The sequence below is a fragment of the Mobula hypostoma genome, chromosome 14 (assembly GCF_963921235.1).
Source record: "Mobula hypostoma chromosome 14, sMobHyp1.1, whole genome shotgun sequence".
Taxonomy (NCBI): Eukaryota; Metazoa; Chordata; class Chondrichthyes; order Myliobatiformes; family Myliobatidae; genus Mobula; species Mobula hypostoma.
The window spans coordinates 15,972,862-16,256,928 of record NC_086110.1 but is presented as its reverse complement, the minus strand read 5'-3'; the positions used below and the strand labels follow the sequence as shown (position 1 = coordinate 16,256,928).

At 41.7% G+C, this 284,067-nt stretch overlaps 3 protein-coding genes and 1 long non-coding RNA gene across 8 annotated transcripts; 2 read left to right on the top strand and 2 right to left on the bottom strand.

Moving 5' to 3' along the window:
- Positions 1–9,279: 9,279 nt before the first annotated feature.
- On the top strand, positions 9,280–37,327 carry LOC134356451 (uncharacterized). Its single transcript, XM_063067404.1, has 6 exons — positions 9,280–9,455; positions 9,781–10,083; positions 26,458–26,766; positions 28,163–28,264; positions 30,904–30,947; positions 32,702–37,327. Exons 1-6 carry the CDS (start codon positions 9,401–9,403, stop codon positions 32,858–32,860), a joined length of 972 nt encoding a protein of 323 aa, XP_062923474.1. The 5' UTR covers positions 9,280–9,400; the 3' UTR covers positions 32,861–37,327.
- A 22,274-nt stretch (positions 37,328–59,601) lies between these two features.
- On the bottom strand, positions 59,602–66,633 carry LOC134356113 (uncharacterized). The gene is made up of 3 exons (XR_010020284.1): positions 66,369–66,633; positions 62,836–62,985; positions 59,602–59,784 (listed from the first exon to the last, which is right to left on the bottom strand). It is a non-coding gene; the product is annotated as an uncharacterized LOC134356113 (long non-coding RNA).
- A 10,156-nt stretch (positions 66,634–76,789) lies between these two features.
- mbtps1 (membrane-bound transcription factor peptidase, site 1) lies at positions 76,790–200,242 on the bottom strand. Of its 4 annotated transcripts, none has more exons than XM_063066728.1 (23): positions 200,148–200,242; positions 173,921–174,433; positions 173,223–173,480; positions 170,681–170,881; positions 166,787–166,897; positions 154,873–154,982; positions 144,307–144,423; positions 141,089–141,156; positions 133,610–133,712; positions 127,266–127,417; positions 115,718–115,879; positions 112,174–112,318; positions 110,140–110,328; positions 103,997–104,169; positions 102,790–102,905; positions 99,784–99,940; positions 98,338–98,462; positions 97,109–97,186; positions 95,364–95,504; positions 89,686–89,817; positions 88,344–88,470; positions 80,476–80,606; positions 76,790–78,628 (listed from the first exon to the last, which is right to left on the bottom strand). In XM_063066728.1, the coding sequence occupies exons 2-23, from the start codon at positions 174,066–174,068 to the stop codon at positions 78,435–78,437; spliced, it is 3,138 nt and encodes a 1,045-aa protein (XP_062922798.1). In that variant the 5' UTR covers positions 174,069–174,433; positions 200,148–200,242; the 3' UTR covers positions 76,790–78,434. The 4 variants fall into 4 exon arrangements, with proteins under 4 accessions (XP_062922798.1, XP_062922794.1, XP_062922795.1 ...); XM_063066724.1 differs by having other exon boundaries at positions 76,791–78,628; positions 170,681–170,884; XM_063066725.1 differs by lacking the exon at positions 200,148–200,242 and adding an exon at positions 199,769–200,118 and having other exon boundaries at positions 76,791–78,628; positions 170,681–170,884.
- A 22,850-nt stretch (positions 200,243–223,092) lies between these two features.
- Positions 223,093–240,327, top strand: LOC134356111 (zinc finger protein 319-like). Of its 2 annotated transcripts, XM_063066723.1 has the most exons (3): positions 223,093–223,584; positions 233,076–234,835; positions 238,702–240,327. In XM_063066723.1, the coding sequence occupies exons 2-3, from the start codon at positions 233,176–233,178 to the stop codon at positions 238,734–238,736; spliced, it is 1,695 nt and encodes a 564-aa protein (XP_062922793.1). In that variant the 5' UTR covers positions 223,093–223,584; positions 233,076–233,175; the 3' UTR covers positions 238,737–240,327. The 2 variants fall into 2 exon arrangements, with proteins under 2 accessions (XP_062922793.1, XP_062922792.1); XM_063066722.1 differs by lacking the exon at positions 238,702–240,327 and having other exon boundaries at positions 233,076–238,667.
- Positions 240,328–284,067: the final 43,740 nt, after the last annotated feature.

The window sequence follows — 284,067 nt, the reverse complement described above, 5'->3', positions numbered from 1 at the left end:
AGATGCGGCGGAGACGGAGGAATTGCGAGAAGGGGATGGCGTTTTTGCAAGAGACAGGGTGAGAAGAGGAATAGTCCAGATAGCTGTGAGAGTCAGTAGGCTTATAGTAGACATCAGTGGATAAGCTGTCTCCAGAGACAGAGACAGAAAGATCTAGAAAGGGGAGGGAGGTGTCAGAAATGGACCAGGTAAACTTGAGGGCAGGGTGAAAGTTGGAGGCAAAGTTAATAAAGTCAACGAGTTCTGCATGCGTGCAGGAAGCAGCGCCAATGCAGTCGTCGATGTAGCGAAGGAAAAGTGGGGGACAGATACCAGAATAGGCACGGAACATAGATTGTTCCACAAACCCAACAGAAAGGCAGGCATAGCTAGGACCCATACGGGTGCCTATAGCTACACCTTTAGTTTGGAGGAAGTGGGAGGAGCCAAAGGAGAAATTATTAAGAGTAAGGACTAATTCCGCTAGACGGAGCAGAGTGGTGGTAGAGGGGAACTGATTAGGTCTGGAATCCAAAAAGAAGCGTAGAGCTTTGAGACCTTCCTGATGGGGGATGGAAGTATATAAGAGCTGGACATCCATGGTGAAAATAAAGCGGTGGGGGCCAGGGAACTTAAAATCATCGAAAAGTTTAAGAGCGTGAGAAGTGTCACGAACATAGGTCGGAAGGGATTGAACAAGGGGTGATAAAACCGTGTCGAGGTATGCAGAAATGAGTTCGGTGGGGCAGGAACAAGCTGAGACAATAGGTCGGCCAGGACAGGCAGGTTTGTGGATCTTGGATAGGAGGTAGAAACGGGAAGTGCGGGGTGTGGGAACTATAAATCCCTTACTCACTCTTCCTTCAGTTAGTCCTGACGAAGGGTCTCGGCCTGAAACGTCGACTGCACCTCTTCCTATAGATGCTGCTTGGCCTGCTGCGCTCACCAGCAACTTTGATGTATGTTGCTTGAATTTCCAGCATCTGCAGAATTCCTGTTGTTTGGCAATATAGCTAACCCACCGCCCCCCCCAAATGAGGGCAAACTACTGCCCCAGATGGAGATACTTTCAGGACACCTACATACACACTGAAGGCCAAGCATAATGGAGTTGCCAGCATCTGCAGAATTCCTGTTGTTTGCGTTTAAATTCACTACTGCGAAGCCTCTTCCGGTAATGCCTACACCGAAGAAGTTTAGATCCTCTCTTCGACGGGAGTTCAGTGAAACCATCTCTCACTGCTCCCCATCTGTAATTTCTTCGGCTCTTCAACTTTTCGACCACACTTTGACTCAGACTCCCTATCACAGCCATATATCCTTTCTTGGAACGTGTCTGCCCCACCGAACTCATTTCTGCATACCTCGACACTGTTTTATCACCCCTTGTTCAATCCCTTCCGACCTATGTTCGTGACACTTCTCACGCTCTTAAACTTTTCGATGATTTTAAGTTCCCTGGCCCCCACCGCTTTATTTTCACCATGGATGTTCAGTCCTTATATACTTCCATCCCCCATCAGGAAGGTCTCAAAGCTCTACGCTTCTTTTTGGATTCCAGACCTAATCAGTTCCCCTCTACCACCACTCTGCTCCGTCTAGCGGAATTAGTCCTTACTCTTAATAATTTCTCCTTTGGCTCCTCCCACTTCCTCCAAACTAAAGGAGTAGGTATGGGCACCCGTATGGGTCCTAGCTATGCCTGCCTTTTTGTTGGGTTTGTGGAACAATCTATGTTCCGTGCCTATTCTGATATCTGTCCCTCACTTTTCCTTCGCTACATCGACGACTGCATTGGCGCTGCTTCCTGCACGCATGCAGAACTCGTTGACTTTATTAACTTTGCCTCCAACTTTCACCCTGCCCTCAAGTTTACCTGGTCCATTTCCGACACCTCCCTCCCCTTTCTAGATCTTTCTGTCTCTGTCGCTGGAGACAGCTTATCCACTGATGTCTACTATAAGCCTACTGACTCTCACAGCTATCTGGACTATTCCTCTTCTCACCCTGTCTCTTGCAAAAACGCCATCCCCTTCTCGCAATTCCTCCGTCTCCGCCGCATCTGCTCTCAGGATGAGGCTTGTCATTCTAGGACGAGGGAGATGTCTTCCTTTTTTAAAGAAAGGGGCTTCCCTTCCTCCACTATCAACTCTGCTCTTAAACGCATCTCCCCCATTTCACGTACATCTGCTCTCACTCCATCCTCGCACCACCCCACTCGGAATAGGGTTCCCCTGGTCCTCACCTACCACCCCACCAGCCTCTGGGTCCAACATATTATTCTCCGTAACTTCCGCCACCTCCAACGGGATCCCACCACTAAGCACATCTTTCCCTCCCCGCCCCCCCCCCGCATTCCGCAGGGATCGCTCCCTACACAACTCCCTTGTCCATTCGTCCCCCCCATCCCTCCCCACTGATCTCCCTCCTGGCACTTATCCGTGTAAGCGGAACAAGTGCTACACGTGCCCTTACACTTCCTCCCTTACCACCATTCAGGGCCCCAAACAGTCCTTCCAGGTGAGGCATCACTTCACCTGTGAGTCGACTGGGGTGATATACTGCGTCCGGTGCTCCCGATGTGGCCTTTTATATATTGGCGAGACCCGACGCAGACTGGGAGACCGCTTTGCTGAACATCTATGCTGTCTGCCAGAGAAAGCAGGATCTCCCAGTGGCCACACATTTTAATTCCACATCCCATTCCCATTCTGACATGTCTATCCACGGCCTCCTCTACTGTAAAGTTGAAGCCACACTCAGGTTGGAGGAACAACACCTTATATTCCAACCTGATGGCATGAACATCGACTTCTCTAACTTCCGCTAAGGCCCCACCTCCCCCTCGTACCCCATCTGTTACCCATTTTTATGCACACATTCTTTCTCTCACTCTCCTTTTTCTCCCTCTGTCCCTCTGAATATACCTCTTGCCCATCCTCTGGGTACGCCCCCCCCGTCTTTCTTCCCGGACCTCCTGTCCCATGATCCTCTCGTATCCCCTTTTGCCAATCACCTGTCCAGCTCTTGGCTCTATCCCTCCCCCTCCTGTCTTCTCCTATCGTTTTGGATCTCTCCTTCCCCCTCCAACTTTCAAATCCCTTACTCACTCTTCCTTCAGTTAGTCCTGACGAAGGGTCTCGGCCTGAAACGTCGACTGCACCTCTTCCTACAGATGCTGCTTGGCCTGCTGCGTTCACCAGCAACTTTGATGTATGTTGCTTGAATTTCCAGCATCTGCAGAATTCCTGTTGTTTGGCATTACAGCGAACCCACCGTCCCGCCCCCCCCCCCAACTGAGGGCAAACTACTGCTCCAGATGGAGATACTGTCAGGACACCTACATACACACTGAAGGCCAAGCAGAATGGAATTGCCAGGCTCAATTGCATCATCGTTCAAAGGAACAGTTTGACGTGTCTCTGGGAAGCACTTTATCAAGGTTGTAAGAGAACCAAAGCCAAGCACACGTGATTGGTTAATGAATGGTATTGCTTGGATACTAAGTATGATTAGCTTTTCGATTTAACTGGATCTTGTATTCCCAAGAATGTGAAAAGGTAACGGGAGAATTGCATCGCTGTAGGGATTCCGCTAGGATTTTATCTGGCTCTGCATTTAATTTCCCTGAAAAAGTGCAGAATACTGAACTTCCTTAATACAATGTGCTGCTTAGAATGAAGGAACTCCCATAAAGGGGTATTGCATTCTAGAATTCCAGCCCAGTTTTCTCAGAGAAATGGTGATCTGTTCCCAGCTCCAGCCAGTCTGAGAGTTGGAGGTCACCTTATACATGGTAAAGGAGCCAAGAAATTGCTGTCCTTGCAGTCTCAGATCTAAAGGGCAGCTTGCTTTCTTTCTTCTGACCCACTCTAGAGAGTCCAACACAACCACAAAGGCTGAAGAAAGACTGCCGTATGGGTTCTCTGGGGCCCTCCAATTTGTAGTCCATAATGTGTAGAGCAAGGGGAAGAAATGATCCAAAGCAGGAATGGCATAAGATAAAATGAGGTTACTTTCCCATAGATATGCTTACTTTCTTGTCATTGCACCATGTAGAACAGCATATTAGACTTGCTAAATTCCAAATAGTACATTCATGGCACTTACACCCTGGGTCCATATGCCCATGACAATAAAGTTGACAATCTGCTTGAAACTTGAATACTGTTGACTCGCACAATCAGAAACAATAGCAGTTTGGCTGTTATTGAGAACCCCATTCTCACCACACATACCACTAGATTTTCAGTTGCAGTTTTTGTTGATTAAATCCTTCACTCATAATACAATGCTGTGAAATACTGAGCAGCTGCAGTGAAGATACCATCTGGTTCTCAGAATCGATGAACAGAACAATGCCCAGCAATTAGAATCTATGGGAACTTACACCTTTTAAAAAATTGGCTTTTTCTTCGTTTTATAAAAGTTCTTGCCAACTTCTTCGTCAAAAAATACAGTGCTCAAACAAAACATGGCATGTGCAAAAATATCCAAAGTCCTGACAAGGAGGAAGATTGCCTCTAATTATAACGTAGGCAATTAAAAATAAGTAACATTATCAGACCTGGCTATCATTGTAAAACTGTGGAAAGGGAAAATCAACGGTGGAGGGAAATAACACACATAAAAGTTGCTGGTTAACACAGCAGGCCAGGCAGCATCTATAGGAAGAGGTACAGTTGACATTTCAGGCCGAGACCCTTCGTCAGGACTAACTGAAAGAAGAGATAGTAAGAGATTTGAAAGTGGGAGGGGGAGGGGGAAATCCAAAAAAAAACCCAGCATCTTTTATGTGTGTTGCTTGAGATTCCAGCATCTGCAGATTTCCTCGTGGAGGAGAGAAATAGATCTTTCTTGTAAAAAAAGTGAATCATTCTGTGGAGACATTCAGATAGAAACAGTATGCTTTCATTGCAACTACATATTGTTGGTTAAATTGAAGTTAAAGATCAAAACATATGTATTTGACAAGATTTACTGTACTTTTCACTGAGTTCTGCAGATATTCGCAAATCCTATAATTATTTTTCAAATCCTGAATTTATGAAATCTATTTTCATGAAAATATTTTAATTTTCAAGTGAAGAACTTAATGATTTACTAACTAATAAACATAAATCCGAGTGGTTACATACATTTCCGAAAAAGAAATGTTAAGGGGAGAAGACTGAAGAAAGCTTTAAAAAATGTAAGTAAACAATCCCAATTTAGTTTTGTACAGGATTTGTTAATTTATAAAGCAGTAAATACACCAAAATTAATGTAGAAACATTGTTTAGACCAAAATTCTGAAATGTTTTGGGCTGTTGAATGATAAAATCTTTCAGAATGAATTCATTTAAACTGTTATAAAGTAGTCATGTTTCCCAACATTTTACAAGCTGAAACTATTAATGCTTTGCAGTTGCAACCAGTCTGAATGGAAACTAGGCTATTAATAAACTCTAGTATTTGTGTTTTCATATATGTGACAAAAATATCAGCTCCTCTTTGCGTTTAGGAAAACTGAAATGCAAATAGATTTTAAAGCTCAAAGTAAATTTATTATCGAAGTACATATATATTGCCATATACAACCCTGAGATTCGTTTTCCTGTGGGCATACTCAATAAATCCATAATAGAGTAATAACCTTAACAGAATCCAAACTTGGATGTTCAACCAGTGTGCAAAAGACAACAAACTATACAAATACAGAAAGAAAGAAAGAATTATATTAAAAAAATAAACAATAAATATCAAGAGCATGAGATGTAAACCCTTGAAAATGAGTCTGTAATTTGTGGCAACATTTGAATGATAGGGCAAGTGAAGTTGAGAGAACTTATCTCCTTTGTTCAAGAGCCTGATGGTTGAGGAGTAATAACTGTTCCTGAATCTGGTTGTGTGAGTCCTGAAGCTCTTGTACCTTCATCCTGATGGCAGCAGCAAGAAAAGAGCAGGCGCTGGGTTATGTGGGTCTCTCATGATAGATGTTGCTTTCCTGTGATAATGTTTCATGTACATGTGTAGTGTTTCATGGTGGAGAATTCTCCTTTTCTCAGTCACTGTCAAGGATGCCATGACAGGATGATAGCATAGAATCTGATTCTAGCTTCTTTTCGCTTCCTTTCCAGTCTTGATGAAAGGTTGCAACGCAAAACATCGACTGTTTATTCCCCTTCATAGATGCTGCATGACCTGTTGAGTTCCTCAGCATTTTGTGTGTTTTGCACTGAAGTGCAGTGTAGTTGCAGTGGGCAGGGTAGTTGAAGAGATGGCAATCAAGTGGATTACTTTGCTGTTGATGAAGTCCAGCTTCTTCATTGTATATGGAGGTCTATTCATATCAATAAACATTCCTTGGTGTGACTGTAGCCCAATCCCCAAACACTACAGGGAATAACAAATGTTGGCTGGTGTATTTGGTGAGTGGAAAGACTTGATGACGTCAAGTGCTGGTACCACCCCCCCCCCCTCCCAATGTATGCTCCAGTGTATTCTAGTACCTGGTTAAGTTTGGTTCCTAGTAACTGTTGATACCAAGCTGTTGGTAATGGGCAACTGGAAAATGGTAAAGCCATTGGATTGAATGTCAAATGAAAATAGTTGGACCACTCTTATTGGCTGTCAGTTGGAACATTGTAGAAATTGATATAGATAGATAAATACTTTATCGATCCAAAAGGGAATTATTGTCACATTAGTCTTATAAGTGCATAGATATGCAAATACACAAATATTAGAAGAGAAGTAAGAAAGAATAAAAAAATAAGTTACCTCAAACAGTCAAACAGGAGGTGGTCATCACTACCCCAGCTGTAGGTTGATGCATTATAGAGCCTAATGGCCAAGGGTAAGAATAACCTCACATGGCGCTCTTTGGAGCATTGCAGTTGTCTTAGTCTATTACTAAAAGTGCTCCTCTATTCAGCCAAGGTGGCATGCAGAGGGTGAGAAACAATGCCATATTGCCAGGGTTTTCTGTAGGGTCCTTTGTTCTACCACAGCCTCCAGTGTGTCCAGCTTGACTCCTATAACAGAGCCAGCTTTTCTAATCAGTTTGTTGAGCCTGTTGGCATCATTCGTGTTGATACCATTACCCCAGCACACCACCACATAGAAGATTGTACTGGCAACAAGAGACTGGTAGAACACATGAAGGAGAGGCCTGCATACTCCAAAGGAACTCAGTCTCCTCAGGAAGTAGAGATGACTCTGGCCCTTCTTGTACAGAGCTTCTGTGTTGGTACTCCTCTCAATTCCATCATCCAGGTGCACCCCCAGGTACATGTAGGTCCTCACCACATCCATGTTTTCACCATCAATAGTAACAGGGAGCAGTGCCGGTTTAGTCTTCCTAAAGTCCATCACCATCTCCTTTGTCTTACTGATGTTGAGCTGCAGATGATTCAGCTTGCACCATTTGACAAAGTCCTCCACCAGGGCCCTGTATTCATCATCCCATTCTCCCCTTATATGCCCAACTATTGCTAAGTCAGCAGAGAATTTCTGCAGATAACATGACTCAGTGTTGTAGCTAAAATCCAAGGTATACAGGGTAAACAGTATAGGAGCCAATATGGTTCCCTGTGGGGCCCCAGTGCTGCTTATAGCCATGTCTGACACACAGCTCTGAAGCCGCACAACCTGTGGTCTGCCAGCCAGGTAATCCATTTTCCAGGATACAATTGAAGTGCCAATATGCATTGAATGGAGCTTTTCGTCCAGTACTGAGAGCTGTATGGTATTGAAGACACTTGATAAATCAAAAAACATGTTCCTCACAGAGCTGCCCTGCTTATCCAAATGGGAGTAGGCTCTGTTCAGCAGGTAGATGACAACATCGTCGAATCCAATGTGCTCTGGTAGGCAAACTGCAGGGGATCGCGTGCTGATCTGACCAGGGGTTGGAAGCGAGTCAGGACCAGCCTCTCTAGGGTCTTCATGTTGTGTGAGATCAAGACCATTGGACGGTAGTCAGTCAAGACTTTTGGTCGGCTCTGTTTGGGTGCGGGGACCACACAAGTTGTTTTCCACACAATCCGGACCCTTTCCAGGCTGAGACTCAGGTTGAAAATGCGCCGGTGAATTCTACACAGCTGCTCAGTACTCTCCTTCAGGACCTTGGGGTTCACATCATCCGGTCCCAATGCTTTGGGGTGACTGAGTTTCCCCAGAGCCCTTCTCCCTTGCTCAGTAGTGACGGTGAGTCCATGATGACTGGGAGGTTGGCGGAAGCTGGGGCTGGGGGGGAGGAGGTGAAGATCGGGATGATAGCAGTATGTACAGTATGTGGAGGTGTGGATGGTAGGTGTAGGGCAAGGAGGGGATATAGACAGTGGTAGCTATATCCTGTGTTGTTCATCCACGTGTTGAACTGGCAGGGGAGAAGGGTGGAGGGAAGGCGTTGGTGGAGGGAACATTGGGTGCCTCGGCACCCGGACTGGTGTGCTGAGGGGGATGTGAACAGGAGGGCAATTGTCAAACCCATTGAAGAATTGGTTTAACTCAGTAGCCCATTCACAGCTGCATTCCGAGGCTCTACAGCCAGGATGACTGAAGCCAGTGATGTTCGTCATGCCCCTCCACACCTCCCGTGTGCCGCTCTGCCCACGCCTGTTCTCCAGCTCTCACCTGTGTGCCTGCCAAGTCCTGATGCTGTCTGGTCTTGCTGCAAAAACACACACTGCCTCTCCATCTGATCCTATATTTAATGGAGTGGGCACTGGGTTCAAATGCCAGGCAACGGCCTGAAATGACCGTAAGTCCCAGGACCTCCTCTTCTAGTAAAACATTGGTGGACGCAGCGTGAAACAAAGTAGTTCTACTAGTATCACGCTCCTCTGTCTTCTGGTGAAAGGTCACATAGATAACAGAAACATGTCCTTCAGTTCAACTGCTCCATGCCAACCAAAATGCCCATCTGAACCAATCACATTTCCCCGCGTTTGGCCCATATCCCTCCAAATCCTTCCTATCCACGTACCTGTCCAAATGACTTTTAAATGTCGTTGAACATGGACCTGAAACATTCATTGGGCGCAACAGACGCTCTTGTTTTTATCTGCGCGGATGCAAGAGCAGGTGTTGGAGATAACATTAGATTCCCTGTCCGGCCCCTGTTCCTTCACAGGTCAGGCGGTAAACCGGGGTTCGCTCAAAGGTGGCGCGGTGTGGAGATCTGCTGCCGGAAGGGTACTCGCCCTTGCGAGAAGTCGCGGTTTCGATCAGCGCTGGCGTCTGAACACCCAACATTTACAAGAGCCGCCTTTATCTCTCGGACAGATCTGTCAGTTTGCCGGCTGTGGTCGCAGATCCAGCTGCTGAGAGCCGGTGCTGAGTGGAGACCGTAGCTCCGGCTGCGTCTCTCTCTGTCTCTTTCTGCCTCCCCGGAACCGGCTGCTCTCAGTCAGTGGTCACGCTGCTCTCTCTCCACATGGACGCCGGAACCGTCCTGGCTGCACTGATGGAGCTGGCCGTCATTTCGGCAGGTGGGTTGCCTAATACATGGATCTACGGGTGGGGAGGTTGGGTCACCTCTGCTTCTTCCTTGGCTCGTTGTCCCGAGCGGCGCTTCTCCGAGTCGCGAAAGAAGACCTCGGCGGGTCGGGTCGGGTCGGGTCGGGTCTGACAGCGGTCGGTTGTAGAGGTGGAAGGGAAGGCTGTCGTTTGCGCTCTATCGTCTTTTTGTTTTGTCTCCAGGTCCCAGCATCTGCAGCCTCTCGTGGCTGAGGATTGCCACTCTCTAGTGCTAGCCCTGCTTCTCTCTCTCCACAGGTGATCCACAAATTTGATTCAATTTGTTTTTCCTTCCAGTTTCAGGTGCTTCAGTACAACAGCTCCCCAGCAAAAAGACCCACAAGGAGGGAGAAACGATGAAGTTCATCTGCGCCTTCTCGTTCGTGCGGAAGAATTCTGAGGTCCAAGTGCGCTGGTGGAAAGACGGCGAGAGCTCCTTCCTGGCGCCGAGCAGCCGGCGCATCTTTAAAAAACGGAATTATCTTAGCGCGCTTTTTGACCTTCAGAATCTGAGAGTCTCCGACTCCGGCCGATATTACTGCAGTGTTGCATATGAAAGAAAATACTACAACGGGACGGGCACGGAGCTTCAAGTACTCGGTGAGTGCACAGCACGCCCGCTGCACAGGGTATCCTTCGGGGGTGGGTAGGTTCACTGGCTACTGTACATTGCCCCTGGACAGTGGTAAAATCTGGGAATTTGTGGGAAGAATTAGAAGGGATTAGTGTAGGATCAGTATAAATGAGTTCTGAACGGTGAATGTTGTTACCGAGAACCTGTTACCATACTGTAAAACTCTACGAGGTAAGAGTGAACAGGAAGGCGTGAAGCATTTGGAAGTTTGCGGAGTATTTCTTAACGACTGTTGCCAAAGGCCAGTCAGCAGGGTTAGAGTGCTTGGAACTGCAGCAAGATATTGGCATGGAACTAAAAGCAAAGAGCGGGAATAAAGGGGTCTTGTCAGGCTGCGATCGGTGCTGTACCATTTGGGTCTCGACTATTTACACCAATATCAACAAATGCGTCACATTTCCAAGTTCTCTGGCCATATTAAACCAGGGTCAATGTATGTTCGGAAGGGGGCTTGGAGAGGATGTGGCTGAGCGAGGGCACGGCCGGTGAAATAAACCCTTGAAAATGGGAGACCGTCTTCTTGGTGCATATAGCAAACAAGCGGAGCATTTGTTAAAAGATGTTCACGCGACCGCGCTGTGCTTGTTCACAAATCGGCAAGAGCCAAATAGCGTGGACAGCATGCGATCAAGGGGTTGCTAGTATGTTAGTCTTCGTTAATATAGGATATGAATACGAGAGTAAGGAGATTTTACTAACAGTGCATAAAAACTGGTTCAAAAGGCGCCTGGAGAATTGCGTACGCTCTTGGTCTCTTTATCTTCCCCGCCATGGAGGACAACACGGTTCACAAGACTAGAATATCGATGGGTTTGTAGCATGAGGCTCTGTACTCGGGAGTACTGGGCCCGTATTCTCGAGGTTAGACGGGAGGAGCTCTCAGATTAATTGATAAACTCTTCAAGGGTTTGTCATGTTTTATGCAGGTTTTCCCTGCCTGAAAAGATTCAGATCAGAGGAGGGGTGGGTGGGGTTAGGGTCGCAGGATAAGAGATACATTATTCAAGACAGAGATGCGGAGACATTTATTCACCAGGAGCCTGATAAATCCCGGAAAACTGTCGCGTTCATTCAAAAGGTAGATTGGTAGATTTCTAAGAAAATCAGGGCATATATTTTTATTTATTAGATTATTCGTAGTGGTGTTTTTATATTTATATTTGCATTTTGCCTTCTTTAGCGCATAGATTGTTTTTCCGGAGTTGTGCGTAGTTTTTAATTGATTTTACTGTATTTCTCTGTTCTACTGTGAATAATTGCAAGAAAATAAGTCTCGGGGTATACATTGTGAGATACAGTATACGCACTTTGATTAATACATTTACTTTGAACTTTTGAACTTTGATATGGGGATGGTGCGGGAAAATGGAGCTGGCGGGGGGGACCACCAGCCATTTCATGAGGATCGGATGAACAGCGTGATCTCCTCCTCCTGCTTCTATTTCTGAGGACATCTCGCTGGCATAGCAAGTTAACGAGAAGGTTCCTGAGAGATGTTCCCATCTTAAATCAGTCGTCAACTTTGGCACCGGGCAGAAGAAAAAGAACCCGTGAGTCTCAAACCTGGATACTTTGATCCGTATAACTGCAACTTGCATGGCGCTGGTATGAGTGTATATCTGGGGATCTACAATCTCGTTCGACAGGAAGATGCAGACGCCTCGAGCGCTAGCAGACCTTGAATGAAAGATTTGCTTTTCGTTCAGCGCCAATGACAGCCAGCGATCCGCCGCAGTTACATTGGAACCGTAAATGATCAGGCGGACGGAGCTCCAGTTAGATGGGCGGCGGCCCCGGACGAAGACATTCATGTGGACAGAGATGGGAGACACTCCCGAGAAACCGCACCGAGCACTCGACCTGTGATTTAGCCCGAGTAGTGAGCTCATTCCCCGGTGCTGCCGAGCTGCAGTTTGAAATACCGTCAGCCAGTTTTTAACGAGTTTGCCGGAGGCACCATGTGCTCCGTCGCTGTATGGGACAGGTCTGCCTGCGTGTCGTGTGGGGACACTTGTTTTGTCTGACCTGATCCCCATACGCGTGCGTACAGTTCAGGACCAAAATTGCCAAGCAAACGGAACAAAATTAATGACCGATCCCCAAACCACGTGCAAGAGAATTAAACAAACAAGAGAATTATATAAAAACGGCATTGAGACGATTGTGTGTGTGAGTGTGTGTGTGTGTGTGTGTGTGTGTGTGTGTCTTGGGACGTATTACAATTACTCGATAACTAATGGAGGGTTTGAATATATCTTAAGCTATATTAAATGACTCGATGAAGATAATCCGCTCATATTCCATCAACCCTGGCCCGTTTATATTACAGTAAATTCATCTGGAGATCAGATTTGTTGCACCTAATTTGCAGGTGATTTCAATAGAATCGGGAAAGTTTCCGGAATGGTACAAAAATCTAAAAACGCAGAAATTTTCAAGCAATAAACAAACTTGGGGGTTACATGTCGGAAGGATATGTAACCCTTATCTACGGGATCTGAATCCGAGTTCCATACTTCAAAAGTCCAGGAAGATTTGCGAATGCGCGGCACTTGCGGAGGGAAGTGTTAATCCTTTGTTACATACAAACCGGTATTTGGGATAAGGATTCTCCCGCCTTCCGCGCGGTTTCCTGCCCCTGTAGACGGTCCTTCAGCCTTCAGTCCTCGGGTTGAGATCCTGGCACCAGCTCACATTCTCTCCGGAGAGGGCGGCCTCGTTGTGCAGAGAGGAATGATCTGCGAATCCGTGAACTAAAGCAGGTAGCTTTATCGGCGGCGTTCTGCTTCACCTCATGCAGCGAGGGCTGAAATTTGCCAGGTTTCTGGTTATTCCCAGCCATGACGATGTCGGATGCTGGCGCTCCCGTGCGGAACCTCCTGCGCTTTGGAAGGAACGGTCCAAGAGGGTCTGAAATCCAACTGTGCAGCGTCCAGTTAGAGCAGACGATGCTGCCGTTCGTCAAAATCATAGTTTGTCTACTCTGTATGTGAGAGAGAAAGTGTGAGAGACGGAGAAAGAGAGCAGAGAGAGAGGTGAGAGAGTGGGGAAGAGAGAGGGAGAGAGAGGGGGAGAGAGTGATATGTAGATAGAGAGAGAGTGTATGTGTGTGTGAGAGAGAGAGGGTGGGAGAAAGAGTGAGAGAACAGAGCCATAGAGAGAGTGACAGATGTAGACAGAGAGGAGAAGAGGGAGGGAGAGAGCGCATGTGAGGGAGAGAGTGACTGAGTGTGAGAGAGAGAGAGAGAACACAAATCTTCCATATTGTAAAAAGGTGCTATGTGATGAAGACAAGCTGTGCGACTGCACAGTAGATGCAGATAATGTGGACAAATGTGAGGTTATCCATTTTGATTGATGGAGAGATTATTATCCGCAGGGAGATGGACTGGGAAAAGGGGATGTGTAATGAGACAGTGGGTCCCCGTGAACTTGTTATCACAAGCAACCATTCAGGTACAAGGAGCACTTAGGAAGGCAAATTAGCCTTCGTTGCAAGAGACTCTGGGTACGGGATGTCTTGCTGCAATTATACAAGGCCTTATTGAGATCTCTCCTGGAGTTTTATGGGGAAATTCTGGTCTCCTCGACTGATGCTGGATGTTCTTGCCATGGAATAAATACAAAAAAAGTGTCAGTAGACCGATTCTAGGATGTCAGGGATTGGGTAGGTTTAGAAACATAGAAACATAGAAAACCTACAGCACAATACAGGCCCTTCGGCCCACAAAGTTGTGCCGAACATGTCCCTACCTTTGAAGTTACTAGGCTTACCCATAACCCACTATTTTTCTAAGCTCCATGTATCTATCCTAAAGTCTCTTAAAAGACCCTATCGTATCCGCCTCCACCACCATTGCTGGCAGCCCATTCCACGCACTCACCACTGTCTGCATAAAAAACCTACCCCTGACATCTCCTCTGCACCTACTCCCCAGCACCTTAAACCTGTGCCCTCTTGTGGCAACCATTTCAGCCCTGGGAAAAAGCCTCTGACTATCCACACGATCAGTGCCTCTCATCATCTTATACACCTCTGTCAGGTCACCCCTGATCCTCCGTCGCTCCAAGGAGAAAAGGCCAAGTTCACTCAACCTGTTTTCATAAGGCATGCTCCCCAATCCAGGCAACATCCTTGTAAATCTCCTCTGCACCCTTTCTATGGCTTCCACATCCTTCCTGTAGTGAGGCGACCAGATCGGAGCACAGTACTCCAAGTGGGGTCTGACCAGGGTCCTATATAGCTGAAACATTACCTCTCAGCTCCTAAATTCAGTTCCATGATTGATAAAGGCCAATACACCGTACGCCTTCTTAACCACAGAGTTAACCTGTATAGCAGCTGCATTCAGTGTCCTATGGACTCGGACCCCAAGATCCCTCTGATCCTCCACACTGTCAAGAGTCTTACCATTAATACTATATTCTGCCATCATATTTGACCTACCAAAATGAACCACTTCACACTTATCTGGGTTGAACTCCATCTGCCACTTCTCAGCCCAGTTTTGCATCCTATCAATGTCCCGTTGTAACCTCTGACAGCCCTCCACACTATCCACAACACCCCCAACCTTTGTGTCATCAGCAAACTTACTAATCCATCCCTCCACCTCCTCATCCAGGTCACTTATAAAAATTACGAAGAGTAAGGGTCCCAGAACAGATCCCTGAGGCTCACCACTGGTCACCGACCTCCATGCAGAATATGACCCATCTATAACCACTCTTTGCCTTCTGTGGGCAGGCCAATTCTGGATCCACAAAGCAATCTCCCCTTGGATCCCATGCCTCCCTACTTTCTCAATAAGCCTTGCATGGGGTACCTTATCAAATGCCTTGCTGAAATCCATATATGCTACATCTACTGCTCTTCATTCATCAATGTGTTTAGACACATCCTCAGAAAGTTCAATCAGGCTCATTAGGCACGACCTGCCCTTGACAAAGCCATGCTGACTATTCCTATTCATATCATACCTCTCCAGATGTTCATAAATCCTGCCTCTCAGGATCTTCTCCATCAACTTACCAATCACTGAAGTAAGAATCACTGGTCCATAATTTCCTGGGCTATCTCTACTCCCTTTCTTGAATAAAGGAACAACATCCGCAAGCCTCCAATCCTCCAGTATCTCTCCTGTCCCCATTGATGATGCAAAGATCATCACCAGAGGCTCAGCAAAATCCTCACTCGCCTCCCACAGTAGCCTGGGGTACATCTCATCCAGTCCCAGTGACTTATCCAACTTGATGCTTTCCAAAAGCTCCAGCACATCCTCTTTCTTAATATCTACACTTTTCAGTCCGCTGCAAGTCATCACTACAATCACCAAGATCTTTTTCCATGTGAATACTGAAGTAAAGTATTCATTAAGCACCATTTGGTCGATGGAAAAGAAGAATCAGAGATTCCCACAGGATGAAACAGACTGGATACAAGATGAATGTTGACAATGACTGACTGTCTAGAACAGCAGCCACAGCCTCAGGGTATGGGGTATACAGTACATTTAGAAATGAATGCAAGGAAAATGCCTTCATACTTAGGTTGGTGAACCAATGAAGTTCTCCATCACCCAAAGAGAGTAAGAATAGGGACAGGCAGGTACAAGATCATGAAATGATACAATGATCATGCATGATCGTGAGGAATGGTGGATCAGGGCCACCGGGTGCAGTAGCTTACTCCTGCTCCCATTTTCTACCAAGGAGCTGGTGAGAATGAGATGGTGCGACAAGCCACTGGCAATATCAGTCCTGGACAAATGCCTGTACAGTACAAGGATGGCCATGTGGTATCTTGGCAGATTCCGGAAACAAAAGTAAGCCAGTCAGCACCCTCTGCACATTCAGTCAGGCAACAGCTAATCTTTGACCTCAGTGCCCTGTTCCTGCTTACTCCACATCCATTGACTCAAATATCTATTGATTTCTGAGTTGAGTGTGCTCAGTAGTTGAGCTTCCAGAGCAGTTATGCACAGAGAATTCCAAACATTCACTACTTTATTGCTGAAAGATTAGTTTTCTCTAGCATAGAACCATAGAACCATAGAAACTACAGCACAGAAACAGGCCTTTTGGCCCTTCTTGGCTGTGCCGAACCATTTTCTGCCTAGTCCCACTGACCTGCACACGGACCATATCCCTCCATGCACCTCCCATCCATGTATCTGTCCAATTTATTCTTAAATGTTAAAAAAGAACCCACATTTACCACCTCGTCTGGCAGCTCATTCCATACTCCCACCACTCTCTGTGAGAAGAAGCCCCCCCCAATGTTCCCTTTAAACTTTTCCCCCCTCACCCTTAACCCATGTCCTCTGGTTTTTTTCTCCCCTTGCCTCAGTGGAAAAAGCCCCCTTGCATTCACTCTATCTATACCCATCATAATTTTATATACCTCTATCAAATCTCCCCTCATTCTTCTACGCTCCAGGGAATAAAGTCCTAACCTATTCAACCTTTCTCTGTAACTGAGTTTCTCAAGTCCCGGCAACAATCTTGTAAACCTTCTCTGCACTCTTTCAACTTTATTTATATCCTTCCTGTAATTTGGTGACCAAAACTGAACACAATACTCCAGATTCGGCCTCACCAATGCCTTATACAACCTCATCATAACGTTCCAGCTCTTATACTCAGTACTTTGATTAATAAAGGCCAATGTACCAAAAGCTCTCTTTACGACCCTACCTACCTGTGACGCCACTTTTAGGGAATTTTGTACCTGTATTCCCAGATCCCTCTGTTCCACTGCACTCCTCAGTGCCTTACCATTAACCCTGTATGTTCTACCTTGGTTTGTCCTCCCAACATGCAATACCTCACACTTGTCTGTATTAAACTCCATCTGCCATTTTTCAGCCCATTTTTCCAGCTGGTCCAAGTCCCTCTGCAGGCTCTGAAAACCTTCCTCATTGTCTACTACACCTCCAATCTTTGTATCATCAGCAAATTTGCTGATCCAATTTACCACATTATCATCCAGATCATTGATATAGATGACAAATAACAATGGACCCAGCACTGATCCCTGTGGCACACCACTAGTCACAGGCCTCCACTTGGAGAAGCAATTCTCTACTACCACTCTTTGGCTTCTTCCATTGAGTCAATGTCTAATCCAATTTACCACCTCTCCATGTGTACCTAGCGACTGAATTTTCCTAACTAATCTCCCATGCGGGACCTTGTCAAAGGCCTTACTGAAGTCCATGTAGACAATATCCACTGCCTTCCCTTCATCCACTTTCCTGGTAACCTCCTCGAAAAACTCTAATAGATTGGTCAAACATGACCTACCACGCACAAAGCCATGTTGACTCTCCCTGTCTATCCAAATGCTTGTAGATTCTGTCTCTTAGTACTCCCTCCAATAAATTACCTACTACCGACGTTAAACTTACCGGCCTATAATTTCCCGGATTACTTTTCGCTCCTTTTTTAAACAACGGAACAACATGAGCCACTCTCCAATTCTCCGGCACCTCACCTGTAGACAGCGACATTTTAAATATTTCTGCCAGGGCCCCTGTAATTTCAACACCAGTCTCCTTCAATGTCCGAGGGAACACCCTGTCATGTCCCGGGGATTTATCCACTTTAATTTTCCTCAAGACAGCAAGGACCTCCTCCTTTTCGATCTGTACAGTTTCCATGATCTCACTACTTGTTTCCCCTAATTCCATAGACTTCATGCCAATTTTCTTAGTAAATACAGATGCAAAAAACCTATTTAAGATCTCCCCCATTTCTTTTGGTTCTGCACATAGGCGACCACTCTGATCTTCAACAGGACCAATTTTATCCCTTACATATTGAACAATACAGCCCTATGGTCCATGACATTGTGTTAAACTAATTAAACTAGTGATAAAATGCCTAAGTAAACCAATCCCTTCTGCCTACACAATGTCCATATGCCCCCATTTCCTGCACATTCATGGGCATATCTGAGAGCTTCATAAACACCTCAACCATATTTGCCTTTTTGCCACCATTCCTGGCACCCAGCACTCTCTATATAAAAGAAAATTGTCCCACACCTTTCCTTTGAACTTAACCCCTCTTAACTTAAATGTATGCCTCTAGTATTAGAGATTTTGACCACTGGGGGCAAGTGGTTTCAAGCTGCCTGTCATAATCGTATAAATTTCTATCAGTTCTCCCCTCAGCCTCTACTGCTCCAGAGAAAACAACCCATTTGTCAAATATCTCCAGATAACAGATGTCCTCTGATCCAGGTAGCATCCTGGTAATTCTTCACTTGCTTTATTACATATCTTTATTTGCAAATCCCTTCTGCATCCTCTCAAAAGCCTCCATACCCTTCCTATAATGTGCTGACCAGAAATAAATGCAGTACTCCAGATGCAGATTAACTCGCATTTTATAAATCTACAACATAATGCAGCCACTTGAATTCAATACCTTGTCTAACAAAGGCAAGCTTGCCATATGCCTTTTTTACCATACTAACAATCTGGGCAGCGACTTTCAAGGAGCTATGGACTTGGATCCCAAGATCCCTCTGAACATCAGTGCTGTTAAAGATCTTGTCTTTAGCAGTGTACTGACCCCTTGACATGTGGTCACTCAATGTGCACATGTCCCCTTTGGCAGGACTGAACTCCACCTGCCATTTCCCTGCCCATATCTGCAACTGATCTATATCTCGTGGTGTCCTTTGGCAATCTTCTATGCTATCCACAATGTCAATCTTTGTGTTGTCTGTGAATTTAAAAATAGTCCTGAATATCTGACCCCTTATTCTGAGATTGTGACTCTTGGCTCTGTACACAATAGGCAGGGGAAAGATCGTTCCTACACCTACAACTCCACTCCCTTCTGTGATGTGAGTTCCACAGATTTGCCAGCTTCTGTGTTAGGACATTTCCCCTAACCTCAGTTGTGAACCAACCCTGAGGTTGTAGGTCCTAGCTCTTATGTCCTGTAAGAATATTATATGTTTTCATAAGACCTCCTATTATTTTTCAAAACTCTAGAGAGCTTAATTTCTGCCTATCCCACAAGCACTGCATCTCCACACTGCCTTTCTTCACATACTGTATCTGTAGCTCTGCCCTTAGGTGGGGAGACCAGATAAGTACCTGCAGTCTCGCTAGAGTTGCAATTAATTCCGATAAGATACTTTTGCCCCTGTCCTCAATTCCCTTTGCAACACCCATATCTTTTGCTTTCCCAAATTTTTGTTGTCTGTGCAGGTTAACTTTTAATGATCACATATAGAGACTCTCTGGTCCATTGAAAACTAGCTTCTTCCATTCTCTTGCCTTTTAAAAAAAGTACTGCTATCTGTTTTCTCCACCAAAGTGAATTGCCTCACATTTCTCCTCAACTGTTTTTCTTTCCCTATTTTTATTACTCCCCTCCAATTGTTAATTGTGAGGTTACATTTGTCACCTTCCAATCTGTGGGAACAGCCTGGGATCGATGGGATCTGGAAATTGACTATTTGGAAAGTGTCTATTATCTCTATAAGTAGCACTTGAAAACTCGGGACGTAGGTCATCAGGGCTAGGGGATTTATTGGCTCACGTTCTCCTCAGTCTATAAAGGACTCACGTTAACTTTTGATCTCATTTATGTACAGTTATTTTGCAGCCCATTGCTGGATTGTTTTCATATTTTGTTTTTGTCTTTTATTTCTTATTTCACCTTTGCTGAATTCTGAAAATTTTCAATCATTGGCTAACTGCTCTTTTTGGCAAATTTATAAATCTTTGCCTTTGATCTTTAACTTCTTTAGATCACCATGGTTAGATTTTTTTCCTTTTATGCTTTAAGATATATTTGTTGTAAATGACTTTTGCAATGTTAGCTATTGTTTCTTTAAAGACAAATATATTAATGTAGTTATTCAAAACCTGCCTGACACAGTTCACATCTCATATCTTCAATTTGTTTTGCTTAGATTTAAGAGCCTAATTTCAGGTTAAACTTTGAATTAATGTGTGTCATAAGGAGGTAGCTAGGAATGGAACCAAGTGCAAGACACAGACACTGAAGTACTAGGGACAGGACTAGGATACAGGGTGAGGACTGGACAAGAGAGCTAGGAGCCCAGGCTTGGACTCCGAGCCAGAGACTGGACAAGGACCCAGTACCTAAGTCTTGCCTCTGGCTCGGACCCCAGAACTAGGCAAGGACGAGGCTTGGCTGGCAGGCAGGACGAGGCTGGAATCTTCAGGCTTGAGGTTAGAGACTAGAGGCGAGGCTTGGCAGGAGGCAGGAGGCTGGAGGCTGGAGTCTTCAGGTTTGAGGCTAGAGACTAGAGACAAGGCTCGGCAGGAGGCAGGAGGCTGGAGTCTTCGGGCTTGAGGCTAGAGACTAGAGGCGAGGCTTGGCAGGAGGCAGGAGACTTCAGGCTTGAGGCTAGAGACTAGAGGCTCCTCCTGGGCAGGGTGCAGTACTCCTGGGCAGGGTGCGGATCACTACCTGACAGAGGCAAGGGAAAGGAAGGGACAGAACCAACCACAGGTAACGGCAAGACGGCCAGGCTTACCCGACAGAGGCAAGGGACAGGAAGGGACAGAACCAACCTTAGGTAACGGCAATACAGTCTGGCTTACCCAACAGAGGCTAGGGACAGGAAGGGACAGAACCAGCCGCAGGGTAATGGCAAGACAGCCTGACTTACCCAGCGGAGGCAAGGGACAGGAAGGGATCTAGGTACGGGGTGGCTCCAGGACAAGACTGAAGGTGAGACGAGACTAGAGTTACCAGCAAGACCAGGCAAGGCTTCAGGCAATTCAAGGTGAAACAAGAACTTCAGGCGAGGTGAGAGTTACCGGCAAGACAAGGTAAGGCTTCAGGCGAGGAAACAGAAGGCAGAGGAAGGGATACAAGGAGTAAAGACAAGAACAATCCAGAAGCCATGCCCTAGTTTCTGAAGGTATTTATGCAGCCAGCCCCAACGAGCATCAGCTGCCTCAATTAGATCTCAACAAGAACAGAACCAAGGTAGACAGGAAAACCTGGAGCAAGGGTCGATGGACCGGATCATGAACCGGAATACAGACTTCACGGACCGGACCATGACAATGTGATGTTTTGCTGTATATTCATTCATCTTTTCTCTAACCAGCTAAACTATGGGTTTGAGGGAAGAGTGATCATAATTTTTCATTGCACAATATTCAACTTTACCCCATTTGGCTCTTCAACATATTGGTCTAGAAAATAATTGTTTACACTCTGTATAAATTTCTACCCTGATGATATGGATGTCAATTTAATAACTAGATAGCTAAAGAATGGTCAGTTAATGGATTTTTGGGGAAAGCTGTTGAACGCAACTGTGAGGATTTAAATATGTAGATCTTGGATTAGTTCGGTGGAGAAATGGAGCCTTGTACATTGGAAACATGGCCATGGTTTCACCAGCAACGAGGGAGAGAGAAAGATCAGGAAAATCAGAGTTTGTGTTGTGTTGTGCAGGACGGTGCTCAGAATCCAGCAGTTTCCACAGTTTTAGACAGTGGGAGGAGGGCACTTGGGAACTTTTGTAGTACACCGGGTGATGGAAGTTGATGACAGCATTAGTTCTGGCAAATGGGTAGAGACACAGGTGGAGATTGGTGAAAGGTTTAGAGGGAAGTGTGCCGGCAAGCACCAAGGTTGGGGGCAATTGTCAGTGCTGGAAGCAATGGCCCATTTGTAGGCAAACTGGTCTGGTTAGGTATATACTTCACTCGGTACTTCAACCAACAATATTTTATGGCACTGAAGCCTCAGTTTCCAGTAAGGAACCGTAGAGGAGTGGAAGAGTAAATGAGTGAAAATAATGCATTTTTGGTTAGAACTTAAGGAATGGAAATGGGGAATAGGTAATTCATATGGTAATTCATCTGCTCCACTCTCCACCCCAGACCACGACTCCTCTCTTACCCAGGCGGTACTTCCCTGCACCATTCCCTGTCTAACTTTGAATCCATTCATATCCAAAAATTCTCAGCAACTGAGTCTTTGCAGTTCCTTGGACAGAGAATTGTGAAGATTCGCTGTTTTCCAGGAGAAGGAATATTTTTCCCATTCTGTTCTACATGGTAGACCTCTAAATGAGACAGAGATCTCTGGTTCTTGACACCACACCCAGGGGAAATTTCATGCCTTTATCTGCTCCCTCAAGCTCAGTAAGATGTCTTTATGCTTTATTCCTTGAAATTTTGGAGCGTGTGAGCTCAGGATAATTAGCATCACCTCATTCCAGAAATCAGTCTGGTAAACTTCAGTTCACCTCCTCTACTGCCAAGTGTATCCTTCTATAGACTGGAAGATCACACTTGTACACAATATTCCAGATATGGTTTCATCTGGATCCAATGTAACAACAGTAATTTACCCATGTAATCAAATCCTCTTGCAATAAATATCAACAAGTCCATGTAGACATTATCCACTGCCTTCCCTTCATTCACTTTCCTGGTAATCTTCTCGAAAAACTCTAATAGATTGGTCAAACATGACCTACCACGCACAAAGCCATGTTGACTCTCCCTAATAAGTCCCTGTCTATCCAAATGCTTGTAGATTCTGTCTCTTAGTACTCCCTCCAATAACTTACCTACTACCGACATTAAATTTACTGGCCTATAATTTCCCGGATTACTTTTCGCTCCTTTTTTAAACAACAGAACAACATGAGCCACTCTCCAATCCTCCGGCACCTCACCTGTAGATAGCGACATTTTAAATATTTCAGCTAGGGCCCCTGCAATTTCAACACTAGTCTCCTTCAGTCTGAGGGAACACCCTGTCAGGTCCCAGGGATTTATCCACTTTAATTTTCCTCAAGACAGCAAGGACCTCCTCCTTTTCGATTTGTACAGTTTCCATGATCTCACTACTTGTTTCCCTTAATTCCATAGACTTCATGCCAGTTTCCTTAGTAAATACAGACGCAAAAAACCTATTTAAGATCTCCCCCATTTCCTTTGGTTCCGCACAAAGCCGACCACTCTGATCTTCAAGAGGACCAATTTTATCCCTTACAATCCTTTTGCTCTTAATATACCTGTAAAAGCTCTTTGAATTATCCTTCACTTTGACTGCCAAGGCAACCTCATGTCTTCTTTTAGCCCTCCTGATTTCTTTCTTAAGTATTTTCTTGCACTTCTTATACTCCTCAAGCACCTTCTTTACTCCCTGCTTCCTATACATGTCATACAACTCCCTCTCCAATCAATTTCTCCAGTTTTTAACTAATGTTATTTTTTCTCTGGACCTGTTGTTATTCACTATTTCTGTGCCTTCTGTGAGCATGGATATCAAATATTTCTTAGAGTTTTTCCGCCATTTTTTAAAATAACCCACTTGTTGAGGAATCCACATTAACTTTTGCCAGCTATTTACAGTTTGCTATGATGTTTTCCAAAAGATTACTCAGGGAATCTACTCGCCGTTCTCGATCTATTAATTGACTTTGACACTTTCCAAATCCTCAGGCTCACTGTACCTTTTGCGAACACCAGGTCTTTTCATTTGATCAACTAAGAAAAGAAATGGAAAGTTAGAAATGAATGGTCATTGGAGACGATGGAAGGACCAGGCAAAATAGGCTAAGAAGTGGAAAATCAGAAATCAGAATTACAATCAGGATTATTATCGCTGACGTATGTAATGAAATTTTAAACACAAGAAAGTCTGCAGATGCTGGAAATCCAGAGCAACACCCACAAAATGCTGGAGGAACTCAGCAGGTCAGGCAGCATCTATGGAAATAAATAAGCAGTCGACATTTCATGCCGAGACCCTTCTTCAGGACTGAAGTGGAAGGAAGAAGATTCTAGAATAAAAAGATGGCAGGGGGAGGTAGAGGAAGGAGGAAATTTGAAATTTGTTGTTTTGCGGCAGCAGTATAGTGCAATACATAATCTATATTATAAATTACAGTAAGAAATATATATATATAAATTAAATTAGTGCAAAAAGAAAGCAAAACCGTGCGGTAGTGTTCATGGGCTCATTATCTGTTCAGCAATCTGATAGCAGAGGGAAAGAAGCTCTTCCTGAAATGGTGAGCGTGTGTATTCAGGCTCCTGTCTGATGGTGGTATTGAGAAGAGACTATGTCCTAGGTGGTGGGGGCCCTTAGCGATGGATGCTGCCTTTCTGAGGTTTTGTTTTTTGAAGAAGTCCTTGATGATGAGGGGCTACTGTCCATGATGGAACAGCGTTCTGCAGCTTTTTCTGATCCTGTGCAGTGATACGATATGGTGATGCAGCCAGTTAGAATTCTCTCCATGGTACGTCTGTAGGAAGTGGTGACAATCCGAATTGCCTGAAACTCCTAATGAAGTGAGGCTCTTGTTTTGCCTTCTTTGTGATTGAGCCCAGGAAGGGGCTGACAGAGTAGTGCAAGAGACGAGACGAGGCTGAAAACCTGTGCAGTTCCAGCTGCAACACCATGAGAAGCACCAAATTGCACTGGAGAGTGCAGAGGAGAGTCAAAGTAGTACTGCCTGTGATAAGGTGTTTCAGCAATGAGCAAAGATTGAATACACCGAGTTTGCTTCTTTTGGACTGAAGGAGGTCCGGGATGGACAGGGAGTGGGGAAGAAGCTGTTTAAAGCCTTCAAGCTTATGAAAGTGCATAGGCAGGGTAGAAAAAGGATCTAAAACGGAAGGACAGGGGCTTAAAGTAAAGGATAGGTGGTTGAGAGGGGATCTGAAGGAGATATTTTCACCCAGAGGGGAGGGTAGTTAGAATGTGGAACACTTGGCCAGGGTGGGGGGTGGGGGTGGAGGCAGGTTTCCTCACAGATGATGGCTTGAAATAGCAAGACATAAACAGCAATGTTCTGGTACCTGGGATGTGTATGAATGGTTACCTGGTAGTCACCATTTCATATGTTTTCATATCTCCATTACTGAATGCCTCCATAACTGAAATTCCTTCGCACCAGTAAGCCGGTCAGCCGGGGCTGCTGGCTCCTGGCCGTCAGTCACCACCTGCTGCCTTATTAATCCACCCAGTGGAAAAGCTGCGGGAAGCAAATCACAGCACTGGACCCACTGCTGCAAATCGCAAAAGACCCCTGTATACAAGGGAAGGGCCGGAAAAGGGCAGCGTTCAGTGGGGACCATTGAATGCAACAAATCAGAGCCTGGAAGGGTCTTGTAAAGCTCCAAGCAAACCAAAGTTCTAATAATGCCCAAAAAGCAACGCTTGTGCGGACTGCTGCATCGCAGGAGAAGATGATACGTTAAACACTCCTCATTTCATTCTGATGATCCCGTGCCCACACACCCAACCCTGTTTCCAACCACGAAGAGACGGAGTTTATCTAAGACCGCCTGCCTTATGGAATTTAAGGAAAGGCGCAGGTGCTGGAAATCGGAAATAAAAACTGAAACTGCAGGAACCATGCGTTACCGGTTACGTTAACAGGCAGCGGTGGAAAGTTAACTGTTTTTCTTCCACAGATTACTATCTGCTGCAAATTACCTCTTGATTTTCTATTTTTACACCGCGACGCTCATGGGTTAACACCGGGGAAACGAATTGAATCTGATAGCTACACGGGACGGTGAGGTCCCAGAGAAAGGGCGGAATCTCATCTACGCCGTTCGGTCGGGAACAAACGTCACCTAATCATTCGTCAGTGTTGTGGACACAATATCGGTGTGATCGGTCTGGTGTTTGAGCCCGAGTCATTCTGAAATGGTGTGGTTTATATCTACTGAAAACATTCAATACAGCGCGACCGTTTATCGAGCTGGGACGGGATCACTACGTCAGCAGTTCGGTGCGAATCCCGGCGAGAGGAGACCGGGTAGTGTTAACATTGTCGAGGCTCGGGGTTCCGACCGATTTTGCAAACAGGGCTGGAACTTCCGCGAAATCACACCGTGGGGGAAAAGGCACCGATTTCTCCTTCTACAGTGTAATAGTCGGCAGGAGCAAACGGGCAAAAATTACAACGTAATGGCCGCAGAAAATAATAATAACGAATAACTTATTATAAAAACTGTGCAAAAGAATCGTAATATAAATAGAATAAATTTAATATTACAATGCAAAAATCAGACTGAAAATTTGAATAAAACCTGATAATACTGACAAGTTGTATGATGAAATATTGCAAAATAGTAATATTAAGAGAATAAGTTTGATATTACCATGCAAAATAAGACTGAGAAAATAAACATATAATTGAATAAAATCTGATTATTATACTAATAATATTTTTATTATAAATTAGTGCACAATAATAGAAGAACAAAATAAACTGGTTATTACAATGTAAAATAAGAATGAAAAACAATGAAGTCTGGAATTGATAATTCACTCCGTTTCTCCCACCTGTGTTGAAGCTTCCCTGAACCTGCCGCAGATTACCTCCACGCTGGTTAGGAAAGGCTCTTCGATGATCCTGAGGCTTGTCTGTACGGTTGCCGAATCGCAGTCCCGGGAGCTGGCCTTTGCATGGATGGCGGACAACACGGAGGTTGGAAGCGGCGCCAAGCCACACGTGGAGCCGTTGCAGGGAGATCTCTTCCGAGTCTCCAGCTCACTTGAGGTTGTGCGTCCAGCCAGGAACGCGACAGTGTACACCTGCCAAGTCACCTATCCCGGCAACAGGGTTCAAAAGCAAAATTACACGTACATTGCCAGCGCTAAAGGTACGGTGCTTGTTGTAATGTTCGCCGGGCTGTGTGGATGTAATCGGATGTCTTGCTTTTGCCATGAGGATGGCCGTTTTGTAGACAACCCTCGGGAGTGGATCCGATGGCTACAATTGGACTGGAGGGACCGGAGCGGAATTCAATAAACGCTGCTTTCCGATCACAGAGATGCCGATAGTTCAGCATCTGGACGACCGGGTGATATAAACCCGGCTCCCCTCTGCTTATCACCGGCCTGGTTCCGGTGGTCGCGCTCCCGTGAAATACCGGGTCCGCTCTATCCTTACCGTGTACAGGTCTCCCAAAATAGCCAACTTAATGTGTGTCGGAGAACTAATGAAACAGCTCGAATGAAATTCTTGCTAGCCGGGTACTTAATCCTGAGTCTGTCGGATCAACTGAGTTTTATTTTCCCGACCATTTAGGCGTTCATGTGCATCCAGAATGTAGAATGGAATCCTAGGCAAAATTTTGGGACAAATCTCTTTGTCCTGGCGAGTCTGTTGCAATGGCTAGTCTGACGAGAGGGAACTGGCACCGCGGAGCGAGTGTCTCAGAGTTCGCTGAGCTTTGGAAAGCACTGTCTCAAAGTGCCTCGGGGCAGTAACTTCCACCAGAAAACTGATGCACACTTACACACTTAGGAAGGAAAATAAATCCACGGCAACTGGAAATAACAGTGCAAAATAACTAATTGGATATAGCGTCCAACGATGGGCCGAAAGTCCTCGCCCTTACTGTATAATTCCATTATATCTCCTTTCAGCATTAAGGAGAGAATATAGTTACACTCAGGAATCCCGAAGCAGCAACGTGTTTCCCAGCCAGCCACACATGAAACTGCGCTCCAATATTCATAAGTTCAGTAGACAGTCTCACTCGCTCTCTGCCATCTCCCCCTCAACTGCCACTGGGGTAGGGATACAACTCCCTCTCTCTCGTGCCTGGCCCTGGCTTTCACTCTTCTAAGGACCCAGAGGGAAGATTCCGAAATTGCATTTCATTTTGCTGCGAAATCATGCTCTTTAGCAATTCTTTTTGAAACTTGTAAACAAATAACATACAACGTTTTGATTTTAGTGCAGTTGCAATCGCTTTAAGGAAGCAATATTTCTATATGATCAGTGAACCGGGACCCCACGAGAAAAAAAGGAGACTAAAATTGCTCCCTGCTACCCATTGCCCCGTTCCTTCCCAGAATTCACTTTAGAAATTGTATCTGATATACAAGCCACTGTTATTTACAACCCGTGTGTTCACGAAACAGGATGTGGTATTGTCAGATAAAATCTTATTGTTACTTTGCATATCGACACGCAGAACAGGGTTATTGTTCTCATTTCTTGTGGTCTGGTATAAGTATTTAATGGAGTAATATATTTGCACTTTGCAGACAGACAGACAGCTGTTTTCCCCTGGTGGATTTACGTCTGTGCAGCGGCTGCCGCATTCGTTCTGCTTCTCCTTCTTACGGTCATATGTTTAGTATGCAAGCGTAAGTGAGCCAGACTGGTAAACTATTTACACCTTGTGCATTTCCCTAAACTACTTTAAATGATTTGAGGCAACATTATAGAATTTATCTTCAGTCTCTGTACTCAGATTTGACTGATAATTCAGTGAAGCGACAAAGTGGGTTTTGTGCTAATGGGGAAGTTGATAATCTGCCGAAGTAAATACAACAGCAGTTACCACAACCTGCGCACTTGCTGGTATACCATGCGGTTTTTGTAATATCTCAATTAACAGCAAGACAGGCAATGCATGTTATTCATTGGCTGTCCTGTCCGATTGATCTGCTCCATTCAGTATTCCTGAACCACAGTTGTAAACGATATTTTATCTTTTATCTCTTATCAACAGCATCAAAGTCCCAACCATATCCTCATTATCTACCCATGTAGACTGCACCAGGGTAAATGTCCCAAGCCCCCTTGGGACAATATTCAAGGTCAGAGACCAAATTAACTTCCAGCCTAGTTAAGGATTGTTCAAAATCTGGCAGCAGAGGAGGGTATTGTTTACAGTGCCAGCGACCCAGGTTCACTTCCCACTGCTGTTATGTGTTTCTACGGTCTTCTCATGCTTACCTGGATTTCCTCAGGTGCTCCAGTTTCCCCTCCCATCCCAAACAAGTAGAGATGAGTGGGAGAGGTGTAATTGGGCTCATTGGGCCAGCAGGGTCTGCCACCATGCTCTATCTCTAAAAAATATGTTACGATTCACTATCATCTCACTCATAATCTAACAACTAGGATTACTCGTTACTGCCTGACCTGCTGAGTGCTTCCAATATTTTGTTTCATTTCAGATTTCTACAGCTGCATTACATTGCTTTTTGATCCAACCTAGGCCAGATGCATTAGTCAAAATCTAAAAATTACTCTATTAATTTCATTTGTAGCGATAAACTTAAATGACATGTTTTGGCTTTTATTAAAAATATTTGGCATTGAAAATTTTGTTATATTTGTGCAAGTGGAGCGTTGTATCTGATATTAACATGCAATCATAAAAATATCCCATGAATTTCCCTATTGACATACAGTGGAGAGTCAGCCCTCTGGTCCTTCGAGCTGCTCCACCCAACAACCCCTGATTTAACCCTAGCCTAATCATGGAACAATTTTCAGTGATTAATTAACCTACCAACCAGTACGGCTTTGGAAAATTTGCAGTGACTAATTAACCTACCAACCAGTTCAGCTTTGGACTGCAGGAGTTAACCAGAGAAAACCCAGGTGATCACAGGGAGAACGTACAAACTCCTTATGGGCAACAGTGGGAATTGAACCCCGGTCAGTGGTACTGTAAAGCATCGTTCTAACAACTCTGCTACCGTGCCATTGTATCAATCATACAACAGTCATTTACAGCTAACTAGTATCTGCTTATTTTCAAAGCTGAATACATTTCTGTTAAATAGTTAGCTTAAATCAAAATGATATTTAATTTTTCTAAAGGTAGGCTCGGTAGATTTAATTTAAATAAAGGTTGCAAATTGATTTTAATTAATGTAATACAACATGAAAAGTTATTGACAATATTGAATACTAAAGTTACTAAAAAACCAAAGCAAATTCCCCCGGGATCAATAAAGTATGACTATGACTATGACTAAATTGAATAAAAGTATAACCTAAGACACAATTTTATACAAGACTTTTTAAAAGAAAATTTCTAACAAAGTGACATGATCAGCCTGAAATATAGAAACATAGAAATATAGAAAACCTACAGCACAATACAGGTCCTTCAGCCCACAATGCTGCGCTGAAGACGTACTTACTTTAGAAATTACCTAGGGCTACCCCTAACCCTCTATTTTTCTAAATATAGGCCCAGCATGTGAAACCTCTGCACAAACAATGCTGGGTCAAACTTGAGATAAGCATACAGGATTTCACTCTCAACTGAAATGAGATGATTTGTATCCTTGCAAAGGATGCTTGTTAAACAAGAAAAAGCTTGCTCACACATGTAAGAAGTTGAAAACTGCAGCACAATATTCATTGCTTTCCTATGACTGGTAGGATATTCTTCTTTCACAGAAATCCAGAACTTGTCCAGGGGCAGATCAGTACATCTCATCTTGAGTGCACAATCAGAGGGCAGCTCACAATGTTCTTCCTCTTCTCTCAAAGTCAAGTTCTCAGGCTGAGCAGAAGATTCAGTGAAAGGGTCCCTCACCCAGACATACACTTGTGTTGAAAGTGAGGAAAAATACTGTTCAATTTTGTTCTGCAGTTCTTCCAGTTGCTTTTCAAGACTTTCTGGTATCTTTCCCCACTCTCAAGCCCAAGCAGCAGTGGAAACATTTTAAGATTTCATTTTGCAACATGGTTTTTCCAAAGATTCAGTTTCCATTTAAGTCCAAGAATCGGGTCACTTGAAGTCAAAACATTTTTTCCACAGCCTTGCAGAGAGTTGCCAACCACTGCAAGTGCTAGCATCATGCAAGATACAAAAAATAATGTTTATTCGTTAAAATCATGAACTCTCACGCAACCCCAGTTGAGAAATGCTGACTTAAATCAACGTCCTCCTATGTATCTTCTTTCGAAAGAAAATCTGTTCTAATATTTGCACAGAATATTTTAACAATTATGTTTCTTGTCAATTAATTTATACCAGGCAAAAGAAGAAGTGATGAATATCGAAGTGTTCCTAAAGAGATGGTAAGCAGACAGCAGCATTACCAGCAACTCTATAATTTGTTCACAATGTGGAATAAAATGTACAAAATGTAGACTGTGAGGAAAGAACAGGTCAAAAGGTGACTATCATTCAGCTTACATTTGTGCCCTGGATCCTAAACATGATGGAGTGGCATGAACTTGATGGGTGAATGGCCTCCTTTCATCTTGTAAGGAAATATGAAAGTTGGAACTTGAATTTCCTCAGCATGTTTGAATAATTAGTTAAAGATCAATGATCCAAAAGACTCTCCCTCAGTTTCCTGGCGGACCTTGCACAGAAGGATTAAACACTAGAGATTCTGCAGACGCTGGAAATCCAGAGCAACTGCTGGGAGAATCCAGCAGGTCAGGCAGCAGCTATAGAGAGCGATAAATAGTCGACATTTCGGGGTCTTAACTGACTATTGCTCTCCATAGATGCTGTCTGACCTACAGAAGGAGTTCTGTTTAATGAACCCCAGTTTTCTATGTTTCAAGGGTGGATGCACAGACTTTTTCCTCAAGGAAAGGGAACCAAAACTAGGGGGCATAGGTTTAAAGTGAGAGTAGAAAGATTTTGTAAAAAGGAACCTGATGGCCAACTTCTTCACTCAGAGGGTGGTGTGTATATGGAATGTAAATATATGTAAAAGAAAACAGCTGAGGCAGGTGCCATAGCATATAGGTAAGTTCGTGCAGTACATGGATAAGGGGGGTCCAGAGTGACAGGAGCCAAAGGCATGTTAATGGGATCCATTTGTTAAAACCCTACTTCTAATTATCACCTGTTACCCAATGCAAGAATGCACAATACTACAGGAGATAAAACAACTTCTTTATTCGTAGCTCGCTACTGGAAAGAGAGCGCATTTCTTGGACACGCACAGGATCCGTACCAGTGGTCTCTCTCCCTCAAAGTACAGAGACACAGAGTTTTTATATCATTTATGCCATGTAACAGGAAACAAGGGTTAGCTATCCCCATAGTCACATGCCCAGCAACAGTGGTATTTTAAGACAAAGACCCTTTGGTTACCTTGAAAGAGAAAAGCCATCAAACTGAGATTGTGCACAATGAGGTAGTTCCTCATTTTTTAGACAGTTTTACCACACCGTGCAAGGTGAAACAAGAATTGCAAGGTCATATTGAACATTTGTCTAACTTAAGAGTATTGTTAGGACTAGCTTATAGACAAAGACAGGAAAGTAGAACCCAATTCACAAAACATAACTCCTGCAAAATTGTCAGTCTGAAAGCAACACAGGCAGACCCCCCCAGACAGAAGTCCAAGCAACCCCTCCTCACAAGGGTCCAAAAACCACCCCCCAACGCCTTCGACCCTTCAACATGTCACATTGAGTCATCATGAAAAGTCGAAAGGCCATTTCTAACTCCAAGTGATTTTACCACGATAGGCTCTGACTTTAACCAATGCCGACTGGAGGTAGGTGTGGATGGCTCGAGGCAGTGAGCAAAACTGATCCATCTTTTGACAAAGGCTCATTCAAATATGATGAATCTTTCTATCTGAGTGTCAGGCAGAAGCAGCAGGTCAGAGGGGAAGGAGTAAAATGGAAGGGCCCTCAGGAAACCTGGCAGTGTTAACCTTCATTGCTGCAGGTCAGTGAGGCCATAGGATTTTAATGCCTCCAACACAGGGCAAAGGCAATCAAAAGAAAACCCTGTAACCTCTGAAGATTTTAGTGCTACCAGTCAACATTTTATTAACCTCTGTTATAATATTACCTTTTAGCATACGCAGATACTGCCTGGTCAAAGGATGCCTCCCAGAAGTGTCGCGAAAGGCACAGAGCTCAGGAACATGAACCAGAGACCACGATGCCCGCATGTCCCCCCAAGAAGGCAGCAGGGACTTGGCAAGAATGTTTATGCTACTCCACAATTCAAATAGCAATAGGGCTGCGGAAAGAGCTATCGGAACAACGAAAACTCGGAACAGCACTGGACCACATACAACAATAAGGTTCCTCTCCATTCCTGGTTGGTCCAAAGATTTAAATATCAAATATATATTAACAACTCTTTTAGATGTTTCAATCTCTTCAGCATATTTTCCTAATATCTTCCTGCGTGTTAAAAGTAAGACCATATTCATAGCAGCAGAATGAGGCCATTCATCCCATCCGGTCCATTCCAACCATTCCATTATCCCCTCAATCCCATTCTCCTGCCTTCTCCCTGTAATCTTTCACATCCCGACTAATCTAGAAGCTGTCAACCTCTGCTTTAAATATACTTGATGACTTGGCCTGCACAGCTGCCTCTGGCAATGAATTCCACAGATTCACTACCATTTGGCTAAAGAAATTCCTCCTCATCTGTTCTAAATGGATATCCCTCAATTCTGAGGCTGTGGCCTCTGGTCCTAGACTCCCCCACTAGAGAAAGCATCCTCTCCACATCCACTCCATTTAGTGTTACGTAAACGGCAACAATGAATATCAATCGAGACAGGTTATATAAAAACAACCAAACATTTATTAAACACGGATAAATGATAAGGAAAAAAAAAACACCCGAAAACTTTAACCAGAAGTTAACCTATATGCAGCCGTTCAAACAACTCTTCACTCGGCACTGGTTTCTTAAAGAGTTAAATGCAAAAACAGTTCTTAAAGCGGTAAAGTCAGATATAGTTCTTAAAATGTTAAATTCGAAAGTCCAACAAATTTACACGTCCAATTGGGAGTGACTTCTCTGGAGAAGGAATTCTTCACAGATGCGACTTTCCTGCTGGTTCTGTCCACAGGATTCCTGATGCCGAAAATAAACAGTTTAAGACAACTGATCTTAAGTTCTTTTAGAGAGAGAGAGCAAACCGTTGCATGAACTCCTTGCTCTTTTTGGCAAGAGTTATCTTGATGCAGGTCGTGATCTTCCAACGAAGACTCAATAAGGTTGATCCTTTATTAAACTGCCAAACGATGCCGACTCCTCTCAATCCTTCGATCCTGTAACTCGATAAAGTCTTCACTCTCCCTTCTACTTTTGGAATTGAGTAAATCAACACATCTAGCAAAAATTTCCAGTCCAATAATATGGTATCTTGCAATAGAACACAATACTCCGTTTTAAAAATGAAACTGCATCACAAAAGCAAACACGCAACAGAAACGGGGACACAGCACATTCTACCTGGAAATCTATAAACTAAAAACTAACTGCATCACCTGGGTTCGACCCTTATATAGCCATGGTGCACATGTCATCACGTGACCTCACATCGGCGGGAAAATCACATCAGGTGACCTCCAAAAGACCATTACATCATTCTCACAAAAAAAACACAGATCTCCTTGAGCATGTAACAGTAGGCCTTTTTAATAATCAGTCAACAGGTTTCAGTGAGCGAGTATAGGCCCAGAGCCATAAAACATTCCTCATCTGATATGCCTTTCATTCCCAAAATCATTTTTGTGAACCTCCTCTGCACCCTATCCAATGCCAGCACATCTTTTCTCAGATAAGGGGCCCAAAATTGCTCAGAATATTCCAAGTGTGGTATGACCAGTGCCTTATAAAGCTTCAGCATTACATCCTTGGGTTTCTATTCTAGTCCTCTCGAAATGAATGCTAACATCGCCTTGCCTTCCGTACCACTGATTCAACCTGCAAGTTAACCTGTAGGGAATCCTGCATGAGGACTCCCAAGTCCCTTTGCATCTCTGATTTTTGAGTCTTCTCCCTGTTTAGAAAATTGACTACTCCTTTGTTCCTTCTAATAAAATGCATAATCATACACTTCCCTATACTATATTCCATCTGCCACTTCTTTGTCCATTCTCTCAACCTAAGTCCTTCCGCAAACTCCCTGCTTCCTCAAAACTACCTGCCCTTCCACCTATAATTGTCTGCAAATTTGGCCACAAAGCCATCAATTCCATCATCCGAATCATTGACATACAATGTAAACAGACGTGGCCCCAACACAGAGGGAACACAGCTAGTCACCAGCAGCCAACCAGAAAAGGACTTCTTTATTCCCCCGCCTCCTGCCAGTCAGACAATCTCCCATCCGTGCCAGAAACTAGGAGATAATGTAATGCAACTTGTGTTTGTGACAATAGCCTCATTAAAACTCTGAGCATGCCATAAAGTGGGCTGGTTGTAAATTGCAAGTAGCCCGACCCAAGTTTCTAGCACCCTTGCCCTGATGATAAAGAAAATATTGCACCATAACTCATGTAACCATTTTCCTTAGCTGTGTAAAAATAGGTGATAAATATAAATCAGAGATTGGATTGTGTTTGGGAAAATTAGGAAGAAGACAAGTGGTGGCCAGTAATAAAAGGAAATATATTCTGGAGATGAATGAGCATTTTGTATAGACTTAATGCATAGAGTTACAAGCGCTGAGTACCAGGTTACTGTGTGCACCAGTTTATAACCTATAACAATGCAGATCCCATTATGGGGTTCTTAAGGCACACACGCTCTGAGAGTAGTCCAAAATGCATTAGCTGTATTTTGAAGTTGTTTGGCAGAAGATCCAACCAAGATTATGTTGTCAATATAGTGACTGATAAAATTTAGACAGCAGCTTCTTCATCAAGAGCTCAGAGTCAATTGTGGAATAGGAACATTTCATCTGGATCAATCAGTTTGTAGTTTGAAAGTAACACAAACAGCAAGTCGAAATGTACCCCGATAAAACATCAAATTAATCAAGAACTTAATTTTAATCTGGGGAAATGTGACTGCATTCCACTGAAAACCACATTACTATTACATAAGAAACGTACAGGTATGTTTCTGAAACCCATGTAAAGGTGATTTATAAGACATACCATGGTGAACCAGTTCTATAATTGGCTGTTCATAGAATTGTAGAACAGTAGAGGAACAGGTCCTTCCATGATGTTTATGCCAACCTTGAGGCCAAATTAAACAAATTACACAGCATCAAAACCCTTTAGAGTGGCTACACATGTATAGCTGTAAGAGTGATACAACAAGTTGGTCCCACTCCTTTTCCTTTTCATTCAAATAAATTTAATTGCACTTACTACTACACTGGAGGCTACTCTGCCCACTAGGATTATGCTAGGTCTAGGCAGAGCAATCCCATTGGAATCATTCCTCCCTTTTCTGATGGTCTCTGATACAATAAATCCTCTAATTTAATTAAGCCCTGTTAATTTGAATTGAAAGTTTTATTGCTGAAAATTATAATTAATCTCTATACCTCAGGTTTTTAAATACGTTGTTGAGAAGTTATCTATTTTCTGATTTAGGATTCCTTTACATACCAGAGCAATAGATATCTAATCATTCATTTTCTAACGCTTCATTGTTTTCTAGCAGTCATAGACTCTTAAAATGTGCACATTACCTAAATATCAGGAGCTACTATGGAGTTTTCATCAGTGTATTGATTGTGTAGGATCAAATTCAGCCTCAAAGACAGAGTTCCTTGTATTCATTCTCTTCTCTTGAATTCTGCCAAAACTCCAAAATCACAATTTGTGATTAATTTCAAACAATATAAGAATTCTTAAAAAGCCTTGCAAGATGAATGGATGGTGCTATCTGTTAACAAAATGGTGAATGAGGCAATCTTTTAGGTAATTCCCAGTAACTCTCATGAAACAATATTGTGAGCACCGTCTGCACATAGTCAGTACTGTGGTGTAAATACCATTAATTGTGGACAGTGTGTTGTGTTAGGGAACAGATAACAATCTTGCTTATGATACAAGCACAATCTCTGCACTGTGAGGAACATATTCCTGAAGAGAAAGTACAAACATGACTTATAGGCTTGGACTGGTTTAGGCAACATATATTCTCAAAGAGAAATTAGTCTGTCTCAGTGGAGTTTCCTGGCAGCCAGCACAGAAGTCACGGAAATGTTCAGCAATAGAAAAACAGACAAATAATATTTTAGTTTCAACATCGATAGTGTGGAGAGTTAAATTTCATCAGAGATAATAGATCAAAGCATGTCAGTTCAATAAGACTTACAACAACTATACAGCACAATATGTAGATTAGAAAACATTTCTCCGCGTCTTTGACTTTATTGTTAAAAGGTAGTTCTTTGTTTCCTTAGTTAGAGTCTAGACTCAAGCATTTGAACATCAAAATCATTCAATTATTTTTTTAAAAAGCTTTTTCAGCTTATGTTTTATTGCTATATTAACATTAAAATAATTGATCAAAGGCTCATTGGTATTACAATGTCTTAAAACATCAGAACTTTAAGTATTGCTAACACATTTTGATTATGCATGGGAGTGGGATCAGGCACAGGAGCCCCGGCTCTTCATCCCACTGAAACAAGGGAATAGATAGACCTTACGTTCTGCCTCAGGAAGGTAACTGTCCTTTACATCCCCGCCCCCCACCCCCACTGCAACACTGCACCCTCTGATAATAAAGATTTACAATCAGGTTCTGGTGAACATGGACCATTTCCTTGTAATTTGGGAGACAGTTCAGGATGAAGGTGGACACTGATGATGAAAATCAGCAGCTTTCAATGCACCAGTGCACCTTTTGGTTGACTGATGAAATGGACATTCAAAGATCAAGACCTCAGACGTGGGCAGAGAACTTGCAGCAGCAGTGTCCCTTGCTTTGCCGTGTGCTGAGACCTGGTCTACCTCCAGCAGGCACCTCAAGGAACTGGGAAAATAACTCAATCACTGTCTCCGAAAGACCCTGCAAATTGACAGGAAAGATTATTGAAACAGCACTGGAGTACTGAGGTCCTGGTTATGCTCTGAACCGTGTCAGATAGATTGTGAGTATGTGGAAGGTGCACACGCGGCTGATTGATCGCCCAGTGGCTTTATTTTGCGTGGGCTTTTGAGCATGCATGTCTTTCGTCTTGGTGAGGCCCAGCTTGCCACTCCCACATTGAAAGTTGCCCAGCGTGCGCAATGGCTAAAATGACTCAGTAAAAACATTGAATCATACTACTCAGTTATGGCTCTTGTTCTGCACGTACATAACAAGCTTAATCACCTACATTGGGCAGGCCACAGCAGCTGCACGCCGAACACCAGACTCCAGAACAAACACATTAAGCTTCTTCAAGGGAAGAGATCACCAGATGGAGAGAAGATGAGGTTTAAGGGACGTTCTCAAACTTTCCTCGAAGGAATGCAATATTGCTATAGACTCCTTTTCCCCATGACTGCTCAAAGTGGAGGAGCAGCATGATACTGAGATACGCATCAGGAGCATCAGTAGCCCTGCCGAATTAGCGGTAGGAATACATTACCTCAAAGGCTATCCTTTGCCGCACCAGGTACCTCCAGCTTCAAGTGTGGCAGTCTCCTGTTCCCATATCGGCCTCAATCCCCTTGGAGGTCTCAAAACCCGAGTGGAAGCAAGACATTTCAATCCCTAGGGACTGCCTAAGAAATGTGATATAAATTTATGTCCTTTGGATTGCAGCAACATCCACCTGTCAATACAATACGATGAGTGAGAGCCAATTTAAAACAGGGATTTTACAATGGAACTGCAATAGCCTTCATCTCCTCTTCCTCTCTCTTGCACGGCAGCTTCACTGCACAGCACAGCACACTAGCTGTTAGACTGGGGTTAGATTCCTGTTGCTGTCTAGAAGAAGTTTTGTTTATTCTTCCCATGACTGTATGGATCTGGTTTTCTCCCATGTTTTAAAAACACTTGGGATTAACGGGTTGTGGGTATGTTATGATGGAGTGTGGTGACACTTGCAGGCTTCACTGATTTGATTTGATCTGCTTGATTCGATGTGTGCACGCCGACACATAAAATTCACTGTATGCTTCACGTGACAAATAAAGCTAATCTCTCATTTTTGCACATAGCCCAGTGTTACTGCAGAGCTAATTATTTCTGTTTCTGCCCATGACCAGTAAAATCACAGCTCATTTAAAAGTTTCTCTATTTCAATAACAAATTTCCATCAAGGGAGGAACAACGGTTCATGATTGCGATTCCATCATGTTTAAAAGGAGTTCAGGAAGTGGAGTTAACCACATCTGCATTAAGCAAAGAAGCAGAGAATTACAAAGTGCCTTCAAACTAGTAAAGTGAGAAGTAATCTGGTGGGTACAGAATAAAACTTACAATGATATTACTGTTAATTCAGTTAAACTACACCTTCTCATGGATGGTGCTTTTGACAAGAAGGTTTGGAACAGGACGCAGTGGTTCACCCTGAGCAGCTGCTAACAGAACTATGGACTGTTACCAGGGAAGACCATCAACTTGCTGTAAAGCACAAACTTTGCTCCACTGAAACTGCAAGTCTTCCAAGGCATGGATATATGGATGGGTGGGATTTGGCAGGCCCGTCAGATTGCAGGATTTGGACAAATGCCATCACACAAGTGCTGTGTGGGAAGGTGTAAACTAATTTAGGAGAAGAAAAAGATTGCAAAAACGAATTTGAAAAGCACCAAAGCAGGAAATACAAAGCTTTTGGAGAGAAAGATCAAAAAGGTCTAAGATCTGTTTAAATCCATTCTCTATAAACCAACGGAATGTAGCAAACGAAGCTGATGCTGCCTGGCATGGTGAACCATATGGGTTAACAATGTTCGGTGATAATCGAAACCTGGCCTCAAAGGGGAAGGAAAGGCTTCTAAATATTCCTGAATACAAGTAAAGACAGGGAAGGGAAGAAAGAGGGAGTGAAGCAGTATTTACCAAGAAGTATATTGCACTGTTGGACAGAGAGACTGTCTTGCGAGAAGCAAGAAGATCTTTTCTGTTCAGTATTAAGAAACAATAGGGGTGGGATTATACTGGTGGGACTGAGGAACCCTAATTGATGGGAACAGAATCCAATTTATCATCACTGACTTGCATTACATGAAATATGTTGCTTTGAGGCAGCAGTACAATAAAAAGACAAACATTAATATAAATTCCAAAAACAAATCGTGCAAAAGGAGTAATGAGGTGGTGTTCATGGACTGGTGGAGAGGAAGGGGTTTCTGAATCATTTAGTGTAGGACTTCAGGCATCTGCACCTTCTCCCTGATAGAAGTGACATCAAAAGGACTATGTCCCATGTGGGGAGAGTTCTTCGCTATGAATGCTGCCTTTTTGAGGTACCACCTCTCGAAGATGTCCTTGATGGCAGAGAGGGTTGTGCCTGTGATGGGTCAGACCAAGTTTACAACACTCTTGTGATTCTGTGCATTGGAGTTTCCTTACCGGATTGTGTTGTCTACCAGTTAAATTGCAAAGATGTGCATAGACGGAGTCAATTATGGGGGGGTGGGGGGGCTTCCACAAACTGGTACACTGATAGCAACGACAAACTGAGAAAGAGTGGGAGGGTTTTCTGTCGTGTGTTTGAGGAAACTTTCCTTATTGGTACATTCTGGCCCCAAAGCAGGAGATGATATTGCTGTCTCTGAGAAAGAAGTATCGATGCGTGTGTTCGATCAGCTTCGGGGAAGGATATATACCATCTCCAGGTGCAAGTCACCTGGAGAAAAGACAGCTTCACTGGCATGAGAATGATCTGGCCAAGCTGAACTTGATGAGCGAGGAAGTGTCTTTGTGGGCAGGATAGCTCAAATTATCCATTGCTAAATGTTTTGAAGGCTTTGTAATCTCTCTTGTTCCTTTAGATACTAACTGCACCTTTGAATGCACGGAGAAGAAATGGCATGGAAAACAAACAGCTAATAAAAGAATACAAGGTTCCCAGAGAGATCCCTGCTTTACCTCAGCTGGAATGTTTCATTTCACTAATATCTATTTTATAATTTGCTGGTAATGAATAAAAGTCTGAGACCGAGCAGGAGTGGAACATGGACACAGAGGGAGCAGGAAATATAGAGGGACCATGGTGAAGTCACTGCTAGAAACAGAAATAGTTGAAAGTTAAAAGTTGCAAATGTCTACCATGAGTGGAATGAGACACACTCAATTTGTTATGCGCAAAGCAGTTGCTCCAAGGTGTTGGTGGTGTACATGGGCATCCTGCTTGGAGTTAGACACTGGTGGAGTAGGACAGGCTCTAGTAGATGGACGAGGAGGTGATGGCATAAAAGGAGAAAAGATCCCAATGCCACTGCCAGCCAAATCTTCAAACTGAGCCTTGGCAAGGAACAGTTCAAGGCATGGGCTTTATCAGATCAGCTTGACATAGACTTGATGGGCTGAAGGGCCTTTTTCTGTGTTACAGTAGTCTATGGCATCTGTGCTAGAATAAAGAATATCCTCATTTAAACATGCCAGCTGCCTCTCTCATTCTCGCTACACTGCACACGTGACTGTGGATACCTGCAGGAGTTTGCTGCTTGCTGTCCATTGTTGCAAAACAGAGGTCATCAAAGCTCTTGGAGAGCCACAAACATTTTAGGCAGAGACCAGTTCGTAGAGAACGTTGGGGTGCAGTAGGAAGGCAGCTTTCTCAGTGTATGGGCTCTCACCGACCTGACACACATTGTTATGAAAGGTGATGTATCAAGTCTGCTCCATACTGGAATAGTGGATGATTATATTGCTTTAAGAATGTGCTGTTCCTTGGCCCTACATCTTCATGTTACAGCAGCTCACTACAGCTGTGACCTGACAGCAAGTTGACGGGTGGCTTCTGGGTGATAATATCTACAGTGCTGAAACTTCACAATATACTCACATTGAGACCAATGCTGACACACAAGACTGGTTGTAGCTCACTGGACTACATCTGCAAGTCCACTGGAGCAAGGTCTCTTCATGCTAAAGCACCTCTACAGCACTGAGAGGTGTGCTAAGATTTTGTCTGTTGAAGCTAATCAACCTTTCCACCCCAAGAGAACAGATCATGCTACTGCTCTTTGCAAGATAAGCAACAGAGTGTATGAGGAACAAAGGGGATGGGCACTCTTAAAAACTCCTTTGTGCTGAGCACCTCAGAAGAAAACAAAAAACTGCTGCACTCTAAATTATTCTTTCATCAGCCAACCCTGCTTTGCACAACAACGCACTGTCTGCTCTACTGTAATGTAAACATTGTACAACATTCTAAACCAAGTTTATGAATGAAATGTTAGTGCAATTATGGATAAGATCAATGTGGAAAATGGTTGTGGATAGGGACATCACCACTGGCAGCAGATGGAGAGGACATAGAGTTTGAAGAAGAACTTTTCAGGGTCTGTTACAATACTAAGACAGTCTATAGAGAGGCCACGACTGACATCACCATAAACAAGATGTTGTGGGAGCCAAGTAAAGCAATTGAGCCTGATATATGTAAACAACACAAACTCTGAAGTAAATTATTCACTTTTCTTTCCCCTCCAGGTCTTGCTGTAGTTTCCTGGAACCTAATTCCCAACACTTAGGTTTAATATTAACCAAAATGATGGTAAATAGTTTCCAGAAAACTACTGTAAGATCTGGAGGTGAAAGAAAAGTGGATAATTTACCTCAAAGTTCTTACACACAAAATGTCACATTCTCCAAAATTATGTCATTAGATGCAAAAGGAATTAGATGTATCTGCTTGACTACCTGCTGCAGATTACCTTTCCATGGAGTTATGAGAGTCGACATATTCCTCTGCTCCACATTTCATAGGATGTCAGTAATCTATAGAAAGTTGATCAACTGGATAGCAGGAAACCTCTTCATCTGAAAGTGGAAAAGCTGCAGGAAAAAGGGTTAAATCAGGGGCTCCCAACCTGGTGCCCACGGCATGAAAAGGGTTGGGAACCCCTGGTCTAGATGTTCATTAATATAATTTGAATTTATCCACCCTTTCTCCAACTGATTTTTTTTAACCTGCCACAAGACATTGGCTTCTTACTCAAATCAATCAGTTTATTCTCCAGACAACATACATCAAAGTTGCTGGTGAACGCAGCAGGCCAGGCAGCATCTCTAGGAAGAGGTACAGTCGACATTTCAGGCCGAGACCCTTCGTCAGGACTAACTGAAGGAAGAGTTAGTAAGGGATTTGAAAGTTGGAGGGGGAGGGGGAGATCCAAAATGATAGGAGAAGACAGGAGGGGGAGGGATGGAGCCAAGAGCTGGACAGGTGATAGGCAAAAGGGATACGAGAGGATCATGGGACAGGAGGTCCGGGAAGAAAGACAAGGTGGGGGGGGGGACCCAGAGGATGGGCAAGAGGTATATTCAGAGGGACAGAGGGAGAAAAAGGAGAGTGAGAGAAAGAATGTGTGCATAAAAATGAGTAACAGATGGGGTACGAGGGGGAGGTGGGGCCTTAGCGGAAGTTAGAGAAGTTGATGTTCATGCCATCAGGTTGGAGGCTACCCAGATGGAATATAAGGTGTTGTTCCTCCAACCTGAGTGTGGCTTCATCTTTACAGTAGAGGAGGCCGTGGATAGACATGTCAGAATGGGAATGGGATGTGGAATTAAAATGTGTGGCCACTGGGAGATCCTGCTTTCTCTGGCGGACAGAGCGTAGATGTTCAGCAAAGCGGTCTCCCAGTCTGCGTCGGGTCTCACCAATATATAAAAGGCCACATCGGGAGCACTGGACACAGTATATCACCGCAGTCGACTCACAGGTGAAGTGATGCCTCACCTGGAAGGACTGTTTGGGGCCCTGAATGGTGGTAAGGGAGGAAGTGTAAGGGCATGTGTAGCACTTGTTCCGCTTACACGGATAAGTACCAGGAGGGAGATCAGTGGGGAGGGATGGGGGGGACGAATGGACAAGGGAGTTGTGTAGGGAGCGATCCCTGCGGAAAGCGGGGGGGGGGAGGGAAAGATGTGCTTAGTGGTGGGATCCCGTTGGAGGTGGCGGAAGTTACGGAGAATAATATGTTGGACCCGGAGGCTGGTGAGGTGGTAGGTGAGGACCAGGGGAACCCTATTCCTAGTGGGGTGGTGGGAGGATGGAGTGAGAGCAGATGTACGTGAAATGGGGGAGATGCGTTTAAGAGCAGAGTTGATAGTGGAGGAAGGGAAGCCCCTTCCTTTAAAAAATGAAGACATCTCCCTCGTCCTAGAATGAAAAGCCTCATCCTGAGAGCAGATGCGGCGGAGATGGAGGAATTGCTAGAAGGGGATGGCGTTTTTGCAAGAGACAGGGTGAGAAGCGGAATAGTCCAGATAGCTGTGAGAGTCAGTAGGCTTATAGTAGACATCAGTGGATAAGCTGTCTCCAGAGACAGAGACAGAAAGATCTAGAAAGGGGAGGGAGGTGTCGGAAATGGACCAGGTAAACTTGAGGGCAGGGTGAAAGTTGGAGGCAAAGTTAATAAAGTCAACGAGTTCTGCATGCGTGCAGGAAGCAGCGCCAATGCAGTCGTCGATGTAGCGAAGGAAAAGTGGGGGACAGATACCAGAATAGGCACGGAACATAGATTGTTCCACAAACCCAACAAAAAGGCAGGCATAGCTAGGACCCATACGGGTGCCCATAGCTACACCTTTAGTTTGGAGGAAATGGGAGGAGCAAAAGGAGAAATTATTAAGAGTAAGGACTAATTCTGCTAGACGGAGCAGAGTGGTGATAGAGGGGAACTGATTAGGTCTGGAATCCAAAAAGAAGCGTAGAGCTTTGAGACCTTCCTGATGGGGGATGGAAGTATATAGGGACTGGACATCCATGGTGAAAATAAAGCGGTGGGGGCCAGGGAACTTAAAATCATCGAAAAGTTTAAGAGCGTGAGAAGTGTCACGAACATAGGTCGGAAGGGATTGAACAAGGGGTGATAAAACAGTGTCGAGGTATGCAGAAACGAGTTCGGTGGGGCAGGAGCAAGCTGAGACAATAGGTCGGCCAGGACAGGCAGGTTTGTGGATCTTGGGTAGGAGGTAGAAACGGGAAGTGCGGGGTGTGGGAACTATAAGGTTGGTAGCAGTGGATGGGAGATCCCCTGAGCGGATAAAGTCGGTGATAGTGCGGGAGACAATGGCCTGGTGCTCCTTAGTGGGGTCACGATCGAGGGGTAAATAAGAGGAGGTATCCGCGAGTTGTCGCTGTGCCTCGGCAAGGTAGAGGTCAGTACGCCAGACTACAACAGCACCCCCCTTATCAGCGGGTTTAATAATAAGGTTAGGATTAGTGCGGAGGGAGTGGAGAGCAGAGCGTTCCGAAGGAGTGAGGTTGGAATGGGGACAAGGTGCGGTGAAGTCGAGACGGTTGATGTCCCGTCGGCAGTTGGCAATAAAGAGATCCAGAGCAGGTACACATGCCCTTACACTTCCTCCCTTACCACCATTCAGGGCCCCAAACAGTCCTTCCAGGTGAGGCATCACTTCACCTGTGAGTCGACTGGGGTGATATACTGCGTCCAGTGCTCCCGATGTGGCCTTTTATATATTGGTGAGACCCGATGCAGACTGGGAGACCGCTTTGCTGAACATCTACGCTCTGTCCGCCAGAGAAAGCAGGATCTCCCAGTGGCCACACATTTTAATTCCACATCCCATTCCCATTCTGACATGTCTATCCACGGCCTCCTCTACTGTAAAGATGAAGCCACACTCAGGTTGGAGGAACAACACCTTATATTCCGTTTGGGTAGCCTCCAACCTGATGGCATGAACATCGACTTCTCTAACTTCTGCTAAGGCCCCACCTCCTCCTCGTACCCCATCTGTTACTCATTTTTATGCACACATTCTTTCTCTCACTTTCCTTTTTCTCCCTCTGTTCCTCTGAATATACCTCTTGCCCATCCTCTGGGTCACCCCCCCCCTGTCTTTCTTCCCGGACCTCCTGTCCCATGATCCTCTCGTATCCCCTTTTGCCTATCACCTGTCCAGCTCTCGGCTCTATCCCTCCCCCTCTTGTCTTCTCCTATCATTTTGCATCTCCCCCTCCCCCTCCAGCTTTCAAATCCCTTACTCACTCTTCCTTCAGTTAGTCCTGACGAAGGGTCTCGGCCTGAAACGTCGACTGCGCCTCTTCCTATAGATGCTGCTTGGCCTGCTGCATTCACCAGCAACTTTGATGTATGTTGCTTGAATTTCCAGCATCTGCAGAATTCCTGTTGTTTGAGTTTATTCTCCAGTCCTACATTCAAGTTGTCTTTATCATTGCACAAGCTTAAAACAGTTGTTGGAAAACAATCCCGTTGTGGGGGAAGCACAACCACTAAAACTGTGTTTATGTTTACAAAACATACCCTATTTGGATATTTAAAAACATATATATTCTCAGGTTGTGGCACTCTCCACTCCCAGAAGCAGAATTAAAATTTCCTGCAAAACAGATCTTCTGTTCATAGAGTATATCTTTTATTTCTCTGGGATGTCCTTCATTGGCTCAAAAGCACGTATGCTTTTGATGTGTAATCACTGTTATGAAGGAGCGAATCTGACTGCCAATTTGGACAAAGCAATAGCTCACTAATATCAAATGGAAGTGAGATAATATCAGAGATTGAATGAAGAATAGCTAGCAACCAGAACATCAGGTATTACTAGTCTTCTCAGTTCGTATTGTACTTTTATATCAACATTGGGGAACAAATTTGATTCCTGTTTTGGAATGCAATATCTCACCGTAATGTAGAAAATGCAATTTCCTTTCTAGTATGTACCTAAAACCATAGAAAAGGTCAGGAGTTACAACAAAGAAAGTTTCATCATTCTCCATCCCTTAAAGGATAGAAGATAAGATCTTACCAGACCACAAGGTAACATTATTTACTCAAGACAGGTGAATAAACATTATATTATACGAGGAAGGGAATCTTAAGTAATTTTATAAAGAAGCTCAAAGTAGAGAAACAACTCAGTTTCCATCAAATTAGAATATAAATCACACTTCTTTAACTGTGATGGTATCAAACTCTTGGTGATCAGCATGAAAGTTATCTCAGCACAGATATGAAATTTCAGACTTAAGTATACAGTTACAGGCATGTTTCCTTATACAAGAAGATATGCTGTTACAGAATGGTATGTTTTATTATACTGGTCAATAACCATTCACTGAAGGTGTTGTCATGTGCGATGCCAAGCAGAGCTACCGGACGGATGATGCTAATGAGAGAGATAATGGAAGACAATGGAGAAACATTCAAAATGTTAATAAGAGAGAAGAGAGAGAGATTACCGAGAAAGAAACACAATTCAGATATTGACAGACCGCTTACTTTGAACCTGAACTGTATGAAGTTTGATGGACAGGTGATACCCCAGCAGGGGGATAAAAAGAGCAGGTCTGCTAAGGCACGACACGTCACGAGACCCTGGAAAGAGCAGTGTGCCTCCACAAGTTGGTGGAAGTTTGGAGGACTGGTTTGCGGGAATCGGTCAGAGGCTCACAGGGTGTAAAGGTACGATCGGTGGGAACCTGGGGTGTGCGTCTGCCCTTGCCTGGGTTCCGGGTTCACCGCGGAAGAACGATCGTATCCGAAGCATAGGGGTCACAGTCGGTGACCACAGCGGGATCAGAAGACGTCAAAAGGTCTGCCCGAAACCAACTGCATCTCTCTCTCTCTCTCTCTCTCTCTCTCTACCCCCCCCCCGCCCCCCCCCCAACGGCACAACAGCGATTACTTCGAACTGCACTAAACTAAACTGAACTCTGGTTCACTTAAGACTGATCATTTTACCCCTAGACTGCGATAGAGCTTGGTTGATTCCTACTACCCTATTTCTCTGTATATATGTGTATTATCATTGCTAACCTGTTACATTTATATCCTTGCAATTAGTGTACTGTATTACTTATTTCTTTAATAAAACTTTATTAGTTCCTAGTAACCACAGACTCCAATGAGCGTTGCATTTCTGCTGATTTGGCAACCCAGTTACAGGGTACGTAACATAAGTGGGGATCTCGTCTGGGATTTTGAACGCCAAAATTGGGACTGGGTAAATTGATTGGGTTAAAATTCCCGAAAGAAAAAAAGAGGGCAAACAGCAGAAATGGAGATTGAGGAATTTCTAAAGGCGCCAACCTTGGAGGCATTAGAGGATGCCAGGAAATTAGAATTGGCGATTGTTGCCAAACAGTTGAATCTTTTTAAGGGGAAGTCGACAATGAGGAGATCGGAGATGCATAGTGCTATCATTGAGCATTATGTATCTAAAGGTGTGTTTCCCCACGGGGAGCTGGAGGTGGTGTCTATGAGCAAACCTGGTGGAGAGGCAGTGCAGCTGCAGATGGAAAAATTAAGACTCGAGCACGAGTTCCGAGTAAAGCAGTTCGAACGGGAAGAGAGAGTAAAGCAGTTAGAACGAGAAGAGAGAGAAAGGCAGCTAGAACGGGAAGAGAGAGAGAGAAGCAGAAGGAAAGGGAGTTTGAGCTGGAGAAGTTAAGGATGGCGCTAGAGAGGGGCCAAATGCCGAACCAAGGTGGAGGGTTCAGGGCGACCCAGGAGGTTAAGTTGGTTCCCCCATTTGAGGAGGCCGATGTTGATCGGTACTTTCTACATTTTGAAAAAGTCGCTGCAAGTCAGGACTGGCCGAGGAATAGGTGGGCTGTTTTGCTTCAGAGCGTACTTAAGGGGAAGGCTCAACAAACTTACTCAGCGTTGTCAGCAGAAGATGCCCAGAGGTATGATGTGGTGAAGGAGGTGATACTCAGGATTTATGAGTTGGTCCTGGAGGCATACCAGCAGAGGTTCTGGAATGTGAGGAAGTAGAGTTTGCCCATGAGATGCAGATGTATTGTGAGCATTGGTGCGCCTCGAAAGGTGTCACTGGGAATTATGACAGACTGCTACAGCTAATACTGATTGAGCAATTTAAAGGTTGAGTCCCTGAAGGTATGAGGCCCTATCTAGATGAGAAAGAGGCAGAAACCTTAGCCACAACTGCTAAGTTAGTGGATGAGTACGCGTTAACACACAAAGCAAAGTTTACTCCGAGTAAGAGCTACCAGAAGGGTAGTCGAGAGGGCGGAGAAAGTTCTCCTGAAAAGCCAGAAAGTAAGCCGGGGACTAGTGAGAAGGCTAAGGAAGACAGGAAGCAGTTTGGTAGGAAGTCTTCTAGGGTCGTATACTATAATTGTGGGAAAGCCGGTCACATTGCGTTCAGGTGTTTTGGCCCAACGAAGGAGACAGGGAAAGGAAAAATGACGACTCTGACTGGCTGTATTGAGCCGGCAAACAAACTGCTAGGGGAGAAGAGGTCTGATAGAGTTCAGGATGGGCGCGAGAAGTTTATTTCGGTCGGATTGGTGTCGGTAAAGGAGGGGTCAACCCCAGTTCCAGTACGGATCTGGCGAGACACTGGGGCTTGTCAGTCATTGATCTTAAGGAGGGTGTTAGACTTTAGTGCAGAGACCGAGACTGGGGAGGTCAGTGTGATAAAAGGCATTGGGAAAGGGACTGAAGCAGTACCTTTGCACCAGATACACCTAAAAAGTGACTTTGTCTCCGAACCGATCACGATAGGGGTGAGGCCCGAATTACCGATGGAAGACATGGAGGTCTTACTCGGTAATGACCTTGCAGGTGGAGATGTGTACCCAGCAGTAAAACTGACAAGCCAGCCTGCCAGGACTGTGGACCCGCCCATGGACTCACAGGTTTATCCCGTTTGCACAGTAACTTGACGCATGTCCAGAAAGGCTGCCAAAGCGAATGTAGATTTAGCTGAGACGTTTTTACCAGCCTTGTACCAGGAGGGGTTAGAAAGCGAGAAGAAGGAGCATAGTGGAGCGGAAAGAAGTGAGGGAGTTGAGGTAGATTTATCATTAGCAAGGAAGGAATTTATACAGGCACAGGAACGAGACGAGGAGCTGATGGTTTTGACGGAGACAGCTCTCTCCGAAGCAGAAATAAAAAGGGAACCAGTGGGCTATTATATGAAGGAGGGAGTACTGATGAGGAAGTGGAGACCAAGTATCGTGCCCGCAGATGAGGAGTGGGGGGTGGTACACCAGGTGGTAGTGCTGAAAATTTATAGGGATGAGATTTTTAACCTGGCCCATAAGATACCCCTCAGTGGACATTTCGGGGTGAGGAAAACAGTCGATAGAATTATGAAAGAGTTTTACTGGCCGAACATGAGGAAGGATATTATTGAGTATTGTAGACGTAAGCCAACACAGTTAATGCATATTAATATATTAAAAGCTTACCACAATAAGAAAGCAGATCTAGTTGGTGTTTTCACAAAAATAAATGAGGCTGGGGTGCCAAATGATAAGGGGAAAACCCATCTTGAAAAGATAAATATGGTGCCGACCAGATTGAAGAACTCTATTGTTTTGGCCAACTTTGCTGATAAGGTCTCTCACTTAACCCCGGAACAGAGCAAGACGCTGATAAAGCTAATTAACCAGCATGCAGATGTATGTCCGGATGTCCCGAGGCGATGCAAGGGAACGGTACATGATGTTGTTGTCACCTCAGACCAGCCTATTAAGCAACACCCCTATAGGATTAACTTGGAGAAGGGCAAGCTAGTGGAGAAAGAAATTGAACACATGCTAGCCACAGGTATTATTAGGCCATCCAAATCGGAATGGGCGTCTCCCTGTGTGGTTGTCCCGAAACCCAATGGGAGCATACGATTCCGTACAGATTACAGAAAAGTGAACGCCATCACAAAAACTGATGCTTACCCCATCCCAAGGGTAGACGATTGCATCGATAAAGTGGGGAAAGCTAAGTACATCACAAAGATCGATTTGCTGAAAGGGTACTGGTGCGTTCCTTTAACCGACCGGGCTAGAGAAATCTCAGCATTTGTCACTCCATCCGGGTTATACGAGTATAATGTTTTACCTTTTGGCATGAAGAACACCCCAGGGACCTTCCAAAGGATGATTAGTGATAAAAAGGTTAAAGAACGCAGAAGCGTATATTGTGTGGTCTGGTGTGACACGTGGGAGGAGCACATTGTGGCAGTAGAGGAACTGTTTAAACAGCTGTCTGAAGCCAACCTGACAGTGAACCTCATGAAAAGTGAGTTCAGCTACGCTAAGGTCACTTATCCGGGATTTGTGGTAGGACAGGGGCAGCTGGCACCGATGCAGGCTAAGGTGCAGGCTATCTCTGAAGTTCCCATCCCGATGGACAAGAGAGCCCTAAGAAGGTTCGTGGGGATGGTGGGGTACTATCGGAAGTTTTGCAAAAACTTTGCGGATATTACCCTTCCTCTTGCTAAGCTCTTGCTGAAGAATGCGAAGTTTGTGTGGAACGACCTTTGTCAACAAGCCTTCAAGAGTCTGAAGGCGATTCTGTGTCACCGCCCTGTATTGAATGTGCCTGACTTTTCAAAACCCTTCTCCCTAGCAACAGATGCTAGCGACAAAGCAGCCGGGGCGGTGCTGTTGCAGACAGACAAAGAGGAAATTGAACACACAGTGGCTTATTTTTCTAAGAAGTTTAATGTCCATCAGAGAAATTATTCCACTGTGGAGAAGGAATTACTGGTAATCATACTGGCATTACAACATTTTGAGGTTTATATTTGTCCGGCACGGAAAGCACTGATAATTTACACTGATCACAATCCATTAGTGTTTTTGGCCACAATGAAGGATAAAAACAAACGCTTTTTAAGTTGGAGCTTGGTATTACAGGAATTTGATATTAAGATAAAACATATAAAAGGAACTCACAATGTGATTGCTGATTGTCTGTCAATGTGTTAAAACTTAAAGTTCTCTGTATTAGCCGAATAGCTGATGACTACCTGTATATTAGTGTGTATCTTATAATGTGCATTCATGCCCATAATTTTTACCCCAGTAAAAATCCTTTTAAGGGTGGGGGTGTCATGTGTGATGCCAAGCAGAGCTACCAGACAGATGATGCTAATGGGAGAGATAATGGAAGACAATGGAGAAACATTCAAAATGCTAATAAGAATAGAAGAGAGAGAGATTAACGAGAAAGAAACACAATTCAGATATTGACAGACCGTTTGCTTTGAACCTGAACTATTTGAAGTTTGATGGACAGGTGATACCCCAGCAGGGGGATAAAAAGAGCAGGTTTGCTAAGGCACGACACGCCACGAGACCCTGGAAAGAGCGGTGTGCCCCCACAAGTTGGTGGGAAGTTGGAGGACCGGTTCATGGGAATCAGTCAGAGGCACACAGGGTGCAAAGGTACGATCAGTGGGAACCTGGGGTGTGTGTCCGCCCTTGCCCGGGTGCCGGGTTCACCGCGGAAGAACGATCGTATCTAGAACATAGGGGTCACAGTTGGTGACCACAGCGGGATCAGAAGACGTCAAAAGGTCTGCCCCAAACCAACTGCATCTCTCCCTCTCTCTCTCTCTCCCCACCCCCCCCCAGCCAACAACAGCCATTACTTCGAACTGTACTAAACTGAACTGAACTCTGCTTCACTTAAGACTGATCATTTTACCCCTAGACTGCAATAGAGCTTGGTTGATTCCTATTACCCTATTTCTGTGTATATGTGTATATTATCATTGCTAACCTGTTACATTTATATCCTTGCAATTAGTGTACTGTATTACTTATTTCTTTAATAAAACTTTATTAGTTCCTAGTAATCACAGACTCCAATGAGCGTTGTATTTCTGCTGGTTTGGCAACCCAGTTACGGGGTACATAACAGTGTATAACCAGTATTAATTGTCAATGGCCAAGATGTCTGTGATTGAATGCATTGACTGATCACTTGCAGTAGGCTTCTTAGGCATCTTGTTACTGTGAATCCCATGTAACCAGCTTACGTGAACCCAGAGCACAGAGCTTCTTTATCGAGAAAATACACTGAATTAACCCAAGACTTGTTTCCCCACCCATGCAAAATGCAAATCAATGTCTCAATGAGGATGAAAAGGTACACAAGATAAATGGCACAGAGAACATTTCTACTGTGACCTGGATACTAGATAGCAACTGAAAACATGAATACCAATTGCCTTTAGCTATCAAAGGCATGGAAACCAAGTACAAGTAAGTCAACTGCTAGTCCTTAAGGCTTTACTGCATGTTGGCATAAATTCACAGAGCTTTTGAGAAAACTAATTGTGGTATTATAGAATTCATTCCTCTGCCACAGAGAATAAATGCTGACCCAGCCAGCCATGACCACAACTCACTAATTAATAAAAGATCCCAAAAGATGATTCAAGGATGCTACAAGTCAGCAGATGCTGCATTTCACTCTAACATTCAGAGATATGACTAAAAGTTTGCGTTAACTAGTTGACCAGTGGGAAAGGGAAGTTTCCAGTGCTATCATACAATCTTTCAACAGTAATAAGAAGGACTAGGAACAAGAGGGGAGGTTGTATGTAATAAAAAAGTGAAGATGGGTTAGATGAAGATGGAAGCAGTTGGGACAACGAGTGGAACAGTTTGTGCCACTGAAAACCATTTCAATTCAGGGATCAGAATGTTGTGGAGTTGGTTGTGTTCAGTCTATTCCAGGAGGTCCTCTATCTAATAAACATTGTTTATTCCTAATGTGCACTTCAGTGACAAGACACACACAATAGTACATAACCCATTCTTTCCAGCAAGCCAAAAAGTGAAATCTCTTGTTCAAATAATCCTCATTATACCCTGATATTGATTTGCTTTATTCAAAAGTTGACCAAGAGCATGACTAATGCAAGTCAAAACACAATTATTAAGATGGCAAAGCATCACAAACAAAGAAAACTTATTGTGAAGGTGAATAAGATACTCAGTCCTCTGGGCCACATTGAACAATGGAGCTTGGAGGTCAATCTGTATTGCTGTACAGACAGGCTGTGCTCCAGTCCCAAACCAACCAGCAAACCATTTCTCGACATCACAAGGAACTGTTTGCTGTATCTGTGCACAACTACGTATCAATTGAGGAAAATCATACACGCGGGTGATGGTCTTAACTGGTGCATTCATATTGCAACAAGAGAGAGAGAGAGAAAGCAATGTGCATGCACAGACAACAGATCAATACATAGTGCTAAGGGGGGAGAGGCGTGGTGCTCTCAAAGAAATCATCCATGTATTACACTTCCTCCCCTTTTAGATTAATGCAACATAAAACTGCACATGCACAAAATGTTCAATTTTCCATTCATAAACCCATATTTCAAATAACAGTCCATAACTAACTTCACAGTTCTAACGGTTCAGTCTTTTGGGTGGTGCTCTGTTTCTTTCAGGATAGTGCCTCTGGACCTGTGGAGTGGCGTCAGGTTTGGCAGGTTTGTCTAAGACAACGTTCTGGGTGTATCCATGTCATGTTGCTGTCAGTGACGTGATCATCACTGAGAGATAAGTCCAGTGACTGTGATGTGTCCATCTTGTTGGATGCAATCAACTCAGATGTGCTGTCCAGTGGAACATTGAATATCTGGTCTACACGGCATCTCATGCCTGATCTCCAATATGCACTGTATACATCAGTGGTTCAGTTCTTGTAGCTATCCTACTGGGTGCCCACTTGTCTTCTTGATAATCTTGCACTAGACTTACTGTCTAATCTCAAAGCTCCTTGCTGCTTCATTTGGCAACCGGCTGAGCTGTTTATTCTGTACTTCCTTCTGGAGGTCTATGCAAGATCTTAGATACCTGTTCGTGAACAGCATTGCAGGTGTTTGATTTGTCGTCACATGAACAGAATTCCGATACACCAAAAGGAAGATGTCCACCTTGTGTTGTAGAGAAATGTCCTGCTTTGAGTAACCTCTCAACTAACCCATTCATTGGAGCGTGGTGAGGAGCTGACTTGAAATGTCTGATGCCATTTTGCTTCATGAACAGCTGGAGTTCTTCGGTCATTTATTATGGTCTGTTGTAACTCATAATTTGTTCTGGTAAGCCATTTCTGGTGAAGATAATCCTCACGGTGGAGACATTCTTTACTGAGGTGGTTGACTTCATTGGTATAACCTCCAGCCACTTTGAATGAGCATCCACAGCAATCAGAAACATGGAGTCCATGAATGGGCCAGCAAAGTCAATATGTACTCTTTGCCATGGTGATGACAGCCACTCCCACAGGTGTGATGGTGCCTGTGAGGGTGCATTTTGAACTTCTTGGCATCACAAATAGTTTTTGGCCAAGTTTTCATCTGTCTATCTATTCCTGGCCACCACAATCAGCTCCGGGTGAGACTCCTCATCTTGACCGTACCTAGATGTCCTTCATGCAGATTCTCTAACACTCTGGTGCACAATTTAGAGGGAACCACAACACAAGATCCACACATCAGCGTTCTTTGACATAGCAACAGTTGGTCTCATTTCACTGAGAATGCTGGAAACATAGGGTTACCATGAGCTGGTCGTCCTTGCAAGGTGATGTCACAGACCTCTGACAATGTTGAGTCATTCCTTGGTTCTTGTTATATTTCAGAATTTGTTTCTGGCAACTGGTCTGCCAATGTGGTGTGGAATACTTCAGCCAGGTCCAGTATGAGTACTTTCCTTCAGTCGCCAATAGTGGAAGATGTGACAAGTTATCAGCATCGCTGTGTAGTTTGGTACCTTGAACTCTATGTCATAAGAGTGGGCTCCAAGGAACAGTGCCCAATGTTGTAACCGGGTAACAATCATCACTGGAATTCTCTTCCTGGGATTGAAAAGGGACACAAGGGGCTGGTGATCTGCCACTTGCATAAACCATTGTCCTTAGAGGTAGTAGTGAAACTTCTTTATTCCACATAGTAGACTAAGGGCCTCTCGGTCGCTCTGTGCATAGTTGGGTTCTGCGCTCGTCAATGATCTTGAAGCAAACTCAATTAGGCGTTCAGATCCATTTTCATTATGTGTGACAAAACAGCTCCAATGCCATAAGGGGACACATTTCACCCCAGTCTGATGGGTCATAATGGGTGTAGTTCATTGGATGTTATTAGTCTCTTTCTTTCTTTGAATGTTTTTTCACATCTTTTTGACCGTTCCCACTTTGCTCCTGTCTATAACAGTGCATTCAATGGGTGCAGCACTGTAGCAATGTTTAGGAGAAACTGGTGGTAGTAGTTTACAAGATCCAAGTATTACCTCAGATGCGATACATTTTCTGGTTTGGGTGCCTGTAGCACTGCTTCAATCTTCTCTTGTAACTTACAAGCCCTGCTTTTCAATGACATGTCACAATATGAGATTTCATTCTTGAAAAACTCACATTTCTCCCTCTTTGCACGCAGACTATCCTCACTCGGCCTGGTAAGCACTTTACCAAGGTTCTGGAGATGCTTTTCATTATTTTTGTTGGTCACAATGATGTTATCAAGGTAACATTGAGTTCCTGGGATATCTTGGAGCACTTGGTCCATTGCTCTTTGCAAAATTGCTCGAGCTGTTGCGATGCCAAAGAAGAGACGACGATACTGGAACAGTCCCTTGTGGGTGTTGATCATGAGGAACTTCCTGATTGACTCCTCAGTCTCCATTTGCAAATAGGCTTGTGACAAATCAATCTTTGAAATGTCTTCCTGCCTGCCAAAGATGCAAAAATGTATTCTATTCATGGCAGGGGATACTGTACAGTATGCAGCACTGGTTTGGTGCTCACTTTGAAATCCCCACATATACAAACATCTCAAACAGAAAAATTGGATTTTTCTCAATCATTCATGTCTGAGAAGTGCTGGCCCTCCGTCTTTCAATACATGAAGTTCTAACTGATGTGTTTGGCCTCCATACGTCACATTTACCTTTAGTTTGCCTTTGGGAGACACTTTTTCACCTGTGTAAGTCTTTAGCATCACTGAGGTCTTTTCTAATTTTATCTTAGAAAACAGTCTGTTTTAGTCAGTCTCTGAAATTATAGACAAAACTGATCCTGTAACCAGCTCCATTTTCAGTTTGACACCAATCACATCTCTTGTAATCCATATGATTTTGTGACCTGCTTCAGTTATGCTATGCAGTTCTAGGCATGACAGCTCACCTTCTCAGACTCTGTTGTCTGATTCTGTTTCACATTTAGTCACTTTATGCTTTTGCTTAGTTTTGTGTTTGAAACTTTTTAGTCTGCGTGGTTTTTCTCTTTGGTAGTGTTTTTTTTTGTCTGTCTTGCATACTCCCCGAGGTGACACTTTCTGCAGACTTTTGCTTTGAACCAACAGTTATTTGCATCATGCAAGGGTTTGCCACATTGATAACATTTTGGGGTTTTTGCACCATTAAGAGGCATTTTGTGTGGTTCACATTCTAAACTCTTTTTCTCTTGTTCTGCTGCATCCTTTGCTGCAGTCTCTAATGGTAATGCAATGGTCAATGCCCATTCTAAGGTTAGGTCTCTTTCTGACAGTAGCCTTGTTTGAGTGTTTTGACTATACATGCCACCTACAAGCCTGTCCTTTAATGCTTCAGAAAGTCCATCTATAAAGTCACAGTACTGGGAAAGTTTGCACAGTTCAGCAATGTATTCAGAAATGTTTTCATCCTTTGACTGATTCTTTTTGTAACATCTAAATCTCTCAGCTATTACCAGCGGTTCAGGTCTCAAGCGATTTTGTAAAATTGTAACAATGTTACCATTGTTCAACGTTCAATGTTATCGAATGTCTTGCTTACTGGCTTTGCATGGGTTACATAAAGTTGCATAACAGACTGTACGTCCCTGCACCCATCAAGCTGAGAAGCCTATGGCTTTGATTTTGCTTCTCCACATTGTTCGCATTACAATGCAGTTCCACCCTCTCAATCTACAAATCCCGGCCTTCATTAGTACTATCAAATTCATCAGCTTTCCTGACTGAAGCCATCGCCATGCTATTTTCACTTTAAATTCAATGCGTCTTTCACTGCACTATGCTGCACACATAATTTTGTTAGCGTGCATGATGACTTTCTTGTGCTGTTTAATTCTCGTAGTTTCATCCCGTAACCGTTGGTGCAGTTCATGATATTTTCTGACATTCAGGTTCATACTCGTCACCAGTTTGTTGTGTCTGTGCACAACTACATATCAATTAAATGAAAGCATAAACTGTTGTAATCACATTGCAATGAGGGAGAGAGCATGCAAGTGCGTAGACATCAGCACATGTGCAAACAACAGATCAATACATTGTGCTGGGGGGGTGGTCATTGCGCTCAAAGAAATACACTATTCTTCATTCATCCATCCTTCTCTGGATTTACAAAGAAAAGGGAAAATGCTGTGCAGGCAGACAAGGAAAATGAGAAAAGGTTAACTGCATTTTCCAAAGACCTTGTTAAATTTCTCACATTATGAGCCTGCCTTACTCAACGGGCTTCAAAAATATTTCATTATCCCATAACTACGGGCCTCAAATCTGACACATTAACTATCCACAGATGCTGCCTGATCTTTGAAGAGCTACTCACATTTGTTTTTAGTTCATATAATTGCTCACTATAGTCATGGAATTGCAGCATGCTCGTGTTAGTATTTAAGAACAATTCAGTTTTGAAGGAACGATGATTAAGAGAAGAAAGAATTAGTTTTAAAATTTAAGTGCAAGCACTAAGAATATGAATAAGGGCATTGAAGGAGGTCTGTAGCATTGAGTTCGGTTGTGTCTGGACCAAATCAGAGTGCATTATGCATGGCATACTGCTGCCATCTCTAATTCAACAAACTGAGCTGCAGTGAAATCCACAGGGGTACGTCTTCTGCTTTTCCAGTTAGGAATCTGCTTTATGGGTCAGGATTCTTGGCGAACTGAAGGTGAGCAGCTACCTTTACTTCTGTCCAAGTCAATAAACAAGGAAAGGTCACTATGGGGAGAAACAGGGAGAACCTTTTGCTATAACCATCTTGGTTTCAGGGCTGGAAATGTAAGTGGGATGAGGTGTACTGACAAAAGTTTATAAAAAGATACTGATGTTAGTTAAAATGTTAGCTACCTGTTGAAGAATTTACCCTGATTTATCATGCTTTACTGTAAAAGAATTTCATTGCCAATTTACTGTGAGAGACTTTACTCCATTGGGGAACAGAAATAAAGAAACAGACCTCGGTATAAGGTTAACCCTTTAATACGTGATCACAGGGAGCCATTATCTTATGACTCCGTCAATGTCAGGTCACATCTCAGATTTATCCAGTAAATTTTGGGTAATAGCCAACATCCAAACATACTTGGTCAGTGATTTCAAGAAGTACTTGTTGTTATCACCAATGTTCCCACATGATACACAAAATTAAAATTGCACCTCCCCAGTCAGTTCCTCTATTAGCAAGACAACCTTAGACAAAGGTTAGCAATACCTCATCACTGGCATGATCTATTGCTAGCTATTGTTAGCTTGCACAAGCAAGGCAGCGTCTGCATCTCATCCTGTCACCCCCACGACCCAAGTCTTGACCAATACTTAGCTAGTCAAGCATGACAACAAAATTTAACTTTCCTCTTAATTTTCTTCCACACTATCAGATGGATAGTTTCTTCCCTGCATATCTTTCCATTAAGAGCAAGAACATTCTAAACATTTGGTTTAGGAAATTACATAGAGGTTTTAAGATACAGCAACTCTTGGCTGCTGTGCATGTATGTTTACTTGCAGCCCAGTTCTCTGGTACGATGGTAAATTTAGTGGAGGCACAATCAGACCTCGAACTGAATTCTCAACTTGCCTTTCCTTTTATTTATTGTAAACTTTTTTGACAGTCAACTTTTGCCATCCAGCTATAGGGCAATGTGTGAAAACAGCCTACCTCTTTCTACAAAATCCATTTAAATCAAGGCACCAGTAAGAGAATTGATAACAGCAAATGGGACAGCATATACCCGGACAACCTGTTATGGAGTGTGATATTAACACCTCACATTTGGGGCAAGAATGCACTTTAGGACATCCAAACACTATTAGCTTCATCTTTTATTGTATCACAGCTCAGAAGCAAATTTGTCATCGTGCAAGGCTTGCTACTACAGCATTCAGCCTGAGCATCAGTGTTTTTCCACTCTCATAGACAATCCCAACAGAACTGAGAGCTTCTTTGATTTTTCTGAACAAGATAGGCACTGAACATACGACTTCTCCAAATTTATTCTTGGGACATAAAGGCCACAATCTGGTCACTGGGAGACAGAATGAAAAGAATTAGTGACACAAATATAAAGAACCCTGGCAGGTACATTTGTTTCCTTATCATAGTAACTGCTGTTGTATAATACAATGGATTCCAGTTAATTGGGCCATTGGTTAATCAGGACAGCTGCTTACGTAAAGTACAGAAACTAATCAAGAAAATAGCCAGGATTCCGTTAGTTTATTTGGGACATTAACTGAGACATGAGACCAATGTCAAAGTTTCTAACTAGCATCAGTTGCAAGCACTTGTGTGGTAGTTAGGCACTACACCAAACCTTGAGCAAACAGTTTTTAGAGTGTCAGCTGCATGTGTTTGTGTTCAAAACACAGTTTCAAGCATTCAGGTTTGGATATGCCAGAAATGGGCAGAAGTGAAAATGAAGCACTTTCACTACTTCAACAAGTTTGGTATAATGAAGAATTTGAAGGTACAGTATCAACAATCAATGTTACAATGAAATTGAAGATTTAGAGGATGCAATTGTCAAAAGCATTGCATGATGGCACTCCATTATCATCCTGCACTAGGAGTCTGTGCATATTTTGTTCATTTACAGTCAATTAAAAGAACCCAGGAGCATATATTGGATGAAATTTTCCATTGATCACAATTAGGAATGAACACACAGGTTTATAGTACTGTAGAGATATTGGTAATGTTGTAATTTATCTGTATTTAATTTAAATACATAATTAGTTACTCAGTTAAACAGTTTTTATACCTTTTTTATACCTTTTTAACTATTTCCATGAGACTTCAACTAATTGGGGCAAAAGGTGATGACCCAATATATCCCAATTATCCGGAATCCATTGTATTCTATTTTGAAGGCTTCAATTATCCCTCACTCAGAGCATTATGGAGAGGGGCATTACCGGCTTTGCATAAAGAATGTGAAAAATAAAAGCAGGAGTTGATCCTTGTCTACCCATGGGACAATTTGCAGTGACCAATTAACCTACTAACTGGTAGGTCTTTGGACTGTGGGAGGAAACCGGTGCACCCGGGGGAAACCCACGCATTCCACAGGGAGGATGTACAGACTCTCCACAGAGGACGCCGGCACTGAATTCCGAACTGTGACCCACTGAGCTGTTATAGTGTCACATGAATTGCTACACTACAGTGGTATCCCAATAATGGGACAACATCTAGTCTGTGACAAACATGTCAGGTTATTTAAAGCAACACACACACAAATATACACACACATGCACAAATACACACACCACACACACACACACACACACACACACACACATACACACAACACACACACACACACACACACACACACAAGATGCTGGATGAACTCAGCTGGTCAGGCAGCATCTATGGAAATGAATCAACACTCGCCATTTCGGGCCGAGACCCTTCTTCAGGACTGGAGAAGAAGGGAGAAGATGCCAGAATTAATAGGTGGGGTGGGGGGGAGGAGAATAGCTAGAAGGTGATAAGTGAAACTAGATGGGTAGGAAAGATAAAGGGCTGGAAAAGAAGGAATCTGATAGGAGAGAAACGTGGACGATAGGAGAAAGGGAAGGAGGAGGGGTCCCGGGGAGGTGTTAGGCAGGTGAGATTTATTATCTCCATAGCAACTTCTGTCAAAACCACAGGATATAAATCATCAGATCCTAGAGATTAATCAGTCTCCTTGGAGAAGACCAGTACAGCGACAGGACCTCCAGCCCATGATGTCTGTGCCAGCCATGATGCCAATTCAATCTAATCCCATTTTCCTGTACGTGGTCTATATTCCTTTATCTTCTATCTGTCTAAATAGCTCTTAACTGTCACCATTGTATCCAACTCCGCCACCTCTCATGGCTGAACATTCCAAACACAGACCACAGTATATTAAAAAAAAACATGCTTTGCACATCTCCAGTAAACTTTAAAACTATGCCCTCTAATCTTTGAGAAGAACCAACTATCCACCAAATCTTTGTTTCTCACAATTTTATAATCTATCAGGTCACCCCTCGGACTCCAAAACTGTGGAGAATACAATCAAAGTTTCTCTAACATCTCCTTACAGCTAATACTCTTCAACCCAGGCTACATCCCGGTTAACTGCTTTTGCACCCTTCCAAGGCCTTCACAGCCTTCCAGAACCATACCCAATATCCCAATTGTGGTCTAATCAAAAGTTTAGTGTGTCTCAGCACCCTGACACTTACTTATAAATCTATTTCCTTGCGTTTTTCATTAACAAAAGAAACTTCAGCTGTTTACTATTTCCAATAGGTCCTTCTGCAAAGGTGGGGACAAACTACTTTTCAAGTGTAGTTTCCTTATCTTTCATAGTCAATTGTGTAACTCATGCCTTCATAATTTGTTCACCCAAGTTTTAGACTGAGCTTTTAATTTTAATATAAGATTCTATATCATTGATCTCTTAAGTCCCATTAAAAACCCTTTCTGCCTGTCCCTTCATTGGTTCCTCAATATGCTGAGCTATAAAACTTCCTAAATTTTTCTTTGAATTTGTGACTTGACAATTACTGCATATTTAGTAGGTTTGGTCAATGTAGAATTAAGTCCCACATGATTGTTTCTTAACTCATGCTAGCTACATATACAATTTTCATTTCCATCACACCCTGCATCTCTACTACAATTAAAACTATTGGGAATTCCAACATTTACACAAGCTTATCTCCGTGCTGCTTGCATTTGACCTCTCTGAGTTTCTTTTTGTTCATTCATAACACCAGAATCAAAAAAAAGAAAAACTAAATTACTCTCTCCTCATGATTTCATTAGTAACTCTTCTGAAACTCGATTCTCTTTCCGACTCCAAAATTCTGTACAATCACTTCTAAAATAATAGTTTGCATTCAATTATTTAACCAACATACCAAAGTCAACAGGACACCAACCATCTAATAAAATTCATTTCTTCTGATTTAACTATCCAGGAAGTATGAAACAATGGAGGGTTTATATGATGTTTAAATAAAAGGGAAGAGACAAGAACTATTTCTTACAACATTAAGTTTCAAAATTCCATTAAAACTCAGAAATCATAACTCACCTTTTGGTATGACTTTGCCCCATTGCTTATTAATTTGCATAGTTGCATTTCATAAGATATCCATTTTTCCTCTGTCAGGCAATCAAGTTGACACACTTCCTACCAAGGCCACTCCTCGACACACTTGGGGCAGTTAAAGGTGAAGCAACCCTACAGAAAAAAACACCTGTTCTTTTAAACCCATTGGTTCCATCACACTGAAACCAACTTTGAAATTTAAAAGGACCCAGATTCTTGCTTTCATTTATTTTACACCACTTGGAAGAGATGTATTGAATAGCCAGAGCAACATAAACCTGAATTAACCATTTTTTAATTTTAATTACAAAGTAATGAAACTGCAGAACATATTCAGATTGACAGTTTTCATATGGAATGCATTCAAGGTGCAATCCATATATTTGCTCATCTGTGTTAGATTTGTTACATTATAGTGGAGACGTGAATCTGCAAATGCTGGAAATCTTGAGCAACACACATTATACTGGAGGAACTCAACAGCATCGATGGAGGGAAATGAAGAGTTGACCTTTCGGGTCGAGACCCTTCATCAGGACTGGAAAGGAAGGGGGAAGAAGCCAACTACAAGGGTAGGGGGATGGGGAACAGCACAAGCTGGCAGGTAATGGGGGAGTCAGGGTGATGGGGGAAAGTAGGTGGATGGGGAAGGGGGATGAAAAGGAATAATGTGAGAAGCTAGGAGGTGACAGAGGGAAGAGGCAAAGGGCTAAAGATGAAGGAATCTGGTAGGAGAAGACAGTAGACCATGGTTGGACAAGCAACATCTCATGTTCAGTCTTGGTGATTTCCCATCTGATGGCATCGACATAGATTTCTCTTAACTTCTGGTAAACTATTTTTCTGTTTTCCTCATTTCTCCCCCCCCCCACACACACACCCCCCATCTTTTGCTTTCCCTCATCCTAATAGCCCTTCTCTTCCTCTTCCCTGCCCTCATGATCCGCACTTCACCAGCCTCCGGTATCCCACCTCCTTCCCTTTATTCCATTGTCCAGTGTCCTTTCCAGCAGATTCCTCCTTCTTCAGCACTTTGCCTCTTCTACCAATCACCTCCTGGCTTCTCACATCATACCTGCCCCTCTTACCAGGACTGACCAATCACCTCCTGGCTTCTCACATCATACCTTCCCCTCTTACCAGGACTGACCAATCACCTCCTGGTTTCTCACTTCATCCCACCCACATCACCTTCCCCTCTCACCAGGACTGGCCAATCACCTCCTGGTTTCTCACTTCATCCCACCCACATCACTTTCCCCTCTCACCAGGACTGACCAATCACCTCCTGGTTTCGCACTTCATCCCACCCACATACCTTCCCCTCTCACCAGGCTCACCTATTACTTGCCATTTTGTCCTTCACTGCTTGCTACCTTTTCATTCTGGCTTCTTTTCCAGACCCGATGAAGGGTCTCGGCCTGAAAATCAACTTTTCATTCCCCTCCATAGTTGCTGCCTGTCTCGCCTAGCTGCTCCAGCATTTTGTGTTGGGTTATGGTGTTACTTTCAATTTGGAGTTCCTAACCATTGCTGGGTTAAGGATTCAGTATTTTAAAGAAGCAACGAACTGGCCATTAAAAGACAATTTCTATCCTTTGAAATTTGATTTTCAAGTCAAGAAAAGTTTGTTGTCATTGAACTGCATACGTGTATATAACGTATATAATTTAAATAGAAACGAGATCACGTTTCTCCGAACCAGGGTGTAAAGCACAGTAGTACACATACACATGATAACTTATGAAGTTAAGGATAAAATCTACAGATGAATCACACATGAATTACAAAATGAAGTGCATAAATATTAAATACTGTAAGGTACGGAACACATTAACCAGTGACACTTCGAATACGAGGCGGCGGGGAGTTCCGAACCTAATGGCCTGGGGGAAGAAATTGTTTCTCATCCTGACCGTTCCTGTTTTTATGAATCGTAGTCTCCTGCCGGATGGTAGAAAGTCAAAGAGGATGCTGAATGGATAGGTGGATCCTTAATAATACTAAGGGCCCTGCGTACACAGCGCACCTGATGTGTCCCCGATGGACGGTAGGGAGACCCCTATGATCCTCTGAGCTGTTCTCACAGCGCTTTGTAGGGACTTCTGGTCCGATGCTCACTGCTCGCATACCAGATGGAGATGCAACTTGTCAGAACGCTCTCAATGATGCTTACGTAAAACGCAGCTAAAATTGTGGAGGCGGGGGGGGGGTGGGGTCAAGGAGCCTTGCTTGCCTCAATTTTTTTTACGAATTGGAGCATACTTCTGCCTTCTAGTTCGAGGAGGTAATATTAAGGGATATTAATCTCCCAGTCCCCAAGTCTGGATCCCTCACAAAGACAGATAACTACCGCGGTAACAGCTTGACCTGCAACTTAGCAAAGCTATACAATTGGATGATCATGAACAGGATTCGCACCGCCATTGACCCTAAGCTAAGATTCAATCAGAATGGTTTTCGGCAGAAGCGCACAATAGTAATGCAAATACTTGCTCTCGGTAGGATCATCGAGGAAGTCAAGAAGACCACCTACCAGCCGTGTTTACTTGCATCGATTTTTGCGAAGCCTTTGACTTCATTCACCGAGGTAAAATTGCTGAAGATCCTGAAAGCTTATGGAGTACCAGACCGTCTACTGAGAGCAATAGAGTCCAGCTATACCAAAACCATGGCGAAAGTTGTATCACCAAACAGAGAAACAGCAGGGTTTCAGCTCCGAGCTGGTGTGCTGCAAGGAGACACTCTGGCACCCTACATCTTTATAATCGTCCTTGATTACCTTCTGCGTCAAGCTACCAAAGATCATGACAAGCTTGGTTTTACCATAAAACCAGGGCAAACCAAAAGGGTCTGACCAGATGAAGGAAGCACAGCAGCTGCTGACAAAAGTGGAAATTGCATGCAATAAAGTTGGACTTCACCTAAACGCTGAAAAGACAGAGTACATGGCGTTTAACTGCGACGAAGGTACTCTCAAAACCGTACAGAATGCTACCATTAAGAAAATTTGACTACAAATACCTAGGGGTCAAGAATGATGAGTTTGGAGAAGGACATAAAGATACGGGAGGCGCTGGCGTGGAGGGCTATGAACGACATGAAGGAAATCTGGAAGTCGAACCTGACCAGAGGGCTTAAAAAGAGGATTTTCATAGCAGTCATAGAGTCCATTCTCACATACAGATGCGAGACGTGGACACTCACCAAGACTATGCGAAAGTCTCTAGATGGTTGCTATACACGAATGCTCCGGATGGCTCTTGACCTGAGTTGGCTACAGCACATAATGAATGTCGAGCCCTATAACAACCTACCGATGCTCACCACTAGAATCGAGGCGAGAAGACTGCAACTAGCGGGGCACTGTCTACGCCACCCCGAGCTATCTGCCAGCCTAGTCATCATATGGGAGTCCAAGCACGGGAGGATGAACCCTGGGCGCCCTCCCAAGACTATGGTCAACACGCTCCTAGAAGGCAGTGGCGCGGCTAATGTACATGAACTGAACATACTGATGAGGGAGGGGGAGAAGTGGAGAGTCTGTCATCGTGCCTGACGCCAGCCCCCTAGGCCTGAGACGACATAGTAGTTCCTGAAGTCTACAATAATTTCCTTTGTCGTCTTCACGTTCAGACTTGGGTTGTTCTCCTCACACCAATCCGCCAGCCGCCCCACTTTCTCTCTGCTCTCTAACTCAGGACTGCTCTTGATAAGACCCGTCATTGTTGTGCCATCCGCAAACTTGATGACACGGTCTGAGCTGGATCCTGCGATACAGTCGTGCGTCAGCAGTGTGAACAGCAGGGGGTTGAGCACGCAGCCCCGGGGAGCGCCAGTGCTCAGCGTAATGGGACGAGAGACGTTACTGCTCACACGGACTGACTGTGACTTTACTGTTAGGACATCCAGTATCCAGGTGCAGGGGGAGGTGTTGAGACCCAGCGAGGACGATTTCCCTGCCAGTTTCTGGGGTATGATGGTGTTAAACGCTGAACTGACGTCTATAAACAGCAGTCTGGCGTCTGAGACATTGTTTTCCAGGTGGCTCAGGACAAAGCGGACAGCAGTGGCTATTGCATCATCAGTGGATCGATTTGCGTGATAAGCGAACTGGAAAAGGTCCAGTGTAGCCGGGAGAAAGCCATGACTAGCCGCTCAAAGCATTTCATGATGGTTGATGTTGATGCCACCGGACGATAGTGATTTAGGCAGGATACCGTCGCCGCCTTTGGCACTGGAACGAAAGTTGCCACCTTGAGAACCGAGGGGACAATGTTTTGTTCTACAGAGATGTTGAATATATCCGTCAGCTGGGCTGCGCAGTCTTTCAGAACTTGACCTGGTATATTACCAGGCCCCGCAGCTTTGCGTGGGGTAAATCTGGACAGGGTGTGCCTCACCTCAGCTTCAGCCAGACGGAGCGTCCGCTCCCCTGGGCTGCCTTCCTCACTAGCACTTTGTTCTGCGCATCAGACCGGGCGTAGAAGACAGTCAGCCTCTCAGGGAGAGAAGCATCCTGGTCACTGACACGCAGGGTAGACTCAAATCCTGTGAATTCCCTGCCACATGCGCCTCGTGTCTCTGATATCGCAGAAGCGACAGTAAATTCTCTGAGAATGCTCCCATTTTGCCTTCCTGATGGAGCGGGAAAGCACAGTTTTTTCTTCCTTGGGAGCTGTCGCATCCCCCAATCTAAAGGCAGCTTTGCTGTCCCTCAGCCGGGTACGGGCCTCTGCGGTAAACCATGGCTTCTGAGTTGCCCTCACCCGCATGTGTTCAGTGATGGCAACATGTAGCTGGTCTCAGCATCCACATATTCCTCGATGTTAACATAGTTGCCATAGGTGGCGGCCTCCCTGAACATTCTCCCGTTCCTATTATTAAAGCAGTCCTGCATTTCAGAGAATGCACCATCCCGCTAGGTTTTCACCACCTTTAGCGCTTGTTTGATCACTGGTTTGTAGGCTGGAATTAATATTACAGATACGTGATCTGAGAGTCCAATGTGGTAAATGGGACTACTTTATAGGTACGTAGTATGTTCGTGTAAACCAGGTCTAGTGTATCTTCACCTCTGGTAGCAAAATCAACATGCTGGTGGAATTTAGGCAGGACTGTCTTTAGTTTCACCTGGTTAAAATGTTGCAACCACTAAGAGCTATGATGCAAAACTAGGAAGGAATGCATGGATCTGTTGAATACCATAAGACATAGGAGCAAAATTAGGCTATTTGGACAATCGTGTCTGCTCCACCATTTCATCATGGTTGATCCATTTTCCCTCTCAGCTCCAGTCTCCTGCTTTCTCCCTGTATCATTTCACGCCCTGACTAATCAAGAATCTATCAACCCCTGCCTTAAATATACCCAATGACTTGGCCTCCACAGCCACCAGAGCACTAAATTCCACAGATTCACCACTCTCTAACTAAAGAAAGTCCTCATCTCCATTCTAAAAAGACACCACTCTATTCAGAGGCTGTGTCTTCTGGTCTGAGACTCTCCCAAAGGAAACATCCTATCCACATCCACTATATCGAGACCTTTCAACATTCAATAGATTTCAGTGAGATCCTTCCCCCCCCAACTCCCCCCTGCCAGTTCTTCTGAATTCCAGTGACTACAGGCCCAGAGCCATCAACTATATGTCATATGTCAATATGTGTCAAAGGATACTGAGGTCCTTTAACATCTGCTGGACGATGCTGAGGATGTTCTGTGGTGGCCAGTGCGATCATGTTTGCTGTTGTGTGCTTTGACAGCAGGCTGAGGGTAGCAGACACCACAGAATCAACAAACTCATTTGTAAGGCCAGTGATGTTGTGGGGATGGAACTGGACTCTCTGACGCTGGTGTCTGGAAAGAAGATGCTGTCCAAGTTGCATGCGATCTTGGACAATGTCTCCCATCCACTACATAATGTACTGGGTAGGCACAGGAGTACATTCAGCCAGAGACTCATTCCACCAAGATGCAACACAGAGCGTCATAGGAAGTCATTCCTGTCAGTGGCCATCAAACTTTACAACTCCTCCCTTGGAGAGCCAATAGGCTGGTCCTGGACTTATTTCCTGGCATCATTTACATATTTTCCTGAGCCAATAGGCTGGTCCTGGACTTATTTCCTGGCATAATTTACATATTGTTATTTAACTATTTATGGTTTTATTACTATTTATTATTTATGGTGCAACTGTAATGAAATCCAATTTCCCCCGGGGTCAATAAAGTATGACTATGACTATGATAAGCCATTCAATCCCAGAATCATTTTCATAGTCCACCTGTGAACACTCCAATATCAGCACATTCTTTCTTAGATAAGGGACTCAGAACTGCTCACTTTACTCCAAGTGAGGCCCCATCAGTGCTTTATAAAGCCTTAACTTTACATCCTTGCTTTTATATTGTAGTCCTCTCAAAATGAACGCTGACATCACATTTTCCTTTCTCAGCACAGACTCAACCTGCAAATTAACCTTCAGGGAATCCTACACAGGCGCTCCCAAGTCACTTTGCTTTGTATTTTTTCTCCATTTCAAAAGTAGTTAACCCTTTCATTTCTTCTACTGAAGCGCACGACCATACACTTCCTGACTGCATTCCATCTGCCATTTCTTTGCCCATTCTCCTAATTCAAGTCCTTCTATAGCCTCTCTACTTTCTCAAAACTACATGCCCCTCCACCTGTCTTCAAACTTTGCAACAAAGCCATTAATTGTATCATGCAAATCAATGACATGTAATGTAAAAAGAATCAATCCCAACACAGACCGCAGTGGAACACTACTGATCCTAGGCAGCCAGCTACAAAAGGCTCACTTCATCCCCACTCTTTGCCTCCTGCCCATCAGCCACTGCTTTATCCATGCTAGAATCTTTCCTGTAATACTATGGGCTCACAGCTTGTTAAGCAGCTTCATGTGTGGCACCTTGTCAAAGGCCTTCCAAAAATCCAAGTATACAACATCAACTGATTCTCCTTTGTCTATCCTGCTTGTTACTTCAAAGAATTCCAACAGATTTGTCAGGCAAGATTTTCCTTGAGGAAACCATGCTGACTATGGCGTATTTTATCATGAGCCTCCAAGTACCCTGAGACATCATCCTTAATAATTGACTCCAACATCTTCTCAACCACAGAAGTCAGACTAACTTGCCTTTCTGACGCCTCTCTCCCTTCTTGAAGAGTGGAGTGACAATTGCAATTTTCCAGTCCTCCGGAACCATTCCAGGATCTATCGATTCCTGGAAGGTCATTACTAATGACTCCACAATCTCTTCAGCCACCTCTTTCAGAACCCTTAGGAGTACACCATCTGATGGTAGGTGACTTATCTACCTTCAGACCTTACAGCTTCCCAAGAACCTTCTCCCTAGTAATGGCAACTTCACTCACTTCTCCCCACTGACATTCGAACTTCGAGTATACTGTTAGTGTCTTCCACAGTGAAGACTGTTGCAAAATACTTATTCAGTTTATCCACTATTTCTTTGTCCCCCATTACTACCTCTTCTGCACAATCTTCCAGCAGTCTGATACCTACTCTTGCATCTCTTACATTTTATATATCTGAAGAAACTTTTGGTATCCTCTTTAAAATTATTGGTTAGCTTAACTTCGTATTCTTTTTCTTCTTTATGGCCTTTTTAAAAAGTTGTCTTCCATTAGTTTGGCTTTCCAGTCCTCTAACTTCATGCTACTTTTTTGCTCTATTATATGCCCTCTCTTTAGCTTTTGTGTTGGCTTTGACTTCTTGTCAGCCACGGTTGTGTCAACCTGCCTTTAGAATACTACTACTTATTTGGGATGCATCTATCCTGTGCTTTCTGCATTGCTCCCAGAAATTCCAGCTGGTGTTGCTCTATCATTATCCCTGCTAGTGCCCCTCCAATCAAGTTTGGCCAGCTCCTCTCTCATGAGTCCATAATTCCCTTTACTCCACTATAATACTGATAAATCTGACTTTAACTTCTCCTTCTCAAATTGCAGGGTGAATTCGACCATGTTTTGATCACTCATCCATAAGGGTTCCTTTACCTTAAGCTCACTAATCAATTCGAATTCATTGCAGAAGACTCAGTCCAGAATAGCTGATCCTCTAGTGGGCTCAAGCACAAACTCTCCTTGCTAGCAGTCTCACTACACACTGCCTCAACCCCAGCTCTGTCACTCTGGTTCCAATCCCTCTGCCAAATTAGTTTAAACCCTCCGCAACAGCTTTAACAAACTTGCCCGCAAGTATATTGGTCCCCCTCGGAATTCAAAGTGCCAAACATGCTTTAGTAATGTGATAATGCCCCAGACTCGCACACACTAGTTTGAAAGTACTTGCTCATTGATAAGAGTATGTAAATACACTCCGAAGTATACTTTTATAATGCTATTACACCATCTGCTTATGACTTGCATCATTAGCAGTGTAATACAAGGTTTCATGTAGTCTCATGCAAGGAATATTAATATTTCATTGAAGATCTATGGATTTGTTGTTTGCCTTGTCTAATTTTAGAAACTATTAGACTGTATCACTTCCATACCTTGGCTATTTGCTCTAAGGACACATGTGACCATTGGGCAAATGAAGTGCAGACAGGTGATGTAGTAATTTTCCTCATTTCTCTTTCATCCTAACAGGCTAGTCCTTCAGCTGCCAAACTGTGTGTTATTGTTTGATTAGCTTTTGAAATTGCTAATCAACCTCTGCCAACCAACTGGCAGGAGTATTCAAGGCCATTTTCAACCTCTCACTGCTACTGGCAGAAGTTACCACTTGCTTCAAAAAGGCAACAATTATACCAGTGCCTAAGAAGAATAATGTGAGGTGCCTTAATGACTATTGCCCAGTAGCGCTCACATCTACAGTGATGAAATGCTTTGCAAGGTTAGTCATGACTAGACTGAACTCCTGCCTCAGCAAGGACCTGGATCCAATGCAATTTGTCTATCGCCACAATAGGTCAATGGCAGACGCAATCTCAGTGGCTCTTCACATGACTTTAAAACACCTGAACAACACAAAACACCAATGTCAGGATGCTGTTCATCGACTATAGCTCAGCATTTAATATCATTCCCACAATCCTGATTGAGAAGTTGCAGAACCTGGGCCTTTATACCTCCCTCTGTAATTGGATCCTTGACTTCCTAACCGGAAGACCAGAATCTGTGTGGATTGGTAATAATATCTCCTCTTCGCTGATGATCAATTCTGGTGCACCTCAGGGGTGTGTGCTTAGCCCACTACTCTACTCTCTATATACCCATGACTGTATGGCTAGGTGTAGCTTAAATTTGCTGATGATACAATCATTGCTGGTAGAATCTCAGGTGATGATGAGAGGGCATACAGGAGCGAGATATGCCAACTGGTGGAGTGTTGCCGCAGCAACAACCTGGCACTCAATGTCAATAAGACGAAAGAGCTGATTGTGGACTTCAGGAAGGGCAAGATGAAGGAACACACATCAATCCTCATAGAGGGATCAGAAGTTGAGAGAGTGAGCAGTTTCAAGTTCCTGGGTGTCAAGATCTCTGAGGATCTAACCTATTCCCAATATATCGATGTAGTTATAAAGAAGACAAGACAGTGGCTATACTTCATTAGGAGTTTGAAGAGATTTAGTAGGTCAACAAATACACTCAAAAACTTCTATAGATGAACAGTGCAAAGCATTCTGACAGGCTGCATCACTATCTGGTATGGGGTTGCGGGGGGGGGCGGGGCTACTGCACAGGACTAAAGCTGCAGAGGGCTGTAAATTTAATCCGCTCCATCTCGGGTTCTAGCCTACAAAGTACCTAGGACATCTTCAAGGAACAGTGTCTCAGAAAGGCAGCGCCCATTATTAAGGACCTCCAACACCCAGGGCATGCCCTTTTCTCACTGTTACCATCAGGCAGGAGGTACAGAAGGCTAAAGGCACACACTCAGCGATTCAGGAACAGCTTCTTCCCCTCTGCCATCCGATTCCTAAATGGACATTGAACCCTTGGACACTACCTCACTTTTTAATATATTTGTTTTTTGCACAATTTGAAATCTATTCAATATACATATACTCTACTGTAATTGATTTATTATTCTTAATTATTTCTTCTGTATTATGTATTTCATTGAACTGCTGCTAAGTTAACAAATTTCAGGCCACGGGCCGGTGATAATAAACCCAATTCGGGTAAGATATGTAATGGAGTGGAATCACAAAATAATTTAGACCTTCCTTGAACTTACCTCATCCAAAAGTGACTTGTAACACTTACCAATAAATACCCTTGGTCCTTATCACATGGTCACAGAATAAAAAATGGACATCATTTGAACCAAATCATACAAATACTTCAAGGGATTAAAAATGAATTTTTAATCATTGTCAGCTAGAGATTGCTAACAGTCAGATGCATTTGGACATATGCAGTTCTACCTCAATTTTATTCCAAACTTCTGGAATGTCATTATGTTGGCCATTTGGTGGCGTTAGAGAGCCAAAGAATCACACTGACTTTTAACTACTCCAATGGAAAGTCGGATCCAGTGAGCAGATCTCTATTAAATTGCAGCACATTTTTCATTGCCGCTGCCTGGCGGAGATAAGTACTGTTGTGTGGCAGCATTTAAAATTGCAGTAATCATTTCAGGAACAGTGCAATTGGCAACAGGTACCATGATGGGTGGATACGAGAAAAAAAGTCATAATACAAAGATACTACAAGTCCTGAAACCAACTGAAGAAAGTGTGGGCAGCATGAATTTAAAAGCAGAGTGTAAAATGCTCCACACGAGAGACAACGGAATCAACCCATGATCAGTTTAGAAGTAACCATGCATGTGGCTGAATGATATCTAAAAATGCCAACATGTCTGATATTGAATGCAGACACAACAGAGTGCAGATGCCGTAATGTGAAATAAGTTACTGGACAAAATCAGCGGTTGAGCCGCAGCATCGGTGGAAGGAAAGGACTTGCTGATGCTTTGACTTGATACTGAATGTATCAGTTCAGATATCAAAAAAGCCCATCAGCAAACTTTGCTGAACTAGTTGAATTCAAGCCAAAAATTTAGAGCCTATGAGACCACTAAGTATATATTAAAGCACATCATCCAAAACAGAGAAAGCCTAGAGGTTGATCCAGTATTGAAGGAATCACAAGGAAGAGAAAAGAATCACAGGCTTTTTTGGAGATGAGAGATAAAATAACTTAACGAAATAGATAAGTTAAAAGAGGGTACACAAGAGGTTGCAGATGCTGGGACCAGGAGCAAAAAAAAAGCTTGCTGGAGAAAATCACGTTTTAGGGAAACTGCCCTTTCTCTTACAGATGCTTCCTCCTCAGCTCGTTTTGTTTGACTTGGAATAGACAAAACTTGGAATATTATCTATTCATTTGAAAAGTCACTTGAAAGATTTGCAAAGATGAGTTAGACCCCAGAAACTCCTTACTTTCAGCTAAGCAATTAAATAGCAGAATAAGCTATTTTAGGTTATTTTGTGTTATGTCAGGAAGCACTGTTAATTATTCATTCAATTTTCCTGCTCAATGCAACTTAAGATTTCCTGTACAGACAGAGTGACACATCAAAAGTTGCAAGTAACTGGGGGCAGTTACCGATTGTTATGGAAATTGGAAAGGTATGAAGTACAATCTTAGTTAATAAGTTCTTGATCGGTATTCTCTACATTGTATAATAGCTAAAGGTTTTTCTACTCCATGAGAACTACAAAAGCATACTTTGTGCTACGATTCATAGTCACCTTACAGAACTCTGGAAAGCACATTGCGTAACGGAAGTAAAAAAAAGTATTTAGTATTTATCCTTCAATCAAGGACTAGCACATTGGCCAGATAAGATAGTGATACCATATGACTTGAGTGCATTACCTGTCTCCAAACTTGAAGCCATGAGAGATTGAAATTGCTTATTAACCATTTCGTAACAATGATTTCCATCCTCTAGTTTCATTCTCAAACTCATGTTAATTGTGCTTTAGTAGTTAACCCTTCATATTCCCAGAACTTGCAAACTCATTTGCAGTTTTACTTTGACTCATTAGCTCAAAAAAAATTGGACTTTCAAAAAATATTCATGGCTCTTCTGTACCCTTTCTGAATTTAACTATGTTTTTTGCTGCCCAGCACTGAAGACTTGGAATTTCATATAACATAGATCATAGAAAATTAAAGTAGTACAGGGACTTCAGGTCAAGATGTTGTGCTTATCTTTTAACAAACTACAAGATCAATCCAACCCTTTCCTCCTACATAGTCTTCAATTTTTCTATCACGCCTGTGCATTACATGCCCCTAATGTATCTGCCTCTACCACACTTGGCAGGGCATTCCATGCACTCACCACAATCTCTGCGAAAAAATAAAAATTGCTTTTGATATCCTTCCCCCTTATACTTTCCTCCAGTTACCTTAAAGTTATGCTTCTTCATATTAACCATCATCATCCTGGGGAAAAATGGTTTCTGGCTATTCAATCAATTGATCTCTCTCACCATCTTGTATACCTCAATCAAGTCATTCTCTGTCTCCATTGTTCCAAAGAGAAAGGTCCTTCCCCAACAAAAATCATCTTTGCTTTTCTTCCAAAGTACCACACAAAAACATCCTATGATCAAGCCTATTTTTCTTTCTTAGTAACACTCTGGTGAATTGTGCTGGAACAGTTCTGCTGCATTAGAGGTGTTAAAGGTTGATGAGAACAGAGTAATAAGTTTGGTTGCTTTCAGGATATTTCAGTACCAACTAGAAGATTTTGCAAAAATCACTAATACTGGGCTTCCTTTGTTGCTTCTTCAAATGGAACTAAAACACAGATCAATGCTCTCAGTCAGGTCAAAGCTAAAATCTGACACATATACGCAGTGGAGTATGCTCACTGAATGTGGTCCTGAATAAAGTTAATTCACTTTACATACAAACTCCATTCTTTTCAGCTGCCGAGCTCTTAGGATTAAATACACACAATAACTAAGTATTTGGAGTTCACCAAGGTAAAGAACTCCAACAATTTGCAACCCTTTATTTCTCATCTAAGCCTGAAGCAGTTAAATACTTACCATGAGTCTTTGCCCCTTGTTGTGCATTCCAGTTTTATTCTGGTTATGTTGGTGCCTGTACATCCACACATTTGCTATGATATTGTATTTCAGTTGTTCACAATCTGATTAACTGGAACTTACACTACTCCACTCAATACTGAGAATGAGGCATGTATTTCACTGGAGAATTAGTTCACATACCTTAATTACTTCAAAATGCACCATTCTTAACAATGTCTTTTCCAAAATAAAATAACATCCTTTCTTGTCAAAGAACAAAAAGGTTCCAGTGGTGTCTGCAGTGTCCACATGACCCTACAGACTCAAATCCACAGTTCTGCTTTGAAACTGCAATACAATCAAGCAGCACAGTTTAATAACCAGTAATGCACCTCTGATTGCAGTACCAGTTTCTGCCACTGGACGTCACCAGTTCTTGGAAATGGACAGTCTATGTGAAGCACCTCCTGGTGGAAGATGGGCAGAACTGCAGTGCAATGCAAAGGTACATTAAAGACCAACTGCACCGAAAACTGGAGACTTATTATAAACTTCATTCTTTCCTCAAATTTGTTGTCAAAACAACAACCTGTAAACAGGTAGCAACACACAAAATGCTGGAGGAACTCAGCAGGCCAGGCAGCATCAATGGAAAAAAGATTTTCCCTTAGATTTAAAAATACAAACAAGAGGAAATCTGCAGATGCTGGAATTTCAAGCAACACACATTAAAGTTGCTGGTGAACGCAGCAGGACAAAGGGTCTCGGCCCGAAACGTCGACTGTACCTCTTCCTAGAGATGCTGCCTGGCCTGCTGCGTTCACCAGCAACTTTAGTGTGTTGCTTTTTCCTTAGATGTTGCCTGGCCCATTGAGTTGCTCTTTATGTGTGTTGCTTGGATTTCCAGCACCTGCAGATTTTCTCTTGTCTGTTGACAGGTAGGATAGGATTTCCTCCTGGAAAACAACAGTTGTTAAAAAAAACACAGATGAATGGTGGGGAGTACTTCTGACCAGTTGCATCACCATTTGACATGGAGGCTTCAATGCTCAGGATCAAAAGTGCTTGCAGAGTGTTGTAAATTTAGCCAGCTCCATCACAGGCACAACTCTCCCTACCATTGAGGGCACCTTCAAGAAGACAGCATCCATCATTAAGGACCTTCACCATTTGGGACATGCCCTCTTCTCATTAGGGAGGAGGTACAGGAGCCTGAAGACACACACACACAATGTTTTTGGAATTGCTTCTACCCCCTCCTTCACCATCAGATTTCTGAACGGTCCATGAACACTACCTCAGTATTCCTCTTTCGCATTATGAATTATTGTAACATTTGTCATTTCTTATGTACTGTGCTGCAAAACAAGTTTTATGACAAATGTCAGTGATATTAATGAATTTGATTCTATCCAATCGCTACCTTAATTTCTCCATAAATCCTTCCTTCAGCCTCATGTCATGTCTCCAAGTTACTGCTTCTACTATATTTAAATAATGAAACTAATCATTGTGGCATCACGCTACAAGAAAAAGCTAAAACCACCAATCCCCAGAACTGTTCAATAACTTCACAGAAAGTGGGCCCAAGGGTAGCAGAGATGTGAAGATATGCAATCACCAAGTCCAATGAGATTTGCTTTATGACTCAGGGCCTGCTAATCAGAGGGTGCAATGCATTGTAGGATCAAATAAAGTCTACCCATTCACAAACCAAAATTATGTAGACACAAGCTTTGTTTGGACAATCTAAAGATAGTAAATGATCATACTGCCATGATAATTCACTCAAAAACACTGTGCAAAAGGATGCTTAGAAGTTCCAAGCATCATACTGCTAGACATATTACAGTGCACCATACTTCTGTACAATGAGAAAGAGCAAGAACTTAATCAACTTTTCAGACAGTATATAACTTGCAGATACTTGTAAATTTATTCCACCGACAATGGTGAAAATAGATTGCAAACTGCCATTTTAAATATTTACAGTGAATTATGGTAGTTTCCATTTTATAAAAATAAGTCATTTCAAGCACAGAGCCCATTGGTACAGTTTCCTCAATCCATTATTCCTGTCTAGTGCCACTGTGCACAATATCCAAAAAAATCAGCAATTCATTCTTAAGCATGGCAAGGTTGCAGATTCATGTTACAAAATACATTTTACGTCAATAAATGTCCTTGTAACAAAACAACTGCTTGACATGATGACAAAATAAAACCAAGAACTGAAGAAAGAGATCCCAATGTCTGTACAGACTGATCTGTTTACAATTCTGCTCTTAGAGAAATATAAATATAGAGCAACCAAACACAATGTTTTTGGTAGTTATGATTGCTGTGAAAAGATATCCTCAACTTGGTAAAATCACACAGTCTCCGGGTGTTTAAAAATGGCAACAGACCAATCAAGTGCCTTGTGTAGTTTTTGTCTTAAATGAAGCACTATGCCTTTCAAGAGCTGCTGACTGCAGAATTCTGTTCCCTGGATGGATCTTGATTAGCTGGTGTCCATTGTACAATTACACAGAGGGAGTCTTTGGCTGGTGCATCTGCTGAAGTAGTAGAGGACGTTTGACCCGTGGTTTCCGTCTCTTTGGCTTGCTCTTTGACTTTATTTGAACCACAAAGAATGCCAGAACCACCATAGCACCAAGGAAAGCAAAGACTGGAATTGTCTGTCCCACATCCTGGTTATATCGGCCTGGCATTATACCTTAAAAACAACAATTTAAATTAATTTCAAATGTACTCAACTTTGATGAAGAAGATGAAGTAGACAAACCATAATTAAGTTTGGAATGATGCTTGAATTAATCAATAGAGGTAGCCAAGCAAACTAATTAAACTTTGTCTGTTGACTTGAAATACCCAAAAATGCTGCTACTTTTACAGAAGCCCTTCCTACTCTTGCAGTTTCAAAATAGGCACCACAGTATCAAACTTTAAATACTTTTATATAGTGACATATATTTGTGCCACATGCAAGAATTAATCTAAACACTTGGCATATTGTATTTTACTATCTCTGTTTCATCCCAGCATCTACTTTCTGTAGAACATTAAGTATTCTGTATGCCTCAGCACAATCACTTCTTTCTTCTAAATTCAAGAAGACACCTAATGTGCTTAATTTCTCTTTGTAATCAAACTCACTATACTAGGAATGAAGATGTTTCAAGTGTATCCTTTCTTCATTTAGGAGACTAGATTCCAGATGCATCTTACCCGAAGCTCTATATAATTAGACCACTTTTCCTTCTACATTTGCACTCAAATCCTCTTACAATAAAAGCCAGATTACACTTCCCTTCCTGTTGGCCTGATGAAGCTGCTTGTTAGTGATCTGTGATCTACCTATTAGGATACGCATGCTTCCCGAAACACTTCTCAGTGTGACACCAGCTTCTATCTTAACCAACATAAGTGGATGACCTTGCAATGTTCCTTATTGTATTCCATTTGCCATATCCTTGCATGTTCTCTTAGCACCCTGAATCTTTTTGCATCTCTTCACAGTCCACACAACTACCCTCCATTAGAAGGGCTGGGTTCATAGCTCCAGTCCATACTGCAGCTCACTGAGTGTAGTCTCCCAACCTAAACATACCCTGCTTATTCCTCTGTTTTCTGCCTTGTAACTAACCCTAAATCAATGCCATAATAATATCCACATTACTGTACACACTAATTTTATTTAATCTCAGCCATGGCACATTTCCCCTCCAAAGACCTTCAAACAGTCTAAATATATAACAGCTGACTTGGTCTGCTTTTTACCATCTCAAAATTCCATGAAAAAAAAGCAGTGGTTGTTTTCTCGCATAAATCTGATGGCCTTGTCCAATCCTATTATTTACCAAGGGTTCTGTTAACACTATCATACTTCAGCATTTTCTCTAGTAACAAAATCTTCAAACAACAAAATCAGACATGTATTTGTACACCAATTATCTGCAGTATAACATTTCTCCATTACATTATTCTCAATTTTACATCATGTGTCATTTCCTAAATATTTCAGCACCATGAAACATTTACTGCAGTTATACCACTCTAAAAATCATTATTGTACTAACTAATTCATGCTTTTTAAAAAAGCTCCTACTGAAGCAACTAAAAATATGAGGATCTTTATAAAGCTAATTTTGCTCCCTTGGTAGATTCTATGAAGTATTTATTTAGTCGATGGAACCCACTTACATTTTCACTTGCTGGTCGCATCCATATAGTCAAAATGATGATCTTACCAACATTTTTATATTTATTTCAGAATATCCCTGTTTTTCTGACTAAGTTTTTTGGTCGGATTGATTCTATTATTTTATCTTTTATTTGGAATAATAAAAGACCAAGAATTAGTAAATGTCACTTACAAAAGCTGATTATAACTTCAGTGACAATAATAAATAGACCCATTTGTAATGTATAAACTTACTTGCAGAACGAGCCACTGGAATCCACCTAAACGAATCATCCTGATTCACACATCAGAAAACCACCAACATTGATTTGAGTCAGTCCAGAGTTAAATACTTCTAGAAATGGTTCTGAAGCCCTTACCTCCAGGAATGTCCCACGCCCCACTTTCACCAGGTGATAAAGGTCGCACTTGGGGGCGGTTTTGCTTAAAATTTGGCAGAACTACTTTGTCTAAGTCAATAGACAACAATTTCTGATGTTTCCAAAGGTTACTGAGAGGGAAGCATAATATAGAAACATGTTTTTCTAGGTGGTACAAGCTTATATACAATTACTATTTTAAGCAATATTCATAACTTGCAAATTAGCATGTGTTAAACTTTGGATAGAAATCAGCCTTCCTAGACTATGCAAAAAGAAGACAAAGTTCAGAAGAAAAAAAAAACTACTGCTTACTAAAATAATTTAAACCTGGACAAAAAGGCTTCATATCAGATATCAAGAAACTTTGGTGACGAACAAAAATTACACTTGAAGTCTGTAACTTGTACTTTTAAGTCCTGATAAAACAGGATTAAAATTACATACTTATACATCAAATTCCAAATCTGTACTCTCTCTGGTAATCTGGGGAAAAAAATTAGATGATAAACCAGCTCCATTTTAATTGCTGCAATGTGGTTAACTAGGGTTCGGTTGGGAAATAAAAAATATTGTAATGCCCTGTTCACATGGTTCATATTTTCTCTCTGTTATGATTTTCTAGGAGAATGGCTTTGATCAAATGGTGGAGCAGACAATGGGTCAAATGACCTAATTCTACTTATGGTCTTATTCAATATCAGAATTACAGTTTACTTGCTCAGAGTAACGGCTGGACCAATGAGAACTTTAGATAATTCACTAGGTTTTTAATATGTAAATGCAATGTACATTTACAAAGTATAGACTATGTTAACCACAATTCTAGTTATCTTTACATTTAAAAAAAGATTCTGATTGCTGGGCACTTAAGTTATTAGCTACAAGAACTAATCCCAATCTACTCCGGCACCATTTATGGGGTCTCTCCTATTTCCTCATCAAAATGTGGTCCTCAAACAACATCATAAGAAGTGTTAACATCGAGTATTACCTCACCATCACCTTTCTTAATGTGTCTCTAAGTTAGGGCTGCTTGACCAATATACAGCATTTGGAAGCAGAAATTTCCTCCAACCAGATATTGGGGAGCTGAAGCTATTGTATCTAGCCCCACCAAGAACTGCTCCCAAACCACCAATTCCTTCTCTCCTTGTGATAATAAATTGAACTAGATCTTTTGCAATCCTATGGCTACACTCAACAGAAATGAGTTTAAGCCTAGCATTTGTGCTGTTGAGATATCCACAACTCAGATGTCCCTTACCCCACCCCTCATCGTCCACTTCTGAACTCTTAGCCCATGCCTCTTTTTCACCACTAGACATGATTCCTTGTGAATTCTTTGTTCTAGCCCCATTTAAATTTTGTTACCTAAAATTTTTGTACTATGGTGACTGCCTGTATTTTAACGAGGACCCAGTTGCTCAATTATGCACATTGGATTCAAGTTAAACAATGTCTCAATTAAATTCCTCATCCTTGTTTACAAATCTCTCCATGGCTTCACTTCTCCTAATCACCTATCTTTAATCCTCTCATCTTTTAACTAAAGATTGGACATTCTTCCACATTAAAAATGTTGTTAATGAATCACTGACAACTGGGTTGTTCCATAATCCTCTAATCTCCTTAAACCCACCTCCATGCCTAATCTTTTGCTTTTGAACTCCAACTTCACAGAAGTATGTGATAGAGCAGTGGCATTTAGCACTTGGAAGACCAAAATAACTGCATATAGGGAAATTAAAATAAAAGCGGAGAAGGTTGGAAAGATTCAACAGGGCAGCAGCTTCTGTGGAGAAAAAAGTTCAGGTTTCAGATTAAAAACCCCATCAGAAAGAGAAAACTAGAGTTATGAAGGCTGTCAAACGCCTAGAGGGAAGGTGAAGTTCTGGTTACACTAGGCTTCATCAGAACAATATAGAACCCACAGATAGGCCAACGTGAAAGTGGAATGGAAAATTCCAGGTTACTGGAGAGTGCAGAATACCTCAGTGAAAGACAGACTGTTTAAAATGGTGGGCAATACTAAAACTAGCTTTGAGCTTGCACTAACACTTATTACCAGTGTCTGGTAACACTGACAGAAAGTGTTATCGACCTCAACAACATTATAGCTTTAATAATAATTTTCCATAAAAGTCCTTCCAGGTTATACTGATTATACTGCTAATGAAATCACAAACCAACATGAACATTAAATCATATATATTCTATACAGGTCGACCTTCACTAATGCGACTACCTGTAATCTGGTTCCTTCGATAATACGGCACTGATTATGCTTAATGTGATCCTTCTGTAATTCGGCATTTTCACTAATCCGGCACTCCTCAGGTCCCAGTGGTGCCGGATTAGTGAAGGTCGACCTGTACTCAAGTCACATATCCCAATAGAACATTACAGCATTGTACAGACCTTTCAGCCCATGATTTTTTGTCATCATTTTAACCTACTCTAGGATCTATCTAGCTCTTCCTTCCCACATAGCCCTCTATTTTTCATTTATCCATGTGCCTATCCAAGAGCTCCTTAAATATACCAAATGTATCTGCCTCTGCCACCACTCCTGGCAGTTCATTCCATGCATCAACCACTGTGTAAAAAGCTAACCTCTGACATTCCTCCCACACTTGCCTTCAATCACCTTAAAATTATGCCTCCCTCATAATAGCTATCTGCATCCAGGGAAAGAAGTCTCTGGCTGTCCACTCGATCTGTGCCTCTTATAATCTCCTACACCTCTATTAAGTTGCCTCTCATTCTCCTTCGCTCCAAAGAGACAAGTACGAGCTCACTCAACCTGTCCTTTTAAGACATGCTCTCCAATCCAGGCAGCACCCTGGGAAATCTCTGCACACTCTCTAAAGCTTCCACATCCTTCCTAAAATAAGGAAACCAGACTGAACACAATATTCCACGTGTGGTCTAACCAGAGTTTTATGGAATTTCAACATTAACTCATGGATCTTTAACTCAATCCCCCGACTAATGAAGGTTACCACACCACTGCCTTCTTAACCACCCTATCAGGTTGTGCAACAACTTTGAGAGATCTATGGCTATGAGCCCCAAGATCCTACTGTTCCTCTACACTGCTAAGAATCCTGCCATTAGCCCTGTATTCTGCCTTCAAGTTTGACCTTCCAAAGTGTGTCACTTCACACTTCTCCAGACTGAACTCCACCTGCCACTCCTCCTTCAGCTCCGCATCCTATCAACATCCTGCTGTAACCTACCACAACCTTCTACCCGCAAAGAACAGGGGTCCCAGAACAGATCCTTGCAGAACACCACTGGTCACAGACCTCCAGGCATAATACGCTCCATCTGCCCCTGTAGGCAAGCAAATTCTGAATACACACAGCCAAGTTTCACAACTTTCTGAATGAGCCTACAATAGAGAATCTTTTCAAACACCTTATTAAAATCCATTGCCACCACATCTACAGCTCTGCCTTGATCAATGTATTTTGCCTCTTCCTCACGGAATTCAATCAGGCTCATGAGGCACGACCCGCTCCTGGTGTCACACTGACCATCCCAAATCAGGCAATGCTTCTCCAAATGCTCATAAATTCTGTCTCTAAGAATCAACTCTTAATACGTTGCCCACGACTGACATAAGATTCACTGGTCTATAATTCCCAGGGTTATCCCATTACCTCTTTTGAACAAAGGAATAACATCTACCACCCTCTAATCTTCTGGTACTACTTCCATAGCCACTGAGGACACAAAAATCACTGAAATCTTTTTCCTTGTTTCCTGCAGTAACCTAGGGTATATCCCATTTAGCACAAGGAATTATCTATCCTGATGTTTTTCAAAAGTTCCAGTTCATTATCTTTTTGAAGATCGATAGGTTCCAACATATCAGTCTATTTTACACTGTCCTCACATTCATCAATGTCCCTCTCATTGGTGAATAGTGAAGCAGAATATCCATTATGGACCTCCCCAACCTCTTAACTCTGGACACGTTTCCTTTTCTATCCAAGATTAGTCCTTCCCTCGTGAAAGTCACCCTTCTGTTTTTCATGTCTTGGGGTTTTCTTTAATCCTACTCGCAAATCCTTCTCATGTCCTCTTCTAGCTCTCCAAAGTCTATTTCGAGCTCCTTCCTGGCTATCTGTAACTCTCTACAGCCCTGTCTGATCCTGGCATCAAAAACCTTAAGTATCTTTCTTTCTTTCTTCCTCTTGACTAGATGTTCCACTTCTCTTGTCAACCATGGTTCTTTTGGACCCTAGCATCCTTTCCCTGCCTCAATAAGACAAACCTATCCAGAACACTATGCTCCCTAAATCACCTGCACATTTCTGTTGTGTATTTCCCCAAATACACTCGTTCCTAATTTACGCTCCCAAGTTCCCGCTTAAAAGTTCACCCTCCCCCAATTGCTTTCCCATACCATCTGCTCCTGTCTCTCTCCAAGATTATGGTAGAGGTCAGAGTTGTAGGAACTGCCTCTGGTGAAGTACTGAACCCTCTATCACACTGCCCTCCTTTTCTTTTCCCCTTCCCTTCTGAGCCACAGAACCAGACTCCTAATTGTTGTGGCTTTCTCCTGTGGGTTAACCTCTGCAACCTCAGTTGATTACATCACCTCTTTATTCTCCTGAACGAGTCGAAGGTCATCCATCTCCATTTCCCTAATGTGGTCTGTAAGGAATTGCACCCAGATGCACTTCTTACAACAATTACGGAGACTGCAGATATCCCAGATCCCACGCGGAGCACACCACTGACCTAAGATTCATTTTGGCTATTCTAGGTAGTCACTGATAAAGGAAAAAATAACTTGACAAAAACCTCAACCTATGCTCCACCTTTTCTCACTCTTGATCCTGAGTTCCCCACTCTATGGCTGGTCCACTAAAACATAACTTCCTTCAATTGGCCCTTGCTAAGTGCCTAATAACCCAAACAGTCGCAATCTCCATTCAAAATCTGACAGGCCCTCCTCACTTTTTAAAATCTTTCTACGATGGGTAACTGATAAGTTCATGGCCGAAGGTAGAAGGAGTCATAGAACATAGAATAGTACAGCACATTATAGGCCCTTTTGCCCACAATGTTGTGCCGACCCTCAAACCCTGCCTCCCATATAAGCCCCCACCTTAAATTCCTCCATTTACCTGTCCAGTAGTCTCTTAAACTTCACTAGTATATCTGCCTCCACCACTGATTCAGGCAGTGCATTCCACACACCAACCACTCTCTGAGTAAAAAACCCTCCTCTAATATCCCCCTTGAACTTCCCACCCCTTACCTTAAAGCCATGTCCTCTTGTATTAAGCAGTGGTGCCCTGGGGAAGAGGCGCTGGCTATCCACTCTATCTATTCCTCTTATTATCTTGTACACTTCTATCATGTCTCCTCTCATCCTCCTTCTCTCCAAAGAGTAAAGCCTTAGCTCCCTTAATCTCTGATCATAATCCATACTCTTAAAACCAGGCAGCATCCTGGTAAATCTCCTCTGAACCCTTTCCAATGCTTCCACATCCTTCCTATGGTGAGGCGACCAGAACTGGACACAGTACTCCAAGTGTGGCCTAACCAGAGTTTTATAAAGCTGCATCATTACATCGCGACTCTTAAACTCTATCCCACGACTTATAAAAGCTAATACCCCATAAGCTTTCTTAACTACCCTATCCACCTGTGAGGCAACTGGCAGGGACCTGTGGACATGTACCCCCAGATCCCTCTGCTCCTCCACACTACCAAGTATCCTGCCATTTACTTCGTACACTGCCTTGAAGTTTGTCCTTCCAAAGTGTACCACCTCACGCTTCTCCGGGTTGAACTCCATCTGCCACTTCTCAGCCCACTTCTGCATCCTATCAATGTCTCTCTGCAATCTTTGACAATCCTCTACACTATCTACAACACCACCAGCCTTTGTGTCGTCTGTAAACTTGCCAACCCACCCTTCTACCCCAACATCCAGGTCATTAATAAAAATCACGAAAAGTAGAGGTCCCAGAACAGATCCTTGCGGGACACCGCTAGTCACAATCCTCCAATCTGAATGTATTCCCTCCACCACGACCCTCTGCCTTCTATAGGCAAGACAATTCTGAATCCACCTGGCCAAACTTCTCTGGATCCCATGCCTTCTGACTTTCTGAATAAGCCTACCGTGTGGAACCTTGTCAAATGCCTTACTAAAATCCATATAGATCACATCCACTGCACTACCCTCATCTATATGCCTGGTCACCTCCTCAAGGAACTCTATCAGGCTTGTTAGACATGAACTGCCCTTCACAAAGCCATGCTGACTGTCCCTGATCAGACCATGATTCTCTAAATGCCCATAGATCCTATCTCTAAGAATCTTTTCCAACAGCTTTCCCACCACAGACGTAAGGCTCACTGGTCTATAATTACCCGGATTATCCTTACTAACTTTTTTGAACAAGGGGACAACATTTGCCTCCCTCCAATCCTCCGGTACCATTCCTGTGGACAACGAGGACATAAAGATCCTAGCCAGTGGCTCAGCAATCTCACCCCTCGCCTCGTGGAGCAGCCTGGGGAATATTCCGTCAGGCCCCGGGGACTTATCCATCCTAATGTATTTTAACAACTGCAACAACTTCTCTCCCTTAATATCAACATGCTCCAGAACATCAACTTCACTCATATTGTCCTCACCATCAAGTTCCCTCTTTTTAATTTTAAGAGTCAATTTTAGAAAATCTAGCACATTAATTTTTCCTACATTTATACACTTAGTCCAGCGGTCATGGAGCATACGGATCCCTTCTTTGTAGAAGTCGGTGTCTTGGACCTCCAGAAGTGGTCCACAGTGGAGGTGATTGATAAGTTTGAGGCCTAAGGTAGAAAGAGATGAGTTATTGACTTCAAACTTTCTGCATTTTCACTCTAAGAATTGAACTGCACGTGCATGTAACAAGAACTGTGTAACTCATCTAAGGCCACGAACTTATCAATCACCCTTGCTGTAGACCACCTGGAGGTCCAAGACGCTCTTGTTACATGCACGTACAGTTCAACTCTTTGAGTGATAATGCAGAAAGTTTGAAGTTAATAACTCATCTCCTTCTACCTTAGGCCATGAATTTACCAATCACCCCTGCTGTGGCCCACTTCTACAAAGAAGGGATCCGTATACTCCACGACAGCTAGTCCAAGTGTGTAAATGTAGCAGGGGACTATGTTGAAAAATAAATGTTCTAAAATTGACTCCTCCTACCTTAGGCCACAAACTTATCAATCACCCCTCCCTTGTTAAACTCCATTTCTTTTGACACAAATAAGCTTTACTCTAATATCTCCAGATGCTATCAGATTCCTAAATTTTATTATTTGCATTCTTCATTAAATTTTATACTCATACTTGAGCACCACACAATGCTGACTTCCATGATTCAATCAACATCCAAGATCTAGAAGCAGTAGGAAAAATGCTCACTTACCAACTCTTCCCCTACTTTAAAGTTCCCTTACACTATTGATTTTTTTTCTTCTATGTAGAAAATCATAAATAAAATAAAGTTCCCTTAAAGAATAGCAAAGACTGTATACAAGAATGTAAACTTAAAAAACGAGTGGCATATTGGGCAGATAAGGTCAGTGAAGAATGGAAAATAAAAATGACTCTGAATAACATCTCCAACAGTTTTATTCCTCCTGCTTGTCTACATTCTCCTTCTCCGTAATCAAGTCTTTGCCTTCTAAGTACCATGGAAATGAAAATTATGTTTATCCAAGTATGTACTTCATGTGGAACTTTTTTTTTAACTACACTCGTGTTTCATCATGTCACTTTATGATAAGTGCACATCAAGTTGTGTCAACTTGTCTTTGTTCTTCTGGTGAGACACACTTACCTGGGTGCCGTTTCATTCAGAGGTTGAGGTTTGGCCCAGGATAAATGAGGACATGCTGGCAGAGGACGTGGCTTCGGATCTGCAAGATGTGGTTCAAGAACCTTGGAGAATCGATACAAATGATTGCCTAAAAATTTAAATAAAATTAAAATCATAATACAGTTCTGCAAGACAAAAACTTTAGTATAGATGATTTGGGGAATACAATTAATTTTTTAAAAATTCAACTAAGTAGCAACATATCAATGCGTATACAAGTACTTTTTCTTGTGAAAAAATTGAGATTTTCTTCCATGAATTGACATCAAACTTACACCAGCAGATGGAGATGGAACATAACAGCATTTTTGTCAAATTTACTAGTGTTTAATTTAAGAGGCAAGCAATGGTGCAATATCTGTTAGTCTTCAGAGGATTATCACTAATAACTTAAAAAATTTAATTAAAATACAATAAAATTTAACAAGTTTGTCACGGTTGAAGTACCTCAAATATCTAAAGTTACATACTCAAAGTAGATTCAAGTTTAGAAATGATTTAATTAATAAGTAATGGAATATTGTAGTCCTTATCCAAAATCTCATTGAATTAACAAATGAATATTAGATTAATATCAATAACGTAGAAATTAATACATAGGCAGGCCTTACAGCAATGTGTGCAACTCATAGAATGGGAATGGCACTTCAAACCTCTAAGTCTGTGCCAACCCATATTATTTTCGCCACATGCACATCATCATCACTTCCTGGTACAGTAGCATGGTATAGTGCTAGTGTAACACTCTTCAGCTCTGAGATCAGGGTTCAATTCCTGTGACTGTCTGTAAGGAGTTTGTATGTTCTCCTCCATGACTGTGTAAGCTTTCTCTGGGTCTTCCGGTTCCCTCTCTCATTCCAAAGGCATACAGGCTAGGGCTAGTAAGTTGTGGGCGTCTTATGTTGGCGCTGGAAGCAATGCGACACTTACAGGCTGCCCCTGGCACACCCTTGGACATAAACAACGTATTTTACTGTACAAATGTTTGATGTGCATGTGACCGAAGTTTGTTTATCTTTCTATCACTCACCTACATACCATAGCCAAATAATCTACTAACATGCACCTTGTTGGACTATGTGAGGAAATGAGAATGCCCAAAGAGAACCTCTACAGTCACAGGGAGAATACACAAGCTCCAGACAGACAGCAGCAAAGGTCAGGACCAAACCCAAGGTTCTGCCACTACAAGGTAATTGCTCCATTTGTTGTAGCACTGTACCGCTGTCAAATGGTTCTGCTTGGAACAATGAACAAGCTTTGAAAGAGCATCACATTTGTTCTACTTTACGAATAGCTTTACCTTCCATCCGCTCAGGCAGTGGATGATCAATCCCAGAGAGAGGCTGCAGTCTATTTTCAGAGTGGCTTAAGCTTGGGGGCATAACTCCATATGAAGTGTATTGCAGAAGAGCATCAAGCAACCAGAAGCAGTCTGCAAATACAGGACAAACTTCCAGATAAACTTTCAACAAAATAATCCAAGATATTTCACTGTGACAAAAGAAGTATAAAGCTCATTAAACCTCTTCAACAATTGCTACTGATTGAAAAATTCCCTTTTTATAAAACAGGAAGTTACTCCAAGAAATACTTATACTATGCTAAAACGAACTACTAGGAGTGGGACAGACAAGAAATCATCTGTACTTTTTATCTACCTGCAGCTTAACACATCTTCAGGGAATAGAAACATAGAAAATAGGTGCAGGAGTAGGCCATTCGGCCCTTCGAGCCTGCACCGCCATTCAGTATGATTATGGCTGATCATCCAACTCAGAACCCTGTACCAGCCTTCCCTCCATACCCCCGATCCCTTTAGCCACAAGGGCCATATCTAACTCCCTCTTAAATATAGCCAATGAATTGGCCTCTACTGTTTCCTGTGGCAGAGAATTCCACAGATTCACCACTCTCTGTGTGAAAAAGTTTTTCCTAATCTTGGTCCTAAAAGGCTTCCCCTTTATCCTCAAACTGTGACCCCTCGTTCTGGACTTACCCAACATCAGGAACAATCTTCCTGCATCTAGCCTGTCCAATCCCTTTAGGATTTTATACGTTTCAATAAGATCCCCTCTCAATCTTCTAAATTCCAACGAGTATAAGCCTAGTTCATCCAGTCTTTCATCATATGGAAGTCCTGCCATCCCAGGAATCAATCTGGTGAACCTTCTTTGTACTCCCTCTATGGCAAGGATGTCTTTCCTCAGATTACGGGACCAAAACTGCACACAATACTCCAGGTGTGGTCTCACCAAGGCCTTGTACAACTGCAGTAGTACCTCCCTGCTCCTGTACTCGAATCCTCTTGCTATAAATGCCAGCATACCATTCGCCTTTTTCACCGCCTGCTGTACCTGCATGCCCACTTTCAATGACTGGTGTATAATGACACCCAGGTCTCGTTGCACCTCCCCTTTTCCTAATCGGCCACCATTCAGATAATAATCTGTTTTCCTGTTTTTGCCACCAAAGTGGATAACTTCACATTTATCCACATTAAATTGCATCTGCCATGAACTTGCCCACTCATCTAACCTATCCAAGTCACCCTGCATCCTCTTAGCATCCTCCTCACAGCTAACACTGCCACCCAGCTTCGTGTCATCCGCAAACTTGGGAGATGCTGCATTTAATTCCCTCATCCAGGTCATTAATATATATTGTAAACAACTGGGGTCCCAGCACTGAGCCTTGCGGTACCCCACTAGTCACCGCCTGCCATTCTGAAAAGGTCCCATTTATTCCCACTCTTTGCTTCCTGTCTGCCAAGCAATTCTCTATCCACATCAATACCTTACCCCCAATACCATGTGCTTTAAGTTTGCACACTAATCTCCTGTGTGGGACCTTGTCAAAAGCCTTTCGAAAATCCAAATATACCACATCCACTGGTTCTCCCCTATCCACTCTACTAGTTACATCCTCAAAAAATTCTATGAGATTCGTCAGACATGATTTTCCTTTCACAAATCCATGCTGACTTTGTCCGATGATTTCACCGCTTTCCAAATGTGCTGTTATCACATCTTTGATAACTGACTCTAGCAGTTTCCCCACCACCGATGTTAGGCTAACCGGTCTATAATTCCCTGGTTTCTCTCTCTCCCTCCTTTTTTAAAATCCACTGGAACAAACATTTGGGACAACATCTGTGATACAATTGCAAGAAATTTAAGATAATAAGAGGAATAGATAGAGTGGATAGCCAGCGCCTCTTGCCCAGGGCACCACTGCTCAATACAAGAGGACATGGCTTTAAGGTAAGGGGTGGGAAGTTCAAGGGGGATATTAGAGGAAGCTTTTTTACTCAGAGAGTGGTTGGTGCGTGGAATGCACTGCCTGAGTCAGTGGTGGAGGCAGATACACTAGTGAAGTTTAAGAGACTACTAGACAGCTATATGGAGGAATCTAAGGTGGGGGCTTATATGGGAGGCAGGGTTTGTGGGCCGAAGGGCCTGTACTATATTCTATGTTCTATGTTCTATTAACCCAGAACAATACAGCATCCACAGATGCTGCTTGCCCTGCTGTATGCATCCTGCATTTTCTACTTATATTTCAGATAGTCAGTATCTGTAGCTGTTTGATTTTTCAGTTACAATACAAGATGACCACAAGGGCCACAAGCAACATCAAGAATTTTACATTTAAATTAATACAGCACCCTGCTATACTCTGAAAAGGGATGAAAACAGATTTAACAACATGGTTTGTCTTATCAAATCTTCTGTATGTTATTTGAGATACAGGTGTCCCCCCGCTTTTCCAACGTTCGCTTTACGAAACCTCACTGTTACGAAAGACCTACATTAGTTCCCTGTTTTCACTAACAGAAGGTGTTTTCACTGTTACAAAAAAAGACAGCTCGTGAAAAAAACAGCGCGCGATAACAGGCAGCGCACACCCCGAGCAGGCGCTCTTCCCGGGATTCGGAACTGCATTCTTGCCGGCGTTGCTTAAACACGTGCCTGTGAGCATTTGTTAGCAAGATGAGTTCTAAGGTATCGGAAAAGCCTAAGAGAGCTCGTAAGGGTGTTACACTTAGTGTAAAACTAGACATAATTAAGTGTTTTGATTGTGGTGAACGAAGTAAGGACGAAGTGAGTTTGGCTTCTGGAAGGTGACGAAGATGACGTTGAAGAGGTTTTGGCATCCCATGACCAAGAACTGATAGATGAAGAGCTGATGCAGTTGGAAGAGGAAAGGATAACAATCAAAACCAAATGAGTAATGATAAAGCACGACTTTAATTTTGAAAGGGTACGTTGGAGGGCATATTTGCAAGATGGTTTGAGTCCTTACAAAGAACTGTATGATAGAAAAATGCGTGAGGCTCAGCAGTCAAGCATACTGTCGTTCTTCAAGACTTCCACATCAGCCACAGCAGACGACAAACCTCGACCTTCAACATCGAGGCAGGCAGACATAGAAGATGATCTGCTTGCCCTGATGGAAACAGACGACACCCCAGTGTCCCACCACTCCAACCCCCAGGCCGCGGACAGATATCGATTCGCGGAGAATACAGGGAGAATAGCCGGGAGGCACGCAGCGTATCTTTAAGAAAAAAGCCGAAATAAACAAGCTAATTAATTAGGTGCCGCCCAACACGTAATTGTTAGTCCAGATCAGAGGAGACGCAATCGGCAATCGCCTCTGATTTGGGCCGACAATTACGTGCCGGGCGGCACCGAATTAATTAGCTTGTTTATTTCGGCTTTTTTCTTAAAGATGTGCTGTATGCCTCCCGGCTACCGCTGTACCCCTGCATGCTTCGCGGATCGGTATCGGTTCACTGCCTGGAGGGTGGGGGCCACTGCAGCAGCCAAACTCCGACGACCCAGCCAAACACACCATCATCAGTGTGCTCTGCGCTGTCCTGATTCCTATAAGTGATACTACACTGTACATACATTATTTCTACTTTATATAGGCTGTGTATTTTTACGTGTTATTTGGTATGATTTGGCAGCTTCATAGCTTAAAGGTTACTGGAGAGCGCTTGCGCCGTGTTTCTGCCGAGAGCGCTTGCGTGAGATTTTCTGCCAACGGGGCTTGCGCCGTGTTTTTGCCAATGGCGCTTGAGTGAGATTTTTGCTACGGAGAACAGTTCAGGCAATGATTGTGGGAAAAGTATTTCTACTTTATATAGGCTGTGTATTTATCAAACCATTCCTGCTTTTACTATATGCTACTGTTACTTTAGGTTTTATGTGTTATTTGGCATGATTTTGTAGGTTATTTTTTGGGTCTGCAAACGCTCACAAATTTTTCCCATATAAATAAATGGTAATTGCTTCTTTGCTTTACGACATTCCGGCTTACGAACCGTTTCATAGGAACGGTCTACCTTCAGATGGCGGGGGAAACCTATACTTCACATCAAGGAAAGAAACATATTAAATAATTCCATTTAAGTCAGTCTTCAATGATCATTACTGTTAACTATATGGAATATTTATTAATTGATGCACTGTCACATGGTGAACATGGAATAAAGACCATTGTGGCTGCCCATAATGTAGTGTTTCACTGCAAAGTTTGTGATCTGCAACCTCATAGATGATGGTACTCTGCAAATTGATTAGAATGATAAACAACAGAAATGACAGCAGTACTCAGTATTCGTACACCATTCCACAACAATGCTATTGAAAGAACTGAAGGCAGCAAGCTTCATGAATGGTCTAATTTTACTCTTCCAGATACATATGGGAAAATAACTAACATTTTATGAAATCAAATTGGAACCAATGAAAAGATAGACATCTGATTTTCAAAAAGATACCATGTTTTTTCCAACTCAGGAGATGTCTAATTAAATAACTGGGCTTGTCTGATGAACTGTGATTCATTAACGAAGATAATGGCAAAGTTCTTTTTGGCTGGATCTTGTGTCTTAAGGCAATTTTCAAACCACTGTTATTTTAATATTCAAAATCATGCCTTACATAAAAGATTTAAGATGTAAATGGAAGTCTAAATTTTCCAAAATCAAATTTACAGTACACTCCTAAAATTTAAACAACCACAGGCATGGAACAATAATGATAGAGGCAGACTACAGGCGGGATTACAGTTGAGAAATTCAAAATAAATCAATTCTTTAACAATAGATACTGCAAATTATTATGAAACAGTAATTAATTGAACATTCAAATTACAAGCTATAGCAGTACCTTAATTATTATGAATCATTATCTGAACAATCAATCATTATCTTACCACTTTAGGGTTAAAAGAAATGTACAGATACTCTTTATATAACATTTTAATCAGGTTTCATATTATTTCATCATTTTTGATTAATAATCACAGGACTGAAGCAATCACTAACAAGTGATAGCTGAACTACAACTAGGATTTTACTTTTCTTTAACCTATTACCATTCACTCAGTAATAAACCGGCAAGTTTAGGTCTCCAGATGACTGTGACTAGACATACATCAGCATATAATAACTATTTGCAGACACTGAGCACATTAGGATGCTGTGGAGTCAACAAACCAGCATTCTGGTCAGCAGTATTAAAGGCATCCATTAGTCTTGCGAGACCATGGATCTGCGCAGGCCTGGGCAAGGTTGTATGGAAGACCAGCAGTTGCCCATGCTGTAAGTCTCCCCTCTCCACGACACCGATGTTGTCCAAGGGAAGGGCATTAGGACCCATACAGCTTGGCACCAGTGTCACCACAGAGCAATGTGTGATTAAGTGCCTTGCTCAAGGACACAACACGCTGCCTTGGCTGGGGCTCGAACTCACGACCTTCAGATCGCTAGTCGAATGCCTCACCACTTGGCCACGTGCCCAGTATACTGTGACTAATTATGATGCCTGATTCCATTCTTGAGACATAATTTCAAGAGCCATCACAATTTGTGACAGTGGAACACTGAAAGTGCATCTGAAAATTACAGATTTACACAAAGCTTCTAATGACACCTCCACAAAAGTAAAATACAAACCAGCTTTTTACCTTTCTGCCTGTGACTATCATCAAGGCAATTAGAATCTCCATACAAGACAATCCGCCCCCCACCATCTGATGGAGTCTGGTACAATCCAAGGATGGGGACATTTTTAACCACAACCGTTTCTTGTTTTAAGACTTCGAGTCCTGCAAAACAATATCAAAATTGAGATTTGCTGACTTCAAAGTGCCATATATTTTAAATTTGAAAAAAAATCTAATAATAATAGCTTGATGTTGCACCTTGTAAAGAAATAAAGTGAAACAAATAGTTTCCGAAGGAAATTACTCAATTTAGATTGTCATGGTAATTTTCTCCTTAACTGCAAGTTACTAATTTCTGCAGATATAGAACTAGATGTAAATAAATAATAAATGCTAGAAATACAAATTTATCTTTAGTTGAGATCTTGCTTATTACACAAAGAATAAGTATTAATCATTAGTTTAAACATGTCCTCTACATACTTGCCTCAGTCTACTTGGATTAAAAAAAACTGCAGTTCAAACAAAAGGTCCTTGTATGTACATTCTGCTTCACAAATTGAGTGATTAGTAATGGACATTTGATAATAGGTCTCCGACAATATAAATAAACAATACCAGTCAGGCCATCCATGCAAAACAAATGGTTACAAGATAGAAAAATGGCAGATGGGCATTCAGCCATAAATAACTGCTCCGTATTCAATATGATAACTGATTCCCTGTCATAACAATATTCTTTTTCTCTCCCCTAGCCTTCGATGCCTTGTATAGAGAATTTTTAATTTACAGTCTGTGAATTGGTTTCTGTGGTGCAAAATTCACCATTTTCCTTCGCAAGACTGCGACCCCTTATTCTAGACTGAGTAAGCCAGGGTGGACAACCCTCTAGCATCAAGCCTGTTGTGCAACGTCAGAGTTTCAAATATTTCAAAACTCTACTGTAAACAGGTCTAGTCAACTTAGTCTCACAGATGATTTACTGTGATAATTGCTTCTTTGGTTCTGACTTGTTTTTTACATTTCTTGCAGAGTTAAAGCTGAACAAATTATTGGTGCCCTTGGGATATCTGCCTGTCAAGTTAATCAGATTTATCGTTAAGTTAAATGCCAGAGGAGCTGGAATTGGACTTACACAAAATCTTTGAGGATTTACAGTGCCACTCAGATATTTCACAGAAATTACAGTTCATGATAACCAAATTTGTCATTTATATCAATCAAGCTGCTCTGCACCAGTTCCAGAGCATTTTTTTAAAAATTGTTCTGCCACGGCAAGCAAGCCTTTTCAATCTCTTTCCTAGTTCATTCAAACCCAAAAACAACAATCCTCTCGTAATCTCCATCTGCAGTTCAAAATCGATTGAGATATTCTTTTGCCCAGTCCTGAACTCTCGTCATTTCTTCAGATCTGACTGGTTTCTCAGAGTGGACTTCTTTCGCCGCAGGATAAGTCAAGTTTGTCATTTACACAAGTACAGATACAACAAAGAAAATTGCTTGCAGCAGCATCACAGAAACATCGTTAGAGTCATGTCCTTCTCTTTCTATTGCAGAAAACATAATCACAACCCAAGACCAATCCAAGAACAGGTTAATATTTAACCAGCCAAACAGGCAAGTAAGGTGCAGTGCTGGTGAAAAATGTTAGCTTTCTTTAGGAAGATATTATCAGAGAAATACTACGCTTTGAAACTTACCCTACCACTGACTTTGAACTGTGCACAGAAAAGCTTAAAATACGATTGATAAACTAAAGATCTTACCTTGATCCTTTAGAGTTTGAGCAAGAACAAGTCCATCCTCTGGAAATTTAGCAATACTACTTCCTGAAGCATAATACACTGATAGGAAAAAATGATTAATTTTTATTATTGAATACTGTAAAGGTATGATGAAAATCCACAAAATTGCCTAAAACACAAATCTGATTTTGCATTAGTATAACAGAAATACTGTGCAATAATTTGAGCACTAGCGCAAATGAAGCTGCTCAGATGAAGCCATAGATTCTGTGGTGAAAGTGGGTACCCAAGAATCTTACCTTACCATTTCACAGGCACTAATTGACATAGACATGTAGTTCTGCAGTGAGTTTAAAACATTCATCTCAAGGTCATTATTTTTTGACTGATAAGCTATACTACTGGATTGATTATTTGAAAGACAGTAGACAACTCCTAATGTTTTCTGCTCCTTAGACAATTAGATAAATCATTTACAATTTTTAGCCTTGAAATTATGCTTATTTAATATCATACTACAACCCATTTTCCTTTCCTAGTCTATATATCCTTCCGAAATGTGGAGCCATTCCCCTTTGGTGCTCTGGTTTCCTCCCACATTCCAAAACTGCATGTCTCTGGAATGTGGGAGGAAACCAGAGCACCCAGAGGTAACCCACGTGGTCACGGGAAAATGTTCAAACTCCTTACAGACAGAAGCAGAAAAAGAATCCCAGTTACTCATACCATAAAGTGTAACACTAACAGCTATGGTATCATGGTGGCCCCTAAGAATGCAGGGAACAGTTTCCAGCACCTTATACTTTCCTCTCTTATTAAATTTCTTCTTTAGCACTTTAGCTCTTCCATCGATCATCCCCACCTGCAGTTTCGTGCACTGTGGTCATTGCAACACAGTAAACAGTTTTTTTAAAAAAACATCTTTTGTGAAGAAATCTCGTCTTTGCAGCCTGTTCTCTATTCAAATGCAGGCTTGCAGTTCCTGGCCCGGACCTAACTCTGTTGGACCGAAAAGCAGATTCCACATTGTTAAAGGTTGGTGATTTCTAGCACACTCTTACTTTACTGAACTTCATCCACTGTCTTTGAGGGAAAATCTCAACAGTTCTATGCTAAACTGCCTGCTAAACCCAGGTAGGTGAATTTATACATAAACTTATGAAACAGTTTTCCTGAAAATGTACATTCAAATTAAAGCACCTCTATAAATGTACATAATCGATCTATAGCCACCCCAAATCAACACTTACTGTCATGATTTGCCATACTGAAATCCCCTTCATACAAGCCATCACCAAAAGCCATGCCCCACACTGACAACAAATCATTAAGTGCTGGGATATTTGCTCCTCCAGTATCTGGCATCCACCACTGTCTAAAGGAAAAAAAGACAAGCATGCAATAAGTAATACCTTAGTTCAAGAGGGAAAACTACTTATGTAACACATGGATTAGTCTATCAAATAAAATCTTAAGACACAAAATATTTTGCAGATGCTTGAAATCTTGGACAACACACAAAATACCAGAGAAACTCAGCAAGTCAGGCAGTATCTATGGAGGGGAATAAATAGTTGAAGCTTCCCCAAAACCCTTCACTAAGATTGGAAAGGGAGGAGAAGATAGAATAAGAAGGTTGAGGGGTGGAATGGTAGGAGTACAAATTCCAGTAATTGCTCCCATTTTCCTCCTTCTCTTTTTCTATTTCCATTCTGCTTAGTTTCTCACCTATTCTCTTCCCTTCACCTTCCCATCAGCTCACTCTAGTTCCCCTCTTCCTTCCCATTCTTTCAACGGACTACTTTCCTCTTCTTTAGCCTTTGATCTTTTCCACCCATCAACTACCCCGCCCCCCAGCTCCCCCTCTCCCACTCATGTGGTCTCACCTATCACCTGCTCTCAGCTAAGAAAGGATGTGCTGGCATTGGAGAGAATTCAGAAGAGGTCCATGAGAATAATCCTGGGAATGAAAGGCTTAATGAAAGAGGAGTGGTTGATGGCTCTCAGCCTGTTTGAGGGGTGGGAGCCGGGGGGGGGTCTCATGGAAACTTATCAAATATTGAAAGGCCTAGATTGAGCAGATGTGGAGAGGATGCTTCCTATAGAACCAGAGGGCACAGCCTCAGAATAGAATGGTGTCCCTTTATAACAAAGATAAGAAGGAATTTCTTTAGCCAGACTGTGCGGCATCTGTGGAACTCATTGACATAGAAAAGTTGTGGAAGTCAAGTCATTAAGTACATTTAACACAGAGGCTGGTAGGTTTTTGGTTAGTTAGGGTGTCAAAAGTTACAGGGAGAAGGCAAGAGAATAGAGTTGAGGGGGATAATAAATCAGCCATGATGGAATGGCAGAGAAGCAAAATTAAGCCAAATGACTTAATTTTGCTCCCATGTCTTATGGTATTATCGTCACACATCTTCATTCAGATAAATTTTTGGGAATCTCATCCAAGGTAACAGAAAAGATCTTTCAATACATCTTGTAATGGGAATACTCACTAAGCAACAACTTGAACAAAACAGTTTTTAAGTAATTTAAAAATACAACAAAGAAGTTGGAGCAGTAGGCATTAGTTTATCAAAATATATTAAGTCACATATATTTAGTTAAAATAGTCTGTCATTGAAAGAACCTCACACCTCTAAAAGTAGCAAGTTTAAATAAATGACAGTATCTTTACATTATCTTTTTACCTTGTATTTTCATCATAGAATTTCACTTTTCTCATTACAGATGTGTTGTACCAATCACTAAAGACTATGACAGAAAGGCCATTATCAACATCCCGCCTCAGTTTAGTAATTTCCTCAGGAAAGTATTCCTCTTCACTGTCTACCATTAGCAGTGTACCTGCAAGAGAAACAGCAAAACATTAAATCACAGATTACATCATATTTGAACAAAGAGTTCTAAAACACAATTAATCACACTGCTGTCCTTAATTACTGTGAGTACTACACTTGGGAGTAGACCAAACACAAAACTAGGCAAGTGTCAACAAGGAGCCTTAAAAAGAGTGCAATAATGGGTATTGGGAACACAATAACGTAGAACAAAATAGCAAAAGCATCAAAGCTAAATCAAGGCAATATTATTTTGAACTGGCCCCAACTTTTCAGCTCAATGTCTCCATCTATATAACCCACAGATACCCTCATTCTATTATAATCTATTTGCTTTAAAGTCTGAAGAAAGGAAACAAACTGATATGAAAAAGCATTATCAGTTGAGATAAGAAAAGAGAAATAGACAAGTAGATAGAAAGGAAAGGGTCACGTCTGCAGATAGAAATATAATGAGAAAGAACAAATGTTCAATCTTAAGTGAAAATTCAATGACATATTTTATTGAGAATGTTTTTCTCCATATTGTCTAGCTACCAAAGTTATATCAGATGTGACAACATTTACAAAGCATAGTAAAAGGTAAATAATTCTTATTAATCTACATAGGCATGCACAGTGTCTATAAAAAGCATCCTTCCACCCCCACGGATGTTTTCATATTTTATTGTTTTACGACGTTGAATCACAGTGGATTTAATTTGGGTTTTTTGACACTGATCAACAGAAAAAACTTTCATGTCAAAGTGAAAACAAATTTCTACAAGTTGGTCTAAAGTTATTACAATTATTAAACAGAAAATAACTGATTGCGTAAGTATTCATCCCCTTCAAGTCAGTATTTAGTAGATACAACTTTGGCAGCAATTACAGCCTTCAGTCTGTGTGGATAAGCCTCTATCAGCTTTGCACATCTGGACACTGCAATTTTTCCTCATTCCTCTTTACAAAACTGCTCAAGCTCTGTCAGATTGCATGGGGATCGTGAATGAACAGCTATTTCAGCTCCAGCCACAAATACTCAATTGGATTGAGGTCTGGACTCTGACTTGGCCACTCCAGGATATTAACATTGTTGTTTTTAAGCCATTCCTGCATAGCTTTGATTTTACGCTTGGGGTCATTGTCTTGCTGGAAAACAAATTTTCACCTAAGTCACAGTTCCGCAAACAGACTGTGTTAAATTTGCCTCCCAAGATTTCCCTATATTTTGCTGCATTCATTTTACCCTCTACCTTCACAAGCCTTTCAGGACCTGCTGCAGTGAAGCATCCACACAGCAAGATGCAGCCACCATCATACTTCACAGTAGGGATAGTGTGTTTTTGATGATGTACAGTGTTCGGCTTACGCCAAACATAACATTTAATTTGATGGTCATTTTTAGTTTCATCAGACTATAGGACTTTCTTCCAGCTGACTTCAGAGTCTCCCACATGCCTTCTGGCAAACTCTAGCTGAGATTTCCTGTGAATCGTTTTAAAACAGTGGCTTTCTCTTTGCCTCTCTCCCATAAAGCTGCAACTGGTGACGCACCCAGGCAACAGCCGTTGTACGCTCAGTCGCTCCCATTTCAGCCACTGAAGCTTGTAACTACTCCAGAGTTGTCATGGGTCTCCTGGTGGCCTCCCTCACTAGTCCCCTTCTTGCACAGTCAGTTTTTGTGAACAGTTGCTTTAGGTAGATTCACAGCTGTGGCATAATCTTTCCGTTTCTTGATGATCGATTTAACTGTACTCCAAGGGATTTTCAGTGACTTGGAAATTTTCTTGCATCCATCTGCTAACTTGTGCTTTTCAATAACCTTTTCATGGAGTTGCTTGGAGTATTTTTTTGGTGTAGTATTTGCCAGGATATTGACTCACCAGCAGTTGCACCTTCCAGATACAAGTGTATTTTTATTACAATCAATTGAAACACCTTGACTGCACACAGATCTCCAAAAACAGATCCCCATTTAACTAATTATGTGGTTTCTAAGACCAAATGGCTGCACCAGTGATGAGTTGGTGTTTCATGCAATCAATTTTGTGTTTTATATTTGTAATTAACTTAAATCACTTTGTAGAGATTTGTTTTCACTTTGACACTAAAATGTCAAAAAAAGCCAAATTAAGTCCACTGTGATTCAATGGTGTAAAACAATAAAACATGAAAACTTCCAGGAGTGGGAGAGAATACTTTTTATAGGCACTGTATACTTCATCTTTGTCCAACCTACTTGGCTGACACTGACACAAAAACAAAACACTGAGTGGCTGGAGAAAGAGGAAAAGGAAATGGGCTTTCCCATTTTGCTGTATATAAGAAACAACCTCCAGATTCCCACAAAATAACACTTTACTAATTCATGGCAACCTCCAGGTTATTTTTAAACTGAATAACATTGACAGCTGTTGAAAAAACCATAAATACGCTACATCCTTCAAAATTCTTTAACAAACCATAACTTCATCTGTATAAAGCCCCTTCTCGCTTCTTTCCCGGCTATCAATGAAGGAAATGAACAGCTAAGTTTAACAGTACACAGTCTTTTTACAGCTCCTTTATCCAATCACGCCAGATATGCTTGCAATACCAACTGTTTTTTTAAGCTTCTAACTACATATCTAAAGAACTTAGGTTGGCACTTTAACTATTCTTGTGACCAAAATTTAAAAAACTGGTAGATCAAGAAATTGACTATTCCCACGTAAATATTCCACAGTGAAAGTCCCAACCAAAACAAAACTTTAATTTAAAATTTGGGTCCTCATGATCTGAAGATTTAATACCAATGTAAAAATCAAATGTTTTTTGAGCACAAGCCTTCTACGTATTCCCAATTAACTGTCTGCTTACATAGGTGAAACATACCATACTGACTGGCATCAAAGCAGGTAATGGGAGCTCCGAGCACCTCCACAAAGTATCCCATGCTGCGCAAATGTTGGTACATATCTCTAAAGTTGGTATGTATATGGTCACCGTTCCTGACGAAAGGAATTTAAAATGTACATTAGCAGTCTCCCTCATTCGTGAAATAAATCTTTAGGGTAAATTTTAATTCACAGAGCAGAGCATGATGATGACTGTGTGGGGTTACAATGTACAGCAGCAAACAAATGGATTCTAAATTTAAAAGCTAGCTTGATGTCTTCTGAGAAGACTTTTGACAATACAGTTTTTATTTATTCATTTTCAGGATGTGGCATCACTGACAGGTGCATTTATTGCCATTCCTGCTGCCCAAAATATGGTGAGCTACCTTCACAATTATTGCAGTCCTTTTAGCACTTTTGAGTTGGAAGTCCCAGGATTTAAGAACAAACACAAGAATGGAACAGCGCTTCATTTCCAAGCCATTATGGTGTTTAACTTGGAGAGGAATCTGTAAGCAGTGGTCTTTTCATGGGAAATATCCAAGTAACTGCATGTTATAGTGTATCGTACTGCACAATACAAAATGGAGGAGGGAATGAATGAAACGAGTGAAGAGAATGGGCTGTCTTGTCCAAAAATATCACTGAGCTTCTTGCATCCGTGAAGTAATCCATGAAGGTCACAATCTGAGACTCAGCAGGTGTCACAAGAGAATTCATTAACAAGATATTCAGTTCCTGCAACACACATCAAAGTGCTGGCGAAGGGTCTCGGCCCAAAACGTCGACTGTACCTCTTCCTAGAGATGTTGCCTGGCCTGCTGCGTTCACCAGCAACTTTAATGTGTGTTGCTTGAATTTCCAGCATCTGCAGAATTCCTCGTGTTTGCATATTCAGTCCCTGAATTTTTTTTTTTGCATTCAAGAATCAGGCTTGAATTTAAGATGACCTGTTCATGTCATTGAGATATTTTCATCTACTTCAGTCTAATAGGGAAAAATCCATTTCTCATTGAGTGTTCACTCCAGAAGTAACATAATTTCCAACAATAGTACTTAAAAATTTTGCTAACCTGGTATATATTTGTACTAACCATTTCTACATAGGCAACTTAGTTCTTTTCAGCTTCTCACTGTGGCATATTGGGAGAAGGGTTTAAAAAAAAGCAAAGTTCAACAGGTGCACAAGTGCAGAAACTTACCAATCTAGTGGGTCATTTTTCATGCGGAGATTATCCCTTGGAAAGTAACCGGGTGGGTAACGCAGATTATGGTACTGATCCCACAAGACACGCTTACTGCGAGGTGGTGTTGGAATGATTTTCACCTTAACTGGCAGCTTCACAGTTGAAGTCACTTCATTGCCATTATTAGACTATTGAGAAAAGTGAAGAAATTATAGGACTGATGAGCACCAGAGGGACTCAATGCAGATTGTCAACACGCTGGATGCTTTTTGTTCAAGATTATCTATGAACCAAGTACAAATACAAAATGCAATTTAGCTCCAATTACCCTGCAACCAAAATATTTGGATTTCATATATGACAAAGGAGTAAAATCACTTATAAACCACTTGTCAGTAATCACCTCGAGTGCAGGCACGATAGCCATTTTAATTATCCACAAGGCACTAGCTTCAAACAAAGCCAGACATGGTGGTGCCCCAGAGGCTTCAACCATTCATTAAAATTCCATATTGTTGGAATTCCTAGTAAACAAAGCCGCCTGGATTACTAATAATGGCTTTGGCATGATCCAAAAAAAAAAGTTTTTCTGAAGTTTGTAAATTTCTTCGGTGTGATTTTATCATCTTCCAATTTGTGGCTTTTTGGCTGATAAGAATGGAATCGTTCCTAATACTTGGTGCATCGGACAGGACTAGAAAAAGAATGCACTTACATATCTCGTCCTACAAAGTTCTTTTCTAATAAAGTTTAGCATTTTGGAAAACTAATTATCCTGTTTGAAGTTTCTTCCGAAAGATATCACAGGTAACAATATACCCCTTCTAAACTCTATGTTCAAAACAAAAGAGCAAATAGGTCAATTTCTAAGTAACTGAAGCTATAGTACATTTAGAAAACATGAACTCAGATTCATATTTATCATATGTACATCAAACCATACAGTGAAATGTGTCATTTGTATTAACAACCAACACCCTAAAGATGTGCTGGGGCAGCTCCGCCAAGTGTCACCACACATTCTGGCGCTGACCTGATGGGGTGTGGGCACCAGCCCTCATCCTTGCTGGTCTGTCAGCTCAACATCTGACTTCATACGTCCTTTGTCATATGTGCACATCACTTGGATTCAAATGTGGAACAGAGGCCTGGACTCAGGCTTGACCTCTAATTTCCTCACATCCCCAGCCGCAGCTTGGCACCATCTTGACCAGAAGTCAAAGGATATGTTGATAGTGCTTCCTTCTTCTAAGACCCTGTATCGCTGTCCACAAACTTGTATTTTATGCATAAATCAGGCAAAGCAGAAATGGCATTATGTGCTCATGTTAAAGTGCTTGCACAATTTCCTGAAGGAGTCAAACCCAAATGGAAACAGGTCTAGACAATTTCTGTCAGACTTTCATTTGCCAGCGAGAAAACATTAATATGCAGTGATAATTTTAATTACTTAACAATAAAAATTAGAGCAAAAGATGATGACTACTACTATGGAAGCATTTCATTGATTTCTTGCAATAAAATGAGAACACTGAAAATTATGAACTGCATATGAATGAAAATGACCCCAGCCACAGTATCACATGAAGTAGGCCCCTAGAATTTTTATACACAAAAAACAAATTGGCGCCTCAGCCCTCTGTAAAGATCAGGCATTATGTAAACTGCCAACACCACATCAGACCTCTTGATCGATTGTTTGACTTTGTCGTTGATTACGAGGACTCAGGATCCATTGCAGCCATGGGTATGATCACAGAAAAAGAAAAATTTAAAACAAGTAACCATCTAGCCTGTCCCAATGGGGAAAAACAACCCTCCAGCCTAATTCCATTTATCAGCACTGAACCCACATTTTCAGTTCACAGCTCTTCCAGTACATATCCAATTACTGTTTAAAACAGATACAAGATGGTGCTGGTGAACCATGGTGATGCTCTGCGTGCTACGTACACTACTTCTAAATGTACCTCTTTTGAATTACTTCCCTATCACAGTCTTCCCCAACTAGAAGCCCTGCATGAACCATGAGATCCGTAATCTGTTGAAGGCCAGATCAGAGGCATTTAAATCTGGTAACCAAGAAAGTTACAAGAGGTCCAGGTATGATCTCCAGAAAGTCATCTCAAGGGCAAAGTTGCTCACAGTTGTGGCAGGGATTAAATACTATCACCTCTTATCAAGTTAAATCAAGTAACATAGCTGACAACAGGACTTCGCTCCCAGATGAGGACAATGCCTTCTATACTCGCTTTGTCAAAACATGGAGGAACAATCACGAATTCCCACAGCACTCGATAATCCTATGATATCAGTCTCTGAGGCTGAAATACGAGCAGCCTTCAGGAGCATGAGCCCATGGAAAGGATCTAGCCTAGACAGGGTACTTGGTCAGGTACTTCAGACCCATGCTGACCAACTGGCTTGAACGTTCACTGAGATCTTTAACATCTCACTTTGGCAGTCTGAGATACCAACCTGCTTCAAGCAGACTTCACTTATTCTAGTGCCCATTGACTATCATCCAGTAACACTTACATCCACAGTGATGAAGTGTTTTGAGAGGTTGGTAATGAAACACATCAACTCCTGCCTGAGGCGCGACTTGGATCTGCTCCAATTTTTCTACTGGAGCAAAAGGTCCGCAGCAGATGCTATCTCACTGGTTCTTCACTCAACCCAGAAACATCTCGACAGCAAAGATGCATACATCAGGATGCTCTTTATCAACTACAGCTCAGCATTCAGTACCATGATCCTCTGAAAAATAATCAATAAACATCAAGACCTTGGTCTCAATACCTCTTTGTGCAATTGCATCCTCGATTTCCTCACTTGTCGGCTCCAGTCAGTTTGGATTAGCAACACCTCCGGAATCTCCATCAGCTCAGTTGCACCAAAAAGCTATGTGCTTCACCCCCTGCTCTGCTCACTATACACTCATGACTGTGACTAAGCACAGTTCCAAAGCCATATTCAAGTTTGCTGATGACAGCACTGTCGTAGGCTGAATCAAAGGTGGTGACACATCAGTAAATTAGAGGGAGATTGAAAATCTGCTGAGTGGTGCCACAGTAACAACCTCTTACTCAATGTCAGCAAGACCAAGGAGCTGATTATTGACTTCAGGAGGAGGAAACCAGAGGTCCATGAGTGAGTCCTCATTGGAGAGTCAGAGGTGGAGAGGTCAGCAACTTTAAATTTCTCTGTGTTATTATTTCAGAGGATCTGTCCTTGGCCCAGCACGCAAGTCCAATGACAAAGAAAGCACATCAGCGCCTCTACTTTGTTAGGAGCTTGTAGAGATTCAGTATGATATCTAAAACCTTGACAAGCTTCTATAGAGATGTGTAGTAGAGAATACATTGACTGCCTGCATCACAATGTCCTTGAACAGGACTTCCTACATAAAGTAGTGGATATGGCCCAGTCCATCATGGGTAAAGCCATCCCGACCATTAAACACATCTACATGAAGTGCTGCTGCAGGGAAGCAGCCTCCATCATCAGAGACCCCCCACCACCATCCAGGTCATATTCTCTTCTTGTTGCTGCCATCAGGAAGGTGGTACAGGAGCCTCAGGACTCACACTATCAGGTTCAGGAACACTTATTATCCCTCAATCATTAGGCTCTTGGACCAAAAGGGATAACTTTACTGAACTTCACTTGCCCCATCATTGAAAGGCTCCCACAACCAATGGACTCCTTTCAAGGACTCTTCATCTCATGTTCTTGATATTTATTGCTTATCTATATATTATTATTTTTTTTTGATATTTTATTTTCAGTTTGTCATCTTTTGCACACTGGTTGAACGCCCAAATTAGTGTAGTCTTACACTGATTTTGTTACGGTTATTATTCTACACTGGATGTATTGAGTATGCCCGCAAGAAAATGAATTTCGGGGTTGTCTATCGTGAAATACATGTACTTTTCAAAATAAATTCATTATCACTTTGAAATGTAATAGGTGTTTCCTCTATCAACCTGTAGGTGATAAGTTCCAGACACCAATCACTCTCAGGATAACCAAAAGTTTCTCAACTACTTTCTAATCCTTGGTTATCAGTTTACATTTATGCATTCTGATTACTGACCCTGTTACTACAGGAAATGGGTCTCCTTTCTATTTATTTTTATGCTTAGTTTTATAGACTTCAATAAGCTTCTTATAGGCCACTTCAGTTCCAACGAAAATTCTAACTTAACTATTTTTTCCTTTGTAGTTACAATTTTATAATTCCAGCAATTTTTGTACATTTCTGTAACCTCTCCATACAAACACTTCTTTCATGTAATGCAGCAACCAGAACTTCACGACATATTCAAGTTGTGGTCCAACTACAATTACGTACATTTCTAGTGTTAGCTTCCTGTTCTTATAAGTTCTGCGTCAGTTAATGAAGGATAGCATCCTTGTACCTTTTAAGCCTACTTTATTGACCCATCTATAACCCACTTTATTCACACATACCACTAGCTACATCAGTCAACCAACATAAATCCCATGGTCTTCACAACACTCACACTTAGACTACGTCCACACTACGCTGGATAATATTGAAAACGCCGGTTTCGAATAAAAATGACAGGCATCCACACTATGCGTTTTTCAAAATATCTCCATCCACATTAGACAGATATTTGGGTGAATTTCCTCCTACTGGGCATGCACAGGACACACAGGAAACAACCGAAGAGGAAATGGTATACTTGGTGCGCATTTGTCCAGTTACAGAGTAGAAAAACTTTAAAGGAATTGCTCTTGGCTCTCGCGCAGGAGGACTTCAAACTAAAAAAAAACAAATACTGGAGTGTATGGAGGCAACCGACAGGAGTTTACGGACAGTATGATCCGGCTGACGACGAACATTGAAAAACTGACTAACTCTGTTGCATTAATAAAGCACCTTGTTAAATGTATAAAACATGTCTGCATCAGTGTTATTTTGTATTTCCATACAATATTACATTAGGCTGTTACACATCTATTGTCAGAGAAGTACTTGCATAAATAGGTAAACCACCTTCATACAAGCAAGGACAGAAAACCGAGCAAACTGAGTATACTTATTTATTCAGTAAGCTATGGGTCAAAGTATTTGGTGAGTACATTTCTAAGTCTTCTGGCTTCAGACTCGTTGCCGTCTGTTCTGAAATTGTTAGGTTATGCAGGGGGTTGCGTTCAAGAAAACAACGAAATGCCGCGCTGTGGCCATCTGTTCCGGCACATCATGACAGCGTTTTCAAATAGTCAAAAAAGCTCACTTTACAATTTAACTCTCATGCCATTCACACTGACTGCGCGTTATAACAGCCGTTCAGCAGTGCTTGCGCAGTACCAAGCTGAAGTAGAAAAAGCATTGTTGTTGTGGTGTTGTCAGGACAGCGTTTTTAAACCTCTCCGTTTAGCCCGTACACAGGACAGATATTAGGCGTTTTCAGATTTATTCACTCTGGAGATCATTTCTGAAAATCTCCGTTTTCAGGGGATGAAAACGCCGCTTTAGTGTGGACGGAGGGTCAAAACGAAGAGAAAAAGCTTTGTTTTCAAAATTATCCGGCGTAGTGTGGACGTAGCCTCATTGTATGTCATTTTGATGTACTTGGCAAACACCCAATTCCCAGAAACTCACAAATAGTTAACACCTCCCAGCTCTGCACCTCCTACCTGTTTTGTATCAGCAGATGTTAGAACAGTATAACCTCTTAAAACTGACTCACTTTCCATAAGTAAGATCTCAAATAAAAGCGCAACATCTTCAAAATGTGGAGATCAGATTTTTCAGGCTCTTTTTTTAAAAAAAGGGACTAAACCATATTAAAGCAGGAAAATCATAACTTTTGTTCTTTGCAACTTCAGATTTGGTGCTAACATTGGTCATAGCACAGAGATGCCTGAAGTACTACACATAAAGTCTGGTATCTAAGCAGCACAGGAGATAGCTATTGACATTAGTCTTAAGATATTCCCTTCATATTGCAGAACTTACTCAAGAATAGTTTTTACTGTGTCTATACACCTAACGCTTATTGCTGATTCAGACTGTACCAGTCAGTTTTGACAGTTAAAATACATGACATTAGATACCTAAAATTCAACGCTACTATTTTATAGCAGACAACCACCAAAAAAAATACAGATGCACTTACATCATTTTCAGCTGGTGAGGCAACTGTTACCATCACATGACCCTGAGCAATGCCTTCCCATGACGCAGCTTTCTTTGCGACAGATATAGATATAGCTAAGAATCCTGACCAAGGCCAGAGGACTTGAGAATAGGAAAAAGCGACTTCGATATGGTCTCCATTCTGGGGCAGATATGGCTGCCATATGGGCTAGAAAAGAAAAGTACATTTAAAACTCTTTATATGATGCAGCAAATCAAATTGGATAAATATTGGCTGCTACAATTGTGGGAAGCATGGCAGAAAGGCAAGTCCCATTATCCACTCAGTACTTCTCGCTGAATAAAGCTGTGAATAGCCTCGTCTTTGACGCTCGTTAATTGAGCCCCAATTGCTCCTTTTACTTGTAATTGCACAGAACCATTTAAGACTAGATGTAACAGGAATACACAGCTTTGATCTCATTTGTTGATTGCTGGGTCGCTCAACAGTCCATTAGATGCTTCTTGGCACACACAGCCTTCTATCACAATTTTGCCAAGTCAATAGTTAATTTTTTTTTAAGGTGTGCTTGGTACTGCTCCCACGTCCTTTCTTGCTTCACATTGAATCAGGTCTTGATGGTAACAATGAATACTCGTATCAGTGTCAGTGAAACAAAGCCTTTTATTTGGTATTTTACTTTGCAAGACAATCAGCCCTTTGAAGGAATTTAGGCACACGAATTATATATTGCTCAAATAAACTGGATTCCAGTAATATCCATATTATTGCCAAGTACTAGACTCCCAATTCATTATGCACACCATTTAAAGAAATCTAATCAAATCTAACGAAAGTACTTCAGTAAGAGAAAATAAAAAAAAATTGCATATGGAAAATGATGCCTCATACGCCAAGGTGCTGCTTATTGACTTCATGTTGGTGTTTAATACAATCATCCCTTAGAAGCTGCTCCGTTGCAGTATCTCCAACTCCATCACGGTGATCAGCGGTACCCCTGAGGGCTGTGTGCTCAATCCACCACTGTTGAAGGATGACTGTACTGCTAGATGCAGCTCACACTGAGCTAGTTCACTGATGACACAACACTGGTTGGCCTCATCAACAACAATGATTAGATGGTGTACAGAGAGGAAGTAGAATGGCTTGTAAAATTGTGCAAGCACAACAACTTAAGTCTTAATGTGGACAAAACTAAAAAGATGATTGTGAACTTTAGGAAGGTGTAGTCTGACCACTCCTTACTGCACTTGAAAGGCTCCTATGTGGAGATTGTCGGGAGCACCAAGTTTTGGGAGTGTACATAACCAACGATCTCACCCGGTCCCTCAATACTACCTCTTTAGTCAAGAGGAAGCAACAGTGTCTCCATTTCCTACGGAGACTGAGGCGAGTGATGCTCTCCCTCCCACCATTCTAACCAATTTCTTACAGGAGCACTACTGTACAGGAGAATCCTAACCAGCCGCATCACCATCTGGCACAGGAATTACAGTCTACCTGATCACAAGACTTCTACAAAGGATTGCAAGGACTGCTGGCACAGTTATCAGGATCGCTCTTCCACCCAGCTAGGATATTTATCAGGAAGTGCCCTTAGCATTGGTCAAGGATCCCTCTCATAATCTCTTTGACCCCTACCATCAGGCAGGGGGTGCCACAGCATGAGGACAAGGACTGTTAAGATGAAAACAGCTTCTTCCACCACCACTGTGGCATAAGACTACTGAATTCCCTGTAAACACCTGGGTCTCTTCACTAATGAAGCACCATTAGCATTATACTGTTTACTTTCTAATTTAAACTAGTGACACACCTTATGCTAAATGTCAATATTAAGGAATATGTTTTACTATTTGTTAATTTATTTATGTTAATATTACTTTATGTGTTGTGCGTGAGCTATAACATTCAAGCACCAAAAAATAAAATACGGATGCACCTTGGTCCTGAGGAACGTTGTTTCATTTGCTGTATACACATCTAGGGCTGAATGACAATAAACTTGAATTTAAAATATATTACAAATTTCATAATTTCAATCATGCTTACCTTGTCAATAATCCGACCAGTGACCCCCATACCATTTAAGATGGTTACATTGATGACAGTTGGCATCCCTCCACAATAGATTGGCTGGGAACAGTAGGGCCACATGTACGGACATTCAGTCAGATCAATGTAGCTTGGACTTAAGCTGTAAGAAAAGTGTTGACTGTTAACACAATAAAATGTACATTTAATTTCATTAAACAACAGCACAGCTGGATCCAAAGAAATTCAGCCCACAAAAAGATTGTAGTTCGATTTTCAGTCTGTTGATAAGCAAATAGCTGGACCCTAAATAACTGTTGCTGGTTTCTTTAGCATCAAGGATGCAAATATTTCAAAGGAGACTACTAACTGCATAGTGATTTTTTAAAAATGATAATAAACATTATTTTCATTCTTTCAACAGCATAATAAATAATAATGTTTGCCTTTTGTAAAGCACTCAATGCAAGAATCCAAGCCAAACAGGTAGTAGAATTTACTTCTGATAAAGTAGCAAGTCATTGAACTACAGTGGAGCCTGTAGAGTTTTCTCTATTTCTGCATAAATATGACTTAAAAATGTGATCAGGTCTTCATGCAAGTGCTAGATAAAGAGAACCCAATAAAATAAATAACAAACAGCATTTATTTATTGAGGAAAACAATCCAATGTTACATGTATTTGTTAGAAAAAGTATGTGAACCTCTGGGATAATGCCCTCTAAAAAAAGCTATTTGGAGTCAGGTGTTTCAATCAATGAGATGAGGTTAGATTGAAGGTGTGGGTTGTAGAGATGCCCTGCCCTATAAAAAAGACAAAGTCAGGTTACTGATAAAGCCTGCTCTTCTCAAGAAAGATCTGTTTACACACACCATGCCTCGATCAAAACAACTTTCAAGAAGAAGAATTGTAGAGATGCTGGAAAAGACTACAAAAGCATTTCTAAAGACCTGAGTGTTCATCAGTCCACAGTAAGAGAAACTGTCTACAAATGGAGGAAAGTCAGTCTTGACTATTACTATTTCCCCCTAGGAATTAGCATCTTGCAAAGATCACACCAAGAGTACAATGTGGAATGCTGAACATGATGAAAAAGAACCAAGGGGAACAGCAAAAGACCTGCAGAAATCTCTAAAACCTGCTAAGGTCTCTGTTCAAGTGTCCACTATAAGAAAAACACCGAACAAGAATGAAAGGACACCATGGAGGAATCCAATGCTTTCCTAAAAATAAAATCGCTGCATGTCTCAAGTTTGTAAAAGACCACCTGGATGACCTACAACGTTTCTGGGTCAATGCTTTGTGGACAAATCAGACAAAAGTTAGAACTTTTTAACAGAAATGCACATTGCTATGTTTGGAGGGAAAAGGGCACTGCACACCAACACCAAAACTACAACAGTGAAGAATGGTGGAAGGAGCATTATGGTTTGGGGCTCCTTTGCTGCCTTAGGGCCTAGACAACTTGCAATTGTTGAGGGAACAATGAAGTCAAAATTGTATCAAGATATTTTACAGGAGAATGCCAGGGTAGCACTCCATCACCTGAAGCTTAATAGAAGTTGGATAATGCAACAAAACAATGACCCGAAAGACAACAGTAAATCAACAACAGAATGGTTTAAAAAGAAGAAAATTCTTGTTTTGGAATGGCCGAGTCAAGTCCAGATCTTAATCCTGTAGAAATGTTGTGGAAGGACCTGAAGCAAGCAGTTCATGCAAGGAAGCCCACCAACAACCCTGAAATGAAGCAGTTTTATAAGGAGGAATGGCCTACAATTCCTCCAAGCCAATGTGCAGGACTGATCAACAGTTACCAGAAATGTTTGGTTGAAGTTATTGCTGAACAAGGGGATCATAATAGTTACTGAAAGGTTCATATACCTTTTCCAACAAATACATGTAAAATTGGATCATTTTTCTCAATAAATAAATGAACAAGTATAATGTTTTTTGTTTATCTAGTTTTAGGACATGTGAAGATCTGATCACATTTTAGGTCATACTTATGCAGAAATAGAGAAAATTCTACAGGGTTCACAAACTTTCTAGCCACTGTATGTAAACAGCTCACTGTTTTCCCAGGTACCTGTAAAAAAAATGGCAAAAGGATTGGAGCACTGAAGTTAAAATTAAGATGCAATTGATTCATGGGAAAGATTAGCACGAAAAGAGAACGGCATCTAAATACTGGCCTCTACTGCCTAGCGATTCAGAAAGGAAAGGCTTCACCTATCACATTCCATAAAAAGTAGAGGTAAGTCTAATTTTCAGAAACAATTTTGCAAATACTGTCAGAAAAAATGTCAGGCTCCTGGCTCAATTTGCCCTCCCTCAGCTAATCAGTACTTCTCTATGTAGAATGCTGCAAAGCACAGAGAACAGTCATACATACTTCAAATAGGAGGGTTCAATGTTCACCACAGAAAATTATTTAGTAATACTAAAACTATTGACTGAACCTATCATTTCACAGACTGGGACTACAACAGGTGGCAAGAGAATAAATGGCAACTTATGATAAAGAATTTGCCCTCAAAATTCTCCAAATTAATCTACTGCAGATGGCTCTGTGTCAAACAAGATCTGAGTAAGCACTGCTTATAGAACTAAGACCACCAAGAACTGTTTCAAATAATGCAATTCTGACAAATGGGTCTTCAATGTGAAACATCAGCTCTTTCGCAATCCGAAATATCAACTATCCATTTCCATCCAAAGATGCTCCCTGACCTCAGGTTCCTCTAGTACAAGGGTTCCTAGCCTTTTTTATTCTACAGACCCCAATCATTAACTGAGCCAGTTAGGAACCCCGGTTCTAGTAGATTGTTTGTTGCTCCAGATTCAAGCACCTGCAGTCTCATGACTCTTATCTTAGTCGGATCACCAGCCAAAACCCTGGAAGTTCCACTCCAATGCCACCATGGAAGTACCTTGGTCCCCATGTTCCCAGTTCAAGGAAACAGAAGGCAAACAATAAATGTTGATCTTTCCAGCAATACGCAAGTCTCTATGTGAAAAAATGTATTTGTTGGAATGAAAAGTAAAACCAATATTAAGAAATTGTCAAATCTGAAAGGCTATTGATAAGTATTTTAATAAAAGGATAGAAATAGGCCATCATGCTGAGGTAGCTGTCAACAGTCTTAACTGGTGATTAAAGGTTTAAGGTATGCCCAGTGTGAACCACACTAACAAGGATACAATGGTTGTAAAGATGACCTGCAAAGATCTTGAGCTTCTTGGGAGGGACTGAAGTTATCCAAGCTCCAATATTTAAGCAGCCTGATGGCGCAGAAGCAATATGACGCAATTGGAAAACATTTGTTGACAACTGTATTCAAAGCAATTTTAACAAAGCTGCATCAGTGGGGGATGATGATACTTGCATGAAGCACAGTCAAGATATCCAAGGTAGAGCTGCAAGTGTTCAAAAATCAGTCACAACACAGAATCAAAACTAGTAACAACAGAAACAAAGTTGTTTGTTTGGGAAGATGGGCATGACAAGATGATGGTGTGGGAAAAGTATGAATTATCCTTATTCACTTCAGGACTCACCTGGCTTGAGGCTTATAGATTTTGAGAATTTGGTATGCCTTCAGTAGATCCAGTTTGCCATGTCCCTGTTCAAACATGTTGACCCCTGGTAGTCTGCGAGCAGATGCTATTAATGCTTGTTTCATACTGGCAGGATTTACCATCTCACGGTGTTGTACAGTGCTGGCAAAAGACAGAGCAAGTTCAATCAGAACAAGTTTAAAGAAGGAATTCAGTTTATCATGCAAAACTTCTATAGACAGTGGGATTTCTCAGTTAAACCTGGAAAATTTAAAATACAGATTTCCAACAAAAGCTGCTTTACCCTTTTAAAAACCTATGGAAACATTTTATCAAAGAGATCAAAATCACAGCAGTTTGAAAGATCCCAACACTTTTGTTTGAACAAGGTAATTCAACCAAATGTTTAGTGTCAAAAGTTTTTTTTTTATAAAATCTTGCTGTATATTTTCACATACAAGCAGCTACAAGATTTCTTGCGAAGTTTCTATAATAGACACTAGATCAGAGGTCATGGTCAACAGCAAATTACCATGTTTTATTTCTGCACAAAGAATCACTAGAAAGGAGCAGAAACGTATTTGACCATCAGAAACCATACATGCAAAACTCATTCAAGAACATTTAGACCAACAACTAATTAAGGCTGGAAATAATAGATCAATAATGCTGGTAGATAACCAACAGGTTATCCAAAACTTTTTGTTTGAAACCACACCTGATAATTTAATCATTTGCTATGGGAAAAATTTAGATGAGATTTCCTTTGGAGACTCCCAAGTCTTGGATCAGCTCCAGCTTAAACCATTTGCTATGTGGTTAACAAATAAACCAAGTAAAACGTGAATCAAATCCAGCAACTGTGGCTTGTACCTCTAACTGCCCACTAGTTTAAATCCTGGTGTAAAGTAATTTTCAAGAGTACAGTAAATATTAGCACAAAGTTTTATTTGATCAATCCACATTGTGCCCTTTCCAAACATCTTTCCATATTGCAAAACTTCAAACTTGATTTTAAAAGAACTAATGATGAATTCAGGAACTAATAACTAACCAGAGTGATATAAAATGGATGTCCTAATTTTCCATATTAGTGACTTGTGGAATGCAAGTTTGCTTTCCCAGAGTTCGTGATAACATATATAAAGCAGTAAAGAAAAGGCTAGGGTAAAAAGGTCCAGAGATAGTGCAGCTAAATTATACAAGGAAATAAACATGGCATGTGCAGAACCAGCTATGGCAGAGGTACAGATTCAGATGATACACCTTTCTTTGGATAGGGGTAATCAAAGAAAAAGGCACACATGACAAGTTAAGTCCTAGTGGAGCATGGCAGTGCATAAGTTAATGCTGCTGTCTCGTAGCTTCAGCAGCCAAGGTTTAATTAAGATTTTCAGTGCACTCTGAGGTGCCTGAACGTTCTCCCATGACTGTTTGGGTTACTTAAAAGTGCCTTGCTGATAACTTAGCTAATTTAAAGTATCATCAGAACAGACAAGTACGAAAAGAATCAAAGGTGAGTTGAAAGCCTTGTGTGAGAGAACTAATCGTAGACCTATAAGGAAATGAGGATTGGGAGGAATGGAAGTGCTCAGCAGGAAGCCAGTATGGACCCACTGGCCAAATGGTTTCTTCCTGTATCGTAAAAAAGTAAATAAGTTGGCTGAAAAGATGGAAGTTCTGTGCCATATTGTCTATGGTGGACGAAAAAAAAGGTTGCCTCATCCAATGTTTTCCAGCTCTTGGCTGATGAGCATTTTGGTTAAGACAAAGTGCTTGTTAAAATTCTTCTGCAGCGCCCAAGTGCCTCTGTCACCATATCCCTTAGAAAGCACATCTTTTAGCTCTCTTACATACTGGGAAGTTAAAGAATCACTCAAATTTTAACCAATGCCTTAAACCCATGCCATCTAGGGGCTGACTGCTGTTTTGTACAGCAAGTTCCTTCCTATTCATTCCTTTCTACAGTACTTTACAGATCACCAAACATTTCTGATTTGTAATGAAGAAAAGCAAGAACCAATTACATTAGTTCCCAAGTTGGAGGAGTAGGCCATACAGCCCTTTAGTTTAGTCCAACATTGATCAAGATCATAGCCAATCTCCCCCTCAACATAATTTTTATGCTCTATCCCCATATTGCTTGATTCCCTTAATGCCCAATTTATTGGGCTGTGTTTTGAATGGATACAATGACTGCACTTCCCAACCTTCCAGTTGAGGGGACTGCATTTAAATGAAAAATATTCCTCTTCATTGAGGTCCAAACCAACCTACCTTCTTCCTTTCTCTTCAGTTGTCCATCGAAATCCAATGACGGCGTCCACTCTTTTAACAGTGAGATCTTTGATGACTATACAGTCCTATCCTGGACCCAGTGGGACATGTATATGTAGTAGTGGTGGTGGTAGTGGTGGCAACCATGGCTGCATTTCTCCTGGCTCTCTTCTGCTGTCTTCTGGTTGTTCTTTCCATCTCCAGAATACGAACCCCGTCCCTACACAGCTGTCGCCAAGTGGTACGGTCAGCAGCAACATCCTCCAGGTCCTCGGGTCTGATCTTGCACTTCCTTAAAGCATTCTTCATCTGATCCTTATAGCACTTCTTCGGCCCTCTAGCTGAGCGTCGACCGTGATGTAGCTGGCCATATAACACTCTGCAGGGTAGCCATCATGGGGGCATCCTTATCACGTTCCCCAGCCACTGCAGTTGACGCTGGGTGATCATGGCCTCAGTATTCCTGCAGTTGGTCTTTACAAGTATTTCAGTGTGAGGCACCCACTCACGCCAGGTAATTCCCAGGATGCGCTGGAGGCAGCTTTATGTGGAAGTGCTCCAAGGACTTGATGTGACGGCTGTAGGTTACCCAAGCTTCACAGCTATAAAGGAGGGTGGTGACACAGACTGCTTGGTATACGGCGACCTTTGCAGCAAGACAAAAGCTCCTGTTCTGAAAGACTCTACGCCGAAGTCTCCCAAAGGCAGCTAATGCCTGTTTAATGCGGCTCTGGATGTAGTTGTCAATACCACTATCCTCTTGAGAGAATGCTCCCCAGATATTTGAAAGATGGCACTTCTGACAGCTTTTCATCACCAACAGTGAAGGCAGGTAGAGTGGGTGGGACACTGGTACTCCATTGGCAAACCACTTCTGTCTTGGTGGTAATGACAGTCAGCCCCATCCTGCCGTACGCTCTCACCGCCACAGCAAGGGCAGTCTGAAGATCCTCTGGAGTATGGGCCACAAAAGCACAGTCGTCTGCATACTGCAGCTCCAGAACCCGCTCTCTACGGAGTTTGGTGGTTGCGTGAAGCCTCCTGATGTCAAAGAGGTTGCTATCTAATCTGACGTCCACTACCACACCTCTGCTGTCTTCAATCTTGTTGTGGAGAAGCTTGGTAACATACAAGAGGAAGATGTTAAAGAGCACTGGTGCTAGTACACACCCCTGCCTCACCCCTGTGCGTACAAGGAAGGGCTCGGACTCTTGTTCTCCTATGGTCACCCGAGCAGTCATCCCATCGTGGAATTGGCACAGGATGTTAACAGATTTATTGGGACAGCCAAACCTAAAGAGGACATCCCGTAAGAGCTCTCTTTGCACAGTGTCAAATACTTTGGAGAGGTTAATAAAGGCCAGAAACAGGTCCTGATGTTGCACTTTTCCTGAAGCTGCTGGGCTGTAAAGATCATGTCGATCATGCTCCTATTCTTCCTAAATCCACACTGCGATTCAGGTAGCATTGACTCGGTGATGTTGCTGATGAGTCTCTGAAGCATCACCTTAGCCAGGACCTTTCCAGCAACAGAAAGGAGTGATATGCCCCTACTATTGCCGCATATGGCCTTGTCACCCTTGTTCTTATAAATGGCAACGATGTTTGCATTTCTCCATTACTGTGGGATGTTCTCATCAGTCCAGGCCTTGGTGATGTACTGGTAGAGGGTGCGCATACATATGTACCCTCCGTTCTTCAGTAACTCAGCAGGGATATTGTCAGTGCCAGGGGACTTGTTGTTCTTAAGGGAATGGACAGCTGATAGAACCTACCACCTATTCCCAATCTGTGCCTTGGTCTGAGACTCCTCGGTAAGGGGAGAACATCTTTTCTGCAACTAGCTTGACTACCTTTTAAAAATTCAAGTTTTAACTGAATGTCTTTTCATTCTTCTAAATTTTACAAGTCCAGCATGTCCAGTCTACTTACTTTCCTCATTGAACAAATCATCACCACTTGAAAAGTGAAGAATCTTTGTTGCATTTTTTCTTTGGCAATTACAGCCTTTCTTCAGTAAGGAGACCAAACATTTACACAATGAATCAGATGTATTACACCAAGGTCCTATACATTGCACTGCAATTAATTCCTCTTTGAACAGAGCCCAATAAACGACTTGCCTTCAATTGATGCTTTCAGTGCATTAGCACACATGGGTTTCTTTGAACATCAGAATTCACAACACAACAAATACCCTGCTCTTCTGTTGTGTGCAACAAAGCAAATGACCTCACATTTTCCACACTATGCTCTGCAAACCATGTTCTCATCCATCCACTCAGCTCCTCCAAATCCAATGGAACCAAAGTCAGTCCCAACCAATTTGGTATTACCCTATTTCCTAGTTTACTGATTTTTTATCTGCCCAAATCAAACTGACACCGACATTGCTCAATGCTGTTCTTTCCAAGCTATTCTGTTCATGATGGATGACAACTTCTATACCAATGACATTTGGTCAAAATATGTAGATAAGCCTACAAGAGGAGAGGCTGTACTTGTTCTGATATCGGAAAGTGAACCTGGTCAGGTATCAGGTCTCTCAGTGGGAGGGCATTTTGGAGATAGTGATCACAATTCTATCTCCTTTACTATAGCATTGGAGGGGGATAGGAACAGATGAGTTAGGGAAACGTTTAATTGGAAATATGAGGCTATCAGGCAGGAACTTGGAAGCATAAATTGGGAACAGCTGTTCTCAGGGAAATATATGGCAGTAATGTGGCAAATGTCAGGGCATATTTGCGTGGGGTTCTGCACAGGTATGTTCCAATGAGACAAGGAAACGATAGGAGGGTACAGGAACCATGGTGCACAAAGGCAATTGAAAATCTAGTCCAGAAGAAAAGAAGAGCTTATGATAGAGATCTAGAAAATTATAAGCATAGGAGAAAGGAGCTCAAGAATGAAATCAGGAGAGCCAGAAGAGGCCATGAGAAGGCCTTGGCGAGCAGGATTAAGGAAAACACTAAGGCATTCTACAAGTATGTGAAGAGCAAGAGGATAAGATTGGAAACATAAATTGGAAATAGATGTTCTCAGGGAAACATACAGAAGAAATGTGGCATTTGTTCAGGGGATATTTGCGCGGGGTTCTGAGCAGATACGTTCCAATGAGACATGGAAAGGATGGTAAGGTACAAGATCTGTGGTGTACAAAGGCTGCTGTAAATCTAGTCAAGAAGAAAAGAAGAGCGTATGAAAGGTTCAAAAAATCTAGGCGATGATAGAGATCTAGAAGATTATAAGGCTAGCAAGAAGGAGCTTAAGAATGAAATTAGGAGAGCCAGAAGGGGCCATGAGAAGGCCTTGGCAGACAGGATTAAGGAAAACCCCAAGGCATTCTACAAGTATGTGAAGAGCAAGAGGATAAGACGTGAGAGAATAGGGCCAATCAAGTGTGACAGTGGAAAAGTGTGTATGGAACCGGAGGAAATAGCGGAGGTACTTAATGAATACCTCGCTTCAGTATTCACTACAGAAAAGGAACTTGGCGATTGTAGGGATGACTTGCAGTGGACTGAAAAGCTTGAATATGTAGATATTAAGGAATAGGATGTGCTGGAGCTTTCGGAAAGCATCAAGTTGGATAAGTCACTGGGACTGGACAGGATATACCCCAGGCTGCTGTGGGAAGCGAAGTAGGAGATTGCTGAGCCTCTGGCAATGATCGTTGCATCATCAATGAGGAAGGGAGAGGTTCCAGAGGATTGGAGGGTTGCAGATGTTGTTCCCTTATTCAAGAAAGGGAGTAGGGATAGCCCAGGAAATTACAGGCCAGTGAGTCTTACTTCAGTGGTTGCTGAGTTGATGGAGAAGATCCTGAGAGGCAGGATTTATGAATATTTGGAAAGGCATAATATGATTAGGAATAGTCAGCATGGCTTTGTCAAAGGCAGTTCGTGCCTTATGAGCCTGACTGAATTTTTTTTTGAGGATGTGACTTAACACATTGATGAAGGTAGAGCAGAAGATGTAGTGTATATGGATTTTAGCAAGACATTTGATAAGGTACCCCATGCAAGGCTTATTGAGAAAGTAAGGAGGCATAGGATCCAATGGGACACTGCTTTGTGGATCCAGAACTGGCTTGCTCACAGAAGGCAAAGAATGGTTGTAGACAGGTCATATTCTGCATGGAGATCGATGACCTGCGGTGTGCCTCAGGGATCTGTTCTGGGACCCTTACTCTTCGTGATTTTTATAAATAACCTGGATGAGGAAGTGGAAGGATGGGTTAGTAAGTTTGCTGATGACACAAAGGTTGGGGGTGTTGTGGATGGTGTGGAGGGCTGTCAGAGGTTACAATGGGACATTGATAGGATGCAAAACTGGGCTGAGAAGTGGCAAATGGAGTTCAACCCAGCTAAGTGTGAAGTGGTTCATTTTGGTAGGTCAAATATGATGGCAGAATGTAGTATTAATGGTAAGACTCTTGGCAGTGTGGAGGATCACAGGGATCTTGGGGTCCGAGTCCATAGGATGCTCAAAGCAGCTGCGCAGGTTGACTCTGTGGTTAAGAAGGCATATGGTGTATTGGCCTTCACCAATCGTGGCATTGAATTTAGGAGCCGAGAGGTAATGTTGCAGCTCGATAGGACACTGGTCAGACCCCACTTGAGAGTACTGTGCTCAGTTCTGGTCGCCTCACTACAGGAAGGATGTGGAAACCATAGAAAGGGTGCAGAGGAGATTTACAAGGATGTTGCCTGGATTGGGGAGCATGCCTTATGAAAACAGGTTGAGTGAACTCGGCCTTTTCTCCTTGGAGTGACGGGGGATGAGAGGTGACCTGATTGAGGTGTATAAGATGATGAGGGCTGAAATAGCTGCCACAAAAGGGCACAGGCTTAAGGTGCTGGGGAGTAGGTACAGAGGAGATGTTAGGGGTAAGTTTGTTTGTTTGTTTGTTTTATTACGCAGAGAGTGATAAGTGTGTGGAATGGGTTGCCGGCAATGGTGCTGGAGGTGGATACGATAGGGTTTTTTTTAAAAGAGTTTAGGATAGGTACATGGAGCTTAGAAAGATAGAGGGCTATGGGTAACCATAGTAATTTCAAAGGTAGGGACACGTTCGGCACAACTTTGTGGGCCGAAGAGCCTATATTGTGGTGTAGGTTTTCTATGTTTCTATGATAGCCATGGTTCCGTAAGACAGAATCTCTGATGTTCCTTTGGTACAACAATCATGCTCTGAGGTCTTCAGCTTTATTTTTCAGAAACTGTACATTTGCCACTCCACTCTGGAGTGGAGGTCTAAAGCCTCTGCCTTCATTCTTACTTGCAGCTCAGCATGCTTCCCTCACTTTCTTTTTCTTAAAGGGAAACTGCACTTGCGACCCGAGTCTGCAATCTGGGATTGGGTTCCAGTATCAATAGATTTTTTTAAAATGTCTTACTGAAGTATCCACAGCCATGACTGTGGATTTCAACTGTAGTAGTCCTGATAATTCCCATTGAAGCTACACGAGTTGTTCCTTATTGGCACCATCTTAGAACAGTACCCATCTGCATAGATATAATTTCCTAGCAAGTTTGCTTTAGTCATGCTGCAAAAGACAACTCACAAAATAACTTGCTTTTTTCTATTTCAAATTGGTGTTTAGGATCATATACATTCAACTAGAAAGATAGCCTCAAAATTTCACTATTCCAAATAAAAGCAGTCGAACATAACCAATTCTTCCTTCACTTCTCCAGCCATGACAAAAAATTCTTATAGAATCAAATTAATTCTAAGATTTTGTTACACCTTTTTTTGATGAAAAGAGAAAATAACGGTCCAGATAATACTTTTCCAATACCAAGAACACTTCATATAACTAAAGGAGGAGGAGAAGATGGCAGTGCAACGCAGCTGGCAGCGGCCACTCCGATGAATGATATCTATTATTTGTCAAGTAGGGTGCTGTGCACAATCCTGATTTGATGGAGACAGACGTGAGAGCACAGAGGAACATCTGGTGAAACTTCTGAAATGCCTGTTTCGCTGCCATTGCTACTGTGTGATCCAGAATCTCCGGAGAAGGCCCCGAGTCTTCGGCTTTGCTTGTTGCTCAGCGGCTGGGGTGGGGTCAAAGCACTCGGCAGAGGTGGTGCTCGGTGTCGGAGGACTGGTCGGAGGCTCGAAGTTTTCGGACGGACTCAAGAGTCGGCTGCGGTCGGGTGCTTCCAATGCATCGGCAAGTTTGTTGTGCTTGGAGGCAGGGAGAGTTTCTCCCTTCCACCATCTACATGAGATGATGGGGCTATCGGGACTTCAGACTTTTTTTTACCGTGTCCATGGTCTGCTCTTTATCAAATTACGGTATTGCTTTGCACTGTTGTAACTATATGTTATAATTATGTGGTTTTGTCAGTTTTAGTCTTGGTTTGTCCTGTATTTCTGTGATATCTTTCTGGAGGAACATTGTATCATTTTTTAATGCATGAATTTCTAAATGACAATTAAATGAGGACTGAGTGTCCTCATAATCTAATCTAAAATGAACTCGAGTTATCTTCCAGACCTTAATTACTCACACTGAAATAACATCACTGCCAACAAACCTGCATGACAGTGACTCCATAAGCTTAAGCACATCCGGGAAATTTAGATAAACCATGATATGCATTGAAAAATACTGATGTTGGAAAGAAAGATCATACACATCTGTGAACCTGATCACATGAAAAGCCCAGATGCCTCAAATTCAAGGATATTGAACTACCCTGGTAAATATTTCCCTAAGGCAGTTTTTATCAGATATTTAATGGCTTTCACAAAACAGATTACCGCATGAATCCTAGCCAAACACGGAGAATATAACTACCGACCATTAACTTTTTGATTTACTGCATACTAATTTGTTAGCTTATACAGTCTGAAGCTATACACACACACAGTTTTGATTGACTGCACAATTCTATTTAACCGATGTACCAGGTACTTGACTTGCCTTAATTCTGGTTGACAAGTGGCCATTCAATTTCAGCATATTCCACAGCAAAGAAAAGATTCCATACCAAAGCCATGAATCTACAACCAGTACATTTAAACTGAACCGACTGTCAGGGGTTCTGGTTGGATAACTCAACGTGCTTCACCTTCTCAGGGAAAACTTGATCTTAAAAGTAGAAAGTGGGATATTCTTAATTGGTCCCTTTGATTTCCACCACTCCTAACGAGGTTGTTACGTTCAAGAGATACAAAACAGTCACACTACATGCTGTGTATACTTTTGTCAAGTTGCCCATTTCATATTTGTTGGCATGATCTCAAACTCTGCTTCCGGGAGGAAGCCTACAGCAGTCTGGAGCGGGGTGGGATTGTTTTCTGTACAGACTTGGGATTGAGCCTCACCATCCACATTTTGGCTCAGCTGCTTCAACATTTATGTGGTATTCAATTATGTGACACTGAACAAATGACATGCAATAAAAATGCAAACATATTTTTCATTGCTTAATTGTAAAATAGATCTGTAGTTCTTATTTATTCACAAGGTTTTATCCATCAGCATAGATTCAATTCATCACCCTCACTTACCTCTTCAGATATTTACTTGCCTCAGAATTCCAACATTCTTAATTTAACCAATTTTTGCTCAATGGAATCAAATGTTAATGGAGTTTAGAAACCAGTGGCAACACATTATTTCTCCTATATAGTAGGCAGCAATTATCAAGTGTGAATACTCTTCCTGCACAGTACTGCTAGAGATTTGATAATGTCTTGCCACGCTTTTTTTAAAAATGAAAATATCAATGTCATGGGAAAATTTATTATATTATATTCACGACATTCCCTCAAACCCTGCACCAGCAAACTCCTCCTCTATTTCAACATTAAGTCAGTCCACTTGTCCAGTGTTCTTTTTCAAGTTTTCATGCTGCCTGATGGGAGTGGTAGAAACTGCATATTTCAGCTGATTAACGGAATGAATGAAATCCTCGCAGATATGAGCCAAGACACTGTACTGATTAAAAACTCAGATTGTACACTACAATGGGTACATACAGATTTGTATTTAATATTTCTTATCCCCCCCATTTTTCAACAGCTAAGGTATAGCACCCACTTATCCCCCAATCAGCATCATATGAAACCATGGAAGCAGGCAGCAAATGGTTGTATGAGCACAGTGTAGATCACAAGTGCTGGTTACGTGACCACCGACGCCAAGCAGATAATCTCTGAAAAGTATTGATAATGGCTGGAGTCACTGTCTTGTAAAGACACTGCCCGATGGCATTGGCAAACCATTTCTGTGGAAAGATTTGCCAAGAACAATCACAGCCATGGATAGAAAAGATGGAAGTCTATGATTTCCCACTTCATATGACATAGAACATACTATGATCTTCAGAAAGCAAAGATGTCATTTATATTCGTTTTCTCCACTGCAGGTGGTGAATTTCTGGAATTTTCCACGATGGAATTATGGAGGACTAGATCATTCAGGATATTTAAATTTTAGAAATATTAGGGTTTAGGGGGCTATAGGGAAAATGGACAAAAGAAGTTAAGTTTAGGACAGACCCGATACTGAGTGGCAGAGCAATCTTAAGGGACTTGCTGCCGCTCCTGTTTTTTTAATGTACTAAGGCAAAAGGGGAAACACCTGTAATCACCTTGCAAGCCAATGTTTTGTCTAACTGAATACTCATAATGCATAAAGGCTGCTAGGTTAAACTAACTAAAGATAATTTGAACTATTTTTTAAAATGGAATTTTAGACTAACTTGGTTATTCTATTTACTCAATATGAAGTTTGCAACAGCCAATCCCAAAACTTCCTCGAAAATCTTAATAGCTGCTTAAAACTCCCTTGGGAGAGTATACACATACCCCATCTGTTAACATTTCCCAGAAGCCTCCATGTAATCTTGAGATAAATTTATAGTAGCAGCTGTCTTAAATATTTACAGATAATAATCCTTGTTTGCTCAAAATACAGAAGCATCCTGTATGTAATTTGATAGTGGTTAGATCACACATGGGATGTTTTCCATACAACAGGTAGAAAAATGTAATCCTACTCCAAACTTGAAAAAAAATTCTTGATAGAGCAGACACACAATTTACAGGAGTTTCATTAATGATGTGCTGGTGGGCTACAGATACTTTTGCAATATTGACTGTTGTAATAGACTCAGAACAGCGCTTTATTAAGGCTTCCATCACTCAGGCTCAGGTATGGGCCTTTGCCATTGGGTGTCAGAAGCCCTGAAGCCCAAGTGGAATAGTACATTCCACTTGCTTGCAATCACATCAAGATGTACTCACCTTGCAAGCAGAGTGACTGCACCAGCCACCACTGGTGATGCCACACTGGTGCCCGAAAGTGAACGGCAACCTCCTTGCATACCAGAGCCTCGCACACTAGAGCCATAGGTCACAATGTCTGGTTTCATTCTGCCATAACCACCAGGAAGCTCCTATGGGAAGGAAAACAAGCATTCATTTGGCAAGAACTCAATGCAATAGCCACAAATGTTAATTCGTGTATAAATTTGGAAGAATATCATACACTAACATTAGCAAATGGTCAATGCTGAGCAGAATGAGTACAAGCAATAATTTTATCTGGTATTCACCACCTTACTAACATAGGCAAAATATTTTTATTTTAAGTTTCAAGCACAGGCTGCTTAACCATGGGCCAGGCTTTGAAAATACAACATTGAAACAAGAAGGTACTCATTATGGGTTTCAAAACACTGGACCTTCTTTACAAGTAGGTTGAACAGTCGATTAAATATACTTGCATTAGATCATTCAGAATTGCAGATACACATGCAATAAAAATATTCCAATGCCTCACAAGTCAAAGCTGTATTTAATTTAGTACTTTTTAAATCTTCAAGGCTCTCGTACAGTTCAATTGCAAAATCAGAGCCTTTTATATTTCCCTTTCAAAGTATTTTGCAGTCAATGAAGTTTTTCAAGAGTGCAGTTTCTGTTTTAATTTAGGAAGACACTAGTCTACCTGTGCACAGAAAACCCCCAATACAACAATGGGATCATTAGAAAACTGTTTATAAATAATAAATTTTCATCAGAGGACACCAAGCAAATGCTGCCCTATAAAAAGGATAGCTATGTGGGTTCTTTAACATTCACCAGTCTTGTTAGAATAGCTCACTCTAGCAACACAATTGGCAAAGCATAATTGCCTCAGTATATTCCTCTAGAGTGAAAAGCTGGATTTCTATACTCAGATTATTAGTTAGACCTGAATTTATGACCTATCATGTCAGAATAAATTGTAGAATTGAGACCAGTAATGGATTATCTGGCAATGAATACAGATGAACACAAATATAGATCCTCCAAGGATTATGAACACCCAACTTGTAAGGGAATACAGCCCATTTGGGGAGGCTACAGGCATCTTCTGCTGTGGAAACTTGCATTATGGCTGCATTTCCAATTTACAAACTAGTCAGATTATGAACACCACAGGAATAGAACACTGCCATAACCTGGAGAGGACCTGAGATGTCATTATTCCTCTCCATGCCTTGTGGTGCATCAGGCGGCAACCTTGCAGTTACTTTAACATTTATCTGTATTTTTTTTTACAAGGATGAGTTGCTAGCTCAGTGCTCAACCCAGCATGGATGGAAAGCATGCAAGGAGCTGGCTGGATTCGAACCAAGGACCATTTACCTTTAAGTCCAATGTAGATGCCACTACACAACCATACGGCTAAAGGGGGAGGACCTGTGCCAAAATTGTAGTTACCAATACACAAACACAGAAGATGGGATGTTATGTTGAAGTTGCACAAGTCATTGGTGAGGCCTAATGTGGAGTATTGTGTGAAGTTTTGGTCACCTACCTATAGGAAAAATGTAAAAAAGACTGAAAAACTACAGACAAAATTTACAAGGAATGTTGACATGTCTGGAGAGCTTGAATTATAAGGAAAGATTGAATAGGTTCGGACTGTATTCTTGAGAATGCAGAAGATTGAGAGGAGATTGATAGAGATATACAAAATTATGAGGGGTATAGGTAAATAGAAGCAGGCTTTTTCCACTGAGGGTAGGAGGGACTACAACCAGAGGTCATGGGTTAAGGGTGAAAGGTGAGAAACTTAGAGGACCATGACGGGAACTTCTTCACTGAGAGGGTTGTGAAAGTGTGGAATGAGCTACCAGCACAAATGGTGCATGCAAGCTCGATTTCAACATTTAAGATAAGTTTGGATAGGTACATAGATAGTAGGGGTATGGAAGGCTGTGGTCCTGATGCAGGTCAATAGCAGGAGGCAGTTTAAATGGTTTTGGCATGGATGAGATGAACTGAAGGGCCTGTTTCTGTGCTGTACTTCTCAATTGCACTAAACAGCAAAGTTTTGTAGTCAAGAATGAGGTAATGATCAGATAATCAGTATTGCTGGTTGAGGGATAAATGTCAAACAGAAAACAAAACACCCCTACTGTTATTTAAACACCATTAACTTAAAGCTGTACAACTGTGTCCTGAAGTAAGAAGATTACTTATCCTCCATGGCACTGGAAGCTATTTTGGCTTATCAACTCCACGAGCTCCCAGCAGGGTAATCACAGTGGTCCCATTCTCCATCTCCTTATTTCCCTCTATCATTGCATATTACTCTTTCTCTCGTGCTCATCAATTCTTTCCCTCTTACCAACATCAAGGACAATTAACTCACTAGCACATTTGTGGGAGGTGGGAAGAGACGAGAACATCAGATAATTCTACACAGGAAGTGCAAATACTTGAGTCAGCATCCAAGGTCAAGGTTAAATTTGGGTATCTAGAGTTATGAGGCAATGACATTAACCACAGCAACACTGTAGCAAAGTAGCAAACCCATCAACTGGATGCAGTTTAGATTTCTGAGGGGTCGAAGTTTCAGATTACAGGGAAGAGATTGAGGATTGCAAGTAGACGCATCTTCAGATCTGAAGATAGTGAGTCTGTAGAATTCACATAAAAACTACTAAGGCCAAGGTACTTTTAAGGAGATGGACAAATTCCTAGAGACAAAACAAGGAGAGTGGAAGAGAGCAGGAATATGGTGTTAAGATATATGATCAATCATAAACATGCTGAATAGCAGACTTGCTCCATTTATGCTCTAATGTTTTTAAGTAACACTGAATTTATTTGTGTGGTTGATGTCAGAATGTGCATATCAGACCACATTTAGTCGTGCCCGAACCATGGAAGAAACATGAAACAAAACTTTAGAAATGTGAGATTAGTCATACATTGTACAGGTTTAAAACAGACTCTAAAAGTACAATGAGATTACTTGCTTTGAAAAGTACAAAGAACTTAAGTTACACACTGCAATGCTCTCAAAAGAAAAAGTTTACTGCGAAGTGAACATCAATGTTCTAATGTGCTACACACAGATCTGCATAAGAACATTTTTAACAACAGGTAAAAGTTCAACACCACCATGGACAAAGCAGCCCAATTAATTGACATTCTAACCACTGTCCTATGCAAACATTTACTCCCTCAACACTCATCACCACTTATAAAATGCAGTTTATCACCTTGTCAAAACTTCCATTAAAGCATTTAAAAACTCATTGTCTTTGCCATCTTGAGACAATAACACAAGACAAATGGGAACACAACAAAGCACAAGTTCCGTTAAAAGATCACATGCAATTTTGACTGTTCTTTCACTTACAGGACAGTACAAGAACTAGCCCTTCTATCCACATTGTGCCATACTAATTAAGTTAATGGCACCAAATCCCTTCTACCTGCACAAACCTTTATAGATGTGTGGTGGAGAGTATATTGACTGGCTGCATCACTGGCTGGTATGATGCCAGTGCCCTACAAAGAGTAGTGAATACGGCCCATTTCATCACAGGTAAGCCCTCCTCATCACTGAGCACATCTACACAGAGGACTGTCACAGGAAAGCAGCATCTCTCACCAAGGCCATGCTCTCTTCTCACTGCTGCCATCAGAAAGGTGGTACAGTACAGGAGCCTCAGAACTCACACCAGGATCTGGAACAGTTATTACTCCTCAACCATCAGACTCCTGAACCAGAGGGGATAACTTTACTCAACTTCACTCGCCTCCATCACTGAACTATTCCCACAAGCTATGGAATCACTTTCAAGGACTCTTCATCAGGCTCTCAAAATTTATTGTCTATTTATTTCATTTTGTATTTACACAGTTTATTATCTTTTGCACACCAGTTGTCCTTTATTGATTCTGTTATGTCTATTGGATATATTGAGCATGCAGCAGGAAAATGAATCTCAGTGTTGTATATGATGATAGGTATGTACTTTAATCCATAGCTGAGGAGGGGAGAAGATGGCGGCGCAACGCAGCACGCAGCCACTCCGAAATGATATCGTATTTATTAAATAGGGGCCGTGCACAATCCTGATTTGATGGAGACGGACATGAGAAGCACTGAGGAACATCTGGAGAAACTTCTGAAATGCCTGCTTCACTGCCGCTGCTACTGTGCGATCGAGAATCTCCGGAGGGGAAGGCCCCAAATCCTCGGCTTTGCCTACCGCCTGTTGCCGGGCTGGAGTCGAAGCGCTCAGCAGAGATGGTGCTCGGTGTCGGAGGGCTGGTCGGAGGCTCGAAGTTTTCAGACGGACTCAAGAGTCGGCTGTGGTCGGGTGTTTTCAGGGTGCTGCATCAGCAAGTTTGCAGTGCTGGAAGCTCATGGCAGGAAGAGAGTTTTTCTTCCTTCTACCGTCTGTGTGAGATGATGGGACTTTCGAGAGAATTTGAGACTTTTTTTTACCGTGCCAATGGTCTGGTCTTCATCAAATTGCTTTGCACTGTTGTAACTATATGTTATAATTATGTGGGGTTTTTTGTCAGGTTTTTTTAGTCTTGGTTTGTCTTGTGTTTCTGTGATATCTTTCTGGACAAACATTGCATCATTTCTTAATGTATGCATTACTAAGTGTCAATAAAGGAGGACTGTGTGTCCTCATAATCTAATCTAATCTAATACCCTTCCATTCTCTGTATATTCATGTGCTTATTCAAGACCCTCTACATCTGCTCCCACTCCTGCTGAGAAAAATTCTTAAATTTACTAAGTACGGTAGGAGTTCTCCTTCGGCAGTACCTCAAAAACAGGAATTGCTTGCCTCCATTCTGATTTTGAGTTCAGAAGTGACTAATGAAACCAATACAGAAAATGAAGTCTGTAGATGGGTCACAGATGCCTAACAGATGCAATAAATGGGTAGAGTGTGAAACGTTTACTGCTTTTGCCAATTATTATAAGGTATATGGAGGAATTTAAGGTGGGAGGTTATATGGGAGGCAGGGTTTAAGGGTCGGCACAACATTGTGGGCCGAAGGGTCTGTACTGTTCTATGTTCTGTGTGCTCCCAATACATGAATGAGGTTGTTAATACAATTCAGAAAATTCTTTTCCACCTTAAATATTCATGGGCCAAGGATTCATGGTGGAAAGGGTTTCATATTTTACCAAGGAACTGTTGAGTACATCCTAATCTTATCTTCCATTGACAAGGGAATCTACTTTGAGGGCACTCAGAATGACACACAGATTTTCAAGAACCTGGTGTTAGGCTTGCAAACTACGTAGTATGTGCATTGAAACAGGAAAGATATAAATAAGATGGTATAAATAAATCTGGTAAGATGGCAGCATGTTCAATTGCAGCGGCTTCTACAGGGTCAACCAAAGATGCTACTGCCTACCCCATCAGCAAGTTGCTCGTTGGCAGAGAAACTGAAGGAATTGGACTTGGTGTGGATTATACTTCCACTTGTGTCAGAAAGGCATGTGTTGGGCAAAGGACCCAAGTTTAAAAGCAAGTGATGACTGAGTCGGTTTCTTGTGATCACGAGACCCTTTCGGACATTGTTAATGTGGAATGCTGCAAGTCCGATTCACTGATTTATTGGTGGAAGGCGGAGGAGCTGCATGGCCTCGGTCTTATCATAGGAAGGACTAGATCTCAAGCCGCAGTGTCCGTCCCCTGTTTAGAGCCGCCCGGAAGAGAGATGTCAGATTCAGTGCGCTCCACCAGAGGTGGTATAACGCGGTGTCTAAGCAGAAGTCAGTGCTGCCCCTCACTTTTCACATAGCAGAAGTCAAGCCATATTGTGTTCAATTGCAGATTTTTTCAACATTCATGTACTCAGGGTCTTGAACTATATATTTTTTTTGTGTGACCTGTATTTTTCTAATACCTTACCATGTGCTTGCTATCTTATATGTGCTGTAGGTGCCTTGTACTGTGTATGACTGTTGGTACCATGTTTTGCACCTTGGCCCTGGAGTTACATTGTTTCGTTGGCTGTATCCATGGTTATTACAGTATGGTTGAATGACAATTAAACAAACTATAATAAGGCCATTAATGGCTGTAACATTGGCCTTGGAGGGTACCTTGACAGTAATCAATTATCCATCCAACGAATTCAGAAGGGGTTTAAGAGGGACAAATGCCTTGAGGTGCCTGCTGGAGGTAGGTCAGTTCTCAGAAAGATACGGAAGGAATCAATGCTGCTATACAATACTGCTAAAGTCAAGTACAGGTGAGCTTTATGTGTTGGTCTTTCTGTGGTCAATCTTCAAGTAAGAGATATACAATTCATTGCTAACTTACCCAAGTGGTCATTCCTCTGGAGGAGAATCGAGCCATGTTGTCTTCAAAATCAATCCCACCTACACCAATTACATCCATCTGGTCAGCAGGATTATTGAGAGTACTGGAAAAGATGAAGCAACATTAGATTCAAAACATTTAAGGTTAGAATGAGTTAATACTATAAGATGGATCTTCTAGCCATTAATGTAGCAAATGCAATCATCCGACGGGCTGAAGAGGATAAAGAGCTATGATCCATCATTGATAAACCAAAAACTGCAGTAATAGGTTGAGGTTGTAAATGAATGCGCAAAACTGTTGAAATAATATTAAAAATATCTTTCCAAAATTTTTCCAAAAGAGGGCAAGACCAGAACCTATGAGTCAAAGAAGCTACCTCAGAGTGACATCTGTCACAAACAGGATTTATAAGGAGTAAAAATCGAGCTCGTTTATCTTTAGACATGTGAGCCCCATGTACCACCTTAATTTGTACCAACGTATGTTCAGCACATATTAGAGCTAACTAACTGAAAAATTTTCTCCCATTTTTCTATAGGTAAGTGAAGTTGAAGTTCCCTTTCCCATTCATTTTTAATTTTATCTGATATACCTGGCTGTATTTTCATAATTATATCATAAATAGCTGTGATTAAACCCTTCTGCTAAGAGACCAATCCCCCTATTACATTTCAATGGTTATCCCAAATCATATCATGTTTAAATTTAGAAAAAATTAGAAGTGTCATTTTTGATCCTTCAGTTAAATTTGAAGAGACCTGGAAGCCATTTATTCAACACTTTCATTTGATGTAGCTTGATCTTTTCCGAATCCTTTTTATTAACCTAGAATATACGGATAGAGGAGCGGAGTTGACGACATTAATGATTGTATTCAATGTAATATATTAGCCCAGCCTTGTTTTGCTTCAATCAGTTTTTGGTTCAGTTTAGTTCAGTTTTTTTTTCTTAGCTTTTTTGTTACTTTTTGGGGTTTTTTCTTTCTTGTGATTTTTTTTATTTTTCCTTTAATCATGATTAACTATATCGAGAGTTTGGGAGGTTTAGTATACTTGTATTTTTTCTATAGTTTTACTTGCATATGTCTAATATCAATAATATAATTCCAATTTCTTTGTATTACTATTGTTACTATGTTTTTGAACTTGAAAATCAATAAAAAGATTGAAAAAGAAAGAAAGAATGAGTTAATAAACTAGGATTATTATTTAAGCTGTGTCAAGTCATGGCAAACATGATAACTTTCATATTTTTCTAAATTCTGTTTAAATCTCTGGCAGCTAATGATGTCTTTTTTGAAGTTTTGCCACTGCAAAATAGACCGGTCTAAACATACTAATTTGTTGTCAAAGATGCCATAAACACGTTTATGATAATGAACATTCCAGAAGTCTTCACGCATGTCAAGAGTTTAGAACTCTCCTGACCTTCTGCAATTACTGCCAATCCAACTTTTTATACTAACATGGAGAAGTAAGCTTTAAGCATATCAGCTAAAACAAACAACTTCTGACTACATATCAAATGCCAAGGCAAAGTTGAATCCACAGCCTTCAGATTCGAGAAACTGTAGTGCAATTTTTTTTTCATTCATTTACAGAATGTAGGTGTTGCCAGCTAGGCTAGCATTTATTGCCCATCCCTAGGTGCCCTTGAGAAGGCGGTGATGAGCTGCCTTCTTGAACCACTATAGACCCTGAGGTGTAGGTACACCCACAGTGCAATAATCAAAGTCATAGGAGAAAGACAACATGTCATTTTGTGCAATTTTAATGACTCTATGTAAATCAATAGATTTTAAATAATTTAAGTCTTTTTATTTTGAGCGGCATCAACAATATTTATAAGAAAGACTCATTCAGTAAAGGGATTTAGGATTCCAGAAAGCAAGATCCATGTAGCTGAAACCACACTCTCCAATAAAGGGAATGGAATGAGCATGGACACGGTTCAGTGTACTTTCCCGGTCAGGTACTGTTTCCATCCCACAAACAAATATCAAACCAAAGAGGATAGGTTCCGGTAAGTTTTGTTTTGTTTGTTTAGAGTAGAGAGAATGCCAGGCAGGATGTTGGAATGCTCCTCTTGCAGGATGTGGGAAGTCAGGGAGACCTCCAGTGTCCCTGACAACGACACCTGCAAGAAGTGCTTCCAGCTGCAGCTCCTAACAAAGTAAGATCCATTAAGGAACTGGAGCAGGAGCTGGATGACCTCCAGATCTTTTGGGAGAATGAGATGTTTATAGATAGTAGCTTCAGGGAGGTTGTTACGCCAAAGCAGCAGCACACAGGTAATTAGGTTACCATCAGGCGAGGGAAGGGGAAAGGGCAGGCAGAGCAGGGTTCCCCTGTGGCCATTCCCCTCAACAACAAGTCTACTGATTTGGATACTGTTGGGCGGGGGGGGAGGGTGGGAGGGGGAGGAATGACTTACCTGGGACAAACTGCAGCAGTCGGATCTCTGGCACTGAGTCTGGTTCTGCAGTGCAGAAGGGAGGGTGGAAGAAGAGGAGAGTGGTAGTGATGGGGGACTCAATAGAGATACAGAAAGGAGGTACTGTGGTCGTGACAGAGACTCCCGGATGGTTTGTTGCCTCCAGGGTGCCAGGGTCAGGGATGTCTCTGATCGCATACACAGCATTCTGAAGTGGGAGGGTGATCAGCCAGATGTCATGGTACACATCGGGACTAATGACGTAGGAAGAAAGAGTGAGGAGGTCCTGAAGAGTGAGTATAGAGAGCTTGGTAGGAAGTTAAAAAGCAGGACATCAAGGATGCTAATCTCAGGATTGCTACCTGTGCCACGTGCCAGTGAGGGTAAGAATAGGATGCTCTGGCAGATGAACATGTGGCTGGGGAACTGGTGTTGGGGGCAGGGTTTCAGATTTCAGGATCACTGGGACCTCTTCTGGGGCAGGTGGGACCTGTACAAGAGAGATGGGTTACACATGAACTACAAGGGGACCAATATCCTTGCACAGAGGTTTGTTAGTGCTTTTAGGGAGGGTTTAAACTAGATTTGCAGGGGGATGGGAACCAGAGTGCCAGCGCAGACAGTGGAGCGGGGGTGAAAATAAATGATGATAAAAGATCATACAAAGTCACAAATAGAAGGGTTGTGTGTGGTGGTAATAATCTTCTGAGGTGTGTCTATTTCAATGCAAGGAGTATTGTGGGGAAGGCTGACGAGCTGAGGGCATGGATTGACACATGGAATTAAGACATTATAGCTGTTAGTGAAACTTGGCTGCAGGAGGGGCAGGACTGGCAGCTTAATGTTCCAGGGTTCCGATGTTTCAGACATGATAGAGGCAGAGGAATGAAGGGTGGGGGGCGGGGGGGGGCATTGCTAGTCAGGGAAAATGTTACAGCAGTGCTCAGGCAGAACAGATTAGAGGGCTTGTCTACCGAGGCCATATGGGTGGAGCTGAGAACAGGAAAGGTATGACCACATTAATGGGGTTGTATTATAGACCACCCAATAGTCACCAAGAATTGGAGGAGCAAATCTGCAGACAGATAGCAGACAACTGCTGGGAACATAAAGTTGTGATAGTAGGGGATTTTAATTTTCCACATATTGACTGGGATTCCCATACTGTTAAAGGTTTAGACGGATTAGATTTTGTAAGTGTGTTCAGGAAAGTTTTCTAAATCAATATATAGAGGTACCAACTAGAGAGGATATATTAGATCTCCTATTAGGAAACGAGTCAGGACAGGTGACGTTAGTGTGTGTAGGGGAACACTTTGGTTCCAGTGATCATAACACTATTAAGTTTCAACTTGATCATGGATAAAGATAGATCTAGTCCTCGGGTTGAGGTTCTAAATTGGAAAAAGGCCAAATTTGAAGAAATGAGAAAGGATCTAAAAAGCATGGATTGGAACAGGTTGTTCTCTGGCAAGGGTGTGATTGGTAAGTGGGAGGCCTTCAAAGGAGAAATTTTGAGAGTGCAGAGTTTGTACGTTCCTGTCAGGATTAAAGGCAAAGTGAATAAGAGTAAGGAACCTTGGTTCTCAAGGGATATTGGAACACTGATAAAGAGGAAGAGAGAGATGTATGACATGTATAAGAAACGGAGCAAATAAGGTGCTTGAGGAGTATAAAAAGTGCAAAAAAAATACTTAGAAAGAAATCAGGAGGGCTAAAAGAAGACATGAGGTTGCTTTGGCAGTCAAGGTGAAGGATAATCCAAAGAGCTTCTACAGGTATATTAAGAGCAAAAGGACAGTAAGGGATAAAATTGGTCCTCTTGAAGATCAGTGTGGTCGGGTATGTATGGAACCAAAAGAAATGGGGGAGATCTTAAATGGGTTTTTTGCGTCTGTATTTACTAAGCAAACTGGCACGGAGTCAATGGAAATAAGGCAAACAAGTAGTGAGGTCATGGAACCTACACAGATTGAGGAGGAGGAGGAGGTGCTTGCTATTTTGAGGCAAATCAGAGGCAAATTCCCAGGACCTGACAGGATATTCCCTCGGACCTTGAAGGAGACTAGTGTTGAAATTGCAGGGGCCATGGCAGATATATTTAAAATGTCGATATCTACAGGTGAGGTGCCGGAGGGTTGGAGGATAGCTCATGTTGTTCCGTTATTTAAAAAAGGCTCTATAAGTAATCCAGGAAATTATAGGCTGGTAAGTTTGACGTCGGTAGTAAGTAAATTTTTGGAAGGAGTACTGAGAGATAGGATCTACAAGTATTTGGATAGACAGGGACTTATTAGGGAGAGTCAACATGGCTTTGTGCATGGTAGGTCATGTTTAACCAATCTATTAGAGTTTTTTTGAGGACGTTACCAGGAAAGTGGATGAAGGGAAGGCAGTGGATGTTGTCTACATGGACTTCAGTAAGGCCTTTGACAAGGTCCTGCATGGGAGGTTAGTTAGGAAGATTCAGCTGCTAGGTATAGATGGAGAGGTAGTAAATTGGATTAGACATTGGCTCAATGGAAGAAGCCAGAGAGTGGTAGTGGAGGATTGCTTCTCAGAGTGGAGGCCTGTGACTAGTGGTGTGCCACAGGGATCAGTGCTGGGTCCACTGTTATTTGTCATCTATATCAATGATCTAGATGATAATGCGGTAAATTGGATCAGCAAATTTGCTGAAGATATAAAGATTGGAGGTGTAGTGGACAATGAGGAAGGTTTTCAAAACTTGCAGAGGGATTTGGACCAGCTGGAAAAATGGACTGAAAAATGGCAGATGGAGTTTAATACAGACAAGTGTGAGGTATTGCACTTTGGAAGGACAAACCAAGATAGAACATACAAGGTAAATGGAGTGCAGTAGAACAAAGGGATCTGGGAATACAGATACAAAATTCCCTAAAAGTGGCGTCACAGGTAGATGGGGTCGTAAAGGGAGCTTTTGGTACATTGGCCTTTATTAATCAAAGTATTGAGTATAAGAGTTGGAATGTTATGGTGAGGTTGTATAAGGCATCGGTTAGGCCGAATTTGGAGTACGGTGTACAGTTTTGGTCACCAAATTACAGGAAGGATATTAATAAGGTTGAAAGAGTGCAGAGAAGGTTTACAAGGACGTTGCCGGGACTTGAGAAACTGAATTACAGAGAAAGGTTGAATAGGTTAGGACTTTCTTCGCTGAAGCGTAGAAGAATGAGGGGAGATTTGATAGAGGTATATAAAATTATGATAGGTATGGATAGCGTGAGTGTAAGCAGGCTTTTTCCACTGAGGCAAGGGGAGAAAAAAACCAGAGGATATGGGTTAAGGGTGAAGGGGGAAAAGTTTAAAAGGGACATGTGGTGGGGGGGGGGGGCTTCTTCACACAGAGAGTGGTGGAAGTGTGGAATGAGCTGCCAGATGAAGTGGTAAATACGAGCTCACTTTTAACATTTAAGAAAAACTTAGACAGGTACATGGATGAGAGGTGTATGGAGGGATATGGTCCAGGTGCAGATCAGTGGGACTAGGCAGAAAAATGGTTCGGCACAGCCAAGAAGGGCCAAAAGGCCTGTTTCTGTGCTGTAATGTTCTATGGTTCTATGTCAAAGAATTTCTGAAAATAATCCACAAATTACATGGGACATTCATAATTAAGCTGAAGTTGAATAGCAACCCTTCCCTGAAAAACAAAATTGCACTAGTTTTAACTATTCTTTTAGAAAGAAGCATTTGTAGAGTACAGAAGCATAATCCTGAAGGCTACTATTAATGCAATAAATTGATGTACAAAATATTGAGACACTTGAAAAAATAGTTGGGTTGGTGGGCATAACCAGTGAATGATTAGTAGAGGAAAAATAATTTTGCTTCAGTTGTAGTAGGGGTTTAGAATTCACTTACAACATATACAAGCAAAAACACTCAAGTTTTCAAAATTATTTTGATATCTACTTGGAGACCAAACTGGTGGGATAAGGGAATATTACTGAAAGGCAAGATTATTCAAACCAACAAACAATATACTGGAGGAATTCAGGAGGTCAGGCAACATCCCTAAAAATGAAGAAACATTCGACATTTTGGGCCGAGACCCTTTCTCAGTACTAGGAAGGAAGGGGGAAAGACGTCAGAATAAAAGATGGCGTAAGGGAAAATAGGACCAGCTGGAAGGTGGTAGGTGAAGTCAGGTGGATAGTAAAGGTAAAGGGTTGAAGAAGAAGAAATATGATAGGAGAGAAGAGTGGACTATGGGATAAAAGGAAGGAGGAGGTACACCAGGGGGAGGCAATAGGCAGGTAAGGAAATGAGCTAAGAGGACAGAGGCCAGAGTATGGAATACAAGAAGAGGGAAGAGGAAGGGGGGAAAAAATTACCAAAAGGAGAAATTGACCTTGCATGGAAATTCATGCTTTGGATTTTCAGCATCTGCAGAATCTCTTGTGTTTGAAATTATTCAAAGTAGTTTTATTCAACTGGCATGGACAGTGGCTCAATTGACCCCTTTTTGCATTGTAGTTCTAGTGTAATAGCTGATCAAACTAGCCTCAGCATTCTGCTTTCTGTTATGGCTCTACTGCCTAATGTATTGCAAATGCAAAGTTGATGATTTAAGTGAATGAGACTATTTTCATAAAAGTTAACTTGCATTCTAGTTACAGTACACAATGAAACCCAGTGCAGTTGTTGTAATTCAGATGCTTAGTGTTTCTATCCAGCACTTAGCAGCAGCGTTCACCAGCAACTTTGATGTGTGTAGTAGAAAACTTAAAGTTGTTTCGTGGACTGTCATTTATAAAGTTAATAGTCATTAATATTTGTCATTAACAAGTTTGGACAATGTCCTACAAGTAGGTGTGAAATGCACCTCAAATTCATCCAACTTCTTAACCATAGTGCCTGCGGGTAATAATAAAAAATCTAGTCTTTCTTCGCTGCAAACAGAAACACTACTTTTCCCCAGAATCCTGCGGCTAGACACAAAAGCACAATCAGCTTTGTCAGTGCTGTAACCAAGCCTCAAACTTTGAATTTCATAACCAAGATCAATTACAGCAAACTCACCCATAAAGAGGCCCATCATTACCAATTGCAGAGACCATGATCACTTTATTAGCAGTCAGTTCCCAAACCTAAAGGGGGCAAAAGACACCATGAAATTAAAGGCAAACTTATCTCTGTACCTCCCACCTCACTTCCTTCCCCTCCAACCTGCAACCTCACAAAAGAGGAACTCCATCACAGTAATTTCATTCAGTATATAATCATTTTAGGTTTGCTTTAAGTTAGAAACAGCAACTTACCTCCATTGTACCTGCAAATTAACCAAAATGTAACAATACAAAACATTAAATGACAAACCACACATTAGCTAGAAATATAATTTCTTAATAATATAAATATTACTGGTGATAGATGAAGAAGAGCAAAACAAGTTTTTTTTGTCTTTTTAAGATGATAACATCACAGCAGTAAATTTAATATAGGTCAGGTATCTTTGCAATAGTGATGCCATGGTTAATTTCAATACCAGGGCGCAGGCTAAGCATGGCTATGCCAACAAGCCTTGAGGCCCTATCAACGTGGCACCACTAAGGAATAATTGTTTTCAGCACCAGAATATAGAACAAGATAAACCACGATGAAGAGTCCCAGTACATTTCTCCAACAACGTACGTCATCAAATAAGAACACTGCACCATTGTTAATCCAGTGCATTTTCCGTAACTATAGCAAATATTTATGAATTAAAATTTACTTACGACAAGTCAGATACAATGAACTAATCAACCATTTCAAAATGAAATATACAGCACAAACAACTGTCTACTGAGACCTTACTAGCTCCACTTGAATACTGTAGGACCTATGTAGCTCTGATCAACATTAGCCTCATTACCTCGGTCTCGTGTGCATCTATATCATTGTCTCATCCACTGTGATCATATTCTGAAGAAAGAAGTTTCCTAGAGAATATTCGACACCCTTAATAGCCTTCAGTAGGTTTCTGTTTGCCTTTTCTATTGTGAATGCACAATTTAGGACCCTTACAAAAGTGAATTTTCAGTAACACAACTACAAGATGCAACAATTCTTGAACAAAATATATATATTTTTTTGAAAAAGCAAATTCCCTAGTGCCCTTGTATGTTTTTCCAGAGGCAGCAGCCATTGCTGGGCACTTTTATCCAAGATTAAATACATTGTTGGTCTTCAAATTCCATCCTTCTAAAAACAATTCATAGTTGTTTTGACAAAATGATACCGTGGATGGCTTTGCTATCTCTTAAAAAGACCTTATTAACTTCGATAAAAACAATTAGCAATATGTTATGAGATATGTTATAACACAAGGCCACTCTCCGGGTGGAAGAGCAACACCTCTTTTCCATCTAGGTAAACCTGATGGCACAAATAACGATTTCTCCTTCTGATAATGTTTTCCCTCCCCTTTTCCTCTGGTTCTATTCCATTCCATGGCCTCTTACCTCTTCTCCTCACGTACCTATCACCTCCTCCTGGTGGCCCTCCTTCTTCCCTTTCACCCTAGTCAACTCTTCCCTCCCATCTGATTCCCTCTTCTCCAGTTCTTTAACCTTTCACCTACCTGGCTTCACCCATCACTTTTCTAGCCAGTCCTTCTTCCCCACTCCCAGGTTTTACTTCTAGCATCTTTTTCCTTCCTTGACAGACCTAAAGAAGGGTCTTGGCCCAAAATATTGACTGTTTATTCATTTCCATTGATGCTGCCTGACCTGGTGAGTTCCTCCAGCATTGTGTGTGGTGTTTAGCAATGTTTGTATTCCCATAATCCTTTTATTTTTATTTTCACATGACCCTTAGTATTCACACCAAAATGTGAAACCACAGACTTAATTACATTGACACAAGCTTCCCAACTGCATAGATGATCCAAACTTGTTATTTTGCAATATTTTGCTTTCGTATACCAACTGCAATATTAAGCTCCACAGATCAGAAACTGCAGATCATTCATGCAAATTGTGATTACCGAACTCTCACCGCACATCCTTGAGGGACAACAATGTTCAAAAGCAAAGCTTAAATGTAAAGATGTCATATGGTGAGCTGGCTATCCATCCTGCTAACTTTTTGCTCACTGCACAGTCTGAAGATCATAAATCTACTGAATGACATCTTACTGAATGCTTTTCAAAAAAGATGGTTAAAATGGGTCCACTGCAAATCTTTGTTAAACTGCACTAAAACATGCTTTTTATGACTTGCCACATTTACATAGATGTAAAATTGGATTATTTACTGCAACACTCACATCTGTGAAAACACAGATTATGGCACTAGTTTAACTTCTCAACAGATTCCTCAAGAGAAATAGAGGGTTTTAAAACTGGGCTAATGCCTATCTAATGAGGAACATAAAAAATAGGAACACTAAATCATCAGAACTCTCAGGTTCTACCACAGAATTCAACAAGATCAAAGCAGATCTATGCTGGCCTCAACTTTTCAATGCCAGCACCTCAATCGTTTCATGCAGCTCAATTCTTCACCATCTAAATCATAAAGTCCCCTGTGCCCCTTTATCAGCAATGACACAATACACTCATGATAACCCATCCCTATAGAACAAATTTAATTGCTGGCTCCATGAAAAATGGCATTTTGAAGTCTGTGTTCAAATATTCATGAAATATCTTGAAATACAAATCACATTATTTTGTAAAAATAACATTAAAAACTATAAATTAAGCAACAGACAGTTTAAAATGTGAATCATGCACTTGGTAGATTTGCAGACTGCCACCAAATGTCATTGAAAAATTGCTAATGGAAAAAAGGATTTTCATTGATTCTTTCTGACCCAAGCTGACAACTTTTAAGTTTCCACCTAACAGTAATATCATCAAAAAGAGAAAATGCATAACTGCAAAAAGACTCTTTTCAATTGAAACACAAGTAGGGAAGGATACTTCATTTAATAAATTGAAAATTTCTACCCATCAAATCTCCACCCCTTCATTAAGGATCATGGCAATTTGTGGAGAAGTTTTGCATCTGGAATTTAAACTTCTACCTCATTATAAGACTATTGAATGGTTTCCTAGAACTCACAGTCCACCTCATTATAATCTTGCACTGCACTCTGCAGCTGTTACACTTTATTCTGCATTTTGTTACTGCTTTAACTTGTACTACTTCAATGCACTGTGTAATGAATAGATCCGTATCAACGATATGCAAGGCAAGTTTTTTTAATGTACCTCTGTACATTCTATAATAAATCAATTTTAATTTCATACCTTATCAACAAAAGGATGATCCATGAAGTCTGGCCCTCCTATGCTGAGGTTCAGAACATCTATCTTCTTCAAAATTGCATAATTAAAGGCATCCAGGAACCAAGAGGTATAAGACACCTGCATAATAAAATCAGATTCCTTAATAAAACTTCAGGACTATATTTCTAACCTAGTAAATATTTCTAATTCAGATTTCTAGGTACTCAACTTCCCACCAACTCCTTTTACCCTATTTGTTATAAACCCCTGGAGAACTAGCAACAGTGCCGTAACCTGATCAATCAGCAAGCAGCGCATCTTGAAATGGCCGTACGGTGACAAAATATTTCAACGGTAAATTGTAAACACAAGGGATTTTGCAGATGTTGGAAATCTTGAGCAACACATACAAAATTGGATGCCATTTCGTGCCAATCTCCGAGCCAGTGCCATGAAATATTAAAAGGATCCAGAGTTTTACCCCAAAACTCAAAAATAATGTCCTGACAAAGACTAACCTGAAGCATCAACTGAGTTTTTAAATTTTCCATACAACCACTGAGGTATCTCCTAAGAAAACAATCTACCAACTGTGACAGTAACTTCAAAGGCTGCGCTAACTGAAGTACCGTTAAGTTCTTCCAATATTGTGCTTTAATATTAAGTAAAATCCCCATTTTTCAGTTTCTCCACTATTATTCATTGCTCTTTGTAGAAATTTGTAACGTCCTCCCCTGCTGAAAAGATTATGGGATTTTAACAAAAAACAAAATAAACTCTTGAAAATTGAAACTCTGAAGTCAGGCAAGTTAATGAATTCTTAAAAATCTTCCTTTTACAGCCACAATAAACATACACACTTTGTAAATCTAAGTGGTAGTTAGTAAAGGCATATTAAAAAGCATGCACATCAAAATCATTAGTTCCCCCTGCTGCAAGGATTCCCTCGGGCTATCAGGAAAAGGATGCAATCCCATCTATCAGTGCACAACTTTGTTTATAGTGTTGATGGATGCTTCAAAATTAATTAAAGACAACCAAATTACCTAGAAACTGGAGTTACCACTAGATTTCCTTTTTAATTTCTCATCCGTTTATCTTCCTACTCTTGAGATTTTTCCATAGACAAAGGATGACCCAGACCATCCAGCTGTTACTTTAATCATGCAAGCTATTTGCTGGAGGACAGCAACACATGACATCAATCTTCAAGCAAACTTCCACACAACCGCCCCCTCCAGTACTCCAAGAGAAAAATCTATCAGAAACAACTATGACACAGTTCAGAAGACATTGTTTTGCTTACCCTAACTGAAGTACATTCAATTTGTTAATCATCATGTGAAGAATCTTTCTAAGCTCTCTTGAACAAGTACAAACAATTACTGTGCAAGAGCAAGCCAGGACAACCACTCATGATGTTGGAGGTTGGCATATGATGCTGTTAATTTCTACATTTTGTAGGTGAAAGAGTGAATGAACCATAACAATGCACTGTTCTTAATGACTGTAAGGTACAGAATGTAGAAAACCACGTGGACTGAAGTTTAGAGGACAAATCATAATGAATAAAATTAACAAGTGAGGACAGGAGGAGCAATAAAATCTAATTGATTAGTAAATAGCAAACTAATGTAGTCATGATTTTCCTGTTAAATTATGAACCAAAAGTATTTCAAAAACATCAGAGTAGGAGAAGAGGATATAGAAGCACATTCAATTTATTTTAAAGTGTGTTAATGGCATCTGACAAACAAGCATCTTTGTTGAGCCTCATCTATTTCTAAAAATGACTTGGATGAAAACATCAAATGCATGATTGCTAAATCTGCTGATGACACAAATAGATGGGACGGGGATTGAGAAGAGCATACAAGTAAGTTTCCAAGGCAAATTGGTAAGTGTATCGGCAAAGATCAGGGAAATAGAATGCAATATGGGGAAATGTGAAGTTTTCCATTCTGACAAGAGAAAATACCAATGTGAAAGGCAAGAGGACGCAGAAGGATTTGGTGTCCTGGTGAATGACTTGGAAAAGGCTTGTATTATTTGTAATATCTATACAAAGGAATCTATTTCTTGCTCGATGAATTGAATACAAATAAATTAAGTTTATGCTTCATTTACATTACAAGAGAGTATTGATCTACTGTACTTAACTGAAGTACAAACAAGTACTGTGCAAGAGCAAGCCAGAACAACCAATCATGATTAAAGTTTAGGAAGCAGGTTACAAAGGCTGATATCACACAGAGTGGGGATGGTTGTTTGCTGAAGAAAGACTGTAAAAGTGTGGCTTGCATCAGATGCAATTTCAAAGAATGAGAGGAGTTTTGACCAGCAGCCAATCGGACATTGGAAGTTTTAGAAGGGGACTTCAATCAGATCTACTGCCCCAGGAAAAAAGGCAGCAGTGGGTGGTTACAGTGAAAAAGAGCTTTGACCAGCAAACAATCGGCGCTTGGGATTAATTAGCAAAAGCAAATTAAAGTAAGGCAGGGACAAATGCAGTGGCCATCATCTGGGTCAGAGTGGTGATCTTGAGGCTTTAGCTCAGTCAGAGAAAGCAAAGGAAAGAAAAATTCCAAGTTTTTTTCTTTCTCTTCTTTATATCTGCACAGCTAGGACAGTAGAGATGCCAGGCAAGATAGTGGTATGCTCCTCTTGTGGGATATGGGAAATCAGGGAGACCTCCAGTGCCCTTGACCACTGCAAATGTGAGAAGTGCATCCAGCTGCAGCTTCTAACAAACCGCATTAAGGAGTTGGAGCTGGAACTAGATGAACTCCGGAGGCTGAAGGGATGATAGCTAGGACATATAGAGGTGTAGTTACACTTAAGGGGAACTGAGTGACCGTCAGGAAAGGGAAAGGGAAAGGGGTTAAGGAGCTAGTGCCTCTGTGTGACCCTGTGGCCAGCCCCTCAACAACAGACACTGGATACAGTGAGGGGCAGAAGATGACCTAAGAGAGGGAAGTCTCAGTAGCTGGGTCTTGGGCACTAAGTCTGCCTCTGTGACTCAGAAGGGAAGGGGGAAGAACAGGAACACTGTAGTGATAGAGGAGTTGTTAGTTAGGGGAACAGACAGGAGGTTCTGTGGACGAGAACAAGATTCCCAGATGGTATGTTGCCTTTCAGGTTCCAGGGTCTGGGATATCTCAGATCAAGTCTCCAACATTCTTAAGTGGGAGGGTGAACAGCCAGAAGTCATGGTACATATAGGTACCAATGAGATGGGTAGGATGAGTGACAAGGTTCTGCATTGGGATTTTTGGATCACTGGGAAGGTGGGATCTGTAAAGAAGGGGCAGATTGCACTTGAACTGGAGGGGACCTAATATCCTAACTGGAACGTTTGTTAATGCTGCACAGTGGGGTTTACACTAGTTTCAGGGGGATGGGAACAGGTTGTGGAGGCAGATATTGGTAGACCTCAGAGTTAGGGACCAAAAAGCTAAGCATGGTACAACTAGTGTACTGAGCTGCATATACTTCAATGCAAGAAGTATTGTGGTAAAGGCAGGTAATAGCTCTGAAGATGAGGTAGCTGGTTTACAAACAGAGGCGTGAGGAGAGGTTGTCGATAGGGCAAAACTGCAGTTAACAGGATGAGTTGCAATGTAAAAGGCAGACAAAATTGAAAAGGGTGAATACAGGACTGAAGGAGTTGTATCTGAATGCATGCTGTATATGGAATAAGGTAGACGAACTTGCAGCACATTGCAAATTGGGAGGTATGATGTTGTAGGCATCACAGAGTCATGCCTGAAAGAAGATTATAGCTGGGAGCTTAATGTCCAAGGATACACATTGTATTGAAAAGACAGGCAAGAATGCAGAGGGGACAGCATTGCTCTGTTAATAAAACATAAAGCAAAATCATTTTAGAAAGAGGTGACATAGGGTTGGAAGGCGTTGAATCTTTATGGATAGAGCTAAGGAACTGCAAGGCTAAAAAGACCCTGATGGGAGTTGCATACAAACCCCGAAACAGTAGTAAGGATACGGCCTACAAATTACAACAGGAGATAGAAAATACATGTTAAAAGGGCAATGTTACAATAGTCATAGGAGATTTTAATATGCAGGTAGGTTAGGAAAATCAGGTTAGTGCTGGACTTCAGGAGGGGAAAATTCTAGAGTGCCTACAAGATGGCTTTTTAAGTGCAGCTCACGGCTGAGCACACTAGGGGATCAGCTATTCTGGACTGGGTGTTGTGCAATGAACCAGAACTGATTACAGACCTTGAGGTAAAAGAATCCTGAGGGACAAATGATCATAATATGATCAAATTCACCCTGAAAGTTGAGAAGCTAAAGTCACATGGATCAGTACTGCAGTGGAGTAAAGGGAATTACAGAGGCACGAGAGAGGAGTTAGTCAGAATTGACTGGAAAATAACATTGGCAGGGATGATGCAGAGCATCAATGGCTGGAATTTCTGGAAGTAATTCGGAAGGCACAGGATCAATATATCCCAAAGACGAAGAATTCTAAAGGAAAGATGACACAACTGTGCCTAACAGGGGAAGCCAACATAAAAGCCAAAAAGAAGGTATATAAATACAGCAAAAATTAGTGGGAAGTTAGAGTCTTGGGAAGCTTTTAAAAACGAACAGAAGGCAACTAAAAAAGATGATGGTAAAGATTGAATACGAAAGTAAGCTAGCCAATATAAAAAATATACCAAAAGTTTCTTCAGATCATAAAGTGAAAAAGAGGAGAGAATGGATATTGGACTGCTGGAAAACGATGCTGGAGAGGTAGTAACGGGGGAACAACAAAATAGCAGATGAACTAAATACGAGGGGTGATTGATAAGTTCATGGCCTAAGGTAGGAGTCAATTTTAGAAGTTAATGACTCATCAGGGATGATTGATAAATTCGTGGCCTAAGGTAGAAGGAGATGAGTTATTAAGTTCAAACTTTCTCCATAATCACTGAAAGAGTTGACCTGCATGTGCATGTAACGAGAGCTGTATAACTCATCTCCTTCTACCTTAAGCCACGAACTTATCAATCACCCATCTGTGGACACTTTCTGGAGGTCCAAGACCCGTATGCTCCACGACCACTGGACTAAGTGTGTAAACGTAGGAGGGGGCTATGTTGAAAAATAAATGTGCTAGGTTTTCTAAAATTGACTCCTTCTACCTTAGGCCACGAACTTATCAATTACCCCTCGTAAGTATTTTGTATCAGTCTTCACTGTGGCAGACACTAACAGTACGGTGGAAGTTCCTCATGTCAGGGTGATGAAGTGTGTGAGGCCACCATAACTAGAGAAAAGGTTCTTGGGAAACAAAGGTGGCCATCCCAGGGTGTACATCCCAGGGTTCCGACAGAGGTTACTGAAGAGATCGTGGAGGCATTAGTCATGATCTTTCAAGAATCACTCAACTTTGAAATGGTTCTGGAAGACTGGAAAATTGCAAATGTCACTCCACTCCTCAAGAAGGGAGAGCAGAAGAAAAGCTAGTTAGTCTGACCTCAGATGTTGGATTTGATTATTAAAGATGAGGTCTCAGGGTACTTGGAGGTAAATGATGTAGTCAGCATGGTTTCCTGAAAGGAAAATTTTGCCTGACAAATCTGTTGGAACTATTTGAAGAAATAACAATCAGGATAGACAAATGGAGAATTGGTTGATGTTGTGTACTTGAGTTTTCAGAAGGCCTTTGACAAGATGCCACACATGAGGCTGCCTAATCAGCCACAAGCCCATGGTATTACAGGGAAGATTTAGCATGGATAGAGCAGTGGCTGATTGACAGGAGGCAAGAGTGGGAGTAAAGGGAGCCTTTTCTAGGTGGCTGCCAGTGACTAATGTTGTTCCACAGGGGTCTGTATTGGGCCAATTATTTTTACATTACATGTCAATGATTTGGATGATAGAATTGAGGGCTTTGTTGCAAAGTTTGCAGACGATGTGAAGCTAAGTGGAGAGGCAAGTAGTTTTGAGAAAGTAGAGAGGCTACAGAAGGACCTAGACATATTAGGAGAATGGGTAAAGAAATGGCAGATGTGTGTGGGCATGCACTTTGGTAGAAGAAATGAAAGGGTTGACTAATTTCTAAATGGAGAGAAAATACCTAAAAACTGAAGTGCAAAGGGACTTGAGAGTCTTCATGCAGGATTCCCTAAAGGTTAATTTGCAAGCTGAGCCTTGTTGAGGAAGGCAAATGTGATGTTGGCATTGATTTCAAAAGAACTAAATATAAAAGTGAGGATGCAATGTTAAGCCTTTATAAAGCACGGTGAGGCCTCACTTGAAGTATTATGAGCAGTTTTGGGCCCCTCATCTTAGGAAGTATATGCTGAAACTGGAGAGGGTTCAAAGAAGGTTCAGGAAAATGATTTCGGGATTGAATGGCTTGTCAAATGAAGAGTGTATGATGGCTCTAGGCCTGTATTCACCAGAATTCAGAAAAATGAGGGGTGACCTCATTGAAAACTATTGAATGGTGAAACACCTTGATAGAGTGGATGTGGAGAGAATATTTCCCATGGTGGAAGAGTACATAGCCTCAGAATAGAGGGTTGTCCTTTTCCAATGGAGATGAGGAGGAATTTCTTTAGCCAGAGAGTGGTGCATTTGTGGAATTCACTGCCACCAGCAGCTGCAGATGCTAAGTTTTTATGTACATTTAAGGCAGAGGTTGATAAGATTTTTGATAGGATCAGCCATGATGAATTGGCAGGGCAGACTCAGTGGGCCAAATGGCCTAATTCTGCTCCTATTTCTTATGGAAAAGCAACGTCCTAAGGGTCCTGACAGATAGACAAGGAGAGGGTCTTCTTTTGTGGGAGAATCTAGAACTAGGGTTTCACTGCTTTTAAAAAAGGGGAGGCCATTTACAACAGTTAAAAAAAAGTCAAATCCCTCCACCAAGTATTGGACTTAGTAGATTTTCTCTTCTTCAAAGGACAATAGAATATTTTCTAGCAAGAGGTAAATATATATTTGATAAGCAACAGATTGAACTGTTACCATAGGTAGATGGAAAAGCAGTATTCAGGTTACAATCTGGTCAACCATAAATTTATGGCAGAGAAAGCTTGAGAGGCTATGTAACATGCTCCCAATTCATGGATACAATCAGATCAAAGAAAATGGCAGCATTTGAAATGGCTCACCAGCAGATGAATATTTATTAAACATTTCCCAGTTGGCCCATATCCAAGTAGGATTTGCTTTCACAGTAGTGCTTAAGTTGTCTTCTGATTAGAACTTAGAATTGAAAAGGGACAGACCATTCAGATTGCACAACTCATTTGCTAATATCCTACTGGATTAATTAAAAGAAAGATGCCCTTGAAACTTGTTACAACAGTATTTAATTACATATTGAAAAATACACCTGGAATTTGAACCTATTACTGAATAAGCAGGTTGGATTGATGCATGTGAAGGGTGGAGGTAGTTTGTGAATTGCAGTCTGGAGGTTGGCTTTAAAAGAGGGATTCTATTTCCATAATATTTTATCTTATTTTCATGTTAAATACTGCTTTCCTTAACAAAAAACATGTATTTCTCTAACAGCTGTATAAGTGATGTTCGCTTGTGTTTTGAACTTGGCATGCAGTTAAGGACAAAGTCCTTGTTTTGTCTATTTGGTTGTGAAATATTACAGTAATGTGAATTTGCCCAGTTAAAGCTTAAAGTTTAAATTGTGCACTCATTTCTCTTGAATAATTTAATATCATTTCTTTAATGTATTTTAAGTTAGTGACTTTCTATTCCATCTGAATTTGAAATTAAGCCCCTCTGAACGGTTAGCTTCATGAACGTGATCTCACTAATTCATAATGCGACACTCAGAGCAGAATAGGTTCTTTGTTTAGAGGCCAATTTGACCCTTCATTAAAATAAAGTGTAAAACACAACGAAATGTCTTCAGGTGAGGGAGTGGAAGAAAATATCATGAGATCACAAAGCCATTAGCTGATTACAATGAGGAGACAAGTTGTAGAATATCTGCATAATGCCACCAATACAAACTAATGGACCTGCTAAATCATACCCCTTTCTAAAACAGATTTCCTTTATCCACCAATAGCTAACAGCTGTGCATTACTTGCATGACGTAAATACCCTAATGTAGCCAAATGTTCACACATTCCCACAATCTCACCCATTCACAGACCTTTGCCTGTTCACTTAAAAATATCAATTTAAATCACTAGGTTCTCCTCACAATTTCTTGTTTAGTGCTTTCAAAGTCATTTACATAAATAATACATAACTGAGACCCATTGCCAATCCCTGTAAATCACACGCAACCCAGGAAGCAAGTTCCTGATGCTTAGCAATACAAGTTTCTTGTTCAATTATCTAAAGCCCAAGTTTAATTAAAGATCTGTGACTTTAATTAGTTGTTCATTTTGCCCTTACCCCATTTCCCAAGGATGCTTCACCCACTGATCCCATTCAAAGTTCTAAGTTCAAAATAAAGTTTATTAACAGAGTACATACATGTCAACACATACAACCCCGAGATTCTTTTTCTGTGGGCATACTTAGCAAATCTATAAAACAGTGACTGTAAGCAGGATCCATAAACTGTAAACATTGGGAACTGTAAACAGACTGTGCTAATGCAGATAACAAATAAATAGCAATATATAAGGAGCATGAAATAACAACATAAAAGAGTCCTCAATGAGAGTAGTAATCCCCTTTTGTTCAAGGGCCTAATGGTTGAGGGGTAGTAACTATTCTTGAACCTGGTGGTGTGAGTCCTGAGGCACCTGTACCTTCTACTTGATGACAGCAGCGAGAAAAGAACATGACCTGGGTGGTGAGGATCTTTGATGATGAATGCCACTTTTCTACGGCAACATTTCATATAAATGTGCTCAATGGTTGGGAGGGTCTTACCCATGATATACTGGGCCAAATCTACTACCGTTTGCAGGATTTTCCCCTCAAAGGCACTGGTGTTCCCTTATCAGGTCATAATGCAGCCAGTAAGCACACTTTCCACCACACATCTATAGAAGTTTTCCAAGGTTTTTGATGATTTGTTGAATCTCCACAAACTCCTGAGGATGTAGAGGCATTGTTGTGCTTTCTTTGCAATTATATTTGTATGATGGGTCCAGGGCAGGTCCCCTGAGATAGTGACACCCAGGAATTTAAAATTACTGATCTTCTTTACCTCTGATCTTCCAATGATTACTGGCTCATAAACCTCTTGTTTCCCTTTCCTGAAGTTTACTATCAGTTCCTTGGTCTTATTGACATTCAGTTGTTATTACACTACTCTGCCAAATTTTCAATCTCCCTCCTATATGCCGATTTGTCACCACCTTTGATATAGCCATTAACAGTGGTGTCATCAGCAAACTTGTATATGCTGTTGGAGCTGTACTTAGCCACACAGTCATAGGTGTAAAGCAAATAGAGTGCCAAGTACACATCCCTGTGTTGATGGAGATTGTGGAGGCGATCTGAACTGACCGGGGTCCACAAGTGAGGAGATCCAAAATCCAATTGTATAAGGGAGTATTGAGGCCCAGGTCTTGAGTATACTGATTAGTTTAGAGGGGATGATGGTGTTAAGTGCCAAGCTGTAATCAATAAAGAGCATCCTGATGTATGCATCTTTGCTGCCCAGATGTTTCAGGGTTGTGTGAAAAGCCAAAGAGTTAGCATCTGTTGTAGACCTGTTGCTTCAGTAGGCAAATTACTAAATTAATGTTTCCAAAACATTTAGCAAGAATACAGACTCAAGCCTGTGCGACTAAGAGATCAATACAACATTTATATTTAATGTAATTCCTGGACACCAGCTGAATTTGAAGTGCTCCAGCCAGCTATTGATTTTTAGCCGAGATATACACCCATGTAAAGGATGATATACTTTCATTGAAAATACAGCATCCCTTGATTTACAAAAATAATATGTTCTTGGAAAATACTTCAATGGAAATTCCATTAAAATCAAAGGCAGGGTAAAACACATTGCAAGTTTTTTAATATAATGTATTCCTAGACGGTGAGTGAATTATTCATAAAGTGAAAGTTAGCTTCGTAAATAAAATTTAAGACCTGAAAATCTTGAAATGATGTTGAACTGAAAAATTAAAGCAAACATTCAAAAATTGGGAATTACTGTATTTTACTGCTAATCCAAGTTATATAAAGTTTAAGCCATTGAATTTACTTATGACAATTTGCATGGATCATTTGATCAGCTCATACTTTTATTTAAATAATCAGGTTCTTTGTAACAAAATACAGTAATTAAACTTTGGAAGCTAAGCTCTTCAAAATACAATACACAATAATTCCTCAGTTTATGAATATTTTTTAAAATATTTCTTTGGAGGACTGGTCTTCAATTTACAAAGGTGACTTTCACCTAATGAATAACATGGCATTCTCTATCCTAAGGAATACCTTATTAAACTATCCACAATGTATTTTACCAATGTGTTAAAAATAATACTTTAAGAGATTTTCTGGAGAATTTTCAGTTCACAAGAACAGTTATAGCTCATTCAAAGAAAATGATCAAAATGCGAACCCCTTTTCTCAGACTCAAACCCTTACAATGACTGGTTAGAAAGTAATCATTACCTGATTGTTAGTGAAGACTCTAAAAATGTGTAGCTCTGCATCTGGTGCCAATCCCTGACATTCCCGCATGCTAGCGATTACCCCTGCAACAAATGTCCCATGTCCCAAGCCTAATGTCAACAGAAAAGCAAGAATACATTAAGATATCAGGATAGATAAAATGGCATCAGTACATTTGTCAGATATCATTCATAATCATACAAAAGGAAAAGCATGATTTTCTTAAAATTCTACTACCAAAGACATGCCCAACAATGAGGCAATCATAGATCTTCTTTACAGCATTAGCATATTTTTGAGACACATCTCTTGAGAACATACCAATACAAGTTTTTTTTAAAACTGATACTGTCATAGTTCCTTTCCACTAAAGAACTAAGCAACTGCTTTTTCTGCATCCAAAGCTACTACTAAACTCTTCTCATCCCTTTTTTGTGCCAAATGAGTTATACTGAGTAGCCGAGTTACATTATCTGCCAGTTGTCTATTTTTAATAAATCCTGTTTGATCCATATGTATTAATTTTGGTAAATATTTAGATAATCTATTCGATAAAATTTTTGCTATTATTTTATAATCCGTATTCAATAAAGAAATAGGCCTGTATGATGTTGGTTTCATAGGATCTCTGTCCTTTTTTGGCAATACTACTACAATCGCTGTTGAAAAAGATTCTGGAAGTTTATGTATTTTTTCTGCTTGATGTATTAGTTCCATAAAAAGAGGAAATAATAAATCTTTAAATTTTTTATAAAATTCAGGTGGAAAACCATCTTCTCCTGGAGATTTATTACTTTGAAGTGATCCTAAAGCTTCTTCAACTTCTTTTAATGTAAAAGGCATATCTAATCCCCTCTGTTCTTCCAAATTCAATTTTGGAAGAGAAACTTGTAGTAAAAACCTTTATCTCTCTAGCTTTGGATGCAGAAAAAGCATTTGATAGATTAGAATGGGATTTTTTATTTAAAGTATTAGAAAAATATGGGTTAGGAACATCTTTTATAAATTGGATTAAAACTTTAAATTCTAACCCTAAAGCTAAAGTAGTGACAAATTCTCAAATTTCAACACCATTCCAGCTAAAAAGGTCAACTAGACAAGGTTGTCCATTATCACCTGCTCTATTTGTATTGGCTATAGAGCCATTAGCAGAACTAATTAGATTGGATCCAGATATTATGGGTTTTAGAGTTAACCAAGAGGAATATAAAATTAATCTTTTTGCCGATGATGTTTTGATCTATTTAACAAACCCACAACATTCGTTACATAAATTATCTTCTAGATTGGATGAATATGGGAAGGTATCAGGTTACAAAATAAACTGGGATAAAAGTGAAATTTTATCTCTTACTAAAGGAGACTATAGTCAATGTCGATTAGTAACCCAATTTAGATGGCCGGTAAATGGTATAAAGTATTTAGGTATAAGACTTGATAGTGATGTAAAGAATTTATATAAATTTAATTATTTACCACTATTGAAAAAAATTCAAGAAGATCTTGACAAATGGATGATACTACCAATAACATTAGTAGGTAGAGTCAATGTTGTAAAAATGAATATATTTCCGAGATTACAGTATTTGTTTCAAACATTACCAATACAATTGCCACAGAAATTTTTTCAAGAGTTAAATAAATTTGTGAGAAAATTTCTTTGGAAAGGTAAAATGTCAAGAATATCATTGGAAAACCTGACATGTAAATTTAGGTTAGGAGGGTTACAACTTCCAAACTTTAAAAATTACTATAAAGCAAATCAACTTAGATTTATTGCATCTTTTTTCGATGATCAAAAACCAGCATGGATTAAAATAGAACTAGACAAGATAGGAGAAAATAAACCTGAAGATTTTATATATAAATGGGAATCTAAATGGATACGGGAAAAGAAAGAATCTCCTATATTAACACACTTGATTGATCTATGGAATAAGATAAATGTTGATAAGGAAATACAGAAATCTCTATTAACAAGGAGACCTTTGTTTCAAAACAGACTTATTCCTTTTACAATGGACAATCAATTTTTATATAATTGGTACCAAAAAGGGATTAAATTTATAGGAGATTGTTTTGAGCGAGGTATATTGATGTCATTTGAACAATTAAAGGATAAATATAAAATATCTAATAATACTTTCTTTTGTTACTTTCAGTTAAGGGCTTACTTAATAGGTAAGCTGGGTCAAACAATGTTTTTGCCAAAAGCTAATGAAATTGAAATTTTAATTCAAAAAGGAAAAATTAAAAAATTTGTTTCTTGTATGTATAATTTGATTCAAGAACAGACAATTAAACAAGGAAACCATAAGTCAAAGCAAAAATGGGAAACAGATCTGAATATTAATATTGATGAAATAAATTGGTCAAGACTTTGTCTGGACAGTATGACAAATACAATAAATGTTCGACTTAGATTAGTACAATATAATTTTTTACACCAATTATATATTACACCACAAAAAATAAATAGATTAAATTCAAATCTATCTGATAAATGTTTTCGGTGTAATCAAGAAATTGGTACTTTTTTACATTCTACTTGGTCTTGTTTTAAAATTCAACCCTTTTGGATAAATTTAAGTATCTTATTGGAACAAATTACTGGAATTCAACTTCCACATAACCCTGTATTATTTCTATTAGGTGATATTGAAGGGATAAAACCGAAACTTAAATTGAATAAATATCAGAAAGAATTTATAAAAATTGCATTGGCAGTAGCTAAGAAGACTATAGCAGTTACTTGGAAATCTGATTCGTATTTAAGTATGGATCGTTGGAATAATGAAATGGCTAGTTCTATTCCACTTGAAAAAATTACTTATAATTTAAGAGATAATTATGTAACATTCTTGAATATTTGGCGCCCTTATTTACAAAAGATAGGATGTCATATTTAAGTGCTCCGACAAAGAATTTGGTTACTTGGGGAAAGTAACGAATAATTATACCAAATTTATTTTGAATCCCATGGAGCATGTGGAAACCTTCCAATACCCAGGCGGCTCTTTTTTTTTTCTTTCTTTCTTTTAGGTAGGACTATATATGGGGGGGGGGGTAAGGGGAGGGGGGGGTAGATTTTATCTTTTCATGTATTCTTTTTGAAAATTTAATAAAAATTATATAAAAAAAAAGAACTAAGCAACACTCAAACCAATGGTTTCTGCATGAAAGACTTTTACCATTTTTGCAAACTACAAGGAAAAGTTTACCAAAATAACATATCAATGCAGAGATAGAGACAATTATGTATGGTTTATGCTTCTGTCTAGATTCTATGCATTGCAATCCTACCAACAGCCATGCAAATTTATCAATAGAATATGGTAGGTTAAATGTAAACGTTCCTGTAAATTAGCCCTTAGTGTTGCTCTAAGTGTCAAAGAAGAATCAAAGTGGAATTAATGAACACGAGAGTGGAATAAACTGGAGGACTACAGTGAAGTAAGGAGCCAAGGGTAGAAAGGGATATAGAATATTGTACAATGAAATTGCTCTGCTGCAACTGGTACGAACCCCTTGGGTCAAATGGCCTACATCTGTGAATAAGCAAAACAAGTTTATTTCTATTCACAGTCCAGACAATTTGGCTGACAGAACCAAATGCAGTATCCAACATTCAATGATGAAAGTACTAAATGGGATTGACAGCATTGCTGAAGATGTCAAGTGATGCAGATAGGTGTATAGCAACATGGCAATGGAGTGCAACTTGAAAAGCTGCAAGGTTATCCATATTGGTGGAAAAAACAGAACTGGTATTTTTTTCAAAATAACAAGAGATTGGGAAATGTCAACACTCAGAAAGGACCTGAGTGCTCTTGTATACAAGTCACTAAAAGCTAACATACTGTTGCACAGGCAATTAGGAAGGCAGATAATATATTGGCATTAATGGTTAGAGGAGTTAAACACAATAAAAAAGTCTAACTGCAAAAATAAAGGGCTTTGGTAATATCACATATGGAGTTTTATGTACATTTGAGGATAAAATCTAAAAATCTATATAATTGCTATGATGGCTCACAGACTGGTTCCAGGGAAGGTGGGATGTCTTTCAAAGAAGAAGTGGTCAAATAGGCCAGGTCTCACCATATAGAGTTTACAAGAATGAGGGGAGATCTCATTAAAATCGTCTCTATTTCCTGAGGAGACTGAGGTCCTTTAACATCTGCCGGACGATGCTGAGGATGTTCTACGAGTCTGTGGTGGCCAGTGCTATCATGTTTGCTGTTGTGTGCTGGGGCAGCAGGCTGAGGGTAGCAGACACCAACAGAATCAACAAACTCATTCGTAAGGCCAGTGATGTTGTGGGGATGGAACTGGACTCTCTGACAGTGGTGTCTGAAAAGAGGATGCCATCTAAGTTGCATGTCATCTTGGTCAATGTCTCCCAACCACTACATAATGTACTGGGTGGACACAGGAGTACATTCAGCCAGAGACTCATTCCTCCGAGATGCAGCACAGAGCGTCATAGGAACTCATTCCTGCCTGTGGCCATCAAACTTTACAACTTCTCCCTTGGCGGGTCATACACCCTGAGCCAATAGGCTAGTTCTGGACTTATTTCATCATTTACTGGCATAATTTACATATTACTATTTAACTATTTATTACTATTTTCTATTACTATTCTATTACTATTTATTATTTCTATGACTATTACTATTTACTATCTACTAATAGTAATATTACTATTACTATTTCTATTATTATTTATTATTTATGGTGCGACTGTAACGAAAACCAATTTCCTCCAGGATCAATAAAGTATGACTATGACTAAAATGTGTAACATTCCCAGCAGACTCAAAAAAAGTCAGAACAAGGCAGGCATATCTTCTAAGTAAGGAAACTAGAATTAGCAGTCGGTCTAAAAATAAGCCGGGCATTTAGGACTTAAATGAACATAAAATTCTTCACTCAGAAATTGAGAGTTTCTACCCATATCAGTTATCGACTGCATTCACAGCAAAGAAATTCTGAACAGTAAAGGAATTGAAGTATTTGGAGATAAGGCAGGAAAACAGCGTTTAAAGATTTTTGATAAATTTGTTGAATGGCAGAGTAATCTCAAAAGGGCCAAATGGCCTGACCCTGCTCCCATTTGTGTCTTTATGAACTACACGCATTAAAAGTCTGCCAAAGTACAGTGCCTATAAAAAGTATTCGCCCTCTTGGAAGTTTCTATGTTTTATGGTTTTACAACATTGAATCACAGTGGATTTAATTTGGCTTTTTTTGAAACTGATCAACAGAAAAAGACTTTTTATGTCCAAGTGAAAACTATATAAAATGATCTAAATTAATTACAAATATTAAACAAGAATAATTGATTGCACAATTATTCACCCCCTTCAAGTCAGTGTTTAGTAGAAGCACCTCTGGCAGCAATTACAGACTTCTGTCTGTGTGGATAGGTCTCTATCAGCTCTGCACATTTAGACACTGCAATTTTCCTCCACTCTTCTTTACAAAACTGCTCAAGATCTGCCAGATTGCATGGGGATCGTGAGTGAACAGCCCTCTTCGAGTCCAGCCACAAATTCTCAATTGGATTGTGGTCTGGACTCTGACTTGGCCACTCAAGATTAACCTTGTGGTTTTTAATGCATTCCTGGGGAACTTTGGTTTTATGCTTGGGGTCATTGTCTTGCCAGAAAACAAATTTTCTCTCAAGTCGCAGTTCTCTTGCAGACCGCATCAGGTTTTCCCCACGATTTCCCTGTATTTTGCTGCATTCATTTTACTCTCTAATTTCACAAGCCTTTGAGGGCCTGCTGTAGTAGTGAAGCATCCCCACAGTATGATGCAGCCACCACCATGCTTCATGGTAGGGATGGTGTGTTTTTGATAATGTGTGGTGTTTGGCTTACACCAAACATAGCGTTCAGTCTGAAGGCCAAATAGCTCAATTTTGGTTTCATCAGACCATACAACCTTCTTCTAGCTGACTTCAGAGTCACCCACCTGCGTTCTGGCAAACTCTAGCCAAGATTTCATGTGTTTTTTTCCCCCCAACAGTGGCTTTCTCTTTGTCACTCTCCTGTAAAGTTGCAACTGGTGAAACACCCAGTCAACAGCTGCACACGCAGTCTCTCCTATCTCAGCTACTGAAGCTTGAAACTCCTCAGAGTTGTCACAGGTCTCTAAGTGGCATCCCTCACTAGTCTCCTTCTTTCACGGTCACTCAGCTTTTGAGGACAGCCTGCTGTGCCATATTCTTTCCATTTCTTGATGACTGACTTAAATGTACTCCAAGGGATATTCAGTGACTTGGAAATCTTCCTGTATGCATCTTCTGGCTTGTGTTTTTCAATAATCATTTTGGGGAGATGCTTGGAGTGTTCTTTTGTCTTCATGGGTGTAGTTTTTGCCAGGATACTGACTCACCAGCAGTTGGATCTTCCAAGGTACCGGTGTATTTTTACTACAATCATTTGAAACATCTCGACTGCACACAGGTCTCGAAAAACAGATCTCCATTTCACTAATTATGTGACTTCTAAAACCAATTGGCTACACAAGTGATGATTTGATGTGTCTTATTAAAGGAGCAGGAGTGAATATTTATGCAATTAATTATTTTGTGTTTTATATTTATTAAAAATTTTATTACTTTTTAGAGATCAAGTTTCAATTTGACAAGAAATGCTATTTTTCTGTTGACCAGTGTCAAAAAAGCCAAATTAAATCCACTGTGATTCAATGTTGTAAAACAATAAAACATAGGCACTGAATCCCTGTTAACAGACATCACATCTCAAAATAAGCTTTCTGACGGGAATTGGAACTCAGTTTTGAAGTGCCTAATATTTTATATCAAGTTCCAGAATTGCAAGTGCAAGAATAGTTGAGTACAAGAATAGTTTCCAGGAAAACTGAATCATGTCTGGAAAGCAATATAAAAAGAATTGGAAAGACTCAACAAATCAATCATCTGAGGAGAACAGAATGCTTCAGATTAATGAATTTTCTTCTGAACCTTCTAACTGCTCAAATTGCTTGACAAGATATGAAAATCATATCACTGAGCAAGAGAATCACTTTAATATTAATAAAGAAGCTAAGCAATACATAGGCAAACCTAAACTGTATTTACAAGAATATTTAAAAACTACCCTTTTATAGTATTTGCATTACAGAGTGCATGTTAAGAAAGTTGTAACCAAAGAATAATTGCAACAGAAACAAGAAAATTAATGCCACATTTTTTCTGTAGAGGTAGTACTGAATAAATGGCAACTGACCTTACAAATACCTAAGTCTTTGCAAAATACCTAAGAAAGTTTGCAAAAGAAATTTAAACCTAACTTTGCAGAGAATGACTGATTTAATTGATCGTTTGCTGGAAAAAGAACAATCGGCTAATGACAGCTGCAGCCAACCCTGGGCAGCGCCGCCGTTCCTACGTGCTTCAAGGCTGCCACCATCATCCCCGTGCCGAAGAAGTCTTCAGTGTCCTGCCTCAACGACTACCATTCCGTTGCTCTCACATCCATCATCATGAAATGTTTCCAGAGGCTCGTCATGAGGCACAAAAAGACCCTGCTGCCCCCTCAGTGGACCCCTTGCAGTTCGCGTATCGTCCCAACCGCTCAACAGATAACGCCAGCGCCACCACCCTCCAGCTGGCCCTCACCCACCTGGACAAAAAAGACACATACGTTCGAATGCTGTTCATAGACTTCAGTTCAGCATTCAACACAATCATTCCGGATCGGGAGCAGCATCTCCAACACCATCACACTGAGCACGGGGGCCCCCCAGGGTTGTGTGCTCAGTCCACTGCTGTTCACTCTGCTGACCCACGACTGTGCAGCAACACACAACTCGAATCACATCATCAAGTTCGCCGATGACACAACCGTGGTGGGTCTCATCAGCAAAAACGACGAGTCAGCATACAGAGAGGAGGTGCAGCAGCTAACAGACTGGTGCAGAGCCACCAACCTGTCTCTGAATGTGAACAAAACAAAAGAGATGGTTGTTGACTTCAGGAGAGCACGGAGTGACCACTCTCCACTGAACATTGATGGCTCCTCCGTTGAGATCATTAAGAGCACCAAATTTCTTGGTGCTCACCTGGCGGAGAATCTCACCTGGTCCCTCAACACCAGCTCCATAGCCAAGAAAGCCCAGCAGTCTCTACTCTTTTCGAAGGCTGAGAAAAGTCCATCTCCCACCCCTCATCCTCACCACATTCTACAGAGGATGTATTGAGAGCATCCTGAGCAGCTGCATCACTGCCTGATTCGGGAATTGCACCGTCTTGGATCACAAGACCCTGCAGCGAATAGTGAGGTCAGCTGAGATGATCATCGGGGTCTCTCTTCCCGCAATTACAGACATTTACACCACACACTGCACCCACAAAGCTAACAGTATTGTGAAGGACCCCATGCATCCCTCACACAAACTCTTCTCCCTCCTGCCTTCTGGCAAAAGGTACTGAAGCATTCGGGCTGTCACGATCAGACCGTGCAACAGTTTCTTCCCCCAAGCCGCCAGACTCCTCAATACTCAGAGTCTAGACTGACATCTACATTATTTATTATTATATTGTAATTTGTCCTCTACTGTGCCTATTGTCTTGTTTATTAATTACTGTACTGCCCTAAACTGTTTTGTGCACTTTATGTAGTCCTGTGCAGTTCTGTAGTCTAGTGCAGTTTTTATGTTTGCTTTACGCAGTCTAGTATAGCTTTGTGCTGTCTCACATAGTCTAGTGTAGCTTTGTGTTGTTTCATGTAGCACCATGGACCTGGAGGAGCGTTGTTTCGTTTTTACTGTGTACTGTACCAGCAGCTTACAGTTGAAGTGACAATAAACTTGACTTGACTTGAATTGCTACATCAGATTCAAACATGAAATAATGGTCATTTCCATCTTAAATAACTATTTATCCAGCTGACTTTGATATGTTGTAAATCTAGAATGTCTAACATTTTGTGTCCTGAACAGGGCCTCAGCCAGAAATGTCATCTATTTATTCATTTCCATAGATGCTGCCTGACCTGCTGAGTTGCTCCAGTATTTTGTGTGTGTTCCCTAAGTTTTTGTCTTTTCTATAACTGACAACCCATTCTTGTTTCTTTATAGTTACACCCACCTATTGGCAATGATATCAGAGCAAAAATAAAACAGCTAATGCAGCTCAAGTTTAATGCTATAAACAAAGCTGACGATCAGCATGCTAAAATCCTCAAATGATGAAGTGCCAATAACATAATTCAGGGAATGAAAGCTGCCAAATCATCCAGTTTTGTGGCCTGTGGCAACTCTTGTCCCACAATGTGATTAACTCTCTGGTGACATTAGGAGATGTGCAAGAATGGTCTTTGTTAGTTTTGCTCAGATTTAAAGAATAAGTAATTAAAAGTAAGTAATCAGCTTATTCAATTTACAAATTTTTCAGTGCTAAACTCCACTGTTATTTACAATGCCAAACTCAATTGCACAATAACTGCGTTAGTCAATACATTAAATTTTTCTTTCAATACTTTTATTAGTTTCTACATGGAAGAATACAGAGTACAAGAAAGTATATATAAAAGGGCAAAAATGATGAGAGAAAAACTACCAATTACATTGTATCTATTCATAATAACAATCTCATTACCCTGTATTCATGTAGGTTAGTCAGTAGTTATACTGAAATATACTAACTTATTACAAAAAAAGAATCGAACCCCCACTGAGACCGAAGCAGTTTATTAAGGAGAAAAAAAGAAAATACCTTCTCATATAATAAAAATTAATAATAGCCAACATCTAAAGTTAAACAACAAATTGAGGGTTTTGAAAGTTTTGAAAATAATTCAGAAAGGGTCCCCACAATGTTTAAAAGTCTTGACAACATTCAGAAATTGAACAACGAATCTTCTCTAAATCTAAGTATGACATAACTTCGCATAACCATTGAGCATGAGTGGGAGGAAAAACATCTTTCCATTTAAACAAAAGCGCCCTCCTAGCTATAAGAGAGCTAAAGGCCACAAAAGGTAAATCAGATGTCTTCAGCTTGATATCTTGTCCTGCAACAATACCGAATAGGGCCGCCGTCAGAGGATTAGGCTTAAAATTGACTTTGAAAAGTAAAGTTTTTCAATAATGAAATTGCAATGTTTTTATGCTTGTGAACTAGAATTAGTTCTATTACACAAACAAGATCCACTTGGAGAAGACTCTTAAAAGAAAATGAGCCTTGGACCTGCAGCATATTTTCAGTTCAACTCCATTCTTCTTAGCCCCTTTGACAAGTACATCTAGTTTATAAATTTCATGCCTTATTGGCAGCACTTTAGGCGCATTACTCCTAACAGACTATGAAGAAAATCTGGTTGTGTGATAGCTATTTTATGCAAAAATCTCTACAGCACGACTAGATTTTCAACTTATTTGCTCATAAGAGCACTGGTAATACCAGAACTTATTGCCTATCCTCAACTGCAGAACCAAGCAATTGATAGTCAACAATATTAGTTGCTCTGATGTACGAGCCAGACTGAGCAATGTCAGCAGATTCCCTCCCTGAAGGACTTCCGAGAACAAGATTTTTTAAAAATAATGATCCAGCAGCTTCATGGCTATTATTATTGAGACAAATGAAATTCTAGATTTACCTAATGTATTGAAATTAAATTTCCCACGACCCTAGATTGACAATCTCAATTTCTGGCTGCTAGTGCAGTAACTTGACCACTATGCTTCTCCTTTTCAGTGCAAGCAACATCTCAGAATGCTCTATAATAATGGGAAAAGGACAATGGGCATTTGACAGCAAGCCTAGAACAGAAACCTCAGTTGAAAGAATGAAGAAAAGAACGATAAAAAGTGCAGCTTCAGGTATTTCAGTTAAGTTCCTTCTTCACTGCATTTGTATTATCTTTGAGAATGAACAATAACAGACAGCTGAATCAACATGACTGCACCAAGGGACTTGGTCTTTGTCACTTGTTGCCCATGACATCTTCCTGAGCAAAACTAAGAACTCCCAGAATAAGATAACCAAAGCATGCATAGAACAAATTCTATGCAGCCATTCACAAGGCTGTATTATAACTCAAGAAGAGCAAATGGTACATTTGATGTAGGAAAGAGACATGCACAAGTCAGTTTCTTGGTATTTTCCTGATTACATGCAAGTCGGAAAATTGGTTTTATGACCAGAAAAGTGATGATGAGTGCACATCTTTGTTATCTCTGATTGGGATATTAGTGACAATGGTGATGATCTAATTTTTCCACTGCTAAGAACTAAAAATACTACCAAAACAGAGAATTTGTATGCAAAATATATACCGATAATTTACCAAAAGAAGTTATCACTTCCGGTTGTTGAAAAATACCATATGATTTTTTGAAAAACTCTGCTGGAACATAAGAGACTGAAAATCTCCACTGCAAATTATTGATTGCATTTGCAACTCACCACAATACATCAGTTTGTTTTGCTCCTCTTTCCCTGTGGGGAAGGCAATTTTATTAATTTCTCTGTAGTTGCATCAACAACAAATCTGATCTCTTGGTGACAATCATAACAATGGCTACTAATCCTCAAAAACTCCTTTGCATTATTCACAAATTAAAGTTGTTAGTCTATAAGATTATAGCCTTCTGTGAATCTACTCAAACCATACCAATCTGAGATAAAATGCTGACTATAATTAGAAATATGAAATGGGCAAAAATGAACTTGTTAGCATTTTTCAATCAAGTAAGTTTTAAAATAATGCAGTGCAGAAAAATAGTCAGTTATCCTTTAAACTTTTTCTTAAAATAAAACTTACTAATGGGCACAAAAGAAATGGCCCAAAATTCCAGAAAATCTCAGCTAGTGACACGTGATGAGAAATGCCTATTAAAACTGCTGATAGATGTAGAAATTAAGTGTACACACCATCATCTAAGGTCTTCTCATTGGTCCAGTTGGTTCGTTCCTTTACATTTTTGAAGTGAGGATGTTTTTCACTGAGTCCTGTATCAAACACTGCTACTTTTACACCGGCACCTAAAATATTAAAAAGGTAATTCAAGTCAAACAGAAAATCTAAACAATGCATGTCCATTCTGGTGTTGGGTATATTCATATTATTAACTTCTTTCCTTCAGGCACTAACTGACCCACAAGCAAGAGAGGCACCTATATATTAAGATTTTCAGACAAAGCTGTGAAGTATGGTGGCTACTATGAGCACTGGAAGCATATCTTACTTCCTAACTTAGGGGAGTGGAAAATATATTTGTACTCAAGAGACAAGTTATGAGCAACCAGCTAACAAATAAACACTTTTTTTCCTGAATGGCCTTGAGGGTTTTAGCTCCTAAAGTTCAGCACAGGAGCTGCAGTGCTTCAAAATTCTTTCTTTTTTAAATGACCAGCTTTCAGAAAAACTATAAGAACCTGTATTTTTTTTCCCTCTAAAACAGTTCCAAATGTGGACAGTTTGACTCACTGAGCCTCTCACCTACAATAATGAACCCCACCCACAACCCATCCTTTATTGCAGGAGTACAAGCATTGGCCACCTCATATAAAAGACTTCCATGGCATTTATATAAATATGCATGTTTTATTCTGGTTGGTACAAAGACCTGGTTACTGTAGCAACAACTTGATGAGCAGAACATCAGTGGTGAGCAACTTTCAGGCTATATGACTCTATGACCTCTACTGCTGCTTGCTACAAGCAATCAATTTATTTAACTGGTATTACCAGAAGATAACTTGAAATGGAAATTAAGGAAAATGAATGTTAAAAATCTGGAATTATCTGCCAAGTAATCTGTAAAGACATAGTGAGTATATTAAAATAAATCAAATACTGGGTATAGTTCTTCGAGTAAACAGATAACTGGGCAGCTGTTTTCAGGAACTTTATTAGTAGCCTTTACATAGTTAATATTGTAGGGCAGAAAAAGTACTACACATGATTACAGTGTCCATGGAAGACAGTAGTGGAGATGACAAGCCTTCATGTGAACAGAACAAATTCATAAGGTCCTTTTGACTTGGGATAGAAAATCGGCTACACATGCTCTGGGACATGCAGAGATGAAAAATTGGATTTAACAGTAACTGATACAAGTTGAACGAGTATCAAAGCAATTAAGGTTTCACAATCTATCAGCAATTTAAAGTCAAATAATTTACAGCTTTTAAGATCATTCATTTGACTCTATACACAGGGTAAAGAATTGTAAAGAACCAACCCCAAAACTGTGATCAAGTGACCCAGTCACCCTGTGCAAAATAAATGAAATGTGTGGGCTACAAACATTACTGATATAAGGAAACTCACGGAGACACATACACACTTTAACTATAGATGAACCCGCATTCCCAGGAAACAGACTACCACTTTTAAAATGACAAATATTTTAGCACAAAAAATTCTTCACCAACAGAAACTATATATTAACTATCTTTATGTAGATTACTTTTTACTCTAAGTCGATGAATTCACTAATAAACAATTAAAGACAGTCTAAATTAACACTGAAATTACTGATGGATCTATTAAGTATTTCATATTAAGATCACAGCTAGGGCCTTTTGTACAACCTCTTTAATGAAGAAATAATTAACACAACTGACTCTAGTGCACAAACTATAGATTTCTGCACTATATAGATTTTTTTTTCCATGAAATACTGATGAAAAGTAAAGCTAGTTACAGTAAGTGGAGGAATGCTAACCAAAGCCAACTGAATCCCAAATATTTGACAGGTATGTCACCATATTTCACAACTGTTTGTTCAGATTATGTTAATTGACTTCTATTTATGTTCAAATTGCTCTTAAAATCAAATAACTAGCATAATATATAACATCTTTTTAAAAACTCAAGAACGATGGGTCAGTCAAAACTAGTTTTAGATCGGGTTTCCAATGTAATGAGTTCCTTAAAGCCAAGTGTGTACTTACAAGTTTCCAAATATAGATTTACTTAAATACTGTGTTTATGAAGCCAGTGATTTACATAACATTAAAAAATATTATTTAATTATAGCATTTCCATTAAATACTATTCTCTGCAGCGAATTTGCACTGCTGAAAAATTATTACCAACTGCACCCACAAAAATAAATACAGGTGTCCCCCGCTTTTCGAACGTTCGCTTTACGAAACCTCACTGTTACGAAAGACCTACATTAGTTACCTGTTTCCGCTAACAGAAGGTGTTTTCACTATTATGAAAAAAGGCAGCGCGCGAAAAAAAGGAGCCAAGCTCCTCCCCTGGAACTGCATTCTAGCCTGCATTGCTTAAACAAGTGCCTGTGAGCATCTGTGCTTTAAGTCGATTTATTTTGAGCAGCCATTACCAAGATGAGTTCTAAGGTATCGGAAAAGTCTAAAAGTGCTCGTAAGGGTGTTACACTTAGCATAAAACTAGACATAATTAAGCGTTTTGATCGTGGTGAACAAAGTAAGGACAAGGTGAGTTTGGCTTGTGGAAGTTGATGAAGATGATGTTGAAGAGGTTTTGGCATCCCATGACCAAGAACTGATAGATGAAGAGCTGATGCAATTGGAAAAGGAAAGGATAACAATCAAAACCGGATGCAGTAGCCAACGGACCGAAAGTGAAGTTCTCCAGGAGCTGAACATGAAGCAACTGTGTGAGATTTTCGCTGCAATGATAAAGTACAACTTTAATTTTGAAAGGGTATGTCAGTTTAGGGCATATTTGCAGGATGGTTTGAGTGCTTACAAAAAATTGTATGATAGAAAAATGCGTGAGGCTGAGCAGTCAAGCAAGCTTTCCACATCAGCCACAGCAGACGACAAACCTCGACCTTCGACATCGAGGCTGCCCTGATCAACGATGAGATGACACCCCAGTGTCCCACCACCCCAACCCCCGGGCTGTGGACCAATACATTGCCACGGAGAATGCAGCGGTAGCCAGGACGCACCCAGCACATCTTTAAAAAAAAGCCGAAATAAACAAGCTAATTAATTAGGTGCCGCCCAGCACATAAATATCGGCCCAGATCAGAGGCGACGCAATCGGCAATCGCCTCTGATCTGGACCGACATTTACGTGCCGGGAGGCACCTAATTAATTACCTTGTTTATTTCGGCTTTTTCCTTAAAGATGTGCTGGGTGCGTCCCTGCTACCGCTGTACCCCTGCATGCTTCGCGGATCAGTATCGGTCAGCAGCCTGGAGGGTGGGGGCCACTGCACCACCCCAGCCTCTGACGACTCAGCCCAACATACCATCATCAGTGTGCTCGGCGCTGTCTTCCTGATTCCCATAAGTGATACTACACTGTACATACGTTATTTTTGCTTTATATCGGCTGTGTATTTTTATGTGTTATTTGGTATGATTTGGCAGCTTCATAGCTTAAAGGTTACTGGAGAGAGTGTTTCTGCCAAGAGCGCTTGTGTGAGATTTTCACTACGGAGAACAGCGCGGCAATGATTGTAGAGAAGTATTTCTACTTTATATAGACTGTGTATTTATCAAATCATTCCTGCTTTTATGATATGTGACAGTTATTTTTGGTTTTATGTGGTATTTGGCATGATTTGGTAGGTTATTTTTGGGTCTGCGAACACTCACAAATTTTTCCCATATAAATAAATGGTAATTGCTTCTTCGCTTTACGACATTCCGGCTTACGAACCATTTCACAGGAACGCTCTACCTTCGGATGGCGGGGGAAACCTGTATCTCAGAATTGTTCTAATGATCATGTCTGAACTGTCAAAAAACAAGTCTCATTTAAGCTCCTATCAAACATCAGATTGTTTAGTTGCATACATAATGTTCTATACTTACCTGTATGTCCCATCTGCCATAATACATCTGCCTGAAGAGTCTGAGCTACTTGCCGTGGGATAGCCCTCAACAGACGTCGGCTTGAGTGCCTGCCTGTAGCATGCCAGAATCCAGAGCTCAGGGAGAGGCTGGTTCTCCTCAGGGGTCTTGAGGACTGCCACTTCTGTGTCCATCGACTATCATTGCATGGTGGAGCAGAGTCTGCTGCAACAATGAAAATGAAATTTAAGTATATAAGGGAGCAAGAAACCTCACCTGCACCAAATTGTACATCGATTTTGTTTTAGGATTTCGATCTGATAATTACCATATTTTACTGCTGAAAGCTTAAATCAAACCTGCTGGCAGTCTATAGTACAAGTTTCAGATTCAGATTATTTATCACATGTGCATCGAAACACAGTGAAATATGTTGTTACCATTTACAGCCAACATAATCTAAGACAAGTTGCTGGAAATCCAAAGCAACGTACACAAAATGTTGGAGGAACTCAGCAGGACAGGTAGCATCTATGGAAAAGACTAAACAAATGACATTTAGGGCCGAGACCCTTTATCAGGACTGGAAATGAAAGGGGAAAAAGTCAGAATAAGAAGGTGGGGGGAAGGGAGGTGGTAGTACAAGGTGGCAAGTGACAGGTGAACCAAGGAGAGGGGGAGAGGTGCAGTAAAGAGCTGGGAAGTTGTTCAGTAAAAAAGATTAAGGGCTGTAGGAGGGGTAATCTGATAGGAGAGGACAGAAGGCCATGGAAGAAAGGGAAGGGAGCGGTGCCCAGAGGTGATGATGAGCAGGTAAGAAGAGAAGGTGTGAGAGGAAAACAGTAATGGGGAATGGTGAAGTGGGGGCGGGGGGGGGAAGAGACAATTACTGAAAGTTCGAGAAATCAATGTTCATGCCATCAGATTGGAGGCTACCCTGACTAAATACACTCTCCAACCTGAGAATGGCTTTCATTGCGGCAGTAGAGGCAGCCATGGACTGACATGTCAAAATGGGAATGGGAAGTAGAACTGAAATGAGTGACCACTAGGAAATCCCACTTTTTATGGCAGATGGAGCGAAGGCGCTCGACAAAACGAACTCACTAACTACGTCAGGTCTCACTAATATATAGGCCACACCAGGAGCACCAGATAAGAACCCAACAGACTTGCAGGTGAAGTGTCACCTCACCTAGAAGGACTGAATGGTAGTGGAGGAGAAGGTGTAGGGACAACGGTGAGACTTGTTCCACTTGCAATCCAAGATGTGCTGGGGGCAGCCCACAAGAGTCTCCTCATATTCTGGTGCCTACATGGCATGTCCACAATGTTCAGCAGAATAATGCAAGCAATAACAAAGCAAAACAAGAAAAAAAACAAGCCCTTTTCCTCATTTCTTCATTTGGAAGTATGTTACACAAATTGAGGGAGTGCTACACTCTGCAATTCCAGATTACACGATTGAAGCATCTCAGTGATTTTATATAACTGTAAAGAAATATTCAGCAAACCAAATACCAAAGATTTTAGAAATTAATTGAGGCCAGAAACTAGAACACAGATTTGTTTGTCGCTATGGGTCCAAGGGCCTGCTTTTGCAAGCTTTAGCACACATGCATCCCATTCTTTATTCTTCTTGTTCACATACAGCCTCACTTTGTGTATTTGCAAATCATGTTAAAATAAGTGACATCAAAAACAGTCAAACAGGTTATCAAAAATTACTTGGGTGGGGAATCTCAATTAACTAGCAAAGTGGGCTAACGATTGGCAAAGGCTTTCAATTTGGGTCAGGGCAAAGTACAGGACTGAGTACTCAAACCAGGGTTGGACTTACACAGTGAAAGATCTGTCTTGAGGGATGGATACTACTTCACTGAAGGCAGCTTCGAAGGTACAAAGGTTGGTAAATAAGGCATTTGGCACACTGGCCTTTATTCATCAGAGTATCGCGAATAGGAGTTGGGACGTTATGTTGCAGTTATGCAAGATATTGGGAAGACTGCATTTGGCATATTGTATAGTTTTAATCATCTCCTATAGGAAAGATATGATTAAATTGAAAAGGGTGTAGAGAAGACTTATGAGTACGCTGCCAGGACTGAGGGCCTGAATTATAAGGAGAGGCTGGACAGGCTAAGATTTTATTCCCTGGAAAGTATAAAATTAAGGGATTAATGAATAGGAATATTTTTCTTCCTAAGGAAGGAGAATGAAAAATAAAAGGAATAGGTTTATAGTGAGAAGATTTAAAAAGGACCTAAGGAAAATGCCTCTTCACCTCATTGGTGGTGTGTATACAGAGTGAACTACCAGAGGAAGCAATTGAGACCGGTATAATGACACCATTTAAAAGATATTTGAACATGTATTTAGATAGGAAGGGTTTAAGAGGGTTATGGGTCAAACACTGGCAAATGGAACTAGCTTTGCATACACCATGTTTAACATGAATGCATTGGGCCAAAGGGCTTATTTCCATGCTGCATTACCCTCAGACTATTTTGTTATATTATTTTTGCTAATTTTTAATCAATATTGATTACTTTATTATACTTACTCTCTGTGAATTTGAGGGAGCGGATGACTTTTCTTTGAGGTGTAACTCGTTTAATATGTGGATGATCTTCTAGAGTTAGAACGATGTGCTGTTGTTTCTCTTTAATTTGTACCACCTCGAAGTCACTTGGATAGTCACTGGCAGGATTGTCACGAGGAACTATTCGCCATTCCACCACATCCGTATTTTTCATTGCACTAGAAATAAACTTACTCCTGGCTGTGGCAGTGAAGTACCCCTTAAAAGCAACAATGTACTCTAGAATTAAAACAGAAAACATTATAATTAAGATTACCTTTGATACATAGCTATTAGATTTTTTTTATTTGCCCCCATCAGCATTGAACAGATACTATAAAGCTCAAATCTGCTACTACATCCTGAGAAAGAAAAGCAAGGAATGTCAGGAAAACTGCAGGGAACTGAAATAATTGGAAATACCAGCAACATATATAGCTGACAAAGTGATTGTGACCTCTAAGGAGCAGCAAGATGAATAAATTGTTCCTGTCTTCAGGGAGATAACCATCAAGTATCAGATATACATGCTCCCACGATTCTCTTTTACTCTAGTTCAAAAAAGCCACTTATCATTACTCTAACCTTCTGTCCTTCCTCCTATCACCCTACTCAATGTCAATGCAGTTGACAAAAAAAAGAAACTAGTTACTTAGTGTGAAACTAGATTACTCACTTACCATGTTCAACATTAGTGGAAGTGTATTCCAACTTCAGAGTCAGATGGGTACAATTTGGACAAATCTTGTGCCGCAACTCCGTACCAAGTCGTCCCCCACTGCACAATACTACCACAACCAACAGCAGCCAGGTACACTCCAATCGCATGGTCACAGAATCCTAAGTTTCCAAAAGCCCAGAAATCCGATCGTTTTGTGATGTCCACAAGGGTCAGTTCATTTTCCTTGCTATAAAGGTTCTCATATTGATGCGCAATTTGCAAAAGATGTTTGCAAAATAGGCTGCTTTTGTTTTCATGATATTGAGGCAATTGTTAACAATGCAGCCTCGTTCAGAAGGCTATCATTTCTTTCTTCGCTTCTTCTCCATGGCACCCAACTGCTGCAATCACAACCGCTGAAGGATGTGGATTGAAGAATCCATTTGCAATTACGGGGGAAGGGGGACAAAGTGATGGGGGCAGAGAATTCTGAAGGAAAATCCACCAAGTGTAGCTTGACAGATGACCAATTCTGTTGAAACAGTAAAGACATGAAAAGGATCAGGTTTTTAATAAAAGAGGAAAAACAGTACAATAACAGATCAAATTTTAATAGATCCTTTCATCTCTCAACACACAGTACCACGACTTAGTAAGCAAAGGATGAGGTTCCCTTCTACTATTTCCAAAAAAAACTGTATTTCTCACTAATCAATGCAATGTTTTATTTCTTCTCCCTCTTTTTCCTCCAAAGGAGGTATGCAATCTACTAACATCAACTCGGTCATTTTCTCATGAAGAGAATGAGAAGATACATAAAAAGACAATTGCATTGATAAAAATTCAGAGTACAAATACAAGTTTACTGAGCCTCAAAGGGCACTGTGACATTTGATGACAAAGGTACTGAAAAATGTTGGAATATGCAAAAAAAAACAGAACACTGAAAGATCTGAAATAACATACAGATGGCTCCAAAGATGATGCTTGACCTGATTTCTTAATTTATTTTGTTGTATTATAAAAGTGCGGGGTTCAACGCAATAAATTATAAAGACACTAATGGATTAAGTAACTGAGTAAATCAGTGATAAATGTACTTCCCTGACGACAAATAAATGGATTTATTTGGTGTATTATAAAAGTGCGGGGTTCAATGCAATAAATTATAAAGACACTAATGGATTAAGTAACTGAGTAAATCAGTGATAAATGGATTTCACTGTCGACAAATTACACATGGATTTTCAATACAACCATGCCCTTTTTAAAAAATGTGTAAATTGATGATTTCTCCAACTTCTTGGCCTTTCTCAAATCTCTGATAGGCCTTCAGCATATTTTCAATTTCTAAATACAGCCCTTTTTTTCTTTAAAGCTTTTATAAATACTCTTTTTTTTCCAAACATCTTTTATTAAACTTGATTGGTTTATAGTTCTTTGGAATTGGTCTCTCCTTCCTGGTTAGGTATCTGAGCGTACGTGCAAGATCAAAATCAGTGGATATTCAGAGACTTTGGGCTCAGAGTGTAGAAATTATTAATTTATTATGGACAGGAATAGAAAGTAATTGAACTTCCCAGGCAATGTTAGCCTGTCTATCTGGAGCATACCAAAACCAATGGGGTTTGAAGGAGTCATGCTCTAGCTATTTAAAAACTAACTGAAAGGAATCTAGGCTTCAATTAAGAATTACCTGAATAGATGCAATGGTTTAATTTACGAGGAGAAATTAATGCCTACTAAGGCTGAACTTTCTGGAAGATACAAGGTTATATGGAGATGGGAAAGAGTTGGACCATCTAAACAATTTCCAAAAGGTTTAAAAGTGTTGGGATAGAAAACATTGTCCTCATATCAGAAGGACTCCTCTCAGAAATTATTAAGATAAACATCCATACACAAGACCTAAGATTCAAACTTAGATTTTTCTTAGCTATATTAACTAAAAGAACAAACAGAAAGCAAATGCATTTCTATAACAAAGTTGGAAGCAAATTTATCTACTCCCAATACATTAATAAAGAGACGGTTCCTGGGAGTTGGTATACAATCAATTAACTCCTTGCAAGCAGCAAGAATGTCACAGGAACTTTAATAGTCACACAATTTTAAAAAATGGCCAGGATATACTCAAGTCATGTGAAAAACTACGTAAAACAGTTACATATTGTTCTCTCACAGGAGAAGCCATTCCTGCCATTGAGCAGATCTATAAGGAGTGCTGGCACATGAAAGTAGCAACCATAATCAAGGATCTCTAACATCCAGGCCATGCTCACTTCTCACTGCTGCCATCAGGCAAGGGGTACAGGAAATTGGGGTCCCACATCAAAAGGTTCAAGAACAATTCAGGTTCTTTTCAACCATCGTAGATAACTTAACTCAGCTTAACACTGAACTGAATCCACAACATGAACTTGCCTTCAAGGACTCAGCAACTCAATATTATTTATTAGTTTATTATTTTGATTTTCATTTTGTATTTGCACAACTTGCTGGCTTTTGCATTGGTTATTTGTCTACTTTTGTTCATTGATTCTATTGTGATTCTTTGTATCTACTGCAAATAATCGCAAGAAAATGAATCTCAGGATAGTATATAGTGACATGTACGTACTTTGATAATAAAATTACTTTCGAATTATTTTTTAAATTTTAATGACTGTCCATCAGAAATAAAAGTAATTGGAAACTAGTAAGATTTGATACAAAGAGTAAAGGCTAAGGGCACAAAAGGAGAATAAGGCCTGTGATATAGTTGAAGGCACGAGGAGGTTGATAAAAGCAATGATTCAGTGTTTAATTATGGATCAAGAATATAAATAATGTATTATGAATAAAAAGTAATTGATGAGTTTATAAGAACTTAAGGGAGACAAAATGCAACCACAAAAACAGATAGCTGACAAACGATAGTGCTAGCTTTCAAAATTTCTGGAATCTAGTAAAAGTAGAAAACAGAAAACGTAATTCTACAGTAATCTGCACAGAAAGCCCAAATCAGGTTTCACCAGACTCAGAATGACGAATGGCAGCCAGGGACAGAAGTAATTGATCATTTTATGTTCTATTTAAATTGAGTTTGGCTTAAATGGTTGCAATTGTTTGTGTACCTGCATTTTAGTAATTGCTTACATTAGCTATTGCTTGCTTTTTTTAAACAATTATGCATGGTTGTTTTTAAACATCACAGACATTAAATAGATTCATAAGCAAGGCTTCTCGCATGTTCATCATCCCCCACAAGAATGCCATCACTGGCACATGCAAGTGGCTTCACTGCTGATGAATCAAAGGGGTGAATAATAAATACTGAACACAATGAAAACTGATTTCTCCACAGAAATCATGGAAAATGGAAACCTAAGCAATGACTCTTCTCAGTGACATCTATACTTACAACCCAAACTACTTCACAACATTTCATGACAAATAGATTTTGCTTGTCATCCATAAAAAAGTTAAAAAAAAACAAATCTCTTTGAAAGAAAGCATGCTTTTCACACTATCCTATCAGAAGGTAAAACATACAACTCGTCAGGACATGACAGTCAGCCTATTACTTTCCCTCCCTGCTCATCTTTAATATTTCACTCTACTTTGTGTTCACATCCAAGCACTAATCTCAAACAAGCCCAAAGATGAATAGTTACAGCAAAGCTGATTTAAAGCATCTAATGGCCCATCAGGCCTTTACTTATTTGCAAGACAACCATTCAGCTTTAGAGACTATCAAGGCCTTTGTCAAAACACTAGTCAGAGAGCTAAAGTCCAGAAGTTAGGCAAGCATGAGGGCCCTTGATCTCAAAGTAGAATTTGCCGAAGCATTATAAAAAGTCATAGCCTATCAATGAAAATATCTATTGTTAGAGTCATCTGCAAAAAGCCATGGGAAAAAAATGGGATGCTGCATGACACCCAAAAAGGTTTGCTAACATCCCATTGGGCACAACTCAACAGCATGATGGCATCTTCTCTACTTTATCAGAAAATGCACTTTCACCAACCTTCAAACAAACCATGGTAGTGTAGCAGTTAGCAGAATGCTAGTACAGCTCAGGGCAGCAGAGTACAGTTCAATTCCAACATCATCTGTAAGTCCCTAAGTCCTCCTGTGGAATGTATGAGTTTTCTCCAGGTGCTCTGGTTTCTTCCCTCAGGGCAAAGATGTACTGGTTAGTAGGTTAATTGGTCATTGTATATTGTGCCATGATTAGGCCAAAGTTAAATTAGAGGTTGCTGGAGAGCACAGCTCAAAGGGCCAGAAGGGCCTATTCCACATGATATATCAATAATAGTAATCAAAAATACATAATAAAAGACCAACATATTGAAGACGTTAAATGTAGAAAATACCAAGAGAAACCAGAAACAATCCATTACATTAGAGGATCCTGCAGCAGTTTAACCCAATCTGATTACCTACACAAACACAAGTAGGCACAGGCATCAGTCACCGAAATCTTGCTTTAAAATACAAACTCATAAAAGGCACCACAACTTGCTATAAATACAAGCCTGATCCAATTTTAGAGTCAGAATGTTACAAATTATATCACAACTGATCCATTATTACAGATAGAGCAATCCACAATAACCGTCTGCTTATAATATTGCAGGAAAAACAAGCAGAAGCAACTTAATTAACAGATATAGCCATTCCAAACACACATTACATATGGAAATCAATAAGTGAAAAACAACAGAAATATGCTGAATTAAAAGAGGAAACTGAAAGACTACGGAACATGAACAGGGGAATTATTGCAACAATAGTAATATCTACAACTGGTGTCATCTCAAAGCCACTACGCAATAGCATTAAACAATTGGGCCTAAACAGCGATAATTATGTAAATCTCCAGAAAGCCACAATACTAAACACCACTAAAATAAATAGTCACAAAGTTCCTAGCAATTGAGAAATGAGTGTGCTTACCTCAAGTTTTCCCAAATTGAACTAATAAAAAATTTAAAAATGCAATAATAATAACCAGCCAGGACAAAGTAGATCCTTTCATATCAATGGATCTGGGGTTGAGAGGGTAAACAACTTTAAGTTCCTCGGCATCCACATCACCGAAGACCTCATGTGGTCTGTACACACCAGCTGTGTGGTGAAAAAGGCACAACAGCGTCTCTTTCACTTCAGTTTGGTATGGGCTCCCAAATCCTAAGAACTTTCTACAGGGGCACAATTGAGAGCATCCTGACTGGCTGCATCACTGCCTGGTATGGGAATTAATCGCAGGATTCCGCAGAGAGTGGTACAGACAGCCCAGCGCATGTTGTTGTGAACTCCCCAAGATTCTGAACATTTACAAAGACAGGTGTGAAAAAAGGGCCTGAAGAATCACTGGGGACCCGAGTCACCCCAACCACAATCTATTCCAGCTGCTACCTTCTGGGAAACTGTACTGCAGCATAAAAGCCAGGACCAATAGGCTCTGGGACAGCTTCTTCCACCAGGCTATCAGACTGATTAACTCACACTAATTGAGTGTATTTCTGTGTTACATTAACTGTTCTATTTATTATAAATTACTATGATTGCACATTTAGAGGAGACATAACGTAAAGATTTTTTCTCCTCATGTATGTGAAGGATGTATCAAATAAAGTCAATTCAATTCATCAGCATCTTATTCACTAACCTGAACATTCATCCTCTGTGCTGTTATTGCATTTAGGATTCAGTGTTCTCTATCTCCAAACTGCACTGCATTTATTCACGTGGGTCAGTCCAAGAGCACTTCATCAATGCCATGACCTCTAATGCTAACAGGAACAGCTGGCACATGGAAATGCCTCTTTCTGCTGCTTCCCTCAAAGTTCCACTCTATCCCAATTTGGAATTTTTAATCACCATCTCTTGTTCTGTTGTGTGTCTGAATCTATGAATTCCCTATCCAGCAGCATTATCCAAAGAACGTGCAGAGGAGATTTACCAGCATGCTGTCTTGATTAAAGAGCATGTTTTATGAGGACAGATTGAGCAAGCTAGGGTTTTTCTCTCTGGAGAGGAGGAGGATGAGATGTCTTAGAAACTCTTAGTTAGGCACATGGATTATAGAAAAATAGAGGGTTATGTGGGAAGGAAGGGTTAATTGATCTTGGACTAGGTTAAAAGATTGGCACAACATTATGGACTGAAGGGCCTGTATGGTTCTACTGTGCTGTGCTGTCGTGTTCGATATAAAATGGTTCTCATTTATCATTACAGAGAAGACAACATTTTATGACTACTGCATTGACTGCAAATTGAAACTGGAATTATACAGTGCTGTTTTTCTTTCTTTCATAGACAAAGAAGAATATAAAAGATGTCACTGATAGGTATTCATATGAGATGCTCTTTATAGAAATGTACAAGTTTCAGGACAGCCTAACAGTGTGGACATTGACAAGCTGTTTAATCTTGCTAGAAGATCTAAAAGGTGGGGGGGGGAGGGGGGCGTGGCTGGCCATCAGCACCAAGGTAAAACTTTTCATTTTGGAATTTGCGATTCCAAATGGTTAAAGATTTGCAGCTGATGAATATATTGAAAGACAAGATTGAGAGATTACAGCAAAGTTAATTCCTTGAGATGGGACTGGAAAGTGTGTTAAATGTACACACTTAATCATAGTTATGTTGAATGAAGAAGCAGCCTTGCCAGATTATAGAGCCAATTCTTACTTGTGTGCTTGTTTAGAAGGCAGGAATTATTACAGGCTAGAAAATATTCCATAATCAGGATTCTGTATTCTAATTATAATCCAACAATAGCTCTTGGACAACAAATAGCTAATTTAAAAATGAAGTCCAAATATATTTTTTTCCACTCCCGTACCACAGATGACTAACAAGTAGTTCACTCATGGCAGGATAGAAGTTTGTTCATTGATTCATACTTTATACCAGGAACCTTACTAATTGTTTACAGCCAAGCTTCATGAAAGACCAATGCACTGCCGTAAATCACAAAGTAAGTAAAACATGCAGCTTCAATTGAAATACTGCCAAGATTCATGGGACAAGATGGTCACAGTTCTAATTCCAATGTCTATACTTTGATAAAAATAGGCAACCAATAACAAGGGAGTTACAAAGCTAACTTAGCCAGCTGGTGGTGTGGTGGCATCAGCCGGACTTCGGAGCAAAGGCTCCAGAGTTCGAATCCAGCCGGCTCCCTTGCACACTTTCCATTCGTGCTGAGTTGAGCGTCGAGCGTCAAGCTAGCAACTCGGCCTTGTAAAAATAAGAAGGCCTGCTTAAAAAAACGCTGTCATGACGGTGTCCCAATGACTCCACTCGGAGTTAAGGGCTTTTTTCTTCTTCTTGAAAAGCTAACTACCTGTTTATAAAGAGAGGAAAAAAAAGCAAAATAGATCTTGATGAAATAGTAAAAGTATGCTTTTCTATTTGCTTAACGTACTTTTTCCAAAAATAGTTAAAAACTACCTAACAGAACTAATAAAAATACTCCTCTAATCTGACTTCAAAGCAAGGCAAAACTGACGAATGAAAGCATCTTATATTGCTTTAAATTCTAAAATGTTGGTAAGCCTTTCAAAAATAGTCATACAAGTTTACATGCTGTGCAATTACCTGAAAGGACACCATGTTCACTACACGATGGAAATCAGAAATATCAAAAATGCTGGAAATACTTATGCACAGCACCTGTGTATAAAGAAATGGATCTCAAAAATTGAACTGATAGCCTTTCATCAAGACTGTCCTGATCTTTCTGTCACTATCTTTTCATTTATCTCCAGCATGTTCTCAATTTTATTACTTCAAAGGAAAATCAAATCTCATTTTTGGCAATAAACCAAGAACCCAGCAAGGAGGAAAGAACAACAGCTAAAAATATATCAGATGTTTGGACATATGTGACTATCTCACTGCCTCTCTAAACTATTCATTTTCTTCTATCCCTTCATCTCATTCAATCTACCTGTTACATAAGAGCTTACGCCCTCAAAATGAAGTTAAGAAATTAACAATAATTCAGTCCATCAGATATCTTCTTTGTCATAAATTGGACTCTCATACCATTCACTTTCCCAGAAACAAATCAGTCTATCGTTGGTGGCTTTGCTCTAGAATACCCTCCCCAAACCTTTTTCCATCCTCAAAACAGTTTTTTTTTCTATTTCCTGCCCCAAATCCTCTACATGTGGTTCACTATCCTATTTCATTTGATAATACTTATAAAACACTGACATTAAGCTGCAGAAATCCAAACATTCTTGGTATAGCTTTGATCCTCCCTCATCGTGCCTCACCTTAAACCTTTAACCTTCAATCTTAAACATCACTCCCACGGGAATTAGGATTTCTTCCTAATCATATTGATTATTAGGATTAAATGAAATCTACTTTGCTCTATCCAATTTTCCAGCTAATAAATATTCTGCAGCCTAAGACTACCCTTCTCATTATCAATACCACCTATTTTATTGTCTTCTGCACATCTTCTACGTTCAGCTCATTAAACGTACAAAACAAATAGAAAAGGACCCACTCCATTTCCTGTGGAACTCCACTAATCACAGGGTATTTTTTGGCACAAAAGTAATACTCTACTGTCACTCATCTTCTATTACCATTTGCCTTGGATCCCAAACTCTAAATCATGTGGACTGGTATTTTACATGGGACTTTGTCAAAGGCCTTATTTCAACCACACTGCTTTCAAAACATTTAGTTACCTCTTCAAAAAAATAATTGATCACATCTCTACAAATCTGTACGGACTGTCCGCCAAATAAATAACCTGCTAACAATACTTAGCTGCCAAATTCCTTTAAATGTGAAAGTCCTGTAATTTTTTCCATCTTCACAAATTTACGAAACCATCTCTTTGAAGTTATTGACCCAAGACCTGTTGAATGGCTCCCCATTCATATGCCTATACAACCACCAACCCCAAAGGAAGCTGGCTCTGACCAGAATGCTAAGGTCTTACATGTAAGATAACTATGTCAATCTGACAGTAAACTCCAACATTTAACATGCTCAGTCACTACCTGGGATGAAACAACCTATTTAAACATTTTTCAATCAACAAGGTGCTAAAGTGGCCCTCAACTCCTAATCATACTTTCACCCATCTTTTTGCTCCTCAAGTAACTTCTTTCAGCTCTTTATTTTGATCCAACACCTTTGCAGGTGGAACAAGTTCCCTTCGACTATGAGACTAACAGAGTGGAATAAGGCAAGGATAAACAAAAACGTAATTTTAGAACCTGATGGCATGTATGCAGAGAATATACAGCACAGGAGTAGACCCCACTGCCCACAATGTTTGTGGCAACCATTATGCCGAATTAAATTAATCCCATCTGCTTGCACATGATGCACTTATCTCTATTATATAAGTGTACATTTGTTTGTTAAACATCACCATCATATCTAATTCACTATCATGACTTCTGCCTCGCCTCCCCAGCATCTCCAAACCAGTCTGTTCCAGACACCATCACTGAGTTTAAAAGAAAACATACCTTGCACTTCTACGAACTTCCCACTTCTCACCTACGCTCTTTAGCATGGAACATTTACACTTTGGAAAGGTGGGAGGGGACGTTGACTCAGACCATGAGAGGCCTGCGTCGGGCATTTTCATGCCTTACAAGGCGCAGATTGGAAAAAATGACTACCAACCCTATCAATGCTGCAAAAATTTTTTATAAACTTGTATCAGGTCCTCCCTCAGCCTCTGACACTCTAGTGAGAAAAAAAAACCATCTTCATCTAATCTCTCCTTATACAGTATCTAACATTCTCCAATCCAGGCAATGTCCTGGTTAACCTTTTCTGCTTCCTGTAATATGGTGACCAAAAATGCACATAATACACCAAATGTGGCCTAATCAGTTTTGTAGTGACCTTCATGCTTCACACCTCAACCAATGAAGACAAGGATGCAGTATGCCTTATTTATTACCCCATCTACTTATCTTGCCACCATCAGAGAGCTATGGACTGGCGCCCCAAGATCACCCTATACATTAATACTCCTAATGTACCCTTTACTTCATACTTTCCCCTTACTTTTCACCTCCTAAAGAGCAATAGCTCAACTTGTAACAAATGCAGATGCTGCCAGATTTTGCAAATTTAATAATCAGTCAATGTCAACAACTTCCATCCCTTTGCCTTTGACTGCTACAAAAAAAAAATCAGATGCTTGGAAATCATTCCCATTGCAAAATATTGTCTGAAGCCAAGCTTAAACACAATGCTGCGCTTGACACAGATACAAGATTTTGTGCACATTCCAGCTCGATCCCCAAGACTGCCCAAATTCCACCCGAGTTACAGCATCTGGCTTTATCCCAAACTCCCCTTACTAAACATATCCCATTTCAGTTACTTCTTAACAACCTACCACTTTGACCAAGTCTTAGGTCACTTGTGCTGGAATCTTTTCGCAGTTCATTGACATCTTTCAAACACAGATTCTTTGTCTTATCTACAGATTATTCCAACGTTTCCCTCATTTAGCCTCCTAAACACTATCCTACATCAACATGCTTCACTCAGTTCATCACATGATCTTCATGCCAGCACTTCCTGATCTACATGGCTCATTTTTAAAATTCTCACTTTTGTTGTCCAAATCCCCTCCATAGACGTGTGCTTTACCATTTTTGAAAATTCCTCTGGCCTTCAGGATCTTTGCAGCTTTCACATTATATAGATTTGAATTGATTAACCATTACTTCAGCTATCTTGGCCCAGGAATTTACATTTCTATCATCCTTTTGTTTAAGATGCTGCTCAAGAACCCAATTCTGACTAAGCCTTTGTTACCCATCCCAAAATCTTTGTGGTTCAGTGCCATATTTAATGAAAATAAATACCTTTCAATGTTTCATTAGAATCAGCAAAGTACAAGTCATTTTTTTCACAAACTAGCGTCATAAATTGACTGGATCTACATATTTCTTTCACCCAATACCATCAAATTCAATGAAGTAAAGATTACATTGAATTATTCTCCTCTAATCTAGTCACTCTGTGCAACACCCTTTTAGTTACTATCCACACTTGCCAACTGGCCCCTTGCACCTGCTCACCATGCAATTATCTCTTAACTGATTTTTCCCCAAATGCCATTTTCATTTATCCCTTAATATCTAAAGATCAATCCGTTTTGAATATACTCAAATGGTTGAGTCACCACCACACTTTTGGGTATTTAAGTTCCAAAAGTCACTATCTTATTGGTGAAAATTTTTAATCTCAGTTCTGAATAGATGGCTCCATATTTTGGGACCACCCATCACCACTTAGGGAGCTGACAGGTCTTTCAGCTGTGAGGATAGAAAGCAGTATCCCAATGACCCATTTGCCACACATCATTATTACACCAAAGCCTTGGAAATGAAGATCAAAGAACCGCAAAAGGGTTAAAGAGTACAAACACCAAAAGTACAAAGTGCAGAGAATTTACCTTAGTTCTTCCTGCATGTCTGACGTCTTAGCACTGGTACTGCGTGTGCAGCAAGCCATCCATTATGCTACACTGCACAGTGCTTTATTCATTCTTTGAGGCTATATTGGATGCCTCTAGCAAGTGAATATATTAAAAAAAAATCACCATCCCCATACAAGAACCCTAAATGAGCCAAGAGTTGTTCTAATGACCTAAAAGTACAGTTGATTCTAGTTAATTATGACATATCGGGACCAGAACATTTTGGTCCAATGAAGTGGCTGCCCCAATTAGCCAAAAGTTTCATAGAAATAGTAAAGAAGTATTTTTAAAAAAAGACAAACTACTGCTTAACTGAGTAACAAATTATGTACTTAAATGAAACAGAACAAAGTAGTACTTTAAAACAGGTGTCCCCAACCGTTTTTGTACCGTGGACCGGTTTAATATTGACAATATCCTTGCGGACCGGCCAACAGGGGTGGGAGGTGTTAATCACGACCAGAATATAGGTGAAACTATAAGTCACTTACAAGTGGTTAATAATACACTCAATTTCGTTTCTAAAAGGGTTTATCTAACAAATTTAATATTAAACACACAGCGTATATTTTCCTCCCATGAATATAGTGATAAGTCAATTATAAGTTACTTATAAGTCAATAGCATCATGACATTTTAATAACATTTGGATATTAAACACCCATTTTCCTTGTATGAACATATATAAAATCATTGCAACACACCAACATCGCTGAATCAGTGGGAGCCCTGGGCTTGTTTCCCTGCAACAAGACGGTGCCATCGCAGGGTGATGGGAGACAATGATACTCAAAGGGGGTTCCTTATGTCCAGTCTATTCCGCAATTTAGTTTTCATTGTATTCATTGCAGAAAATTCTGCTTCGCAGAGATATGATGCTGGAAATGGAAGCAACATTTTCAGTGCTGTCATGGCTATCTCAGGATATTCAACCTTGACTTTGATCCAGAATGCCGGCAGAGATGTTATGTCAAACATACTTTTCAGCCCACCATCATTAGCCAGCTCGAGGAGTTGATCTTCTTCCTGCGCTGACATGGATGATTCACCGGGGACATTCACAAATGGGTCACGGACCCATTCCTTTGCACGTCTTGGCTCATTTGCAGTTGGGAAGTAACGCTCGAATTCTGCTGACAGTGAAGTTAGGTGATCGCGCACCAGCTGTGAGAAAGACGGTGCAGCCTCAGTCTTTCCCAAAATCCCAGCTAATGTTGGAAACAAGTCAAATATGCCCATGTGCACTCTCTGTCCCCACAGTTCCAGTTTGGCTCTGAAAGCAGACACTTAATCTGCCAACTTGAAGACAGTTGTCATTCTCCCCTGAAGTGACAAACTGAGTTCATTGAGCAGGTTGAAGATGTCACACAGATAGCCAGTAATACGACGCTCTCAGAGCAGCGGCATTTGTGGAGGTGGTTGCTCTCAACACTTGCTTCTGTCCCGCTTGCTCACGTTTGTTCCTCTCAACTCAACAGGTCTGTCTCTAAGTGCAGGGTGCTTGGATTCAAGGTACCGAAGCAGTTTTGAGGGCTTCATTGCTTCTTTAGACAGCTTGTCTCCAGATATCACACACAGGGGGCTTGGAGCGTGTGAGTCACCGATCGCAATAAAGCCATATTTTATGTATGACTCGCCGTATTTTCTGTTGAAGGAAGCTTTCTTTTTTTTGCAGTCTCTGCGTTATAATCATCATTAGGCCATTTACGTCTTCTTCCACCTCTTCCAAAGAAACTCTCAAACGACGTTTGTTTTTTACTCATACCGACTGATGACCTCGCATACGTTCAAGTTCAACAGCGGATGTGACAGGAAACGAGGAGAGGTGCAGCTGACTCATATCGCTTCATATCGCCAAATAATATCGTTCCCTCGCAGCCCGGTGGCACATGCTTTGCGGCCCAGTGGTTGGGGACCACTGCATTAAAACTGTACTGGTTCCTAATAGTTATTGACAAAGGAGTTCATCCAGTGTATGTTGCCATACCCTTTTGATTGACAGCAAATCAACAAAATCAGCGTAGACACCTAGTACAGATAATAGACCACTTTCAACGCTTGTGTGTTGAAATCTTCATTTTCATTGTAACATTCAAGATAATTGTCAATACAATCAAATTTTTTTGTAGTTCCTAACTTGAAGTAGTGAAATAGCTTTATTTTCATTCCTGGACATTTCTGGCCTCTCCAAGCCTGAATGCTTAAAGCATCAGTGAGCAAAACAGTTCCAAACTGTCTTATTGCTTATTTCTTACCAACTACCAGTGACAAAAATCACTCCTTTTGAACACAAACACACGCAATGGAGACACCTCTTTTCCCCTTATTAGGGGGAGAGAGCGAGTAGCCTTTGGAATACTGCAAGTCTGTGTCTTTATTAAAGCTTTGTTGCATGCTTGAGTGCTCAACGGGGGGGGGGGCACCGATGCTTTTTTTTGCTGGTGGAGGATGGGGGATCGTTGCTTTGCTGCTGCTTACATGTGGCAGGGGGAGCTGGGGGGGGGCTTTGGGGTTCTAACCTTTAACTGTCATTCATCCTTTGGGGCACTCCTCTGTTTTCATGGATGGTTGCGAAGAAAAAGTATTTCAGGATGTATATTGTATACATTTCTCTGACACTAAATGTACCTTTGAAACCTTTGAAACAACTGTTTAAAAACAGTTTACACCAAGTACAGTGTAATGTCTAACAGCCATGCAAGTGCATGCAACTAATGCTCCAGTAGCACTTACTTCCAATATGATGAAGTGCTTTGAGAGGTTGGTGATGAAGCATATCAACTCTTGCCTGAGAAGTGACTTGGATCCACTCTAATTTGCTTATCATCAACAACAGGTGCCAGTTCATTGGCTCTTTACTCATCCCTGGAATATTCAGTTAGCGAAGATGCATACATACATCTGGATGCTCCTCAGAATTCAGTAACATCATCCTCTCAAAACTAATCAATAAGCTTTAAGACCTTGGCCTCAATACCTCCTTGTGCAACTGAATTCCTCAGTTCCTCACTTGCACACACCAGTCAATTCAGATTGGTAACAAAATCTGCTCCACCGTCTCCATCAGCACAGATGCACCACAGGCTCTCTCTCTCTCCCTCATAAAGGGGCAGAGAGGTGTCACTCAGCGAGAGGGGAGACAAACAAAACTCCTCACTAATTTGCGATGATAAAGTCTGCCGCATTGCCTCCACATCACCCCCACGGGAGAGAGGGAGAAATTTACCGTACAGAACCACCGACAGCCATTCCGCTGTTCCCAAAGTTCCATTTTCTCCCGTGACACTTCAGTAACCGGCAGCACCATAGAGTCGACTCGTCCACAGAGCCACGAAGCCTCGAAGGAGCACTCTTCTTCTAGGCTATGTCCTTGGGATTTTGAAAAGCGGCCGGTTGTGAGACCCCAGGAGTGGGTCCCCCCACCACAAAGAACCAACAACCTCTCACTCAATGTCAGTAAGTCCAAGGAGCTGATTATTGACTTCAGGAAGAGTAAACCAGAGATCCATGAGCCAGTCCTCATCAAGGGATCAAAGGTGGAGAGGGTCAACAACTTTAAATTCCTCTGTTATCATTTCAGAGGTCCTGTTCTGGGACACGCAAGTGTAATTATGAAGAAAGCATGACAGCGTCTCTACTTTCTTAGAAGTTTTTGAAGATTCAGCATGTCACCTAAAACTTTGACAAACTTCTCTAGATGTGTAGTGAAGAGCATGACAGCCTGGTATAGAAACACCAATGCCTTTGAATGGAAAAAAACTACAAAAGGTAGTACACAAGGCCCATTCCATCACGGGTAAAGCCCTCACAACCACTGAGCACATCTACATGAGCGCTGACGCAGGAAATCAAGATCCATCAAGGACCCACACCATCCAAGCCATGCTCTCTCCTCGCTGCTCCCATCAGGAAGGGTGGTACAGGAGCCTCATGACCCACACCACCAGGTTCAGGAACAGTTATTACCCCTCAACCATCAGGCTCTTGAACCAGAGAGATAACTTCACTTACCCCATCACGTAACTTTTCCCACACCCATGGACTCAATTTCAAGATTTCTTAATCTCATGTTTTCAATACTTATTGCTTATTTATTATTTTCTTTTTGTACTTCCACAGTATGCTGTCTTTTGCATATTGGTTGTTTGTCCTGTTGGGTGTGATCTTTCATTGTTTCTATTGTGTTTCTTGTACTTACTGTGAATGTCTGCAAGAAAATTAATTTCTTATTGTTAAATTTAGGGTTAATCTCCCATTCAATGCATGCACAAAAGGCATTGTGCTCATTAGCTCATCACTGCCATTTATGATGTTAGGTTTTGCCTTACAGGAAGTCTGCCACAAACCCTGCCAATGCTGTCATGCATCTGATCTTGTCACCAACTTTACACAGAATTGCCTTTTCACTCTCACGATGGCCTTCCATAGGTTGTAACTAGGACTCTTTCATATACGTAATATGATTCAACAGATCGCAATCAGGAAGGAGAGGCCATAACACCCCTACCATAAATATTCTCAACACTGGTGCCCCACAGGGCAGGGTTTTCACTCACAACTGTGTGTCTAGGTTCTGCTTTTCTAGATGACTCCACCTAGGTGAGCCATCTCAGATCCTGAAGAGTCAAGAGTACAGGAAGGAGATAGAGAGCGTAACCACATGGTGTTATGGTAATGACCTTTACCTCTACGTCAGCAAAATTAAAGAGCTGGTCACTGACTTCAGAAAGGGCAGCACTGCATATGCTCCAGAATACATCAAACCTCACTAACAGCACTACTTCCTCAGAAGGCTAAATAAGTTCAGCATGTTCCTTTTGATTCTCACCAATTTTATTGATACACCATAGTAAGCATCCATCTGGATGAATTACAGCTTGGTATGGCAACTACTCTGCCCATGATCATAAGAAACTGCAGAGAGTTGCGGACACAGTTCAACACATCACTGAAGCCAGCCTCCCTTTTGAGGACTGTCTACATTTCTCATTGTCTTGGTAAAGCAATCAGCATAATCAAAGGTCCCATCCACCCTGATACTCTCTCTTCTCCTTCCCATCGGGCACATGATATGAAAGCTTAAAAGAAAGTATCGCCAGACTCAAGTACAGCTTCCACCCTGCCTTTGTAAAACTACTGAACTGTTTCCTAGTACAATAAGGTGGACGCTTGACTTCAATCAGATTGCGAGGTAAAGCATCCATCTATCTCACTGTGACCTTGCACTTTAATGTTTACCTGTACTGCACTTGCATTTAATTCTGCAGTCTTATTGTTTTACCTTGTACTACCTCAGTGGAACTGTTGTTATGATTTATGCTCTGGACCAAATGCAAATAAGCCTTCCACTGTTCATGTGACAATAATCAACCAATTTACCAAATGTTTGTTACCCAATGATTCTAACAACCGGAAGCAATAGAAGTTTGCCACTGCATGAGATCTATCAACCCCATTTCAGAAGTGTGTCATTTATGCATGCATCATTGTAATTGGATCACAAAGTCAGAGATTTTCCCAGTGTCCCTCAGAGAGCAAAGAGAGAACTGAATGAGAAAACAAATCAAAAATATTCAAATATGCAAAGACAAAATAACCGAAATTGCACCCAGAATGATTCCAATCTAACTTATAGCTCACTCGGATTACACGGATGGAACATTTAGAAAGTTTAAGAACTTAAACAAAATTTGGAAGGTAAAGAAAACTCCTTATTTGCACCAAACTACCACAGTACAGCAAAACTAAACCTGATTGATTACTAGGATATTGACCTTTAGATGTAGAATCTGACACAACGAAAGCTAACTCAGCCTGGGTGATGCATCAAACTCTCGTCAAACCAATAGTAACTTGATCTAAATAAATCTGTCCCACAGATAGTCAAGCAGCAATCTGACAGCTTTTCATGGAATCACACATTCCAGCTTAAATACCAAAAAAAAATCACCATCAAATTATATACAGTGCACCATCGTGATCAACCTATAGTGACAGAGGAATGGCACACAATATGAAGAAAATGGCTCTCTGGGTCCTCACCAGAATCCAGGTTCCGTGAGATCTTATAGCACCAGGTCAAACCTGACCACTATAACATCCCATAACCCTACTTCATCAAATTAAACACCGTTTAAGCACTAATTTGAAGAAACTAGAGATTAACAAAAGGCACAAAATCTACTCATTACTGAAGACTTCAATGCCCATCAAGAGTAGCTCCACTACACTTCCAAAAATTGACCCTGAATAACCTAAATATCAAACTGGACTTCTGATTATGGCAAATGAACTAATTAACCTCACCACCCAATGATACACTCCAATGTTCCAACAATGAGTATTGTGCCAAGTTCTGAATATCAGCAATGGCCAGAAGCCCACATGAACAACACCATACCAGGAAGCTTGATGTTCTGTGACACACAATTAATCTCTTTATTGTCCACCATTCACAAGACACCTCAGGAAGGAGTTGTAATATTCTCCATTGTCTTGACTGCTGTTCCAGCAGCGTTTAGGAAACTGAACAATGTCCAGTTCATTTTGCTTGTCAGGCCTTCATCCAAGACCCTAAACAGCCAATACAGACTGCAATGTGCATTATTTACGAAATGAACCATGATCATTTACCAAGGTTACTTTGAAAACACCTTCCAAACTCAAGACCTCTACCATTTAGAAGTACAAAAGTAATGACTGCATACCATACAATTACCTTCAAGGGACTTACTCATCACGCCAACTTGGAAAGTCACATCTTCTCTGTCACCGAGCCAAAGACTTGGAAGTTCCTATCCAACAACATTATAAGAACATCTTCACCACAAAGACCATCAGTTCAATAAGAGAACTCTCCATTACCTTCCCAAGTAAAATTCATGAAGGGCATTAATTATTAACTTTGCTGTGATGCAGTAATGTGATGCAGTAAGATTGCCCTAAGATGCAGATAATTCCTGGATACAAACAACATTTATGTTACAAGAAAATAGACTACTTACACAATTTACTTTGGAATAGTTCCTAATGGTAAAAGTTGACTTGGATCCAAATAATGATAGCTTGATGTAATAACCAAGCAATTGTGTCAAGCACCACAATTTCCAGGCCTAGATGTTCTATTCCAGGAAAGTTGGCCCCCATTTCCTTTGATAAACTGAACACGATTGCTTAAGCAGTTTATTTAATCTGTTAATACAATTATTAACCATCCAGAATGAAAAGGTCTGGAGTAAAAATTACAATGCTGCTTGGTTCGTTCAGCCTCAAAAACAGTCATAAGTACATAACTTACTAGAAGTACATAATTTACTGGAATGTTACCTGGGTTTCATCACCTAAGTTACAGAGAAAGGTTGAACAAGTTGGGTCTTTATTCTTTGGAACGTAGAAGGTTGAGGGGGGACTCGATAGAGGTATTTAAAATTATGAGGGGGATAGATAGAGTTGACGTGGATAGGCTTTTTCCATTGAGAGTGGGGGAGATTCAAACAAGAGGACATGAGTTGAGAGTTAAAGGGGAAAAGTTTAGGGGTAACATGATGGGGAACTTCTTTACTCAGAGAGTGGTAGCTGTGTGGAACGAGCTTCCAGCAGAAGTGGTTGAGGCAGGTTCGATGGTGTCGTTTAAAGTTAAATTGGACAGCTATATGGACAGGAAAGGAATGGAGGGTTATGGGCTGAGTGCAGGTCAGTGGGACTAGGTGAGAGTTAAGAGTTCAGCACGGACTAGAAGGGCTGAGATGGCCTATTTCCGTGCTGTAATTGTTATATGGTTATATATGATTATATGGTTACAGTTTGGCATGTTGACAAGGCCAATATCATACAAGTCAGTTAATAGATACGCAAAGCTAGAAGGCTGGCTGATTTGAGGCACAAGAACAGACAGAGTCTGATTTACAATATCAAATCAAAGACTGAAGTTGATCAGAAAAAAAGTGTATGTGTATGCAGACCTTAAAATAAAAGGTACTGGATTAGTTTGTGCCAGCCTCCCCACAGAAGTAGAAACACAGAAAACCTACAGCACAATACAGGCCCTTCAGCCCACAAAGTTGTGCCAAACATGTCCTTACCTGAGAAATTACCTAGGGTTACCCATAGCCCTCTATTTTTCTGAGCTCCATATACCTGTCCAGCAATCTCTTAAAAGACCCTATTGTATCCACGTCAAAGTTAGAAATGGGCAGTGTCCTTTTAAAACATTCATGTTCAGAAAGAACATCATTTATGTTTTTGCTTTTTAAACAAGGTAATAAAAATATTTACAAAAATAAATGATTCAATGCTTTTTTTGTTCTTTACGTTCATAGTCAATGCTTTCTGTACTGTTCTATTACATTCCTAAACATCAATAGCACAGTTGCCACTCATGTGGCCCTCTGGGGTGGTATAATAACCACTACCATAATTGAGCGACTTTTTAACCACAAACCAGCTCCTCCCTCTCGAGTAGGAAAAGACCTCTACACAGTGGTCCTTCCCAACCAAACCCTTGTGTTGCATGCAGCAAGCTTCAGCACGTGCCCCTGATCTCTGAAATATGCCAGTTGGCAGCACTTCCCCACATACATCTCGATGTGCTGGCAGATCAACAAGCCTCAGGTAGACCAAAGGGCACTTTTCACCAAGCTGAAGATCTGTCAGAAGCTCTTGGTATCCATCTCCATGTCCCTGAGAACAGCCCATAGATCAGTGTCCTGTCACACAGCTGATCAGGATGTCCAGCGACACAGGCCCTTTCATCTTTCTCCATATCCTCTTCGCAGACCGACCGTCTGCAAAGAGGTGTTCCACCGTCTCTTCCCCACTATAATCATCCCGCAGACAGCATGCTGTGGGAGTGACACTCCAGGCATGCAGGCAGGATCTGACTGGGAGGGCCCCTCTCATTGCCAGCCAGTCAGCACCAGTTGGAGAAGCCTGGAGAAGAGGTATTCTGCCAGATGGCCTGGACAGACTGCTCAGGAAACCACCCTCCTGTGTAACTTGACTCCTTCTCCTGCAGTGCCTGCAGGATGCTCCCTGTTGACCACTGCTTGGTGGACCTGTGGTCAAGGTGTTAGTCCAGATGAATGTTTCCACGAAGGACAGGTAGTACAGCAACATTCAGGTGACTGGGATGTTGCATAGCATCAGAGTCAGATCTATCCTTCTTAACACCCCAGGGACAGACAGAACCTCGGCTTGTAGAGGTACTTGGTGCCCATATATTTAGGTTCCACACACAGTCTGATGCAGTCACACAGGAAAGTGGTCATCAGATTGAGGACAATATTGAGTACCTTTTTTGCTCCCATTGTCTAGAGACTTGTGCATTGTGACCCACCTGCCCCGCTCCAGCTAGGATCTCCAGATGAACCTGAAGACAGCACAGCTGACTGCCAAGCTGGAGTGAGAATGTGTCCTGAAAGTACCCCACACCTGATAACCAGGTTCTTCCCAGTTATCAATAGGGAGCACTCTCCCCACAGTCCCATTTTCTGTTTTACCTTCGCAGTCTGCTCCCGCCAATTCTCCAGGGCATACCTCGATCCCCAACATCTTTATATAACCAGACCAGATGGTGAAGGTGACACTCAATCGGTCGGGTCAGGTGCCAAAGAGCATGGCCCCACTCTGTTTTATATGGAAAAGTGCAGGGGAAAGGGGAAAATAGAAAAGTGTGGAGAAATTGTAGATATTTATCTATGCAAGGAAAACAACATTTTGGCCAGCATAGTCCTTACTGAGCTCTTTTACCCAGTTAACAGTTTGAAGATAGTGTTAAGTCACGTAGGCACAACACAGTCTGGGAGCCAGTACACAATTTAAGACAATGTTGGAATCAGAAGTCATTCTGTTACTTAGGTGTGAACAGGAAAGAGATCTCTCCTAATCAGAAGAGACAAGATACCGTAATGTCGAACCACAGAGGGTAAAACAAAATGTAACTGGTCCAATTAACATAGCATGGAAAGGTAAGAGTTTAACTCGAGTTAACATTAAATGAGCCATATTTCAAAAGCATTCACTTCACTCCTAGATTACAATAAAACTCTGTTTTATTATCTTTGGAAGATACCCAGAAGAGATATTTAGATTTTTATTTGCAATTCTCTTCATCCTGACTTTAGATAGGTGAACTAAACTCAAACAGGACAACATCCATTATTTTCAAAACTCATAAGTGACAGAATGGCTCACACCTTCATATCCTGCCGAACAAGACAGAACTGACTTGGTGACTAGACAATCATAGCATAAGCCCATAAGATACAGGAGCTAAGGTAGGCCATTCGGCCCAATGAGTCTGCTCCGCCAATCAATCACGGGCTGATCCAATGCTTCCAGTCATCCCCATCCCCTGCCTTCACCCCATACCCTTCGATGCCCTGGCTAATCAAGAACCTATCTGTCTCTGCCTTAAATACACCCAATGACTTGGCCTCCACAGCCGCTTGTGGCAACAAATTCCACAGATCTACCACTATCTGACTAAAGTAGTTTTTCCACATCTCAGTTCTAAATGGAAGTCCTTAAATCCTGAAGTTGTGCTCTCTTGTCCTAGAATCCCCTACCATGGGAAATAGCTTCGCCACATCTAATCTGTTCAGGCCTTTTAACATTCGGAATGTTTCTATGAGATCCTCTCTCATTCTCCTGAACTCCAGGAAATACAGCCCAAGAGCTGCCAGACGTTCCTCATACGGTAACCCTTTCATTCCTGGAATCATTCTTGTGAATCTTCTCGGAACCCCCTCCAATGTCAGTATATCCTTCTTAAAACTGCAAAACTGCACACAGTACTCCAAGTGCAGTCTCATGAGTGCCTTATAGAGCCTCAACATCACAGCATCTAAGAAAAGAAATGACAACTAGAAAGAGTCACATCAAGTGATGCTATTCAAATGTATTTATAAATTATTTTGCTAAGAATTTTTCACATACAGATTTAAACAAAAGGATGCTTTAAAAAAAATCAGGAATACTTGTGTGTTCATGGAAAAGAATACCTTTACCTTAACACCCTTAAAGTTAAAACAATTATCCAAAATTCCAACAATCCATTTCCAGTTATACATCCTTCTGAAATACTCTAATACTAACAAGTGTCTTTAGTTGTGTACTAATCCAGTTAACTGTAAAACATTACTTCAGTGTGAAATGAACAAAGAAATTGTGGTTTAAACTGCATTCAAACAGCTCTCTAAAATGTCCCTACTGTTATCCAAAGTTAAGTCATAATAGCACCCAGACCGCAAAACCAGACTAAGATAATCTATAACAACAGGAATTCTGCAGATGCTGGAAATTCAAGCAACACACATCAAAGTTGCTGGTGAACGCAGCAGGCCAAGCAGCATCTGTAGGAAGAGGTGCAGTCGACGTTTCAGGCCGAGACCCTTCGTCAGGACAGATAATCTAAGATAATCTATACAAGTTTTGTCATCAGAGCCACTAATGACCTCCTACCCACACCCCAGAACCTGAACCAGTGGTGGGGAGAAGACCCTGCTTGCTTTCTTTGTCAAGCACCTGCATCACGAAGGCACATTTTAACAGGATGCACCACAAGCCTCACGCAGGGGCGGTACACTTGACAGCATTACCAAGTTCTCAGACAGCTGGCATCAATCTTGGAACAGAGGCGAATCACCACAAATGCTCTCCCACAAACATCAGCAGGAAATGTCCACATCACACGATTTGTACCAGCAGGCCAACCTCCAGAGCACCATATAACATCAAAAGATGTAAGCATTCTGCAGGCTTCTTGGGATTGGAAAATGGACATGGACTTGGAGAAAAAGCTTGTGTTTCCCCTAGACATTGCGGCTACAACACTCCGGCCAGATATGGCCCTGTGGTCCACAACAGCCAAGCTGGCATATGTTGTGGAACTGACACAATGGGAAGACAGTGTCGAAGAAGCTTATGAAAGGAAAAAGACCAAGTACTCTGAACTGGCAACTGAAGCTGCCCAGAATGGCTGGAAGACCAAGATTTTCCCTGTAGAAATGGGATGCAGGGAATTTGTTGCTACATCTACAGCCAGTCTATTGAAGAAGATGGGGGTGAGGGGTCACTCCCTCCAACAAGCAATCAAGTCCTTGTCAAATGCAGCAGAAGAAAACAGCAATTGGATTTGGATTAAAAGGAAAGACAACAAACTGGGCTGCAAGATGAAGACGGGAGGGTATGGAACTGAGGGGGTGTATCTGAGACGCCAGGTAGCACCTTTGAGCCCTCTGGAGACATCATGAGCTTATCAAAGAAACGTCAAAGGAGGGTGCCCACCTGATGACCCCGATGATGCACCTACCCTCCCTCCCTGTCAACACTCCAAGCCCACTGCCAACATTGAGAGTGCCGACTTACCATAGGGATTGAAATATCAAGTCCTGGTATCTCTACTATGATAAGAAAAACTAAAAAAAAATCGAAGTAATAAACTGTGTTCTCCACAGAATCACATACCTATTGCATTAAAAAAGTATTTAAAAAAATATATAAATAAAAATTTTTAAAAGTTATGGTGCCAGACGAGAAATGAAAAAGCAATTTGTGAAAATTAATCAAACATGTGGCATTGCAACCAGACTAGAGGAGGAAAAAAAGAGCTGCAGAAGTTAGCATATGGTAATAAAAACTCAGTTTATTAGTGCCACCCTTACTTATCCGGTCTAAATTCAATGTCCATTGTCCTGTGTGGTGGAGAACAAAGCTATGCAAGCCGAACAGCTCTTCGCAGGAAAGCCTGGAGGCAAGTGAAATGCATAGGGATGACAACAACATATCTTGAGAATAATTGTACTGATCGTCTATTTGTGAACTCCAAAAATATTCCCTCGTTCTCAGTCTGGATGGAAACTACTCAACTTTTTCAAATAGTACAGTGATACACTGTAGGGATTGACAAATTATATTTGGGGTTAGATTTTCACAAAGTATTCACCTCTTTAATTCCAATTGTCTTCCTTACAATTCATATTGTTGTGCAGTCTCAAGCAAACTTCGGTTGGCTTAACGGGATGAGCCAGGTAAGTGGTGGAAAAAAGAAATCACAGCCATCTCTATCTTCTAAGAAAAGAAAGCATTTTGAGATGCTAGTACCAAGGACTGTCAACAACTAATGAAAAATAAGCATTCCAGTAAAAGTGAGATCCTTTTAGATATAAAAGGTTGTTGATCTGTAAAAACTCATGTAAAATCCATATAGACAATGGAAACAAAATATTAAAATGTTATAAAAACACAAGTTAGCCCACAAACTTCAGACACATAAATTTATATTATAAATTAAGTAAAATAAAAATTAAGAAAACACAAAGAAATCTATAATAATGAAGAAAATTTAAAACCCTAGAAATCCAATGTACTGTAAAGGGCATGCAAGTTAGTTGTAACAACAGTACAGTCACAGCCATTTTTGGTTGTGAGCCAGTGCACTGGAAATTGAGTACCAACAGCACCCAAAGGATTCAACATCCAAAAGGATGTTTCTCTTCTTTCAATGTTGAAAACGTAGAATCCAGGACTGAGACCTCCAAGAGAAGAAGCAAAACTAAAAAGCAAACACTTTTGAGAGGGATTTGAGAGTTCAAAGCAGCAAAATTTGTGATTCCACCATAACCCCCTCTGCCAGATCAGAGGAGAGGCTACAAGGGTGCACTGCCAAAAGGGTTTACCTGCTCCAGTGACATGTGTTGGAAAGCTAGCTGTCACAGATGTGACACGCCAAAAATATACTCAGCATAACTACATTTACCTTACCTCATACTTCCCAAAGAGTTTCATTAAATACAGTGTCAGATACACCAGCATGCACCCCAACCAGAAGTATCCATTTCAATTGATTCACTCCAAAAATAATCACAATTATCTTCTACTCCAAAAATACATCAATTCTCCTCCCATTCAAAGCTTTTAAACAAAATTTAGATAAGTGGGGCTTGTTTTTAAAACAGGAACACAGAATTAGGTAAAAATCCACAAGCTCTTTACAATTCTAAATTAGTGAGATAAGTTAATGATTGGAGCCGCAGGTAAGAAAATACAAAGAATTACAGTATTTTAACGCCAATTCAAGACCTTATGCCAATAAATTCGGCACACAGTAGTTCCTTCTTACATTTTCACAAACCAAATTCATGTCCATACCAGTTCAAGTCAATTTTTGAAAGTTTAGAGCACAGCTAGCGAATTAGATTTTGTACTTCTTCACTGCAGTATTTCAACCATTGTTCAATCCTCCATAAAACACCGATCGCACCGATATTAAAAATACAGAACACGTGATTGCTGCCCGATTTGAAAATAAAGGCAGTTTCTGCAGTTTTGGTTAACAAATGAAGTACACAAGGACGCCAAGACAGAGGGTAAAAAAACAGAACGGGTCTCACCAGCCGTGTAGAGAAATGGCCTGTCTAAGCGAGAGTCAGGGATACAACGAGGCCCATTGTGGGGCCAAAGCCCTCCCTGTAGCAGCAGCCGCTGCCGCTACTAGAGATCGGGTCCCTAGCAGGCCTCGCTCGGTCTCAGCGGCTGCAGTGAGCCACAAGGCCGACGACTGAAGCCCCTGACCGGGCCTTCATAACTCACCCACCCGAGGGCCTGCAGTGCCCTGTTCTCCGAGCAGTCCCTTTAATTGGGGGGCCACAAAGAAGGTCGGCGCCTGTTAGCGACAACAGCAGCCGGCCCGTCTCCCTCCAAATGGCCGGTGTACGACGTCGGCCTGACCGACATCTAACGCCAACTCGACGAGAAAGGAGCAGACCTCACCTCACAGCCCCTCCAACAATACTCGAGCACCGCTGACAACCTCCTACAACTGCCCTCAGACCCCGCTCCTGAATAGACCAACCCCTCCAGCTGATTGACGCTACTCCCAGCCAATCACAGCCTCGCGTCTGTTGTACTGACAAGACCAAAGACCAATGGGTTTCGTCGGTTTGTGGTTTTTGGGAAGCGTGATGGTACGTTACGGAGGGAAAGCAGTTCCCAGTCCTGCCACCTGGGGTGCTAGTGGGCCGTGCGAGAAACACTCCTTCGCAGCCCGAGACGGGGGAATCTCCCGCGGTGCTGCTCGAAAGAACCTCGAGAGACCACAAAAACAATGCTGGGATAGTCGATGAGTCAACTGCATCTGTGGGAAGAGAAAATGTTTCATATCGAAGGATCCTCCTAAAGAGCTCGGTGGAGGACAGAAAAAACAGACACAGTTACTGGTCTCTGGAACACCAAACCATATGCTGAAGGAACTCAGGTCTGGCAGCATCTCTTGGGGGAATGGACAGTGGATGTTTCAAGTCAAGAACCTGATTCTCATTTTGTGCCAATGAATATCAGGTTTACTACACTGGACAACAAAGATTTTGCTTCCTGAATACCTTTAGGTGTATCTTATGAATTTTGGGCTACTGATCATGAAAATCACCGTGAAATTTCCCTATCACGCACCATTTTTTGAAATCACTTATGTTTATTATTTCAATTCATAATTCAAGTCAATCAAAATGTTACCTACAATATAAGCTGGAAAGTTTCCTATCTTGCCCAGGCATGCTTGGGCAGGCTCAGACAGCACGGCTGCTGCATGGCAGGACAGGTGTTACTAATAATTATTGGGTTCAGGACTGTAAGGATGGAATTTGCTAGCACCAGCACAAATAATTCTATGAAGGATTTTGACATTTGAGACAGATGCTTCCCAGATAACTGATGACAAGATTAAGGAAAGCATTTTTGTTGGTCCACAAATCAAACAGGACATCAATGACAGGCAATTAGAAGAATTTCTAGTAGGACCAGAGAAAATCACATGGAAGGCATTCAAGGAAGATGTTGAAATTTTTCTCAGCATCTACAGAGCACCAAGCTACATGCAGCTGGTTGAAAGCATGCTTCAAGCATATAAAACCATGAAATGCAACATGTCACTAAAGATTCATTTCCCGCACTCCCATTTAGACTTCTTCCCTGCAAATCTTGGTGCTGTTAGTGTTGGGCCTGGTGAAAGGTTTCACCAGGACATTGCGGTCATGGAGAAAAGATACCAGGGCAACTGGAATCCATCAATGCTGGTGAATTATTGTTGGACACTTAAGCAAGAAGCCTCAGACACGGAGTACAAATGAAAATCATTAACAAAATATCTTTAACTTAGTTGAACTATTGCAAAGCATTATGCAATTAAACACATTATATTCAGTAAAAGTTAATTTGTCGTTTCTACAAATTCCTATGTGATACAAGTAGTCTGAAATTATATTTGTGTTCATCTTCAAGCAGTCTATCATAAACAAAAAAATAATTCTGAGGAAGCAACACTTCTGAAAAAATTTGTTGTCCAGTGTTATCACTGTCTTGTATGACATGAAATTTCAAAGTTCAAATTACGCTTATCATCAAAGTAAGTATAAATTATACAACCTTGAAATTCATCTTCTTACAGGCAGCCACAAAACGAGAACCCTGAAATAACTCATTTACAAGGAGTAACAAACACCCAATGCGCAGAGAGAGGGGGTAAAAAGCAGAAATTGTGCAAACAATAAAAGCAAGCAACAGCATTCAGGACTAAATTGAGTCCACAGACACGAAGCCGAAGGCAGCCAGTGCAGGCCCACAGCCTCAACCTCAGTTCAGCACAGAGTAGAGCAAAAATGAGCTCACAGACACAAAGCCCGGAGCAGGCCCTAGCCATGGTGTAAGTTCCGTGGAGAGCAGAGTAAATGTCGCGGAGCCGGCCCGATCCTCACCTCCAGTCCTGACACCATGCCTTTCCAATACATCTGGCCTGGTGTTCGGGACCTTCCATGCACTAGGACCAAGGCCCTGTCACATTGATACGCTCTGGGCCTGGACCCTGCTGTGCCCTGGCAAGACATATCATTATTATATATTACAAATAAATAAATAAATAAATAGTCCCAAAAAAATGAGGTAGTGTTCATAGACCATTATAAAACCTGATGGCAGATGGGAAGAAACTGTTTCTGGATCACTGTGTGTATCTTCAGGCTCTGGCACCTCCTCATTGGCGGTAGTAACAAGAAGAAAACGTGTTTGGATTGGTGAAGGTCCTTAATGTTGGATGCCACCTTCCTAAGACACTCTCAGACACCTCCTCCTACCTACTCCCTGAAGGGACCCCACTCTGGACCATCAGAAAACTGTCACCAACACCAACACTGACCTCATCAACTCCGGAGAACCCCAAACCACTGCTACCAAACGCATAGTTCCTTTACCCCGTGCTACTCACTTCTAGAGAGTGTGTCATAGAGGATAGGCTGAGTAAGCTAGGGCTTTTGCCTTTGAGCAAAGGAGGATGAGATACGTATACAAGATGATAAGAAGATAGATCGAGTGGACAGCCAGAGACTTTTTCCAGGGCAGAAATGCTAATAATTTTAAGGTGATTGGTGGGGGGAATGTCAGAGATAGGTTTTTTACACGTAGAGTGGTGGGTGTGTGAAATGGGCTCCGGGGATGGTGGTGAAGGCAGATATATCAGGGATATTTATAAATATCTTTTGTATTTGTACCTTTGTTGTCATTTACACATTGGCTGTTTACCCTTCCTATTGGATGCAGTCTTTCATTGACACATTCAAGCTTCTGGCATACTGCTAGTGTCTTTCATGCAAAGACTGACAGAAAATTCTTACTTAAGTTCATCCACCATTTCTTTGTTCCCCCATTACCACATCTCCAGCGAAATTTTCCAGCAATCCAATATCCACTCTCACCTCCCTTTTACTGTTTATGCATCTCAAAAATCTTTTGGTATCCTCTTTTTTATTATTGGCTAGCTTATCTTCATATTTCATATTTTCTCTTCTTATTGCTTTCTTAGTTGCCTTCTGTTGATTTTTAAAGGCTTCCCAATCCTCTATCTTCCCACAATTTTTTATTATATGCCGTTTCTTTTTCCTTTATGTTGTCTTTGACTTCCCTTGTCATCCACGATCATCTCATCCTCACTTTAAAATGCTTCTTCATCTTTGGGCTTTATCTATAACGAGCCTTCAGAATTGCCCCCAGAAACTGCAGCCTTTGCTGCTCCGCTGTTATTCTGATAGTGTGCCCTTCCAATCAACTTTGGCCAGCTCCTCTTTTGTGCCTCTGTATTTCCCTTTACTCCAGTGTAATACTGATACATCTGACGTGAGCTTCTCCCTCTCAAACTGCAGGTTAAATTCTATCATATTGCAATCACTGCCGACCAAAAATTCCTTTATCATAAGCTCCCTAATCAAATCTGGTTCATTACAGAACATCCCATCCAGAATTGCCTTTCCCCTAGAGGATTCAACCACAAGCTGCTCTAAAGAGCCATCTCGTAGGCATTCTATAAATTTCCTCTCTTGGGATGCAGTTTTCCCAATCGACCTGCATATTGAAATCCCACATGTCTTTCCTAACATTGTCCTTTTTACCTGCCTTTTCTATCTCCCCTTGTAATTTTTATCCCACATTCTGACTACTGTTCGGAGGCTTGTACGTAACTCCTTTCAGGGTCTTTTTACCCTTGCAGTTCCCTAACTCTACTCACAATGATCCTACATCTTTTGATCCCACATCACCTCTTTCTAAGGATTTAATTTCATTTTTATCAACAGAGCCAGCCCACCTCCTCTGCAAAATTGCCTGTCTTTTTGATAAAATATGTATTCTAATAGGTATTCTTGATCTTCTTTCAGTCACAACTCAGTGATGCCCCTGTCATACCTGCCAATCTCTAACTGCGCTACAAGATCGCGTACCTTATTCCATATTGTGCATTCAAATATAACATGTTCAGTCCTCTATTCATCATCCTTTTTGATTTTGCATCTACCTTACACTTCGACTCATCCTACTGACAGCAATTTTCTCCTATCATCTGCCTGTCCTTCCTCACAGTCTCACTACTCACTGCATTTTCTTGTACACCAGCTACCCCATCCTCAGCCCTATCACTCCCATTCCCATTCACTGCCGTACTAGTTTATACCCACCCCAACAGCTCCAGCAGACCTTCCCAGGGGGAGATTAGTTCCCCTCGGGTTCAGGCGTAACCCGTAATTTCTGTGCTGGTCATATCTTGCCCAGAAGAGATCTCAAAGATCTAGAAATCTGAAAACCTGGCACCTGCTCCAGTTCCTCAGCCACATACTCATCTGCCAAGCCATCGTGGATTGAGGTGAGGAGGGGCTGATAGGGTGATGGGAGGAGGGAAGTCTTGAAACAGTGACAAGGGCTGGGAGTGACAGGTAGAGGGCACCAGGAGAGCTGTTGATGGCGAAATATGTTAAGACAGGAAGTGGAGCAAATAAGGGAGGTGAGGAGGGCTGATGGAAACAGCAGAGGAAGGGAAAACCAATGGGAGGAATGTGTGGAGGATAGGCAGATGGAGTGGGTGAAGGAGTAGAAGAAACAGGGTGATAGGGTACTGGGCTGAGAAGGATGGAGGCAACCAGTTACCTGAAATTGGAGAGATTTGACTGAAAAATATGGATGGATGGCAGGGAAAGCAGAGGTGAAATGAAGTGGATTTGTTTTGATCTGGAAATGGTCTGGGTAAAGGGAAGATGGAAGGAGAATCCCTATTCATCTGCCAAAAGGAATATGTTAAATACTTAAAGGGAAATAAGTGCAGGATTAACTGGCTAGTTAGGTAACTCTTTCTAAGAGGAACACACATCAAAGTTGCTGGTGAACGCAGCAGGCCAGGCAGCATCTGTAGGAAGAGGTGCAGTTGACGTTTCAGGCCGAGACCCTGACGAAGGGTCTCGGCTGGAATCGTCGACTGCACCTCTTCCTACAGATGCTGCCTGGCCTGCCACGTTCACCAGCAACTTTGATATGTGTTGCTTGAATTTCCAGCATCTGCAGACTTCCTGTTGTTTTCTTTCTAAGAGGGCTGGCAACAGCATGAAATGCTGAGTGACCTCCCTCTCTATTGCAGCGTTGTATCCAGGGGTGCAGTGCTAGCCGGAGAGCGTCCAGCACCTCTTTAAGAGAAAAGCTGAAATAAACAAGCTAATTAATTAGGTGGGTCTGAGAAATAGAAATGCCATCAGGTTGGAGGCCACCCAGACGGAATATAAAGTGTTGTTCCTCCAACCTAAGTGTTGCTTCATCTTTACAGTAGAGCAGGCCGTGGATAGACAGATCAGAATGGGAATGGGACACTGACTTCTCAAACTTCCGCTAATGCCCCACCTCCCCCTCGTACCCCATCCATTATTTATTTATATATACACATTCTTTTTCTCTCTCTCCTTTTTCTCCCTCTACCCCTCTCACTATACCCCTTGCCCATCCTCTGGGTTTTCCCCCACTCAGCCTTTTCTTTCTCCCTAGGCCTCCTGTCCCATGATCCTCTCATATCCCTTTTGCCAATCATGTGTCCAGCTCTTGGCTCCATCCCTCCCCCTCCTGTCTTCTCCTATCATTTTGGATCTCCCCCTCCCCCTCCCACTTTCAAATCTCTTACTAGCTCTTCTTTCAGTTAGTCCTGACGAAGGGTCTCGGCCCGAAACGTCGACCGTACCTCTTCCTAGAGATGCTGCCTGGCCTGCTGCATTCACCAGCAACTTTGTTGTGTGTTGCCTTAATTAATTAGGTGCCGCCCAGGGTGATTTGAGTATCTCAGAAACTGCTGATCTCCTGGGATTTTTATGCACAACAGACTCTGGAGCTTACAAAGAATGGTGCTAAAAACAAAAAAAATCCAGTGAGTGATTTAACATGATGTTTTCGCTCACAGAACAGCCACTCGCTGGATTTTTTTTTTTGTTTTTGGCACCATTTTTTGTAAACTCCAGAGTCCGTTGTGCATAAAAATCTCAGGAGATCAGCAGTTTCTGAGATACTCAAATCACCCTGGGCGGCACCTAATTAATTAGCTTGTTTATTTCATCTTTTTTCTTAAAAAGGTGCCGGACGCACTCCAGCTAGCACTGCACCCCTGATTATCTCATTATATAAATCCCCATTCCTGGTAAAATCCTCACAGATCCCCCGTGAACTCTACTGTGCTGTCACATCCTTTCCAAAATTAATTCATGTTACCAGAGGTGCGGTTAATTTAAATTAGAGACATCATGGATAGTAACAAGTTAAAAACAGTGTGCATATGGCAAAATTTGCAAGGAAAATCGTGGCTCGAAGATCCACCAAGCGAGGATGAAGTGTTTGGCGGGAACAGGAGCAGCACAATGTGCAGGTGTTCAACCTGGTGAGATGAAGGAAGGGCCAGGCCCGGAGTCACCCCATAGTGCCCGGATCCTCCAAGTGTTGCAAACTAATCCCTCTAACATGAAGTCTAACAGGAGGCGGATCAAATGGCCTTCAGCTAACATGACTTCACTGTGGAAGCAGTTTGATGAAGATGTTAACCAAAGTCTGGAGGCAACGGTGAAGGGAGGGGTTGATAGGAAGCTGCAAGCCATGACAACAATTATTGTCAGTATCTCAGCTGAACGGTTTGGAGAAGAGGAGAAGGAAGGCTCCAAAACATCCTACTCGAAGAACCAAAGAGCATTGAGGATCCATAACATCCGGCAGGAGATGAAAGTGCTGCAGTCCCAATACGAGGAGGCAGGAGAAGAGGAACGCATTGGCTTGGCCCAGCTGATGTGCATACTACGAAAGAAGATCAGGGTCCTCCGCCAGGCAGAGTGGCATCGGAGGCGGTGTCGTGAATTTGTACATTTTTTCTTCCTCTTCAGATCCTTTTTCAGTTACTGTTCTGGCAGAATTTCCTTTTTTTCAGGTCATAACCCAAGATGTAAAGTGAATATATATATATATACATACACACACACACACACACACACACACACATATATATATATATATTATTAAGGCATCAGTTAGTCTTGCCAGACCATGGATCTGCGCCTGGAAAGTCTTCACTCTCCAGAAAAGTCTTCACTGTCCAGGGCACAGGCCTCGGCAAGGTTGTATGGAAGACCAGCAGTTGCCCATGCTGCAAGTCTTCCCTCTCCACAACACCAATGTTGTCCAAGGGAAGGGCATTAGGACCCATACAGCTTGGCACCAGTGTCGTCGCTGAGCAATGTGAGATTAAGTGCCTTGCCCAAGTGCAACCATCAGGTTTCTGAACCAGCAGGGATAACTTCTCTCACCTCAATGCTGAACTGATTCCACAAACTACGAACTCAGCTCCAAGGACTCTACAAATCATGTTCCCAATATTATTTATTTATTTATGATTTCTTTTTAACTATTTGCATAGTTTGTCTTCTTTTGCACAATGGCTGTTGTCAGTCTGTTGTGTGTAGTTTTTAATTGATCCTACAGTATTTCTTTGTTCTACTGTAAATACTTGCAAGAAAATTAATCTCAGAGTTGGATATGGCAACATATGCAAATTTACTTTGAACTTTGAATATAGAACAGGGTACCAAGTAATGGGTCAGAGCAGGGGTTAACTGCTTACAGGCTCTGGCAATGGGATTGACGGACAGTGAGGCTGAGTATATGTTGGGGAGTGTGATCAGTGATTGGGGCGTATTGAGAGGGTGGACATTCTCTTATGGAGATCATGTTTGGCGGGGGGAGTGGAGAGGCGGGAGTGGATAGAAGATTAGGTCAATAGTTGGGTAAGTGACCATAGGGTTGGGCAGGACCCAAGGGTTCTGGGACAGCAGTGGGAAATTATACTGAGGATGGGATTAAGGGCTCTAAGGAATAGTGTGAATGCTTATCTGAAAGACACTTAACCCTGAATTAAATCCCTATTGCCAGTACAGGACCTACCTAGAAGGGCACCTTATAAGTCACACAGTGGAAACATCTGGCTCCAAAGAAATCAGAAGTGTGTGGAGCACTTGGTTGTCATTGAGGTGGTGTCTTGACAAGTGTTGCCTGTAGTTGGATTTTACTGCCCATTGCCTAGATCCTCCTTGAATGAGCAAACAAGAGACACATGGAGGATCAAAAATATAAATTGTAGACATTGCACAGTAGTCACAAAGTCTCCACTTTTCAATTACATTCCACAATTTGGATCATCTGAAAGGGTGACTGGGCCCCACCAAGCCTCTGGGCTCTTACGACCTGTAGCACCATCAAGTGGTGGAAAGCACTATTGCACAAATGAGTATGTTGGAATCCATTGAAAGAAAGAGTAAGGCACCTGGGTCATTGCAAATATATAATTTCTAATGCTGAAATCCTCCAGATTTTAAGGAGCATTCAAAGTAGCATAAAATAAGGTGAGCAGCAACGGCAAACAGCAGTGGCAGGTGAAATGAAGGGAAAGGCCTTGGTGTTTTATAACTACATGAAGGGTTTGCACTTGATAATCCAGCATTCTGGAGGTTTAGATGGTTCTGGACTGGAAGAATTTCCACACTATTGGTTGTCATTAACACCTGAAATGGCAAGATGCACAGAGTCTTGGGTCTCACACTACCAAGTTCAATTTCATTCAAGCATTCAGTTCTTGGACCAACCAGCAGGCACACTACTAATCACTACAGTTTAGGAACATGATGACCAATTTAATCATTTTGCAATACAATGAATTTAGTTTTTGTTTTGTTCTAATTATGTTCTTTCCTGTAAAATTTGTGGTTAATTGATGTTTTTCTTGTGAATGCTGCTTATCTAATGCAATGTGCCCATGATGCAGCAAGCAAGTTTACCATTGCGTCTGTGCACACATGTATTTGTGCATATCAGAATCAGGTTTAATAGCACCGGAATATGCTGTGAAATTTGCTGTCATTGCAGCAGTACATAATAATAGAAAAACGTAAATTACAGTAGATATATAAATAGTTAAATGAAATAAATAGTGCAAAAATAGAAATAAAAAAGTAGTGAGGTAGCATTCATGGGTTCAATGTCCATTCAGAAACTGGATGGCAAAAGGGAAGAAGCTGTTCCTGAATCAGTGAGTGTGTACCTTCAGGTTCTTGTATCTCCTTCCTGATGGTAGCAATGAGAATAAGGCATGACTTGGGTGATGGGGGACTTAATGATGGATGCTGCCTTTTTGAGACATCACTCCGTGAAGATGTCCTGGATACTACAGAAGCTAGTGCCTATGATGGAGCTGACTGAGATCACAACTCTCTGCAGCTTATTTTGAACCTGTGCAATAGCCAACTCCCCCCCCCCCAACACAACAGACAGAGATGCAGCCAGTTAGAATGCTGTCCACAGTATATCTGTAGAAATTTGCGAGTGTCTTTGGTGACATACCAAATCACCTCAAACTCCTATTGAAATAGAGGCACTATCGTGCCTTCTTTGTAGCTGCATTGATATATGGGATAGGTCCTCAGAGATACTGACAGCCTAGAAACTTGACATTCCTCACTCTTTCCACTTTTGGTTGAATGCCCAAGTTGGGGGATCTTTCATTAATTGTGTAATGGTCATTATTTTATAGATTTATTGGGTATACCTTCAAGAAAATGAATCTCAGTATTGTATATGGTGACATATATGTACTTTGATAATAAATTTGCTTTGAACTTTGTACCACTTGGGGACAGTTGTGGTAGTGTCTTTCTTAATTTGCTTTCAGTTGACTTTTACAGGGCAAATGGCATGCAAACGGTGGATGGATCTCCAATCAAGTTGTAGTTGTCTCAGCCACTCACATCCCCATAATGCTTGTCCTCCTGTTTTTACCATGTACAAACCCAATGTGGCTTTTTAGTTGTTGTATTTCACTGTTACAAATGTCACTCCCACAAGAATGATCTTTTCTCCAGTATAAGTTCTTAGTTCAATACGTGCAGGCTTCAGTTCAGTATCTTTGGAATGCCATTCAAACTCATTTTGTGGAATTGCTGACATAGCTGAACCAGTTTTCAGTTCCACTTTAATTAATTTGCTGTTTGTTCACTTTCAGTGGAAGTTGCTCGTAAATCTCAAAGCTGCCCAGTCCTGTGTTACTCTCATCATTATTGGATTTTTCATTAACAGCATGCATATTAGTGTTCTTTTTGAAACTGCAACTTGACTTTTTAGCTTTTTCTCTTCTGTGTGCAGTCTATTCATTTTGCTGCCCAACATACTCTTTATATGTGTCCTATTTTCTACATTTTATGCAAATTTTGCCTTTAAATTTGCATTGGTCTGGTGTATGTGAGCCCCTGCCGCAACAGTAACACAATTTGGTCTGCCAGGCTGGTTTCTGTTTAGGCGCTGCAATTTTGTTCATACTCACTTTCATTCCTGACTGCAACTCAATTGAGTCTTTGCTGTTTCCATTGATACAGCAATTTCAACTGTTCTTTTCAATGTAATTAGTACTTCAGTTAGGAGCCATGATTGAATGCTTTCTATTAAGATTCCACAAACTAAATGATCAATCCGTGCATCATTAAGCCCAAACCAAACTGACAATGCTCAGACAACTTATTCAATTCAGCCAGATATGCTGAAATGGACTAAATTTTCTTTTACAAACGTTTGTAATTCCACTTATGAAATCTAAAGTGTTCTGTAATCACCAATCATTGCAGTTCTAAATGTTCCTGCATTACTTTCACAATATCAGCAAAGCTCATTTCAACTGATTTGGTTGGAACTGTTAAACTTTGAAGCAAACTGCATGCCTTTAACCCCAATGCACTCAGCAAAATCGGTACTTGTTTCTCATTGGCTATTTCATTTGTTTTAAAATACTGCTCAATCCACTTAGTATATAATATCCAGTTATCTGTTGTGTAATCAAAAAGGTCAATGTTTCTGATATAGTCAGCCATTTCTGCTCTTTTTTTTGTGGCTATTATCAGCCGGTACTCATTGTTTATGAACCCATGAATTCTTCCATTTTCTGCCTTTTTTTAAAAGCTCGAACACCTTCTCCTCCCAAAGAAGCACATTTTATGTTTTACTTGATCGTTTCTTGCTGTGCTTTTTTAAACACTCAAATGTCTCACTGCCCTTAAACATGTCATTTCAGGTTTGTTTTTAAAGTACCTCATTGCCACTATGATATTTTGTAACTTCAAAACATTAAGCTAATTAAAAGTAGAACAAGAAAGGCAGGAGCCGCGAGTCTTAGTTCAGGTTTAATTTAAGTGAGGCACGCACGTATCACATGGTAGTATAATGATGTATGCAATTCACTTACTTCTACTTATATCCCATAATGAATTATTTAAATGAACAAGAATGTTTAATCAAGAAATATATTTACAATATTACTCAAATACTACAGATACATAATTCCCTGAAAGTGGCATTACAGGTAGATAGGGTTGTAAAGAAGGCTTTTGGCATGCTGGCATTCATAAATCAAAGTATTGCGTATAGGAGTTGGGATGCTATGGGGAGGTTGTATAAGACATTGGTGAGGCCAAATTTGGAGTATTGGGTACAGTTCTGGTCACCTAACTATAGGAAGGATATCAGTAAGATTGAAAGAGTGCAGAGAAGAATTACTAGGATGTTGCCGGGTCTTCAGGAGACTGAACAGGTTAGGACCTTATTCCTTGGAGTGTAGAAGGATGAGGGGAGATTTGATTGAGGTTTACAAAATTATGAGGGGTATAGACAGAGTAAATGTGAATAGGCTCTTTCCACTTAGATTAGAAGAGATAAATACGAGAGGACATGGCTTTAGTGTGAAAGGGGAAAGTTTAGGAGGAATATTAGGGGGAACTTGTTCACTCAGAGAGTGGTAGGAGTGTGGAACAAGCTGCCATCTGACGTGGTAAATGCGGGCTCACTCTTAAGTTTTAAGAATAAATTGGATAGGTACATGGATGTAGCGGAACAATGTTTCGGCACAGACTAGAAGGGCCGAATAGTCTGTTTCCTGTGCTGTAGTGTTCTATGGTTCTAAATACTGAATACTCTACAGAAGACACTCAACATATACCCACTGAAGTTTAGGAGAATGACGGGCAATCTCATTGAAACCTATTGTATATTGAAAGGCCTAGATAGAGTGGATGTGGAGTGGATGTTTCTTACAGTGGGGGAGTATAGTATCAGAGGGCCCAGCCTCAGAATACGAGGATGTCCCTTTTGAACAGAGATGGAGAGGAGTTTCTTTAGCTAGAGAGTGGGAAATCTGTGGAATTCATTGCCACAGACAGCTGTGGAGGTTAAGTCATTGGGTATATTTAAGGTGGAGGTTGATATGTTCTTGATTAGTCAGGGTATCAGGTGACGGAGAGAAGGCAGACAATGGGGTTGAGAGGGATAATGAATCAGCCATGGTGGAATGACAGAGCAGACTCAATGGGATGAATGGTCTAATTCTGCTCTTCTGCTCTTACTGTTTACGGTCTTACGGGTACATCTGTGACAGACTCAAAAAGAAGATGACTTGTATTGTCCATATAATTTATTGAATGAATTTAAGGAAAGGCATGTCCAGATTGTCTTTACAGGATACATTATAAATGCAGTATATCTCTAGAGGAAACAAAATCCCTTTGGAACTTTGAAGCTGAGAAAGGCTTTCCTGACATATGTTTCATGTGTGGTTGGAACCTTGGGCACTCACAGACTGCTGTCATGGTGAAATGAGACAGTTGCTCATCTCCTTCTAAAATATACTTTGCCAGGTAAATCCTGGAAGAGACACAGATATACCATTGTGGTTCATCTTGAATAGCTGCTTAGCATAGGGCTCTATGGTGTAAGGTTTGTTCCTAGGGATATGCAGAGTGAATAATATTAACCGCCATAAAGAAACCAACGACACAGTGAAAGATACTTTCTGAAGGCGTCTCAAGTCCAGAACCAAGCTACTCCCCTGCTGCACCACAGCACACAAATCAGTCCAAGAGTTACAACTCCTCATTGTCACCTCAAGCTGGAACAAGATACAGTTCATTCACACCACTCACATGCTGTGGTGAGGTCACTTTAAACATTGTATTTGTAACTTAATGGGCTTAAAGGCTGATTTATACTTGTGCATACTAGCTTACGCCGTAGCCTATGGAAGTGGGCTATGCCATTGTGAGCATTTATACTTGTACGTTGGTGTGTCTGCGTCACTCTGCAATTCACCGCCAAAACGCTAGTTGGTGGTGGGGTTTATATGCCACTGTGCTGAGTTTCTTCGTGTTGAAATTCAACACGAAGAAACTCAAACTTCAAATAATGGCGACTGAAACTGAAGGAGGGTGAATTTTCTGTGCTTGTCCGGCCACTGAGAGACATGGACGAGGCAAATGCATTTCAAATATTTTTGGATGTTGGCAGGTAGATCTAACGATTGGTTCATTGTCTCCAACCATTTATTTTGCCTCAGTGTACGCACAGTATACTCAGAGACTGGCAATCACCTTTCGAGTTTTAGCTTCAGGTGGAAGTCAACAGGTCTGTAGCAGCTACAAACTGGCGTCAAGCACAGGGTCCTCCATAATTTCAGAGGTCTGTAAAGCTTTATGGAAAGCATTGCAGCCAGAGTTCCTTCCCTGCCCTACAGTTGCCCAATGGGAAGCTGCTGCAGCGTAGGAGGAAATGCGATGCTACCAAGCGGACCAATCACAGTTGTTGCGGTCTGCGACACCGCGACACATAGTTACATTTTGGGAGAGGTACACATTAGTCTACGGCGTAGGGTTTGGCGTAGAGTACAGTGTAGGGTACACCGCTATGCCGTACCTATGGCGTACATTTGACACACAAGTATAAATCAGTCTTAAGGATTGCATCAGATATGGATGTAATCATGCAGCCCTCAGCTAGTACTTGGAAGTCTGAGTAACCAAAGGCAAAAGGGCATCCCAGACTGAGTCAAAGGCCAAGTGAACCTTCTACAACAATGGGAAATAATGATTGGGTAAACAAAAGGTGAGAGGTGAGGAAGGAAGATAACTTAGAGCCAAATTCAGATTCAGATTTATTTATCACATCTACTTCAAAACATACAGTGAAATGTGGTGTTTGCGTTAACAACCAACACACCTAGGGCAGCTCGCAAGTGATACCACACGTTCCCGCACCAACGTGGCATACCCGCAATTCTCAGCAGAACACAACAAAACAGCAACAGCACAACAAGCCCCTTTCTTCCCTACCACCCATCCAAACACATGGACAGTTCTCTAACCCCACACAGGCTTCTAGTCTCTAGTGTCCAGTCTCCATGGCTTTAGCCATTGGGCTTTAACTTCTGCGCTTCTAATCGACCTTCGGGTTTCAATCTGCTGTGTATTGATCCCTGGACCTGCTGATGACAGGACCCCTAACTCAATGCTCAAACTCTGGGAAATTAGGCATAGATAAGACACAATGACAAGAAAAGAAGGATTTGTTTAGAAACGAGATGATTGAAAAAGGAAAAGGGAGAGATGAAAATTGAAAAAGGAAAAGGGAAAAGGGAAAAAAATTAAAGGAGTATTTTTTCAATTGCTGTATACAAGCTAATGCAGATAGGACGAGACTCAGTTGTCTGACTTATTCCCTTTCTGGGCCAATTGGATTGACTGGCATCTTATTAATATTGTATAAATGATTCTGTTGATTCAATGTTAATTATACTGCAGTTTTGCATTTTTACAGCTCTTTAATAGGTGAATAAACATGTGTTCAGCAAGTTTTATTTTAAAATACAGGAGGCTAAAGACAAGATGATTGATATAGGGGGAAAATGATAGAGTAAATTGGGCAGAAGTTCTTGATATCCTTGAAGCTGAACGTTAGGAGATTATTAATGCTATTTGTTGGTTATTTTGCAGGAGGATTTGCCTCAGTATTTATCAGTCACTGATCCATCCTCCTGATGCAAAATACACTTGCGGTGACACATCTTTGTGCAGAGCTTATTAATAAAGGACTTCAGTATCAATTTTAAAACTCCCACTCAAGTCAGAGAAACACTTTGAATTATTTTAATGGTAATTCATATTTTATCTCTTTGACTTTTATTGTTTTGATACAGACCAAAATATATATTCAATCTAGCATAGAGTTATTTTGCATAGAGTTTCGCATGAGTACGTGGCTTTGTGAGAGCCATACCCATTCCATCAGCTCTCACTAATATTGTAGAGATCTGTAGGTAATGTAGACTTTGAATGAGGTGGACACCAGCAATATGTTCAAACTTTGCAGCTGTAAGCTACTTGTTACTTGTTACATACACCTGTTAGGGTGCATTCTCCAGTTACCTTATAAGGTAACCGTAGCCTTCAGTCAGGAGCAGATGTCATCAGGTGGTTCCCAACCTTCACCGAGTGTTTTGACCCTTAACCACCACACTCTCCAGTTGGTGGGCTGGCAGTGGTGGCCGAATCACTGCCCATCTGCTCCTGGCTTCCAGCTTCCCTCCTCTCACCTACTCCAGATCCAACAAGGAGGCTCATTCTGTCTCTTCCCCCGTCTTACAAGCTGCTTGTTTTTTGCTCCTTTCATCCAGGCCCAGAGCTAACAACAACCGCCATGCTGATTTGGCTGGGAAACCTCTGCAGCCAATCTCCACAGGGAACAACCAGGCCTGCCATCCAACACACATCAAAGTTGCTGGTGAACGCAGCAGGCCAGGCAGCATCTCTAGGAAGAGGTACAGTCGACGTTTCGGGCCGAGTCCCTTCGTCAAGACTAACTGAAAGTGCTAGTAAGAGATTTGAAAGTGGGAGGGGAGGGGGAGATCCAAAATGATAGGAGAAGACAGGAGGGGGAGGGATGGAGCCAAAGCTGGACAGGTGATAGGCAAAAGGGATGTGAGAGGATCATGGGACAGGAGGCCCAGTGAGAAAGAAAAGGGGGAGGGGGGGAAACCCAGAGGATAGGCAAGGGGTATAGTGAGAGGGACAGAGGGAGAAAAAGGAGAGAGAGAGAGAAAGAATGTGTGTATATAAATAACGGATGGGGTACGAGGGGGAGGTGGGGCATTAGCGGAAGTTTGAGAAGTCAATGTTCATGCCATCAGGTTGCAGGCTACCCAGATGGAATATAAGGTGTTGTTCTTCCAACCTGAGTGTGGCTTCACCTTTACAGTAGAGGAGGCTGCCATCCCTTGTCCTTGCACTCCTGATGCTATGGCTGTAAGTGAGTCGATCTTTCTGTGTACCGGACTTGCTAAGGCAACTTCCAGGATGCCGTCTAGGTCATCATCGAACTGCATCCAGGCGACATTGTCTGACGATCTAGGCCATTTGATCCTGTATTTCCTTGACGAATGGACTGGGGTAACCGAAGAGGAACTCACTTGGTCTGTTGTTCGGTGCTGAGGTGACTCAAGTGTGGAGAGATCTTCAGCTCTGTGGGGTGCTTCCTGGCTGGAATTCTCCTTCGTCTCACCGGACACTAAGTCCGTGCGCTGCACTTGGGTCCCCATTGATCCACATCTAGACTTGTTCTGGTGTATCTTGAGCCCTCTGATGTTTTTGCAGACTTTCCCGCAATGACACCTTACCGTGAATTCCTCTCCAGTCAGTGTTGTTTGCTTTAGCTTCCTCATAGTTGTGTTTCCTGTCCTGGCCGTTGCCAGTATAACCCTCCTGTTGAGTCTCTCATCCTCCCCCCCTCTCGGGAGACTCTGGGGGTATTGCTCTTCATGTTCAGTTGTAGCCTGAGTGGTGCTTCTTGCGCGTGCTGCCCACAAGGTTGATAGCCATGTGAGCCCGTGCCAGTCTTTCCTGGAGGTCAGCTGTCTCTCCAGCGTCACTGACATTCCTCGGTTGCCATCCAGTCTTGAAAAGCATAGACAAAGTTAAGTTAGGGTAACAACTTTCAAATCTCTTACTAGCTCCTCTTTCAGTTAGTCCTGACTAAGGGACTCAGCCCAAAACGTCGACTGTATCTCTTCCTATAAATGCTGCCTGGCCTGCTGCGTTCACCAGCAACTTTTATGTGTGTTGCTTGAAATTCCAGCATCTGCAGATTTCCTCGTGTTTACTGTTGTGTTCTATCCAGGGCCCTTGTGGCACCCTGGTAGCTGTATAATTAACTATTGGTTAAACATAGCTATCAGTTGGTCAGCCATAAACCTGCACATGAGGAAAGTAAAACATCAAGAAGTAGTGATTTTTGGAAACTATTGATCGAAGGCCACCTTTCCCTCTCATTCACACCGCACACTTCCACTGGTCAGGTTTCAATTTACTGGTGTTATAAAATTTCATTTTTTATTAGGACCATTGTTCCATATCTGTGTTATGTCAGCTTTCATGTGTGGGTGCCCTGCATCACAAAAGAGAAACCCTCGGTTTTGTTACAACTTCCTGCAGTTAAAGTAGCGAGGCCGACAAGTTCTTGCAACATTCCTGTGTTCACGTCTCTTCCCACTGACTCAGCAATCATTCTTCGCTAATTAACCACATCAAGAATGCAGCATCATTTACAGGTGAGCAGCCACCTGTGAGATGGCTTCCAGTCAAGATGGTGCCAGCAAACATCTTCCAGATAGTCAACCATTTCAGTTTTTTATGTCTTCTACTTATTCTTTTTATCTTAACTTTGTTTTTGAAATTGTAGGAGTCTGTGACTGGCAGTCTGTAGTTTGATCGAGTGAGCCAGTGCTCTGCTGTCCCCGAGAAAACTCCAGAAGAGAAGCCCGAGTATGAGCTACCAGGAGGAGAAACTCAGAAGTGGGCCAAGGGGCATGATTGACTGTGATTCTCAATGATTAAAGTATCAAGGAAGATTGAAACATCAAGGCAATTGCAGAGTAGTGCAAGCGGTCACTCTTCTCGGAGGGGCCACTGGATTTGAGTCGCTTCCCTCGGAGAGAGTACTTGGTTTGAGTTGCTTCCCTCGGAAGGGCTGCTGGGTTTATGTTGCCTCCCTCAGAGGGGCCGCTGGGTTCGAGTTGCTTCCCTCAGAGGAGCCACTGGGTTCGAGTCAGTTCCCTTGGAGGAGCCGATGGGTTTGAGTCATTTCCCTCTGTGGGGCCAATGAGGTTGAGTTGCTTCCCTCAGAAGAACCATTGGGTTCAAGTGGTTGCTCTCCCCAATGCTTTTGGAGATATTATCAAAATTCTGAGATTTATGGATTGGACTATAATTCAAACTAAATTGGCCTCTTTCAGTACTATGTTTTTATTTCATGTTCTTACCCTTTCTTTTTTGTTGCCAAATGGCGGGTTGGGGGTTTCCTATTTGATATTCTTGTCACTGATTCTCCGTGTGGGAGATCTGTTAGTTTTTATGTGAGGGAGAGATTGGGGGGTTTGTGAGTTTTTGTTTTCTTTTTTTCTTTTCATGCTAAGGGAAGGGGAATTAATGTCTTTTCTTTCAACTACTTCTATGGTTTTTCTGTAATTTATGGTGACCTGGAGAAGACAAATCCCAGAGTTGTATGAACCTTTGAAGAGCCTGGTCTTTATTTCAGATTTCGAGCATTTGTAGATTTTAGCTATAAATCTTTGGTTAGCTCTGATCTATTTCAATTAATCCTTCTCCATGGATACTGCCTAACCTGCTGGGCTTCTTCCTTATTTCAGATTTCCAGCAAACACTGTGCTCTTTATTTCACAGCTTTTATCTCTCGTCTGTTCTCCTTCTTCACTCTCTCTTAGTCAATACCAAGCTGCATCATCCATTTTCTCGTCATCTCCTCCCTATCAAAGACACTCTTTGTTCCCTTTATACCGCAACTTAACTAAAAACATGCCAACTTTCCAAATATTCCCATTTTTGACAAAGGATCTTCACCCTGAAATGTCAACTTAGTTTCTCACTCCATAGATGCTACCTGACCTACTGAGCATTTCCAGAATTCTCTGTTTTTATTTAAGATTTACAGAATCTGCAGACATTTACTTTTCAAAAGAACCACAGGCAAGGTTTGTGGTAGAGTGGAAGAGAAATGCCTCCAAGAGGACCACAACCTTGTCATCAGGTTAGGAGGCTTGCATGCCTCGATGGCCCAGAGAGCTACATTAGCTGGAGTCAGGGTCTTCTGCTTTGGCTCTTGGTAGGGTCACCCATGCTGTACAGGTCCAAGGGTAGAGGCCAGACTAGGAGTTGTCCACCAGTTCTCCAGGTTTGAGAATTAAGCTCAGGGCTAACATGGAAATGGCATTGAAAGTATCTGTGTGCGATGGTACAGAGATGAAGGAACTTCATTGCTGCCCTAAACGCCAGCAGCGTAACAGGCAGTAAGTAAGTAAGTAAGGATGAGAGGTGAGATTAAATGTCAACAAGGGTAATGGCGCTAGGTTACAAAGCCTAAAAATGCAGAGGGTTTATCCAATGTTACCAAAGGAATTTGAAAGGACTGAAAGTGAGGGAATGTTGGTCAGTGGAATTGTTGAGCTCAGCTTTGAGTTTGGAAGTGGACTGACCTCTGCCTTACTGAGGCCAGGCAGCAACTCTCAGACACCTCCTCATCCTGACCCCTTCAAAAGGACCCCACTCTGAGCCATCAGAAAATTGTCGCAGACTCTATCACTGACCTCATCGACTCTGGAGAACTCTCACCCACTGCCACCAAACTCATAGTTCACTTACTTCCTACCCAAGTTTCACAAACCTGACTGTCCGGCTAGGCCCCGTTGTCTCTGCCAGCTCCTGCTCTACTGAACTCATGTCCACATACCCCAACTCCATTCTATCCCTTTTGGTTCAGTCCCTTTCCACCTAAGTGTGGCGTGTGGCCAAGTGGTTAGGGTGTTGGACTAGCGAGCCTCGGCCGAGGCAGCGTGTGTGTCCTTGAGCAAGGCACTTAACCACACAATGCTCCAGTCTACCCAGCTGAGAATGGGTACCGGCAAAAATGCTGGAGGTTAACCTCATGATAGCCTGATGTCCGATCCAGGGGGGTGGGAGGGTAGTCTCGTACTTTCAGTTGCTTCATGCCATGGAAACCGGAATAAGCACCGGCCTGATGGGCTCATGACAGACTTTAATCTTTCCACTTACACAATGCTTCACAAGCTTGCACTCTCCTGGCTGCCTCATTTTCACCATGGGATAGCACTTCTCTCCTTCATCAAGAAGGCCAGAGTTTCTTTCCCTCCACCACCACCCTCTTCTGGCTGGCAGAACTGGTCCTGACCCCTCAACAATTTCTCCTTCGGCTCCTCCCACTTTCTCCAGACTCAAGGGGTAGCCGTGGACACCCATATGGGCTCCAGCTATGCCTGCCTTTTCGTTGCCCACGTGGAACAGTCTATATTGCAAGTCTTCACTGATAATGCTCCCCGACTCTTCCTGCGTTACATTAACAATTGCTTCCTGAACTCATGTTGAAGTTGACAATTTCATCAATTTTACCTCCAACTTCCACCCTGCCCTAAAAATGCACTTAGGTCATTTCTGACACCTCTTTCCCCTTTCTCAATCTCTGTGTCTCCATTTCTGGAGACAAAATGTTTACCAACATCTTTTATAAACCTACTGATTTCCATGGTTATTTTGACTAAACCTCTTTCCACCCTGTCCCCTGTAAAAATGCTGTTCACTTTCCTCAGTTCCTTTGCCTCCGCAACATTTTGTTTCCAGGATGAGGTTTTCCTTTCCTGAATATCAGAAATTTCCTGCTTCTTCAAAGAATGGGATTTCCTTTCCTGCACCATTGATGCTGCCCTCACCTACATGCCAGCGATATCCGCCCTCACACCATTTTCCCACTGTCTTGTCCTCACCAACCTCATGAACCTCCGCATCCAACACATAATTCTCTGCACCATCCGCCATCTTCACTGGGATCCTGCCACCAAACATATCTTTACCTCTCCCACTCCCACTACTTTCTGCAGGGATCGCTTCCTCCATGATTCCCTTGTCCATTTGTGCATCCCCAACTAATCTCCCCCAGGCACATCCCTGCAAGTGATAGATATGCTACACTTGCCTATTTACTTCCTTCCTTACCTCCATTCAGGGCCCCAAATAGTCCTTACACGTGAGGCAACACTTCACCTGCAAATCTGTTGGGGTAGTTTATTGTATCCAGTGCTCCTGATGCAGCTTCCTCCACATTGGTGAGACCTGATGTAAATTGGTATGAACATTGATTTTTCAAACTTCCTGTAAATTTTTTCCCGCCCCCTTCTCTCTTCTATTCCTCATTTTGGCCTCTTACCTCTTCTCCTCACCTGCCCATCACCTCCCCCTGTTGCCCTATTTTCTTCCCTTTCTCCCAAGGTCCTCTCAGATTCCTTCTTCTCCAACCCCTTCTCCTTCCCACCCACCTGGCTTCACCTATCACCTTCTAGATGATTCTTCTTCCCCTCCCCCTCCTTTTTATTCTGGTGTCTTCCCACTTCCATTTCAGTCCTGAGGAAGTGTCTCAGCCTGACCTACTGAGTTCCTCCAGTATTTTGTGTGTATTGCTCTGAGTTTCCAGCATCTGCAGAATCTCTTGAATTTGGAAGCTGAAGTGTGCCTAGCTGGTAGATGGAGTTCTGACTTTCTGGCTTGTGTTGACCTTTGTTGGAAATGGGTTCTTCTTCCCCTTTCCTTTCATTTAAACACTTGGTTTTCTGTAAGTTTTCCCAGTTGCAAACAATTGGATGGGATCCTTTGTTAGGAGCTGTTATCATATTCAATCCTCAGATATTCTGTGGAGCTATCCTGTCTCTTTAACTATTAAAGCAAAGTAATAAACTAATTAGTAGGTGCTGGCTGGTGGTGTAGTGGCATCAGCACTAGACTTCAAGGCAGACGGTGCTGAGTTCAAACCCAGCCGGGTCCCAGCCTGGGCAGTGCAGAAGAAAGGCCTCTACTTCCACATCTTGCCATGAAGAGCCTATGGTCCATGAGGTCACGAAGAGTTGGACTTGACTGAACAACAACAAACTAGTAGGTAAACAGAAAATCTTCGAAGCCGGTCGGGCATTTTCAATGAAAAAAGAAAGAGATTTAATGTGTCAGAGTTCTTCAGATGCCATCCACTTTCAGCACGTCTTCTGATGATACTTAATATTTTGGCTTGTAGTTTTATCCTATTTGTCACTTAATGCTATATCAATTTCACCCTTTTTTACTTGTGTTCATAGAATATTTTACAATTTTGATTGATGTATTAAAATTGCAGTTCCGTTTTCCTTTGTTTATTCCCCTGTTACCCAATGACTTCTCAGGTTTTGCACTCTGACCTTAATCATTCAATGTTATCAGTTTTAGTGTTTAATGAGGTAAACATCATCTGAAATTTACTGAACACTATTTTAAAATGTTTATTATTAATGCCCTATTTCCAGGTTTAACACTATCACTGTTCATTTTATTTTCCGAGGATCAATTTTCTGCCCCTCAAAATCAAGTTCATTGTCCATCAGAATCAGACTTGGGTTTGTTTCTGACGTAGTGAGATTTGTTGTTTTGCGGCAATAGTACTGTGCAAGGCATTAAAATTACAACAAGTTACAATAAGGAATATATATATCTTTATAATAAGTAAGTCTTGCACAGAGGAAAAATAGTGAGTCAGTATTCAAGTGTTCATTGTCTGTTCAGAAATCTGATGGATGTCATGTGCACAAATGTGCTGAGGTCCAGCAGTATCACAGGCATGGAGATTCCAACAACACAGACAGCATCAATTACAGAAGACAGTGAAGAAATAGTCTGTGCAAAGCTATAATGCAGAGAACACAATCAGAGGCAAGTTCACGGTAGTGCAAGTAGTGTTCCGTAGTGTTCTATTGCTGAGGCAGCGTTAAGTCACAATCTTTCTGTCCCATTATCTATGTCCTCATTAGCGTCTAGATAGTCCCTTTTACTTTGCCCGCCTTCTGTAGTCCTTTACCGTATATTTCTAATAATGAATCCTCTCACACGAGTCTTCTTCATTGGAAGACTCCCATACACCAGCAATGCCTTTAATTCTTTCTTCTGCTCAACAAAAGGCAGTCTGAAGAACTTTGCCAATATTTTTCAAACGTAATCAATTGTATTTTTAAGATTAAAAGTAAGGATTTGGAGTCAATGGTGGGGCGGAAGGTGCACATGTAGATATGACCGGAGTGGGTGTTTCACACGGGAGGGGAGGAGGAAAGGGCTGCCTGGGATTAACCTGCTGGAGCTGGGGCCGCCAGGGGCAGCAGAGAGTCGGCAGCAATGACAGGAAATCCCGCGGCTGCTCTTGGCTTCCTGTTTACGCGGGCCACTCGACTCCCGGCCGGAGGAGGGGATTTTCGCACTTGGCCGATGATGGGACTGTCCGGCAGCACTTGGAGCCGCTGCCCTGGAGCTTAGCTTGGGTCTCATCGCTTCGCACCTGGCCGAGGGTACGAGGAGGCTCGAGGTGGTCCGCGGTTGCCCCTCTCAACCCTGGGCCCGGGGTAGCGCTGGAAGCCGGGGCGGACCGAGGAGCCCAGGTAACAAGCGACGGGAGGCGACCTGCTGAAGGAAGCACCCAGCGTCCCGAGGGTTTCGAAGAGTGAGGTGGCGGGCACAGGGGGATGGAGCGGCATCTCCTGCCCCGACGTCAGGGCCGCTGACTCAACAAGGTGGGCCGGCGGCCATTGTGTCTCCGGCCTGGGCCGGGCACAGAGACAACGGCGCTGGCCGGCGGCAGGAGGTGGGGACACAGGCCCGGGCCCGGAAGGCAGAACCGCGTCCTGGGCCCCAGAGGCCACGCCGCTCCCGGCCCATGTGCCGACTTCTGTAATGCCAACAGCCGCTTGTAGTGAGCTGAGCCCTCGTATGCCGGTGCAGATCCCCACCATGGCATCAAGGTGGTAATGATTTTCCCCTGACAGGTGTGAGTGCATTTCCCTGGCAGTAACAGTTACACTTGCCTCCCTCCATCCCACACCCACTGAAAGTCCGGGCCGATATCATTAGACTTGTTCCCCTACAGCTGATTATATTTGCCTCCCCTTCGACCGTGGCAGTTACCCCTGCTTATATGCAGTTTTCTCCGATCTTTGCCACTCATTAACATAGTTGCCCCCTTGCTTGTTGGGAGCTAGAAGTGCAGTTTGTAGGACTTGGGCAGCCAGCATGTATTGCCCCGTCTTAATTAAGCCCCCTTGAATCTTCAGCCTTTGTTGCAAAGGTGATACTTCGGTGCGGTTTAAACAGTTCCACATTTTAGTACGCGCATCCATGAAGGAACTGCAGAATGTTTCCAAGTCAGGATAGTGCACAAAATAAAGAGGAACTTGCAGGTGGCGGCGATCCAAGTGGCGGCACTCCTCTTGTCCTCGACGTGTAAGGTCATGGGATTCGGAGGTACTGATGCAGAAGCCATGATGAGTCACTGCAGTGTATTTTACAAATGATGTAGACTGCAGAGAATTATTTTTTAAAAAACAATAAATTAGGTGTTGGGTGAGCAGGTCACTTTATCTTTAGAGTGCTCGAGCGTTGTTGTAGGTCTACTTAAAGCAAGTGGAAAGCTTTCTGTGATCTTCCTTGGAGGCTTTTGGGGTGGATATGAGCTGAGTTACAGTCTGCAGGGTACCCAGCTTCTGACTAGCTCAAGTATTCGTGTGGGTAGTTACCATTTCTGAACCAGGGTAGCAGAGTGGCATAGCCAGAGAGCTGCCCCAGTAACTCTGGGTTCAATCCTGACCCCTGGTGCTGAGTGCATGTTACACATTCCCTCTGACTGCTTGGTTTACCCCTGGATGCTTAGGCCTCTCATGTCCTGAAGGCACAGCTGTGCAAAGTTACAAAGTAATTGTAAATTGGCCCAAGTGGTAGGGGTGAGTGGGGAAGTTGATGGGTGTGAGTTCAGAATAAAATAACAGTGGTGTGACTTGGTGAGCTGAAGGGTCTGTATCTGTGATGCCTTACTACTGTCACTGTATTCTGGTGGCTGATGGGAATACTGGAACATCAAAGGGAAATATTTAGAGTATTGAGGAACATTTCTGCTTCACACTTGTATTGTGAGAATGTTGTCCAAATTAAAATCAGGTTTAATATCACTGACATACAGTATGTTGTGAAATTTGTTTTTCTGCAGCAGTGCAGTACATTATAAAAAATCTAAAAATTGCAATAAATGTATTTTAAAAATAAATTGGTAGTGCAAAAAGAGCAAAAATAGTGAGTTCTGTTCTCAGGTTGGTTCATTGTCCTTTAAGAAATCTGATGGAAATGGGGAAGAAGCTATTCCTAAAATGTTGAGTGTGTGTCTTCAGGCTCCTGTACCTCCTTTTTATTGGTAGCACTAAGAGAGCATTTCCTGGGTGATCTTTAGTAATAGTTGCCAGCGTTTTGAAACATTACCTTTTGAAGATGTTCTCAGTGTTGGGGAGGCCATGATGGAGTGGGTTGAGCTTGCGAAGCTCCGCAGCTTTTTCTGATGCTGTGCAATGGCCGTACTAGATGGTGATGCAGCCAGTCAGAATGGTTTTCAAGGTACACGTGTAGAAATTTGCTGGAGTCTTTGGTGACATCATAACTCTCCTCAAACACCAAATGATATATATCTGCCGACGTGCCTTCTTTGTAACTGCATCAATACGTTGGACCCAGGATAGCTCTTCAGAGCTGTTGACACCCAAGAACTTCAAACTGCTTACCCTTTCCATTGCAGATCCTTCAATGAAAACTGATATGTGTTCCCTCGAATTGCCTTCCTGAAGTTCACAATCAATACCTTGGTCTCACTGATGTTGAGTGCAAGGTTTTTGTTGCGACAACTATCCAAGCAGCTGATCTAATTCCTGTACGCCGCCTCATCACCATCTGAGATTCTGCCAACAATATTTGTATTATTGGCTAAATTATAGATGGTGTGCTGTGTCTAGCCACATAATTAGGGGGGAGGTGGTTAGAGAGAGTAGAACAGCAGGCTAAGTATGCATTCTTGAGGTGCAGCGGTGTTGATTGTCAGTGAGGAAGAGATCTTGTTGCACGCTGACACCGAAGGCCTTCTTATTTGAGGTGTTGCAAATGGAATTGAATACTGTACGGACATCAACAGAAAACATTTGATAGCAGAGTTGTTTTAGCAGATTCCTAGAAGCGGGGAGGATGAATGTAGTTGCTCACCAGTGGTTGGATATTGTGAAGGCAGTGGCCCATCTGTTCCTTAGCAGGTAATCACCAGTCTTGACCCAAAACATCAGCAGCCCATTTTCCTCCACTGATGCTGCCTGACCTGCTGAGTTGTTCCTTTAGCAGTTTTTTGCTCCGGGTATACAGTAACCCACTTTGCCATGACAATTATGAATACATTGCTCTTCACTCTTTAGTATAGGAGCTATAAGAGAATTTATCACTTGATTTGTGGTAGCAACATGGGATATAATTTCTCGTTATTGAGCATCGTACACATATTACACAGATAATTAACTGCCTGCATGCACAGTCCTTAGTGACACCTGGATTTTTTTGTGGTATATCTAAGGAATTTTTTTTCCTTTGGTTAATTGAGGCATGTAAATAGCTTATGAAAATTTTTAACCTGTTGGAAAAGAAGAGTATTTGAAGTGTTGAGTTTGTTTGCTCATCAAGAGCAGCTTGAAGCAATGAATCTTCTGCTTCAGAACTTGATTGCCCACAATTCTCGGCCCCATTCATTTCAACAGTCAGGACAGTCATGAGCTGGCAAATGCAGAAGTGATTACTACTTCACCATTTATAAATCTTGTCTATCTCAGATTCATTTATTAAGAGTGGGGAACAAATTTGTTCCTAATTCCTCTTCCAGTGTTCAAAATCCAAACACCTGCCCTCCGATTTATTTTTGTAGCCTAGCTTCCAGCACAGAAAAGTGCCAGTGTGTCAGAGTGAAGGACAGCTTTTTGCACTAAACTACTTGGTGTCTTGTAGTTGGTTTGCACAAGTTACTTTGTGACTGTAAATTATGTCAGCACATGTCACTTTAGAGCTGTTCCTTCTAAATTAATATTTTGCATTTTAATTAAATTAAGCAAAGTAATTGTAATTTTTAACCATGTTAGTGGTTAAAAATTATATTGGCAGATTATAATTAGCAACATATTACGTGCATGGAAGACAATCAACATAAGATACCATTTAAAATGAAACTTTGCAGTGGCAGCAGAAACTTTTACTTCACTTCCTTATTATTAAACGGTGTTACAGGTTTCCTATCAGTGGAAAGTTGTGTATCACATTAGATTCTATATAATCATTAGGCAAATTAATGCAGGGCCACAAATTACCAGCGGTTAAAGCTCTTTAACCAGAGCACTTCAATTGATTTGAATGCCTACAGCAGTTATACCAGTTCTGGATCGCTCACCATAAGTTTTGCTGATTAATATTCTAGAGGAGATAAACCTGATATTGTGATTTTTTTTCTGGTGGTGTAACTGAGGGAGGGTTCAGTAGAGCAAGGGTTGTAGTTCTGATTGGACATTCCAAAGAATCCTATCCAAATCCCACCCTAGTAGTTAATGGGAGGCAAGATATCTAATAGTTTGTGGAGTACATCCGAAAGAAGAATGTTCAGGAAAGTAAATGATTTGTTATCACACTTTCAAGATAAAATCCATCTCGACCAGGACTGACTCACATAATTCTTTACCACAACTTAGCCATCATAGTGCACAAATAGAAGTGGTTCCAAAATACACATTCTTGTTTTTCCCCTGGATTCAGGCTGATTTTTGCAAGAATCCAGAAATCAAAGCCACTCCGGTGTAGTTAGTGGCTTTGAGGTAAGCTTCATACAGCTGACTGTAAGCATGTTTTCATCATGGGAAGTTACTCAGCTGAGGATGTGAATTTTCAGACTGACACCATATTGTTGTCATATAGTATAGTTATTTTCTAGAAAGTGATCAAACCAGAATGATCAATTAAAAGCATAATGCAAAGTGATGAATTTACAATTTAAGGGTATCGATTTGAAGTTTCCTTTTCTATGGCTAATTGATACTGGTACATAAGGAAAATATCTCATAAGACATTAAAGCTGCTACATGTTTGGAGCTTGAGATTATGATCTTAGTTGTACATGGAAATTTTTCATCTGTCAGCACTTGGCCATTACACTGCCTGAAGGTAAACAGGTTGCTTCCCTCGGTCTTTGCAAACCAGGAATAAAACAGCCTACTTGAGTTGTTCTGAGTCAGTCCTTTCTTTCCACTGTCTGCACAGCAGCCACTCATCATTATATTATCAATGCCTTGACCAGGAAAAGAGTTGACCACAATTTTCTCAGTTCATATTGAACCTGTACTATATTGCAGCACGAACTTAACTTGAACAGAACGTCATTCAAACAAGATCAAACTGAACTGATTGCAAGTCTGATGTTTGCCTGCTACTGCCTTCCCTAACTTCTTCATACCTTCAGGCAGCTGGCAGACTAGCACCAGAAAAAAAATGTCCTTCCATTGCTAATGTTGTAGAAAGGCCATTGATTTATTATTATCCCTTAAGGCAGAGTACAAGGACATCTTATCCTTGTTCATTCTTTGTCCATTGAAGTCACGTCCAGATCTGAGAGTTGGTCTTCAAGCCCCAAGCCCGTGAAGCATTCTTTTCACTCAATGCTTTTCGAAGTATCAAATTTTCTTTGAATGCAAGAGGCCCAGAATTTTGTGTCATTTTCCACATGTAGCCAGATGAGTGAGCTGACTGAGGCTAAGTCTTAAAATGCATCTCAGTATTTTATTAACTTTGATAATTGCTTTATTATTCAAATACCTTGCAACAATCTTATTACGGTAGCATTTTCTGTTTTTGTTATCTGTGTTAGTTATTTTTAATTCCGATTTCAGTACAGTGAGAGATCCCTTGTAGGATCACAGCTTCAGCTGGAATTACCAGTGGCTGGCCATTTTTACCTGGCTTTTGTTTACAAGCTGTGCCATAACAATGGTGTTTATGTTGTTGATCAAGGATTTTCACTGTCTACTTTTATCAGGTAGCCTGTCCCCTAATCTGAGGAAAGACATCCTTGCCATAGAGGGAGTACAAAGAAGGTTCACCAGATTGATTCCTGGGATGGCAGAACTTTCATATGAAGAAAGACTGGATGAACTGGGCTTGTACTCGTTGGAATTTAGAAGATTGAGGGGGGATCTGATTGAAACGTATAAAATCCTAAAGGGATTGGACAGGCTAGATGCAGGAAGATTGTTCCCGATGTCGGGGAAGTCCAGAACAAGGGGTCACAGTTTGAGGATAAAGGGGAAGCCTTTTAGGACCGAGATTAGGAAAAACTTCTTCACACAGAGAGTGGTGAATCTGTGGAATTCTCTGCCGCAGGAAACAGTTGAGGCCAGTTCATTGGCTATATTTAAGAGGGAGTTAGATATGGCCCTTGTGGCTACGGGGATCAGGGGTATGGAGGGAAGGCTGGGGCGGGGTTCTGAGTTGGATGATCAGCCATGATCATAATAAATGGCAGTGCAGGCTTGAAGGGCCGAATGGCCTACTCCTGCACCTATTTTCTATGTTTCTATTATTGGTTTAAATCTGGCTGGTTGTTCCTGGACATACAAGAGACTGCAGAGCATGTCTTATGAGGCTGGGCTGATTGGGCTAGGGCTTTTCTCTGAAACCGCGGAGGATGAGAGGAGATTTATTGGAGATGTACAAGATGATAAGAGGCATAGATTGAGTGGAGGGCCATAGACTTTTTCCCAGTATGCAAATGCCTAACACAAGGGCACTTAATTTTAGGTGATTGGTGGAAAATATACGGGATGTCAAAGGTAAGTTTTTTCACAGTGTGTGGTGGATGCGTGGAACCATCATACACACTGTGGGTGCCAGGGGTGTTGGGAGAAGCAGATCCATTAGGGACATTAAAGAAACTCTTAGATAGGCACGTGGCTGATAGAAAGATGTAGGGAAGGGTTAGGTTGATCTTAGATCCCCACAACATTGTGGGCTGAAGGGCCTGTGCTGTACTGTAGTGTTCTATGTTCTGGAATCTGGAGCAACAAACAATCTGCTGGAAGAACTAGTAAATATTTTGACCCAAAACATCGATAATTCCTTTTCTCCCACAGACGCGGCGTGATCCGCTGAGTTCCTCCAGCAGATTGCTTGTTGTTCCTGGTCACCCCTGGAACTCTCGTTTGATACGGTCAAAGAAGGTCAATACTGCCAGCTTATCCTGGGCAGACATGATGAGTGAAAAAGAGCTCGACTGGGAGAATGCATTGTATGTCATTGACCCGGTTAGATGGTTGTCTGGGCCATGCAGAGCAGGGGTCCCCAACCTTTTCTGCAACGCAGACCGGTTTATTATTGACAATATTCTTGCGAACCAACCGACCCGGGGTGGGGCGGGGATAGTGTTGCCAATGGACAAGAGTAGCAGTTTACCCCGAGTAAGACTACAATGACCATGAAGCCTTGCGCGGGCACCTGTGCGCGTGCGTGTACGTGCTGATTTTTTTCCTATAAATTGTTTTTGGCGATTCTGTTCGGTGGGGGGTGTTAGTCACGACTGGAATATAGGTGATAAGTGGCTAATACACTCAATTTTGTTTCTAAAAGGGTTTATCTAACGAATTTAATATTAATCACACAGCGCATATTTTCCTTGCATGAATATAGTGATAAGTCAATTATCAGGCGAGCTTGAAGTAAACGTTGAACGAACTTCTAGTAGAAGTACTAGAGGCAGGTTCGATATTATCATTTAAAGAAAAATTGGATAGGTATATGGACAGGAAAGGAATGGAGGGTTATGGGCTGAGTGCAGGTCGGTGGACTAGGTGAGAGTAGCGTTCTGCATGGACTACAAGGGCAGAGATGGCCTGTTTCTGTGCTGTAATTGTTATATGGTTATATAAGTCAATAGCATCATAACATTTTAAGTAACATTTGGATACTAAACACACAGCACATATTTTCCCCGTATGAACATAGAAAATCATTGCAACACACCAATATCGCTGAATCAGTGGGAGCCCTGGGCTTGTCTCCCTGCAACGAGACCATCCCATCGAGGGGTGATGGGAGACAGCGATACTCGAAGGGGGTTCCTTATGTCCAGTCCATTCCGCAATTTAGTTTTCATTGCATTCATTGCAGAGATATATTGGAAATAGAAGCAACGTTTTCAGTGGCTATCTCAGGATATTTAGCCTTGACCTTGATCCAGAATGCTAGCAGAGATGTTCTGTCAAACATACTTTTCAGCCCGCCGACATTTGCAAGCTCGAGGAGTTGATCTTTTTCCCGCGCTGACATAGATGACGCGCTGGTAATGACCTCGCGTGCGTTCAAGCTCAACAGTGGGCGTGACAGGGAATGAGGAAAGGTGCAGCTGACTCATACTGCCAAATCATATCGTTTCCTTGTGGCCCGGTAGCACATGCTTTGCGGCCCGGTGATTGGGGACCGTTGATGTAGAGTCTCGGCTATACCTTTGTATTGACTGTCATGTCACTTTGTATCTTTACCTCTTTAAGGTAAATAGTGAGTTTAGGGTTAAATGCAGTGACTAAATATTTTATGTTGCTTATTCAAAAGTGGCTTCAGACTAGTTATACACCTGTCTTGGCTTTTTCAATGATGTTAATAGCATGATATATTCACACAAAATTGTCTATCATGGCGCCATAGTGGTTATTGCGAGACTATATCAGTTTGGGGTGTCGGAGTTCAATTCTGGCGTCCTCTGCAAGTCATTTTTATGTCCTTCCCCTGAGTACACGGTGGGTTTCCGCTGTGTGCTCTGGTTTCCTCCCACAGTCCAAAGACTTGCTGTTAAGTGGTTAATTGGTTGTTGTAAATTGCCCTGTGATTAGGCTAGGATTAGACAGGTGGGTTGCTGGACAGTGTGGCTTGTTGGACTGGAAGAACCTGTTCTGCGCTGTAACTCTAAGTAAGTAAAATAATGCTGGGCAGTCATTTGCTCCTTTGCCCCAGGAATGGTCCAATAAAGAAAAAAATGTATGCACAGTATCAGTACTGTTCTGTCAGTGATGGGGCCATCTTGTCCATCAGAACCACCAAAAAGTTATCAAATTACATTCTAGTAATAGTAGATAGAGATCTATTATTACCTTTTGCTGCAGAATGTGGAGGAGAGGGGTGGCAAATATAAACTCACTGATTTCTTACTTTCTAAGCAGTACTTGTATGAACTATTCCTTTTTTCTTTTACCTGAGTGCATCATGATAATTTTTAAATGTGCTTCGAGTTCATCTGCTAAGATCTTGTTGCAAATGTTGTGATTTTGGGCCAGAATGAAAAACAAGAATTTACTGGGCCAGGTTACGTTGTGTCACACTACTAGTAATACTAATTTTTGTCTTTAATTTTCCAAAAACGCACCCATCCATCATTTTTATTATTTAACTAATTAAAAAAAACATTTTTGCTATTTGCCTACCTCTTTAACCCTCCTTCCCCTGATTACCTCCAAATTCCCTCAACACCTTCCCCCGTCAGTTGAGTTCTCTTCCTATTTTGTTTCCATTCTTGCCAAAGTCATCATAATTCCTTTTTATTTCTTTAGCTGCTCTGATTTCTCTTTGGTACTTTGAGGAACTTTCTATAAGTTTTACGTGATAATCTTTAGAACAGAGATGAGAAGGAATTTCTTTAGCCAGAGGGTAGTAATCTGCAATTCATTGCCACAGATGACTGTGGAGGCCAAGGCATTGGGTATATTTAAAGTGGAGGTTGATAGGTTCTTGATTAGTCAGTGTGTCAAAGATTACAGGGAGAAACCAGGAGAATGGGTTTGAGGGAGATGGTGTTAGCCATGATGAAATGGTGAGCAGACTAAATGGGCCAAATGGCCTAATTATGCTCCTATGTCTAATAGTGGTATAATGAAGGACACAATCCAGTTCTCAGAAGGTATGCTATCTCTGTAGAGACTGTAGCTCTTAGTAACATTTTTACATTACTGTCTTCAAAGCTGCTTTTTAACAAAGCTAATTTAACTATTTTTTTTAACAGGTTAGAAAGACTTCTTTCTCAGTGTGGAGTCTTCAAAAGACCAGGATAAAGTCTTTTGTTTGGTCGTGGGAAACACTTTTCCAATGTGAGGCCTTTCACCATGACTGAGTGTTGGGAGGAGCACCCCGCTGCTCCGCCCCTGGTGGAGAACTGTATCCCCCAGAGTAACGAACGAGCCCTTGAGTTTGCCATTGTGTTCCCAGCCGACGCCGCCCTTCAGCAGCATCAGCCCCTGTCAGCTGAGTGCTCCCAGAAATGCAGCATGTGTGGCCAGACCATCACGCAACTCTCCGAGCTCCAGCAGCACCCGTGCTTTATTAACATGAATCGCTTCTTCCAGTGCGCCCAGTGCCAGAAGACTTTCAGCCAGTCCACCGACCTCTTGCAGCACCATTGCGGACAACTGGAGGAGAAGCCCTTCATCTGCCACGTTTGCAAGATGGGCTTTTCCCAGCTGCTGGCACTGGTCCAGCACCAGAATGTCCACAACGAGAACAACCCCTTCAAATGCACCATCTGCGGAGAGAACTTCCAGCAGTCCTCCGAACTCTTTCTGCACCAGAGGGCCCACATCGAAGAGCAGCCCTTTGAGTGCACGGTCTGCAAGAAGAAGTTCAAGGATTCCTCTGAGCTGGTTGCCCACCAACAGTTCCATGCACCCGAGAAACCCTTCAAATGTAACGTTTGCCAGAAGGGCTTCAAGAAGTCCTCGCAGCTGGTGCGCCACCAGTACATCCACGGTGAGAAGCCCTTCAAGTGCTTGTCCTGTGAGAAGGCCTTCCGGCACGCCTCCGAACTACAGAGGCATCAGCGGGTGCACACCGGAGAGCGGCCCTTCAAGTGCACCCAGTGCGACAAGACCTTCAGCCAGTCCTCGCACCTGGCCCACCACCAGCGCATCCACTCGGGCGAACGGCCCTACGATTGCAGCATCTGCCACAAGAGCTTCAAGCACCGCTCGCACCTGGTGCGGCACATGTGTGTGCACGCCGGTGAGGACATGTTCAAGTGTGTCATCTGCCACGCCGGCTTCAAGCAGCCGGGGGAGCTGCTGCAGCACCAGTGCACGGCAGATGGCGATCGCCCCTACAAGTGCAGCCAGTGCCCTAAGACCTTCAAGCGCGCGTCCTACCTCCAGCACCACCAGCGCGTCCACTCGGGGGAGAGGCCCTTCAAGTGCACCACTTGCCAGATGAGCTTCAAGCAGCTGTACGCACTGGTGCGGCATCAGCGCACCCACACGGGAGACAAGCCCTACAGATGCACGGTGTGCGACAAAGGCTTCAGTGAATCCTCACACCTCCTCTACCACCAACACATCCACACGGGGGAGAGCCTCTTCCAGTGCACGGGCTGCCAGAAGAGCTTCAAAGACTCCTCGGAGCTCCTGAGGCACCGGTGCGCCCGGGTAGAAGGCAAGCCGTTCAAGTGTACTGTGTGTCAGAAGGCGTACAAGCGCGTCTCGGCCCTGCAGGTCCACGAAGCCACCCACGTCGAGGAGCGGCCGTTCAAGTGCAATGCCTGTGAGAGGCGCTTTGCGTGCTCCTCCGAGCTAGTCGAGCACCCGTGCCGCCCCGCCAAGGAAAAGCCCTTGAAATGCAGCGACTGTGAGAAGCGGTTCAAATACTCATCGGACGTGGAGCGGCACCGGCGTGTTCACACTGGAGACAAACCTTTCAAGTGCATCACTTGTGACAAGGGCTTTAAGCAGAAGGAGCACCTGATAAAGCACCAGAATGTCCACGCCAGGGAGAGTCAGTGTAAGTGCACGTGGTGTGGGGAGAGGTTTACAGAGCTGAGCTACCTGCAGGAGCACTGCCTTCAGCACACAGCCGAAAACTCCTTTGAAGGTTCTGCTTGTGGACAGTGATAATTTTTTTTTTCCCTTTGGAAGTTTGATCTTACAAACTGTGGTGCAGATAGGTTTGTATGAGTTGACAGGAGGTGTTGTTCCTTATGGCAGAGTGTCCAAGTTTCATGGGCTTTGTATGGAGCCCCAAGGTTCTCCATCCCTCTATAAAGTTTCCTAACTTTGTTGATACCAATAGATCTTGGTAATCTGATTTAGGAGTTAAACATCAATAAAATCTCTCAACCCCCACAGACTCTCAGAAACAAAACAGGGCAAACCAGCAAGTTGGATATATAAGAGCAAATAGAAATGTGCTGCTCAGGTTGCCAGGCTTGTGGAATGCATGTGACCAGAGTTCAGATACTGTCATTTTAGCAATGATCGATCACACCAAATTATTTCCAGTGAACTGTAAACCTTATGGTTTAGTGATCTGGTTTTTGTGTTCCTTATACCTTTCCACTGTTGGAAATGGAAAGGCTGTTAAAGTTAGTGCTACAATACTGTTTTTGTGTGTGACAACACTGGAAAGCACCTTCCTTTTCCCCTCTGTCCAACAGAGTTTTGTGATTTGTTTTGCAATTGGTCTTCTGTGATTTTTTTTTTCACATGTACTCACAATGTCCCCTTCTTTCATGCGATCCTCCTTTCAGTGATCAAGTGGGAGGCAAATGAAACGGTAGATGTTGGAATCAAATGAATATAGAAATGCTGGAAGAGCTCAGCCAATGCAACTGCATCTGTGGAAAATGAAACTAGTTAAATTTTTATAACTGCAATATTAACTGTTTACTCTTTCTACTGGTGCTGCTTGATTGGCTGAGTTCTATCGGTGTTTTTGTTTTTCCTAAGGGATTGGGAGCTTGCTTTCATTAACATGAATCCAAAAATGAGTGTTAACATCTTTATTGTAATAAAACTGTAATGTGGAAAGAAGCATTTGTGCGTTTTGAGATTGCAGAGTTGTAAGATGTGGGAGCATATAATTAGCGCCGTTGTTTTCCTAAAACTGCAGAGTGCCATCTTTCTATGCTGCAAAGTGTCCAATGCAGGTGTCCAATCACATTCGAAGCTTTAGAAAAACTTGGTTTGCCTTGCTCTACTGCCTTCTGTTTACACTTTCCCTGGTAACTAGGACCACAGGCCATAACTGAACTCATCCTAATCCTGGGAATTTTTTTGCCCACAGTTCTGTTTTACTGCTGATCCACTTTTCCTGGTGGAAAGTTCCTTCCCCACAACTCTTGTTTGAGTAATGTGAATGTTAAAGAAATGGGATGCAATAGTTGAAATGTATTTTACTACATCTTAAGCTACCTAATTTGTCCAGCGGGCCTGGAGGCTTGGAGTCAAGGCAGCTTGTTTCCACCGGGTGCCAGTCAATGTTCCTGTGCTGGTGGCTGCCAGGAAGGGTATCAGTGTGGCTCTGAGCTGGGCTTTTCCCCATTGCCAAATCCATGGCCTTTATGCATTCCCACATAAAGCCGGAGCAATTCATTTAAACAGAGTAATTTAAATGCACAATGCTCCAAGATATTGGTATAGCTCCAGTGTCCCATGCAATTGTGCTCACTTGGGTTACAGTTGCTGCTAGTTGCACCTTAAAGCAAATATGTAAATTATCACACACACAGCTGAATAGTTCTCAAGTAAAATCTGAACTGAAATATTTTCTTAAATGGATTAGACTCCTCGACAGTTAATATCAGATGAAAAATTATCTGTGGTGAGTGTTTTATTATATTGAAACCTGCAAGTTCAGTGGTGGCTTTGGTTTGGATCAGGTTGATGGGACATGTACTGAGGAGACAGTTGTCTCTGGCCTGTGAAGCAATTATCCACCCATAGACTACAATAGTTGGAGCATTGTGAATTATTTTCAGAATTCTATTGCAAATGTATAATTGAAAATAGATTTTAATTTATGTATTTTAAAGTTGCTTGATAACTAGTGCTACATTTCACTGCTGCAAAATGTTGAACTTGAGTTCTGTTTTTTTAAATTTTTGGTCGTATTGGCTTCGGTGAGAGAAAGATGGATTCATGAGCAAGTCTTTCAAAAGCACTAGTTTTAACAAGAATATTTGATATAAATGTCCTTGTCATTATTGGAAAGGAAACCACAAAGTTTTTTTTTATGGGTTTTTTGCCATTTCAACGTCTACAGTCTGAATATAACACAGGATGGATGTGAAGTTATGGACACAGCAGAGCTCGAATGACAAGTCTCCTTTGAAAATGAACCTGCACCACAGAAAGTTGGGCAAGAAGTCAGCCAAACATGATCTATCACCTTAAGTGATTGCAGTCTTTACAAAGGTGGACTTTTGATGAGAAGAGTGGTATGTTTTTGCCAATTGAATCAAGGCTGTTGTCATTTTGTGTCATCTCCATTTTGTAAGCACTAACAGTTTGCTAATGCAGATGCTAAAATGAAAAGCAGATTAATAAAAATTGAGTAGAATTAATATACTGTCTTATCAAAATAGTTTCAAGCTGCCTGTAGGATGTCTCCACGGTTACCAGTGTTTTTAGGAATGTAAAAGAGCTGTCTCTCCTGCTGTTGCGCATGGCTAATTGCAGAAAATGGGATTGTAGATAATCTACATCCTTGCTGAGTGTAAAGAGAGTATTTGATTGTAAGCTGTCAAATAGGAAACTGAGTGCAAACTACATAGCATGTTAACTCTCAATTCCGTTGGCTTACCATTGAATATTCTCATACCACAAGTGTGATGTGTTTTTAAAAGAAGTGTCACAGAAAGTTGTTTTTTATTTTATTACAAATGAATTTTATTTTGTCTGGGCTACCATAGATACAAGATGACAAGTGATTTACTTTCAGGGTTCAGGTGACACCATAAACCATACAGTTGATTGATGTAATCAGAACCCAGAGAATGAATTACAGCCTGATACTCTTGCCACTTGTAATTTTTTTATTAATATACATAGTCTTAATAAAATTAAATAAATACTAATGAAATTTAATGGTGCCGACTGATATGATTACTGCAGAATATAACAGTTGATTCACAGGAAACTATAATAAAGCAATTTTGCTCTTCTGAAGGAGAATGAGAAGGGAATTGATTTTGGAACCAGCTGTGGGATCAATTAATTTTTAAGTGGATAATGTTAGATTTGGATCATAATAATGTTTCTCTTTTTTATTAGAGCTCTAATTATCAGTCTTATAATGGTTCTAATTGAATGTAAGCAACGGAATGTTGTGTAAATTCTCTTCAATTACTTTTTAGGATCATGATCAAACTGATCTTTCTGTAGGTTCCTATTTGCAAATGGTATTTTCTTTGGCTTTTCTTCAGATGTAACTATTTGATAGACTATGAATTAATCTTTCTAGGAAACTGTTTCTTTAGACATACCGGTCTAACTGGATGTAACATTCTACCAATGTTAAACACAGGTTGATAAGTTTCAGATTGTTGAGAATGTACCGTTAATCTGACAAATGTTTAGCCAACACATTTAGAAGTTTGGACTCTTTTCCTTAAGGTTTTACAGGAAGAAGAAAAATGAAGAAATGAATCGTATTTGTGTCTCCTAGACAGATGTCACATGAGAAGCTCAGCACCTTGGCTAAACGTGTTGTACCTCATATTGATTTTATCCATGCCCTTTTGGACCTTGTACTCCTAATTACTGCCCCAGAGTATTTAATTTGGGAAGGTCGTGTCAACCTGTTAGCATTAACAAGTGTTACATTGTAAAAGTCACTGATGAAGTTTTGTTTTATTTTCTCTGTCGTAGATCTCCTTTTGTACATGAAGTCTGAAGTCACCTGAACGGGGAAAGAATCTTGCCATTTAAAAAGAAATTCAACTTGCTCATCATTGGACATTTGGCAGAAATTTGTGTTTAGATCCCATTCTAATTTTTTTTATATATAATTGCATGCACTCTGCTACCAGAAAAACCTGGGTTTCATTTTGATAGACAGAGCATCTCCATTGCGACAACAGAACTACAGGACACTAGCACAGCTCTTAAGCCAGGTTGAAAGAAATTCTTGCATAATGAGTTGATTAATAACCTAACCTTCAGTAAATGGCCTGACTCTAGAAGGTGATTGATAGACAACTCGCTCTGTTCTGAACACAAAAAGGGTGGCACTAAATACGAAATGGTTACAGAAAAAATGCAAATACATTACATGTACAAATAATATTTAACTAAAATATCACTTTTTATGAAATCATATATATCCACAGCAGCTGCATAAAACTGTACAAAAGATGTACTGAAACTTTCCAGTACCAAACCGTAACTGGGGATTTCTGTTTGATTTGAGAGAGCTAATGTAGCAGAGATAACAATATTTAAAACTTTGGGCTGCAAAAGTAAGTGGAAGGAGGAGAAGAATATGGATGTACAGTATGTATGGGAAATATGAGTTGTATTAAGGAATAATAATATATACTTATAAATTGAAATCTGTAAAAAAAAGTTAAAAATGCTTAGGGAAGAACCTGTGCATCCATATCTCTTCCAAGTAATTAGATTATTATGCTAAGGAAGGAATGTGTCTTAATACCCTTTGATGAATTGGAAGCAAAACTAATTTAGAAGTAAGAGTTTCATTCATTCTTGCAGTTCTGTGTTAAATTTATTTTCCTGTATTTTTGTTAAAAATGTAACAAAAGAATAAGTAAATCAGACTAAATGTGTGGAAGCCCATGGTCAGAACTTTGAGAACCCATTGTTACTATATTAATATTGTCACGGTAGGTTTTTGAATGAGGCTACAAATGATAGCTACGTAGGTCTGTGCTAATTCAGTGGAGAATAACAGTTTACGGGTTTGGGATATGTGGAAATCATGTTGAGATGTTTCATAATGTAAGCAATTCAAATAGTGTTCCACACAAGTCAGCATGGTTTGGTCTGATTATTAACAAAGTTCTTCGGAGCAAAAGACAGGGCAACCAAAATGATACTGGATAAGAGGATTTAAAAAAGAAATAGGGAAATATTCATAGTTGAAAGCCTTGATCTGGATGGATTGTAAATGTAAGTATGAAATGTAGTAAGGAGAAATAGCAGAGATTTTAACATAATTAAAACAGGAAGTAGAGAAATGGCTGATAGTTAATGTGATTCCTGTATATTTTTAAATAAAAGCTAACACAAACCCAGTGACCTTTTGAACACTAATGATGATGGGAAGTAGTTTAGAATTCTTCCTTGGAATGAGGACCAGAAATGTAAAATCACGTAATCTAAATGGAAGGTCATGTTCAGTTATCTACAATGACTTCTCTGAAGAAGTAACAGAAAATATATGTGGAGATGGGACAGGTAGCATTATTAATAACAATTGGGTTTTGAAGGTGAGGAATTAAACTTAGGCAGGTTTGCATATGATCCGTGACATTGTTTATAAATGGTTTAAATTTCAATATTTACAGAAATTCCATAGCAAATTAGCACTTGGAGAGGAGTGCTTCAAAATCAGATTTAATGAACTGGTTAAAAAGAGGATGCTGATGGACAACAATGTTTGCAAAGCAGTTCATTTTGAAAGTGAGTATAAATGAGCTATTCATTGGAAAGTAAGTGATTGAGAATGGATCAGAGGGTATAGGATAGACTTTGGGTAGTCTTTTAAAGTTGAGAATGACTTGTCTAGTTCGAAAGAGTGGAACACATATAAAATGCTGGAGGAACTTAGCAAGTCAGGCATTGGGGAGGGATGAGTGGAGGGGGCTCTAATCGTCACTCCCAACTGATCTTCCTCCCAACACTTACCTCTGCAGCAAGTGTGACAAGTGCTATACCTACTCCCTATCCATCATTCAGCCCCCAAACAGTTCCTCAAAGTGAGGTGACACGTCTGTGAGTCTGTCAGGGTCATTTATATTGGTGCTCCCAGTGCGGCACCTACATTGGTGAGCTCCGTCACAGATTGGTGGACCGCTTTGTCAAGCACCTTGACTGGTTACAGCAAAAGGCAGGAATTCCTGGTGGCCACTAGTTTCAATTTGACTTCCTCTTCCCATTCTGACATCTGTCCATGGCTTCCTCTACTACTATGATGAGGTCAACCACAGGTTGGAGGAGCAGCACCTCATTCCATATGAGTACCCTCCAACCTGATGACATAAACATTGATTTCTCTGACTTCTCGTAACTTTCCCTCCCTCCCCGTCTTTCCAAGGTTCATTATAAATTCCCTCTCACCCCTTTTCATCTACCCACCACCTCACTCTGGTTCCCTTCCATGATCCACTGTCCTATTGGATTCCTCTTTCTTCAGCACTTTACCTCCTAACTTCTTACTTCATTCCCACCTACCTGCCTTCCCTATCACCTGCCAGCTTCTACTTCTCCACCCATCTTCTGGCTTCTGACTCCTTCCTTTCCAATCCTGATGAAATATCTCAGCCTAAAATGTCTCCTGTTTATTCCTGATATCGATGTCTGTCTTGCTGGGTTCTTCCAATATTTGGTCAAGATTTCCAGCATCTGCAGAATCTCGTGTTTCTGAGTGTGGAAATATGTGAATTACTTTTAGTTAGATGGCCATTGCACAGCAACTAATATTTGGGCTTGATGGGATGAGATCCTGGTCTGGAGATTTTGAAAATAGTGCGGATAGAGTTAGTGAGTGCAATGATTATTATCTTCGAGAGATTCTGGAAGTGTTCCTGTGGATTGAAGGATAACTAAAGTGAGCAGAATATTGAAGCGAAGGAGTGAGAAGGGAGGCATTGCTCTGTTAGCTATCATCAGAAGTAGGAATGATGCAGGAATTTGTACAGATCGATGTAATATGGAACACAGTAAAGAGGATGTGCGCAACTATTGTGGGCAGTAGTCTTTGGCTAATCTATTTGAGTGCTTTGAAGGTGTGACCAGCAGGATATGATGAATCAGTGAATATGGTGTATTTGGATTTTCAAAAACTTTCAATAAGGCAACTAAATTGTAGTATGTGGAATTCAGATTATATTCTGACGTGGACTCAGGGATTAGAGTACAGAGGAAATCAAAGAATGAGATTAAATGACGAGAAAATGTGCAGATGCTAGAAATCCAAGCAATACACACAAAATGCTGGAAGAACGCAGCAGGCTAGGCAGGATCTATGGAAAAGAGGATAGTTGACATTTCAGGCCAAGACTCAGGACTTCAAGGGAGTTGTGCTGAAGGTCTCGGCCCGAAACATCAACTACTCTTTTCCATAGATGCTGCCTGGCTTGCTGAGTTCCTCCAGCATTTTATGTGAGTTGCTAATGAGATTAAATGGATTGTTCTCAGATCAAATGGCTGGATACCACCTGAATTGGTTCTCGGGCTCCTATTATTCAAATCCAGGTCGGAGGTTTGGCTGTAGGACCCAAATGTCACATTTCCATCTTTGTTGATGATACTAAACTAGGTGAGTGCAAGTAGGGAGCAGGGTGTAATGGGGCTTTTGAAGGATATAGATAAGCTCAGTGACTTGGTAGAAACATGGGAGCTGCAGCATAATGTGGAACAGTAGGGTATGATGGATCAGGAAAAAAAATCGAAAACAGCGTTTTTAAATGATGGGAGATTGGGTAATATTGAATTTCAGAGGAATAGTAGATATCTGTGTCACCGCAAGGCTCGGTGCTGGGACCACAGCTATTTACAATATACGTAATAATTTAGATGAAGGGATTAAAAGTAACATCAGCAAATTTGCAGATGACACAAAGCTGGATGACAGTGAGGAGGATGTTATGAGAATGCAGGGTGGCTTGGACAGGTTGGGTGAGTGGGCAGATGCAGTTCAATGTAGATAAATGTGCGGTTATCCACTTTGGAGGCAAGAACAGGAAGGCAGATTACTATCTGAATGGTGTCAAGTTAGGAAAAGGGGAAGTACAATGAGATCTGGGTGTCCTTGTTCATCAGTCACTGAAAGTAAGCATACAGGTACAGCAGGCAGTGAAGAAAGCTAATGGCATGTTGGCCTTCATAACAAGGGGAGTTGAGTATAGGAGCAAAGAGGTCCTTCTGCAGTTGTACAAGGCCCTGGTGAGACCCTACCTAGAGTATTGTGTGCAGTTTTGGTCTCCAAATTTGAGGAAGGACATTCTTGCTATGGAGGGAGTGCAGCATAGGTTCACTGGGTTAATTCCATAGATAGCGGGAATGTCATATGTTGAAAGATTGGAGCGACTGGGCTTGTATACGCTGGAATTTAGAAGGATGAGAGGGGATCTGATTGAAACATATAAGATTATTAAGGGATTGGACACGCTAGAGGCAGGAAACATGTTCCCGATGTTGGGGGAGTCCAGAACCAGAGGCCACAGTTTAAGATTAAGGGGTAGACCATTTAGAACGGAGTTGAGGAAAAACTTTTTCACACAGAGGGTTGTGGATCTGTGGAATGCTCTGCCTCAGAAGGCAGTGGAGGCCAATTCTCTGATTCTTTCAAGAAAGAGTTAGAGCTCTTAAAGATAGTGGAGTCAAGGGATATGGGGAGAAGGCAGGAAAAGGGTACTGATTGTGGGTGATCAGTCTTGATCACAGTGAATGGCGGTGCTGACTCAAAGGGCCAAATGGCCTACTCCTGCACCTATTGTCTATAAAACTACTATGTACACAGTAAGCAACTAAGAAGACAAAGGTTATTAGTCTTTGACTACAGGAGTTAATTATATGGGGGGTGGGGAGGCTGCTTGGTAAGACTCCACCAGGACTGTTCTGGATAACTTTAGTGCCTGTGTCTAAAATTTACACCAGTGTAGTTCAAGGGAAGTTTATTATCAATGCACATATATGTCACCACATACAACCCTGAGGCTTATTTTCTTGCGGGCAATCACAATAAATACAAGAAACACAGCAGAATGAAAGACTGCACCCAAGGACAGACAGTAACCAATGACCAATCCCGCCCCCCCCCCCCCCCACAAACTGCAAATATAAAACAAAAGGGAAAAAAGTAGTAATAAATAAGCAATAAAAATTGGGAACCTGAGATGAAGAGTCCTAGAAAGTGAATGCGCAGGTTGTGGAACAGTTCAGTGCTGGGGTGAGTGAATACCCCTTCTGGTTCTACAGCCTGATGGCTGAGGGGTAATAACTGTTTCTGAACCCGGTGGTGGGGCTCCGGAGGCCCCTGTATCTGCCTGATGGCAGCAGCGATAAGAGAGCATAGCTTGGATGGTGGGGCCCTTCAAAATAAATGCAACGGTGCTCCATTTAGATGTGCTCAAAGCTGGGCAGGGCTTTACTAGTGATGGTCTAGGTCGTACCCACTACATTTTGTGGGCTTTCCTGTACCAGGCTGTGATGCAACCAGTCAATACGCTCTCCACCATACATCTATAGAAGTTAGTCAAAGTCCTACATGTCACATCAAATCTTCCCAAACTGCTAAGACAGTAGAAGCTTTGCCGCACTCTTTTCGTAATGGCACATACATACTGGACCCAGGACAGATCCCCCGAAATTATTACTCTAAGGAATTTAACGTTGCTGACTCTCTTCACTTCTGAGCTCCTGCTGATAATTGGCTTCCTCCTGAAATCAATAGCCATCTCCTTGGTCTTGCTGACATTGAGTGTGAGAGGTTGCCGTATCACCACTCAGCCAGATTTTCAATCACACCTCCAGTATGCTGATTCGTCACTACCTTTGATTCAGCCAACGACAGTGGAGTTGTCGTTAAACTTAAATATGATATTGGAGCTACGCTTGGCCTTACAATCATAAGTGTAAAGCGAATAGAGCAGGGGGTCAAGCTCTAAGCACACAGCCTGGCTGCACCTGTGCTAAAGGAGATTGTGGAGGAAATGTTGCCAATCCAAACTGACTGGCGTCTGCAAGTGAGGAAATAGAGGACCCAGTTGCACAAGGAGGTAATTCTGATCTCCATATTATATGATGTAGAGCCTTCAAATAATAATGATGTAGCATCTTTGGAGAAGGTGCAAAGCAATTTGTGAGAATTCCAAAAATCAAATGCTAATCAGGAAAGATTAATATTACTCTTAGGAAGAGAAAAAAAGAAAGATTATGGGGTGATTGAGGAAGGTTATGAGGTGATTGATCACATGCTTTATTTGGAAGAAAAGAGCATTATTAGTGGCTGTAAAAGATGTCCATCTCCAATAAATTAAGAATGATGGGAGACACATTAATGAATGTTTCTCTGTTCCTCACGCAAGGTTACTTTTTACACCACAATGTGGCGTACTGTGATCCTGCAGTGGACATAGATTTGGTGATTGGATAAAAACTTGGCAAAACAAGTTTAATGTGGTAAAGTGTGAGGTCACACATTTCAATAAAAGGAAACAAAGGACAGATCATTATCTGAATGGAGAGAGACTGCAAATGAATGAAGATAAAAATCTTGGTGTTTTAATGAATGAATTACAGAAAGCTAACACTCAAATACAATAAGTAGTTAAGGCAAATTTGGAGTTTTAAAAACAGGAAGCTTTGTTAAAATTGTACGTGGTGTTGACTGGAATATTGTGCACAGTTTTTCCCCTATCTAAAGGACAGTGAGGTATGAGGCAGTCTAAAAAGGCTGGATGGTTTGGGTCTAGGGGCTTAGAAGAATGAAGGGTGACCCCACACGGTCATATAAGATCTTGAGAAAGCTTCCACCAATGGAAGAGTCTCATATGAAATCCATTGGGGGTGGGGACATCATTGCAAGAGGGCTAATTGTAAGACTGGTAATTTCAAGCAATTGTATGCAAACTTCAGCAAAAAGAATGCTAAATTGCTGGAATTGTCTAACTCAGGGGATAGTAGAGGCTAGATCATTGGTAGCATACAGTGCAGAATAGGCCTTTCTGGCCCTTTAAGCATTTCCACTTAGGTCCAGAGCAGAGCTTGTAAAACACGTCTCCATAAAAGAGAGTTACCATCTAGTAGAGTGGTCAGGCTTTGGCGAGAACAGGTGGAGGCAAAGTAAGTAGGTAAATTTATTTCTTATTTCTTTTTCTTATTTAACTCTTGAAAGACTAGGAGGTATGTCTACGGGGACAATTTTTTCTTCTGGGTGTCAGATGTAGAATTTTCAGGAAGACTTCCTGCCTCCCCGCTGGCACCAAGTGCATCGGGGTGCAGCTCCTTACAGACCGTGTTAGGGAACTGAGCTGCAGCTTGATGAACTTCGGCTTGTTAGGGAAAGTGAGGAGGTGATAGATAAGAGCCACAAGGAGGTAGTCACCCCTAGGCTACAGGAGACAGATAAATGGGGGACACCTCCCTCTCCCTTGCCAGGGGGAGAGAGTGAACCTGTGGGTTATCGAATTTTGGATGAAATGTGAAGCTTTTGAGGTTACTGTGGTCTGTGTCTTTGCTATTGCTTAGCACATGCTTGGTCTCAGTGATAGTACCAATGCGCGTTTATTTTTGCTGGTGGGGGGGACGGGATCATTGCTCGCTGCTGCTTACATGCTGGGGGGGGGACTTTGGGGTTCTCATGTTTAACCGTCGTTCATTCTTTGGAGCACTTCTGTTTTCATGGATCTTTTGCGAAGAAAAAGCATTTCAGGATGTATATCGTATACATTTCTGACATTAAACTTGACCTTTGAACCTTTGGGTGACTGTCAACAGAGGGAAGGGAAAATATCAGATAGTGGAGAGCACCTCTGTGGCCATCCCCCTCAACAATAACTACATATTGAGTACTGTTGGGGGGGATGACCTACCTGGGGGAAGCAATAATGGCCTTCCCTCTAGCACTGAATCTGGCCCTGTGGCTCAGAAACTGAAGAGGATAGCAGTAGTAATAGAGGACTCTAAAGTTAGGGGGATGGATAGGTGATTCTGTGGACACAAAGAAGAAACATGGATGGTAGTTTGCCTCCCAGCTGCCAGGGTCCAAGATGCTTCTGAACATGCCCACAATATCCTGAAAGAGAGGGTTAGCAGCCAGAAGTCGTGGTACATATTGGTACCAATGACGTAGGTAGAAAAGGGGAGGAGGTCCTGCAAGCAGAATACAGGGAGTTAGGAAGGAAGTTGAGAAGCAGGACCTCAAGGGTAGTAATCTCAGGATTGCTACTTGCGCATGCGACGGTGAAGATAGGAATAGAATGAGGTGGTAGATAAATGTGTGGCTGAAGAATTGGAGCAGGGGGCAGAGATCCAGATTTCTGAATCATTGGGACCTCCACTGTACAAAAGGGATGGGTTGCACTTGAATCTGAGGGGATCAATATCCTTGTGGGCAGGTTTGCTAGAGCTGTTGGGAGTGGTTTAAACTGATATGTCAGGGGGATAAGAACCAGTATGATGGAGCTGAGGATCAGCCAGCAGGTTTACAATTAGATGATGGATGTAATACGAATGTAAGGAAGGACAAGGCAATGATTGGGTAGAAATGCAGTCAGAGCAAAGAGTTAAATTGTACCTTGGAGGCAAAATTCAAAAGGGTGAAGCATGCAGGACTGAAGGTGCTGTATTTAAATGCACATAGTATTCTGAATAAGGTGGATGAACTCGTGGCGCAATTAGACATTTGTCAGTAAGACATTGTGGGCATCACTAAGTTCCAACCCTCCCCCCACCTTTATAGGGCCTCTGCCCCTTCCCTCTTCAGTCCTGATGAAGGGTTCCGGTCCAAAACGTTGACATTGTTTCCACGGATGCTGCCTGACCTGCTGAGTTCCTCCAGCATGTTGTGAGTGGGCATCACTAAGTCATGGCTGAAAGAAAGTCACGGCTGGGAGCTTAGTATCAAAGGATATACTTTGTATCAAAAGAATAGGCAGGAAGGCATTGGCAGTGGTGTGGCTCTGTTGGTAAGAGATGGAGTTACATCTTTAGAAAGAGGTGACAAAGGGTCAGAGAATGTCTAATCTTTGTTGGTGGAGTTAAGAAACTATAAGGGTAAAAAAACTATTATATGAATCATATATCAGCCTCCAAATAGTAGCCAAGATGTGGGGTTCAGATTGCAAAGGGAGCTGGAAAGGGCATATAATAAGGATAATGTCACGATCAGAATGGGTACTTCAATATCTAAAGGGATTGGGCAAATCAGATTCATGTTGGATCGCAAAAGAGGGAATTTGTTGAATGCCTATGAAATGGCTTTTTAGAGCAGCTTGTGCTTGAGCCTACTCGGGGAAGGAATATCTTAGAGTGGGTGTTGTATAATAAACCAGATTTTATTAGGGAGCTTAAGGTAAAGGAACCCTTAGGAGACAGTGATCATCATATAGTTGAATTCATACTGCAATTTGAGAGGGAGAAGTATAAGTCAGATGTATCAATATTGCAATGGGATAAAGGGAATTGCAGAGGCATGAGAGAGGAGCTTGCCCATTTGGATTGGAGGGGGATAACAGCAGGGATCATGGCAAAGCAGAGGTGGATGAAGTTTCAGGGAATAGTTCAGAAGATGCACAGGATAGATATGTCCCATGGAAGTTGTTCTCAAATGGCAGAGGTAGGCAACTGTGGCTGACAAGGGAAGTTAAGGGCTGCATAAAAACCAAGGAAAGGGCATATAATTTGGCAAAGATGAGTGGTAAGTTTACTGATTGGGAAGTTTTAACAATCCAACAAATGGCAACTAAAAAAGCCAAAAGAAGGGAAAGATGAAATATGAGGGCAGACTAGCCAATAATATAAAGCAGGATACTAAAAGTTTCTTCAGAAATCTAAGAGTAAAAAGGAGGTGAGAGTTGATATTGGACCTCTGGAAAATGATGCTGGTGAGGTAATAATGGGGGACAAAGAAATGGCGGATGAACTTAATAAGTACTTTGCATCAGTCTTCACTATGGAAGACACTAGCAGTGTGCCAGAGGTCTGTGTCAGGAAACAGGAGTGAGTGCCATTGCTTTTACAAAGGAAAAAAGTGCGAGGCAAACTGAAAGGTCTTAAGGTGGATAGGACACCTAAACCAGATGGATTACGTCTCAGAGTTCTGAAAGAGGTCGCTCAAGTGATCTCAGATGTATTGGTTAAGATCTTTCAAGAAATACTTGATTCTGGCATGGTTCTGGAGGACTGAAAATTGCAAATGTCACTCTAATCTTTAAGAAGGGAGTAAGGTAAAAGGAAGGAACTTATAGGCCAGTTAGCCTAACCTCAGAGGTTGGGAAAGTGTTGGAGTTGGAGACTAATGATAAAATAAATCACATCAGCATGGTTTCTGAAAGGGAAATCTTGCATGAGAAATCTTTTAGGGTACTTCAAGGCAATAACAAGCAGTTTGGACAAAGGGGAGGCAGTGAATGTCATTTACTTGGATTTTCTGAAGCATTTGATAAGATGCCACACATGAGACTGCTTAAAAAGATAAGATTCCATGGCATTACAAGAAAGATACTGCCATGAATAGAGGAATGGCTGACAGGCAGGAGGCATCAAGTGGGAATAAAGGGCCTTTTCTGGTTGGATGCCAATGACTAGTAATGTTCCTCAGGGGTCAGCATTGTGACTGCTACTTTTCACATTGTTTATCAATTATTTAGATAATAGAATTTATGGCTTTGTGGCAAAGTTTTCAAATGATACAAAGATAGGTCAAGGTGCTAAGGAAGCAATGCAGTTGCAGAGGACTTGGAGAAATTGGAAGAATGGGCAAAAAAAGTGGCAGATGGAATACAGTGTTGTGAAATGTATGATTATGCATTTTGGTAAAAGAAACAAAAGTGCAGACTTTTATCTAAATGGGGAGAAAATTCAAACGTCAGGGGTGCAAAGGGACTTGGGAGTCCTCGTGCAAGACTACCAGAAAGTTAATTTACAGGTTGAGTCTGTGATAAATAAGGGAAATGCAATGTTGGCATTCATTTCAAGGGGAATAGAATATAAAAACAAGAAGGTAATGCTGAGGCTTTATAAGACACTAGTCAGGCTGCACTTGGAGTATTATCAATAGTCTTGGGCCCCATATCTCAGAAAGAATGTGTTGTCATTGGAAAGAGTCCAGAGCAAGTCCATGAGGATGATTCTGGGAATGAAGGGATTAACATATGAGGAGCATTTGGCAGCTTTGGGTCTGTACTCACTGGAATTTAGAAGAATGCATGGGGAACTCATTGAAACCTACTGAATGTTGGGATGACTAGATAAGGTGAATGTGGAGAGGATGTTTCCTATTGTGGGGTGTCCAGAACTAGAGAGCACACTCTCAAAAACTGAGGGCAACCCTTTAGAACAGAGGTAAGGAGGAATTTTTTTTTAGAATAGTATATCTGTGGAATGCACGAGGTCAAGACTGTGGGTATATTTAAAGTGAAAATTGATAGTTTCCTAATTGATCAGTGCATCAAAGGCCATAAGAACATAAGTAATAGGAGCAGGAGTAGGCCATCTGGCCCGTCGAGCCTGATCCACCATTCAGTAAGATAATGGCTGATCCGACCATGGACTGATCTCCACCTACCTGCCTGTTCCGCATAACCTTTAATTCTCCTACTATGCAAAAATCTATCTAACCTTGTCTTAAATATATTATTGAGGTAGTCTCCACTGCTTCATTGGGCAGAGAATTCCACAGATTCACTACTCTTTGGGAAAAGTAATTCCTCCTCATCTGCATCCTAAATTTACTCCCCCAAATCTTGAGGCTATATCCCTGAGTTCTAATCTCACCTACCAGTGGAGACAATTTTCTTGCTTCTACTTTATCTATTCCTTTCATAATTTTATATGTTTCTATTAGATCTCCTCTCATTCTTCTGAATTCCAGCGAGTACAGTCCCAGGTGACTCAATCTCTCCTCATAGTCTAACCCCCTCATCTCTGGAATCAACCTGGTGAACCTCCTCTGCACTGCCTCCAAAGCCAGTAAATCCTTCCTCAAGTAAGGAGACCAGAACTGCACGCAGAACTCCAGGTGCAGCCTCACCAGCACCCTGTACAGTTGCAGCATAACCTCCCCACTCTTCAATTCAATCCCTCTAGCAATGAAGGCCTACATTCCATTTGCCTTCTTGATAGCCTGCAGCTCCTGCTAACCAACCTTTTGTGATTCATGCACAAGCACTCCCAAGTCCCTCTGCACGGCAGCATGCTGCAATTTTTTAGCATTAAAGTAATAATCTGCTTTTTCATTTTTCCTTCCAAAGTGGATGACCTTGCATTTACCAACATTGTACTCCAATTGCCAGACCCTTGCCCACTCACTTAACCTATCCATATCTCTCTGCAGTCTCTCTGTATCCTCTGCACAATTTGCTTTTCCACTAAACTTAGTCATCAGCAGACTTAGATACACTATACTCGGTCCCCTCTTCCAGATCATTAATGTATATTGTGAACAGTTGCGGGCTCAGTACCAACTATTGCGGCACAGGGTTTACCACGGATTGCCAACCAGAGAAACACCCATATATCCCAACTCCCTGCTTTCTATTGGTTAACCATGCTAATACATAACCCCAACTCTATACATCTGTATCTTACGGATAAGTCTTTTATGTGGCACCTTATTGAATGCCTTCTGGAAATCCAAGTAAATAATGTCCATCTGTTCCCCTCTATCCACTGTGCTTGTTATATCCTCAAAGAATTCTAGTAAGTTTGCAAACAGGACCTGCCGTTGCTGAATCTATGCTGTGTCTGCCTAATGGATCCATTTCTTTCCAGATGCCTCACTATCTCTTCTTTAATGATAGCTTCAAGCATTTTCCCAGCTACAGATGTTAAACTAACTGGCCTATAGTTACCTACCTTTTGCCTACATCCTTTTTTGAACAGTGGCGTGACATTCACCTTCCAATTGCTAAGGCCTGCCCAGAGTCCAGTGAATTTTGATAAATTATCATCAAAGCCTCAACTATAACCTCTGCCATTTCTTTCAGCACCCTGGGATGCATTCCATCAGGACCAGCGGACTTGTCTATCTTTTTGCCCACAAGTTTGCACAGCACTACCTCTTTAGTAATATCTATTGTATCGAGGTCCTCACCTCCCATTGCTTGCATATCATCTCTCTTGGGCATGTTAGATGTGTCCTCCACCATGAAAACTGACATTAAATAGACATTCAAAGCCTCAGCTATTTTCTCATTACCCAATATCAATTACCCCTCTCATCCTCTAAGGGACCTACATTCACTTTAGCCATCTTTTCCACTTTATATAATTATAAAAACTTTTACAATCTGCTTTTATATTTTATGCTAGCTTATTTTCATAATCTATATCCTCTTTCTTTATTGCTTGCCTAGTGGTTCTTTGTTGCTTTTTTACAGTTTTCCCAATCTTCCAGTTTCTCATTGCTCTTGGTGACTTTGTACGCGCAAGCTTTTAGTTTGATACCTTCTTCTGTTTCCTTAGTTATCCATGGCTGGCTCACCCCACCCTTACTGTCCTTGCTTTTAACTGGAATATACTTTTGTTGAGCACCGTGAAAAATCTCTTTGAAAGTCTTCCACTGTTCCTCAACCATCCCACCATATAGCCTGTGTTCCTAGTCTACCCATTCCAACTCCTCCCTCATCCAGTTGTTAGCTCCCTTGTTTAGGCATAATACACTGGTTTTAGATCAAACTATTGCACCCTCCATTTGTGTGAGAAACTCAATCATGCTGTGACCACTCTTTTCAAGAGGATCCCTAACTACAAGATTGCTTATTTTACCTGCTTCATTGCACAGGACCAGATCCAAGATAGTATGGTCCCTTGTAGGTTCAGTAACATGCTGTTCAATAAAGCTATCATGTATGCATTCCATGAAGTGCTCCTCAAGACTCCCTCGACCAACTTGATTCACCCAATCTATGTACAAGTAAAAGTTCCCCACAATACCATTCTTATGTGCCTCAGATATTTCTTGGTTTACTACCTGTGCCGCTGTAATGTTATTATTCAGTGGCCTACAGACAATTACTACCAGTGATTATTTTTCCCCCTTGCTATTCTTAATCTCTACCCAGGTGGATTTAACGTTCTGCTCCTTAGATTTTATATTGTCTCTCACTATCACCCTGATCTCATCCTTAATTAAGAGCGCTACCTCACCACCCTTACCTTCCTGCCTATCCTTCCATATTACCTGATATGGTGAGAAGGCAGGTGTAGGAGGTTGAGTGGGATCCAGGATCAGCCTTGATGGAATGACAGAGAAGACTTGATGGGCTGAATAGCCAACCCCCACCCCCGATTCAATCCTAGCCTAATCGTGGGACAATTTAGAATGACCAATTAACCTACCAACTGGCACGTCTTTGAACTGTGGGAGAAAACTGGAACAGCAAGAGGAAACTCCGTGGTCATGGGGAGAACATACAAAAGCCTTACAGGCAGCGACGAGAACTGAACCTGCATTGCTTGTACTGTAAAGTGTTATGCCAGCCACTATGCTATTGTGCTGTCCATGCTGTGAGTTTGAACATCTTGTGTTATCCATGACCTTCAACAAGATGTACTCAAATTTTTATTAGGGGAGGACTCAAAGTATTTTTATTCATTCAGATAGTGGTTAATACCACACTTTCAAACAATCAGGTTCAAAGGTAACGAAGTATACAACTTTGAAATTCTTCTTCAGATAGCCACGAAACCAACAAAGAAAAGAATGGCAGCACGATCATCAATCCTCCAAATCCCTCCGACTTGCACAAAAAAAAACAAACTAAAATGGAACAGGCATACTGACCCCCAAATCTCCCTCCCCCTTACACAAAAAAATCAAGAAAGATTGGGCGAGAAACACAGAATACTATCAAACTATAAGATTGGGAAAAAAAAGTCTACAGTCCAAGTCTACATCCAAAACTCAGACACCTGGGTAACATTCTCCCTCTCCATAGCAGAGCAATCTCACTAGTGATTAAAAAGGCAGTCTCCCCTTTACGGTAGCAGAGTGATCCCCCAGCGATAAAAAGGCAGGCAGCTAGCATTTCAATCTCCCTCATTGCCTTAATCAATGAACAATAGAAGCTTTAATTGTTAAAATGGAGTCAAACATTGGCTCGTAGTCTTCTCACCATGAGGTTCCCACATGTTGCCTCTGCCTCCCGGAAACCCCTTGGAGACTGCAGAGTGCCGAAACACCCAAACCATCTCCAAACTGCAAATGGCAGAATCACATCGGAGATGAAAGACAAATGTAAAAGACATAAAAGAACTGAAATATATGATTTCATGATCTATCCAGAAGATGTTGATCGAAGGAGCATTGTATGCAAGCACCATCTTGACGGGAAGTCAAGACTAAATTAGCACTAAAAAGGCAACAAAAACAGCTTTCAATAAGTTAACTTATCAATTAGTTTATTATCCAGTTCTATATTTTAATGGAATTGTGTACCAGAGAATAAGGCAATGAGACCAACATGTCTGTGTCACCACCTACTTTACGACCAATCCAGCTCTCCTGCTCTCCATAGTCTTGTGGGATTCTTGGTGTCAGGATGAGCAGCCCATTGGCTACTGGGTTGTACGCATGACTTCTTAATTTTCCTTCATGGATAAACTTGTATCAAAGTGTAATTTTTTTGCAAGCTAAATAATAGATGCATTGTGCATGAGGTTCAAATGAGCTATTGTGAACTGCATCTTCTGTAGGTTATGGTTAGTGATTTAACATGCTCAGGCTCGGTGATTGACCTTGCTGACAGCTGTTTTAACAGATTAGTTTCCTCCCATCAACAGATGATCAACATTGAACAATTGGCCAATAGATTCCTCTGGTAAAATGAAAACTACCCATTTCCAAGTCTCCTGTGTAGCCATGGTAAAACTTTTAGTGTATGGTTATGCCTCACTGCATTTGGCTAGGGCCATTTATGACCAATTCTAGAATATCACTTCAAATATTCCTAAAGGAATATCATCAGTCTAATCATCTTTAGTTACTCTATCAATTACTTTATTTCAATATGGTGAAGAATAGACTGCTTGTTGGTTGTTGTGTGTTGTTCAGCACCATTCACAACCCCAGTACAGTATTTAAATAGCGAAAAGGTCATCTACAAGAGAATTGCAACAGTTCAAGAAGGCGGCTTATCACTGGTTCCTCAGGAAATGGTAACAAGTATAACTTTACATATGATGTCTGGGTTGAAAGAATGCACAATGAAAGTACTATTTGTGTGTAATCACAAACAAATAAAAGTGCCTTGAAGGTAGATCCGGATGCTACAGAATGCTTACATTCAAAATATATGTGCCAGATACTTAGAGAGGAAAGGGTACATGTTCTTTTGACCTACCTCTAGTCCCTGTTTGGCTGAAATGCTCCCTTGGACAGGAGCTGCTGTGGCAGAGATCTTGATGGATTGCACAAGCCCTGAAGATGTGGATGGCTTGCATGATGAAAGAAAACCCAACCAATTGCATGCCTCACAATTAGCTGCAGTGGTTGTTGACAATGGGACAGTCTTTAACAACTCATACTTGCGAATTAAATAAAAGTACAGACAGGGCAAGCGGGGCGGCTATTGTTGGGAGTAGGCTAGCGGTGAGAGTAGAAGCATCAGGCTTTGTCTCAAGAGGCTTTGAAAAGAAGAGGCAGAGGCCAAAATCACTGGTTAGAAGATTTGGTCTTGGCTGCCCATTGTACAGTGCAGGCAGGATGGCAGATATGGCAGTGGAATGCTCCTCCTGTAGGATGTGGGAATTCATGGAACCTGATGACTACAGCTGCAGGAAGTGCAGCCAACTCCAGCTCATGAAAGACTCTATTAGGAGCTGGAACTGGAGTTGGATGAACTTAGGATCATCTGGGAGGCAGAGCCATTGGAAGATATGACTTCTGAGCAGGTGGTTACACCTAGAGTGCAGAATTCAGGGAGTAGATGGGTGAACACCAAGAGGGGTAAAGGGTGAAGGAAGTCAGTGCGGGGTCCCCCTGTGGCCATTCCCCTCAGCAACAGGATACTGCTGAGGGGGATGACCTATCTGGACAAGGCAGCAGCTGGAGATCATGGTACATGTTGGTACAAGTGACATAGGCAGGAGAGGGGTAGAGGTCCTACACAGTAAGTTTAGGGAGTTAGGAAGGAAGCTGAAGAGTAGGACCCCCAAGGTGGTAATCTCCAGATTACTCCTGGTGTCACGAGCCAGTGAAGGTCAGAACTGGAAGATAGTGCAGATGAATGAGTGGCTGAGGAGATGGTGCAGGGAGCAGGGTTTCAAGTTCTTGGATCTTTGGAACCTTTTCTGGGGAAGCTGTGACCTGTACAAGTGAGACAGGTTGCACCGGAATTGGAGAAGAACCACTATCCTTGGAGGGAGGTTTGCTTATGCTATTGGGAGGGTTTAAACTAGATTTGGAGGGGGGTGGGAACCAAAGTGAAGAGGCAGAGATTGGGACGGTTGGCACATAAGTAGAGACAGCTTGCAGGGAGTTTGTGAGGAAGGATAGGCAGATGTTAGAGCAAAGAAACACTCAGCCAGATGGTTTAAGATTTGTCTATTTTAATGCAAGGAGTGTCATAAGCAAAGCAGATGAAATTAGAGCATGGATCATACGTGGCACTATGATGTTGTGGCCATTACAGAGACTTGGATGTCTCAGGGCCAGAAACGGCTGCTGACTGTGCCGGGCTTTATATGTTTCAAAAAGGACAGGGAGGGAGGCAAAATAGTTGGGGGAGTGGTACTGCTAATCAGGAATATTATCACGGCTGTAGAAAAGGAGGAAGTCATGGAGGGATTGTCTACTGAGTCATTGTGGGTGGAAGTTAGAAACAGGAAAGGGGCAATAACTACTGGGTGTTTTTATAGACCCCCCCAATAGTAATAGAGACATTGAGGAGCAGATAGGGAGACAGATTCTGGAGAGGTGCAATAATAAAAGGCAGGAGGAGAAGATGGCAGTGCAACACAGCGCGCACAGCTCTCTGATGAAATGATATCGTATTTGTTAAATAGGGTACCGTGCACAATTCTGATTTGATGGAGACAGCTGTGAGAAGCACGGAGGAACATCTGGAAGAACTTCTGATATGCCCGGTTTGCTGCAGCTGCTACTGTGCGATCGAGAATCTCCGGAGGGAAGTCCCCAAAATCCTCGGCTTTGCCTGCTGCTGGCGGCCAGGGCTGGGGTCGAAGCGCTCGGCAGAGATGGTGCTCGATGTCAGAGGGCTGGGCGGAGGCTCAAAGTTTTCAGACGACTCAGAGTCGGATTGTGGTCAGGCATGGCAAGGAGAGTTTTCTTCCTCCTCCTGTCTGCGTGAGATGTGGGACTTTCGAGAGACTTTGAACTTTTTTTTTACCGTGCCCATGGCCTGTTCTTCATCAAGTTATAATATTGCTTGCACTGTTGTAACTATATGTTATAATTATGTGGTTTTTGTCAGTTTTTCAGTCTTGGTCTGTCCTGTGTTTCTGTGATATCACACCGGAGGAATATTGTATCATTTCTTAATGCATGCATTACTAAATGACAATAGAAGAGGACTGTGTGTCCTCATAATCTAATCTAATCATAATAATAGGGTTGTTGTAATGGGTGATTTTAACTTTCCTAATATTGACTGGCATCTGCTTACAGCAAAGGGTTTAGATGGGGTGGAGTTTGTTAGGTGTCTTCAGGAAGGTTTCCTGACGCAATATGTAGGTAAGCCAACTAGAGGAGAGGCTGTACTTGATCTGGTATTGGGAAATGAACCTGGTCAGGTGTTAGATCTCTCAGTGGGAGAGCATGTTGGAGGTAGTGATCACAACTCTATCTCCTTTACCATAGTGCTGGAGAGGGATAGGAGCAGACAACTTGGTAAAACATTTAATTGGGGTAGGGGGAAATATGATGCTATTAGGCAGGAACATAATTTAGGAGCAGATATTCTCAGGGAAATGCACGGCAGAAATGCGGCAGATGTCCCAGGAACATTTGCATAGCGTTCTACATAGGTATGTTCCATTGAGGCAGGGAAAGGATGGTAGAGTAGAAGAACCATGGTGTACAAAGGATGTAGAAAATTTAGTTAAGAAGAAAAGAAAAGCTTATGAAAGGTTCAGGAAACTAGGTACTGTTAGAGCTCTAGAAAATTACAAGAGTGCCAGGAAAGAGCTCAAGAATGAAATTAGGGGAGCTAGAAGGGGCACGAGAAGGCCTTGGTGAGCAGGATTAAGGAAAGCCCCAAGGCATTCTACAAGTATGTGAAGGTCAAGAGGATGAGCCATGTGAGAATAGGACCAATCAAGTGAGATAGTGGAAACATGTGCATAGAGATGGAGAAGGTAGCGGAAGTACTTAATGAATAATTTGCTTCAGTATTTACCAGGGAAAAAAGACCTTGGCAATTGCGGGGATGACTTACAGCAGACTGAATTGTTTGCGTGTATAGACATTAAGAAAGATGATGTGCTGGAGCTTTTGAAAGCTATTGATTTAGATAAGTCGCTGGACGAGATATACTCCACTATGGGAAATGAGGGAGGAGATTGCTGAGCCTCTGGCAATGATCTTTGCATCATCAATAGGGACGGGAGAAATACCAGAGGACTGGAGGGTTGCAAACATTGTTCCCTTGTTCAACAAAGGGAGTAGAGATAACCTAGTAAATTATAGACCAGTGAGTCTTACTTCAGTGGTGGGTAAGTTGTTGGAGAAGATCCTGAGAGGCAAGGTTTATGAGCATTTGGTAAAGCATAATCTGATTAGGGATAGTCAGCTTGGCTTTGTCAAGGGCAGGTCATGCCTTACAAACCTGATTGAATTCTTTGAGGATGTAATAACACATTGATGAAGGTACAGCAGCAATGGATGTAGTTTATATGGAGTTCAGTAAGGCATTTGATAAGGTTCTCCATGCGAGGCTCATTCAGAAAGTAATGAGGCATGGGATCAAAGAGACATTGCTTTGTGCATCCAGAATTGACTTGCCCACAGAAGACAAAAGGTTTGTATTCTGCATGGAGGATGGTGACAAGTGGTGTTCTGCAGGGATCTGTTCTGGGACCCCTCCTCTTTGTGATTTTTTTTTAATAAATGACCTTGATGAGAATGTTGAAAGGTGGGTTAGCAAGTTTGCTGATATCTCATAATTTGGGATAGTCTGGAGGGTTGTCAGAGGTTACAGCACAAAATCAATAGGATGCAGAACTGGGCTGAGACGTGGCAGACAGATGGCGTTCAACCTGGATAAATGTGAAGTGGTTCATTTCTGTAGGTCCAATTTGATGACAGAATATAATTTTAATGGTAAGGCAGTGTGGAGGATCAGTGAGATCTTGGGGTCCATGTCCATAGGGCACTCAAAGCTGCTGCGCAGGTTGACAGTGTTGTTAAGAAGGCATATGGTGTGTTGGCCTTCATCAGCCATGAGATTGAGTTCAAGAGCTACAAGGTAATGTTACAGCTATATAAGACCTTGGTTAGACCCCACTTGGAGTACTGTGTTCATTTCTGCTCACCTCACTGCAGGAAGAATGTGAATACTATAGAGAGAGTGCAGAGGAGATTTACAAGGATATTGCCTGGATTGGAGTACATGCTTTATCAGAATAGGTTGAGTGAACTTGGCCTTTCCTCCTTGGAGCGATGGAGGATGAGAGGTGACCTGATAGATGTGTTTATGATGAGAGGCATTGATCGTGTGGATAACCAGAGGCTTTTTCTCGGGGTTGAAATGGCTAACATGAGGGGACAAAGTTTTAAATAGGTATCTTAGATAGGTACCTAGAGCTTAGAAAAATAGAGGGCTACGTGGTAGGGAAATTCTAGGCAGTTTCTAGAGTAGATTACATGGTCGGCACAACATTGTGGTCTGAAGGGCTTGAAATGTGCTGTAGATTTCTATGTTCTATAAACAAATGATCCCACCAGCAAGAATGGAAGGGGTTAGCTTCATGTCCACTCGTCAAATAATGAATTTATCTCTGTCACAGGGTGAAGGCAGATGGAACAGTGGCAAGTCATATTCCAAACATCTTTTCAAATCTTGCAGCGGAAGGATATAATAATACCACCAGGTTAAGGGACATTCTGGGGTGGGCATAAGGATATAACAGAAAACAATCCAGATCTAGGAGCATTAGAAGTGAGTGCCTCAATCCTCTCCCACCATTCACTAGGATTATGGCTGATTTACCATAGCTCTATTTTCTACCACTAATCCCTATTCCTCAATTCCAGAATGTCCAAAGTTTTGTACTGATTTGTGTTTTGAACTTGCACAAAATGACCGAGCCTCCTTAGCACTGTAGAGCATGGAATTCCAAAGTTTCACCACCTTCTAAGTGAACATATTTCTCATCATTCTGTTCAAACTGGCCTACCCTTTGTTTTATCCAAAGCTGTATCTCCAGTCCTAGATACCTCAGCCAGGGAAAGATTCTCCCTACACCCAGCCTGTCACGCACCTACGAATTATGTGCATTCCAAAAAAATCTCTCCTTCTGAACTACAGTAACGACAATTCCAATCTACTCAACTTTCCAAGCCACCATTGCTGGAACCAGTCTAGTTTGCCGGATTCTTTGAAAGTACATTTTTTTTTTAAAGCAAGGAGTCAAATACTCTACATGGTATGCTAGTTGCAGTCTCATCAAGGCTTTGCACAATTTCACCTAGATTTTCTTATGCCTGTATTCAGATCCTCTTCAGCATTACAGTATTGTAGCAGTTAGTGTGACACTGTTACAGCCTGTGTGGCCTTTCAGAGTTCAGAGTTCAATTCCGGTGCCATCCTGTAAGAAGCATCTACATCCTCCCTGGGTCTTCCCCGAGTCCTCTAGTTTCCTCCCACAGTCCAAAGGTGTGCTGGGTAGATTGATTGGTGAGTGTAAACTATCCTGTGATTAGGTTAAGGGTGCTAGGGCAGTGTGGCTCAAAGGGATGGAAGGACTCACTTCACGCTGTATCACTAAATAAATAAACAAACAAACAAACATACAAATCAATAAAGGTTAACATACTTAATATCTTCTTCAGCATTTGCTGTATCTGCAACTTGGTCTTCAGTGACTTAAGGACAAGCAGATGCGGGTCCATTTGAGCCTTCACATGATCTACACTCAACATACACAAAAATTCCACACCATATTTACAAAACACAGTATTTTTGGTGCTTCAAGTAATGGTTTAAAATAATGGTTAGTTCTAAACAGCTGGCTAATATATTGATATTGTGAATAGTAATGTTTGCTGCTGTTGGTAGTAGGCTTACGTACTGTTCAAAGCAACACGCAAAATGCTGGAAGAACTTAACTGGTCAGGCAGCATCTATGAAAATGAACAAACAGCTGACATTTCAGGCTGAGACCTTTCTTCAGGGCTGAAAAGGGAGGGGGAGAGGAAGAAGGATAGCTAGATGGAGATATGTGAAGCCAGATGGGTGGGAAAGGTAAAGAGCTGGAAATTAAGCAATTTGATAGGACAGGAGAGTGAACTATAGGAGAAAGGGAAGGAGGAGGGGCACCAAAGGGAGATGATAGGCAGGTAAAGAGAGGAAAGGGGGCAGAGTGGGGAGCAGAAGCAGAGAGGAGAGCGAGGGAAATTTTCTTCACCAGAAAGAGAAATCAATATTCATGCCATCAGGTTGGAGGCTGCCCGGATGGGATATAAGGCTTTGCTCCTCTGCTCTGAGGAGCACAAGAGGACGCCATGGACTGACATGTCACAAAGCGGATGGGAATTAAAATGTTGGGACACCAGGAACTTCTGCTATTGGTGGAAGGAGTGGAGGTGCTCAATGCAGTGGTTCCCCAATCTACAACAGGTCTCACCGAAGATGATGAGATTGAATCGGGAGCACTGGACACCAAAGACCATAAAACAAAGGAGCAGAATTAGGCCATTTGGCCCATCGAGTCTGCTCCACCATTTAACCATGGCTGATCTTTTTCCCCCTCCTCAGCCCTACTCCCCAAACTTCTCCCTGTACCCTTTGATGCTGAGGCCAATCACTAACCTATCAATCTCTGCCTTAAATACACCCAACGACCTGGCCTCCACAGCTGCCTGTGGTAATCGTAACAAATACCACAAACTCACCACTCTCTGGCTAAAATAGACCATGGGAGACACGATAGACGGCCCCAGCAAATTCACAGGTGAAGTGTTGCCTCAGCTGGAAGGACTGTGTGGGGCTCAGAATGGAGGTGAGGGAGGAGGTGAATGGACAACTGCAGCACTTTTTCCATGCAGGGCTAAGTGCTGGGAGGGAGCTTAGTGGGAAAGGTCAACTGGACAAAGGAATCATGGAGAGAGCGATCCCTGAGAAAGTGGAGGGTGGAGGAGGGTGGGGGGCGGGTGGTAAAGATGTATTTGGTGGTATGATCTCTTTGGACATGGTGGGCATTTTGGAGAATGATATGTTGGACGTGGAGGCTCACGGGGTTGTAGGTAAGTACAAGAGGAACCCCACCACTGTTAAGGCAGTAGGAAGATGAGATAAGCACGAACGTAGAGGTAGACTGGAAGAATCAGGTTGGTGCTGGACCCCAAGAAAGGGAGTTTGTGGAGTGCCTCTGAGATGGATTCTTAGAACAGCTTGTACTGGAGCCTACCAGAGAGAAGGCAATTCTAGATTTAGTGTTGTGCAATGAACCGGATTTGATCAGGGACCTCGAGGTAAAGGAGCCATTAGGAGGTAGTGACCATAATATGATAAGTTTTAATCTACAATTTGAGAGGGAGAAGGGAAACTCGGAAGTGTCAGTATTACAGTTGAACAAAGGGAACTATGGAGGTATGAAGAGGAGCTGGCCAAAGTTCAATGGAACAATACCCTAGCAGGGATGACAGTGAAGCAGCAATGGCAAGTGTTTCTGGGAATAATGCGGAAGGTGCAGGATCAGTTCATTCCAAAGAGGAAGAAAGATCCTAAGGGGAGCAAGGGGAGGCCGTGGCTGACAAGGGAAGTAAAGGACAGTATAAAAATAAAAGAGAAGTATAACATAGCAAAGATGAGTGGGAAGCCGGAGGATTGGGAAACTTTTAAAGAGCACCAGAAGATAACTAAAAAGGCAATATGCGGCAAAAAAATGAGGTACAAAGGTAAACTAGCCAAGAATATAAAGGAGGATAGTAAAAGCTTCTTTAGGTATGTGAAAAGGAAATAAATAGTTGACCAAAATTGGGCCCTTGAAGAGAGAAATGGGTGAATTTATTATGGGGAGCAAGGAAATGGCAGATGAGTTGAACAGGTACTTTGGATATGTCTTCACTAGGGAAGACACAAACAACCTCCCAGATATAATAGTGGCCAAAGGACCTAGGGTAATGGATGAATTGAAGGAAATTTATATTAGGCAGGAAATGGTGTTGGATAGACTGTTGGGTCTGAAGGTTGATAAGCCCCGGGGACCTGATGGTTTGCATCCCAGGGGACTTAAGGAGGTGGCTTTGTAATTGTGGACGCATTGGTAATCATTTTCCAATGTTCTATAGATTCAGAATCAGTTCCTGTGGATTGGAGGGTGGCTAATGTTGTCCCACTTTTCAAGAAAGGAGGGAGAGAGAAAACAGGGAATTATAGACCGGTTAGCCTGACGTCAGTGGTGGGAAAGATGCTGGAGTCAATTATGAAAGATGAAATTACGACACATTTGGATAGCAGTAACAGGATAGGTCTGAGTCAGCATGGATTTACGAAGGGGAAATTGTGCTTGACTAATCCTCTGGAATTTTTTGAGGATGTAACTATGAAAATAGACAAGGGAGAGCCAGTGGATGTAGTGTACCTGGATTTTCAGAAAGCCTTTGATAAAGTCCCACATAGGAGATTAGTGGGCAAAGTTAGGGAACATGGTATTGGGGGCAGAGTACTGACGTGGACTGAAAATTGGCTGGTTGACAGGATACAAAGAGTGGCGATTAAGGGGTCCCTTTCAGAATGGCAGGCGGTGACCAGTGGGGTACTGCAGGGTTCAGTGCTGGGACCGCAGCTGTTTACAATATACATTAATGATTTAGATGAAGGGATTAAAAGTAATATTAGCAAATTTGCAGATGACACAAAGCTGGGTGGCAGTGTGAAATGTGAGGAGGATGTTATGACAATGCAGGGTGACTTGGACAGGCTGGGTGAGTGGGCAGATGCATGGCACATGCAGTTTAATGTGGATAAATGTGAGGTTATCCACTTTGGTGGAAAGAACGGGAAGGCAGATTATTATCTAAATGGAGTCAAGTTAGGAAAAGGGGAAGTACAATGAGATCTAGGTGTTCTTGTACATCAGTCACTGAAAGCAAGCATGCAGGTACAGCAGGCAGTGAAGAAAGCTAATGGCATGCTGGCCTTCATAACAAGGGGAATTGAGTATAGAAGCAAAGAGGTCCTTCTGCAGCTGTACAGGGCCCTGGTGAGACCACACCTGCATTGTGTGCAGTTTTGGTCTCCAAATTTGAGGAAGGACATTCTTGCTATTGAGGGAGTGCAGCGTACATTCACAAGGTTAATTCCCGGGATGGCAGGACTGTCACATGTTGAAAGATTGGAGCGACTGGGCTTGTATACACTGGAATTTAGAAGGATGAGAGGGGATCTGATTGAAATATATAAGATTATTAAGGGATTGGACACGCTGGAGGCAGGAAGCATGTTCCCGCTGATGGGTGAGTCCAGAACCAGAGACCACAGTTTAAGAATAAGGGATAGGCCATTTAGAACGGAGTTGAGGAAAACATTTTTCACCCAGAGAGTGGTGGATATGTGGAATGCTCTGCTCCAGAAAGCAGTGGAGGCCAAGTCTCTGGATGCTTTCAAGAAAGAGATGGATAGAGCTCTTAAAGATAGCGGAATCAAAGGTTATGGGGATAAGGCAGGAACTGGATACTGATTGTGTATGATCAGCCATGATCACAGTGAATGGCGGTGCTGGGTCAAAGGGCTGAATGGCCTACTCCTGCACCTATTGTCTATTTTCTGGGAAATGGAAGCGATGCGGATGAGGGCAGCATCAATGGCGGGGGAAGGTATAGTCAAGCTAGCCATGGGAATTGTTAGGTTTATAAAAGACAGTCGACAGTGTATTTCCAGAAATGGGGATAGAGATCGAGAAAGGGGAGGGAGAAATGGTCCAAGTGAATTTAAAGGCAGGGTGAAAGTGGTTGAGTGTGTCTTCCCAGACAGAGGAAGGTGGTGGTGGCGGGGAACTGGTTGAGTTTTTTGTTGAGATAGAAGTGTAGAGCCTTAAGATCTTATTGATGGGGTAGAGAAGTGTGTAGGGAGTGGACATGCATGGTGAAAATGAAGCCATCAGGGTAAAGGAATTGAATGTTGGTGAGGAGATTTAGAGAGCTTGAGAAGCGTCATGGATGTAGGTAGGAAGGGGCTGAACCTAGGGGGACAGAATCAAGTTGCGGTCTGAAGACCTAAGTTCAGTGGGGTAGGAGCAGACAAAGACATTGGGCCTACCCAAAGAGACAGGTTTGTGGATCTTGGGAAGGAGGTAGAAGCAAGCACTGCAAGTAAGGGAACAATGAGTTTGATGGCAGCGGATGGGAGTTCTTCAGAGATGATCAGGTCAGTGATGGTGTCGGAGACAGTTTGCAGATGGCCCGGAGTGGGTCCTCTTCAGGGGGTAGGTAAGACGTGGTGTCTGAGAATTACCATCAGGCCTCAGCAAGGTCATCCACACTACAACAACACCCGCTTTGTCTGCAGGTTTGATGGTAAGGTTGTGATTGTGCTGTTCATTGACCTGTTCTGTATAGCTTGCAAAGCTGGAACATGTCTAAATCAACCACATCGATATGCAAGGTGTATTCTTTCTTCATGTCATCAGCCAATCTTAATTTTATCAGTGCATAAAATACTTAAGCTCATAATTTATTTATAGAGTGCCAATAATATTGAATCCATGGGCATATTTACTGTTTAGAAAAAAAGTGTAGTGGAATGTGTTTCATGGACAATGATCCTGATTGCTTTGAGGTGGTTTCTATAAGTTAATTGAATTGAGTCTAAAGATGATAGACAGGGCCTTTTGAAAATGATGTGTAACAAAACTAGTTTCATACTGCAGAAAGTTGAAAACTCAGACAGGTCCATCGTGGGCACTAACCGCAAAAAGGTGGCATCCATCATTACTATCTTTTCTGTATTCCTTATGTAGCTGTGTTACACAGGGCATGTCTTCTTCTCAATGCATCCGTCAAAGACAAAGTACAGGAGCCTGAAGACACAATCTGAACATTTCGGGAACAGCTTCCTTCCCTCCGCTGTCTGATTTCTGAATGGACATTGAACCCATGAGCACTATCTCACTACTTTTTCCTCTTTTTGCACTACTTATTTATTTTTCTTACTGTAATTTATAGTTTTTATTATGATGTATTGCAATTCTGCAAATTGCACACCCAATGCATAGATGGTATCTCCAGCATACAGGAGAATACACTGTGTGCACTGAACACAGTACAGTAAACTGGAACAAGGACAGGTGAGTCTCTGCTTCACCTGTCTGTCTTCCTGGATGGTGGGAAGGTAAGAGGTAAAAGAGCTTTGGCTGACTGGCAAGAGCCAAAGAGCATGAATAAAGGGATCCTTCTTGGATTGAATGTTGGTGACTAGTGGTGTTCCGCAGGGTCTGTGTTGGGACTGATTCGTTTTATGTTGTATGTCAGCGATCTGGATGATGTAATTGATGGCTTTGTGGCCAAGTGACGGACAATATGAAGATAGGTGGAGGGGCAGGTAGTGTTGAGGAAGCAGGGAGGCGGCAGAAGGACTTAATCAAATTAGGAGACTAGGCAAGAAGTGGCAGATGGAATACAGCTATATAAGGAATACAGAAAAAATAGTAATGATATTAACTGTAGGGCATATGAAAATATGAGAGCTATAGTCAAGAGGGAGATTCGATTGCCAAAAGGCAGGTGAGAAGTATATTGCTGATAATGCTAAGATTGACCTTGAGTTTTTTTTCCCCCAATACTTTATAAAAGAACAGTCCAGAAGAAAGTTAAGTGTATAAGGAATGTGAGGTATTAGATAATGCAGAGGACATAGCAGATACTCTTGACTCATGTTTTGCTAAAGTATTCAACTGCGAAGATGTTAGCAATATGTCTGTAAGTGTAGAGAAAAATAAGGTTGTTTTAAGTGACTTAGAGATATTAGAAAGTGAGGTCCTGCTGCAGCTGAGAAGGCTGAAGTTAATAATCTCCAGGTCTAGACAACATACTGTGCCCGTAAAAAGTATCCAGCCCCTCCTTTGAAAGTTTTCATGTTTTATTGTTTTGCAACATTGAATCACAGTGTATTTAATTTGGCTTTTTTGATACTCATCAAAAGAAAAAGACTCACTCGTGTCCAAGTGAGAACAGATCTCTACAAAGTGAACTAAATTAATTACAGATATATAACACAAAATAATTGATTGCATAAGTATTCACCCCTTTAATATGGCACACCAAATCATCACTGGTGTAGCCAATTGGTTTTAGAAGTCACATAATTAGTTAAATGGAGATCACCCTGTGCAGTCAAGGTGTCCCAATTGATTATAGTAAAAATACACCTGGATCTGCAAAGTCCATCTGCTGGTGAGTCAGTATCCTGGCAAAAACTACACCATGAATACAAAAGAACACTCCAAGCAACTCCCCAGAAAGATTATTGAAACACACAGGTCAGGAGATGGATACACGAACATTTCTAAGTCACTGAATATCCCTTGGAATACGGTTAAATCAATCATCAAGAAATGGAAAGAACATGGCACAGCTGTAAATCCACCTGGAGCAGGCCGTCCTCAAAAACTGAGTGACCGTGCAAGAAGGGGACTAGTGAGGGAGGCCACCAAGAGACTTATGACAATACTGCAGCAGTTACAAGTTCAGTAGCTGAGACAGAGTGTGTACAACTGTTGCCTGGGTGTTTCAGCAGTCGCAGTTTTATGGGAGAGTGGCAAAGAGAAAGCCACTGTTGAAAAAAATACACATGAAACCTTGGCTAGAGTTTGCCAGAAGGCATGTGGGAGACTGAAGTCAGCTGGAAAAAAGGTTCTATGGTTTGATGCAAGCAAAATTGAGCTTTTGTGTATTCAAACTAAACACTATATTTGGCGGAACCAAACACTGCACATCATCAAAAACACACCATCCCTACCATGAAGCCTGGTGGTGGCTGCATCATGTTGTGGGGATGCTTCACTGCAGCAGGCCCTGGAAGACTTGTGAAGGTAGAGGGTAAAATGAATTCAGCAAAGTACAGGGAAATCCTGAAGGAAAACCTGATGCAGTCTGCAAGGTTACTATGATTTGGGAGAAGATTTGTTTTCCAGCAAGACAATGACTCTAAGCATAAAACCAAAGCTACACGGGAATAGCTTCAAAACAACAACGTTAATGTCCTGGAGTGGCCAAGTCAGAGTCCAGACCTCAATCCAATTGAGAATTTGTGGCTGGAGCTGAAATAGCTGTTCACTCACAATCTCTGGGCAATCTGACAGCTTGAACAGTTTTATAAACAGGAATTGGAAAAATTGCAGTGTCCAGATGTGCAAAGCTGAAGGAAACCTACTTAGTCAGACTCAAGGCTGTAGGTGCTATCCAAGGTGCATGTACTAAATACTGACTTGAAGGGGGAGAATACTTAAGCAATCAATTATTTTGTGTTTTATATTTGTAATTAATTTAGATCACTTTGTAGAGATCTGTCATCACTTTGATAACAAAAGAGTCATTTTCTGTTGATCAGTGCCAAAAAAGCCAAATTTAATCTACTGTGATTCAATGTTATAAAACTATAAAACATGAAAACTTTTTATAGGGGCTGTATATTCAAGGGTACCTAAAGAGCTCTGTGATTAAATATGCAAACCCGTAACATGTATTTTTCAGAAGTCATTGAAGAGTGGTGGAATCTGTAAGGACTGGAAATAGGCGAACGTTGTCCCAGTACAGTACATAAGGAAGGTGACTATACTGACCCTGGTAACTATAGACCAGTAAGCTCAACAAGCAAGATAATGGAAACAATCATAAAGAATAAGATGGAAATGCAGACAATAAGTACAAGCATGTTAACAGAAAGCCCAAATGGGTTCGGAAAAGGAAAATCATGGTTTACTAATATGTTGGAATTCTATGAAGTTGCAAACAAAATTTTTGATAACAATAGAGCGGTTGATATCATTTACTTGGACTTTCAGAAGGCTTTTGACAAGGTACCCCATGAGAAGTTAATAATCAAATTACAGGAGGCAGGGATTCAGGATAAGACGTGCAAATGGGTGCAGACTTGGCTCAAAAGCAGAAGACAATGAGCTATGGTGAGAGGATTATTTTCATACCTAGAAGATATTAAAAGTGGGGTTCTGCACTTAATTTACATTAATTATTTGGATAAGCACATAACAAATAAACTAGCAAAGTTTGCCGATGACACAAAATTAGTGGGACGGGTTGATAACGTTCAGGAAGCAGAATCAATAAAGTTACTGGATATCTAAACAAAATCCAGATGTTGGCAGATAAATGGCAGATGAAATTTAATGTAAGTATTACATATAGCAAATAGAAATATTAGATATAAATAAACAATGCGGGGAGGGGTCTTGAGTTAGAAAGTGCAGCGTATGAGAAGGCTTGAGCATCACTATCAATATTTAGACAATGCACAGAAGTGATTATGAAGGCTAATAGAGTGTTGGGCTATATAATCCACTCAGTGGAGTTTAAGTCTAGAGACATTCTCCTTGAGCTGTATAATGCGCTTGTGAATACTGTGTACAATTTTGGTCTCCATATTGTGTGAGGGATGTGAAGGCACTGGACAGAGCCCAGAGAAGGGAGACTAGACCCATTCCAGGTCTGCAGGGTGTGAGGTATGAAGAAAGACTGAAAGAATTAAATCTTTCTAGCCTAAGTAGAGGTAGAATAAGAGAAGACAAGATAGAAGTGTTCAAAATCATTAAGGTTACAAGTAAAGTGGATGCCAGCTGCTATTTCAAAATTAATCCATCACCAAGGACACGGGCCCAAAGGTGGAGACTGATTAAGGGGAGAATTCAGACTAACATCCGGAAGTATTTCTTTATACAGTGAGTTGAGGACACATGAAACAAACTACCTAGTTGTGTAGTTGAGAGTAGTACCTTAGAGACTTTAAAACCTAAACGTGATGGTTATTTCAACAAACTATGTGAGTGGAAATTTGGAAAGCTTTGTTGGGCTGAATGGGCCATTCTTGTCTAAACTTTTCTAATGTTCTAATGTGTCTGGAGCTGGATTCCCAAAGAAGAGAGTCAAAAACATGCACATGAAGTTAAGCATGCAGGTGCATTGGAAGGTGAAGACAAGGAAAAATATGTGCTCTTCCTGGGAGAAAAAAGAGTGAGAACAGTAGTATGAGGAAATAGAAGAGATACATCTGATAGGCCACCAACTGTTGCAATGGGGAAGCAAGGGTCAGGGAATAATTTGTTTTGGGTTTTTTTTGTTCTTTTTAGTGTAGGGGGACTTTTTCTTTGTATAAAAGTTTTTGAATCTTTTTCAGGTTCAGTTATTAAGCGATTGGGAGGCTTAAATTACAAATGTTACTCGGAGTCTGTGTCTGTATACGTTAATCGTTATTAATGTAATCCGATCTCTTTGTATCATTATCATTGTTATGTTTATCAATTTGAAACTTAATAAAAAAGATTGAGAAAATAAAAAAGAATTTTCTTAAAAGCATTGGCACGTCAAGCTTGTCATCGGAGTAGAAACAATGGAAACGGGAATACTAGAAGAATGGGCCAGAATCCTGGCAGGGCTGTGGGAGTCAGTGAGCTGGTGATAGATTGGCTGCTAGGCCATCCCCAGAGGTGGAAATACATATGTTGAGAGATGGGAGAGAAGAGTTCAGGGTGAATTATTCGAAAGTGAGAGCAGGGTGGAAATTGGAAGCAGCTATAATAAGCACTAGAGATTCTGCAGATATGAGGAAATCTGCAGATGCTGGAATTTCAAGCAACACACACAAAATGCTGGTGAATGCAGCAGGCCAGGCAGCATCTATAGGAAGTACTGCCAACGTTCCGGGCCGAGACTGAGTCCTGACGAAGGGTCTCAGCCTGAAACGTCGACTGTGCTTCTTCCTATGGATGCTGTCTGACCTGCTGCGTTCCACTGGCATTTTGTGTGAGATTCTGCAGATGCTGGAAAACCAGAGCGACAGAAGCAAAATTCTGGAGGAACTCAGCAGATCGTGCAGCATCTATGGAGGCAAACAAACAGTCAACATTTCAGGCCTAGACCCTTCATCAGGGCTCAGCATGTGTAATAAGTCTCGTGACTTCCCTATAAAAGCAGAAGCAACCTCAATGCAGTCATCAGGAGAAAGAGGAGGCAGGAGTCTGAGGGGGACTGAGATATGGCTTGGCTTCAGTATATCATAAAGTGACAGACATAGTTCGAACCCATGCAGCCTCCCACAGTGACATCATTGACCTGGAGGAATGAGAGTAAAATGAAAAGAGATGTTGCACAATGTGACCAAAGCTTTGTCAGGTTTAGAATGGTAGTGGATGGGAGTGATTGTGCCTCTGTTCAAGAAAGACGTGGAAGGGCTTGGTTTGGGATGGAAAAGAAGAGGGACTGAGTGTCTGTGATGCAGCTGGGACCAGGATACTCAAAGTAGTGGGAGACGTCAGAAGTACAGCAGCTGTAAATGGCGGGAAATTGGGCAGAGATAAGGAATAGAGTCAAGGTAGGAAGAAATAAATTTTGTGGGACAAAGAATGATGGGTCTCCCAGGATGTTTCTGCTTGTGATCCAGAGGGTAGTACGAGAGGGTGCTCGGCCTTTATGAAGTAGAGATCAACTCACCAAACTGCAGCATTACCCTTGTCAACAGGTTCGTAGAAGACCTTGAAACTGGTCATAAGTGAGAAGAATGGTGTAAGTTGATAAGGAATAAAAGCAGAGAAGAACTGGCATTTTTAGCACGTTGAAAGCAGTTAGTGATGAACCAAGGGGAAGAGGCCAGAGGGTCTGGTCCAGATGGGTCAGCATTCCTGAAGGGGCTGACAGTCTGGGGCAAAGCCAATAATCTTGTTTTGTAGCTGAGATTCTTGTACATATTCCTCCAATAAGAAGTGTTTCAAGAGCTATATTTATACAAAGGGTGTACATAAGCTGTATGGGTCCTAGTGCCCTTCCCTTGGACAACATTGGTGGCGTGGAGAGGGGAGACTTGCAGCATGGGCAACTGCCGGTCTTCCATACAACCTTGCCCAGGCCTGCGCCCTGGAAACCTTCCAAGGCGCAAATCCATGGTCTCACGAGACTAACGGATGCTTATAAAAAACATAGCTTTAGGCACTGCCAGGCTATTTTCATTGTTCAGGAAATAATACACCAGCACAAGCCTGTCCAGATTGGCTGACAAAGCTAGAATATCAATAAAATATTCACCAGTAATGTGGCCTAATTCATACAGCAGTTTCACAGCTGACTTCACCAAGACCATTACCTTAATTTCAACTTTTTTTGCAAGGTTCAAAAGACAAGTTCAGACAATTTGCAGGTTTATCAAGAAAGTTAGATCCTCCAAGCAGAAACATTTGTACCTGTAGAAAGAAATAGCAATGAGGAAAAAGTATCCATACTTCCAGGATGCTTTTTTTTAATGGTTCTTCAGAGCTGCCCAATTTCAAGGATTTACTTTTGGACAACTTAATCCAGATTCTCGATCTTGTGAACAGCATATAGATTTCCCAGCCCTGGACCAAGATCTTTGAGTTTGATTTTGATAATCAGTGATGATTGATGCATATTCAAATTTCAAATCTCACCTTCACAATGATGTAATGTAGAGCTTTTGTACTGGCAGGGATGGGCACATTAATGGGGTTATATCCCCAGTAGGCAGAGGGATTTAGAGGAGAAAATTCAGAGAGAAATTCCAGACTGGTGCAGGAAACATAGTGATAGTAGGTGGTTTTAACTTTCCACATATTGACTGGGATTCGCATCCATTATGGATAGGATAGAGCTGGATGGGAAAGAGTTTGTCAAATATGTTCAGAAAAGTTGCTTTAATTAATATATAGAGGGAGTGAGATACTGGATCTCCCATCAGGGAATGAGGCAGGGCAAGTGACTGAAGTTTGTGTAGCAGAACACTTTGCATCTAATAATCATAATGCCATTAGTTTCAATATAATTATGGAGAAGGATAGGTCTCTTCCTTGGGTTGAGATTCTAAATTTGATGGTATCAGAAAGGATCTTGTAGTTGTGGATTGGGGCAGGTTGTTTTCAGAAGGTGTGCTTGGTAAGTGTAAGGCCTTCAAAAGTCTAATTTTGAGAGTGCAGTGTATGTTTCTATCAGAATAAAAGACAAGGATAACAGGTTTAGGGAACCCTGTCTTCAAGAGATATTGAGGCACTGGTTAAGAAAAAGGAGGAGGTACATAACAGGAACAATTGAGTGATTTGAGGAGTATAAGCGATGAAAGAGACACTTAAGAAGGAAATGAGGAGGGCAAATGAAGGCATGGTGTTGCTCTAGTAGACAAGGTGAAGGAGAAACTCAAAGGCTTCTACAATATTAAGTGCAAAAGGATAGCAAAGGACAAAACTGGTCCTTTGAAAGACCAGAGTGATCGTGTATTATATGCATGTAGCCGAAAGAGATGGAGTTCTTATATGGATTTTTTGCATCTGTATTTCCTCAGGACACAGAGTCTATAAAAGTGAGGCAAAACAGTAGTGAGCTATACAGATTACAGAGGAGGTGCTGTTAGCTGTCTTGAGACAAATTAGAGTGTGTAAAACTCCAGATCCTGGCAAGGTATTCCCCAACCTTCTGGGAGGAAAGTACAGAAATTATAGGGACCTGAGCAGAGATCTTTAAACCATCTTTAGCACTGGGTGAGGTGCTGGAGGATTGAAGGAAAGCTAATGTTGTTATGTTGCTTAAGAAAGGCTCTAAAAATAAGCCAAGAAATTATAGGCTGGTGAGCCTGACATCTGTAGTGGGTAAATTATTGAAATGTCTTCTAAGGAATTGGATATATAAGTATTTGGTTAGACAGGGATTGAATAGGGAGAGTCAACATGGCTTTATGCATGGTAGGTCATGTCTAACCAATCTTACTGAGCTTTACAAAAAGTTATTGGGCAAGTCGGTGAAGGCAAGGCAGTGAAAGTTGTCTACATGGACTTTATCAGGGTTTTTGACAAGTTGGTCAAGATGATTCAGTAGCCTGGCACTCAGGATGAGCTAGTAAATTGGATTAGTCATTGGCTTTGAGGGAGAAGTCGGAGAGTGGTGGTAGATGGTTGCCTGCTCTTTGACTGGAGGTTCGTGACAACTGGTGTGCCGCAGGGATCAGTGCTGGGTCAGTTGTTGTTTGTCATTTATATCAATGATCTGGATAAGAATGTAGTAAACTGGACCAGCAAATGTGAGGGTGACGCAAGGTTTGGGGCACAGTGGACAGCGAGGAAGGCTATCAAGGCTTGCAGTGGGGTCTGGACCAGCTGGGAAAATGGGCTGAAAAATAGCAGATGAAATTTAATGCAGACAAGTGTGAGGTGTTACACTTTGGGAGGGCCAACCAGGGTAGGACTTGGACGGTGAGTGGTAGGGCACGGAGGGTGCAGTAGAGCATAAGGATCTGGCAATACAGATTCAAATTTCCTTGAAAGTGGTGGCAAAAGTAGATAAAGTGGGAGAGTTTTTGGCAGGAGTTGTGATGTTATGTTAAAGTTGTATTAGACATTGATGAGACCTAATTTGGAATATTATGAGCAGTTCCTGACTCCACCCTACAGGAAAGAGACCAATAAGATTGAAAGAGTACAGAGGAAAAAAAGAAAATTAATAAGAATATTGCCAGGACTTGAGGACTTGAGTTATAAGGAAGGGTTGAATAGGTTAGGACTTTCTATTTATTATGTTATGTTATTCCCTAGAGCATAGAAAAATGAGGGGAGATTTGATAGAGGAATATAAAATGATGAAGGGTATAGATAGGGTGAATGCAAGCGGGCTTTTTCCACTGAGGTTGGGTGGGGCTACAACTAGAGGTCATGGGTTAAGGGTGAAAGGTGAAATGTTCAAGGGGAACATGAGGGGGAACCTCTTCACTCAGAGGGTGGTGAGGGTGTCAAATGAGATGTCAGTGGAAGTGGTGGATTTGGGTTTGATTTCAACACTGAAGAGATATTTGAGAGGGGTATGGAGGGTTGTTGTCAGGGTGCAAATCAATGGGACTAGACAGATTAATAGCTTGGGCTAGATAGGCCAAAGGGCCAGCTTCTGTTCTGTAGTGTTCTATGACTTTATTACTCAGTCTGCAATGCTGATTTGATGCCAGAGGGTCTCAATGCTGCAGCAAACATCCTCTTTTAGTTTTGCGCAACTAAACAGGCATTCAGCAATATCAGCATAATAGAAAAGCATCAGCAACTACTTGTGGGTTAGATGCTGACTGACCACAGCAAACCAAGCAAAGGCTATAGGGAAACAAGGACTTTCCCCTGCTGACAGTTTGTAATCTATTTACACTGTGAAATGCAACGCCACATGAAAGGAGTTCAGCAGACCTCTGGCACGCCCAAGCATTCCCACCGGAGTTAACAGCAGTCACTAAACGGAGCCGTCAGACCACATACTGTACTACCTGCTCCTCTGCACTGGGAGGCCCCGGCTCTCTCCAGAAGCTGCACAGTGAGCTGCTACAAAGCAAAACGAGAAGTGGCAGGAGGAGGAGGAAGAAGTAGGGGAGGATCAGGAAAGGAGGAAGCAGTCTTCCAGTCAGGCTGCCTCAGTCAATGCCAATAAACCCGACTGCACGTCCCCACAGCAAAACTTACACATCCTACCTCCCCCGCACCCCCAACCTTGCTGAGTATCACAGCCTCCATTTGGTTGGAGTGCTGAAGTGAAGGCTGAGGTGCATTACAAAGCAGAGTGGCTGAGCTGCACGGCGGGGTACTGAGGCGCGGTAGCATAGCAGTTCATGCAGTGCTTTACAGCGCCAGCTGGAAGACTGAGGTTCGAATCCCACTGCTGCCTGTCAGTAGTTTGTACATCCTCCCCATAACTGCGTTTCCAAAGATGACCTGGTTGGGGTTAGTGAACTGTGGACAAGATATGTTGGCAGCAGAAGCCCCTCAGCACCATTCTTACTGATCAAATGACACATTTCACCGTAGGGGTTGATGTTTAAAGATTCAACGTTGTTTAATGTCAATTCTAGTACACAAATGTTAAGGAGAAGATCCGATACAACGCAAAAAAAATCACAGTAAGATAAGAAACACAATAGTAACAATAAAAATTCAATATATGTAAGTATGTAAGACAGCTGATATACCGAGATTGACTGTATGTCCTAAAGTGATGCTAGGCACAGGAGTGACTGACAGGAAATGATAAAGTAGTGAGGATGTGGAGGGGTGGGTTAGTGGATTGAAGTGTTAATCAGCCTTATCGCTTGGGGAAAGTAGCTGTTTTTGAGTCTGATGGTCTTTGCATTTCATGCAGTGATGCAGCTTGTCATGATGCTCTCTTACTGTGCATCTGTAGAATATTGTGAGTATAGATGTGCATAGTCCAGCCGTCTTTAGAAAGTCCAGTTGTTAATGTACTTGAGACAAATAAAGCTGATCTTTTGTTTCTTCCTAAACGGGCACGTACCCATCGGAGCCTCAATGACTGGCTGTGTACATGTGCCTGGCCTCCAGCCCCCTGCGCGGCAGAAAGTAAATGCAACAGCAGTTGGCCTCAGGCGCCGACCTCTGGGCCAGCAAGGTTCACCTCTGCACCGCACCTTCTCAGTGTTACCCCTGGCACTGTGGGATCAGTGTTATCATCAGGGCAGGACAAAAGCCTCGAGGTTAACAACTCTCCAGCCTAGAAACCAGATTGCTGGTCTTCTGTGCATGCCACTTTGAAGACGATATTCCAACATTTGGAGCTCGTGAGAAGCTAGAGCTCCAGTCTACTCCAATGGATGCTGAAAGATTGGCCACTAGATGCTGCGTCAACAAGTGTTCCAACAAAGCTCATGAGCACCTGCTTCATGGTTCTGTGCTGAGGCCTGGGCAGGTTCAGTCAGCCCGGCTAATGCATTTAATTCTGCATGACCACCTTGCCTCACTCACCCTCTGGGGATGAACATAGCCCAGGCCCCAACGCAGATCAGTCACACCCAGCATCTTCTCCTTCACACCATCCAGACTACAGTGCTGAGCTCTCTGTAAGGCAAAATTCACCAAGGCGATACTGCGCTGTGAGATGGAGAGTAGGGAATACAAGCTGCACCTTCGCTGCTTGTAAATCTTGGAGATTGAAGGAAGGATAAATGGGACAGGATGAGATAGATCAGTGGTCAGGATATGCTCTGCTGTTGGTTAAGTGTTTTGGCCACGGCTGCACCAGTCATACTCTACATTTAATCCCTTATACCGAAGGCCATTTGCCATTCCCCTGTGTAGTGCTGATTTGAGAATTGTGGGACGCAGCCTCTTAGGCTCAGGGCCTATCTTCTTTTAGACCTCTTAATATATCCAATGTTTTCCCCACCAGCAAGGCCACTTTACCTTCCATTTTTTGTTTGAATATTGTAGATATATTGTTTGATTAAGCATTAATTGTTGTTTATATAATGCATTGCCAATTATATATAAAAGCACATGGATAACATACATGCAACCAGTGGTGTATCTAAGGTATGGCAGGTATGGCATGTGCCTGGGCACCACTGAGCAGTTTCTATTAAAGTCAGACAAGCCATCCTCAGATAGTGAAAAAAGAATTTTTTTCAGATGTATGATCTGTCTTTGATTACCATTGGGGAGAAGCACTCGGATGGCCTTATTTCAGAGCATTGTGTAAGAAGACCATAAAACGTTTCTTCACGAAGGAGGAGGGCAGTGGAGCTGAAGGACGGAAGAGACGAAATTTGGAGGCGGAGGAAGCCAAGAAGTCGAGCAAGTTCTTCACACCCTTCTTTGAAAAGCCCAGAACAAGTAGTTCGACATGTTCCATGGAGTTGCCTGCACCTGCGACAAGTTTGTTAGAATCCAAAGGTGGATCAAGTACAAATGCGTCACAAGCTGAGGAGGAGGTGAAGTCAGATAAATCCAAGGATGACGAGATTAAGAGTGAGGCTGCCACAAAGAACGTGGACATGACAGGAGGGGAAGACGATGATGGTGGTGGTGATGTTGAGTTTATTGACAAGATTGAACCTGACACTGAACCTAGTGAACTGGATGGTGTCAAAGAGCCTCGAGCTGTCATACCAGAAGTGATTGAACAGCATGACGTTGGACTTCTGAAGTTCGACAAGGATACTGGAAAAGCAATTCTGCCTCACGCTTCGAGAACAGAAATAATAAAGCTGGGTTTGAAGTATTTCCAGAACAGTGAGGGCCCTTTCTTACCAACAAATAACCGTTCAATGAACAAAACTTGGTTCAAGAGGAAATTGGGAAATGGTCGTGGTGAGGAAGTGACTCGCTCATGGCTGGTCTATTCCACTTCTAAAAAGTCCGCATTTTGTGTCTGTTGTCTTCTCTATTCCCGGTCAGACCATCAATCCTCATTGGAGCAGGAAAGCACCTGAAAGGATTAGTGTTCATGAAAATGCCAAGAATCATCGGGAATGCTTCACACGGTGGAAAGAAAAGGAAAGAAATTTAGCTGGAAACCGAGGAGTTATTGATGTGGTATTTCAGTCACAGATTGAGAAGGAAAAGCAGAAATGGTATGATATCTTGACGAGAATCCTTCACTGCATAAAATTCCTTGCGACTCAGAACGTGGCTTTGCGAGGACAGAGCGAGTCACTTCAGCTAGACGATGACTCCAATGTGGGAAATTTCCTTGGCTTACTGAAACTACTGGCCATCTTTGACCCTGTCATAAAAGATCAGCTCACTAATTTGGAAAGTCATCCTGGATCCACGTCTTATCTTTCATTGGGTATCCAGAACGAATTCATCCACGTGATGGCATCCACTGTTCACCAGAGTTTACTGAGAAGCATTCGTAAAGCCTAGTACTAAGGTCTCATGTTCGAATCCACTACTGATCAGGCACACCGTGAGCAGATGTCAGAAGTAGTGAGGTATGTGGAAGTTGATTTTGAGAGGAAAACAGTCCGTGTTAGAGTACTTCCTTGGTTTTACCCAGATAAGCCAGATGGATGCTGAGAGCTTGGTTGAAGCCATCTTGAAACAGCTAGAGAAGGAAGAAATGGAGCTACAAGATTGTCGGTCACAGTGCTATGACAACGCTGCTGTGATTCAAAAAATATGTGAGAAAAACAACCTGGCAGTGTTTGTGAATTGCGACAATCACTCACTTAACTTGGTGGGTGTACATGCAGCCAAGCAGGATACAATGATGGTCACGTTTTTTGGAACCATCGAAGCCCTCTACGTGTTTTTCTCTCGTTCAACACAGCACTGGGAAAAATTCAAAAACGCCGTGCCTGTGCTTGTTACGTCAGAGTCCGAAACCAGGTGGAGTGCAAGGACAGAAGCAGTGAAGCCCATCAACAAGTACCTTGAGGGGATACTTCAAGTTCTCCAGGAGATGATAGACAATGAAAACAAGACCAGTGAAACAAGAAGTGACGCAAGGCAACTGTACAACTGTATGTTGAGTTGCCATTTTCTGATTTTGCTAGGATTTTGGAACAAAGTGCTCATTTGCATTGACCGTATTCAAAAGAGGTTGCAGGATCCTAGCATGAACTTCCACGATGCTGCCCTGGATTTGAAAGCCCTCCAAGATCATTTTTATGATGAAAGAGAAGTGTTGATCAGCGAGTCACTCAAAGGAGGAGTCGGTCTCTGTCAAGAATGGAATACTGAAGTTGAAAGACGTCAGAGACAAAAGAAACGAATGGCTGATGAGAACTCAAGAGATGCTGGGTTAACAGCTAAGGAGGAAATGGAAAGAGTCATGAAGGGAACACTCGACCGTCTCCACAGAGAAATGGATGAAAGGTTCGATCGTTTGCACAACACTAACGCCAAGTTTGAGTTCCTTCTCGATGTCGAGGGACTGTGTTACGGCGCCAACAGTAACGACCTAAAGAAGTGTGAAAACTTGAGCGAATTGTACAGCTCTGACATTGGTGGACAGCAGCCATATGAAGAAATTTTGGATTGTAGAATGTTGCTATCAAGGCAGGTCAACATGAAAATATCAAGACCTGAAGATCTTCTTGAATTTATTGTTCAGTATGGAGATGAGAGCGTCTTCCCCAACGTTTGCCTTGTTATTCAGATAATGCTAACCATCACAGTTTCCATCGCCAGTTGAGAGAGATCATTCAGCAAGTTAGAACTAATACTTTCGTATTTGAGAGCCTCCATGGGTCAAGGCAGATTCTGTGATCTTGTTCTGCTGAGTGTAGAAAGAGAAGAAAATGAAAAAACTGACTTCGATCACATCATAGACCAATTTGCATCAGTGAAAGCAAGGAAGTTGCAGTTATAATTTTCATGTAGTGCTATAATTTGTTAACTAAAAGATTAACGAGCTTGACTTGTATTTTTCGGTTGATATTATAGTAAAGTTATCTAAAAGATGGGTGTCAGACATTTGGACAGGGGTGCGATTTCAGTGCTTGCCACTGGCACTATTTTCCGTAGATACGCCCCTGCATGCAACACACACAAAATGCTGGTGAACGCAGCAGGCCAGGCAGCATCTATAGGAAGAAGTACAGTCGACGTTTTGGGCTGAGACCCTTCGTCAGGACTAACGGAAAGAAGAGATAGAAAGCGATAACATACATTATTATGCCACCATGTCATACGTGCACACCTCGCTAAAAGTAAAAATGAAACTAAGATATGCATTCCTGGCTCTGTGTTTCCTTTCAATTATTTTTATGCTTTGGAGTTACGAAAGTTTTTAAGTTTTAAAACAATCCTGAGAAGCGCAGTGAGATGTTAGAGTTTAAAAAAAAGCAGTGCAGCACATGTCGCTTTGGAAGGGAGATGGAGAAAACGGATGAATTCATGGGTTGATAACAGTGAGTACTGATGATAATAACCATAAGCTTAAAAGAAAAGCAGAAATGGCTAGCTACATCAGAAAGAGAGACATGTTTGACTGCACAAGAGATCATTTTTATATTGACCAAATTGACCAGCATTTTGAAGCAAATAGCCACTGAAACGTGAGTGCCAATTTTGCTGAGTACATTGGGTTTAAAGGCATACAGTTTGCTTAGAAGTTTAACTGTTCCAATCAAACCAGTCAAGATGAACTCTGCTGATATTGTGTAAGTAATGCAGGAACATTTAGAATCAAAGCCGATGTTGATTGCAGAACACTTTAGGTTTCATAAGGGGAATCAGAAGGAAGGCGAGTCCATTTCAGCACAGGTGGCTGAATTGGAGAAGTTGTCTGAGCATTTTCAGTTCAGTGATGGGCTTAATGACGCACTGAGAGATTGTTCAGTTTGTGGAATCTTACAAGAAAACATTCAAAAATGGCTCCAAACTGAAGCACAGCTTGTATTTAAAAGAGTGGTTGAAATTGCTGCACAATGGAAACAGCCGACAGAGATGCAAACTGAGCTGCACTCAGTTCACGCAGAAAGTGAGCGTGAACAAAATTGCAACATCTAAACAGAAACTGGCCTGGCCAAACAAATTTTGCTCCCATTGCGGCAGGGGCTTACACACACCAGACCAATGCAGGTTTAAATGTGAAACTTGCAGAAAATGCAACAAAGTAGGACACATACAATGAACATGTCAAGTAGGCACACAGAAGAGAAAAAGATAAAAGGTCAAGTTGCAGTTGTAAAAAGAACACTAATCTGCATGCTGTTGATGAAAAATCTGATAATGTTGAGAATGACACAGGACTGTGTGGCTTAGAGATTTACAACATGAAAACTAAAAATAGACAAGCAATATGGCTTACACCAGAAGTGAGTGGGGAATTAATTAAAATGGAGTTGTACACTAGCTCTGCTGTTTTTAGTCATTCCACAAAATGAGTTTGAATGGCATTTCAAAGATACTGAACTGAAGCCGGCACATATTGAACTAAGAACTTATACTGGAGAAAAGATCAATAAGCCACACTGGAATTATACGTGGCAAAAACAGAAGGGCCAGCATTGTGGGGATGTGATTGGCTGAGACAACTACAACTTTATTAGAGATCCATTCACAATTAACATGCCACATTGCCTGCAACTGACTGAACTGAAAGCGAATAAAGGATGATGCCACAGCAGTGTTCAAGGAAAGGACTGGAAAACTCATACATATCAAGAGTAAATGAAAATGCCACCCCCAAGTTTTGCAAAGCCCATCTGGTTCCCTATACAATCCATGATAAAGTAGCCAGTGAGCCACATCACATGGGGGCTTAAGGAATTCTTTCTAAGTTTGAGTGGAACTCATGGGCAACGGCAGTGGTGTCAGTAGCCAAGAAAAATGAGTGTCAGGATCTGTGGTAATTTTAAGGTCACCATCAACCCAGTAATGTAAGTAGATCAATACCCTCTGCCCAGGACAGAGGATATCTTTGCAAACCTTTCTGGAGGGAAACACATCAGCAAAACGGATGTAGCCGAGGCCTACCTGCAGCTGGAGCTGGAAGAAAAGTTCCAAGTGTTTCTCACCATGAACACTCAGAAAGGGCTTTATCACCAGATAGGTTTCTTGTTGGAGTAGAACCTGGACCTACAGTCTGGCTGAAAGCTATCGACTGACTGCATTGCTGCCCAGGCACTCAGTGTTACCTGGATGACATCACTGTTACTGCTAAGAATGGCAAGGGACATCTTCAAAATCTCAAAGACAGTGTTAAAAAGATTAGAAGATTATGGGCTCAGAGCACAATGCGACAGTGTGATTCTTTAAACCAAGCATCACTTACTGCGTGACACCATCGACACACAGGGATTACACAAGTGTGCTGAGAAAATTCAAGCAGTAGTGGATGCCCCAAGGCCAAAGGATGTGTCCCATTTGCTGTACTTTCTAGGATTTGTCAGCTACTGTAACAGGTTCCTGCTAAATCTGGTTGCTGCGTTCCATCCCTTGAACTCAGATTGGGAAGAAATGGCAATGGACAAAGCAGCGCGAGGTGGCTTTCAACAAAGTAAAGGGAGTGATACATTATGATCCACATCATCCAGTGAAGCTTGCCATCAGTACCTCCAGAAGAAAGCTGTTCAAAGCTGTCAGAACTAATTCTGCAATCCCAGAGTCAATTCCTACAACCACCATGGAGGAGGCCCCAGAACCTGAGATCATTTCACAGCCACAAGTCTTTCCTGCCAAGCTAAGTTACTTGCCCCCACACACACCTTGTCAGGAAAGACACAAGAAATCCTCCACTGTGATCAAATCCTTAGGTCTGAATGGGGCAATTTAAAATTTACAGTGCTTGATGAAGAAGATGGCACCAGCAAACAACACAATGAAAGGCAACATCTTTCAGACAGTTCACAAAACTACTTTCTTTACTTCTGTTTCTTTCAAATATGATTAAGATTAAATATGATGATGACGCTCGGAACCTGTGATTTACACTTTGACGTTGTGTGTTTTTGGGCCGATTGAGCGATGTAGCAGTTTGTGTGTCCGACAGTTCAGTGAAGCTTTCGAGCAGAGTGTGTGGAGTGGAAGGTGGGTCACGAGCCCATGATCAACTCAATTTCTCGCTGATCTCCCCAATTAAAGCATTGCGCAAGATTGAAATCAATGGGGACAAGAGTGTTCAGCGCAATCTTGCTGAGTTTGATCAGTCACGCTCTCCCTCTTGCTCGACGCTGCTAGAGAATGGTGCCAGGTCTTGGGCAAGGCTTAATCGATGCTGCTTGTGGTTGGACCTTGCAGATCACACTGTGAGCTGTTTCTAATTATCCCTTTCTTTCATTGCGATTTTGATCATGCTGGACTGGCTGTGCAGCCCTACAGTCAATGGATGACACAGCTCTGGCCTGAACATCCCGGAACATTCCGGGACTGTTTCAGTGACTCTGTAGTTGAGGTTTGATGTTCTGTATTTTCTCCTTTTTTTGCCATTCATGCGATTTGATCATTTTTTTTTGTTTGTTGGGTGTTCGATATTTTCTTTGAACGGGTTCCATGATGTTTCTTTATTTCACGGTTGTCTGTGGGAAGACAATCTCAGGGTTGTATACTGCATACGTACTTTGATAATAAATGTACTTTGAATCTTTGAATGCAGTCACTGAACTGTCTCCACAACCTATGGACTCTCTCTCAGGTTTTCATCATTTATTTATTTATTATTGCTTTCTCTTTGTATTTCCACAGTGTTTTGTCTTTTGCACACTGGTTCAA

Coding starts and splice junctions, on each gene's coding strand:
- LOC134356451 (XM_063067404.1), top strand. CDS start 9,401: ATGGACGCCGGAACCGTCCTGGCTGCACTGATGGAGCTGGCCGTCATT. Junction 26,767..28,162: donor GTACATTGCCAGCGCTAAAG/GTACGGTGCTTG, acceptor TGCACTTTGCAG/ACAGACAGACAGCTGTTTTC. Junction 28,265..30,903: donor CATATGTTTAGTATGCAAGC/GTAAGTGAGCCA, acceptor AATTTATACCAG/GCAAAAGAAGAAGTGATGAA.
- mbtps1 (XM_063066724.1), bottom strand. CDS start 174,068: ATGCGATTGGAGTGTACCTGGCTGCTGTTGGTTGTGGTAGTATTGTGC. Junction 97,187..98,337: donor CAGTATGGCAAATCATGACA/GTAAGTGTTGAT, acceptor TTTTCCTATCAG/TGTATTATGCTTCAGGAAGT. Junction 80,607..88,343: donor CTGAATGAAACGGCACCCAG/GTAAGTGTGTCT, acceptor CTTCCCTCTCAG/TAACCTTTGGAAACATCAGA.
- LOC134356111 (XM_063066722.1), top strand. CDS start 233,176: ATGACTGAGTGTTGGGAGGAGCACCCCGCTGCTCCGCCCCTGGTGGAG.